At 43.8% G+C, this 288,358-nt stretch overlaps 16 protein-coding genes and 2 non-coding genes across 19 annotated transcripts; 9 read left to right on the plus strand and 9 right to left on the minus strand.

The window, feature by feature from the left end:
* The first annotated feature begins 17,360 nt into the window (after positions 1-17,360).
* On the plus strand, positions 17,361-18,411 carry LOC126558790 (protein CREG1). Its single transcript, XM_050214858.1, has 3 exons — positions 17,361-17,612; positions 17,689-18,048; positions 18,185-18,411. The coding sequence occupies exons 1-3, from the start codon at positions 17,363-17,365 to the stop codon at positions 18,379-18,381; spliced, it is 807 nt and encodes a 268-aa protein (XP_050070815.1). The 5' UTR covers positions 17,361-17,362; the 3' UTR covers positions 18,382-18,411.
* Positions 18,412-19,176: 765 nt separating this feature from the next.
* Positions 19,177-22,093, plus strand: LOC126556947 (bifunctional 3'-5' exonuclease/ATP-dependent helicase WRN-like). Its single transcript, XM_050212525.1, has one exon. The coding sequence runs from the start codon at positions 19,178-19,180 to the stop codon at positions 22,091-22,093; it is 2,916 nt and encodes a 971-aa protein (XP_050068482.1). The 5' UTR covers position 19,177.
* A 1,533-nt stretch (positions 22,094-23,626) lies between these two features.
* LOC126566424 (organic cation transporter protein) lies at positions 23,627-30,597 on the plus strand. The gene is made up of 6 exons (XM_050223256.1): positions 23,627-23,841; positions 27,866-28,027; positions 28,112-28,566; positions 28,734-28,902; positions 28,980-29,269; positions 30,035-30,597. Exons 1-6 carry the CDS (start codon positions 23,627-23,629, stop codon positions 30,595-30,597), a joined length of 1,854 nt encoding a protein of 617 aa, XP_050079213.1.
* Positions 30,598-30,693: 96 nt separating this feature from the next.
* On the minus strand, positions 30,694-33,123 carry LOC126558770 (transmembrane protease serine 12). The gene is made up of 4 exons (XM_050214833.1): positions 32,900-33,123; positions 31,333-31,446; positions 30,947-31,253; positions 30,694-30,874 (listed from the first exon to the last, which is right to left on the minus strand). Exons 1-4 carry the CDS (start codon positions 33,121-33,123, stop codon positions 30,701-30,703), a joined length of 819 nt encoding a protein of 272 aa, XP_050070790.1. The 3' UTR covers positions 30,694-30,700.
* A 583-nt stretch (positions 33,124-33,706) lies between these two features.
* On the minus strand, positions 33,707-36,955 carry LOC126557270 (uncharacterized). The gene is made up of 6 exons (XM_050212982.1): positions 36,816-36,955; positions 36,604-36,711; positions 36,253-36,513; positions 35,026-36,181; positions 34,575-34,947; positions 33,707-33,848 (listed from the first exon to the last, which is right to left on the minus strand). The coding sequence occupies exons 1-6, from the start codon at positions 36,953-36,955 to the stop codon at positions 33,712-33,714; spliced, it is 2,175 nt and encodes a 724-aa protein (XP_050068939.1). The 3' UTR covers positions 33,707-33,711.
* A 3,098-nt stretch (positions 36,956-40,053) lies between these two features.
* On the minus strand, positions 40,054-145,250 carry LOC126559727 (uncharacterized). The gene is made up of 4 exons (XM_050215900.1): positions 144,866-145,250; positions 120,551-120,758; positions 40,458-42,044; positions 40,054-40,366 (listed from the first exon to the last, which is right to left on the minus strand). Exons 1-4 carry the CDS (start codon positions 145,248-145,250, stop codon positions 40,054-40,056), a joined length of 2,493 nt encoding a protein of 830 aa, XP_050071857.1.
* A 5,304-nt stretch (positions 145,251-150,554) lies between these two features.
* LOC126558394 (zinc transporter ZIP13 homolog) lies at positions 150,555-168,677 on the plus strand. 2 transcript variants are annotated; one of them, XM_050214405.1, is made up of 4 exons: positions 150,558-150,771; positions 151,343-151,882; positions 151,963-152,300; positions 168,664-168,677. In XM_050214405.1, exons 1-3 carry the CDS (start codon positions 150,558-150,560, stop codon positions 152,295-152,297), a joined length of 1,089 nt encoding a protein of 362 aa, XP_050070362.1. In that variant the 3' UTR covers positions 152,298-152,300; positions 168,664-168,677. The 2 variants fall into 2 exon arrangements, with proteins under 2 accessions (XP_050070363.1, XP_050070362.1); XM_050214406.1 differs by lacking the exon at positions 168,664-168,677 and having other exon boundaries at positions 150,555-150,771; positions 151,963-152,309.
* Trnan-guu (transfer RNA asparagine (anticodon GUU)) lies at positions 153,396-153,469 on the minus strand. The gene has a single exon. It is a non-coding gene; the product is annotated as a tRNA-Asn (tRNA).
* On the plus strand, positions 155,543-157,702 carry LOC126557813 (uncharacterized). Its single transcript, XM_050213708.1, has 3 exons — positions 155,543-155,826; positions 156,396-156,753; positions 156,830-157,702. Exons 1-3 carry the CDS (start codon positions 155,543-155,545, stop codon positions 157,700-157,702), a joined length of 1,515 nt encoding a protein of 504 aa, XP_050069665.1.
* On the minus strand, positions 156,158-156,230 carry Trnak-uuu (transfer RNA lysine (anticodon UUU)). The gene has a single exon. It is a non-coding gene; the product is annotated as a tRNA-Lys (tRNA).
* LOC126559714 (mitochondrial proton/calcium exchanger protein) lies at positions 158,449-166,634 on the plus strand. The gene is made up of 6 exons (XM_050215886.1): positions 158,449-158,556; positions 163,101-164,929; positions 165,227-165,475; positions 165,546-165,650; positions 165,738-165,995; positions 166,425-166,634. The coding sequence occupies exons 1-6, from the start codon at positions 158,490-158,492 to the stop codon at positions 166,632-166,634; spliced, it is 2,718 nt and encodes a 905-aa protein (XP_050071843.1). The 5' UTR covers positions 158,449-158,489.
* Positions 168,678-168,841: 164 nt separating the features above from the next.
* LOC126566440 (deoxyribonuclease-2-alpha) lies at positions 168,842-170,035 on the plus strand. The gene is made up of 2 exons (XM_050223257.1): positions 168,842-168,960; positions 169,030-170,035. Exons 1-2 carry the CDS (start codon positions 168,842-168,844, stop codon positions 170,033-170,035), a joined length of 1,125 nt encoding a protein of 374 aa, XP_050079214.1.
* A 325-nt stretch (positions 170,036-170,360) lies between these two features.
* Positions 170,361-172,812, minus strand: LOC126566456 (ESF1 homolog). The gene is made up of 2 exons (XM_050223258.1): positions 172,039-172,812; positions 170,361-171,965 (listed from the first exon to the last, which is right to left on the minus strand). Exons 1-2 carry the CDS (start codon positions 172,810-172,812, stop codon positions 170,361-170,363), a joined length of 2,379 nt encoding a protein of 792 aa, XP_050079215.1.
* Positions 172,813-173,218: 406 nt separating this feature from the next.
* On the plus strand, positions 173,219-175,340 carry LOC126557388 (poly(A) RNA polymerase, mitochondrial). The gene is made up of 2 exons (XM_050213140.1): positions 173,219-173,481; positions 173,548-175,340. The coding sequence occupies exons 1-2, from the start codon at positions 173,352-173,354 to the stop codon at positions 175,338-175,340; spliced, it is 1,923 nt and encodes a 640-aa protein (XP_050069097.1). The 5' UTR covers positions 173,219-173,351.
* Positions 175,341-178,813: 3,473 nt separating this feature from the next.
* Positions 178,814-228,430, minus strand: LOC126556764 (disheveled-associated activator of morphogenesis 1). The gene is made up of 8 exons (XM_050212242.1): positions 228,316-228,430; positions 188,993-189,343; positions 180,513-182,591; positions 180,317-180,453; positions 180,084-180,245; positions 179,456-180,016; positions 179,208-179,379; positions 178,814-179,143 (listed from the first exon to the last, which is right to left on the minus strand). The coding sequence occupies exons 1-8, from the start codon at positions 228,361-228,363 to the stop codon at positions 178,814-178,816; spliced, it is 3,840 nt and encodes a 1,279-aa protein (XP_050068199.1). The 5' UTR covers positions 228,364-228,430.
* Positions 228,431-265,387: 36,957 nt separating this feature from the next.
* LOC126566472 (uncharacterized) lies at positions 265,388-272,387 on the minus strand. Its single transcript, XM_050223259.1, has 6 exons — positions 272,379-272,387; positions 269,771-272,266; positions 269,570-269,699; positions 267,622-269,502; positions 267,337-267,551; positions 265,388-267,274 (listed from the first exon to the last, which is right to left on the minus strand). The coding sequence occupies exons 1-6, from the start codon at positions 272,385-272,387 to the stop codon at positions 265,424-265,426; spliced, it is 6,582 nt and encodes a 2,193-aa protein (XP_050079216.1). The 3' UTR covers positions 265,388-265,423.
* Positions 272,388-279,107: 6,720 nt separating this feature from the next.
* On the plus strand, positions 279,108-280,566 carry LOC126566482 (uncharacterized). The gene is made up of 3 exons (XM_050223261.1): positions 279,108-279,226; positions 279,296-280,178; positions 280,510-280,566. Exons 1-3 carry the CDS (start codon positions 279,108-279,110, stop codon positions 280,564-280,566), a joined length of 1,059 nt encoding a protein of 352 aa, XP_050079218.1.
* Positions 280,567-280,612: 46 nt separating this feature from the next.
* Positions 280,613-282,656, minus strand: LOC126558588 (carbonic anhydrase 7). Its single transcript, XM_050214625.1, has 5 exons — positions 282,567-282,656; positions 281,535-281,753; positions 281,276-281,429; positions 280,845-281,199; positions 280,613-280,771 (listed from the first exon to the last, which is right to left on the minus strand). Exons 1-5 carry the CDS (start codon positions 282,628-282,630, stop codon positions 280,613-280,615), a joined length of 951 nt encoding a protein of 316 aa, XP_050070582.1. The 5' UTR covers positions 282,631-282,656.
* Between the last annotated feature and the right edge of the window lie 5,702 nt (positions 282,657-288,358).

Consider the following 288,358-nt stretch of genomic DNA (forward strand, 5'->3'; position numbering starts at 1 on the left):
AATCCCTTTTCACTTGTATGCATTTTAAGTAAAATGAAAAAAGGATATTTCCATTGTTGTATAAAAACTATCTTGTATGCGATGTTATTATATAATCCTTTTACAGTATTTTCAGTAGTTCAGTTTCTGAAGAGGAAATTTACTTTCAAAAGCTTTTGAATTCTACCTCAGCAAGTTCGTCACGCAACAAAGCTATTGCAAGTGGGCTTTTTTCTTTTTTGATTTTTCTAAATGAAGTTTACTGGTCGACGTTCTGGTTTGAAGGAATTTTGAAGCGTAACCATCCCTTTAATTTACTTTCGAGCATGTTTATATCAATTTTCTTTGCTTTTCAAAACTAAAGCGTATGGGATATAATTACTGCCTTAATTAAATAATTTGGCATTGTACTTGATACAATGCGTAAAATTAAAAGCTTGCGATGCTTTAATTAATGTTCACAGCGAAGTCTTCTTAATAACGTTTCCTTACATAAAAAGCATGTCTCTGGATGATGATTTACAGAAACAAATGTTTTACGTATACGTTATAAGGTATCATACATGGTGCATCAATTTGACAAATAAAATATCGCCATTGCATTTGAAAGACGCAAATTACTTCAACTCTTAATTTTTTTTTTTTGTTTTTTTGTATTCTGGCCATATTGCATGTAGCTATTTTATAAATAAAGCTCCTTTCACCTTAGATGGAAGCCATTTCCTCTTCACAACAGTGAAAGGGCACCTTTAACCTTGTGTTTTTAATCTTCTGATCTTTATTCATTGTTCATTCGCCTTGCCAACGAGCCTTGTTCTCGTTAGTGATTGACCGCTGGCCTTAGAACGCTCCTTTTTTAAATTGAGGACCGTTTCTCGTTTGATACGCATTATCCGCATATCCTCAGCCTCCGTATTTAGGCTCCACTAAAGAAAAGTGCCGTATAAGCGACTGGAAATCGCCGCTTCAGTGGGTGCCGTCTCCTCCTCTGTTTAGTTTAGTTGTTTAGTTGTTTAGTTGCCTTCCGGACTGAGTTGAGGATCGTACACTAATCGTCCGAGGGATCGCCCCTATGTTTCATTGGGTCATATTTCGTCTTAGCGGCTGCACCTCCTGTATCTTGCTACTCTTACCGCTGCGGCGATGTCATCCTGCAGCGTTGGCGATTTGTTCATGGACCCTGGCTGCTCGCCTCCGATCGTCCTGCTGGGCTTGGTGTTCCGCCTGCCGTTGTTCCGCTTGTTGCTGTTCCGCTGCAAGGACCTCTGGATTTGCTGGGTTAGCTTGAACGTTTGCAGCAGCTTGTGCCTCCCGCCAGTAAAACTGGAGCACGCTGGTGATGCGCTTGGCCACCTCCGCAATACGTCACCAAGTCTCCGGGCTCTACAGCAACTTATCCAGCAGTGACTGGCTCATCCGTCGTGTACACTCCGAAGCAGAGGCGAATCCACAGGCGTGCAGGAACTCAATTCACTCAATGACGTCCGGGATGACGCTTTGAGGGCACTTGGTTCTTTCGTTGCGTAATATTCCGTCGACTCGTTGCGTAATATTTCGCTACGAACACCACATTGGCTTATGTGGTGTTCGTAGCGAGGATATAAACAGGTACCGTGTGTGTGTGTGTGGACGTTTTGTTGCTAAGTGTAATCCATGTGCAAAGTCCTGATCGTAGGGTGCGTTTTGATTGTTTTTCATTTCGACTTTCGACTTGGTTATGCTGTTCTGATTGTGGAGTACCTGATCAACTAGCTCTCTCATTATTTGTTAGGTCAAATTTTGTGCAAATATTCTAAATATACTAGCGAACGATGTTGAGAATAGTTTACCCGATAGGCAAAACTTTTGAAAATTAATCCAGTAATTTCTCAATGGATATTATGCACAATTATGCAGTGAATATGCAGTGAAAAAATATAATATTTTGCTCTTCAAATAAAATGCGAAACATAATTAAACACAACATTACTTTTCAATTCCGTTCATTCGGTGAACCAACTCAGCGGTGGTTTACGCTGAATGAATTCTCTGTTCATCCAAATCACAGCCGCCTTTCTAAATCCGACGGGAAATCCATACATAGAATCATCGGCGTCGAACACTACACTTCCAAAACTATAGGCTCAGAGCTCTAGCTTTCCAGGTTTTCCCCGACAGTCGCTCGGAAAATCCATTGTGTTGCGTTCCCCGACAGTGCACACGCTATGCAACATTTTCCCAATTCACCACCAATGATGAAACATGTGGTGAAATGATGATTATTTTCCAAAATGGAAAGAGCAAAAACTAGCTATGAAGCGATTCTTGTGAGGTGAGTATGAGAGCAAAAGGCAACTAAATGAAAAAAATAACACACAAAGATGTTTTCATTGTGAGAAAGAAACAGTGGGCGGCAGGATGGATTTTTTTGTCAAAATTTATACTAAATTATTTTAAAACAATTTATTTTTGAAAACAGTAAAACAACTTTTTTTACGATGCTTCGAAACTCATGAAATCTTTTCTAAATGTTTGCATAAACTTAAATCATATTCTATTCCTTCTTCGTATTCTAAATGATAACATTCTCCTTTTCATTGTATAAAACTAATAAAACTTCCATGAATCCAAAATATGCAGTTCAACATTTAATTAAGGAGAAAACTTCTCACTGAACTGAGGAGCCAACAAACACTACTTTCCTTTCACTGGAAATGCATGTTCATATGCATGTATTTGCATGGAGAGCAGGAAGGGGAAGAAACCTTGCTGTGGGAGCAACTGAAAACGAACACAATGTCTACAACGTGTTGTCGTTCTGTTCGACTACAAATGCGTTTCGCACAGCAACGAAAAAATAACCAGGTGAACCAACCCCGGTTCAGCCCAACCTCGTTTTACCGATGCCGACGGTGGACGAAAAGCGTGTGGCTACTTCCGTTTATTCTGCTCTGCTTTGGAGAACGTTCCGGAGCAAGTGGATTGGGCACGAGAAACGGAACTTGCCCTGAGAAAAACACGAGTCCTGCAGAAAGTCTAAAGCTCAGCCCGTACATCTGCCACTGCCGCGACGGAACGGATACGTGCTTTTCCACGTGCTTGAACGTTGAACTTGAGACACACGGACACGCAGCGCCTCAGTCTGCACAGGTGCAGCGTATACACCACACCAGTGTTAGACAAATAGTCTCGTGCTATACCGTCTACGAGAGCTGCCCCTACAATGCTCCAATCTGTTTGGATGAAATTTGAATGCAAATTAGAGCACATTCGTCTCGGTACTGCAACTCGGGCTCCTGCTCTGCGCTGGTTTTTCCTTTGCCCCGTAAACGTTACCGTATGTGACGTGCTATTGTTTGTGCTCTGATTACGCGCACTATTCCTCGCTCGATCACTCGTATCGTCTTTCGCCCTTCAATGGCACACACGGCACACGTTGGTACACTTCCTCTACTGGTGACACATTAAGGGAAAGACAAACTAACATGCAACATGCGGCAAAAGTTTACGTTTTTTTCCTGCTTTACCCATTTGTTCACATTGTTTGACAGTGGTAGTGACCGGACAAACGTTTCAAGGCAAAACACCACCACCATCCCCTTCATGATCGCATCGCATCATTTGTTTCATGGTATCGACCACAACGGAGAGGTTATCCATCTCGAAAATAGTGTAGCGGAATGTGCATGTGCATTTGCTATGCGACCGCTTCCCTCTGGTATCAAACAATTTTTACTACCATGAAAATGTACTTGTTATATGTTTGCTGTGATCGTATGACAGAACTGTAGCAGCTCGTAATTATTCATTGAAAAATTCCCAAGTCTATAATACATTAAAGCTTTGTCTATCTCTCTGGAATTGCAGTGGTAAATAAACTCGTTATCGCTGCGTGAAATGACTTACAGACTTTTTGGTGTGTGTTAGGAATTCATTAAAAATCAAGTTTTCTCTTTTTCTTAGGACCTACCAGTTTGAAAGGTCTTTGTCTGTCTTTTTTGGCTTTGAAGTCCTGATTTACCCAAAAGGAGATCTTATCTTGAGGAAGCCTAAGACTCTTCAAACCCTTAAGATCCGTACACCATAACATGACATCCCTTAGACGATAATGTTTCTGGATTAGTGAGGTTTCCGGCACGAAGAGACTGCGTCGACTGTATTTTACGTTAATAATTCCACTGTCTACAACGACTCCTCAGAAGCTCACCAAATGAGATCTTCTCCAAATACGAGCCATCTTAGCAAATGAAGAATTATTGGTAAGGTTTGTAGAAGCGACTTGAATGACGAGCATATTTGACTTCGAGTTCTGGTCTTGAAAGAATTGGAAATCAAGGCCCTTCGGACGACGAGGTCAGTGACACGCGGAGCTCTTTTGGAAGATGGTTCGAAGTTGAATTTATCCAAGAGTCAAGTTAGATAATTATACATAAGTAATAATCATAGTATTTTAAATCGTACAACTTCAATTTTGCAAAACATTGTTCACAATTAACATCTTTTAAATTAACATCTTTTGTTTGTGATAACATTTGTAGGTCATTTTATCGATGACAAAATATTTTCCTTCATGAAAGGTAAGTGTTGTGGCTTAAATTCTTCATCGCAATCATTGGCCTCGGTATATCCACGACCTGTCTTTGCTGCCTAAATTTGTGTCCTGTATAGCCCAGAAGAATAATGATTTTCCACCCCATTATCTCGTGCAGATCTAATCGGGCAAACATGTTAGTGTTGTAACACTAGTGTTCTTTGTTAACAAGCTTGTAGCAATAGTTTCTTGCGAAATTACAGATCCAACCTTTCGTTAAAGTAAAATAAATCAATTACTTAATCGTACTCATCCTGTAATATTCCAATATTTAGCATTGGATGTTGAGGGCATGGGTGGTCCAGTAGTAAATGCAACTATGACGCCTGAAGATCGGCACAAAAGGCCGTTACCCCTTAGGGTGGACTGACGATCGAACTACGTAGCATCAATAAGTCTGGTAAGCCATTCGATGACTGGTCTGAGTTGTAGGTCGTTTGGCAGACTAACTGAAGTATTTGAGGATAGATGATGACAGATACACATGAATTGAGATGAATGGCTATTTAATAATCCTGATCTAAGAAGCACATAAAGCTGCCATCGTCTACAACGTCGCCTACAGGCTACGCTTGAAACTATTATACTTTAATATCCAATCACACAATTATTCATACGCTTTTAATTTGCTGTCCAGCCAAAGACTTCTTTTCCACTTCTAATCGAATAATTGATCAACTAACAATAAACTATATAAGTTTCTTTTCTGCAATTTTTCTTCCACATCATTCTACGTCTACGCCCAGCAAGGATGTCCAACAATTGCAGTGTAAAAAGTTTTTAAGAAAACCTGCCCCCATCAAACGGGATAGCTCGGACTCTTTTCTTACAGCTTCCCACACATTCACCGTACCACCCATTAGGAAAGTGCATTAGAAAGCTGAAGTAAAGATGCGCTTCAATTATAATACTTTTCCAACTGTCCGAGCAATCACCGACATTCGTGGGACATTCTTCGCGTACGTGCAAAAGGTTCCGGTACATCGGGTCGGGTCGAGGATTTATGTGCATTCCACGCGCTCCGGTGACCGGTCGAACATGTGCAAACAAGAGAAACCATAAGCCCGCTTTCTCCGTACTTCCTATGCAAGGTCATTCGGTTGGAGTCATGAACAAATCCTTTGCATTCTACCCGACCCTAACCCACTGCACCGATCACTCCTTAGCTAGCAAGTTAAAACGATGAAAAATAAAACGCACTCACGGTACAAACAAAACGTTCGAGAAACCCGTCACAAAAAACCAGGGTTCAACTGGCAAGCTGAATCAAAAGACGATAATTGGAAAAGTTTTGTAATAAAAGAATTGCGGGGAAAGTTAAAAAAAAAAACAAAACCTCAGTCCCCCAGACTCACACACGCGGCGAGCTGAAATGGAAAAACCACATCGAATGTGATGAATTGGGTATGATGGGATCGATTCCGGGAGGTATTTCGCCAAACTTGTGCACACAAGGTTATGATTGCACTCCTGTGGCCGAGTTGACAGGAGTGTTCAATTGTTTGTAATTAATGATGATGCTAGTCCTGCTGCTGATCCGGCTGCTGGGCTGAGTGACAACGCATACCTTCCCTTTTCATAAATCAAATCAACCGGTCGTTCATTTCGCAATATTTGACAAGCAATTAGGCACATATTGTGCAGAATGTAGAAAAACTTGAGCTTGGTGAACCGGTTGGGATACAAATTTCAATTTTGCAATGCTTGAACGAAATGCAACGTACAGTGTGGAGCGTCTCTTATGCAAATTAATGCCTCTTTTTTCATACAATCGAATTTGAGTGCTCTAAATCTAGGGCTTCGCTCCGGTCCGACTGTTTCCGGTCTGTGTATTTGCTTTACAGATTGTATACTTTTCTGCAAGGTGAAATCTAAAATACGAATTCACTTACAACATACTAGAAATAATAAACACTATTTCTAGCTCAGTTTAAACAGCTGCTTTTTTTCTATTAAAAATTCTACCACCTGGGAACGGTCCGAAAAAATTATTGCTTCGTAAATGCAATTCTTTCACGGAATGCTCGTACGGTTTCGCACACAGAATCAACATAACTTTGTAAGAGCAACTTGTCCAAACACACCAATCAAACATTCGATCTTTGGGGCATCACGTTCGAACCAGAATTATTACTCTACGGTGCCGTTGCAATGTCGAAACTCAAGAATGCACACCGTGCCGTATGAACAGCTGTTACCTTCAACCTTTAAACCGCCATACTGATGAAATGGATTTCCTAAACTTCACAAATCAGTATGCCCCTCGGTATATTGCCTCACTCGAACCGAACCGAATCGACAGAGTTTCTTTCCCCTTCCCGTTTTTTAGTCCTTCTTTGTGGGATTTTTCCTACGCACCAGGATCAACTTTCTGGCGTCTGTATGCAGATACAAACACACACGAAGACATATCTTACTCGTATTAGTAGTTCTTCACACAAGAGATGGATTTTTTTTTGTGTACGGCTGGATGCGGGTGTGTATGTGTGTGTGTGTGTGCTAATCGACACACAGGAGTGACAACAGTGTTGGCACCCGTACCAGAACGCCCTAAAATATGCAAAACTTTGTCAAACCCTTGTCAGCATGCTACTGCCAACTGCACGGCTGCATGCTGGATGTCGAACGCAACGCAGCACTGCAACACGAGTGCATGCACAAACGAGCAATTGTGCACGCGGGTGCATATGGAAAACACACACAAAAGAAAAAAAAGCTGCTCTGGCTCACACTCCCCTCCTTGATTTGAACTCTATGCTCAAGTCAAATCGTGACGCAGTTGGTAACATTTGGAGATAGAGTTTGTTCAGTTTTGTTTTCAGTCCGTCAACTGGAAGCAACTTAAAGTTCTTCTGATGTGTTCAAGCTGATGCTAAAATATGTTCTGTAGAATGTCCATCTGTAGGAAGGTTTAAGCATATAAAGGTGTGTTATTTACTATTAAAAAGAACCTACAAAGAACTGAACGTAGGACACAAATAACAAAAAGGTCTATTCGCTCGCTTCCGAACAGATGCCTTTGGACTAATAAACTAATTGACAATACCTGGAAACATCGACGTTAAAATGCTCTAACTTTCTTTAAAGACATTGTTCTGCAGTTCAAGTTAATTGTTGCACTTCTGTACAATCTTACATTATTACAAGGTCGAAAAGTCTTGTAGTCCGTCACCGAACTGCAACTATTAGGAATGCATTTTAACACTGAGCTTGCCGTAATTTAGCAACGTACCGCACAACGAAAGTCTTGCTTACCGTGAACCTCAAAACACCTTTCGTCACCTTCAATGCAAATTTATTTTTTATCTTACTGCGAGAGTTCTACTTCCATTCGAACCCCAACTCAGAACTACGAAACGGAGAACGAAAACGGACACTCAGATGCAAAAGAAAAAGCGATGTAAATAATGAAGACGGTAAGCTCGGCTACCTGGTAAGTTTGATTGCCAGTAAATTGTTCCCATCTGTGCCCGAGTTGCCTCTAAGAGTAACCATGGTCACCTGGTCTGATGTTGTAAAAAATGGTCCCATTCATGACGATCTATCTTTTGTGTTTATTTTTCATTTTTGGTTTATTAATTTTTAGTTCTTTCTACCGTCGCTTCCAAATTTCAATTCGTGAATATTTTTTTCACCATTATTTTTGTACAGTTGGCTGGACCGGGAAGAGTTTTGAGCGGTAGTAGGATAGAATAACTAGCTTTTAATTATTTTAGCAGAACGTCGGGAGCAGCACTTATAGTATTGAGCAAAAGAAAATATTTTTTATGATGCTAGTTTAAGAAGATAGAAAATCAATTGTAAGATCTTCTTACAGAATATTATAATAAAATTACTGACTTAGGCGTCTCCATTAGAAGGACTAGGCGTCTCCATTAGACGCAAGTGCAAATATCTTATTATATTTTGTTTCAATTTGACCTTTCAAAACGTTGCTATTTTGGACTATCACCTTCACCAGCTGCCAAATTGATAAAATTTGTTTTTCTTAGAATACATTTTGCATGTTTGTGACCGAAATAGTTCGAACATCGATGTGTAAAGCTATAAACAAAATTCTCTGAAAATGAAAATGGTCAAGGGTCAGGGTCAGGGGCTTCATGACATTTTTCAAGGGAATTTATTTGCATCACTGATTTAAAGATAGAAATTCCTACAACTTTAATCACTTTGAGCATCACAAATTAGCAATACGGCCAGGCCGTCCTTCACGAAATAAAGGAAAGCATTACAAGTTAGACACACATCACGATTCCTGTTTTGTTATTTGTTGTGTTGCCTGTGTCTTATGAGTTTTTTGTAGTGCCACGGATGATCCGATAGCCGGGCAACGGCCTTCGGGGGCAATTTCAACACTGCCGTAAAAGGGAGGCGATTTCCACAGCACGGGTTTCTCCTAATCTTTCCTGCCTTCACACAACTAGTTCGGCTGCGTTGGCGTCGGGTTCGGGAGTGTTTGGCGGGTTAAATCTCAAGAGTACCAAAGCCGCTCTTGCTGTTGCTGCTTGATAGAACTTGCCGATTCTGGCCAGACAACTGGAACTGTCACTGTTGGACTGTTTGGCGAACACAGTACGCAGGCAAATAACTGTTTGTGCTATCATAACAAGGTTTTCGTTTGTTACAGTTCAATGCCTGAAGAGATACAAAAAAGTCATCAAACCACAATAGCCAACCCAAAGTACAAAGAACTGACTATTGATCTACGTGGTCCCAATAATTCAGGTAAGCTATTAGATGGATGACGTGAGTGAGAAAGTCGTCAAACCAAGAAGAAGAATCATCAAAACTACTAATCTAAGTAATTCGTCCTAACCCTACGTTGTGTTTAATCAATAATCATCGTATCCTGCCGGTCTTTGCTACCGGTCAGGATGTCCGGTTCTCCGTATAGCTCAGCAAGCTCGTGGTTCATCCTTCTTCTCCACACTCCATGCTCGAACACACCGCCAAAGATGGTCCGGAGGATGCGACGCTCGAACACGCCAAGAGCGTTTGCATCCTCCGCTCGGATGGTCCAAGACTCGTGGCCATATAGGACCACCGGGTGAACCAGTGTGTGATATATCTCACATTTCGTGCGGTCTCGAGATCTTCTGGATCTCAGCAGACGGTGAAGGCCGTAGTAGGCACGATTCCCCTGAACAATACGTCTCCGGTTTTCGCTGTTGATATCGCTATCCGAAGTTACGGCAGTCCCAAGATAGCAGAACTCCTCTACTACCTCGACGTTGTCGCCGTCGACTAATTCGCTGCTTCCCACTCGGTCTCTATCACGATCAGAGCCTACGGCAAGCAGGTATTTCGTCTTCGTCACATTGATCATCAATCCAATTCTTGCTGTTTCACGTTTCATTCGGGTGTACGCTTCACACACCTTCGTTGTCATCTTGCCAACGAAGTCAATATCATCCGCGAAGCTAAGAAATCGAAGAAACCGGTAGAGAATCTTGCCACGGATATCGTTGTCTAGCCCCGCGCTTCGTATGACACCTTCCAAGGCTATATTGAACAGTAGACAGGAGAGTCCGTCCCCTTGCCTCAGACCCCTGTGAGATTCCAACGATTCCGTCAGCATGTTTGATACTCTCACTTTACACTGCACCCCATTCATGGTAGCCTTTAACAGCCGGATCAGCTTTCCAGAAAAGTGGGGCCACTGTATTATGGTCCCACTTTTCTGGACCGGAATAACCAGGTGCCACCCTTTCACGCCGAGATGCCATCCGCTTCACCAAGACCCTTATCTCCCAACACTGGAACTCCACTTGGCACAACCTGGGCCTAAGCAAGCACAACACTGCCGTCCCATCAAGCACAACACCGCTTCATGGGAAGATACCGAATCCAGCCACATCCAACGAGTCCTTTCCCGCCTTCGTATAGGTCATACCCGCCTTAAGCACTCCTACCTTCTAGAAAAATCTAGTCCTCCACTCTGCAGCTTCAGTAGTGTTGACATCACCGTCCGCCACATCCTCACCGATTGCCATGGATACACTACACACCGAGCCACCTGCCAACTAGAAACTGATTTCACAACAATTCAATCACCCGATAAACTCCAGCAGAACCGCCTCATTAGATTTTTAAGGATGAGTCCATTATATAGAGAAATTTAAGCCACAATCGTAATAGGGTTCCATAATATGTCATAAACACCTCCAATAGTTTTGTATTAGATTATACCACTTTTTTATACAATAGAGAGGCGAATGTAGTCTCTAATACTCAAAGCCTCTATAAATAAATGAAGAAAAAATGATAAAAATAACCAGGCGCCTCCATTAAATATGATTAGACAAAATTGTATGCTTCCTACTAGCTATTTACTTAATTTTCACATTTGCTTCGTCAACACAAACATCTTCTTTATTGTTTTATATGTTTTGTTTAACAATTGTATTCCAAATCAACCAATGAACGTTTTTAGCTTATAAACGTTCTAAAACGTACGACAAAACAAATGATCGTTATGTGCGTTCCTTCCATATTAGTAGTACCAGTTGCGAATAGTAACGGCACTTCAAATAACGGCATAGAAACATTCTATAGCAACAGTAGCACAGTAGTTGCTTACATGATCAATGACTAAATCTTGTTAATTGACCGCATTCTCCGATTACATCATTATTATCAATTCACAATCTGTTCACAAATATTTCATCCCGACAATTACATTTATAATTAAACATGAGAATTGATTTTACTGTCAGTCCATAAATGCCAGGTGTGTGGTGAACCCGAAACATAGTTCAAAGTTAATTAATATATGAGATCGCAAATAGTTGCTGTCCTATCACATCGTTGGCTAGCTAGCAATAATGATTTATTTATACCGCAACGATACGATGCAAGTCAATACCGATTATAGATTTCCAAGTATCGTTTTACGTGTTCAGTTTACTCAAATGTCTGTTTTAATGGCAAGAGTACATAACAGTTCTATAAATACGACTTGATTTTACAAAATAAAAAGGTTTTAAGTGTTTGATTCATTATTTTATGCCCGGTTATGTTAAATGACAAATACACTTTAAAATAAAAATCCATAATTTTATTCCAGGAGCTTTCCTGTTCAAAAGCACTCATGACCATAAGTTGATAAGCTATACATCGAGCTATACAAACACACATGCAAAAGTTTTGTAGCTTATACAAAAAGGAGCTCGCCTTATACATTATTAATTGAATTACCTTCTACAATACTGCTTGAAAAGGACCGCTACTCACAAATGCATCCATTGCAACATTGCTCCATTCCACCCCAAAAGCTCCCGCTCGTAATTGTTGCAATTAACCCATTCATCTTATACTCATCCGCACGTTCAGGTGTTTTTCGCAACCACGCTTCCATTCACTCTCAAATGCCGCGGACCGTCGGCAAAACTATTCAAACTTTCCAACCCGATCCAACAGCGACGGAACGATATTCCAACGCCACACGGGAATAACGCAAAACCCAGGAGCCAAACTACAGTGATAAAGCCATTCAAGTTCCATCACGCCATAACGGTGTGATGCAGCCATTTTCGCCAACGCCACGCCAAAGGTGTTCCATTCGTCCTGGGGTGACGATGAAATATGCTAAAAATTTATGCATAATTACCTCTACTCTATCTTTTACCCAGCCTAGCTGATGTCTGCGTAGTGCTGTCTATTCGAGACTATACGGCGAACGGACGCACACACAATGCCAGCAGTGGCAGCCGATGGATTTTTGGCGCACAATTTATGGTCGACCTGTGTCGGGCTGGTTGCACTGGATGATGCTTCTTCTGTTGGCCAATTTTTATTATTTTCCTTCCAACCGTTCCACTCCGGGAGGCTATTTCTTAATCCTCTTTTGGTGAATGCGTTTCCCGGTTTTGGTCGTGGTCATTTTTCTTCTGATGTTTCTGGGCAAAAGTGAGCGATACGATGCGTGATCAATATTGTCCTATATGAGTTTTAAAACCTCATAAAATAAAAAATACGTTTTTTATTGCAAACGTTTCACTGCTTCTACAGACTATAGAGCGTTAAAACTAATTAAACCGTTCTGTGTACGATGCAATGTTGCTTTCAAATACATTTAAACAATCTACACATTGATTGTTTTCACAGCAGACGGAAGCCTAGATTTAATATTACGCGTATTAGCAATTCCCAGAACGTAAAATCATCAGTTATCTATCAGTAGTTCGTTATTTGAATTACTCTACATTGACTGAGGATTAACCTTCGTTACACGTAATCTAAATTGAATTTACTAGGAAATGGCTTGCATATCCGAGATATTTGAAGATAGTTACTTTCAACACTAATAGCACTGTGTATGTTAAGCAATACGGTCGGGTTGTCACTCTTGAATAAAAAAAGCACTTTGAATGTTGCATCAGCGAGAAATCTAGAAAGATCTTCATTAATTTCCGCTTTCTCCTAATAAACCTAAAGCACTCACGTTGATTTGATTAATTTTCTTTATAGAAATAGTTCGCTGAAATGATTTATCGACTTCGACAATAAATCGACTGAAACATTTTTTCAGTCAGGTTCCTGAAAAGTTAAGATGCTTCTAACGTCTGCTAGTGCATGCCAAATTTGCTCTCAGCTGGACACATCATTGTTGTGAGCTTAAAACATGCGTTTTCATGGCAAACCAAACACCATAAACTCAGTGCCTCCAGAATTTCATTTCAGAATTTTATCCTATAATCTCGTTAGTGATTCTAAAGCTGCAAATGACACCAAAACTAGAATAACACTATACGACGCCACGACGACTCATAAAGCGTGTATGAATGCCATTGACTTGCATCAAATGTCAATTGAATGTGAATTGTATATTATCGGAGCCCTTTGCTACCACTATGGGCACTAGGGCGATGGGCTTGCCTGTCTTGTGTCTCTTCAATCCAGGTGCTAGAGAGATCCAATCCAATCTTCCGAGACGTGGAGGTGGTAATTTCGGAGACCATCTTCTACAAGATAAATCCTAAGGCAAGTTGATGGTTTAGTCCTTGAGCGGTATCGATATCGAGGATTAGTGCAGCGTGGACCAAAACCACTGTCAAACTTGTATGGTAATAAAATAACATAAAAGGACCTACGTGAAGGATTTAGAGTTTGATTAGACGACGCATAGTCATCTGAACTTTGTCGTGAGTATATCAATTCGATTGCTCATTACCAGAATGTCTTCTGAGATCTGAGACCCTCTTTCTTTCAAGGCTTTGTACACTTACTGAGTTCGTTTGGTCTTAGGCTATGCTAGCATTGTCTGGATTCCTATTGCAGCGAACACTGTGCAGATAATAGAGAGATAATAGGAGGTTTACGCGCCTAGTTGTTCATAGATTGCTACATGGCTTCACCTGCTCCTGTACCCTCTTATTTCTTCCACTATCGTAAGTAAGTAAGCAAGTAAGAAAGTAAGAAAAAAAAGTGAGAAAAGAAAAAGTAAGAAACTATCTTCGAGCATTCCTTGTACGTCTTCTAACTCCTCTAAACCAATCCGCAACAGAACATAAAAACCCCGCTGCACATCGTTATTGACCATTTGCCAGTTTCGATTTCAATCGATTGGAAAACTAAACTTTTATATCCCAATTATGGGAAAACTTTCGAGCCCGTGAAACTATAAAATCCACCACCGGCGGCGCATGGCACTGCCAACGCACTCAAACAAATTGAAAATTGAAATCCTACCCACCTTCATCTGAGTCAGCTGCATTCGGAGGCGTTTTGTGAACGCCATCAGCATTGCTTCCGTTTCACCGAACGGGGCTGGTGGTCCAATCCGGCCAACCAACGTACCCACCGAACCATATAAGCTTCAGCACGGTCCGAAGTACCCAACATTTCGGTGGACTTCACAGAAACGAAACAGAAAGATTTCATTTCTGTGCAATCCACCGTTACTGGTGCAGCGATGTTGGTTGCTGGAGGCAAAGTAAACAGGCCAATGGACGTTGGTTAAAAGGACATTCTTACCACACACACACACACACACACACACACACACACACACACACACACACACACACACACACAATACACACAAAGCACACAATGCACTCGGCAACGGTTCACATTCTTTGTCACCGCACAACTCCCTCCCGCCCGTTAGCCGTGTGCCGAATGGAAGAAGGTTAAGGAAAATCAAACGGATATCCGGATTCGTTACCGGTTATCCGCTGGTAAGCGAACGTCACTGATCAAACACAGAATCGATGGAAATGGTATCGAATGGATGCTCGCTAAATTGAAACAATCGTTCGTTGTGTGTTAGCTGTTGCTGTACATTTCCGGTTTTTTCATTACCACCCAACGGAACTGGTATAGATCGGTCGTTTGCCAGTGCAGGTTTGGAGCGCATCCTATCTCGTAGACTATATTTATGACAATTTGAAAACGATTCTACGGAACAATCATTAGACACTTTATTTATGTTGCGATATATTGCAGAATGGTAAGAAAACAAAAGGAAAACCAGGCTCTAATGCTTTTGTGCGGCAGGAATTCTTTAACCTTTTTTCTTTTTAATAGCCTAGTTGTAACAAATACTTTAATTTCTTCATCTACAACCCCGAGCGGTCTTGGCCTGCCATAACTAAAACATTCCTTGACTTCATTACGCCCGTAGCTCGAACTCTGTGTCGTTTTTATTGGTCATTTGTTTTGTTTTTTTGTTTTTTTCTTAACAATCTAGACAAAACACTGATCAGTTCTGCTCTGGTAAATTAGTTTCTTAAAGTTTGTTTATTAACTCGAAACTATTTTATATATAACACAGTTGCATGTTCGTTGTTGTCAATATGTGGCTTAATGCTCAGGTGGGCAAGAATTTTGGACACGAACAATCTCCGGGCTTAACAACCTGCTAGGTCACTCCTGTCACGTAGTGGGATGATATGTTCTCACTACGAGGGAACGTTCCGGATAGGCTTTGAACCCCGGGGACGCTGTCGCATCTACCACCGGGCTGCCCTGGTAAGGAGCAGTACAGTGTCTACACAGACAGCGAATCCAGTAGGTCTATCAGCTGATTACCCTAGGTGACCCTAAGTGACAATGTGCTGTAGGTGGTCCTGCAAACTTAACTTACTGTCAAGAAGCACTCCTAAATCTTTCCGGCAACTTTTTCGTTCAAGAACAGAGTCGTTCGGCGAATAATCGAAGCCGCGAGGAGAGCATTTCCTAGCGAATGTACTAACAGCATACTACTTGAGGTAGAGCTTCAAACCACACCTGGAACACCAGGACTGGAATGTAAGCAAAATGGCCTGAAGATGCAGCTGGTCAGTGTAGTTGCAGATCGAGAGGTCCAATCATCAGCATAGAGCAAATGTCTGTCCAGTGGAATTACAATTGTCACATCAATAATATACAGCACAAAGAGTAGTAGGTCAATGTAGTTTGAGGAAAACCAGAATAGGCATGGATGGCACGCTAGATGTGAGCTCCCATTTTCACGCGATACGATCAAACACTAAGGTACGATCTTATCCAGGCCAGCAGCTGTACAGGAGATCCGAAGGTATGAGGCTGAGCGCAAGGAGTTTGGGACGCTATTCAAGGCTGAAAATACGATGACCGGTTGTGCTCATGATGCCCCATATATGAGGCCCCCACTTATGGATTTCGTGGCGTTTCAGTCATTTGCAATGGAGAGTTTAACGGTAAGTTAAGTAAACAGCTGCGAGGAGCCTCGAGTTGAATAAGGGACCCGTCCTCTTCGTAGCGGGACCCCGTGGTAGTACCATCCGCGATCAAACCCACTCCCGCTCACATGGCTCAACTACTGGGGATGCCCCACTTCCACTTCGCTAAGGGTCTCAAATTGCTTAAACGAAGATCAGCCTCTGTCGATCTGTACGGGGACCCTTGAAAGCTCGGAACCCCAAGCATCCGCTTATATTATGATCCACCCCTGGTAGGTAGCAGATAGCAAGATTCCAATAACATCGATTCTCTATCCATTACTTTGAAAGAAAATTAATTAATTATTCTTCGACTGCAATGCACTAGCATTTTGCGTCGGTTCGGCTACCATCAGTTTTCCATCGTAAATAAATTTGAATGAGCAAACAAGATTGTTCATAGATGCGCCTAAGTAGTATAACATTTCATTGAAATTATATCGCGACAAAATGATACAAAAAAGGTTTTTTTAATTTTTCACAATGCATTGGAACTTTTTCCACAAAAAAAAGCTACAAGCGTTACCAACTGCCATTCCGTACCGTTACCATACACACATGTCAAACCCGAAATGACAGCTCCAACCTGCTCTTTTACAAAGCTTTTGTGTATCACCACACAAACAACAACATAATAACAAATTCCTTCCCAAAGCAACTGGAACTAATCGCTGCGGCTGATATTTAATCGCAAACACTCGGATCAGCTGGGTCTTTCCACAGCATTCTCCGGAATCGACACAAGTGCAAGTGCAAGGTAAGTTGTATTGCAACGGTGCATCGTGTTGTGCAGATTTTAGCAACTCCCTCCACATCCCACCCCGCTTCGATCCTCGCAAGTTAAGCAAAACAAGTTCTGACCTTCGCGATCACGAGATAGCCGACAGAAGTGCTGTGCAGCTAGAATTGAGGCGTAAATGCGCGTTTGGCCATACATTTCTTTATCACAGTCTCCGATATGTGCGTCAGAAGGTGACGTACGGGAACAAAGAACTGCACGATCATTTCCTTCCGCGATCCGTGTGAATCACCGAGTGCGTGTTTGTATTATAAGGGGCGTTTTTGCTGTGATCGTTCTACTTTCTTTTTTTCCAGTTCATAATCGTATAGAAGTGAAGACAACTCCATCATGACGATTCCGACGGTTTCGTACAAGCAATTTGGTGACGACATTGCTCGTCCGGTGGTAGCCCCGGTAGGCACAAAACGATGGATCGTCCTGTACATAATGGTCACGGCGGTGCTGCTAACCTCGCTCGCATGCTGGAATAACCTGTCCGGAGGAGCGTTGGTAGAAATATTCAACAATGAGGACCCAGATGTACCACCGTCGCACACGGAGTACGCCAAAATGGCACGATATCTGGTGCATAAAGCCGGTATAGTTGATCGTGATTTACTTTTCTTGTTTCCCATTTTTAAATATAATTTCTTTTCTACTTTTGTCCTCCTCAGAATGGGTTTCGATGGGTTCCCTTTCGACAGTGGACGCCATCAAGGGTTTCCCAATGGTAAACATAATTTCGGTTGCGGACAGTGCACGTGGCGAAAAGTCTACCGGTGTGCTGTACTTCTTTCTGACCATGCTGGACTACACGGCGCAGGATCTGCACAAAGACAACCGGCTCACGGTCATGTTGACGCTCGACCAGGACAAATATTGTACGAACAACGGTATCGATCCAATGGAACCAACCTGTGCCCGTATCATGATTTCGGGCCGTGCGGACAAACTCGAGAACGGTACAGCTGAGTACGATTTCGGTACGAAGGCCATGTTCAGCCGTCATCCGGCAGCACAAAAATGGATTAAAAGTAAGTTTGATTTTGAGGTTGAAGTGTCTCATTGGATTCCATCTAGTTTCCAACGGACGGATCTTGCCGTTATCTTTTTCTGCGTCACACTAATCCTTGCTTAAACACTTGTCATCATCTTTCTTTTGCGTTTCAGCCGATGGACACAACTTTTTCCTCTGCAAGCTGAACATTACACAAATCGCTGTACTTGACTTTTACGGTGGTCCACACTACGTTACGGTGGAAGATTACATGGCCGCAGATCCTGATAAGCAGCTTACCGTTGCTGCAACTGATGGCAACGAACGCACGATTCCGCCCCGTTTTTCAACAACCACCACGGTCTACTGAGAACATTTCGTGATAGCGAAAGGTGTTGCTGTTAATTAGATGCTTGCTGTCCGTGGAGGTTTGATAGCAAAGAATAGAGATAAAGTGGGTGTGTGCGAGAAAGAGAGAGAATTGGCAGACTGTTACAAAACCCACAATCGGCAAGGGAAAGGTCAAATGCACAAAGAATGCATTGCACCATTCGAAAGCACTTTCTTCGTATATGAGATAAAACTCCACATTTTGCGTAACGATCTCGCTCGCAAGCATTGAAACGGATGCAAAGCAAATCGTGTGTGATAATGATACTAATTATACTAAACGGGGTGGAATTTTAACACAGAAATTTTATAAATACAGATAAACTACAAGCGATGTAATAAAAGACATTTCTGGTAAAGATTTTTACAATTTTACAATAACCATTGTTATTAGTGTGTATATTGTTTTTTTTTTAGCCTTCGGTTGTTGGCTGTTAAAATATGTGACCACGTCGCTCTGGATATTTAAATCATCGAGAAAGTTATACGTATTTTTAGAATGCTCAATATTGCTCTTGATTTTATGTAAAATTTAAATTCAGAACAATTTGTCTGGTAAGAACATTTTCAAACAAAAGGATCACCATTCAACGATTTTTTAAAAATTATTTTTGCTTTCGTTCTGGCAACACTGCCAAGCTTTTCGTTCAATGTTGACAGTTCTATTGCGCGGCATTCTACCATACAGAAAAAAAAATCGAAATAAAACACTAAAAGCATTTGCGGCGGGCCGTATATTCCGTTGTTTCTTGCCGGACGAAAAGAAAGCAAAAACCATGTTCGTAAAAAAACCAAATCAACCCGAACCGGACAAGCAGGACACCGTAAACGAACCGGACCCGGAACACCTCCAGGCACTATCGGTCAGCTTTGGTCACACCGCATTCCGTCCAATGCAGTGGCGCATTATCCGTTCCATCATCGTTCAGCACCGAGACAACTGTGCCATAATGGCCACCGGGTACGGTAAATCACTAACCTACCAGTACCCGTCCGTCTTTCTAAACCGGCTCACATTCGTCGTGTCACCACTGATCAGCTTGATGCAAGATCAGGTACTGTCCCTCAACCTGTGCAACATTCCCGCCTGTCTGCTCGGGACAGCTCAGCGCGAAAATCCTGTACCGGACATAAAAGCGGGCCAGTATCGTGTCGTCTATCTAACGCCCGAGTATGTTACATCCGATTCTGGCCATTCACTGCTAAAATCAGTCGCCAAACAGCTCGTCCTGATTGCCATCGATGAGGCACACTGTGTAAGCAAATGGGGGCACGATTTTCGTCCCGCCTACCGTAACCTGGGCACGATCCGTGAGCTCTGCCCCCATGTACCGATACTGGCCGTTACCGCTACAGCAACACCGAAAGTTCGTGACGATATCGTGCAGTGTTTGAAGTTGGTACGGCCCCAGATTCTGTGCACCGGTTTCGATCGACCGAATCTGGAGTTTATCGTGAGGCCTAAAGGAAACTTAGGCCCATTGCATGACATACGGCCGCTGCTGGCAGCGAACCGCGAGGGAAGCACTATCATTTACTGTTTGACGCGCAAGCAAACGGACGATATCGTCGAGGTACTGCAAGCGAAACGGATTGAGTGCGAAGCGTACCACGGTGGCATATCGATGGGCCAGCGGAAGCAGGTGTTGGAAAAGTTTGTGAACGATCACGTACGCATCATTGTGGCAACGATCGCGTTCGGCATGGGAATCGATAAGCCGGACGTTCGGTTGGTTATACATTACGGTGCGGCGAAGGATTTGGAAAGCTACTACCAGGAAGCAGGTCGTGCCGGTCGCGATGGACAACCGGCCCGGTGCATTATGTTCTGGAGCAAGGGTGATTTTAAGACGCACGAATTTCTACGCGCGGAACGATCAAACGCACTGAAGGAAAACCAAGAGCAGCTGGCACGGAAGATGGCCGAGTACGTGGAGCTTCGGGACTGTCGGCGACGGTTTATACTGGCATATTTCGAGGGTGTGCTGACGGAGGTGATCAAGGAAGAGGTAAAGCACACGGTAGCAAAGCGATGCTGTGATAACTGTACGCGCGGCGGTGTGGCAAAGGATTGCGAACGGTACGAAGGATTGGACGCAGAAGGACGGTACAATTTTGCGCTCGATGCGGATATGTTCCTTCGGGCGATTGGAGCGTTCTACGGTGGGGTAAATCTTGCCATGCCGACCATGTTACTGCGAGGATCCAAAAATAAGAAGCTAAACGAACGATTCTACAACCATCCACTTTTCGGGAAGGGTAAGCAGCGGGATGAGGATTGGTGGAAGGAGCTGGGTGCCCTGCTCGAACGGGAAGGCTATCTGAGCAAAACGAAGGTGGCAAACCAGTACAATAAGTTTGCACAGGCCGTCTACTTCCAAGTTACACCCGCCGGACAGCGATGGCTTAATAGCGGTGAGGTGAAAGACCGCCAGCTGCTGATCAAACCAACCTCGACCATGTTCAAATCGCTCAAAGTTATTAAACCTGCCTCACTGTACGAAGCTACACAGCTTCCGATATTACGCACCAGCAAGCAGCAGAACCCCACCCAAGAGCTTGTGGCATCGTTGATTAAGAAGCGTGCCGAACTGGCAGCCACGTTTGAGTGTATGCCGTACATGATCGCTTCGAACGCCTCCCTACATCAGCTTGCCACCCGGAAACCATTAAATATGCAGGAGATGAAAGCTGCCCAGCTGGATGGATTTTCTGACGCAAAGTTGCAAAAGTTTGGACGAGAGTTTTTGATTTGCATCCAAAAACAGCTCAGTCTGCTACCCAGTGCTTCTTCATCAAACCAGTCGGTCGAGTACGACCAACTTACGGCAACGAAATCGACCAGCTATACGTTGTGGAGAGATGAGAACAAATCAATCGCCGAAATCGCTACCATTCGGAACCTTAAAGAATCCACCATCTTGGACCATTTGTGTGATGCTGTTCGGGCGGGACTCCCGTTTGAAGAACGAGATCTTATCCGGCTGGGTGTTGCACCAGATGTATATGCAGCGATTGCCTGTCGGCTGCCCGCTAATTTGGAGGAATCGATTACGTTATCTTCGATAAAGGAACGGTGCCCACCGGAGATTACGTTCAACCAGGTGAAGGTTGTGCTTGTCTGGGAGAAGCAACGGCGGCTTAAAGCGAAGAAGGACCCAGTAACGGAGGAAGAAACAATTCCCAAAGACCATGCGGTAGAAGATTCAAACAATAGTTTATTGGATGGCATGTTCTCCGATGACGATGAAGAGTTGTTTATAGCCGGTCCGGAGCAACATGCGGGCGAACAAGTTGACTGTGAGCCGACAAGTCCAACCAAACCGAACAACACCGGTGCCATAAACGATTTGCTCAACGATGACGATGAGGATATGCTCGACTTTGCCGAACTCGATCGTCTTGAAGCGTCAATGGTGGAAGAGATGCCATCGTCAGCATCACCATCAAAATCCCCATCGCTTCTTGATGCGTCACCTGATGCAGTACAAATGCACCAACCCGTTAAACCAGCCGTCGCGTTAGATCAGAATAAAGAACCGTTGCAAGAAAATGCTCCAACACGAACCCGTACCGTAAACTTGAAGCACATCATCTACGAAGACGACGATGAGGACGATGATAGCGATAAAGAGGATAAGGATGCCAATCATCAACTGTTTACCTTCCGGTTGCCGAAACGGAAAGCATGAAGAAGTAGCGCACACAATTATGCTGCTGACTGAGTTTGTCTGATGTTTGGGGAGTATTTCATTGGATAAGTCGGTCTCGGTGTGGAGGGATAATAAATCAAATTCGTTTAACTATTTCCTGTTACAAAGAGAACAGAAGTATCCATTTGAATGGAGTGATCCACACAATCAGTGAAACAATTCTGGGTTGCAGTACGGTGTGTGCGTGTAGGCCAATGTCGTTTCTTAAAAGAGTCTTAACGTTGATTGATATACAAAAGGGAAGCAATTGATGGTGGTTCGCGGTGCATTTTGGCCCTCTGGCCGGATGTGGGATTCAATTCAAATATTCAAACGACCATTTGATGTAAACCGTTGTATGAAAAATAGACAAACTGGATGATGGCAATCAAAATAAAACTACTACAGACAACTCTATGGATTGAGTTTTGGTCGAGTTATAAGTTCAAGAAGCATTGTACAAAAATATTACTACCTTTTACTGGAAATTTGCCTTTGGCAGTTAGATGAGACCTCCGTCGTGGGTGACTTTTAGAGTCTTAGTGATAAAGTCCACAAAAAAAAAATTCGTCGGAACATAGATGTGGTCAGTTAGAAATCTTCATTGTGCATATAACGTTCCTTAATTTGTCCAGGATATTTTTCACCAACCACTGGATCCTCCAACCTGGATCCACCAACCACTGGATTGAAGAGTCCCACAAACATAATGTTGGATGACCTGAATTTGTTACCGATCCCTAAACGTATTTCTCTAGAAGTAAGAATATGTTTTCCGTCGTCAGACCAGGCCATCAGGATGTGTCCTCTCAAAATCATTCACTCAGAGATGATGCTGAAAGTTTGAAACCAACAGCAAGTGAAAGTTTTCAAATGCTGTTGGTTGAGCGTTTTGACCATAATTGCTGCAAATCAACGCTGATGGCGCAGTCCAAAGCCAAAAAGAAAGGTCAAGAGGATCACTACGATCGTATAAAAATTATTTAAAATAAGTCCTGCTTTTTTTTCGTTTCGGGACAATTGCAACAGAATCTAATCCGATTTTATGCTGCCGTACGGTGTGCTATGCTCAAACTATGCTTGGAGAGTTCTCCCTATCTACGGCAAGTTCTCTTTCTCTCGCGCGCGCAATACGCACGAGCGCACCCGATGCCGAGGGCTGCTGGTTTGTGGCAATTGCGTGTTGTGCTCTCGCATACGGTTAGCGTTGGTCCGCCAGGCAAGTAGCAACACAGCTGCGTCCGTCCCGATAACGAACGAGAGTCAACGGCGTGCGTGTGGAGGCTCGGTTAGCGTGTCCTCTTTGGCGGGCTTTGCATTGGGTTGCAGTGTATTTCAGAGCGTGCTCTTGGTGTAGCAACGATGCTACGCAAAACGGTGGTTTAGCGATTTAAAACATTAGTTCCCTTTAGAATAAGAATTTGGAGTGAGTGAAAGTGAACGATAGTCTCTGCATAGAGCAATTCAAATGTTCGTGACCGTTCGGTGAGGTTTTGGAATTACTTCAACAACGAAATCCTTGTGCGTTACGGTATGGGTCAGGAACAGGATCTTGGGGAGGTCGATATGGAGCAGCGAAAAGATGTGGAGCAGTTTCAGGAGGACCACCAGCAACAGCAGCAGACTGACGAATCTCCTGCCCAGCTCAAGAACGGTACAGCGAAACTGACCGTCCAGTCGGCCGGCGATCTGAAGCAAACCATACTCGATGGGCTGGACAAAAAGGGCGACCGTGGACTGTGGCTGTGGTAAGTGTAATCGATCTTCTCCTAGCTTGGCTTATGGCACGGTTTCCTAGTTTGGTCCGTGTGCGGCACACCAAACAATACATCTGGTAGTATGCATATGTTGCAACAGTTGAAAATTGTTGGCCGTTTCGGGGCGGATAAAAATAAATCGCCGGTCCCTCCTGCAAAGCATCAACACAACATGACCGTGTCACTGTGTATGGAAAGAAGAGAAAACGTGCCCTCTAGACATAAAATCTGACGCACTGTAATACTCTCATTCTAAATCGATATTACGGTGTGGAAATTGGGCAGATGGAAAGATGGATAAAAATACATTTTCTCTGTGTGAAGGTCGTGCGGATATGCGTCCGAGTCATTAACGGCGCAACAAACACGTTTCCCGAGAGAGAGAATGCACGTGGCGCCTATCTAGTGCCCTTCTGTTAACACCACCTGGTGGAATGCGAGAAAGTTGATTTCGTTTGTAAAGCTCGAAAAAGGGTTCTAAGCTTTACTTTCTCCTTCTGCCCTACCATTTCGCTTTTGCTCTCTCCGTGCATGTAGGCAACAGCGAGTTCAAATGAGTTCAGATGCGGGATGGGTGTAGAGGACCGATGAAATCCAGCGGATGATAGGGGACGCTTACAGCTAGATGGCTTCCGAGCTGACGTCTTGTTGAGAAGTGCAATGTAGGATTAAAGTGCAGCTCTTACTGGAGTACTCGGAAACAATACGAACATCGGGAAAGGGCACGCTAGCGCACACTTCCCCGGAGGGCTATAAACATTCCTCAGGAATTCTTGAACGTTAAGTTTTATGAGCTTTAATTAGCACCCGTTTAAAGGGAGGTGTACCAGACCGTTATACATAAGCAGATTCTAATTGTTGAAGCTTGAAGTTCATCATTTTACAAACCTGGCTCCTTTTTAAAGTTCTTGACCGTATTTTTGAACAAGTGACCTCACCCCCGGAAAGGAGATAAGCTTGCCGAAAAAATAGCATCTCCACCATACAGCACAGGAAGCGAGCTCAACGAATTCAAGCATTCCTTTCCCTAATCGGTTAAGGTCATCTTTGTTGATGATTCCTCAGTGGCGCAATCATTTTTGAGGGACACGACAACGGTGACCCTCGCCAGAAATGGATTTGAAAAACGTGCGCGCACAAGCTATCTCTCTAAGCACTAGGTAATAGAATAAATTCACTCGCTCCGAAACAGTTGGACACTAATTATCATCGGCACAGGAAGGAAGACCTGCAGCTACTACAACTACTGCACCTGATGCCAACGCTGTATGCCAACGCAGCTGCTCCATCGCCACATTCGGTTGCGCGGTGTACAAACGACACGAAGAATTCATAAACATTGGCAGGTTTAACAACTGACCTTTGGCTTCAACGGCTTCAACCCGTATCACGACAGTCCAGTGTGCGAGACCAGTAATCGGGAGGGAGAAGGTGTGGTTTGAAGTGGGCTTAAAAGAAAACAAAGCGCTATGACCGCGGTGAGGTGGTCTTATCACCTACCGGTGCTGAGTACGCACAACGATTACCGAGACCGCTCTTGGCGTGCTCCGGGCGCCAACTTGCTGGTCGTTCATCTCGATCGAATCTGGCTCTTAAATTACTTTTTGCACAATGCGAGCGAGTACCACGCGTACCCACCATTCATCGCTATCTTTCTGCGACATGTATGAGGGGTTTTGTTATCAATTTAGTGGTCCGGGAGCGTAAAATTTAAATAGAAAGAGAGGGAGAGAGATCTACAGGGAAGAAAACGCCGGCTGGACCAAAAGGATTTGCGCTGATTGCGCTCGAGAGAGCCCGCGCGGCCACTCTGCTCCTTTATCGCTTTGAGCCCCGCGGGGATGGCTTATCGTGGTACGGTCCGAGTGTCAGAAAGGGGCGATGCCATCGTACCAAGATGGGAACGAGTCATAAATGAGTCCGCTGCCCTTCCGCATAATTCCCCCCAGATCCCCCGTACGCGTGATGAGCAGCGCGCGCCGCAAGCCTCATGAATGCACGATACGATTTTGAATGTCACCTGGCCGCGTAACTTCGATCATCGCCAAGGGCACGTGCGTGATTCGCGACGTGGTACTAGTCCCAGCTAGTCAAGCATTTTGCCAAGGTTGGTGACTTTTTACATCGGATAAGCAAAAAAAAAAACACACGCAACACATACCAACGCAACTGCAACGTAACAGAATGCAATTTCCGATTTCTGGTGGGGAATAAATTAAATGGCTCTAAACCCGAAACGCTATGTCCAGGTGTAACACACCCCGTCCAGCGTAATAAAGTCAAGCGCAACGAGGTACGGTGTTGGGGAAGTTTGCATTGAATTGTTCTTTTTGTCAAGTCACAGCATTAGCATATGCGGCCGGCATTATCGACGATCGAATGATGTTTCTGCAAACGAGATACACAGAATAATGATAAACATTGATTGAAAGGTACAGCTCTCGACACGGAGATAATGTACCGCGTTATACGTTATCTATCAGCTCTCTGCAATCTGGGTCTGCTAGATATCTATAATCTGATTAGCTTGAATGTAATAGACATAAGGTTATCTTATCGCTGCCAACGTATTATTATACAATATTTCCGCTTGAACATTTAGAACCCATTTACTATTTCCGGAGTACTTTAAAATGTTTAAAAAACCAATATTCAAAGCTATATACAGCTAAACATTGGGTATCCCAAATGCATTCTTCAATTACTGCTAGGCTTTTTCAAGAAAAATTGCCGTTTCACACATAAAAATTCCGGTTAAAATTCTAAAACTGATCATTAATGGCAAAAGTTTGTCCAAAATTGCAGGCGTAGTAAATCGCTCCAGATCTTTGGTTCAAAATGTGGTTCATACTTTCTAGAAAATTAAATCCCAGGAAAAATTAAGTATACCAAAATTCACAATCGCATTATCCTACGGAAAACTAAACAAAGACCTAGTTTAAGCACCCCCTAACATGTGGACAGTCTGACATTATACAGAAATATCAATGAGTCAGTTCGCAAACAGTATAGAATATCGGTAGAAGCCGGTAAGAACGGGTAGAGTATGCCCAAAACTAATTGGTCAAAACGGATGAGTTTTGGAACAGGGTTATGATCAGGCAGACTGGTGAGAGTGTTGTGCAATCCAAATACTCAATTGATTCCTAAAATTCTGCCGCAGATAAAACTACTACTGACAACACAATGCGTTAAACTTTGTTCAATTCCTTGGTCAACAAGCATTCTTCAAAAATAATGGCACTTGATCAAGAGATGCCTTCCAGTAGCATTGGACCTTGGAGGCTTGGACCTTAAAAGATATAAAAATAAACGATCTCTTGCATTTCAACTATTTATAGGATTTTACAATCGATTGATCTTCCCGTTAGGTCCAGTAAAATTGGATAGAGATTTTCCAAGTCTTCCAGCTGACTTTGTCTTAGACATAGACAGCGAGGTTTGTACAGCAACGTCCATCTTGTCAGGTATATGTTACACCATTCAGGCGATAAGGAGGTGGTAATTATACGATCTTTTACTACGTTGTAAAACATGAAGCAGTTGCAACCGACTGGTACGATGTGCCTCACCAGTTCCAACTGCTTCCCTAAGATATAAAAAGCTAATACAGAGAGTCCAGTTTCCAAATCTACTGGTACGTCTTCTTCTTGGCTTAAAGAACTTCTAGGCCACGCCGCTATCGAATGACTTACTAGGACTTGCTGATAAATACCGCGTAGCTCGATAATCAATCGTCACTCCGAGGGAACGGTCCGAATGGGAATTGAACCCCAGTTCTGCCGTGTGACAACTCGTCTCGTAGCCGACTCTATCGCAGGACCAAGACAAAAGATACTAAAGACAATGGACAGCTAGGTAGATTATGAGGACACCAGACCATCGCGTCACCAGGTTTAGACAAAGTTTAAGAAATTATAGGCAACGCTATTGGATTATAACATATTGTACATCCAATTTTTCACAACGACAACATTTTAGCCATCGCTTTTTCAATTCTTGTTTCTCTTTCCAGGGTACTATTCATCCTTTGCTTAACGCCAAACATCCTCAACGGATTTCACGTGTCGTCCTACGTGTTTCTTGGTCAGATGCCAAACAACTACTACTGCATGGTTCCCGAGCTAGTGCTGGCCGGCTGGAGTCACGAAGAAATACGCAACATCACCTCACCAACGTAAGTCATCCACGAACAGCAAAAGAACACATCCAAAAGTTGAACGATTAAATTGTATCCGTTACTTCCCGTTCGTTCCTACAGTGGCAGCACCCGAAACGGTACCTGTACGATCTACACCTGGAACTATGCACAGCTCAGCGAACTGAATTACAATGATGCTCTCAGCTACACCCAATCTCACCCAAAACCGCCAGAGGTAAACTGTCTCGCCACCGCAGCTACCAACGGTTGGCACATGTTCTACGATCAACCGGAAGGCGTATCGATCGTACCGGAATGGGATCTTCTGTGCGAACGGACCGCACTGCGCTCCACGGTACAGGTGGCCCTGTCCATTGGCAAGTTTGTCGGTGCATCAAGCTTCGGTGTCATCTCGGACAAGTACGGTCGCAAGACGAGCTTTTCAATCGCAGCCACACTTTACATCGTTGCCGGACTGTTGACGACCTTCTCCCCAGTCTACATTCTATTGCTGCTGGGTCGCATAGGGCTCGGAGCTTCCGCATCCGGCGTTTTCTATCCGGCATTTGCACTGCGTAAGTATTCCACCCGGAGGTCTGGTGGTGAGGCGACAACGGTGCCGGTCTGCATACGGCTTGACCGGGACCGGCATGACCTAGAAGATCGCTATAAAAAGAAGAGATTTTCCACCATTTTATTTAAACTTTCCAAAATGGGGTTCATACCCAACCCAATTTTACAGTAACGGAAAACATTGGAAAACGACATCGATCGTGGATGAGCATTGCGTTCAACTTTTCCTACCCGCTAGGTATGCTCTGTCTTGCGCTGGCCGCTTACCTTATCGATCCGTGGCGAGATCTTTCGCTTGCCCTGACAGTACCATCCTTCCTGCTCGTGATACACCTTTAGTAAGTAACTCTTTTGCAGTAGTTGTGGCATATCACCATGTAAGCTAAACATCTACTCATTCCCGTTTCTTCCAAAGCTTCCTCGTGGAGTCTCCACGCTGGTTACTGAGCAAAGGTCGCGAACGGAAGGCATACCGGATGGTGTTTGGCCACAGTGCTCCACAGGAGTTGGTTGATAGTGCGACGGTGGCGGAAAAAAATCAAGGTGCTGATGCAGAAGCTGACCCAGCACCCGTTCCGTTCGGTACGAAGTTAAAGCAATCCTTCAGTGAATTTACCAAGCTTTACGGTACGCCAGTGCTTTGCCGGCGAGCTCTAATCTGTCACTTTACTTGGTGCATCACGTCGCTGTGCTACTACGTTACCGGTAAGTTCTTGAGGAATAACTAGGCTGACCAGACGGAGTAGATGTAGTTCTTTAGTTTTCAAAATTTAGCAAAGCAATCGCACTAATACAGATTTACTTCGATGTTGAAGGTGTATTTTCTACGTTGAGCTCATATTAACTCGCTTAATTAAAAACTTTTAACGGTTAAGAATGATTTTTAGAATTTTTTCACCTTAACATTGTCTTAAACGCGACTAATTTGTTGTCCACCATGACATACACCTATTGCTTCGCATTTCGTTTGTGCCGAATAATATTGCGGGCCGTAAAATTTCTTTGGCAATTTGGACAAACAGTCGTTCGAACGAAAATACGGGGAATGTCTTTGGTCGCAAGTAATCGACGCTCCACTTCAAACACACCTCGATCACAGCATTTAGTTGAAGTTTTGACTTTTACGTTACCAATTGCGAAACTCAAACAGAAAATTAAAAATAAATAAAATTGCCAGGACATCAAAACGCGGGAAAATTGTGAATTTCCACATAACTTTTAGTTTAGAAAAATGTGACTGTCCCGTGAAATACAGTACGTGTGATCAGCCTAGGAACAACGAACTAGAAAATTCTTTTCTTTCTTTTTTTTCGGGGGTAAGGTGACAAAGGCACCGATTTTAACACGCCAGGGAGTTCGTAAGATGGCCGGCGTGGCCTAGAAGGTCGTTAAGCTAAGACGAAGAATAATAAGTTGAAAATTCCAAATATTGTACTAACATGTTGAACTATCTGTCATTCTCTCTTGAAGCTCTAAATGCGGACAACTTTGCGGCCAATCGTAACGTGTACGTTGCCACCACCGGTTCAGTAGACATTGTGGCATACATCCTATCGATGATCGTACTGGCGTACTTTGGCCGTCGTAGTTCATCGTTCTGCTTCTTCCTGTATGCTGGCATCTGTCTTCTGGTGGTGCTAGCCATTCCCCAGGACAATACAACCCTGCTGGTAACACTTGCTATGCTTGGCCGTGTTGGTATCACAGCCGTATACGCCATCGTTACCCTACACACAGCCGAACTCTTCCCAACCGAAATTCGCAATACGGCCCTCGGCATATGCTCAACCATGGCACACGTGGGATCGATCGCTGCTCCATACATTACCGATCTGCTCGGTCGCCTTGCCTGGTGGATACCGACCACAATTTGCGGCTGTTCCGTACTACTGGCCGGTGCACTCACCTTACTACATCCGGAAACACGTGATGCCGCGCTCAAGGATCACGCACAGCAGGAACAGCAACGACACGCACCGACCGACGAAGAGATGGTGGACGAGAAGGATGAAAAAGCAATCGCGAGCAAATAAACATCAGCGGAATCGAACAAACGGAACACGACTTCGTGTAATAGACTGGAGCAAGGAGACTAAAACGTAAGCGCTTAAGCGAGCAGAGTTAGGTTAGTTTACTTTAAGCTATACCAATGATGGAACCGATCGGATAGTGCTGCATATAGTAGGCAACGTCCGTATATACGCCTGGTGTGCCCGTTGCACCACAACCGACACCGTACGATATAACGCCACGCAGCACAAACTGTGTGGAAAATGACTTCCGGCAAACGTAACCTCCACCGGAATCACCCTACACACCGAAACGAGAAACACAATTTCACGAATGTGGATCAAACATCTCTACCTCTGCCGCTAAACTCACCTTACACGCATCGGACCGTCCGATGGCACAAAACATTCCAGAGTCCGGAGGTGGCGCTACCACCGCTCCCATCATTCCGATGCAACTGTCCAGATCGAGTGCTAGTACGGTTCCATAGTGGAGCGTATTACTAATCGGTCCATCGTACGAATCTGACCCGTACCCGAAGATGTAGCACAGCTCACCGTTAACTAACTTCCCATAGCTTTCATCCGGAAGACGTAAAGGTGTTTGGGGATCGGATTCAAACCTTCGACCCGTCGGAAGTTCCGCACGCAGCAATGCAATATCTCCGACCATCGTTACACTGTTTTAGAGAAAACAAATTCAAATTAGACAAATTCACAAAAAAACTATCTTCCGGAGAGTCTCGGTAATCAACCTACGGGTTGTAGCTGCGCAACATGTGCGTCTCGACGATTGGGAAACGATGGGCGGTGCTGTCGTTCAAATTGTGGCCACCTATCTGGGCGATGATTTGGGTAAGATTTCCCCGTTTGCTGTAGGGAACAGAAGGTATGAGAGGAAATTTAGAAAACTGTCAAAAACTAGTTTTTGGAGTCTGGAACAGAGGATATTAAATGATATTTTACAAACGAATTGGGGAAACCGAAATCCGGTAGATAACAAAAAATACTGCAAAAACTATTTTATTATTTTAATATTTAGTCATACTATGTATTTGCTTAGAGATGAATTAACAAACTGATAAGATTAAATAGCGTAAGATTTTATCGAATTTCTTCTACGAGTGTATCGTTTATCCGAAAATTGTTTCTAGCGGAATGATGTTTGCAATTTAAAAAAAAAAGAACCTACTTTAACGATTTTTCATGCCAAGATCCAATAATCTAGCGATTCAACCTAGCTATCAACCTAGCATATAGATTGTACAATCCTCTATCACGAGAGTGAAAGAATCGGAGATCGTGAGACCATCAAGTACAGGTGATCATCAATTATTTTCACCTCTCGAGAAAGAAGCAATAGGTTACGGTAACTTCGAAATGCAATAATAGTTCTAGACAAAGGATCATCATTGGTTACTACTCCTTCACACATAAGGCTGTTTAATCAAAGCATCTAATTAAATTATTCAAATCCTAGACAAGTTAAATATTGATATGCAGAAGCGGTGTACATGTCTTGTCAACACTGAGCGGTGCCTGTCTTGATTACGCTTGCAGTATCTGGGCGCAATCTATTTCTTCAATTATGAATCAGCTTGCGGGTGTGCAGCGAAAGTTCACTCGGATAACTACTCATCGTTTCCTCAACGGCTAACTGTTGTCGATACCTTCGTATCTTGTGCACTGTCGTCTTTTGCGGTTTAGCCCGATCAAACCGCTCTCGGCTTTTAACGAAAATTACAACCCGTTTGACTGCAATATCCCTGTCTCCCAATACCGTATTCGTCTTCCTAAAACCCTCACTTCCTGTGCCTAAGGCAATTTAGTTGTAAGGATTTATAATGTTAAGCCCAGAGGCAGACATTATTTGATTAATAAAATAAACATTGCGCAGTAAGCTCATCACTCAAAATGAACGAAAGGTTGCACCAATAAATAGAAAGCATTTCTAATGTGTGATCAGCGTGTCAGTCCACACAAAAGACTCAAAACTACAACTATAGCAACGAACATTATAGATTTTATTTATTTATTTAATTTACTATGACGGCTCTACGCCGTATTGTCATTATAGATTTTATTTTTTGGGGAAAATTTCTAACGGAGAAAACTTTCAAATTAATATGCTACCGAAACCATTTTTTTACTATAACAAGATCCTTCAATGTAACATTCGAAAATCTCTCAATCCATTAAGCATTTTTAGGGTAGAACTATATAAAACTTGATAATAGAAAAAAGCACGTCACAAAAACGGAAGTTAAACTAACAACGCCCCTGTTTCAACTTTCCCGTATATTATAAACAGCAAAACCATACTTACACAGATATGATGCAGTGTGCCGCCGTCAGTATCCAACCATCTCCCAGATGCGTTCCGCCACAGAAATGTGTCCTCTTTTCGTCCGCTAACTGCAGCGATACGGCAAAAGGAAAGGTCAGCTTCCCGTCAAGATCGAGTTCACCTCGTACGATACCATCAACAGGCTGTAACGACATTAAGCCTACCAACAGTAAAAGCGAAAGCATCACGTAAGATGATGCCATCTTTCAACGTTTGGCACGCGGATCGTCCACTTTACCACTGACGTTTCGTTTTAGAATCGCACCGTTTCGATGGCCAGAACGGTCACAAAAACACACAAACACACATTTTACACCATGTTTCGTTTAGTTAATTACCGAATGGGCTTCTTTATTGGGAAGGCATCTAACCGAACCGCTCTATTACGAATGGTTCTAAACCATATGGAAACGGCTGTGTCAATAATAATATCTCCATCTTGCGGGGAGTATATAAAACGTGCGTTACGCTTTTGGAAGCAATGTGTTGCTTGCGTCAGTACTCTCCAGTTTTGAAAATATGTGTACGCGCGCGTATAAGGCAAAAAGGCCAACAACTTTTTGACCATTCAAGAAGATACGTTTAACGTCTAAGGCTTACGACAATGTAACGAAAAGGAAGCAAAACTTTGAGAAATGTTTGAAAAATGTTCTTAAAATATCGAGAAAGCAAGAGTGAGATAATTGAATAGTTCAAAGATGAGAAGAAAAAGTTGAAAAATGTAAAATAATGTGTGAAATAACGCCATCCTATCATGGCAATCGGAGAACATCTATCTTAATCGCAACTGATTAATGAATGGAATGGATCTTCACGTGCATCGGCTCGCCTTCTTCGTCCGTGTGCTGGTAAACCTTAGCGGTCAATATTTTTCCTCGCAGCATATCATTATTTTCCTCTTTAGCAAACTCGCCCAACGCTTCCAGATCTGAAAGTTGCAGAAAAATCATGATTTAACATATGAATCCATGGATGAAATCGCCACCACCACCACCACCACCCACAGGCAAACTAGTGATAAGAATAGCAACTCCTTTCAAGGAATTAGTTCACTCTTACTCACTCCCTATATATCATTTATTCATTATCATTTAATACTTTTAACAACTCTTTTGGGAATCGTGATAACAAGAGAGGAGTTTTAAATTATCCTATGACGATATGTTAAATTTAACTATTAATGATCGGGTTGCGACAGGATTACCTCTCATAATGATGTCGCGAATCTCATAAAAGCTGTGGAAATTCGCGACGCTTCGAACTCCCAATTTTAAAAACTCTCTATCGATTCGAATCCTAAATTATTTTTTTTAAACTCTTTGCGATTCAAACCGAAAGAAGTTTAAAATCTCGTTATGATTGGAGTCCAGCTGGCGACGCTTAACTTCTTAAGATTGAGTTTGATAATAACGGTTCCCAAAAGAGTTTATAACTCTTTGCGATTCGAATCCCAATAGAGTGGTAAAAGCGCTTTGTGAGGAGTTTATTGAAATCATTCATTAGAAAGATTTAAATCACTCATTCACTCTTAGTGCTTAGTGCACTAAGTATGCAGAACGATAAGGCGAACACTATTATTACTTCTACTACAACTGCTACTACTACTACTACTACTACTACTACTACTACTACTACTACTACTACTAGTACTCACTGTCCACAATACACTCGCAGACAAACATTTTGCGTGTCAATCCGGTAGGAAAACGGCGACATTTGGGCTTCTCATCCAGCGCTCGAATAATACCAAGGTCGAGCAAATAGTACTGCACCTGCTCTCCGAGCCCGGCCAACAACGCACGACACCACACCCCGTCAAAATGAAGCAGAAATACTTCATTTTCGCTGCTCGGTTGATAAGCGTTCGGGTCCTTATTTCCGTACTGATCGCATTCATTCATCATCTTGGCAAATGCCAAACTGTCCGACGTTAGTATCACCGACAGTTGGTTGGAAACGTTCAGCTCGGACGCTTCCACCACCATCAGCTTAACGTCCTCACCGAGCGGGAGTGCATGTTCTATAAACTAAAATCAAATCGGGAATGTTGTTGGAATGTTAGTTCGCGCTGGAGAACCAACACAGAACGGCATCACACTACTTACATCTTCGGCGGTAACTTTGACGTACAAGGAAAGTGAATCTAAAGGTGGCAGCTGTTCAGCCGTGTCAGCTTTCTCTTCCGCTACTACTTTTGCTGCTGCTTGTGCCGCTGCTCTGCTTTCCTCTTTGTCATTTTCCTCCTTGGCAAGCCCCTTCAACTTTTCGCTCAGTAGGTAGAGTTCCTGCGCATGGCGCATTTCAACCGTTGTGGCCGATTTTTGCTTATTTACCCTGATCAGCTCAAAATCGTCCATCTCCAGCAACTCTTCCAGGTACTGTTTTACCAGTGGCGAAAATTCGGACACACCTTCTACCATTACCGGATGTGTGTAGCACATGCAGTACTGTATCTCCTTGTCCGGTATCTCTTTCATTTGATTCCATTCAACCGTTTGTGTGTTACCAAAGTCGGGATAAAACACGGTTGCCATCGGACCGTCGACCGACTTTACTACCGCCCGGTAATGGTCACCATCGAACGGCGCAAACACAATTTCGGAGAGTTTCGGTGCGGCCGTCAGCAACTCCTTTACGCCCCGTGCACATTCTACCGACCGTTTGATCAGGTCAATGTAACGATTCGTTTGACCGTTCGCTTCCTGCCCGCTTCGATACACGAACAGTGTCGTATCGGCGACGTACGAGATCTTCACGTACTCACCCTCAAGCGGAAATGCACTGTACTGAATCGTACGCTTAGGGGCCGACTTCTGTTGCACTAGTTTCGCCAGCTTGGAAGCATTTTCCTTCGCATTGGTGGCTAACATCTGATCTTGCTGTTCTACCTTTCCAGCAGCAGTAGTAGCAGCACCAGTGGTTGTGGTCGGTTTTGATGTGGAAGCTTTCTGCTCCTGGTGACGTTTTAGGGCCAAATTCTTGAGCACATTGGTCGGTACGCTTCCCTGTAGTGGTGCTATCTTGACCGATGCTTCGTCCTGATTCTGCTCTCGTTTGGTGGCCTTTATCGGGCTTTTAGGAGCAACATTCGTGCCGAATGCCCTATTTAGTCCATCCTGTTGGTTCGATAAATTCTGCTTCAGATTGTTCTTCGCCGGTGCGTGATTCGTGTTGACGTGCATTGGAGTAATTGGTGGTGGAGGGCACGCCATCGATTGTGTTTCATTCGGCATAAAACCAGTATGGATCCGGACCAAGCGCCTAAAAGATATTATCGATTTGCCCTAACATTACCCAAGTCAAATTAAGAAATATGCTAGCAGTACACTTACGGTAAGCATTGGACGATGTGCCCGGGCCAATCGGTCCGTTGGCATTGCTCTCCACAGTAGAACGCACCGCATACAAAACACTGATATGAGGCATTACTCTTGCGACATGCAGTGCACGCATTAAACATGCCCAACAACAGCGGTATCGGTTCGATCAGGCCATCGCCTATTCCTCGGATGCCTGAGTCACACTTATTACCCACGCCTCGGTTTTGTGCATTTCTTTCAGCCATTCCGGTTCCGGAACTTTTTATTTCCGGTCTATTATTTACTACAATCTGTTTTCCAAATAAAAAGATGTTAGCTGAATTCTAAACATTCCTCCACAAGCACCCACAACCTCAAACACACACCTTACTGTCCGGCATTTTCTTTGCCGGTATGTTCCATTTCTCCAACGCTTCCACACGTACTACATTCTCGTTCTTTGCCAGGTTTGCCCTTGCATTATTAGCGTCCCTGTACATAGAAAAACAGCACAACGATAATCGTTGTCGTATCGCTGACAACATTAAGCCCCAGTACCCACGCCAAACCAGCACGTGTGTGTGCCTTTTGCTTACATGATGCTCTTGTACTTGATGTAAACTTCGGTCGGCTTTTTTCGATCCACGTACAGCTGAAACAGCTCGCCGTACCGCTTTGCTGCCGATCGCACATCCCAGTTTTCGTCGCGAATTATCACTTTAAAGTAATCTTCCATTATGCTGCACAACTCTTACTGTCTTTTTTCGGTAATCAAATCTTAAAGACGCGGGCAATTTTCGGCTCCGCGATGGTACCAATGAGAAAGATGCTCCGACAGTTGTTGAAATGTCACACGGATAATCCGAATAGCAAGCAGTGCAATGGTGACAGCCGCGTCCGGGTACAGTGTGTCAAATGCAATGTAGGACACACTTTTTTATTGTTTTGTTTGTGTGTTTGGTTTTGGTTTTTATGTTCTTTTCTATAAGGATATTTAGTGGATTACAACTCTCCTTTAAATGGTAAAATGGAGATCAGTATCGTAATTTATTAATGTTTCATTAAACCTGACAAGTTTCCGCCATTACACTTAAAACTATTGTAAACTACGTTGGGATTAACAGGCGGTTAAGCGGGGCTGGGCGCAACAGGCTCCGATGGGTATGTAACGAGAAAAGCAAAAGACGACCAAGCCCGTACAGTCTTTGTAGATCGTCCAAATGGAAAGATAAAGCGTGATAGACCAGAACTAAGATGGAGTATGATGGCGTATTGAATCTGGTAAGAGGTAAATGAATATGTACAACAAGTTGTTAGAGTTGAACATCAATCCTGCACGAAACATGACTCATATTAAACATACGTATATTGAAATATAAAAGTTTATGTGTGACTGTTTTGTCAGAATTGCACTATAGGGATAAATGTGAAGCATGGAGGACAGTACGGGCTTTCTACGATTAAACAATCAGTCTACGTTGGACACATTCGACGAAGTCCACTAAGAATTCTGAGAGCACCAGATCTCCTGGCATCAGGACTTGTACATCAATTTGAGAGCTGCCTATGACATCATAGATTAATCCGAACTATGGAACACCATGCAGAGGATTTGAATGAACTATGTCCTGTGAATGAACTGTTCAAATGTCGCGGAATGACCAAGGCAAGGATTTGTTATCCGGGGCGCCCGTTTTCCCCAATTCCTTGGCTTCGCAGGTGAAATCGACATCGTTAAATGGACATCTGTAGGTGGCGTGCGATACTAAAACTGAAAATCGAAAATAGTCTCGAATAACCATCTAAGCGGCAAAATCCCTATCCCCTATTGCATTGAATCAGCTGCTTTTGTGGATTCGGGGTCTCTTAGCAGCTAGGGGTCGTTCACTCCGCTTACCGTCAAACCCGCCACTAGATAGAGTGGACTAAGTAGAAGTTAACATTTTCTCAATAATTGACTTGGAGTTAAAAAATATAACAAACGGTTCGCTTTATAGTTCAACTTCACTGCCGAATGGTACAGCGTTATAAATATTTTATTAAGTGATTATTACATTCAAACCTACTGGCAAATTCCATGTTAAGTCAGTCCGATTATCAGTCAGCAGATATAGATAGAAATCGCCTTTCGCCACTCCTTCTATTATTTACATAGTGAAATTTTTGCACCTTTTTTTTTTTGCTTGCAGAAACGTGTGCAACAACGAGTCAGTCAGTCTAATGGTGGACAAAAATTAGCTAGCCGGGAATAATGGGAAAAACATTTCCCGGGTTTTGTTTTTTGCCCGGTAAGAAGAAATCGTTCTTATGCTCTCTCTCTCTCCCTCTCTCCCTCTCTTTCTCTATATCTCTCTCTCTTTCTTATGCGATTTGATTTGTATTTTTAACTCATTATAATTTTGCATACTTTTCACTTACACGCTAATAAGGGTATTTTGCTATCGTTGATTCTCTTGCACATTTTACTGTCCACATCGCATTCTTCCGTAGCGTGTGCGCACTTATAAGCTAGTTGTTGTTTGACGCTTTACTTACAATTTGGTTACAAGTACTAACTAGCTAAAAATTTGCACTCTTCGTGTTTCATTGTGTTTTAATGGGAGGATGGTTGATGATAGCGGGGTCCCAGGGGCACCAGAAAATTGCACCATCTGCTAGATCTTCCCGACTAAGTCAATTGAACGCACACACGCCCGCTTTTACGCCTCTGTTCTACTGGATAATGTGTGTCCCTTCCGATGTGGGCCTATCTTTTTTTTTTTAAACAAGAGTGTATTCGCAACGTGGCGCCTAATGGTCTGTTCCCGTACCAACTATCTGTCTTGGACAGTCTGTGACTTGTGTGTACAGAAAAGCATCTCTCATAAAACAATCTCTAGAGCTGTCCTTATTATCGGCTGCTGCTGTTCTATCACCTACAATTCGCATCCTTCGGTTTTGGATTTTACCTAATTTGCACTTATCTTTTCGTTTACCGTGCCCACGTTCACCACACTTTCGGTGTTCATTTATGTTAAGTTTTCTCCTCGTTGCTACTTCTGTAAGTTGGGCGGGCAACACATTTATCATTTAGTCCACTGAGACGCAATTTGTCTGAACATAGTCCGTAAAGTAAACCCCTTTCTACGCTTCTTCGTTTGAAATTGAGATTTTTAGTACAACCCGCACACCCTCAGCCCAACGGAATGGGAGCTTGCGAGTTTGGTTGCTCTTTTTTTTTTTTTGTTATGAAAAGAATACTTCAAACAATAAGCCATTCTAAATCACAGATAATAAATCATGAGTAACAATCAAACAAAATAAAAAAGGAAAAGAACGTAAACTATGAAAAATAAAACGGAGACAACGCAAAAGCAAAAAGAAACAGAACTGCAAGCCGTATATTTTGCAAGCTAGTTCAGTCCAGTTGGTCTAGCGGGGTGTGGTTATTAGTAGCAGAATGAACATATTACTATTGCCGGTTCGGTGCATTTGAATTTTAGTAAATTGTAGCTAATTGACCAAAAATTGTTAGATGATTTTGTTTTCGTGTTGTGTACAGACATGTCGATGGTTTATGAAACTTTTCCCAAATATATGTATTATATGCACAAAATGTCTCTACAACGGTATATGTGTTCTGCTTTCTACATAAAACAAAAAACAAAACATTAAACTAATATAAACGTAAGTATAAAAATAGAATAACAAAAAAAAAACATTTCATAACGTATATACATGGCGAGCTTTGATGAAAGGGGATGGTCAGGAAGATCGGGCACGCACACACACACGCGCGCAATCAAACATTATAGTACGGTAGCAACGAATGGATGAACATCTCAGCCAAGTCAATTATAGCATTAACCGAGATCGTGACTTTGTTAGCCGACCTTGCCCACTGGTGATCGGGCCTGCTGTGGTGTTGCTGGCTTTTATCGTACCGGTACCATCACCATTCCAGCTGCGTGACTTGGCCCGGAAATGGCGGTACGCATCACCAAACTCCGGATCCAGCATCGGTCGGTAGGCAACAGGATCACAGAGCTCGGCATGTGCCTTAAAGAACTCCTTATAGCCACCGTGCAACAGGTAAATCTCCGGATAGTGGAGTGCAGGGTAACTGTCGGCGTTCAGGATACGATCGTAATTGCGCAAGAAGCGTGATCTGTATAAAGAAGGAAAGATAGAAAGGCACAATGTTAGCAATCACGTTCAATTTTGTTTCCTGCAAAGTTGTTCCGACAGATGATACTTACAGTTTTGGACCACGCTCGGACGAGAACTCGCAATGAAACACAATGATGTGGCGTCGCATCGTACCATCCTGACCACCGGCCAGGACCTTTGGCGTTTCACTCTTGGACTTGATCAGCTCGTCGATGATCTGATCCTGGGTGTACAGATTTTTAGCACCCCGAATATGACCACCCTCGAACTCGTACGGATACCGGCAATCGATGATTTTGCAGCTTGCTATCTTGTCGTTGTAGTCACCGCGTACCAGCCGCGCCATCGTTTCGCCCGAGATCGACTTCAAATCCCGATGCTGTCCTTCCATCAACGGCAGCACGTACGATTTGCTAAAGTCACCGATTAAGTCCGGCTCGGACGATGACCGCGACAACGCACTCATGATCTGGGCATCGTTCATCGAGATTGACTTCTGGTACACCGGCTTTTTCGGCACCGCCGCCAGCACAGTCGTCCTTGCCGGACTGTCGAGCGCATTCACGGCCGTGGCCGCCGTTGCGAGCGACATTGCGTCCGTCTGCATCTTGGTGCGCTTGCTCTGCACCGGACTAACACCCGGTGGTTCGGGTCGCTTGAAGCAGCGAGTTACTTCCGTCGAGGAAACGGTAGCCATGCGCGAAGAGTACGGCGTTAGATTGCAGTTCTCCTGATCATCCATAGCGATCATCCGGCGCGTATATCGCTCCGGTGTCTTCATCGGTGACGCGATGACGAGCGCCGGAAGGTTAGCACTGTTGTTAGCATTCTCGGTGAGGCTTAAACACCGCCGAACGAATGGACGCTTCTGATGTTCAGGTGTCGTTGCCGTTTTCGTCGTCTTGATGGTGCCGCAGATGAGTGAGCTGAGCCCGCTCGGTTGCTGGGTCTGCGTCTCTGGGCAGGATTGCAATTTGTCCACAATGTCCTCATCCTCCATCGCTTCCATATCGAACAGCTCCATATCGTCCATCGACTCCATCGAGCCGGACGATAGGCTGCTGTGCAGCAGTAGCCGACCCCGGGAGCTCGCTGGCGATCTGGAACTGTGCCGCGACAGTGCGGTCGAGCTGGAGTGGTTGAACTGGAACATGGAGTGCGTTTTCGTTGCCGCCATCGTACTGCTGGCATTGCTACTGGTGCTGTGCAGCGAGCTCATCAGCGCATCGTTCAGCACGCTCGCACCGTACCCGGAGTCCATCGAGTTGGGATCATGATCATCCAGCGGTCGGCGCAGGCGATACCCAAGCCCACCCGGTACGGTTGCAAGCTTACCAGCGACGATCGGACCGGTCCCATTTTTGCTAACGATCGGGATGGTCACGTGCTTGCTGGGGGTGTTGTTCTCCGAGGGTAGCAGATCGCCACCGAGCGAATCGTCCGGACAGAGCGTGCACGGACTGCACGGCCGTGGGCTCTGCTGTGGGCTGTGGCTCTGGTAGAACGATAGCTCCTCCGTCGGCATGTTTTCCTTGCCGGGGGAGGCCAACAACTTGCAGCTATCGTCGTAGAGCATGCGCTGAGGCACGCCATGCTGTCGGAACTGTTGGCTGCGCTGACGCTGTTCCGCTCGCCTGCTTGCTGGAGATCGACTGGCGGAGTTCAGTGTGAAGCGGCTGTTGAGCAAAAAAAGGACAAAAAAGAAGAAGAAACGTAAGTAAAGTCACATGGGGCAGAGCCGCGCTACTACTTGTGCAATATTATTGAAATGTAACCGGAACCACCGGTCATGGGATTTACCCTCACTTCGCTAATTATACCTCCCAGAAGGTAATTGTGCTCTCTACCATCGTTCTTGTAGCTCAAGGATAACCATGCGTCCGTGTGCGCGCCCTTTTGCTATCCCACGATACACATACGCCGGGTTCAGTACCCCAAAGTCATAACAACAAACTGCACTGCAACCGTGTGTGTGTGTGTCTGTGTCGAACTGCCGGTCTAGGCAAGGATCCCGCTACCCACACGCACACGTTCGCATGTGTCCCGAAGTACCTCGAGGGTGCAATGGCAGTAATAATAACAGCAATATCTACCAAACAGCAGGCCTCAGCAGCTCGCCGTGAGAAGGTCACATCTGGCGCCGCTCAACCAGCGCAGCAGTACCGGGAGGGACCCGATGTCGCTTCTCTCCAACATTCTATCCCTGTCGTCCTCCAGCAACACCACTTCTCGATGCGAACGCATTGCAGCCTAACAGAGAGCATGCGTAGTGTGAACGGCATTGTTGATAACGTGGTGTCGTCCGCTTGCATATAGACCCGTGAGGGCAAATGTCGACGCTCTTCTCGCTAGAGTTCGTGGCGCCTTCGGGGGTGGTGAAGGTGGAGGCATAAAACGGAACCCATGCAAGGGGGAAAAGCTATGGCCGAAAATAGAAACATCCCTCCCTAAACTGGGGCAAACCTTACACGAACCTAAGGGATTAATGCGTCTGTGTAAGTGTGATGTTTCTTATGAGCAGCATACAAAGCAAGATCTTGAGATCTACGCAGTTTACCAACACAGACGCTTACACAGCATATTCACGCACGATCGCATGCTCCTAAATGCGTGTGTGTGTGTCTTTGGTTCCTTGACTTTTGGCTGCAGTTTGAATGCAGTTTACTTCCATTCATTCTTCGCACCCGGCCATAATACACGATCGCCGGACAACGGGTGCACAGCAAGGCCCGGATGGCACCTGGATCCAAGTGAACATGAAGTTACGCGCAAAAAAAGGAAAGAAAAAAAGATGATTGACCGAAGCAATACAAGGTGAGAAAAAAAAAACACAGACACGCGGACGACGAAACACATCCCCATCGTCTGGACAATTGCGTTTGCCGAGCGTACAGAGACGCGTCTCGGCGAGTCCCGCGAAACAAACTGACCTATCTCAAGGAGGACAGCAACGCGTAAAGACAAATATCATAGCAACGAGCCGTAAAGTTGCACCCACCCAACTTGCTTACGCCTCTGCTGCCGGATATGACCATCATCCGCTGGCGTCGAACGATGAATAGTAGCGCAATGGACAACCGTGGCCTAGAGAGCGAAACGAAGACCAAACGGCCCAAAAAACGCTTTCTCGATATCATTCGGACCGCATTCTGGCAGAATGATGGGGAGTAACGGAACGGTTTGCCAAATCTGGGCAAACACCAAGCAAACCACAACAAACCCCATTTCCTCCTCCCCCATTTGCCCACTTTTCTGCCGCAGAACCACGGCGAAATATGCGCGCGAACGTAGCCACAAAAGAAGAAAGACCAAAATAAAGGAAAAGAACCAATTCACACACAACCGGTAAAACTCATCGTAAATATACACACACACACATTTGCCATTCCCCAACACCCACCCACCGCCTCCCATTTGGGGTGGGCGCCACTGCCGACGAGCTATGCTTTCACATGAATGGCACGAAAATGTGCGCGAAATGAAAGTGAATTTTTCGCGATTTTACTATCCACCGTGGTTCTTGGCGGACGAGTGAGCTCAACAGAGCCTCCCATTACTCTAGAGTGCGTGGAAAATGGTCTAACCCGAAGACGGAATGGAGAAGAGCTCATCAACGAGCGATCGAGAAGATCTCTTAGAAGATTTTTGCTGATTTGTTTGTTTTTTGTTGGAATATATATTTCGTACCATGAAGTAGCGCCACTACTTGCTTGAAAGTGAGTAAATTGGGAAATGAGGGCTCTAGTGACGGCTCCAAAAAGGGGTTTCAAATTAACCCACACACAAACACACACCCAGTCACTGACCTCGCTTTGCTTGCAGAGACTTCCTTCCTTTAAGGATCAGGTTAACTTGTTCCATCGGCCCAGCCTTTCTGCATGGGAGGGCATCGTACTTGACAGTCGCCGAGCGTCCTACAACACCGAACCGTAACTTCCATGTCTTTCACCCCAGTTCTAAATACATTTTCCTTCTGTGTGCACACCACATTAAGTCGTTTCCCTTGGTTGCACACGACGGATACGCGCTTTGACCAACTGGGGGGCGGTTTCCTGGCACGAATGTTGTGCGAACTGGGAATAGCCATCCTGGTAGGGCAACAAGCCCATCCCGGTCGACAGCACTGTCAGGTTTTTTTTTTTTTGTCTGCCAGCTTGACGAAGGGGAGAAACCCGTGGATTCCCATGAGTTAGCGCCGCCGAACTCAGTGGTGTGTCGCTTAGGGAGTAGGGCGTACACTCTTCAACAGCCCTTTTCCTTCTCGAACCTAGCACCACGCAGGAAGTCTTCGAACGTTTGCATCGTGTGAGGTGAACGAAACAACCTCAAGCATGTTACTTCCATGAGGGGCGGCTTAGAGACAGCTTTAAGTCATGCATTAAACTTTGCATAGCAACGAGGACTATTCCTCGTTTCCTTATTTTTAAGATTTTCCGCTGTTACTCCTAGTGCTGATGATCAGCGCGAAGCAGGATTGACGATCCTTACCTTGTATGCTCGACAATCTCGAACACACCGTTGTCGTCCAAGTACATGGTGAAAGCTACAGGTTGCGACTTGGTGCCTGATATATTGCGTGCGCTTCACACTTGGCTGGGCTTAAAACCGAATGCTGCTTGCTGCTAAGACGAAATGTTTCTCTTCCACCAAACGTACACACAGAGCACAAACACAAAGCACACGAGATTAGATTTGACGATCGAAAGCGCGTACGAATTATTGCGGAACACAGTGTGATCTTCGATCGCTAGCTGCTGTTGATGCTAGGAATCATTTTTCATATTTTGTGTAATTTTTTTTTTCTTTTCTTCTACGATCGTCCAATATCACCAAGGATCGAGGACATCAAGATGCTGTACACAAACACGCACGCACACACACACATACGCTCACAAGAAGAATGCACGGAACACACATACACACGATCACATGTACAATATAGTGGCGTTTCCGTTTTGAAGCCGATGCTACCGAAGCATGATTTGGCCTGATTGAAAGTTTATTCCTCGTCTGCGGGAAAGCTAGTGGCAAACGCTACACAACAGACGATCATCGGAGGGAGGATGCCGCGAAAGTCCTTGATTGGTACGGGGCAGTTGGTTAGTCGGTTATCGCATGATCTTAAGCTGCTGCGCGACGAAAGATCGTTTGATCATTGCACGTGAGAAGTACCAACAGCTTAACTATCTGGTTTCTGTTCTAATGTGTTGATATGCCGAGGAGCTACTGCCTGCTTCGAGGCTCTGAACACGAATGACAGCCTGTTTCGCCGATCCGGGATGAGGTTGCTGCTACAGGCTCACCTTCTGCCTAGTCCTTTTTTCACTCTCCTTCTCAAGCCACAGTGCGCTCTCGCCTGTCGTGCGCAACCTCTCTCGCGCGCGCGCGCACGTTCTTATGCTGCGTGTATGCGTACATGCGGCCCATGTTCATGCTGGCTAGCATGAAGAATCCATCAACATAATGTACACGGCCAGTAGGGCAAAAGAGATAGAATCAAGTGCACATGGGCGGTAGTGTAACAGGGACCGGGGAGTGCCTCTGACGAAAGAGAGAAGCTCTTCGGACGCACTGCGATGGAACGGGCAAGCGTGTTAGTCACTTGGCGCCGCAGTAGTGTGAGCGAACCGGCACTTGCGTGTTGGCGGGTGTGCAAAACGGGAAAAAGGACCTCCGGTGTATATCGTGGTAGTGTCGATTTGGTGGGTCGCGCGCGCACACACACGTACCGAATTCTGCATTGGCACATACTACCATATAAATGGGAGCACTACCCAGTTTTTGTATGCATTTGGGCAGTATACTGAGTGAAAAAAAACCCCTAGATGCAATAGAGCCATACAGTTGTAGTGTGTGAGCTGTATAGCATAAGCAACATGATCAAGAAGCTATCGCCGAGGCGCTTATGCGAGAGAGAATTATGCTGCGTCCCTGCACGGGAAAGGGAACCCACTAACAGACAATCCGTTGGTATTGGAGGACAGAATACCATATACCAGCACACTAGAGGAAGACATATAAAAGAGATGTGGACAGCATCCAATGTTGCTCTCTGTATGCATTTTTTAGAAGGGTGTGTTGAAACGTAGACGTTACTTGATGCATTCTTCTTGGAAGAATTTTCGAGAAAATTGGAACGATTCCAATCTGAATTGGAAAATTCACTTGTTACAATGAATCCGTCAACTTTGGACATACAATCGCAGCATTGCATGCAATCTGGGATAATTATGATGACGTCTCGAATGTTACATATGCGTATAGGCCAAATGATCGATAGGGCGCACCAATGTTGATCCAATTCCTCGCCGCCACAGTACCGGAACCAACATCGAAAGCCGCCTTTAAATAGAACCAACCAACCAGTGTTGGTGACGATGAACTCTTCGGAATTAGGGACAATCAAAACAAATTTAGCTAGCGGCTAGAGAGTACACACATTGATAACTCTGTCGGACCCTCACCCATTATTTGACCATATAGCAGCAAAATAGTGCCCGTCGTTTAAGGTTCTCAGTAAAAAAAAAAGCGATGAAGCCTCGCATCGGGCGGAAATTTTGATTAGAAGACTCGAGGATAGGATGCAGCGAGCGAAGCGTTTCACAATCCAGCGGGTGTTCCCTCGTGTGGAGCGAGAGTCTCGTTTCCCGGCTGCTTGTGCAGCTAATCAGACAACAACGAAATGACGGTTGACCAACGGTTTCGATGGAGTCTTGAGATAGGATGGTCCCGCCTCTCCAACTACCATAAGCGAGATAAGTGGTTCGACGTAATATGAAGTTGTGATTCTTTATCGCTTCAAAGGAATGTACACAATTAGCTGAACATTTGTTTAGAGATGCAACGCCAGGTTTTTTTTTTTTTTTTTGCTCTGTTCGTGATATTGTATGGTAATTTAATGGGTAGTATGTAATTCTGCTGATTTTGAAGTATTTAGAAAGTTTAAAACGAATAGTCTGGTTAATCAGTTTTAACAAACTTGAAGGTATTTGCGTCCCATTTCCTTCTTAAGAACTTTGCCAAGCTTCTGTCCCTCAACACACATATATCCCTCAAAGCTGACAGACGGATGGAAGCGCTGAACGTCAAAATTAAGCGCGAGAAGACAACAATTCTACCCCACATAGTTTCATCCCCCATTCCCCGCTCGGACGAATGGACGGTAGAAGGACATCTTTTCACCGCTTCTAACCGGACCAGGAACCTGTCTTCGAAGCTGCTCGGACAAAGACCAAGAAGTGAACCGGTTGAGGACGAGCAACATAAAACCACGAGCATAAGAGAATGAAGAAGCACAAGAATCATGACAACAACAAAAAAAAAAATCACAGATTCCTTTTTCTGCCTATTCATGCCTTTTCGTCCAGCTCTCAGCTGACCGCGAGAAGAAGGACTTGAGGGAAGAAGAAAAAAAGAAAATAAAACAAATCCCACTATGGCCATCGGTGGGTTTTCTGAAGGAAAAGACCTCTCTTGAGTTGCGGGTGTTCGACCCAGTAAGAATCCTAGCCCTATCCCAATTCTGACAGGATTTTCTTCCTCCTGTGTCCTTCTCTTCGTGGGTCAGCAGAACCCGTGTCCCCAGCACATTAGTGCGTTGGTGTTTGTTACATTCAGTAGGAGAAATCTCTCCTATGTGGAATACATGTCTTGAGAAATAGACATGATAGAAATAGAATGAGCGGGACATAGCAAAATGTTAATGTAATAGTTAAACGAAACTATCAATAGTGTGAGACGTGCAACATGAAATACTAAAGATAGGCGGTGTCACTGCCAAGGGCATATGGTTTGGAATTTCCCACGATTCTCCTAACCAAATGTATACGTGCCAACTGGCAGGTCCATTAGCTTAAAACAATTGTTTCGCGGGCAGTCATCTACAACAAGTATCATCCCATCAGAAAAATTGAACCAGCAATAAATACATTACCAGCTTACTTTACCCGTGCTGGAGCTGGGTAGAATGCAAAAGATTATTGATATTAAATAATCTTAATCGGTTTTTAGTGAAAGAGGCTTACAATAATGCAGTACCCTGCAATCAGTTTGTTTCTAATATTGTCTAACATAATGTAATTTTATTTTGTATTAGCATACAGTGCCACCATTTTTTGTGTATTACGGATTAAAAGGATTTATTTTGCAAACTTCGTAAGAACTTTTTTTATGCCTTTGAATGTCTTCTTTCTATATACGAATCTGGCAACTTGACGGAATCGGGGAGATATCTTATGTAAATACGCACACTCCATACAGCTACAAGTATGTACGTGCAACAACACTAAGAACTTGTAAGAAAACCTCCCCATCGAGTCGCATTCCTGTCCGTGCCAGGAGCGATCATCAGAGTCTGGCAAAGTCGCGAAATACGCATATACGCGAGTGAGCGCGCAACGCAAGGAAACATCCTTCTTCCTCCTTTTGATCGCACGGCATCGGGGCGCAAAAGCAGGTTCGCGTTTTGCACATAAAATAAGGCAAACGTGAAATGGTAAGGAATATGGAACTGTTTTTTTTTCTTTTTTCGGCAATCAACTTCTTTTGCCATTCCTGGTACTCCTGATGATTGCGAGCCGCGATAGAGACGAGAACGAGAACTATTGTCGCGAAGCAGTAATCGTGTTTGTTGCCAGCGTTACTGAATAGCCGCAGATGATTCGCAATCTTTGCATGGTGCTAGAGTCTCCGTGAAGGTATACATCGCGCTACGACGTATGGCGGTATCTTTACTCGCGCAACAGCTGAGCGCACCAGCGTCCAGGAAGCGAGCAAGTGGGGATGAAAAAAAAACACACACACACAACCGGGGGATTGAAATCTGTATGTGTATTTGAGATATGTTTCAGAAATAGAAAGTCCTAAAAATGTATTTGTCATGGTATGTTTATGGAGCAAAGAGCCCTAACTATCGGCAGAGCAAGGGATTTGAAGCGTATTTTTCCGTATGCAAGCAAACAAGTTCCATTCGAAGTATGCAAATTACAGAGCTACGATTACAGTTGTGTAAGTGTAAGAATACTTTTTTATAATTAGGAAAAACTGTATGAGATCTGCAAGAGGCGCCAAAAACTTGCCATTTTACAACACTCTTTCGTCCAATAGCTCGAGCAATATGAGTCATCCTAATATGCTGGTACTGCGATAGAGAAATTGAGCAGGTGGTTACAAACAGCCTACCCTATCCTGGCGTTTAGATTTTCGTGTCCTCTTGCTGCGGCTGCCGCCCGTAGAACCTGGCGTCCAAGCACCGAGCGCTAAGTGCAAACGGCCACCGCCGTTGATAGCGAATCCCTTCCAGATCCTGCGCGGCTTCCCTAACACTGGCACACCCCTCGGACAGGCGCAGGCGCACAATCAGGGATGAGAGTTTTCACATCTGTTCACATTTTCCACCACCGACACTGGAACAACGGTAACGGGTATCCCGTGCATTTGTGTCTGCCGCACGATCTCACTTTCGCTGCGCATGTGCAACATTTCCCGAGCCCTGCCAAGTGGCGGTTGCGTTTTGATTAAACGAATTGAGGGTGCGCAGGTTTTTCGAGGGGGTTGATTTGGAGTGTTCACCACGCAGGATACACAATACCGTTTGGAAAAGCTGGTCGATTATTGTTTGTACTATATCGGGCAAGCTAGTACGAGGTTTTTCTTCCGAGGGATAAATGTGAGCAAACAGGCTAGGGATTAGATTGCAACTGAACTGCTTTTTATGTTATAGCCGGAATGCCTTGCTATATGGGCTTGCTCAGCATGAGGCATCAGCACTGGATCGAATCAACCATTCGCCGGGGTGTATGTATTTCATGAACAAAACAATCAAACGTTCACATTAACTATCATTCCCGGGTTGATCTCGTGCTTGGAATAATGAATAATGTGAATAATTAAAGCTGCACATGCAAAAATTAATCAAATTATCCATAAAGTGAAGTGCTCCTTTCTGCACTGTCATAACGTTTTATTAAACTTATAACAACAAATCGTTATTCTATTTTAAAATCTTTTTGCAAAATAAATGCTAAGGATGTTTCCAAAAACTGAATGATATGCACCAATTTAACGGTCTTCACTAACATTGTCATTCGTAACAAGCATGCTTGTAACATCTCATCAACCATAACATTCAACGAATCCTTATGATTACAACCCTCCCTCAACAAAACACACATGTCTGCTTTCCACGCAGTGCGTTGTTTATTTTGCTGGCTGCAGACAGCTAGCGCAGGGGCAATTTTTATGCGCGAATAAATTTCGCGCACCATTGTCCTTAACGAATTATCCCTCAAATCGTACTATGAACGTTACCAGTTCAAACGTTCTGAAATTATGCTGGCTAACATTGTAATTCTACCTTACCAGGCTATGGTTCCTATCACCACCACACCACCTTCGATAGGCCATTCACCCTTGTGTCCGGGTGGATTAAAAGAGTTGGTGGTGGCGGTGGCTGCGATGGAAAAGCGCCCGCAACGCAACTCGAGCCGCAAAGAATCAACAACAAGTAAAATAAGTAAATTAGAGGAAAAACCTATTCCGGATCACGGAGGCAGCATCGTCCCGAATCGGAATCAGCCACCAGGTTTTCTAGCAAGCATTTAGGCGCGATCGTGAAGTACGGGATCCGGTTTCCACTTCCACAACCCCTGCTGCAAGGCTCTCTTATCCCTCATACACACACACACAAACGCAGGCACGCATTTTCATCCAACTTCAACATCGGTCGGGGTTTCTGGGTTTTCGATCGGTCACGAAATTCATCGCGCGCGCGGGCATAGACCGACCCTTCCGATGGCAACAAACTCCCGGGAGCAACATCTGCAATATTCGCCCAATGCAACACACATGTAAGGACGAACGTGAAACAGTGACTAGGGGGAACTAAAAAAAAACTCTAACTAATAGCAATAATAATAACATCCGCTAGGCACTCGGATAGCGCACCTCGAGTCACCCAACATGCATTGCATCGGTTTTTGTGCACATCCATCCCTTTCGCTCCTGGGGTACCCCGCGTACAATCAAGGGGTGCTCTCTTATCCAAAAAATCCCTTAAATATACGGGCACGTGCCATAAGGGATCCGCCACTTCCCCTTTTTTCCACCGCTCCTACGCCGCACAGCCACCTCGGCACGCTATACCTGGCGAGAAGCAAAAAAAAAAAAGAAAAAGCACACATACCCAGTGTGTACGAGACGCGAACATTCGCTACAGCTTCAGAGTCGCACCCTAACCTACATTACAAATTTTTGCCATCAGAAGGATAAAGCCTGGCTAAGGCTACGGGAAGAGCGCACACAGGAACACGGAAGGAACTAGGATATGACGAACGATGGAGAAGGACCCGACAACGGCGATGATAATGAAGGCAAGGGGCGGTGCGGTGCGTTCGTATGCGAAGTGAAACGACTGCAAAAAAATTGCATTACTTTCTTCACCACCGTTTCTATCAACCTTTCTGCCGGTTTGTCTTTCCTTCTTGGTGTCTCGGTCGCGCTCACTGTACCTACGACGGGCTCTGTCAGCTCCTTTAAAAACTTCTTCCGGACCCGATGACCGTGGCGTTCCAGTTCCGATGTCCTTTTCTGCAATCTTAAAGGTCCAGCTGCGCTAGACACTCCGTCTGGCGCTCTGCTCAAGATGGCACGATGGTTCACGCAGACGTTTGCAGACGTTTTCCCCTTTTCTCGATCGAGCGCTTCTAAGTATATGTGGCCGGCAACGAAGAGGCATCCCATCCGATGATCCGTCCGTCGAAAACAAGCGCAGGAGGCATACTTTGTTTTGGCAAATGGTCCAATCCGGAAGGAAAGCTCATCAGTCGCTACTCGATGTGCATAAACCCCCGCAGCGGCGGGAAATAACATTAAAGTCACACAGCGAACAAAGGACACTTACAGTTCCACCCGATGCACCAGGATGAGAAATACAATATGGCCCATCGGTACGTCAGCTGGAATTTGATCGATGAATGCGTATATAATGATTGCTTGATTAAGCTCTTTTCATACCATTCTCGCTATCATCCTTAGATTTTAAGTAAAAGCGGATGCAACGTCAGGATAAATCGGACACAAGTATGCAAATATGTACCTGTCTTATATGAGTTGAGATGAGAGGTCTTCGACCTGCTATTATATCCCATGTTCAAATATCAAAACTAGAAACTGAAACAATATTGAAAGCAATATAGCATTCGAATCGCTAGTGTAAAGTACAAGTACAAGTAAATATTGAAGTGAAAATACAAACGACTTTAAGAAGTTGCAAAAAAGCAGCCAAAGCGAAACATTATATAAGTCTATGATATATAATATTTATAACACGACTGAGCGCGCGAAAACGACAACAAATGAAATTGGCAAAACCACTGTTTCTTCACTATCCTCCACCTTTGTTCCCTTCTTGTGCCCTGATAGCGCAAACCCTATGGCAACACTGTAAGGGCCGCTGATTCCAACCCTTAAGAACCCAAACCCAAAGAAAACAGGCACCCGAAGGGAAAACAATTAGCTCCGTATCGAATAAGGGCTAGAGCAGCGGTCCGGTGCGAAGAAGGCGCTTTGATTCGTGGCGCACATTATGGGCAGAAGAAGGGAGACGATCGTCCTCGTTGCTGCTATTCCCTAGAGCCCTCGTGCGACTGCGATGCTTCTTATGATCGAAGGACTCTTACACAGCTACGCATGCGCTAGCCGTACGGCAATTTGGCGGGTGGTCAGTTTAAATCTCCCTGCCATCAGAGATCCCATTGTTTGCTCCGGTGTTGGAAGAAACCTTCAAGAACGAAGGAAGAGCATCGGATCTGGCAAGACCGAGATAGATTTTCCTCCCATAAGGATCGGATGCGATTCAGCAGCCAGTGTTGATTCGGCGCGCAAAATTTTCGTACCGCACGTCGATGCACAGACAGCAGAGCACAATAGGGATTTTAATTACAAGAAAACACAGCACAGACAACTCTCATCGAGACATCCTCAAGCCAACGGGATAGTCTTGTCGTGCGTATTGAGATTAAAAATGATGTGAAATCCAACAGCCGCACAGCCATCCAATCGTCGCTTGATGCGACTTGCGACGTTGTGTGGAGTCGTCTCTACGGGAGATGCACACTCCACCAGAAGGATTCCCGCAGCTGATCGCAGCACGATTCCACACGCTGTCAATTGGAGTCAACTCAATTGGCTCCAATTTCACGCATACTTCGATATGGCCGCTCAACGATTTGGGCCGGTTCCCCCAACCCCAACCAAGAAGTGACATGCCAGTCGGCGCATTTTGGTCGTGTCCACTTGAGGAGCATTGCAGTCGGCAGATACTGGCCCGATGAACTGTGAACAGCGCACAGGCAACTCAATTGAACTTCATCAAAGCTAATTTATTTGTGGGTCTGGTTTTCGCTTTTGGTGGGATATTGTTTTATAAAGCTGCAATATCAACGATCCGTTGCAAATCGCAAACCGTCACACATTAATTTGAATGATTCATCGCAGAGAAGTACAACAGTTGGAGGTTCGATAGATCGCTTGTATTATGACAAAATGTGAACCCGAAGGAAACTGTCCCAACTTGAAATACTTTAATTAAAAATAATGTTCTTTCACTCGCGTTTGATGGCTTCGCAACCGCAAGTCAAGTACGCAATCGTAAGATGCCCGAAAAGGTACGGTGCGGATACGGGATTCGGTTCTGTGTAACTGATTTATTGGAAAGATACGATGGAAACTAGATCTTCCTATCCCTTCACATCGGGTGGGAAAATTCCTTCACTGCACAGCACCGCGTCAAACCCTCGTCCACCAAGCTGCAGCAATGTGTGTAATTCCGGTGCAATATTACCTGAAACGGCGCAGCCAAAAAGTGCCAAAAAAATGAACATTCCTTAACCAAATCGATTAGCTAGCGAGCAGAAGATGCTGGCGCCATAAAATGATTATAATTAGTTTACGCAAGCGATTTTGGGACAGTTTGGTTCGTAAAAAAAAAATGTACAACTATGCATGTGTGTATGTCTCGGTAAAGCGCCCACTTTTTTGTTGTTACACATTCCTGCCATTCGTTTTCCGGATCATAATTTTCCCATCCTTTCTCCTGAGAAGAAACTGTTGCATACCATCCGGCAGGACGTCATGCAACGTTTGTCACTCCGACAGCTCACCAGCGTCATATGGCACCATCGCTTTCTTGTCTCTATTCGATACAAAACTCGGGTAAGGGATCTGGTAAGTAAGTGTCAGGCGGAAAAGGATAATGATTGGCCGGAGTGGGAAAACAAACTCTTATAAAAAAGATAGAAGGAATTTAACAGCAGTTCTTGTGTGAAAAAAAGACGACAAATGGAATAAGGAAACGAGCCCCCTCCCGAACTGTACATATCCAGACAGTGAACTATTTTAATGAAAGTCAAATTTCCTCTTCTCGTCACAGGTCACATGGGTGCGGCGGTACGTTCGGTATTCGAGCATTTTGGGTTGGTTGCATATCACCAGGCTGGAATCGGTCTGATTTGCATTTTGTTGTAATAGCGAGCAAGAGAGAAACGTCATCTGGCTTGTTGGGAAACTTTCAAATGTACTTTAAAATAGTGTGCAGGACAAAGAATGCCTTTCTAGCACAAGATCACATACAACAGCACATTAGTAGGAGCACTATCAAACCAACTAATGGCCTATCTGCCCATAGTACTCGGGCATCAGAGCATTCAGAGCATCATGCATTGTAAGGAACCCGTTTTAGGATGGAATTTTTAAGGAACCTTCGTCTATTTTCCACATTGCTGACTTAATATCTCGGTGAAAGGTGAACAACCGTGCAAACACACAAACAAGGTGTCGGGCGGAGAAACATTGGCCGAGAAAACTGCTACCCATTTGACTACCAAATGCAGTCGCCGGGTCAATACATCTCTGGTATGTGCTATCCGTTAGACGCTCAATGTCACAACCAACCGTGCAAGAGACGATCGATGATGCATATGCATTAACGGTTGCAAAGTGACCAGTAATTCACTATTCTATGTGACACACTTTGCCAAGCGGGATTTGAAATTGTAGGTGGAAACAAAAGAACTAATCCTCTGTTAAACCTGCGGTTGCGAGCACATCGTAAAGTAATAAACATTAGCAATATTTGTCACAGGGCGTTGAGCAGTTGAGGCAAACACTGCTGCAGTACGGAAGGAATAAATTACAGTACGGCCCACCAAGTAGATTCGTGCACAGAATGTGGGCGTATTTTGGTCATTTGCGCATGGAGCAATAATATTTTATTCTGCTCTGATGAAACCCCAATAACAGGTGCGATTCGTAGTTAAGAAATTCACACCTGGATTATGACGTACCATAATTGCCTTCGATAGTAACAGAAAGTGTAAATGGCGTTCCATACAAAGCTTAACTCGCAGAAGCGCTACTCTGATTTTACGAAAAAATGCTCTGAATTGTATAGAAATCGTCAGCATTTTGACAAAGGCAAGAGGCAGTTTGATCTATCGAGCCATGTACATATGACTATATGAATAATTTATGCCTCAAATTCGCCAAAATCCATTGCCAACCTTCCTGTTAAATATCATGGGAGGAACATTCAGCGCCCCTTTATCCCATCAATTGATACTGAAACAAGAGATCAACCTTTTGCTATTCTCACAGGACATTCATTTAAAGAACACAAAAGTAATTTTGAGAAAACCAGCCTGGAAAGGCTTTCCAGTTAAGATCAACATGCCCCTTTTTGGCCTTCTTTGCAAACGAACAGTTTTAATTGAGCCTCTAGACGTATGCTCACTTATGTCTAGCCAGGCTACAGCGAGGTAGTCATTCTCTTCCAATCATTCGCTTATTTTTAGTCGAAGGATTTTTGGCAAAAACCGGAGCTCTACCTGACCGTCTTGCTCTGTGTCAGGGTGTGTTCAAACGCATATAGCTTGAACCCGATTTCACTGGGGACAGATAGGCTACAAAGTTGGGCCGGAGAACTTGTAGCACATACAAAAAAAAAAGGCATCACACGTCCCAGAAAAGTGGGCATCTGTCTGGGCACAAAATCGGAATCGGCAAGGGGGAACACGTCAAAAACCAGGCCAAGCCTGGGTAAAAGATATGATGGGAATTCTGCCCCTTTCGGCGAACATCTTCCACTCGCACGACGCAAGGTCTCACACGGTCTGGAGGTACCTTGGTTGTGTACTAGCATTCGGATGTACTTGTTGTCATGTCGTTTTCCCCTTCTTCCGATGCGACCGAGGACCGAATTCAGAACCAGGACGTGCAGAGGTTCCGGACTGTATGTTTCCGAGATTCGGTCTAATTGACAACATTACACAACACACATGCACACACACACACACACAGAGTTTTACTTCGGGAACGTCTTCAAGACTTCAAAATCGTCTACCTACTCTAATCCCCTGTGCCGAGAGGTCCAAAAATTGATGCCCATATTTCAAATTCATTATCAAACGCTACCACGTCGGTATCCTGAAGATTTTTTCCTATTGCATATCTACTCTTACTGCTCACTCATCCTATTCCTTTCTTTCTCGCTCTATCTCTGCACAACGAGTCTGCAAATCAAGGTCCGAGTGCAAGATCCGCAGTACAGTTTTACTGGATCGGTGGCCGGAAGGAAGCGCTAAACAAGACCGAGAAGAAGAAACGCATAGGATGACGAGAAAAAAAGGGTCCGAGCGGCGCGAACTGGGGATAATTTGTTCCCAGGATTTCGGCGCAGACTCCGCAGCGGTCGTGATCTTAAGGGCCCCGGTCTCGGAGCGACCGATGGGAACGATTTAGTTCTGCCAAAAAGGATGGCTTTAAGTATGCAGCAGAAGATAAACATCTCTCGACGAATGCAGCCGAAATCAATGCTCGTTTGCATATAAACATGACATGGCAGGCATGTGATCGCTGCTGGGATTACCCATTGGTTTGCCCAAATACGTCAAGTAGGCCCGAATAATTAGACATCCCAACGTGGAACATTCTTTGGAACTTCAGCTTACAGATGCAACACGAGAGTGCATGTAACAACTCTGCATTGAGATAGCTGCTTGAGCAAGAAACAGATCAATACATGTCTAGAATTACTGTGAAGCTATTCAAATGACTCGAGCAATAGTATTACAACGGCTCAAACCGAACAATTAGCGTAAATAAAGGATTAAGAACCGTCATTCAAAATATTTTTACTCCATACGTTGATTCGTAAAGCGCCTGCTTGAGCTTAACCATACTGCATCTTTTCAGAATGAATTAATTAGTCTCTTTTAAATATTGAGAAAGATATAAGCTTCCAAAATTGTTTCACACAACTGTCAGAAGCAATAGCTTTCGATAACGGGCTAGAAACCCTCAATATCTCAATCATAATGCTCTTGAACCGAAAATTTTCTTCACAGAAAATGCATTCAACCATAAATGACAGTTTAAAGAAGCCTTAAAAAAATCAAGCAATGGTAATACATCGCCCAGAAGACCACCGGCTAACTGTTCGCTCGAGTACATGTCTCAATTTCTCTGTAACTACTTCCACAAAGTGGAGATCTATTGGGATAAGGTTGCTTCCTTTTTTCCAATGTCCCGAAAATTGGCAAATCCTATCCATTTGAAATCGGAAGATATCTTCAAACGAGAAAAAAACACACACACAGGAAATAAGGTAATTTTCACTGGTCCGATTCGATTTTTATGCCAGTTATTATTACTCGGACGTGTCAATTTTTTGTTTTCCTTTCTTGACCCTGTTGCTTCCATCGGGTGTAATGTGATAATTGATCTTTCACTGCAAACCCGGCTCAGTGTCTCGTTCGACACTTTCCCTCAAAACGAATACCTCACGGTGTTCTCCTACGACCCGACAGACAAAACCTGCTCACGAAAGGCGAAACAACAACGGTCCAAGTCCGTGCAAATGCGCATGCCTCCTTGCGCATAGTCCCGTGCAACTTGTCTGCGTTCGGTACTGCTTTCTTCGCCAGTCGATGTCCTTTGTACGGTGCGCTAAGAAGGAAGTGGTTTTTCTCGTCCCGAACCCGAAGAGCCGCATCCTGTCTGTGTAGCACCGGCGGACGGATCAAGCGCAAAGCCAACGGGGCCGGGTTAGTTTGCGGCGTTGGTGGTCATGTCGCAAAAAAAGGCAGGAAAAAAATGCTTCAAACCGGTTCGTTCGTAACTGAAATTTGGCATTTTTTCCCATGAAACCTGAGTTGAGACCGCTAATCGTCGTTGTAGTCGGTGTCAGGCACCCCTTCAGGCAACAGTCCTCCGTGTTTCGGGCAACCTTGTGCTCATAGTTCGCATCCTGAGCGCTGTTGGGCGTGAAGAAGATAATAAATTGGCCAATAGAGAACTTTATCGCCTATTATTTCTCTTTATCAGTATTTCTTCTCCACAAACACACACTCGGAAGGATACATCGACTAAATCCGCATTGAGCTGGACATCAAAGAATAGTGCGTGGGCACACAGTGTTCGATAGATCTCATCGATTCTTGGGTATCCCATGATGATGGCTACTTTTTTGATGTTCACAAAAGCATGTGATTCCATTGACAGGATACAATTCAATATCCAAAAAACAAAACCTCAATAACCATCCATTCAACTGCAAAGTACTCTTGCCAGAAGTAAATTCCATGCTGGAATGCTCATCATCCAAGACATTCTTTTCAACAAATACATCGCATACATTGATCACTAAAGTAATTTTAGCGCAACTACGCCAAAGTAACGTTCAATTTGCTTCTTCCGTTTCCACTTATAAGCGTACAGCGCACCATCTCATCGACACCTTCATACAGGGGTGGCACACGATTGTGTGAGCTTGCGCGGATTAGAATATAAATCAGTTCTTTCATTTTTTTTTGTGCGTTTGCTCAGCCATCGCAACTCAGCACAATACCGCAGAAGGACGTTCAACGCCATAGGATTTCAGCACGAGTGGGGATCGGTCGTAAGCTCAAGTGCTAGGTGCGTCCTTAAGCCTCGGTAACCCGTTTCCGCTGGTCCACAGCGCCCAATCGGACAGTTCCGATTTTGAGCAATATATTTTCGCTTTATTGTAAACATAAAACCTACGAATTATAACGAATGGTTATTAGCTCCACGGTTTTACTCGTTCGCGGAACTGCGTCCTGCGGCATCAGCCTTATCGACGCTGGGGGCTCTGCAGGCGGACAAAAATGGGAAAAATAGCAACAAGTGAGAAACGACAGTAAGTAGAATCTTCAAAAGGATCGACGGCGAAGGCCTCGGCGATAGGCACTCTTCCACGATCAAGTGGGCAAAAACATAATACGAGATTCAAATCATGAGAGCTCGCAGCGAGACAGAGAGCTGTGTAGATATCTGCAAAAAAAAAGGTGCAGAAGTGGAAAAGAAAAAAAGCTGACCATTCGTTTACGCGAGACGTCAATCCCCGCGGGATTTTTTTGTGCGCCACATTTTTCCTTTCCCCCAAAACGTAACCCGTAACCCGTTCCTGTCTGTCGAACGACGATGTTTCATTCATATAAAAATGTATTATTATTAAAAGGCCGCAAGAGGAATAACAAAACCAACCAAAAGGTCTAACTTGAGAAGAATGAAATCAAAAGCAAACGAACGAAACAGGAATCTGGCCAAACAGCACGAAGAACGTTGCTGGAATCCTAAGCTCAGGTGATTATTAACGAACGAAACAATCTGTGGGGCATATTACGGGCGAGGAGCAGGAATTGTGAAACCGATCAGCTGTGCAAAGTGGTCAAAATGTTTCGAAACTTTGACGTGTATTTTAACGCGGTGTAATATGTTTCGCAATGCTTGCCGTGTGATAGTTTGTGGTAAGAGCAATAGTGAATATTTTCTAGTGGATATTTGCTTTCACGTATAGATTTGACATTGCCGTCCACTGTGCCCAGCATGACAGCAATGGACGAGGACGATTTAAGCAATAATAAAAAAGAGAGAGAGAAAGAGCAGAAAACAGGAACTCACCAGGAGTTCGGTACAATCTCCACCGACCTCGAGCAAGAACGCGAATGTTAGTGAAAACTGATTATCATCTCCTTCACCGTATACCGCCTACTCCACCATCCCGGAGGACACTCCTTGTGTGTGAGATCGGCATTCCGGAAAGCATAAAAGACCGGCCGAAATTCTCGACAGGGCAGCAACTAAAAAAATTGCAGAAAGAAGAGATGAAAAGACGATTCCCAAACAGCCTTCCTTCCAGCGCTTCTAAGCATATCCCCACTGACACTTGCATACCCGCTCGATCATTCAGTATGTGCTGCGTGTGTGAGCTTGCTTTTTCACTTTTTAAAAAACTCCGCGCGCACAATTAGCTTTAATGCGGTATTTTCATTTGAATCGCACGATGTTGGCCCCATATAAGCATCATCTCTCGTTCCATTTTCCGCGCGCGTTTCTCAGGGGGAAAAATCGTTCGCCCCAACACGGAGCCAGACAGATTTGGTACGTTGTATGTGTGTGTGCGCTTTTTCCCTTAATAACGCCAAATCGCACCATGAATGTGAAATTCTCGGCAGGAACCAGCCAGATGAAGGAAACATAAGAGAGCAACCTCAAGAACGATTGGAGTAGATGTACGTTGGGGGTGATGATATCCAAACAAACAAAAAAAAAAAAAAAGGAAAGAAAAAGAACCAACCAGATCTTCACGAACGAAGGGTAAAATGCAGGAATTGGCGTAACGGTCGAATTCCTGCGTGTGCCCCCGAGTGAGCTGAAGATATGCAAAGAAAAGTAAAGGAAAAACAGCAACAAGACAAACGAACGATAAATCGGTCCCCGTTGTCGGTTGATTGCATAATGCGGTTCTGTCTGCAGGTCGAAAGATCAAACAGTTCGAGAGACTGAAGTAAAATAAGGCCGCAGAAAGACACAAAGCAATTGAATTGATGGAAAAACTGGTGACAAACGAAGGGCAAACCAAATCAGAACAACCTTTAATTGGAAATATGTTGGCGACCTGATTTTTACATTGGAGTGTGCACAAGATACTTGCATCGCGCTCCAGGATTGTGGAGCAGCATAACAAAGAGAAAGTTGTTCCAAGAGTGATGATGGTACTTAAGGACATGCGAAATAAATGGCTAACCCATCATGAATTTGCGCTCGTGTTCGTTCAGCAAAACTCCGATGCCAATATAATACGCGTTGGTAGTGTCTTGTGTTTGTTTAACGAACTTTAGCTCCGTTTGGGGTCTTCCCGTTGGTGTTGTCTCCCGCTGGAAAACATCAACACGATCCAAACCTTTTCTCCTACGCCTGTTGCTGTGTATCTGCATGTTTATACTCTTATATATCATTCTGTTTTTACAATCACTTAAATTTATTTTTCTTGTTGACAGCAGTAATTTCTTCTCGAACAAAACCAACCGAATAATTCTTCCTGAAGTCCTGAAGCTCAAGAAACGTCTTGCTCTTTACCAGAGCAGTTAAAATAAGAATTGATATATGACTCTTGTTCCAACAGCCGTACCGGTAGCTACTCCGGTTGCTTTAGGACCACCCAATGCTCGTGGGCGTACTTGGCGGAACTGATGGACTCTAAACGATAAAAGCCTACAACGAGGAAACGCTACTCACATGTCGAGTTTGCTGATCGGATGTGAGCAATTGAGGATGATTGCATAAAACAAAATAATCAGTACTAACTGTAGCGGATGTAGTACAGACGCCGCAAAAAAAACCAGATCCCTACCGCCAGGTTCGTGCGAGTATGTTATTTAGTTTATTCATAGCACATTTTATTTCTAAAAATGGCGTAGAATTAGTTTAACATAACGTTTACAAAGCGTTTTAAAATCACACATCGTCTCCTCTAAAAGAGCACTCTGTTTCTAAAGATAAACAAAGAGTGTAAGGTTCATTTGTAACCAAAGAAGAACAGTCCACTCCGGTGGGCGTTTGCAACATTGTTTCCAATATTCGTTACACATGAAACAACAACAATTTCACGAGGAGACCAGTGCGTTGTTTATACCATCGCAAGTCACGTTCGTAATTACTTCCAGCAACCTTCCCCATACCGTACTGTAAAGTATAAAATATGTCTGGAACAGTGATTGTGATCCTGCACTCTGTTCTTTTTGCTCAATGGTTTCCTGCCTTTTTTTTTTAACTAGATAATCTATCCAACTCCAGCAGCATGTACGCTTTCTTACAGAGTTCCTTGGTTTAGCCTGGGGATCACTGGCACAGCTATAGCCATTGGCTAGTCTAGTATGACCTGTAAGCATACACGCAGCCATACCAAAACGGATGGCTCGTGCGTGCAGAACGAATACTTTGCGCCAGGATTGATGGTGATCAAATTCTGCCAATTCGCAACGGTTTTTTTGTAGCACGTCCGTGTCTCTTGCGCGCTCTGCATCACTTTCTGCCAGCAACCGAAGCGTGAGACGAACCTGTGCAAGGACCAGGCTTCTTAGAGGGCATCTCTTCCCCACGCGCAGGAGTCCAGGGCGTAAAGAAGCATAGCGCCAAATAAAAAGAAAAAAAAAACCGGTTGACGCCACATCTCCTCGCCCGGTGGTGGTGTGGCAATTTATTATCTCCGGGGGTAACTATTGTTATTAATGCTGTAGCTATTATTAGTCTCCACGGCAGCGGCACGGGGTGAGTAGTTTCGTTTCGTTTTCGTTCCTTGTTTTTTTTGCTTCATTTTAACGCGCCGCAGGAGTCCCAACATACAATCTTTCGGGAATGCTGGGCTGGAGATCGGGATACCCATGGTAGCGGGTTTGCAGGAGAGCATGGAACCTTGACAGATTGAAAATTTGATGGAGTGTAGGAGTTTAGTCGTTGCTTTTTGCAGCACTATGTAAACATGCCTCAGAGATGGTATTGCAAGATTGCAGAAAAAGTGTATAAGTAACAATCGTTGCTGAATTCACTTTCCTGATGCATCGTAATGGTTTCGACATTCATTTTTAAACACCAAAGCAGTTGAGATCGTCGTAGCAAACCCAAAAAATAGCAAGGCAAAAAATACGACTTCTGACGTTTCCCTCACGAACTTCCTCGGCGATCTTCTTCTAGTTCGCACATTCTTTTCATTGGATCCTCCATAGAATAGCTTGTGGAACTCCTCATAGAATGGGAAATCCACGCTTATTTAGAAATGTTGTCCAGACAGACTATCCTAATCTCTAAGCACCTAGAACATCGGAGCAACAAACCATGGCGACTTCTTCTACACAAGAGCCGGTAATTTATTCCTCGTTCAATCTCTTCAAATATTGTTCGTCAATTATTTAAACTTCAATTATTGCTTTTCTAAGGTAAACCGGCAGGCACTCCCAGTTCCAATGCCTCGGCACCCATTCCCTCAGTGTTAGCTCTTGGGCGTTAGGATGTTCTCTTCCTGAAGATCATCTTCAGGCATCGACAAAGAAGAGTTGTCGTTCAAGCAGCATCGTCCGATGGGCGGTAACGCATACAAGTACTGTAGCATAACAAGGTGCGCATTTGTTTCCTCTCCACTGTTGTCTTTTCCTATGTGTTTCATCGCACCGGCCTCACAGAGAGACGGCTGGACTGGATGGACATTACAATCCTTTCCAGACAAACCGCGCTCGTGTGTTATTTTTTATGGACAAAGTTCAGCCTCTAGGTTTAGGCTGAACCGGTTAGGTTGGCGCGGATCTGCATGTGAAAGATGTGATCCATCCTAAGATGGGCCAGTTGTTGCTTTTCGAGGTGTGGAGATCCGCTTAGTTAGAATCCAGCGTAACCGCCCATAGTGCATTTCAAAAAAGCAGCCACGAACGAGCAGCCGGCATAGCTTTGTAAGTGTTTCTCATTCAGTTCGTAGTGTGTAGTGTTTTTTTTTTTTGTTCATTACGCACATCCGCTTTCATTGATAGAAAATTTCGGTGCTCGGTCATGGATTTCCCAATTGACTGAGCGGATTCATTATCGTCCAGAATCATTCACGCGCACTACGTTCTTAGCCCGTTGGCCCGACTAACCTCTTGAGAAGATATGTAAATTCCTCCAACTACAACATCCCACTTACCGAATATCCAACACACGAGCAAGTGTTTGAGCTATTAGAATAAATTATCGCTCACCATAAATTGGTGAGCCCTTAGCAACAGACAGCATTGGTAATGCAATTCGTGTCTGATTTTCACGATCAAACTCCATCGGGTTCTGAGGGTTGCATCGTTGGTAAACATCCTTTTTCGATGTACCACTTTCAATTTCATCGGAAGCTGTTTAAATTGCTCCCCACCTGTCTCTGGGAATTGAATTAGACCAAGAATCTAAGCAGCAGTCGCCGCCGCAGTGCGTTGAGTTTGGGCTGTTATCACTTCACCGTACCCGTACACACGCGGGAAGAACCATCTGTTGAGTGCTCCCTCCGGATCTGCACTGTCTGGGCGGTGAGGCAATCAGCATACTCAGCTGATCCCACGAATCTAAATGCAGTTGCAGTTTGCATTCTCACGGCTTCTGGAACAGTCGGGCTGCCGTGAGGGCCAGACATGAATGATAAAGAAACAATTCTCTCGCCCAGGGTTGCGATCGGATTCTGTGGCGTCTGGAATGGGCAGCACGCATGTCTCACATCTTTCGTTGCTCCCGGATGGACGATCGGAGGCTCTTTAATTATAGAAATTACCCAAAGGCGAAAACATATTGATTAACGCTGCCGCTGCCATTGGGTGCCGTGGGACCATTATCTTATTACTTAAGAACACTTCATCCGTTCGTTCAAGCAATTCGTACCGCCACCGGGGATAGCGGGAAGAGATGGGATGGACTAATCCTCGCAGGAGTAAGGTACTGCCAGTCCCCTACCACCACCAGTAACCGATCGTCCACTAAGAACCGCAGCACATTTGAGCGATTTGCAACGGCCAACACACGATACTGTGCGACCACACCCTGTCGGGACCGCGCTGCTTCTCTGGGTGGCTGCGATCTTCGCGTGTCTGATGATAGGTGCGCTTTTTTCCGTTTTCGCTTATTTTCTTTAGCCCTCTTTAGATATGGCAGCGATTCTGGCTGTTCTGCTTAAAATCGTGAATTGGTCAATTTTACGTTCGCTATGGCTGGGATATGAACACCGAGACGGGAGCAGTGATGAATGAAGTACCCAAAAGCGGTTCACCGCCCTTACAAATGTAAGACGGCCTGATATAGTGCTTACGGAGGTGGACGAAAGAAAAAAAATTCCCTAATTTTCGATAACAAATCGAATTATTACCCTTAAGGGTGTAGGCTCATATACGATCAGTTTTGGGTAATTTTTTGTTGTGCAATATAGATTGAAACGAGGGCATTAGCCTGCTCGTTAAGCGTGTAGAAGTAGACACACATCATACTCCACTTCGTATTAACACCAAAAGCCCGAAACCCAAACTGTGCAGCAAAAGAAAAACAATTTGCAAAAGAAGACAAAACGCTAAAAACGTAATCCAGTTTTATCGCCGACACAAACAAACGCTAGTACACTAAACACATAACGTAAAAATCACACTTTATGAAGCAATTAACAACTTTACGAACACCTTCCGACGACCACGCCTAATTAATCGTCGTAGCACTTTTCGCAACGTGTTCCATTAGCAAAAATTCGCCAACCGCGACATAATCAATAGTTCCACCTAATCAGCCTCCTTAATAAAAAAAAAAATCGTCCTCCAAACATCCCATTCATATAATTCCTACCCCCTTGGAAGACGGCGCATCAAAAACGCTTACGCATCTCTTCCCGGATTGGCGTGCGTGCGACAGGAATTCTGGGAACGGAAAGCATTAACTCGCTTCTCCACACACGCACATTTGTGCGTGTTCCATTCGTAGACCATTGGGCTGACGCGGGAGTGACCGCACTGGAGCATAATAGCGAAATTATGCGTCCAGGCGAAACAAGCTATAAAAATCGCCTTACAATTTGCCGTCCGATCGCCATTTCCTGTCCAAATATTTATCAGTCCGTCGTTTGGACGAGAGCCCGTGATCGTGCTGGTGATCTTTTGCTAGCGGCTAGAGGCAATAGGCAAAAGACGAGCGAAGGAAGAAAAACGAACAAATAAATAAATAAATGGTCTGAAAAGCATGCGTTCTTCTGCGTGCGGTAAAATTTGCTACATGTCTGCGTTTTTTTTTTTTGCCTCCATTCTGGGGTATCTTTTAGGATGGAATCATCAATCGAAAAAAAAAAATTTGTACCCACAACAACAATCACAGCTATGAAAGAGCCATGATTCGGGAGAACTGTTAGAAAAGTCACAAAATAACATGCTTGAAACATGGAGAAACATTGGAGAAAATCCTTCAGCAAGGTGTCCGTAGCCCGTGCTCAGTTCCCAGTGCAGATCGTTAAAATAGGGGGAGCCTAAACGAAAATACACCTTTGCCGGGGATGGCTCGAGAAGTGGCGAAAGAAAACAGAACTTCAAAACGGTCGTATAATATGCAAGAGGATTGACTGTCCAATATCCCTATCTTTCTTTAGCTTTTTTTGTGATTTTAAGACGCTTCGTTTGAATCTGTTTGCGTTGTCCGAAAGGCAATCGGACGCGATTGCTGCACATCGGACAACCACAGTTTTAAACGACTCGCGGGAGCGCACGAGCGCAACGAACTTTTTCAATGCTAAAACACATCGGCGACATAAAAAAAAACTCAAACAAACAGTCGTTGGACATTATGCAGATAGCTTTCGGAGTCCTAACTTTGGTGGTTCGCGCAATAACAGACAAAAAAAAAAAACACCAAAAGATCCTTCTTCTTGATCGAGGATCGGTGCCGTACATCTTAGATGTCCCAAGCTACCTATAGAATCCATGCGAACGGTACACGCTAACGTTGAATGCAAAGTTTTTTAAATGTTTTTTGGTTTTTGTTTTTGTTTATTGGTCTCCCACAAAATAAAGTTCAAAGTCACTGCCCTCCGACTTCGAAATTCCCCGCAAAACCGCTTTATGGAAAACAATAAAACAATAAATACACATAAATAAAGCACACCAAACAAATGTAACGACCGTACAGCAGCATAGCAACATTTTATATGCACCGAACGATGCGCCGTCCCCCAAAAGCGCAGCTATACACAACCACCCACAACAATAAGCCATCGCAGAGAGGACGCGACGAACCAGGAACTAGGTGTACCTTAAACGGACAGGATTCGGTGTGAGTGCATGATTAAGCATGCAAGGCCATAACTTTCACATCATCAGCAAACCGACAGGTTCGGTCGCTGGTGCGGATGGTGCGGAGGCCGTCCTTATGCACGGCGACGCCTAATGCTAATCTCGTCGATTCAGCACAAGTTTGGGATGGGTGGTATTCTTACAGCCCCCCTTTCCTTTATTGTCTATCGCGTTCTATTCGCAGCAGTTACCTGCATAGGCGCAGATTCTTTACGGTTTGGTAAGTTTGGACGACTAGTTGCAAGGCAGGTGGCTATTTCTAAGAATTGTGCTCGCTAGAGTTGTCGAGGTATTCACTGGGGTCTGGAATTTCCAACTTCTATGGCCGTAAAACTATTGCCAAGCTTACTTTACTTGTCCTTCCCGGCTCGTCGAATGGTGGATGACCAATTCTAATATGTTCAACAAACATTAAAACGAAACAGAGAGAATATGCATAACGTCAGCGTTGGTAGTTAAGCGATATCAAACAATCGTTACATCCTTTGCTTCGCCATTAACGTAATCGTTCCAGTTGTCCAGAAGGTCATAGCTTTCAGTAGCAACAGTTGCACGGGTACACTGGCTGCGCCTATTGCTAGAAACATACAGGATAAGCATTATTTTTTCCCGAGGCAAATTGTGTGACTAAACAAGAAACAGCATACTATAGCGCTAACAGGCCTGGTAAGCTGGTGTAGTTTTTGTACTTTATTTATATCTCTCCAGGGCTTATATATATGTGCACCAACAATTGCATCCAGACGCCCAAGATCGTGAGCCCGAACGATGAGATCATTTTGCAGTTTACGATTTATTATGGTTATTTCATGCTGCATGCTGCGTGCTACGGCGACTAACGCCCCTAACCATAGCAAAATAAAACAAAAAAACCACACATCACATGCTGCAGCAACGAGAGCATGCTCGTGTTATCCAAGAAACGGAAACGCATATGTGTCCTCCGCGATACCCCCAACGACACTGCGCAGAAGGCGCTGGTGGTGGGCATCTGTGAGCCATGCAGCATAATGCCCATACCACCCATATTCCGACAGTAGGTTGGGGGCATATCATATACGAAGCAAAGCGCTAGCAGGCGAAGGAGCGCACAAACAGGGTGCCAGATATTAAGTTTTCTTCCAGCGCGCATAAAGCGTTGGAGGCTAAATGCTCTGCAATAATAAACAGTCACCGACGCCCTGTGCGAGCTAGGGACGCAACAAAGGGACACAAACAGACACGCTCATCAGAAGGAAGGAGAGAGAGAGAAAAAGCAGCAACCGTGACCCCATACGATGTGATAAAAAAGTAAACTTCTTCCAAACTGGAGAGGGCTGCTGGGTTCAAACACGCTATCAGAGTTCGGTTTCGGGCCTGCAGTGGTGCTGGTGGTAAGCATACAAACAGCAGCACCAACCAACCGCCGTTAGACCACCAGAAACTGGGCCGAGTTTTCGGGTGCATTATACAAAAAAAAAAACGCCAGAAACAAAGCTGCGATCCCGGTGACACAACCTCCGCCACCTAACACACATTGCTGCTCCTAGCAACACACCAAACAGACACACGAACAATTCTTCCCCTGCGTCAGTATGGGTGTCGAAGACTAGTGTGGGGGGAGGGAGAAAAAAAACAGGAGGGACGAGAAGAGAGTGTGCATAATGTTTCAGCGAAATCATAAGGGCTCATTCATACCATATGGCACCGTGCTAACGAACTTCGCGTCCTGCGTCCTGCCGCCGCGTGCACTTATACGCCCGCCCCTTTTCGCCCCCTTCTGCGCCGACGACTTGAGACAATTTCAATGACAACAAAGTGGTGCACGCGCGCTCTGTGGCAGTGAAACACATAACCTAACGGTCATAACCATCAGCGACCGTGACCATTCGCAGCATGTCGGCTTAGGTTGGTTTGATCTTCTTCAGGCTAAGGGTTGCCCTTGCTGTGAGTCGTGGATTATTTGTTTTTATACAATTTATTACTAATTTATTAATTATATCTTCGATGACAGTATTTTTTACTTAGTGGAGCTTTTAATTTGTAAAACAAAAAAGAAGAAATCATTAGAGTTCTTTTGAAAACAAAGAATTATAAAAATATCTCAAGAATAATATTGCACACAATCTCCAGGTTTCTCAGTTATATCAGTAGCATTTTATCATAACGCAAGAGCATAGTTTTTTTGCGCATAAAACTGTTTTATCTTTAAAACCAATCCCAACCCTCCCATATACATTTCTCCCGCATCATTGTCCCTTCTATATACCACCAGAAGAAGAGAATTCATGGAGCAAGCATAATCGAATCATACGAAGATAGCAAGAATGAGGCACGAGAAAAAAGTTCGTTACAACCTACTTTCCACTGGGGGCGCGCATCGTTGGCTCCGGTGAATTTCTAGGTACGGTTGGGTTCGAAAATTTAAAATCTCACTACCAGCCACACCCCAGCATCCAGACACACGCCAAGAACCGGGAGTACCTTGGCAGCATCCCCCTCCCCCCACGCGTCCCCGAACTGAAGGGCACAAAAACACCGGTCGGGGACAATGGGGTAATTATGCTGAACGACGCGTGAGCGGATTAATTTTACTACGGACAGACACACACACACACACACACACGACTGGATCTCAACGGTCGCTATGACGCTGCGTGAAACGGAAAAGCCATTTATGTGCTGCTTCACATCGGGTGAATCTTCCCGGGGGAACTCTCTTTCTCGGGCGGTTGTGTATGTTGTGCTGGGTGGGCAAATGGAAACCACACCAGCGAGACTGGTGGGCTGAGAAACGTTCTAAAAGGGCGCATGTATGTGTTTGTTTGATTAAGAGAAACGCGCATTGCGCAAGTGATAATCAATGCACTGCGCCGAGACGAGCGAGCGAGCAGGAGCGTATGAAGAGTTAAAAAAAGGGAAACAGGCGATAGGGGGAAAAAAAACGATCAATTTAGGAAAGGAAACCCTCGGAAACGAGAGAGGGTTCGTGCCGTTTGTGGATATTGTAAAGGAAAAACGAAAAGTGTTAACAAATATTGGATTGATACAAAATTGAACGCAAAGAAACACGGAACGTCACAACTGTCGGAAGGCGGTGTGAAAAATGTAATCGTTTCTTCTTACTTTTTCACTCTTTTTCTCGTTTTTTTTTTCATTTTCCCTGTCTATGTGGGATTCTTGATTTGTTCAAATAACACTTTTCCAACCTTTTTAAAAGACACATTCAGGCACGCACATGGTACATTGCTTATCGCTTCTTACGCAATCTGCTTCCGTGGAATGACTTGCCTGGAAGGGTGTGTGTTTGTGCCAGTGACACAGCAATGAGATGATCGGTTTAACAATTTAATCTCGAGAACGGAAAGGCACCTAATGAACATTGTATAATTACGCGCCATAAAACAGATAATATGCAACTACTGTGCGAGTGCAAGCTATAAAACATGGACGATTTTTTGTACAAGCAAATATGTAAAAGAGGGTTTTCTTGAGCTTCACTGAGCAAAACGTGTGTGCCTGGAAACGTTTTAACATGACTGCTGTATTCCACATTATTTACGACCGTGGTATAAGCCTTTCACAGCATGAAACATGAATGCCCGTTTACCTTGGGCAGCGAAACTTGACGCCTCCGGGATACAAGATTGTAAATATTATGCTGCTTGGTCGTTAATGTTACCAAAGCAAGAGACAAACCCTTCGGCCCGAGAGTTCACCGTTGCCCAAATCAACTGCAACAGGTTTTTTTATGCTGTGGATCCAAAGGAACCAGAGAGTGCCAATACGTCAAATGTCGACGTTTAGTGATCTCGCTCAGAACACTTGCTCACACGCAAAACCACAATCACTGCGGTGTCTTCGGCAAGCAAAAAGGAATGGTGAAACCACTATCGATCGCTTTCACCCGCTGACTGACGTTGACAATGTTTTGCACCATTGTGCGGTTCACAAACATTGTACCGCCCTCTATTCTTTGCAATTGTAAATCGCAAAAAAGGAGGACAAATCTGCTACATCCAAGCACAAGAGCATCTAGCAGTTCGGGATCAAGCACACCAGAAACCAAGAACAGTGCAACTTGTTGCAATGCGCTGTGGTTTAACATTTTCCCAACTGCGTAGTCTTTCGAGGAAGTGCTCAGGAAACCTGACTGCATGGCTCCGATCGTCTATCCCTAATCCGCTTATTGTGCAAAGTGACGAAGGGAATCCGCATCCTTATGTACCTGCCATTGAGCAGGAGCAGCAAGTGAAGGTGTCTTAGGTTGGTTGCCAAAAAAAAAAAAACCAAGGAATTGCACCCTACAGGGACGAAACGAAGGCCTACGGTTATCTTGAAGCATTCATCTCCGTTCTAAATACACTAACCTTCAACATAAACCTGCAAGGACGATAACAACGAAGCTATGGACGAACGGTTATGAGATTTAAACCTTTTCGAGCCGTTCGTCGATCATTGGTCGATACAATGTAGCAAGGGCAGTGTTAATAGAGTTTTGTCCTCATTTCTTCATTACAAACAGGAACTAATAATTTCCGACGTCTTTCTGGTGAAATCTTGCGTCCAAATTCTTTCCATTCAAACTCCCATGACCTACCGGGAGCGTAAGTAGATCAACCAGAACTGGACCTATGCAATGATCGTCGATAGCACATGGAACCATTGTTTGAGGAATGTACAGCAAAAAAGATGACACTTTGAAGGTGTGAATGGGAGTGCTGTTTTTTATGACTTAAGACCCAAAAAAATGTCTTCGGTGTGATCGATCACTTCCCTGGATTACACTCGGCGGATATTTCCGCCGCAGGTATTGATGCACGTTTTACAAGTGCCTTACGAAGGACACACTCTAAAATTGAACGTACTCCTTATCTTTTCGTCAGAATTGCGGATTTTCAAAAAGCCACTATGGCAAAACAATACATTACCAATAAAACAATTTAAATTGCACCAGAATACTTAGCCGCATGTCACAAATAGTCACATGTCACGAATGCTTTTGCTGATGCGCATTGTTGGCAGTTCTTCCTTCAATTGGTAACGCATGTTGATGATCGATCGTTTGGCGAACGATGTTTGTATGGGCTCCGAAATGACCGCCCATGTTTGTGTGGAAAACTCACCTGAAATAACAAACAAAAGAAGAAGAAAAAACATAAGAACAATGCACAGCCGGTGGCGGTTAAGAAGATTTGCATTATAAATAGCATTATGAACATAAACGCACAAAAGAAAGAACACAATGTCGGAGGCGCAGCGTCAAACAAAAGATGGGTGCAGCCAGGGACAAATGGGCGAAAGAGTTGTATCGTTCTGTGGGGCGCATTGCAGCAGAAAAGCTTTAGCTGAGGAAGAGTAATCGTGCTTTGGTTCGGGAGATAGAGCACATCTTCCTGGAACCTCCTACGTTCTAGCATAACGCCAGACAGCGACAACACAAGCCATGAGGAACGTCTTCTACGCTAAGAGGATAGTGGAGAAGGGTTTTGCATAAAATCGATTGTCTTTGTATATCTAGGCACAAAGCCCTCTTGAAGTATCGAATCAAGGCTTAAGAAAGGAGCCTTTGTATCGGCAACAGTAAAGACCATTATGATTTATCTCATTATAAAATGACTTTGTTAAGAATTTGGCAATTTTTACAACCAGCCGTACGTGCCTAGAAGAGACGCATTTAAGATTTGGTTCAGCTTCTTCCGCGAATGGTTTCAGCTCGCCTAAAGATGCTAAACATCCAACGTTGAATATTCAAATGCGTGTTGCCGTGCGAGACATTCACAAGCGTAAAAGAATTCTCGAGTTATTTTCTACTTCACGCCGGAAGAAGACTCTATTATCTAGGAATCTCTATCTGAGCGTATGGATTTTGGAGGCAGCATTATGTAAAAAGCCTTACCCCTAACAGTGCTGAATGAAGATTAGTGTTTTCCGTCTTCTGATCACTATCGGGGGACGGTTGATGATGATGATGGTGGTACCAACCGGCACACATCGCACACGTCGTCATTCAACCTTGCCCTCAGAGGAGTGCGGTTTTCAGGATCGATGGTGTGCGGTTGTGTTGCGCTAAACAAAGTACAATAATACCACGGACGCTTCAAGTGAGATACGTGCTTCTCCACACAACAAGGAGCAACCGCTGAGCCGGAGGGATGATGTCTTTTAGTCTACCAATCACATCGGTAGCAGATTCCAGCAGCTCTGCTCACCACGAAGTGGAGGATTTTCGGCATGTTCATCAGAGATAATTGCGAACCAAAGGCGCCCCACCAAATTGGGCAAAGGAACAGAGGGAAGCAAGGCATGGCCAAGGAAGCACAAGATCCTCTCCCTCTCTCTCTCTCTCTCTCTCTCCCTTTAGCGGGATCGTTAAGGAAGCCTCCTCCAGGGTTTCTGGGGTGCGAGACTACACACCGACGATTTCGAGTGCCGCTCGTTCTAGAGCGTTCAGTGAACTCACGCCTAGAGCAGAAGACACACGCACGAACTACGCACTACGCAAGCGGACAACAGCCACACGCACTGGCACATCACTCAAGCAAATTGTGCCCATCCGTCGTCAAAGGATTCCGACGCACGGTAAACCTGAAACCGTGGGCCGGGGTGTTTCTTTTCGCTCTACGCGAAGCAATTAAAACATAAATCTTCTCCAAAACCTTCACCCGCTCTACGTGGTGTGCCTTGGAGATCGTCGAAAAGTTGCCTTTTGACTGCTGTTTGCAGGCAACTAGCGGGCCCGGTCGAGGTAGAACATACAATCCGTCGAAAAATGTGTTTTTTTTTTGTTCCTTTCCTGCTTAAGATAACTCTTACGTCCACAGGTCACGCAGGTTACACAAACGATCGCAACACAGCATTGACCCCATCCCATAAACATCTCACGACTTCCCATCGCATGGAACCTGATGTGATATCCAGGACCAATGTTAGATCGTGTTGGGGTGTACACATAAAAATAACATTAACATTGAACTCCGACGAAGACCGGCACTGGGTGGATAATTTCTATGGTAAATAAAACCACCCGGGATTACCACCACCTCCGGCTTGCGATGTTAAATCGGCCCGATCCCCCTGAGGCACACCGATTGGACCTACGAAACTCCGATGGCTCATAGAAGGTAGAACGAAATCAAGTGGTGTTCTCTGTTTGCGTTGGGAAAGAGTGAAGTGCTGTACAAATACAGTACGGGTGAGAAAGTGTTTGCAGATGTATAGGAATGGGTGGGTTGCATTCGATGCACATGCAGCTAGCGTCTAATGTTGTTAGAGTTCTTCAACCTCGATGTGACACTTGTCCGATACCCACATGCCCCATGTGATGCACTTGTAGTTTAACGTATGAAAGAAGAATAAACTGAGAAAAACGACAATCGATTCATTCATGCCGGGAAAAGACATTCAAATTGATGATGTTCTGTTCTAAAACAAACAGACAAATGGTCATGGGAAAATGAAAAGTCGCAGTTGACAGCAGGAATCGCATTGATTAGGAATTGAAAATTCTTCCACGGATATCAACTTTGTTGCACAGGAAATTGCTAAACAAAACGATATATTTTCTCGAATGCCGAGAACTTCCTTTCATACTGAAGAAATGACCCACTTCTGAGATTGTGTCGTGTGTCCTTTCCATTCCAAGCTGCTCATACATAACAACAAAAGTAACCCGTGTACGATGCCCTTACTATCTTCTACTTTCTCTAAAGATTGAAGCAAACCCGCACACCAACAGTCACATTTTTACAGTAAGTTTTCCGTCAAACCAGTTTCTTGCGCGCTCGCGCACCAGCAGCCATTCGTATCCCAGTAAACACCCATCCTTAACATCCTTATCCACATCGTACCCTTTCTGTCGCTGAGCTTGCAGCTTGCGAGGTCGCGAAAGGTCTCCCCCGATGCAACGTTTCACCAAACCAGACTACTCTTGCGCTGAACGGTTTGTTTTCGCTGAACAAATTTTCCGCCTTGGTCAGAGGAGCGGTCCACACGGATGCTGCCGTTGGCGTTGCTGCTGCTGTAGACGTGGCACCAACGCCTTATCATCAAAACAGCAAAACCGGTTCCGCAGCCCAAAACGGCATAACATAAAAAAAAAACCTCTTGCAAGGAAGACCGTTGACCAAAATTGCTGACGATTCGTCCTATACGCTCCTAGGTGGACCCTGCTTGGAGTAGCCAAACCACTCATTGCAACGAACGGCACGGCACGGTAAGATAAATCTTTGCCATGATCTCAAGATCACTCTCACAACAAGGATTACATGCTTCATTTGGGACGGGACGGACACGGGCTGATGATGATAAATCGGTAAACGGGCGCGTAAACAAATGAGGAAGAACCGGACCGGAGATTGTGTACGGGCCCGGGATTCCTTTACGGGGACAGGAAAAAAATACCCCTCCATTTGACGGGAATGCATGCTTGCAAGAAAGATAAGCACAACTCTGGTAAGGATTTGGTTACCCCTTTGGTGCGGCAAAGCAGGTTGGTGCATCGGTGGCTGCAGTTACCTTCGTTGCTACGCTAATCGTGTTCATTAATTTTGGCAGGCGCTTCCAACTTTCTTCTGTCTTGAAATTTTGATGAAGACCTGAGCGAGCAAATCGGTACCATCATGGGACAAAATCTCCCCTTTAGCATCACAGTTTGAGGGAAAAAGGGTGTTCCACGAGAAAAAAGGACTATCTAGTCCTGTCTAGCACAGCATCATACATATTTCGCCCTAAATGGAGATTATAGCATCTGTTTCGCATCTTTTGATTGACTTTTATTTCTAGTCTTCAAACAATGTCATATCCTTCGGATAGGTTCTCTACTCTCCATTTATCCTTATCAAGAATTTACCGTATCGAGTTACATAGCCTATACTATGATTGCTATATTTCACTGCAATTACCAATCCAATGCATCTGTGTCGATGTGATGATCCGCAAAGCTCTCCCATCGATCGATGGTGCGATGATGCAACATTAGGCAGCTCCATTTTCATACAAATGTTGATAATCGCAAACTTCTCTCCGCCTCACTGCCAAACGGCCTACAGGGTAGTCGTTGTTATATTACCGCACCAGCGATCAGTAGTATTCGTGCGATCGTACCGAGCAGATTCCCGCGCTTTTCGAACCGGTCGGACGGCGTTCCCGGTTCGCCATTTTACTTCGATCTTTCACCTTCTTCTAATCGGATTCTCTGCCCGTCCCACGGACAGCCTTCCTTCGACCGTTGAGGTGGTAGGTTTTTAGAGCTTTGCCACACGATTTTATGGCTACCTTCCCGAAAACTTTTCGCTTCTTCTTGTTTCACCGGTCCGTTTGTCGACAGGAAATAGCGCTAAGGCATAAACGTTGCGAGTGTTTGCACTGATAACGTTGGGAACCGTTGTAATGTGTTTCATCGATTGGAAATTATTCTCTATCGATTTAAAGGACTGCTTTTGCTAACGTCGTGTAGGCAATATTTAGCGAACAGTAAATTTCCGTACTTCAATAACAAACTTGGCATAATATATTTGAAGGAAGTGGGAAAATAATTTTTAACAAATACTTCAGAACCCATTTCGATTTCTTAATCGAATATCCCTATTATTACCAACGAATACTTAAAACATTAAATTCTTGATGAAGAACTCCCACAGTAAAATGTTATAAAATGTTGTCCAACTCGTTGTACAGAACATATCAGCTGACAGAATCACATTCCTGGAATGACCGTTAAAACCCGGCCCCCATTTCAAGCACTGCCCAAATCTCCGTCCCACTGTTCCAAGTCGGTTGACGGTTATTTTTTATCGTCCATTTTCTTCCTCTCGCTCATTCGCCCGGTCGGCCGTTCTGTTGACTTTTTCCTCGTTGCAAAATGTGGTGTAACGTGGGCCTAACACGTTCATCCAGACAATTGGAGCAAAGCAAAAGCATGCTGGCGCAGCAGTGGCTTTATCTCTGAACGTGCCACACATCCGCAAGCCCTTTAAATTTCCTCCTTGACCGATAAGGCACAATCATGCGCCTCTGCAAGTTCATCGGCAACAGGACTAGATGCACGTGCACAGCCTAGTCGAACGTCACAGATCACACAACAGGGAGACTTCGAACGGGGGAATTTGATCCGCTTCAACGATCGGCGAAAGCTAATGAGGCACGCTTTTCACTGAAGGCAATTTAAAAAACGAATCTTATGCTCGGTGTAGAATTTAAACAGCTCATTATCATACATCGCCGGACTTTGTCCAGAAAACCAGACTACCATATTCCTGTTTCTACGCTATCCCTGCACACTTTCTCCCACTGCCACCCTTGTGAACGACCTTCCCATTTTCATCGATCACCCAACATTCCTGAGTAGCCTTTTCTGTGCGAAGAACGGCAAGAAAGCAATCTCACTTTTCACACCGGTATGCAAATTTGAAACGGACCGCGGAGACTAAAAACCTTACGGGACGATCGGTTAGGAGGTGTGTATTGGAACGTGGCTGATGGGGGATTCATTCATTTCTAAACCATATGCTACAGCCGGTCCAAAGATTCCGGCAGAAGCAACAAGAAGTAAGAAATCGCGCTCACCTGTACAGAACGCCATGTTCATCATTACCTTCATCATCAGAAGGTAAACGGCGGCAGTAAGCGATAAAGTGACTATTTATGAATAAACTTTACGTGGAATAATTTGCACATGAACGGTGGCACGGAACACGGGCACGAGAGCTGCATGAGAACGAACGTTTGCTCTCGGAACGGAGACAATCCGTACGGCCGGCCATCGTTTCAGGTGTCTGAGACATCGTTATCGAAACGTCCGTGTTAAGGCTTGCCTGACCAGGACAGGAAGGCGTGAATGTCCCCTGCAAACGTGTTCGGGCAAACTGACAAACTATGAAATAGTTTTCCTGCGTTTTATAGGTTCGATGCGGTGAAGCACATGCAAAACTTAGCTAAACGTCCATGTCGCGCACGTTTCGTCTTCGGCGGAATGTCAATGAAACGGTTCAAGGCAACGGCTTTGAACCATCACGTTCATGTCCAGCTGGTTGAAGCCGTTCGGAAATGGCGACGAATAGTTCGTCACAGGGCAGGATGCGTCTTCACCGTTTAGGAGGTTATTGGGTCGATTACAAAGCTGGACATGGATGTTCACATTCAGTTTGGAACATCTACAAGCCCGCACCATCGAGAAAACAGGAATCGTTTCCGTGTGAATTTTGTGTAAAGTCAGCACGATTAATTGACCAAAGATCGGCAACCAAGAAAATATCCTCAAGGAGGCGGAAACCGGACATCTTCCGTTCCCGAAACTGTTCCATCCGGGCTGCCTACCCAAAATCAATTCTACACGAAGAAAAAGAAACGTTAGTCAAACAACACCCCGAGCGTGGTTGGAACAAAACCTCAACTCCAAATGGCAAAATTGACCATCTCTCACATTCTGAGTTCGTTTTGCCCTTCGACCATACTTCCTTGTGAGTCCATAGGATATTTACAGTACGATCTCTCGTGCGAGAACCGGAGAACATCGGTTTCGGGTCCATGTTTGTCAATGCACTTGAAAAGTAATTTGAGAGAAAGAAGCGAAACGTTATCCCAACAAATTCTTCGCAATTGGTTTAACGGTGTATTTGCTTGAAAAATGTCCTTCTGACCTAGGGAAGAGACTATACGTTGGTGGGAAAGTAGTCAACATGACCAAACAAGGCTGCAAATGTCGGGCAAACCGTTAACATGCACCAACATATTTTTGCTCCATTTTAAAAACGGTTACATCTGAGGAGTCTGTGGGAATGTTTCGATGACCACACGAATGCCGGAAAAGTGTCCGATGGCAAAAATGTTCATCAAGTGTCAAGTTGAAAAAAAAAGTTCTTCACTACCAACTAGAGCAGTTTCGCCCAAAAATGAACTTTTTTCTTAGAATACATCTCACGTTGTCATCTGCTTTTGTGCATAATGTTTCCGCTACGTATCGATACATTGCTTTTCGGTTTATTTACGTGGCTGATAGCAAATATTGATCGGTCATCCCTCGGTTTGTTTACGGTTCACGCACTTCGGCATGACTCTACACTGCTTTGATGTCTTTGATGATGTATTTGCAGAGAGTTAAAGCTTAATTTGCAAGCATACAACACTTTATTACCTTCGTTCCGTGCTTTGAGCAGTCGCGTAAAATGATCTTCCCTAAAAGGCGCTTATAATGCTCATTATTTGTATAACTTTGCGTAAGATTACCAACATGCAAAAAAAGTAGAACCCCAACGTTCAATGGGATTTCGAGAATTACCTTGAAACCATTAATAAACGCACTATGGCCTGCACAACGATGTCCCCTGAAAAACAGCAACAACACAACGACATCCGAGCTACGAAGGATACCTAATGGTTGAAACATAAACCGACTAAACATAATGAAAAATGTAAGATACGTTCGAAAGAGTGATGCTTATCAACTGCAGGAGCAGCAAGCACTAGCACCAGCGAAAAACACTCTCTCACGCTCTTCTAAGCCCATTTTAGACGAACATCATCCTTGACCTTCCCGCGTCTGGACAAGGGGAAATATGCCAAAATAACAACTATACCGGCGGTCCAAACTTCTCCCGAATCTCTCTCACTTCCCCCCTCCCCAAATGCGTACATAAACACATACACACTCACGACATCGTCAGCTCCAAGTCCAAAGGTAACCCCACTCGCGAATGGCAGACCTGCGGTGCAGACCTGCCACGATGATTTCCTGCAGATTCAGCACACACCAAAATACCGATAGCGAACCCCGAAGGTGGAGAAAAGAGAGGGCCCGCGACAACTCCCAAACCACCCGAACATCGTACCCATCGTCCGCGTTACATTCCAACAGAGCCTTTTGAAGTCCTGAACCGGTTTCGCCAACCGGAGCGGTCGACATAACAGCGCCACCACCGTTTTCGTTTCTAAGCTGCCTTCCCGTTGCCCCTACCTGGCACGGATAAGATTGTGACGGGGGCTTTTTGTGGATTCTGTAAAAAAAACCAGTTCTCGGGGTTGGTCTCGGGCGGTCTTCGTAGGGTTCTTTCTCTTCTGCGAGCCTTGTGAGAGAGCTTTCTATGCAGGAGACGTGGAATACATTCTTATGCGCGCGAGCTCCAGTCACGGCCGCGGACCGGCCTCCATTGGCAGCAGCAGAAGAGGCCGCACAGGACACTGGGCGGGTACCATCATTGTTTCATCCGGTGCAGGATAGGTTTTTGTGGATCCCGCGCTGGCCAGGGGGGGGAAGACGGTCTGGGACACCTCGTCGGTGTACGGGTAGGATGGTTTGAAAGGGTAGCAGTGAGCAAGACGAAGACATGGCAGAGGTGCGCCAGAAGATGAGCGCCCCTTAACGATTTCGTAGGATTCGCTAACGTTCATGCCGTGAGAGATTGCGCTTATTTCTGGGAATCGAGCGACCGTTGCATATTAAAAGCGAAAAGAGAAGTTCCGACGGTGAACGACGGTAACACCATTAGCCGGGGTCTAGACCCTTATCGCGCCCGGCTGGAGCGTTTCGACCAAGGGACCGCATAGACGGGGACCCTCAATGTACGAAATACATCGCTCCAACATCGGACGAACGAGAGAGGAATGTAAATAATAACAAACAACAGCAGCTCCACAGGAGCAGCTACAATTTTGTGAGAATGATGTAATTTGCTAAGCCACAGCTGTACAAAATATGGAGGATTCCTTCCATCCGGCGATGGTTCATCGAGTCGGTTACGCTAATCAGCTGATTAATTTAGAGCTTTGAAGAAGCATAGTGTCCTACTGCGGGGACAACAAACAATCTTATGAGCAAGTGTTCAAAATGTATTGAGCGACTTCGAAACAAACCAAAACCGTTTCTTGACATTTAAGCATCATAAAATTCCACCCCTCGAAGCCAAACCAAGGAAGGCTTACGCGTTCGATAACCTATCGTGCTTATCCTGTTCTAATGATCTGCAGCATCTTGGCTATAAGTCAAACGTAAAATCAGCGTTAGATTGCCTTCCTGCTTTCCTGGAGGATCGTCCCCCTCGCCCCCTCGTAGCGGTGCCACGCTAAAAGTCCCCTCGTAGCGGTGCCACGCTTTTCGTACTCCTGCCGGTTTCCACCAACACGACGTCAAACCGCGTTTGCGATGAGAACTCAAGATTAATGTAGTGCGCTTTTTTTTCACTTCTTTTCAATCGTTAATCCTTCCTTTGGCAACTCCCTCCCCCTTTTGGGGTAGATCGTACATTTCGGTGTGATCGCACCCGCGATCGTTCTGCGTGATCGTGATCGTCCATTTTATGGTAGAAACAGAGGGTGGCGAGATAAAATAAATGATATACGAAGACGTCTTCGTTTGCGGGTAGGTTCCTGCGGATGAAGGTTCCCTCAAAAAAACCGCTTAAGAATCCGCCAAGCGAACATGATCCAGGGATGGCTCCCCCGCAAAGAAAGGAGAGTCCGGAAGGTTCATGCTTGGTCGTAAAAAAAAAAAAAACAGAATGCTCAAGATGTGAATAGAGCTCATAAAATGTTCTGCTTTAGCATAAGTGCTCCGGGCAGGGCGAGCAACTTTCATCAAAAAACGAGGCCCAACCACACCTTTGGTTTTGCTGATGCTGGCAGATGATATGATTGGCCCATGGCTGGAGATCCTGTGTGCCCTAGGGGCATAGCCCCTATTTCTAGCCTAAAGTTGAGTGACCTCGCCGTACCCTTTCAGCGCGCTTCGTGACATTTGTAATGATGGGGTCCCAAGAACTAATGCCCCACGCTCACTGATGGGGATATCTGTTTTTTTCACAATTTCTCTCTAATTACGCGATCTCACTTGTAGCCACCGGGGTTGGTGCTACGTCGATTCTAAGAGTTTATTACCTGTTAAATATCAATCATTGACCAATACGAACATTAACGCGAACGCTAACTGCCAACTAAACAGAGTCTTCCAAATTATTGAGCAGCGGACGGTGCTGTTTACCGCAAATAGGCTAGCTCGCTTCATTTAACGACCTTTATTTTTTGCCTACTCTCAACATTCTTGTCCCTGAACCATTCCCTGGTTTCGATTCGGCAAAACTCCTTTGCGCCTCTTTGCGCTACACGTCTGAGAATTTACGCATTTTCAGCTTACGCTTTGTTACTGCCCAAAATTAGCAAACATTTTACTTCGGATGGAATGTCGAAAAACAACAAGAACTACGAAACCCAACCATAAAAGTGTACATTTGTGTGAGGAGCTGGTTTACTCGGACAGCATCCATCGGTCCGTTTTGTGTCGAGTGTTCTTCCCCGCGGCGGCACAACGTACTGAGGAACCGTAAAGGTACTACTTTCTGCCGTGCTGATTGTCTTTCACACGATCTTATTCACACGCATCCTTCTTGCATGATTGCTGATATGTAACAGCGATAAATGTGCTGGCGCGATTAGCACGCAGAGAAACATCTTTGTAAACGATATTGTGCCGAAGCAACAAAACTCACGTGCCGGCTTCATTCACAACAAACCATTAAGCCCTTCCAGCTGCATCCCGGTACCTTTATCAGGGTTCAGAGGGACCCATTCGCCAATATCGCCCAATTTAGAATCGTAAAAAAAGCGGAAAAGACGTACTTTTTTGCTTCCTTTTCGGACGACTTACTGGCCAAATCAACGTATGCCGTCACTGTTTAGTCTTATCGGCGGACGGAAGACCCATTCGAATGTAAATATAGCCGAACGAATAGGTGTATGGAGCGATTCAGAACGTCGATACCGTTCGGGTATTATTTTTTTTCAACCAAAAAATGTGTGCCTGCGTGTCTGTGTGTTTGACTAAATATTTAAGTCCAATAACATTTTTTTTTCAGCCGAGCAACAACAACTAAAAAATACCAAATTGTTACCCCCCCCCAAGAGCAGACGGACCACATAAATCGTGTGCAAATGTTGACCGAAAAACAGCTGATTAGATTTCCTGTGTGTAGACGTGGACTGTAGACGCCCTGTGTGTTGTGCGACCCGGGCCGGATTCCATTTGCTGTCAGCTGCTCAAGAAATTGCAATATTTTTGTTTCGTTTTTTCCCAAGTAAAAATCTAACCAAAAAAATAGGGCATTCGGTGATTTTTGGAACATTTGAAGAAGCGTTCTATAGCACCACACTGCCGCCTCTTTCTTATCAAGACACTTTGACTTTCAGCGGCAAAAGTGTGAAGAGTGGTAAAATAAACTAAAATCGCACAAGTAAAACCTCCACTGGCCTTTTGTTAAAGGACAATATGGCACTGGTGTAGCACGTGACAATTATTAGTGGGTCTTGTTTAGAGAAAAATAGTTGGCATTACAATATTTGCGACTAGAAGCAATAAAACCCAGAAATAAACGTGAACAATTTCGTCCCATCGGCGTAAGTGACAGTACGGCTGCATTCATTCATCGTTTTCGTTTACTCATTCATTCATGCAATTTTTGTGTGTGTGTGTAGATAATACCGGAAGCAACAACCACACAGACACGATTGTAAGGCACATGCAACTGCACCCTTATCAGGCCTTAGCACACTTTCAAGAGCATGAGCACGATGAGATAACATCAACAGCATATGATTGAGCCTTCCAGTTGCATTAAAAGTTAAACATCGCAAACAACACTGTAAGCGTAAAGAGGCAATAAAATCACACACACACAAAAAAGTCGCTAATGTGACAATAAAGCTGCTATTTACTACTTCCATTTATAATTGCGCCAATCAAATGATCGTGGCTTTTGCTTTGCTTCCTCAACAACATATTTACAGACACTAGTGGTTATAAAGGAAAGACGAGATTACAAGTGGTAAGTGAAATTTTGGGTATGAAAGTAAATTTACACATGGCTTTTTTTTTTTGGTAATGCAAATAGTATTCGGAATCATCCGATAAGAAAATATTTACATAACAGAAATGCGCAGAGAGAGAAAAAAAAGACACCGGACATAGGGATTAATCAATCAAAAGAATACATTTTAAACATTTTGTAACATTTTGATTGTAAATCAAAGAACACGGAACGGAACGGGCACTGACTTTCAAAGTGTAATGACATCGAAGTTTGAAATTGAATCGAGAGAACGCCCGCACTAACAAAGCATCCTTTTAAAGTATTTTTCTTCAAACAAGACCACATACTGCCTTCTCATCAAAACAATCCTCGATCATGTCCCGGTAGAATATATTCAAGCATTTCTTCAGACTTCTACCTATTTTTAACAATCTTTCTCTCTTTCTCTGGAGCTTTGCTCGAGATGATTTCGTAACCGAAAGCATACCAAACAGACACTTGCCTTTGAAAAACTTTTCAATTCCTCCAAACAAAAAAAAATCCTTGCCCGAAACCTCATTCACCACCAAAGTCAGCTCGGCAGGGCCACGAAAAAAGGAACCCGAAATCAAGGATGATGACCATCTACATTATAATCGGAGCCACGGAATGGATCGACAACCAAACACTGGCGGGAAAGATCACATCACACGGCACGGAACCATCGAAACGCGGATGATACGGTCGAAAGGCAGGACGTCCCCCGCGAGGCGGATCTGAAAACCGAAAAGCCAAAACAGATAACCAGCCCGCGTTTGCGCGCCTTTTCTCTCGCCGTCCGCGTTTCGCGCACGTACTTCAAAAAGTCATATGATTGATGAACTTGAGTTTTTCACCTCTCCTTCGCACCAGCACACCCGGCGCTGGTGCGAGAGCAACATCTTTTCAATGTACCAGGCATGTTACCGCACTTCAACTGATCGTTTTCTGACGCTTTCAATACCACAGCCTGAGCACACAGCATCCACAGCCGAACTGGTAACAATTGCATACCATCAGTTAAGATGTTTCGTAGAATTTAACACAACAGCAACCGGTCGCGCATTCAAAATTGAATTTTTGAAGCTTGTAAAAAAAAAACGCAACGTCTTACAGAGGAGCAAAGCAACGAAAGGTTTGAATAAATTCTACAGATTCATCACCTACGTGAAATGTGTCGTATTGTGGCTTCGATAATGCTTGGGAAACTGGGATGTACAAAAGCTCATACATATGCAAACAAGAAACGCTCGACGGGATGCACGCGTATGGTTCTTTACAGCGATATCGATATTTTAAATATGCATCCCTGAAAGGATGCAAAGCAAATCGTGCCTTCATTTACTTTAGGACGTATGCGTGCCTCCATCTTTCGCAATTATCAGCGCTTGTTTTTAAACAAAAGTTTCATTATGTCCATCTAATCGTCAGACTAATGCTCGTGCGGTTTTCGGGACATAATGTTTCTAAATCTGATAAGTGTAATTAATTCTGGTTCCACCTCTGCCAGAACACACATCTCTACCAGTGATTACAAAGAATGAGTAGCTTCCTTTGACAGCTTCATCGGAACTGTCAGGGAAAGGTTTTCAAATTCCTTATTTTTATTTCGTTTCTCTCGCTGTACTGCCGAACCACGGGCAGGCGATGTTGTTAATCAGTTAATCCTGGCGCGTACGTAATGAAAGCGAAAGAATAAAAAAAAACGGAAACATCAACTTCGATGACGACAACAGAATATAGAAAGCCACTTTCGATGATGAGACTAACAGATACATCATGCACTAGCCTGTGTAAAACACGATCGGAAGCATGGATTTTTTGTTGCTTTGTTTTCTTTTTCTCGTGTTTTTTTTCTCCGCTTCCTGCATTAGGTCCTGGGCCCTGATGATGCAGGAAAAGGATATCCTCTTACGCCCGGGAGAGGCACAAGTATTGTGACGAGATTGACCGTTTGCTGTTCCTTTTCCTAGGCTAGAGGAGCGTTTCAGTGACCGAAGTCACAGGAATGCATCAATTATCATTCGAACCTACGCACTCAAAGCGAAGAATCAACGTGCTGCACGAACAACAAGAGGAGATAGAAAAATACGTTCGAACCAATCGCTATGCGCCGGGAGAAAGACTTGGTTACATGCATTGGTCGCTATCAGTTTTCCTAATTATCATACGTGTTTATCCTTTCCCATCATTCTAACGCCGTATGAATGTCCCGATCCTTCGTTGAGCATTATTATTAGGCTTGCATACCGCGCCGAGAGACGCGTTTATAAATTATTTCCTACCAACCAGCGTTGTTGCGCACAAGACTGTAGTAAAAGAAGCACAAAATGCATCATCTAAAAATGCTTCGAAAAGTGAAAGAAATGGTTGTGTTTTTTGTGTGGATCGTTTCGGACTCCGGCTCTTCATTTGCTTTTCCTGAGCTTAGAGCACATTCTTCGAGACATATTTAGTAGCGAACGGGTTTACGCTGGAGTCTTTGTGCGGGTCTTAAAATTGATCGTGGGAATCCGGTATGTATTCGGTGGCTGTCAACGGATGGGGGCACAACTGTACGGTAGATGCAAGAGTTCCTTAATGAAATATGACGGTGGTGGTGAATTAAGCCTTTTTTTACTTCAAGATTGAAACGGGTAAGGACAGTAGAGAAACATATTAAGTTACACACCATCATGAAATCGAATTTTCGACGCAAAGACTTGCGATGCATAGGAATCCATAAAAGAACAGGAGAGTCTTGCGTCTACTCAATCAAGGTTTCATAGCAATAGTCAACAAATTTCCTTTATCAAAATATAAACCAAAAATTTATTGCTCTTCAAATGAAAAATACTTCCAAAATTCAAATAAAACTGCGAACAATATTTAGTAAGCAGTGGCAACATTAATCGATAAATCCCAGCAAAAACTTATACTGACACAATGCGAAATTGATACACAATATTTCTAATGACAAATTTATTTTCACAGACACCATCCACCATTCACATCAGATTCGGTAGTGTCCCATTGTCCAATCGTTACCTCTGCAGGACACAAGGCTGTGGGAATTTCACACAATCGATCACAATTCGATCGAACATCGGCAAACATCGTATGTAATGCTAAACATTTAGCCCACCAGGATACAATGCAGAAAGAATGGAATCGATGGGAAATGTAGCCAAAACGCGAGAAGGTTTCTATGGAGCAAAATAAATTTGGTCGACGGTTTATTGCCGACTTTCAAACGACCGCAACGATCGTTCCTCAATAAGCAAGTGATGAAAAAAATCAAACTACTTATCAAGGCACGAAGGATCGTGCTATGGCAATAGATACGAACCTTACACACCCATCTTCTCTGTAGCAACATAGATTGAATGATAACTGAAGGAATCATAGCAAAAAAAACCAAAAAACACATACAGCCATGGGAATCAAATCCCGTACTCTATGCCCTTTAAATCCATGGACACCGTGCCGTACACTAAAGGACAACGACCACTAGACGCATCGGTACAGACAATAAAAAGAACCCTAGGCGAAACGCGACAACGGTGAGACGAATCACAGCCACAGAAAGCGAACTGTCAAAGAGTCAGGTGATTTCCCACACAGGATTCCAGAAGTGCCAAGATCAGCTGAGCCGTCGACCACCGATCATATGATTTTGGAAAACGGTCTGAAAACCCGGCAAACCGTCGCCAGCTACTCCTACACCAAGGACATTGGCAAGAGCGGATGAAAAAAAAACACAACACACAACAAGGGTTCACTAGCCCTTCCCGATCGAACCGATTGTTACATCCTTCTTCGAATTTTTTGCGGGCTTCGCAATGCCCCTAAGAAGATACCCTTTTGTGCGTGTGTTCTTCGAGCAGTCTTTAAGAAATCATGGAGGAAATATACTTTAGGTATTGTTCGGCCGGGAGTCCTTTTTTTTTTGGTGAACAAAAAGTAAAAATAGAAGAGCTTGCACACAAAAAATGCACAGACATCAAATTTCTGTGTGTATTCGCCAAAGGATCGTCCAGTGCGCGGTTCAGTATTTTGAAGTTCTTTTGCCCCCCTCGTTCTCCGTCCAACGCTTCGTGCAACCTTTTCCTTGCTTGATTACTTGCTTTCCACGTTTGATGATAATGAAAAATAATTTGACCTTTTTTGCCCTTCTTTTCTTACTTTTTACGTTGGGGAGTAGGACAGTACAAAATAAAAATAAAAAACATTTCGTTAGCAAGAAGATCGAAGAAGAGACAGGACAAATGAGCGATAAGAATAATGGAAAGTTTTGAAAAATTGCTATAAAATGTTTCCCTAAATTGATCCAAATGGATATATACACGAACCGTATCATTGTCCGTACAACCAGTACAACCTGCCACTTTTCCCACCGTATGCAACAAGTACAAGGAAAACCAACAGCAAATAACACTTCTATCATTTCTGATCCTTTCTCTCTTAGGGCAGTCCTGATGATCCTTCCCGGCTTGGACTCCCGTGAGGCCATTTGATTTCGCAAGAGCTATAATGCCGATCGGTAGCCGTGGTGTGATGGAGCGGACGAAGAACGTTAGATTATTGTTAGCAAAGTATGTAGAGGAGAAGAAAAAAAGCTACACAACCTTCGGTCGATTATCCCATGTTTACCGATTGGACCATTGAAGCCGGGGGTTGGTTTTGATCAAAGGTAAAAGCTGGAGATTTATCCATTCTTTGCACATGGGCTTTTGATCGTGGTGAGAAAAGTCATTCGGTCCGAGCGGATGTCGCACGGGCTGTTTTACGTACCTATCAGGACCTGACATTAAAATACTGACCATCAGAGGGACCCCGGAAGGCCTAGGGGAGATTGTTTGCAGTGATGAAATTCCCATCGGAAGTGGATGAAACTGCACTATCTCGTGTCAGAAAGTGAGACTCGAAAATGACATGCACCTACGCGACATTTGTTTAAAACTATTTGCAAAATAAAGGAAAAGATCCTGAGAAATTGCATTGGAAGGTTACATGTTGCTACTGTTTCTTTCATTCTACCGTTTTTTTTTTTTTTTTGTATTTTTCCGAATAAAAGGTGCGATTCTTCACACTTCCTTCAAAATTGCAACATCATTAGTTAATTAACATCCCTCAGAAGCCCATGTCAAGTGGAAGATAGCTGCCGGAATCTATCACCTTGAACATTGTGATGTGCGTGGGAAGCTTAAAATGTTAAAGCTACCACCGAATGCAAAAATTAATAGAATAAGGGAATAAATAGACACAAAGCTATAAAGGAGAAATTAAATTCAATATGTGCCTGTAACGAATTGGAAAGGTATAAAAAACTACCCGAATAAAAAAAAATGAATATCATTCACACCTGAAGGGCAGTCTTACGATTTGGCTAATGGTCAGATCTCAGTTCTTGAGATCAGTCAGACATAAGGCGGAAAGTTGGAAGTCTAAAAATTTGATCAATTTTTTTATGCTGCCTACGGGAAGGCTACAGTCACTGCTGGAGAATCCTGGCGTTAACGCCTTGTATCCTGTGGTGTTTAATTTTCTTTCTTTCCTTCTGAACGAATGACACTCCATAGACGACTGAGAAATGAAATTATACACGATCCTTGGTGGATATTTTTCATCCAGAGTGCAACACACTACAAGAGAGGTGAAACCACGACCACCGGCAGGATGTTCCAGCATAGTTCACACGCTCACGATCAATGGGCGATGAATATTACGCGCTCATTAATAAGTTGTATCTTTCTACCCGTAATGTCTGCGTCTTCCGGCGTTTCAAACCCTCCACACAACAGGCAAGAACAACCGCGGAGCAATTGTTCAATTTCGTCGTGGATATTTAATCATCTGCGCATCCTCTCTCATGCTTAGTTTTCCTCTGGAAACTGTGCTATCAGATGGTAGGCGTAGTGGAAAAGATTTTATTTATAACGCTTCATGAATATTACCGGGCTGTCATGGGTGCGCGGAACTCAAAGCTTTTATAAATAAATTCATAAAAAAGGTCGTGCGGAACAAATTGCTATTTTTGATAAGCCTTGGAGTATTATTTTAATTAACTTCAACCAATCACAGCATTCAACAACTGTATAAAATATTACTTTCACACTATAGCCAATGAAAAGTCGCTAAAATGAGCATCATATTTCATATGCAATCCATCTTCAAGAAAATACGAGGAAAAAATACCGTTAATTTCAATATTCAACTCAATCAAAACCACAAAAACCCATTTCGTGTCCGTAGTATAATTTATGTTTTGCCACCATCAGGACGACAGCATAAAACCCACGGGGATTCGCCAACCCAGGAAGAAGCCCTCTTCTTGCTCCATCACATCCCACACACCTTTCTGCCCATGCAAGCAACGAATAACTCCCAATTTTGCGATCAATTCGAGACACGATCGCCACACTCCGTGAGCCGCTCTTTGATAACAGGGCGAAGGAACCAACAAAACAAACCGAAACGAACCGGTACACAGCGAACAGAAGAATCGCAACATAATACGCTTCTTCCACATGGTAAAACCTACACGCCATCAAAAATGAACAGGGCCAAAACCCTTCACTCGAGTTTGCGCATCACAGCCGAGCCCCCCACAACCCAAGAAAAGGAGTATTCTGAAAGGTTCAATTTTTGTGTTCCCTCTTCTCCATTCTTACAGGATGCAACCGTCCTAAAGCATTGGTTTTCGCGAAAATCGTGACAATCGCCGCTGGAATCAGGTTCGCAAAATTGATGCAAAACCGGGTGGTGGGAGGGGGTTAACGGCGAAGCGTAGGGAAAGTTTCCCCACAATCAACTCTACCGTGGGCCCACCCGAAGCAAGAAGTGGCCGGAGGTTTAAAGGGAAGGAGTTGAAGCAAAAAAAAGGTTAATGACATTCAGGGAATGAGCGGTACGTACGCGTTTTCATCTTGCCGAGCATAAGAGGACCTACAATACTAGGCGTTCCAGAACTCGGTAACGGAAGGGATGGACCGGGTAGAAAGAAAGGTGGCAGCAGCCCACCAACACCGTTACCCTGCCATTTATACAGAAATTCGTGGTTCTTTCATCTGATGTCCGCATGAACCACCGTTGGAGCGAGGACGGCAAAAGGATCGTCGTGCCTGATCAGTTTTGAGACAACAACCTAACGTCTGCAATGACGGTGACCCACGATCAAATCCCCCCCACCCCAAAAAAACAGGCTACAGAGCAACTGGGGCTACGCTCGTATCTTGGCACACGATTTCGAAGGACCAAACGAGAACAGAGGACCGAAATAAAAGGAATCGGGCGGTATGTGTGTGACACGGTGTCGGAATATATTCTCGACGGGAAGAACCACAGAATGGAGCAAAAGAGAGAATATCGAAATTACGAAATGGGAAAGCAATCAACAAATGGAGGAAAAAACCACATGAGCAGACATCAAGAAATAAAGGCGAAAAACGCATCAAGCGACTGTAGTCCGACGGTTTCCAACGTGGCAATGTATAAAATAATGTACTAAGATATAAAAAAAACATCGAACAAATACAAAAGACAAAATATGAGACAAATATGTAACAAATGAAATTAAAATTATGATTTGCAGTGGGAAAAAAGGGGAAAATGAGGATGATTATATGTGTATTATAATCATCATCCTCATTTTATATCCTAAAATGGAAAAATAAAAGAAAACAACACAAACATTGACTTTCTTAATTTTTTAAGCAAAATACAACTCGCACATCCACGAACATAATTCCTTGGGAGATTGGGGTTTAGATTCGGCAGGCTGTTACAATAAAAGAGTCTCCAATGGAGAAGAGGTAAGACGTGTCAGTCATGAATACAAAAAGAAAAGAAATAGCAACATACTTCTTAGATGAAACCCAAACAAGAAGAAACGTTTGTTTATGAGATGGTATCTTTAACACGTCGTCTTTCGTATCGTCATAATTGGTCGTAAAGCCACGGGGGTGTGCATGTGTGTGTGTGTTTCTTTTCCAATCTTCACACAACACCCAAACATTGCCCAGGAGTGAAGTGGTTCCTGCAAACGTGGCCTCCGAAGGGGCCAACCAAATGCGCTCAAACTGGCAGTTATATAACGCCGTTCGCCGTTTGACGTGACTCTTGGGTGATCGCGAAGAGGACATGACCCGAACCAGAGCTACAAGATCAAGGTAGAAGGTAGACGCGGTCGCGGTGTAATAACTCAGCCCAAACTCTCCACTCAACTTAAGCGAACGAAACGACAATTAGCTCGATCCTGGAGGAAATGGTCTGCCGAAGAAACGATGAAGTATAAAGCCGAAGATAAAGAACGGTCCAACAAGAAAACCAAAGAAGAGTATTACAATGTCTCGGAGGCTAATGTTTTGGGCACGGCACTGCTGATAGTACACGGAGGGAACCTGTTTTCCCTATTTGCGTCCCATCGGAGAGCGAAACAAGCGTTTGATCGTTGATCTTCGATCGTACTTCAATCTTAATGCGATTGATTGCCCCAGCGTGAAAAGGCGAAGGTGGCGGTTGTTGCGTTCCAATAGGACCCATCTTCTCATTGATAGGTGCGAACTGATCAAAACGGCTTGATATCAATCGGGGACGTGCAAGAAGCATCGTTTACTCTTGATTACTTGACCGTTGGCACCTTGTTTCGGTGAAGTTGGCAGTTGGACCTGAGGCTATCGAATTATTGTTACAAATATTGATAAAAAAAAATTACTTCTCAACGGTCAATTCGTTAGCATATACAGCTGGCTAGAACTTTAAACAAGTCCCGAGCATATTTTTAAGCCACCAAAAAAGAACTCCTAGAGATCGGATCGTAGCAAAAGTGTAGTTCTTTGTTGTGAAAGATCCAGTGTAAACGGGGTTTCACTGAGTGGAAATATATTTTGCGATTATAGTTTCATACCAACAGACCAATTAAACATCACTTTCACCGGCGTACAAAAGGCTCAAACTTTGGTAACAGCTTCATCAATCATCCGTCATTCAACACATTCGTGTATGGGTGGAAATATTCTCTTTTCTAACTCCAAGAAAACCTACCGTCAAATTAAAATACACCCTGACAAATCGTTGATCCTTCATTAGCGTTCACGTCCTTTTTTAACACACCCTGGCACCCTGAAGGACTAGTCCATAAGATCCTTTTAATGAAGGATCATATGTTTCTGGAATTCTTCCAAATCTCGCAATCTTTTCCCATCCATCCGTCAAAATATGCCTGGACGGGTGATAAACGATCAACGATTGTTTTTCTAACACAGCTATCATTATTACACGGGCTCAGATTTTTAGGATCCGTTAGGTTGAAGCTGGTGCACTGTCAGTGATAAGTCGATTAAGGTTATTCTGCAAATAGTACTAGGAATTCGTAATAAAAAAAATAACCCAACAGCTAAGGCGTAAGGATGATTAATAAATATTGCCTGGAGCTCATTGCATTGCCACAACTCAAGCAGGTCCTGATCCTGCGATCGTGGGATGACCTCTTCACAGCAGCAACCTTCTCTTTGTTTTGATGCAATCTGATGTCCCTCTTCATTTCCCATTTTCCTAGTTTGATTTTAATCAGCAGCTTTGACGCCGCCGCACGATAATCAGTGCGAGAGCGCAATAAGACGATGATCGTAAAAATTAATCAACAACCTTTTTTCACTCAATGAATCCCAACGCTGACTCAGAGATCCTTTTCTCGAGGAAACATTTCTCCAAACTGCACACAAACCGAACAAAGTATCCGAACACATCCTAGAGCTGCCGGAGAAGTCATCATTAAGTGGTTGGGATTGCTTTTAAAGGACTTTCCCTGGCCGACACCGTGCACAAAGCTAGATAGTGTCCTGTCCAGGGCTTAGGTTTGGGCAAGAAGACCACCGAAAACATCACACCGTCAAGAAATTGTGTGTCTGGCTCCGGTGCACTTTATAAGCTTCTGATATCAGTTTTCACTCTTTTCCCTCTTTCTTCTTAGGATGTGACGGCGACTTGGGACTCCCTTCCACGTTTGGTTTTATTTGATTTCGTTGGAACTGCTTTTCGTCCTGGAATTTCGTCCACTCCAACTAGGATAAGCAAACACGGCACCATTCTCCCACCGTTTAAGTGTGAAGAGAAAACGTTTTGGGCCATCAAAATACCAGCAGGGTTAGCCTAGTGCCGGTTCGCATCAGATCAAATATTTTACTTCTGTATCTTCCTCTACTGCAAACGGTTCGATGATCGGTTAGGTTTTAGTTGCGCTGTCGAAACTGTTTACATCTTTTACGAGTCATCAATCCGGGATTGGTCTGGGAAAGAGGGAGGTCCGATTCGTAACGCGTTCGGTCAGGAACGTTGTAAAGAGAATGCACATTTTGGCGCCTTTTTTTAAGTTCTGACAGTTTGATTGAGAAAAACTGGCGCAGTAGCAGAGAACATAGAACAAAACTGTTGGTTAAGTCGTAAATTATGTACTGATGGCAATAAGATAAAATGAGACTATTGCTATTAAAATAGATTGAGAAAGTTTTACTTCTACATTCTAGTTAGGGTCACTGAGGTCCTGATTCACAAACTGCTTTTTCATACTGCGCAGCACAATCTGGATCCTTGTAATAATAACGATAACAATGCAATTTCTTGTCTTTCTTCCTGCGTAACTGCTCAGCCACGGATCGTAGCAGCTATCCGTGCGTCAGAGAGTTCAAACTATTCAAATCAAATGAGCAAAAAAGCCTACACACTATTATGTCAGACTCGCATAAGAAAAGAAACGCATCGCATAACAACACAAAAGGGCGCAAAACAACAGAACAGATCAACTGGCAGGCAACAAAACCAACAATACGTCTCTCGTCTACCACGATAATACACACGACAAAATAAAAACAAAATACAAGCAAAAAAATCTAGCCAAAACCCCGAAGAATAAAAAAAAGCTGCAGCAAAACTTCGGGCGCCATCAAAACTGCTGTGCGAACACAGCGAAAGCCCGCACCCAATTACGGGCGCGGGATTCTTTGCCCTAATCTTCAGCAACTAAATCCCTCCGGGGTGTTCTCATCATCATCGGTCTAACCTTTTGTGGCGGGCTGCACTCGACGTACCTAGTACGAGGAGCGCGAACACCACACCACCGAAGGGACTCGCGTACCGCCACTCCACGCATTGATTTATGTTTGCATCGTGCTATAATCCTTTCCGTGCGCTTGTATGTTTATGTGCAAAAAAATGCCCAAAGAGCATTAAAAGCGACTGGGGAACACAAAATTGTTACAAAATTGCATTTTTTTGTTTTCATGTGCGCCAGAGAAACCTTTAGCATTATGCTTTTTTTTTGGTTTGGAGTTTTTTGTTTTGCTGATGATCATCTTTCTCAAGTAGTGTTTGAGGTTATGTTTCAAGCATATCAAAACCAATCCACCAAAGATATGGGGCGACCAGCGAAGAGGGTCGTACCGCTTCCCAGAGACAGCGGAAGCTATAGGAGTTCCGGGCTGTGAAGATTGTTTGGTAATTGTTTTCCTTTTCGACTTTTTTTTCTGGGCCCGTATTTGGCTTCCGCATCCCCTTTCTTGCTTATCGTCGCGTTTTGCATACGTCAAGCGCACAAGAAACATTACACAAATCTTACAACACTTTGGCTCTTTTGTTTGGCATGACAGCAGAAAAGTGTCGATTTCTTCGCGCTGCAGTACGGCAAAAAACTTCCTTAAATCCGCTCTAAGCTAAATGCAAACAGCGTGTGTTAGTTTCTTAATTAAGATTTCAATATCCCGCTCGGCACACACAGCACGATCGCTGGCGCGAGTGCATATGCTAATTGAAGATGGTTTTTGAGCATGCAAAAAAAAGGACTTTCTTGAGATTTTTTACTTCACCACATGAATCTCATTGTTGGCTTGTAACTGTAACGTCATGTTTCGTGTTTCTAGCATGCGTATTCTACCGATCATCTTTCGATAGTTGCATGTGCTAGAGCTTCCCATCATCAGTACACAGGAAGCTAAATTGGACAGCTTCGAAAATGAAAATAACAACAGGAACAAAATGAATGGCGCAAAACCAAAGTGAAAAAAAAAGAAAGCACTACCTTGTAAGATAAATAAATTACGAAAACTAGCACAGAAACAGACAAATGCCTGCGCCAGACATGGCGTTCGAATGCAGTTTTGAAAGGCGGGAAAATGCGGGAATCAAAAGTAAATGAAGAGCATCCCTTCCGGACAAGCGTCGTACAAGAGTAGAGGGGATCCACATCAAGCGAAAAAGGGTTTGGTTAAGTTAAACGACTCGAAACCGCGTGCGCTTCCGGAGCATAGTTCAATGTACCAGCGTTTCTTCTCTTACCCTAACGTTACGCATCAAAAAGTACAGACAATGGTCTTCCTGATTCCATGCAAGACATACGAAAGATGTTATCATTGTGAAGGAGGTAATTAAAAGTTTGTTTTTTTTTAGGAGCTCCTGAAACCTTTAATATTTCATCATTTGTGCTTCCCAAACTGTCAAACACGATCGTGTCATCAACTCAAATCAATTGTCTGCCTGCCAACCATCAATAAACGTACGTGACTAAGAACGTTAAGTTTAAGCTACTAATCACCTAAATTTCCCATCCGTTACAAAATCTGTTCAGATATTTACCTTCACTTGCAGCCACGTCAGTGACATTATCAAGCAAGTGGTACGTAATGGGCGTAGCATCACCACGACTATATGTCCACCCTGCCCAACATTCATAGACACGTTAACAGGGAAAAAATAACGATTAGCAACAGGCTACACTTTTTTCTTCGCTAAATCTTTTACCCTTCCTAACCTGTAACCTTGGACTAAAACGCACCCAGCAACGACTGTTTGATCGAGTTCGTACAGGTTTTTAAAGCAAAAAAAAAAAGTATTCCATCGCTATAGTTCACACCCCGAATCTTCCCACAATACTTCTGGTACGATCAGAAACAAAACAGAAGTGGTGCCGCATGCGTATCATAAAAACCGAGTTCAGCAATACACCGCACAGGACCCATGGGCCTGGACTTCAAGGATGAGAGCTTTCGGGACATAATGTTGTTCTTTCCACGATTTTGCTTTGTTGCTTTCGCTTTTGTTCCTCGCACAGAGGACAAACGCTTCGGAGACGCAGTAGTCGTAGAGCGTACCTGTCCCGCGTAGGAAAATTCCTTAACCTGAACCCCCTACGCACCACTGTGCGGGCTGTGGCTCGCTAGTCCTTTTGAACCGGGCCGCCATTTACCGGGCAGGACCCGGTTCGTTCCTATCCATGTTTCTATGCGCATTTGCTGCTACCGCTTCGCCGACTGTCACGTACATGTTCTCACTTGCTCTAATGAACTGTTCGCGAAAGATTATAGCGCAAAACACATACCCGGGACTAGTGAGTTTTGCCAGTATTTAACCTGCAGCTCTAGACAATGTAAGAGACAAAAAAATTGAAAAGAAAAGACATGCAAATACGAAAAGTATCGGAAAATCGTTACCAGCATGGACATACCCACCAATGACCGATGGTCATTGTAGGCCGGGCGATGCATCGCTTTGTTCTTTTGCCAGCGACGAAAAAGTTGGACAGAGCTAAAGAAAATCGTTGGTCTGTGAGTCCACTTCGGTACCCCGCATCGAACGACACAAAGACAACTATTTGCGATATGCATTAACGTTGTTTAGCAAGCCATTTCCAAAACCGCACCGAAAATGGCCAGCTTTTGCAAGCTTGCATCGACACTTTGTTTTGGCATTTTTGTTGCTACTTTTTTGCACACAATCGGTCAAGTCACGCGCGGCAGGATGCGTTTGTTATGTGCTGGACATTGTCCATCATTTTTAAAAGGACATTTTCTCACCTTCCCAGCGGACATAAAGCGCATTGGGCTTTAAAAAATGACATACGATCTCGTTCGGACATTTAAAAATGGCAACACATTTAGGCAGGAGGCTTGTGTTTCTCATGGGAGAACATGCGGTGTTTTAATTTGCAGGTACTTCGAAGCGTATTTGTTTCTTGACCAATGCATAACAATCGAGGAGAAAGGCAAGCGTGAGATCTTAATTTCATAGCAGCACGATGTGGTAACGTGTAGCAGCAATAGATAATGGAAGGAATCCTTGCAGCGCATGAATCCTTCGTAAGGATTACAAGATATTTTTGATTCATTTTGGATTCAAGGACTCTTATTCAGTTTCAATGATACTTATAAGATTTTATACTGTTAACATAGGAATGAAATCAATCCATCAACAATCGTTATCCTTTCAATTGTGAGATGTAACGTCGATTCCAGCAAGCTTTAATCCATTGAATTAAGTGATAAATTGAACAGCTATCGTAAGGTGTAAGAATTTCTCATGTTCTTCACTTCATACTTCGTCACGAAGAACCACTCCTTTCGAACGGCATCACTAAATTGATGACGGTGGTAAATCCGGGAGGGACAAAACCATTCATTTGATCAGATAGCAAGCACACGATCCATTACGATCGTCGGTATATCCTTTTTTTTGTTATTAAGAATGACGATCAAGAATAGCCTCAGTCATCAATAACTCAAGCACGTTTGTTTTGATCAGTCAAGATCTTAGGGCATGATTATCGAGAAGTCCATGTACTATGTACGTTGGTTAACGTCCTTTTCTTAACACATAATCTTCTAATGCCTTGCTGTATTATTCTTCCCTGCCCACAATTCAAACGCAGTGGTCGCCTTGACTGCAGTTGGTTCACGTGCTGCAGCCAATTTCCCACGCCATAATGTCGCATTTTGCATTGCATGTGTGCTACCGAAAGGGCAGCACTCGCCTAGGACCAAAACTTGTAATACACCCACTGTGCGTGAGACAACCACTTAAGCTCTTAAAGTTGATTAATGTTGGTTGTGCAAAAAAAAAACAACACAGACGACAAAGAATAACGAACCGAAACCGACGGGCCTGGTTCGTACACCGGATCCGGAGTACATAGATTCTCAGTACTCTAACGATACCGGATTCTTTGTTTTTTTGCGCCACAGTCTGACCATTTCAAGAGTTTCATTCATTAGCTTTCGAGTGTGACTTCGAGTGCGGGAGTTTTTTTTTTTTTGTACAAAATAGAAAAGAACACCCCTAAGTGTCCTATTACACTGGCATTGATTGAAATACATTGGATAATTGGTGAAACCGGACGGTTCACAATGGTCAGTATTCGGTTTTTGGCTTGCGGAAAATCAGGCGACCTGATTTCCCGAGAATTCCGGAGATGTCCTTTCTGCCGGGTACTTGCTGCTTTATGCTCTCTGTCTTCACACCAAACAGAATCACCAGGATATCGATACCCAATCGGTTTGGGACACTGGCTGCAAAATGATCGTTGCATAATGAGAAAAGAGTACCCTCTTGACAACCCGTCTTGCTGTGTTTCCATTTCAACATTTCTTCTTCTGGCTCCGTGATGCCCTGACCGGCTCGGTGTTACTGTAGAGTGTTTTTCTTATCCAAAGGCCTGATCTCTCGAACAACGAAGGGGGAGGGAGGCTCACAAGAAAGGCCACAGAGGCGAACAACACAAAAATGGCCATTCTGGAAGGATCGTAAGGCTCTGTCGTTAGCAGGACTCCTACACGTTGTTCCCGGGCCAAGCAAAAACCTTCCCCGCTGGACAATGGTCCTGATGCGAAAATAGAAATTGTATGCACTATCATCTTACAAGCAGCAAACACGTACTGAGACGACGTTAAAATTTTCTCATGACCTTTTTTACACATTTTTAGCAGTTTTTGGCTGTCCGTTCGGTACCTACGCAAAAGATGCGGTAGGGTGCGATACCAATGGGCTCGTCCTATTCGATAGTTATGGACGACTTCTCACAGATCTTTTCTACCGAGACCAAGAAAAAAAGGAGACAGTAGTCCACACTACACTACAGCAGCATCAATAACAAGAAAAAGGCACAAACCATAATTTAAAGTTGTCCGAAACAAACCATCACCACGGGTCCGCTTACATAATCAAGTACTGAAGGTGCGTGAAGGTTGAGAACACACAATGGAGCTTGCAGCAGGAACGTGCGTCAAAAATTTACGCGCCCTTTGCTGCCACCATAATTGCGGCCCATATACATTCCACGTTTTGTACATCCATCCTCGTACCACAAACGCAGTGATCAGTTGAATTATATGGAAATATGTTCCATTAGTTGCCATGGATGCAACCCTAAAGCCTTCCACAACTCAAGGCGCCGATTGTTTATAAGATTTGTGTGCGACCGATAAACACAAATCAACACAACCCGTCCGATATTGATACAGCACCGAGACGAATTTTTCTAATCGACGCTATCCTGGGGCTGAATTATTTACACTATTTTTACATCACCGTAAACTTTATTGGGGTCGGTTTTTTTTTATGGTTCCACAGCTCGTTGCTTTGGAACATAAAATTTGAAACCGAAAGCAAAAGGGTAAGAAGAAATCTGACGCTTTATGGCCTTCCTGCTGGAATGCGTCGGCGAACATGCTACGAAACGTTACGAAAGGTAAGCCACAAAACAAAACATAAACGAAGAAAAAACCGGTTTACCGTCTAATGCAAGGATTCTCGCTGCTACAGCTCCAGACCGAGACAGCCTTTCAACGATCCATGTTTTTTTTTCTCTTGAAGGATAAACAGGATTACATCCAACGCCAACGCAGAGGGCCCGGGAGCTTACTGATTAAATTATTTACGCAGCGCATCCGCGTCCCGAGACGTCGTGGTAGAGGTTTGTTTGGGAAACACACGAACAAGTGCGACGTCTAGAGGGGGCACACGTGTTCTCAGGACGGTGAAATACGTGGGCTGTGATTGAATGCATTCAAAAGGATTGTGATCCGCTTCGCGTACGGTACGGTTCGGCTTGAAGGGAGGACAGACCAACCGTGTACAAGACAGCGGTACCGATTACTAACTTTTTAATTACACCCAACACATTAGGAGCGTTAGAAGCTTGCATCGAACATAACCGAAAAGAACAACACAAAGGAAAAAGAAATAATGTGGTGGATGGAAATGCGGCTAGAATTCTAATCCCGCGAAGGCTATACCATCTCCTCACTGCTTTTCTCGTCTCCTCGCTACTACGTCTTGTTGTTCTACACGTTTTAGAGCGACAGGTACGTTAAGATTGAAAGGGAAATGGAAATTCAAGGGACCTGCTGTACGATGATAAGTGAAATTTAACGTCTTTTCTTGACCGAACATCCGAAAGAAAGGATTGTGCATCGACATTGTGGAATACTAGTGGGTTGACTTGAACCACGAAACCTGTCCCCTGTGATGCACCCAACAGAACGTAATTAGTCCTTAAAAAGATGAATCATGATAATCTCGAACCTACTGAGCACGGAACCTGTTTTTGTCATCTTCAGGCTATCTCTCCGTAAAGCATCCCCATCGGAAGAATGTCGAGAAGCGTCATTAAGAGGATAGGTTTTATGGGACGCCTTGGGACGCAATAAGAATCACTTTGAGCCGCGACTCACGAAATACTCCCACGGTAGGGCGTAGGATCCCGTGAGAACGTTATTACCCCTTTCGATGGTAGAAAACATTTGGAAATGAGCTTGAGAATGATTTTTCTCTCGATTAAGGCTGGCGCGTTTTGGCTAGAGAGCTTGTTGGAATTGGCCCCACACATTGCCTTTTCCGTTCTGCTACTGCATTACAAAACACAAGGTCAAACGAGTGATAAACTTTCCGCATATTTAGAAAATATAGGGTAAAAAAATCAGCTTCTTAGCGGGAAACTAAACCAAAGCTTGTTTCCTGTTTCGTTTTCAGCTTTAAAAAAAACTTAACCTTGTAATACACCGGGTGACCAGTGACCTAGTTTTCCCTATTTACAAACAATAGCATTACAGGATTCTGCACACATTTTTGGGTTAAAAAAATATTTTAACCATTATTTTCACACCGGAATGAAGCTGCACAATGGCGCATCTCTGTATCCTAGTTGCCATGGTTACGGGGAAAAAAACTACACATCTGGATCCACACCATGGTTCTAAAACCTTGCCCTAAATTGCTTCCAGAAAGCGTATCCCGCCAGCAGTTTGGATCGAGCGAAATTGAAGCCAGCTCATACCACAAACAACTTCCTGCCATGTAAAAGATCGCCTACGTTGCCCTGAAGACATTAAGCATAGTTGCCTACAAAACCTTCGCCAGCGGCATCCTGCTACGCAATGGATCGTAAACCCTTTTAACACGCAGAGACTACTTCCGGATGATTGGTAGCCGTAGTTTTACAGCAACCCAAATGAGTATGCCGCACTCCGCTGTCGGGCTAAGGTAATACACCTGAGCGTGCATAAGGAATGATGGACGGCCCCTGAGACGGTTACAGCAGACGTAAGTCGAATTTGAATGGATACAAATGATGCTGGGCTTGCACAATCAAGAAAAACCTTCACGGAAATTCTTCGAAGGATTTTTATTGAACCAATCTAATGGAATGGGCTGTGCTAAGTTGCTTCGTCGGCTTCCTGTGTCAGAGAATAAAAGAATAAATAGGAACGTTTCGAAATTTCTAAAACAAGATGGCTTTGTAATAACAAATGATGCAATTTCCGTATCAAAAAGTAGTTTGGGATTTGAATTTCACTACTTCACAGCACACGGAGCGAAGAAACTTTTAACCTTGACCCTGCCCTGCAATCACATTTTATTCTACTATTCTATTCCCCCCCAAAATTCTACAGCACGAACCAAAAGGGCTCACTCGGGCGCGATCTTGATTGCCTCGTTGTATTGTAATCGAGTAAGATTTCGTTTAACGAATCCCAACATGACGAATCGAAATGGAAATCTGTACGTGCAGGAAGAGCACAGATTTTAACCCATCGAGAGCAGAGTAAAGGGCTCACTGTTGGCTGTTGGCGTGTGGGTAGTGGTTGAAGCAAACCATGACCACAAAGGTGTGTTGGTGTGTAAGGTAAAATGGAGAGGCAAAAGGGCGCAACTTTCAGTCATGAAAAGACAAGACAGGTCTTACTGTAGGACAGGTCCGACAGGTACGTGCGTGGGGTTTTGAGGGAGGAAGTGAAGCGAGAACTTTTTCTTGTAAGAAATTACATTTTACCGGCCGCTGGGCTGGATCTTCGGGGCATCTTTCCCGCCATTCGAGCCGATTCGATGAAGGAAGGATAAAAAAACAGGTTTTTGAACGCTTATTAAGCCCGATTAATGAGCACTGCTTTTTCAAACCCCGGCTAAAGGGCAATGCAGACAAGGGACGTGGAAGGTGGCGTAAGGTAGACTTACAAATCTTTCCTGAGCAAAGCTCCCGACGAAATAAGCGTTGGATATTTTTGAAATTTCTACCAAACTATGTACTGGATCGTATTTCGTGCGTACGTGAACATCCTCCCTGCTGATTTGAGCAATTTACATACCTGAAATGAAAAGAAGAATAAAACGAAACATAAGTCACGCACATGCTGTATCGAGGGAACGTACAAGAAACAAATTTCGTTGCCAAGAGCTTGGGTATGGTGTGATAATCGACCCACAGCCGGGAGTCCACTTCAGTTGAGCAGAGCGTGAAATTACGATTATTGCATAACATCATAAAACCGCTGTCTCTGTTCTGTGCCCTTTCGGACAAAAATAAAAATGGTACACAAAAGAGTTGCGCGCGATCGGCGTCACCTACGGGGTTGCTGCATCGGTTAAGGAGTGGGAGCGAGAATGTTCTTTTCCATCCGTGCTTTCCACTCCGAATTTCGCTTTCTCCGCTATGACACTGCTGCACCGCAGGAGTACGTACACTCGCACCGAAAGGAAAGGATATGTGTTGATCATTTTATGGCACATGTGCGATGTAAGGTTTATGCTACTGATTTCATAAGCACAATAGCCGTGATCGCCCAAGAAGTGCTCAAGGGTTGGCGATATGGCGATCAATTTTGTCGACACGGTACCTTTCTTCTTGGCGGGAAGTATTCCAACGAATCGTAAGAGCATCGTGCCTTATTTGATCTTTTTCCGACTCTTACCATTCTTCAAAGTGGCTCGATTGGAGTGAAGATAATTGAACGGCGGATATACTTAACTACTTGAAAAACGCACCAGGCTTATGCTCGATTGTAGGTGAAGCTAAGGGTTAATTGTAGATAAATTGAAACCATAGAACATATACGAAAGCGATACGATTTACGGTAACAAAAAATCCATTCGTTCAGTCTGACCTTGAGAAATTCACCGTAATTAAAATGTACTTTAAGAGCATCCAATTGCAGTCTAGAGATAGACCGGAATGTATTACATAGCACACGCCCAACACACATTTGATCCTTCTAGAGGCAGTGACGGTTTTAACGGTACGCGGACAGAGCGGCCGCAGTAGTCCCGAGCTGATAAGGTGCCCCGAAACCCTTTCACCAACTTCCATTCCCCTTAGAGCCTCCGAGGGACTAAAGCCACCACTGCCAAGAGGTAAACCTTCTCCTGCATAACTCATTAGCAATCCAAATAAACAAAAAAACTGCAAAAACAATGATCAATGAATGTAAAATACGATCCACAGTGTATTGAAAACAAAAACTCCGATAAAAGAAAATCTCAGCAAAACTTGAACTTCCAACTGAAAATATGCATAACATTCCAAGGTCTACAAAAAGAAGACCAACTCCTCCATTGACACAATTCCTGGAGGCTAATTTTGTTGCACAAAATTCCAATTTCTTTATATTTAGCACACAAACCCACCAAGACATGAGGAGCCATGTCTTGCCCATGGCCCCCCTCCAAAAGATTGCGTGTGCAGAGGAAACGCGTGCAATTTCCGTTTGAGCTCGATCAGCTGAAGACAAGACAAACCCCCAGACAGTCTGGCTGTGGCTGGCAGAAATTTGTATCACCCCTCGATAAGAGAGTATGCACGTAAATGTTCAGTTTCATTCTAGGAACTACTTCGAACTGGACACTTCTAGCCGTTGCCGTTCTAAATTCGCTACTGTCTCCAGTAAGTCGTACGCTTCCTGCTTCTTTACCTCTTTCTCTTTGCCGTTGTGGGTAACCCCATATCTCATATGCACTTGTCTAAGGCGTGTGGCCAGATACGGGAGAAGTGCGAGAATTTCAAATCGTTTTTGTTCTCAAACCAACGTAAGCGCATTCCTGCACCAGACGAGCGCGTCATAACGGATAAACGTGGAATGTGGGCCTGCTGGATGAAAGCCGAACCTTGCACTATCAGCTGGATGTGCCACCGGAAACTAAACGGTGCCATATCCTTAACACACTTTCTAACACGTTTTATGAAGACTAACGCATAACTTATCGCTGGCAACAGGTTTTGAGCATGTGATAAAGGTTGGATAGCAAAAAACAATGCGGTCAAAACATGAAGAGAGAGAGATGAGACACGTCCACCTATCACCTATTGTCCAATAATCTTCCCATCAATTGTACTGCAACAAGAGTCCGTATTTGTTCAACACGAAATGGTTTATTAAATCGTCTTCGGCTACCTACAGAATTCTCGTGAAATGCTTTATTTTATTCCGTTTTGAATGGAATTGACCACCAAACATGATGGGATTTTTCTCTTCTCTCGCCGGGAATGCACCTCACGATGGGAAAGGAATTTATCCATCAATGAAACGGCTCAACAAAAAAAAAAAACACGAGCTCTGCCCAACAATGCAGCGGCATTATGATAGAAGTGGGCCATTATCAAATTGCGAGCTGCACGATGGACCTTTAAAAAAGAGGCGATTACCGCACCGAATTCCTGCAGGTCTCCTTCCTGCCATACGAAGATTCCCATTCATCTGCGTAAAAACCATTGCAAAAGACCCACACAGGATCTTTCCAGCGCTTCGTTTAGTTGCACATCTTAGGAGGGAAAAGGCACATACAAGTGTACCGACACTTGAGACACCCATGCCGTTGGTGAATGGATCGTGATCCTTCCGAAAGGATCTATGATAAAAAAAACTGATCTTCTTTCTGTTCTAGGACGGCGTGAAACGGATCCTCACTACATTCCTTCTGCCGCCACCATGAACGTTTTCGAGGGGGCTACCCCTAACTTCAAGTCATCGGCCGTGTAGGCCGATGTGTGTGTGTTAGGAATTTTTACTAGGAAGGACAACCATTTTCCGAAAAGTATCCTCATCTGTCTACGGCAAGCATCCGACCGCCGTTACGTGCCTTTCCAACCGAATGGAGCCCTTTTACCCCATATTTCACACAAAAAACGAGTGAAAATGACACAGAAACAAATGTCCCAAAACGTACCACACATTTTCCCACCACAAACCAACGGCAGTGGGCTAAAAACGGCGGCAACGTCTGATTTTGGTACCAGACCGTGTGCGGTATTGTTTGTTAATAGCATCGATCGATGCATTCACGACAGCAGGCGCTATCTACAATCAATGCACAAAGAATGCGACAAACATTATTATGAGACCTACACGTCAGGGTGTCGCCGAAACGTGTAAACAAAACATTACTACCCTCATGAGTTGGGGGAGGCATGCATTTACTCTTCGAATGGATACCTCCTCTATGCAACGATGTATAGCCGGATTCGCCGACAGGACACAGTCAGTGAACGCGCCCTTCCAGTGTGATCAACCTTTGTTGAATACATTTGCATAGTCCTGCATAACGGGTCTGCAAACATAAAACGCGATATGCGACGACGCATGCAACTAATTAGCATGCAAGCGCAATACATTACAGTTCGTTAGACGGGCAGGTAGCTCCAGAACAGCCGGTGTAAGAAACCTTCCCGGGTGATTTGGAACGCTGCAGACACCCCCCAACAGACAACGCAAACGGACACGTTTGCCGCTGTGCATATTAAGCTGCGTCGAAGAAATTCTTTCCAAGAATTCCTATTTCTGCTCGCTTGTGTTCGTTGTTTTGCTCAGCAAAAATACATCTTCATTTGCTGTTGCTCAGGTTTTTTTTTTAAAGGATTTCGGGCTTGTCTTTCAAGTTGCCATGGATATATCAGTTCGCTGAGGCCCTGTCCCGAGCTTTAGCTGGACCAAAAGAGCTGTCGGGTATGTGCAGATTTTCTCGATCATAAACCAATGTACGCAACACGTTGCTCGGCCTATATTTGTGGGCCATAAAACACTTCAACAAAAGAACCGGATGTTTCCCTCTTTCTGGTGTTTTTGCCAACTAACGTTCAACGTTCAATACTATACAAAGTTGAACAATTTTACAATGACCTAAGGCACCCGGCATAACCTTGCCATAAAAGATTGCTTGCTTATTTAATTTGTGTCCCTTTAAAACATTCTCAGAAGAGCAGAAAAAAACCTAACTTTAAAGCATTTGCCGAAAAACAACATCGTGGACGTTTGTTTTGGCGCGTAAAGAAACAACATGATTTTTCCAGAGTCAGCTGACCTGCTAACTGCTATTCTAGTTCTGGTTTCTGGGCTATCGATTGGCAATACCGTACAGGGAAGCTGCAGTAGAATGTTCTCGATTGCCACGAAGTCTTTGGCAGCGTCTGACGTATGAGGTAACTTACATATCACAGAAAATGTCCATTTCCTGTTGACCATTACATAAAACGCTCCAAAATGTTCAAGCCTATGCTTACACCTTGTACGACTGTTTCGCGTGTGTGCGTGTGTATGTGCGCTCGTTTGGTTACTGCCCTTTAGGTGGTGAAACCAGTTCGACTTGTTTTAGGCCCGTCCACGGTAGCATCCAGAAGGGCAAACCTAATCTGGCAGAGAGCCTCGGGAAGCAATAACATTAAAAAACAGAAGCAACTTAAGATCGTGTCGATCACTCTGAATCTCACTGTACAATAACAAACAGCAACGGATACATGCACACATACAGCAATTCGTTCCTTTCCATCAAGGGAGCATAACTTCCCCCCAAACAGGTTCAAAGACTGCTGACTTCCTGTCATACCTGATATCTGACAGTTGCTCGTTCCTGAGATTCCTTCTCCTTTGAGCACACGCACACACACACAAACACGAAACGCGCTCCAAGGTACCAAAGGGCTCCAACTTTCACCACCTCTAGTACCATCCTCTTCCACACACACGCCATTACTGGTATCGATTGGACGGCCACATCTCTCACAGTTAGCAATGCTGCTGATGGCCAGTTCGATGAACTTGGCGATGAACGATTTCCTGTTCTGAGCATTGCGCACAGATCAGTCGCAGATCGGCAATGTTACATCGGCTCGGTTTTGTAAGAATGGCCAACCGGTTTTAAGTTTTTTTTTATGATTGTTTTCTTTTCTGTCATGCCGAGGATCGTGCCAGGCACCATGAGCCCTTGGGTAGTACGGATGACTCGGGGGTGGTAGGGGGAATTCATCCCGATCGGTGATGATAAAACAACATAGCTGATAACTTCCAACTTTGGTCAACCCAATTATCAATGAACGGTGATCAGTTGGTGCAAGTTCTTAACTACCGTTAAGGGGAGGCAACATTGACGAAAGGCGAAGGATACACGCAAGAAATGTTAAGATTTTAACAAGCTAAATTTATGTGACGATGAATGCTATTACGCAATCAAACAAGTTCCTGCGACAGTTCGAAAAAGGTTGTCCAAAGGATGTTTGCACCTGAACAATTACTGCAGGTAATTGAGCAGAAATTTGATGCCACACAGAAAATTGCTACAATGTATTTTTACCAAGCAGGTTTCCTAGTTTTACTTGAGCTGAGCATGAGCGTCATCAGAGAGACTCTGTTCATTTCGTAATGAGTCGAGATTTTACGTGATAGATTAAATTTATATGACCAATTTCGTTAGGAACGTCTTAACACATTTTTAATTAAAAGTTTGGGTGTTTAAAGAAAACTTTCAAAATTATCTTTTGCTATCTCTTCCTCTTCATAGACTACATAACAAGAAGAAGGAAAAAATAACACGGACACACGACCATAAACCACACATGGCAAAGCCACAATCGCTAATGCGTTATCGCATTATTAGACGTGTGGTGGACCCGGGCAACCGATAGGGTACCTTTTTTTTCCTCTTCATCCCAAACAAAATCCCTACCATGCAACAGCTGGTGGACGAGAGCACGCGAGAGACACTGATAAACATCGACCGCGTCAACATAAGTGACCGTTAGTTCAAACAAAACTGAAACAGCAATGTCCACCCCACCGGGTGTGCCTAGAATTCCGATCCATCAATTCCCTACTGCCGTTGCCGGCATTGACCATGTGCCTAGCGTTTGTGTGTGTGTGGTTGTGGTTCAAAAAACGGTTTCCTCGCTACCCTCACCTGTACCCTGTATTCCGTGTTCATGACTTTCTAATGAACCGGACCGGACGCCTGCCTTTCAAGCAGCGATATTACATCCATAATTCACACCAAGGGTCGATCGGCGATTCAGGAACGAGTTAAAAAAAAAGGTTCTAGGTAGCATATTGCTGTGGCTTCTGAACGGGATTAAAATGTGCCTTATGTGGGATATTCAAAAAGTGGCAAGAATTAAGCTGGAAATGCATTTAAAAAACATCCATCAGGAAAAAAGTATGAGGTTTCGATAAGAACACGCACTAATTTACAAAAAAAAAAAACAGCATGATCTTAACATTTTGGGAATTTTAAGAAACTCCAGAACCACACCACAACCAGAAACTGACCCAATACGACCATATGTGCACACATTAACTACCCCGACGACAGATGTTCCGTAACGATGTGTCGATCGCTTAGTCACCCTTTTGCTATACAGACACGGGGCAGCAAAACACCATTTCACCGCCAATTTCTTCTCTTCGGCAAACAATTCGACCAGCCCTAAAAGACAACCGTACTACCGGTAGCCCGTCCCGGGACTGGTCAATCCGGAGCCGCAGGACCATCTCCATTCTTCCGAAAACCAGTCCACGTTGGGCCACCAAAGCAAGAAAAAAGGTTAAATTTCACACCTTTTCCGGCGTTCCGATACTGTCCCAAAATAGCTCACACTTTCCGAGCGAGCCCTACGAAATTTTATGCAAATTTTACCGCCTCAAAAGATGGATGAGCTCTACCGAAACGGTTCGGCAGGGAACGGTTTCCGAAAAGGAGACACACGGGTAAATCGCTCGGCCCAGTCATCAAACGATGAATGATGGCGATTAATGTGAATCGGTCCGGTCGAACCCTAAACTTGCCGACGCCGACGAGGGGGCAAAAAAAGTTAAATAATAGAAACCCTTTCATGTCGCCAGCTCGCTTTTCGGTTTACGTTCTTTGATTTCTGCCAAGCGTCCGCTGTCCACGCGTTTGTTGACGAAACGCTAGATACCGCCAGCTCGATGATAGATGATGGAAAAGAGCTTGTTCTTGAACCGATCGATTGTCCAAACGGGAGACGTATGATGAATGACCACAACTGGCATGGTAGGACATGCTGAGAACCACAATGTTTGGTATTGTTTCACGTTTTGTCGGCCTGCCTCTGTCGGCAACTTGAATATGGGGGAAAGATGCTAGGCAGGATGGGGTAGCAAATTTTTCGCTCAATTAAGAGCCTACGTCAGTGCGATGATTAATTTCGATGCCATTGCCATAAAGCGAATTATTGGCGTCAATTGAATAATAAGTAGCTTACAAAGCAATTAAATTCCTTCGCATAATTGCTGCACGTTTGCTAGACACAGGATGTCCTTAAATTGCTAGCGAATTACTCATATTCTCCTCGATGACATATAATGCTATCAGAATTGTCACTAACTGTCTACATTCTTCGTCCAGCACTTGTGTTGCACACATGTTGTCTGAGCTCGCACAACTCATTTGTGAGGATCACAACAGGATCATCATTTGCGTCCAAAATTAGACTGCTCTTGCAACGGTTCCGCGCTACGATCACTGTTTTCAAACACCCCGGGGGGTATTTCCTGAGAGCGCCCTTGCTGGAGCCCTTCAGAACCGTTCTCGAGCCGTCGGATGATCCCATACCGAGCGCTGCAAGAGCGGTGTCATTTTTCTGTCCATCTCGCATCTCGCCGACTCTCGTTCTTATACTCCGGCCAGGCCAAATGGCAAACATATGTAATCCATATGCAACATAGCATGACGATCTCGAGAAACTAACGCAAAAAAACAGGGCAACCAATCGTACAGTGTAATCCAGCCGAAGTCAACAGTGAAAAATGTAGCTAACGGCTTCTAGCGAGACCTCAAAACCAAGTATAAAGCTGCAGAACACATAATTCCACGGAATGGAATCGCAAAATACTGCACTTGAACGTAACGAAGAGTGAAAAAACAAACAAACCTCTCGGGAACCCGATCATACGATCTACAATCCAACGTTCTGAACGGTGCGCACCCACCATTTGACAGGCGTGTAGGTGGGCGCAAAGCGAAGAATGGATGCCTGCCAAAAACAGCGGCAACACACACACACAAAAAAAACCTATCGAAGAAAGTGAAGAAAGCCTCCAGGACGAAGAAAGGATATTGCGGGAATGCACACCACACGCAAGGATGATGACATACCGAAACGTTTGAGGTTTTTTAAATTTTAAAAGGAATCTTTCCGCACCCACACCCCTCACACACACAAAAACGCATGTTTGCAGTAGTTGGTGGCGAGTAGGAGAGAGCGAGAGAGGAGTTCAGATAAAGGAAGGATTTGGCTGAACGCCCAGTCAAAAGGATCTGCGCTGTTGCGACCTTCTTCGGGAGTAGTTCTTTGTGTCTTTTGGTTGTATTTCATTCCTCTTCTTTAAGCAAATCGTTCATCCGATCGCCCAAAAACCTTCATCTAACGTGGAAAGATTGCCACGGGGGAATGCCACGCAAAAGAAGGACCATGGATAGCGGAACAATAAATAATCATATGATCGAAAACACATGACTTCTGCAGGGTTCCCGACGCCCGAAAGATGACGATAGTCGCAAAAAAAAAAAAGTTAAAAGGGAAGGACTTTAAAGTTGTGGGAGTGTGATGCGCTGATGCGAAACACTTGTTCCAATTTTTTAAGGATTTGTTTGGGTTGCGGGAAGGATCGTATAGGTTCCTCTGGTTCGGAGAAACGATCAGTTGTTGCACTTGTTCGAGAAAGGTCCTCTTCCTGTTGAGGATATTGTTACGAATGTGCATGCTCCTTCTCGAAAACATATGACTTTCAAAACAAAACACTGTACTTCATTCGTTTCGGTAAAGGTCTCAGAACTCTTACTTGGTCAAAAAAAAAGCAACCTTCAAGAGAAACATAAATTACCCGCCAGTGTATATTGTGTCACAGTTTAAGTATTGCTTTACTGTATAACTTTATAAGATCTGCAGATTCCTGTTTGTCCGGTTGAACGATGTGTACAAGCCGTAACCCTTCTGGCCAATATTTACTCAGCTCTTGAATCGAACCAGTAAACCCTCATTTGGGAATTTTGGGATACGATATTGGGACGATGGTCAGCTCACAACAGTCCAGCTCAATGGTGTATCCAATTTTCCCATGGTCCTTCCGGACGTTTCGGACAACCCAACGGGTAAATAAAACCGGTTCACAAAGTGTACAATTATCGGTGGTGCTGATTTAATTACCTCCGTTTTTTCGACAAAATGACATACATGTGTGCCTGCCATTATCGTGCAGAGTGGGAACGTTTATGTTTTCCAAACTTATAAAAAAAGAACGATTCGACGAGATTTTTTTTTCTCCTCTTTTAGGAATCAGCGAACGAGAATCCAGAGAAAATCAATTATAGCTCCGATGCTCTCGATGCTCTGAAGAAAGCGTTTTTTGTCTCCATGATTGCAACGAAACTGGAGACTCGATGAGTCCTCTAATTATAGGGCTCAGTAATGAAACCACACTGCATGTAACGGGACTTGGATGCGACGATGCATTATTTTGTCTTAAAATAACAGCACAAAGTAACGATCAACTGTAAAGTTAATGCTGAGAATGTAAGAAAATCATTATTTGCGCCAGAAAATGTCTCCAGGAACGCAAGGAAAACAAGTCGGCAAACATAAATTTTTGCTTTAAGCTTATCAAATCATTACATCAACGATTCAAATAGGTAATCACTAAACCAAATTGTGTACGTTGTCTTGCATTATGTAATGATTCACTGAATTACTACACCAATTCATTCATTAACTCACTTATTTAAATTATTCATGAACCATCCAAAACGAACACACTTCCTTCATAAAACGTGCTGCAAGATGACTTTACAACCTGCTGCGTTCCACGTTATTCCTTTACAAATATGCACTTTTTGGTGAAACCTAGCTGTCTGAAATTGGAACCATACAGGTTATCACGTACCCATAACTCGATCACGTTCAACCCAAAAAAGGGATCCACCCAAGTCCAAGAAAGGGAACGATTTGACTGGACAAAACCGAACCAAAATCTACGAGAAAAAAAAACCGCCCGTAACCATGCAATCCGCCGAACACGGCAGATTCTTGCAGCACGTAGGACCACACCGCCAGCACGAGCGGTTGCCAATTGTCGTGACATCCGTGTGTACAACGAAAATTGACCACAGTCCAAACCTAGGTAAGCTTTAGCAGCAAACTATGGATTCTTTTTTTTTTTTTGAATTTCCTTCATTCCTTGCAGCAAAAAGCTAGAAACAAAAAAACAAAGAAAAATGTGTCTTTTTTTCGGGACTTTCTTTTCCTTTGCGGAAGGATTAAAGCTCTCCCGACTGCAGGGGGTACCCATTCGGCAATGCTTCCCTCGGACCGCCTTTATCAGCCCTTCGTTTCGATGAATATCAGCCCGGTGTGCTTATCCAGTCGGACCGTTCGGTTGAGCATCTAATCAGCTTCCAAAGCACAACGGAGGACTCGACAAAAAAAAAATGCAAATAACTGCTTGCCGCCGTGGTTCGGTCGGTATGAACTCAAAGACTAAATATTAAGGTTGTTTATTTTCCTACGAGATAAGCTGCGCTTCTCAGAGCCACTGATAAGTTTTACCTTTTTACTTTCGTCCTGTGCGTTGCGTGCCTTGGGTAAAAGAGGAGAAGTCCCTGAACGGCAGCAAAAGCAGAAAACACCTGAGCCGTTTTTAATTCCACCTACACAATTGGTTGCAAACGTTCGAGACGGATCGAAAGCATGGCGAATGAAAAAGACAGTTTTGGAAATTTGCATATGCAAACAGTTCAAATTGAAAATCAGTTTTCTCTACCTTGCTCAGATGCGGTTAGTTTGTAGGAGGTGGTCGTTGCGTTTTGTTTCAAGTCTGAGATGATGGAAGATTTACCAGGAGCTGATTGTCCATTAACCCTGAAGTAGGCTCTATCCCTGCGTTCACGACAGTACGGTGGATGAGTAAACACTAATGCTATTATTTCATTAATTGAAGTCGAAATCTAATGGATGAGATAATGAACCTTTACACGACTCAACACGCTTTAAGTTGAAAAAAATTGCTGGAGATCTCTCCCAGTAACTAAATATTTTCAAATTTTGGCGTCTTTTTTAACGTGTTTTTCTATTAGTAGATTATAATACAAATTCGCCTTCAAGGGAGCTTGTGTCCAATTAGGTCAATCTTTGCCTATTATGTATGCCACATTAATGGAAATTCCGAACGAATCTGACCGAAATCCTTCACGTAGCATCAATTACATCACAAATGATGCAAAACCATGAAATGGGATTATGGTGCATGATGAACTACACCACACAATTCCTGACACAAAAGAACGTATCCACGTTCCTAAGGCAGAACTCCTATTCAGCAAAAAGAAAACCTTTTCCAGCCAGATTTCTCGTACGCCCAAAATCCACCTGACGCTGCTTTTCGCGCCAGAACCTTCAAAAAGCGCGCCAACACTGTCCATTACCAATACATCACCAACCCTGGGTCCAGGGTTCGTCTCACGTTGCCGTAATTCCATCCAATCTCCATCTGCTCACACTACTCCCACGGTACACTACCAAAAAGGCCAAAAAGGATAACATGACAGCAAAAAAAAAGGCCGTTCGGCATAAACAAACGGCGATTCTCTCGGTCAGGAAGAACGGGAGAAAACTGATGATTAGGACAACAACAAAAAATGGAAAGAAACCAACAAAAACAAATCATAAAAACGCACACTTTTGCCGGAGCGCACACGTTCTCACGGCTCGTCGCCCAACCGTCATTTCAGAGGGAAGATTGACTCGTGTCCATAGCTCGAATCCCATCATACACTTGTATGCTGTGATGCGCTGCCGTAGACTGTTAAATATCTACAAGCAGAAAAGAGATGCTGTATGTGCACGGGATGGCAATCTTATGACAAAGAAAACGGGATGAAAGCATACCTGAAGCATACCTGTTGTAATCCTGTTAGACACTGGGCGCGGCAGGTTGACGTGAGTGAGCAGAACGCACACTGGAAGCTGGAAAAGCGGTTTCCCCTACAAACGCCACAGAATCTCTCGCACGTACCAACGCACTAACCGTTTGCGATCATCAACACCCCCTCAGAAAGGATCGTATGTATTGGCGCACGGGCTGGTATACGCACACTTGCCAGCAGGACGAAGCAGGAATAACAACAAAATACAGGAAGAACAGGTAGCCTCGTGATGAGCCGTACCGTTTCACACAACCTGCACTGTGTCCCGCAGGATGAGAATGAGTAAGGTAGACAGAATTCGGCGAGCATAATAGCACAACACAATGGCGGGAGCGCATGTTGTATGCTGAGCAACAGGTACCATTCAAGTAAGGGCACATTTACGAACCATGAAAGGCACGTAGAAACCTTATATGTGGGCCTACCAGCACTTTGACCTATGCCAGGATTCTTTGGAGCTAGGAATCCTATAAGCAAGGTGAAAATAGCGGTATCAAACGGTTCTTACCAGAATCTGGCGGAAAAGAAACTAAACCAAACACCACGACAAACAGATATGCTTTTTCCTGTTTGATGCTGATCGAGCTTATGAAGATCTTGGCTATGCCACGCACGATCAGTTTACATGCTTCCGTAAATCGGTAGCAGGTAACCGGTTAATTTACATCTTATCTCAGGCCTTATTTATAGCTGAAAACAAACATAATTGACAACAAAATTCAGATGCCTTGAGCAATTTCAATTCTGGCACTACAGTGTTCATTAACTGCAAAGTACAACTTATTGCAGTTTTGTTTTTTCAGACATTCTACTGATGCTTTGAAAATCAGACGCCACGTTCACGCGCCAAAAACATAAGCATAACCATAATAGCTAACATACACAGGGACGAAGAAGGATAAAAATGTCCGTTCCCTACGTTCTGCTTCTACTCCCACTTCTACCAGTTCGGCATACGATCGCTGGCACTGCACTTGAAGTACAACACACATAAACAAATGAGAAGATCTCACAGGGAAATCATCTTTCGCTTCTCTGCATGACCATAATAAATCGCACTCTACAGTCAACGTTGGCGATCGGACGAACTTGAGCTGGTACGAGTGGCCACTTCATCTCCTGCTTTTCTCCATTTTCGCCATGAGGACCGCGCTACGACGAGTGCTTCCAAATCGGAAAGTACACGTACCGTGGTAGAGAGCAATCTTTGCTTCATTGAGGCATAACAAAACATAAACACTCCATACTAAAAATGCTGGTTTCCGCAGGAGAGTAAAGCAAAAACAGAATCTTTACCTTTCCAGCACTGACTGCTGGTGGTTTTCGAATTTTTATAATAAAAAATGCAAATTAACAAACCTTTCATCGAAGCTGACCCTATTGCTGTGCGCAATGGGTCAAGAGAAAAAGGTCTACGGTTACCTATATCCTTTATGGGTGGGTGGTCATTAGGATCCATAAATCTAACACCCTATTAATCGATCGTGTCTGTTGAACGGCTAATCACAGGGGAAGAGGACACCGGTTCTACACCATATGGGAAGACAATTTTGTATCCGATTACCTGTTGGTAGCGATCCTTCGCCTATAAAGCACGGCAAAGTCCTCGCTTGCCATACGGCACAACAAATATTTCACCTCGAAAGCAAATGTGACGGTTTATACTGTTCGGTGGGAACCCGGTAGAACCAATATTTACTCTTCAGGCAGCCTCCTCATTAGCGTCACTATTAACAAGAGCTGAACGAGAAAAAAAAAGGATATTTAAAAGTCAATTTAAGAACTTTCAAACTATCCTTGATTATCCGTAGGGAAGATATTGACATACTTTAAAGAAATACCTTGAAAAATATTCTTATTTTGTTGAACTATGGCTAGGTTTTTTTTTTTTTGTTAAATGTTCGTTACATTTAGTGGATCGAGTGGGACGATTCTTTCCTAACATATGGTAATTTTTTTTTTTTACATTTCTTTCAAACATGTCCAACAAAAACCGCATGTTTCCGACCCAATTCTGACGAGTTCTTACCATTGACAGCAAAAAGTGTCATGCAAATCCGTTTTGACAGCGAAAGGGCTCGAATTTCTAACGTTTTCCGCTCGGTTTACAATTACACACCAGCAGGTTCATCGTTGAGAGACGTAGACCACCAGCATATCCTGTGCTGGTTGTATGTCGCAGGTACCTCATGGCGTCATATCGAATTTCTGCATATAGTTTGATAGTTGCGCAATAATCTACCGAAGCGTTTAAAGGAAATGGCTCAATTTTTTTTCTGGGAGGATTTAATGTCTTGAAAATAATAATCTAATAATAAGGAAATCTTTGTCTGATTTCTCCAATCGCATCGTTACGCCAAGAAACAACAAGCACAAGGTAGCAGAAACAACAAATTAATTGGTTTTATTACCATTTACCAAGGGTCATTACGAAAATTGTAATAAACGAAGCCTTTCTATGGGTGAATACGACCTTTGCCTACTGTGCGAAGAACACATTTTATGTCCTTTACGGTTTTACTTTGTCTTTCATTACGGAGTTAACCTTGAACATTAAAGGCGCCATTAAATCCTTAAATAGTCTACACACTGTTACAATGGTTAGGGCGCAGTTAATTGCAAATCAAGAAGAAGACAAACGAGTATTACGGAAGGGATAATAACGAACTATATTAAAGGAGTATATTATCTGTTATAGGAAAATAAAGTTTCAATTCTTGATTCGTTATCATTAAGTCAATTATACATTAAACTCTAAAGCAGGAATTAAATTTACATTATATTTTAGCAATATGATATTTGCAACAATTATTGCGTTTAAACATTTTATCGACTGTTTCTTCAGACCTCACACGCTCCACATAGCAAGCCTACAATTCCCGGGATGTTCCTCGTACGTATGACCATCTATATGACGTACCATAAAACACGTCAGAATTCTGAGTCCTGAGGGTGTTATTTATGGCGTGGCGCTCATCCCGTGGAGAGACCACGCACAAGCACCCTGTGCACAGTGCGATACCTTTAGCATGGTGCGTTTCTATACGTCCAGAATTTGTCGGCTCATACTTTTACGACACGGCACAGAAAAGCATCGGAAAGCCATAAAATGTGATCGAATCACTGCTGTGCTTAAATTATGCAAGCATACCAAAAATCACACGTTACGACCAAACGCTATCCCAAAAGGCGAAGGCAAAAGCAAAACAGTGTCCAAATTATCCTTTGACAGGTCCTTGAACAATACGCGAACGGTATTGAATTTCACAGCGCATTTTGCACCTAAGCTTAGCTGTAAAACACCTCTTTTTTTTGGTGGATGAATGTAACACCTTTCGGGAATGAAATCTCATCAACGAAAAAAACGCAATTTTACCGTATAATTGTCCATACTTTCGGGAAAGATAAAATTTCGGTTTGGCATAATATTCATCTCGCAAGTGCAACCGTAAACTTCAAAAAGATGCCTCGTCAGGAAAGAAGGATATTTGTTCCTTCTTTGAAGTGATTTTTCTTTTCCAATTTTGCAAATCACGTACCATCTTTAATATTTCAGATGCTGCCCGGCATGGTGCCACGAAAATGGTTCGGCTCCGTAAAATGTAATAGCCATCGGTTCGGAAAGTTTAAAGGGATCTTTCCGCCCAAGCTTCTGATCTGGCGGCACAGAATGATAGGGCTGCTGTAGCTGATCGATCTTTGCAATTTGCTAGAACTGCGTGACCATTGTGCAGAGTAACTTGCTGATGTGTATGGCTTCAAATCTATGTAACATTTTCTCTAAAGAAGAAAATTTTCTTTAAAAAACGTTACCATGGCTTACCCTCATTAGCCATGGTAACGTGGTAAAACTTGTTAATCATACTGCTACTGGCTGGTTATTTTAAAATACTTCATCACATGCCATTGCATGTACTTCTCATGTAACCTGTTTTAATTATCGTATCGCCAGGATGGGCCACTATACACTCATGCGCTCAAACAACAATAGATAAAAGTTGCAATGTACCGACACGATCCTACCATTATTCTCCGTAAAAGTGGCACTTCTACAAAAGCAGCTCATTTAAAGTGCAGAAATCACGTTTTAATTACTATTTTCAACATTCGCTGGCAGGTCAATCTCACGCCGGCAGGGGGAAAAAAAACATTGCCATACAGCCGTATCGGATCCATTTTTAAAAAGCCTGTCCCGAGAGCACAAGTGTAACGGCGAATACCCTTGCGAAACGCGCCAGGGATCTTCGTTGGGCAAAAACCCATCGATAAACATGATAAATGATCGTACCGAAAAAAAAGAAGAGAGCATAGAGCACAAACGGTCCAAAGTGGCCTGTCCATTTAACGAAGGATAGCGCCAAGTAGGAAAAACTGTGCAAAAAAAAAGGCAAATAGCCGATAGGTACGCCAACGCAGTCAGTGAAGAAGAGACCCAGCAAAGGATATAGTGCATTTTTTTAGGCATTTGACTCATTGCATCCAACAAACAATTGCTTTCTCATCGATGCATAACATACATAGAGCGTTACCATCCTTTTTGTCCCTTTGTGTCCCCGATCATGCACTTGTTTCACGGTACCGATCCTGGCTCACAGCATGCAGAAAAATAAAATTGTGAAAAATGACTTCCAGTTAATCATTGTTTTCAGTGTCATAGACATTTGTAAGGAAGTCCTAATTTTTTGCTGGCGTCTGCTATACAGCTAGTGATAACACAAAGCAAATTACCGGTCGGGAAAACTACACAGAGCCAGCAACCTGCCTAAAGAACGGTTGGATTTCTTGGCGCCACGTAACCGACATGGTATAAAGTGAATGGCACCGAACAAAGGAAAAACCATCAAATGTGTAACACACGTCTTTTCTTGCAGCACATTAAACCACATTGCAAAACGGCGAAGGGGTGCACTTTTGTGCAATTCGGGACTATTTGTCACCTACCTGTGGTTCAACGCTTCAACGTCTTCCTGCTGCTGCTGCTGCTGCTGTTTCCACTGGTTGGAGTCGTCGTCGTCTTTGGTGTTACCGCCGACGTTGTCAAGTTTTTGATTGCGTTCGTCAGCATTCGGGAGCAGGACTCGGCGGGAAGCACCTTTGCCGGACGGCGTCACCGCACTTTCTTCACCGAGGACGCCTTGAAATTTGCTTTCTGGGGATAGAAAAGGAAGCAACATAGATTATATAAGTTGAAATTGTAGATATGTATCGTTTCAACTTGTGTTGGATAGAACTAAATTGCTATCAGAATCTATCAGCAGCAAATTTTTATCTGAATTTAACTATTACTTCCGCGAATTTGATCCCATCAATCAATCATAAAGTCACTATTTATTCTTTATATCCAAAGTCTCTTGATAAAGCATAAACCAAACATAGAAACATTATTTCATATTTAAGCATCTGCTTACCCTTATCTAGCACTACACTTCGATAACTTTGAAATTTGATGGATTTAAAAAATGTTTATGGGGTCAGATATCTCTTTGAACTTGTTGTGTACCATGATTGATTTTTATTTTGAAAAGATTAGTAAGAAAAGAGAAGTATTTTGAAGAATAAAAAAGACAATACAGCGGTAAGCCGTAATAATATAAGTAAAACAAATAAAAATTAATATTATGTAGCTGGATCTCAAGTTGGATGTCACCAAAATTGAAATGAAAAAACGACAATAAAAAATAATTAAAAAAACAGGATCTTATAACACAAACTAAAACAGAGCGAAAGCTATAGCGGAGAACGAAAACGTACACCTGGCATAAGGCCGCACGATCAATAAACCCGCCAGCAAAAAATGCTGAATCAATCATATCCAGAAAACGCCACATTATAAACAAATATCAATATGCAACTTATGACCACTTTTCAATGCCCTCAATTTCTTTTTTTTTATTATACCACCAACAAGTTTACGGTCAGCGTTACCCAGAAAAACCACAGGATATTAAAGGCTAGCAAAAAACACGCGATTTTGGGATATTACGTTTTCACTCAATTTTCTTATCCTTTTATTAAACTCCGTTCGTAAAAGAGTGCTTTGAAGTTTTGGGGTTTTAATGTCGAACAGCATATTGAGAACTTTTACGAAGTGAACATCGTACCTCTGCAGTACGGAACAGTAAAACAGTGATCTCTATCCCAAAAGTGTCTACTTCCGATCATACCGTCCATAAATCCAAACCTTGCAAACTTCCGTCCACATTGTAGGTTGATCCTCTGGCGGGCAAAATATAAAGCGTCAGGAAACGGAAGAAAAAGCATCTCCATCACTTTCGATGTGCTCTTTTTGTGGGTTAAAAATTCAACTAAGAGACCCGGAAAAGAAAGACCCGAAGGAAGCATCGAAGAATGCCCTAAAGGAAGTAGAATATTTTTGTATTCTAAGGCAATAGTCCTGCATACAATTAAAGCATGCCAAAAGACACTCGCTTTCGGCATTTTCCATTGCTGTATCATAGGGCACACTAAAAACTGTGCAAGATGTGAAGCGCGATCAGGATCGACTTCAGCCAGAATGACGAAAGACGAAAAAAAAAGACAACCAAGCCTCTCTAGGGTCTAACCATGTGTTCATCATTTGTCCGACACGTGCTCCTTTTCGTCGATGGAAGAGTTGCGAAATTTGAACTACAATAAATAGCACAACTCACTCCAGCAAAATAGACCGAGGGCGTAAAGATCGTTTGAAAAGCTGTCGAGTTGGTAGCGGGAAAAGGCATCAGATAGCCAGACCTAACAATTGAAAGCTAAACAAACTAATACATTCTGAGGCTGGAGCAAAAAAAAAATTGGTGATCTTTTATCTTTTTCTTTAAGTAAAACGCGTGTCATAAAACCCTGGCAACGAATATTTTCTAGCTCAACGCACGACGCAAGACCTCGCCCTCTCTCGTGTGCAACATATTTCCAAAAGAATTTGAATGAACCTTCCGGTATAAACTGCTGCCGATCATGTTTGAACACGTGCGCAGCACCAGAAGTATTTTACGTACGTTTTCCCTCTTCGCCACGTACCAGAGACAATGCCGTCGCCATCTAAAGAACGTCCATCTTCTTCCGTAAGGGCCTATCCCTTCGAAAATTTGGCTTAGAAACAACAGTACGTCCATTGTCAGTGGGTGTCCTTTGAACCGTGCAAATAACACTGTGGATTCGTGTGCATCGCGACCGACACGCCTTACAGGCACACACTACAGACGCCCGACTTTGCGTTCACGTAGCCTAGAGCAGGAACTGCGCAGTGGTGAATTGCCGCTGTCGAAATTACCGCAGCAAAATAACTCGAATCATATCCGGCAACGGAATGATGTGATTCCTGAAGGAACGAAAACAACAAAAAAACAACGATCAAAGACTCAGTAAAACATCCTCGACCTCGAAACAAATCAAACCACGCTTCCGAGCCGTAACCGTCGAAAGTGGTCAAGAAAAACCGTTGAAAGCAGTCCGGCGCGATCCGTTGCACCTGTTATGTTGCCTTACCTTCGCACGCACCGGGGTTCGGGTTCGTTTCGGTTTTTCTTGGACGGTGGTGTGCACACTTCTTCACACTTCCGTGCACAATTCCGGTAAGGCTATTTCCATTTTTCTCCCCTCCGGATGGAACAATGTTGGAGCACGGAACAAGGTTTGAGGAGATAGTTAGCCATGAAGCGGTAAGAAAGCAGTAGGTCCGCGCTTACCACAACCAACTTCATGTTCTGTGCGGTACAGCAGACAGACGATGGAGATATCGGTTGCATTACCGTGTAAGGAAAAGGCTCCAATAGAAGAAGGCGGTTTCCAAAAAAAAACGACGACAAACAAAAGTCTAGGCATAGTTTTTACTCTTGTCCACCTTCTGATGTAAAAGTTTTGCCCACTGCACCGAACAATTATAGCAACAGGTTGTACATGAAATAACCTCGTCAGTTCTTTCTAGCGAAGCGGGAAGAAAGCAACAGAATGCAAGCGCTTTTTACGCTTCGACGACTTCCTCAACGGACGTGTGTGGACAAGTGTCTACTGTGTGGATGGATCCATGATTTTAGGCACTCGTCCTACTCCATACGATCACAACGACGGTGTAATGACCGTTAGAACGTTGTTGCGCAACATAACCTCACTAGCAAATGTGTGAATGGGAAAATATTTGGTACAAGGTACAGGACCTATAACCGTGTAGTGCGTATCGAACGTTAAACATCAGCAAATAATCAAAGAAACATTTATTCCACTTCCGGCATTTTCACGCGTCAATGCGTGTGTCTGTCTAGCATAGACCTCAAACAACCGTATACCGCACGCAGCAAATATTGATCTAGCAGCAACTCTCCAACATTATCACCTCGAAAATGGTTAGAATTTGGAGGAATTTATGTATACAGATAGAGTGAACAAATACGCACGAAGGACAACCCGCCAGATTACAGTGGGCAAATATGATTGATTGAAAATAGAATGTGAGAAAACGGATTCATTGCACGCACAAACATCCTGCGAACAGTAAAAGCAACGTCTCTTGATAACTCGTACGTCTGCGCTAAGTGACATAATATGCTAAATTAAACAGTGTTCAAAAAACAGGCAAGTAGTAAGCTGCCACTGTAAAAAGTACGCCGGAAATTGATGCAAAATACTCATCTAATCTAATAGAAATGGACAAAAAGTAAAAGCATCACCAAAACGACTTAAGATTCGTCTATCGGATTTGATTAACAACCTCAACGGTTTGGGGAGTACAGTCATAGAAGGGCGTTATTTTTTTTTTTTATTTCATCCGTTCTGGTTCATTTCAATCGTTCATCTTAAGCATCAATCAACGTAAACAGTAACAGTGAAAAAAAATCCTCATTCCCAAACTCTGCACTTCGTATCATCCGGCAGAACACAAACTCGTCAAACCAGACTAGGGCCGGTGTTATAACTGTCTTCACCGTCCACTAGCGCTCCGTACATAGGAGTTACGTCCCCGCAGAGAGAAATGCTTGAGAAATTGCGTCAGCAAACAGCAAAGATGTCACGTCACGGCAAAGGTCAATATGATCGCTTAATCAAAACTAGTTCAAGCAGATGCAGGAAACTCGAAACTCCATCTCCGGCTGGACCACCGTCACACAGATACCGGCCGGCTGAATTATCCGTGGCAAATCTAATAAGTCCCCGCATTGTTCTCCAGATGTCCACCGTCGGTGTAGTCGGTGATCTCTCTTCTTCCCTGGTCGGCTAAAAACAAAGAGCAGGGCCATCACCACACCCCGAGATGACCATCTCGGAACCGAGTGCACGTCCAAACAAACAACCTGAAGAACCAGTTAACCTCTCCGTGGCAATCGAAAGGTTGGTGCGGATCAGTGCCGTCCGGCAAGTACGGGCACGTTCATTCTTCCCTTATCAACGTACGCTCGGTGTAATGCAGTTTTTGCTCGCCCAGCGATTACGCCATCAAACAAAACACTACAACGACATTACTATTGCACCTTGGACGTACTATTTCGACGCAGCTGAAAAGACGCTTTTACCATGAATGTGCATCATCATCATCATCATCATTGCTTCCCTCGCTCCTAAAACAAACAAGATCGAACGATATATCTCACCGACCTCGAAGAGTCGGACGGTATGATTATTTTAATTTTACAATTCTTAATTTATGCATCATCCCGTTCCGGGGGCCAGCGTACACTAGCACTGCAACGAAGCCTGTGAAGATTTTTCCCAACAGCAACAGGAAAAACCGGGCACGAGCAGGCATAAAAGCCGGAAAGTGGAAGTCCTCCCCAATCGTTGAAGGTTTTTTTTTTTTGCTGGATTTATTCAATTTTTTTAGGAAATATATTTTTTTAAGAGTAGCAATCTTGAAACACAACTACGTTTATCGTAAACCACACCACAGTCAGTTCGATTTGGAGACAAAAAATGGCCACCAACGAAATGGTATTTGGTACCGGTAAGGCAAACCGTGATTAATCTTTTGTCAACGGTTCCCAAAAATTCTGGTGCCGAAACTGGTATCATCAAAATTGTCAACTATCACCGTCTGCTGCACAGCCTATTTATTTATTTTTTATGCACGTACATTAATGTGCTCAAGAATTCTCATGCATATAAATAGTACTTAGAATATTTACAATAAAAAAAATACACACACACGTATCTATTCCCTTAAAAAATGATACCCTCAACAAAACGATCTCATCCCTCAGAAAACAGTACCATAGTCAATTTCATTATGCATAAAGTCGGTGGTGACAAAACACAGTTTTCCTTCCGCGTGGTGCTACCTTCAGCGATCACAGCGGGAAAATCCAAACACGCTCTCACGCGCACGTGAAGGCTTGCGCAGTGCGCGTTTATTGTCTAGCTTTAATTTCAATAATGCATCCGCTCAAGACGTTTGTGCACCGTGCGCGAGAGTCGTTCTAGCATGACTTGATGCTAGCGGCGATGATAATGTTATCAATCATTATTTTAAGCACATTTTTTTGTTGTCTAACTCTCCTTCTCCATCGTCACTCCGGTGCGGAACCAAATGTCCTTGCATTAAAAAAGCGCGGTTTTTCTTCCTGAACGATCGCGGAAAGAACAACTGCAGGCGGGTTGCGGGTAAACGTTCCCAAAACCAAATTACATTGCGCCTGGCACACCAATTCTAAACGTTCCCGGGGTAAGCGATATTACACTAGCAAAGCGCGCGATCTCTCCTGAAAAAAAAAATGCCAGGGGTGCCACAATGCTTCAGGATGGATGGGGTGAAAAAAAAGATCGACATACACGTTGCCTTCTTTGCATTACCTTTGGAAGAAGGAAGTGTTTTCCGTTTCTTAGACACCGGAGCATCTAGAAACGCATCAGGGGTAGCATTTTTTGTTTGCTATATCCTAGAGCCCTCACCACGCTCTTCCTTTACGGAATTCCGGCGCACATTTTCAACTGCAACTTCTTGTCACTCACCAGAACTCCATTGTTGCCGCGTAGAGTGCATAAACAATCTTACTTTACGATATTACACGTTTCCCCCAATGTGCAGCAACTGGCACTGGAAAGACCAAAAATTTCAATCCCAAAACAAATCTGTTGCCTTCCCATACACGTTGCCGTGCTGGTTGGTGCTGTGTGTGCTAGCCCGAAAAAATAACCTCCACAGTGCAATCCTCGGTGCTGTTTTTCATCCCATTAAATTGTTCTTCTTTTGCTGGAAATAATTACAATTCTGATTGCAACTCCCGTAACATTGTTGCACCCATAAATTTTGCCGCTGTACGTGACCAATCCTTTTTGTACTGTGCCGCACAAAATACGCAAAAAAAAGTACAAATTCTGTGCAATCATCGAGCAACTGCAGCCTTCCGCCAGGTCGAAGGTTAGCAATGTTGATGTGAAAAAAGTCGCGCCAAAAATATTGCCTGATTACAGAAGGTTATCAGCGGAGAATAGACTTGCGCTGCGAGGTTGCAGTTAGCTAACGGTCGTCTGCAGTCTGCATGGATTAGAACGACCGCAACTGTCGATCCTTTTGCCGTACATTAGCTATCGTTTTTTTGATAAGAAAAATCATTCCCATCACCGGTTTTTGGTTGCACCCTTCGCGCCGCTAGAAAGAAGCATTGATGGCGAATAGCTTATGAATGGAGAGTTCCGATCGCAACATCTCGTGCTTATCAGAGTAACAGCTCGTGAACGACGCCAAACCACCCGTCACGGACGCAATTTCCGTTAGAATTGACCTACAAACGGCGATGGTAAACATTACGCTAGAATTTATGCTAATCTTTTCGCCGGCCGGCGTCAGTCCTGCAGGCCGGGTGCTGATAAAGACGCTTGGAAATGATGTCATCCGCGTTCCATTTCGCCCATCTGCATATTGTACGGATATCAAAAATGATATTAGTTGTGCATGTGCATAGTGTGATCAACAAGGTCATGGTGGTTATGCTATGTGTACATACCACGGTAGGTCGAGTGAAATCGTAGGACCCCACTTTTATCAACATTATCATATCCATGTTTGTCCATCCATACTTTTAAAGACCGTGAAGTCCATGAATCTAATGAAGATTTTATTTCGCACTGACCTTATGTCCTTGCTACCCTCACAGCTATCTATCAACCATCAGTTATTTACAGATTATATTTTTCAATAAGGTACTGTTCATTTAGAATTTGGTCTCTGTATCCTATGTATGTAGAGCCCCCAGTAGTGCTATATGGAATTTTTTGACACCTATGAGTAGGTATTGGAGCACTCTTCCATCTTATGGAGTGGTTTTGGCATGATCGTGCCTGTTTCAGTTATTATTAACGATGGAGCTGCAACGTAGACAATTAATTGTGCACACTCACTTAGAAAATTCAACTTGATCCGCGTGAAAAATAGTACAAATCCTTTAAAACGCGTCTTCTACTTTTAAATATGTTTTGAAATGTTTTCGGAAACGTCAAAGCGTGGCTAGAATGGCTGAACAAAATCGTCGTACAGGAACAGTGGATTGTCTGCTGAGCTGGAAGATGTTGAGAGCGTTACAGGCGATTGAAATCCCTTGGAGTGGGAATTGCTGATGGAGATATTGCAGCAAAAAAAAAAAATACGGTGCAGCATAAGTACCGTCAGAAACTACCGCTTTTTTCGTGTCTCAAAGCAGACCAAATAGAACTCTGAAGCATAATTACATCGCAAAACTATGTGCTCCAAAAACTGTGTGACCGGATTTTAACGAGGTAACGAGGAAACGTACTTAAAAAAATATTTTGGGCAGGATTCTGGTCAAAAATATTATGTTCTTAAACTATGAGCGATGTCCCCAACATCAACATAAGTTCGTTTTTGCTGACGAATTTGCAAACTAATTCAACTATGGCTAGCCATCTACAGCTGTGGGGGCACAAAACACGGGATTATAACAGATTAAAAAAACATTTTATTAAAGCTCATAAAGGCACAATTAAGCTCTGGTCACATTTGCCAAGTAAAAAAGTTACTGATCGTGAGATACTTGCCAACGACCAACGACTATTCAGCTTCCTCTCTATTCTAGAGCAAATCCAGAAGTCTTGTATGAAAGTGACAGATAAGACTACAGATAAGAAACCTTGGGCGCCTGGAAGCTTTTTAGCTTGGTACTTTATGCATGTAAGGTGTAAGGTGTGTGTGTGTATAGGTGTATTGTAAGGTGCAGAGAAGAGACTCCTAACTTATCTCCTGTGAACATTCGATGCGACTAGGCCTGTAGCGTGGTTCTCTGACGTAGTGGACAGTGGTGGATCGAGCCCTTGAAAGGTCCTTTGGACCAGTGGAGTAGAATTCTAAACCTTTAAAGGTTCTGTTGACAACTGTTCCCATTCCTGCAAAATTCTCATCTTATCTGATATCAAAAGATTGAAATGTTGGTTCAATATGAACGTCTATAACTACAATACACAAAATCCCCAAACGATAAGATACTCGCATTGCACGCTTTGTTCACCCTGCAAACGTTTTCTTTTTCATCAAACAAAAAGGAAGACTTATTGCACCTTCAGACAATGGTACAGAGACCGTTTCACGCGAGGTGTTAAAAAAGAGGGCCTTTTCCAGTAATCAAATAATATACAGCGTATTCATATTTCAATCACTATCCCGTCCTTGCCGAATTCATCCGAAAATATATATACTTCTATTCACGCATGACAGATTCACTTAACGCCCTGTCTATCGTTCAACAGAAGCATGATGCTTCAGTGCCGGGCACCTTTTTCTTCAGAGGGCCTTCCCGCGTCCACAACTGACCATGCTCACCAACGTAAAGCCCGCTTAATCAACCATCGTACTAGCAACAGATTCTGCCGCGAGTCAAGTAGGTTCACATTTCTTCATCCGGGCCAGCCACTTCAAGAGAGGACAGGCAACCCGTTGACCACTTTCTGACCAGTAATATTCTCCAGAACATGCCCGCAGCACCCCGAAGGGTCAGGCCGTTTAATTATGCATTAATTTCCGCGGTCCGCGAAGGACTGACCGTACCCCGTAGGAAGACAGCCGGTTGCATTGTCCGGATGCACATTACATGCGATCTTTCGCGGGTAAATAAATCGTAAAGGACAAAAAAAAGCACACGCACACCTGAGAGAATGGTTTAGCATAATGTGAAGAAAGGGCAAGATAACACCGGTCAAGACGCTGGCCAAACAATGGAAGAAAGTTCGTTTGTTTTACGCTTGAGGGCAACTCGGTGTCCCCATCACCGCGTAACCCTTTTCCACCGTACATCTTCGAACGATCGGGCATTACCGTGAAACCAAAGATTGAAGTGACCAGTCAAGGGGTTTAAACTACGGCCGGCCACTATCATATCCTGGCAGCACTTCAACAGGCGAAAGAAACCGGCAAGGGTCACTGACTTACACCGACGTTACGCTGACCTTTCCACTGATGTCCCGCAGCCCTGATCTTAGGCGCGCTTCAGACCTGGACGAGCCCTACAGCCCTTTCGGACCTCGCGAGATCCGCGGTCAGTTTTCCCGCGCGCCCTTTACCCGATGGGAGCGGGCATTGTTCTTCAAGATTACGGTTTATTTTGATTAGCAATAAAAATAAATCACAGCTCCCGGGTCTTTCACAAAGGGTTTACCGGAAGACCACGGCTAACGAAACCCTCGTGGGACCCGCGAACCTCGCGAGACCCATCAACGCGAACGAAGTTTTGCATCACACGATCCAGCTGCAACGAACCTAGAGCAAAACAGAAAGCAAAGGGTTTGTTCATCTTTACGAGGGCACTGGTGCTTTGCGCGATGCATATAAACCATTTTGCCGTCATCATTAGAAATCCTCTTCGCGGACAGTTCCCAGGTAATTTGGATGGACCTTTTAAGGCCGAAGAGTACTCGAAATTTGGCGTTACCGTTGTACCGGTGGTGTAGATGCCGGATCTTAGAAATCGAAACACACGCATCCTTCCAGCGTCCAGCTGCAGAGAATGTTTCGAATGCCCAGAGATCTTTACCCCTCCGTCAAGGAACTGATAATTTATGTGTTATCTCATTCCACACGCTCATCATTTCGGTGACATTGATGGTCGCTGTACCTAGTAGTGCGTCCTCTATGCGGAAGGAACATAATCGACCGACGTAAAACTTTCCCTCTCGACAGCGCGCATAATCGTCCGAGGAAATCGGCAAAGACAACGATCCTAATTGTACAACTAATCCAAAACAATCGCTTCCCTTGCCTCGCTCGCGCACACCAACCAAACACTAATAGCCAACATCTCCGCATGCGCTTGGTCAAGGAACTCCAGTTCTGTTCCTTGGGATGCGCTGGTTGGGATCTAATAAAAATGAAAATTCGCTCCGTAACGGTTCCTTCCAAATTGCCGTTGGCTTTCCCTTTCGGGATCAGTTTTTTTTTCTTTCTTGGATGCATTCTTCCTTCATTCTTCCGTTGGGATGCAATATCCAGACAAATTCTTGCTTTTTCTCTCTCTCACACATTAACGTTTTGTCCTGTAGAAATCCCTACCACAGGAGCTACTATCCTTGCAGTCCTCAGTTCAGCGACCTGTATCCTAGCTGAGCTCAGGTAAACGAACCCAAAAACCCGATGCTCAAATTCGTTCACCTCAACCATACACGTAACACACGAGAAACAGGATCCCCGATTGACGTTTGATAAATCATTGATCCTGATGATCATCCCTCCGCAACGTTACGCCAAGCGAGGTCTCCCTATATCCGTCCTACAGGCACAGGATGCACATCTTCACTATTACCGAACTTTTTGTTTGCCCGGGCAATAGCATCAAAACCAAGAAATTAATGTCCTATTCACTTCATCAATAGCAAAAGAAAGGATCGTCCCATCGTCCCGTGAATGCTATCATCATTCGTCGTAAGATATTGGGAAAAAGGGAAAATCTAAGCAAATCCAAGACGCTCGATCGCACAATATTTTGCGCAGTTAGAAAAGTTGGGTAGGGTAACGAGCGGGCACGTCTGGCTTTTTGCAGTTGCAACTAAGATGCATCTGCCCTGAGCAACAATTCTAGCAACAGGGCAATGTCATCATCAAATTCTTGGCGCCAGGCAGCTGTAGTACAGTTGGTACTGTTTTGACTTTACAATTCTTCACGAGGCTTTGGATGGGAATGTTTACGACACTCCCGAATTCTCAAACCAACAACGAACTTCCGTAGATACATTGCTACTGTCGACCTGCTATTTCCGAAAATATCCCTACCAACACTGTTGTTCCAGTGAATCGGAACAATACCCCCGAGCGGTTGCAGGCGTGATTTTCCACACGCAAATCAGGCACCAGCTCGTCTAATCGCATCTAATCAGCCCCTTGCTTTCTTCCAAAGCTTTTTTCTCGATTTTCCCCGACCTAGTACTTTGCTTCGGTTAATTTGATTCCATTGTTGCTGCACAAACGCATACCACCATTAGCATAGTCACACCCTGTGGGATGCCATTCTTCCGTTTTATCACACTATTTGTCTATCTCGGCAGCCCTCATCGTGCGCGCGGTGTGATTCTTACACTTTTCTCATTCATCCGAATCCTTTGTTTGGTTGCAATTTCCATACGCTGTGTGCCAATATCCTTCCAGCGAGTGCGGTTCACGGTTGCATTTGCGCACCGCTGCTGCATTCCCTTTTTTCCCAACACCCAAAAACAGTTTCACCCTGGTTTGCGAGGAACGAAAATAAGCATTCGCTATCTTCTAATCGATATTCCGGGGGATTAATTACGGCCAATAAATTAAGGGGCTCACCGACGTGTAGTAAAATGTACAAAGAACTTCGATAATTTATTCATACCTTGATTTTACCTATCACAGTAGAAGGATTCAGTAGCAACACAGCAATTGGCAAGGAATCGCAAGTATAATCTAAAGGGATATTAGGCAGGGCACCCTTAGCAAACCAGCATTCCGGTACATCTTATACTTTCTCCCTTTACATTCGCTGAAACCTTTCTTGGCGCAATTTCGCTGCATTTTTTGGTTTGGTCGGTAGGAAAGTCCCTAAGTGAGAGAAAAACCTCTTGCCATTTTTCAAATATCGGGAAAAAGGAAACAGATCAAAGAATATCGATCGAAAGGGATAAAATGCACCCCGAAGCGATATTAATCGAACGGGCGAGAAATTTGTCCTGCGGTGTGTGGTAGGTTCGAAGCGCCTGCCGAGTTTGTGATAAAACAAATGCAAGTGAGTGCACAAATAGAAAATACTTTTTTCGGTTCAAAGCTGCTTATAAAAGCTGCAGTAAGCAGATTATGTTTTGGACGTACAGAAACGTATGCTTTTTTGAAATATGGACCGGTTTGGATGACGATGAAAATAAAATTGCAATGCATAACTCCTTGGATAAAATATTGCTCAAGGCAAAGGTTCAAGATGCATTCTTTAGAAATATTACGACCAAGTCTCAAGTGACCTTACGGCAACAACCTGGAGTTCTGGACATCATGACTTTCTCAAAAATATATCAAAATCCTTCTTGCCAGCTACGATCATTGTTTACTTCGACTTGGCTGCAGGATAATGTCCATCAATAGTCCTTCAATAGCCATAAAATGCCAAAATAATTCTATCAGTCTATCGGATATTTTCAAAAAGTATCGTCTGCCACTTATTTCTAGCGATCTTCACATGGACGATTTTATCTTAGATATGACCGGAGGGTTTTGTGTAGCAATGACCGTTTAGACATATCCTGCTGAGCATCAATTAGTCGGGCGGCTCGGTGGTGCAGGCGACAACGATACCGGTCTTCACACGGCAGTACCAGGGTTCAAACCCCCCGTAATGAGGACTGACTATCCAACTTACGTGTGGTATCTGCGAGTGTAGTAAGCCATTCGATGGCCGACGTGACCTTAGCAGAAGATCGTTAAGCCAAGAACAAGAAAACATATGCTGCTGGTTCTAAAATTAACAACTAAAAAAGGCAGGAGCCTGCCAAAACAACTAATAACGCTGTACTATTTTAGCTGTACGTAAAAGAGGTGATACAAAAAAACTCAAACTGGGCCTCGCAGATAAAAAAACATACATTCACTGAATTATTTAATTTTATAATAATGCAAACAAATGTTCCAACATTAATGCCTCTTATTCTTTCCTTTTAATGTCCCAGTAAAAACCAATAACGTAACGTAATAATTGTTATATTTTATGCCTTTCGCAAGAAAATAACTTTATCAACCCCAATGCCACACACTCCAACGCGCAAGATTCGAAACCCGTTGATGCCGCCCGGAAATAAAAGAACAAACTCCAAAAACAATCACGGCACATGCACAAAAAAAGGAAACCTTTCACTAAAAGACACATTAATATGCAACTAATTAAGTTTAATGAGCCCGAAGAAGAGGTTCTCACATGGACCACACTTAGGTACACTTGCTGCTTGCATGGGCAAGCTGCTGATGCCCCCGTTGGCGGTAAAACGGAGAGATAAACTATGAAAGGAACGCAAAAAAAACACAGGCCCAAAGTGATCTGCTTTATGCAAAGGATGCAATAACCATAACTTTCCGCATTACTATTAATGCTGTCATCTTCCCGGCGCACCCGATTGTGCGCTCTGCATTTAAGTTGTGCCCCTTTGCAACCACTAGGCCACAAAACGTTCCCGGAGCGTATTGCAGCGTTTTAAAAGCGTTCCAAGCTTTTAATTGCTCCGCGCATCTCTATGACGGTGGGTATATAGATGCTAAGCCATTCTTGAAATCGAACTTCAGAACGATTGGGAAAATCGATCCAGTTTTTGAGAGTGTTAAGTTTGAGTTTTTTGCTTGCTTTTATCAACTCGCATTTGGTTTCATGTTTTTACGTTCGCTTTTTTTGCAGCAACCCATTTCCGCTGGACCCCGGATTGGAAGCAGTGCAACAGTTCCAACCGTGCGCAGCTCATTAACGCTTCGGTTCGGTCTAGAACAGAGATTCTTTCGTTCTTGCGCTCAGTTTCGTCAAACGTTTCGCTCTTTGAAAATGTCATTGACTTCTTGGAGTGAAGAAGTTGATGTGTGTGTGTGTGTTTTTTTTTCATCCACATCTTTAGCCATTAAATTCTGTTCAAGAACCAGCATGACACAAAACGGAAATCAAAATAGTTTCATGTTTTGCAAGATTTTCTACAACTCAAGTCTAAGGGTATTATTATTATTGAGCAGGCGAAGAACAGTTACTTTCCGAGTGGCGTACCTATTCTCCCCCATTTGTAAGAAATTGAACAAATATCGATACTGTTACGGCAGTTTTTTTTCGTCCCTCCCGAACTACAATTGCAGCTGCACGTAAGCCTCCATATGAGGTTTCATTTTTTCCCCCTAAGGGTCTCCCGTTTTTCTTACTGACTGCGCTTGAGCTAAGGCGCGGGAAATCAACTTGAGGTTCGATTTTACACGCGTTTGAATTGCAGGCCAATCAATATCGGATACGTGCATAAGTTACTGAAATGTTACACAACCCAAAACACTATTGATCTACAGAACAACCAAAACAACGACAAAACAGTTTGCCTCATGGCAACAATTCTAAATCCTGGAGTGCGCGCACTAGCCATTCCTCGCATGTTTCTAAATTTAATTAAACAATGGAAACATGCTGTGTGTGTGCGAGATCATACACTGATCAGGCAACCGTCGTCCTACGGAGTATGGAAGAAATGGTGAACGTTCAAGGATCTCCTTCCCTTAAAAGTGTTTCACCGGCGCAACATGGATGGTTTGTTCGCTTGCGCCTCGTACTATATCCGCCTCGCACCATCCGATAATGCTATGCACAACAGAAATATTAACATGATGCCACACAATGCTTGCATAGCACCCTTCCTACACACTACCGCCTGTGTTTCGGGGCTGGGCAGTGGGCTGAAGAGTGAAGGTATCGTTTTGTTGCTTCCCTAGAGCCTTCAAAAATCAAGGAAACGTATACTGGGGTGGTGAGTTATTACTCATCCGACGTTTCTGACGGTGCCGCGTTACGTGTAACAGCGAAAAACGTTGCAAGACATTTCCCTGAGTCCTGATTTTGACATCCATCGACAACAGTAAGTCTCTAGAAGCCTAGCAGTTTGTTACGTTGCGAAGGGACGGATCAAAATCTATCCGCTACCGTGCCGAGCAAAGCGAGAGACGGCTGGAAACAAGAATCCCCGAGAACGAACGAGAGATTTATTTCCGATTTATGGCTCTTACCTTCTACCTTTTACCGGAAGAAAGTTTTGAGCGAAGGAATGGGAACTAGGATTAAAAATTGTCGGACCGAAGACCGAACGAGCAGTGTGATGTGGCGGGAATTTCTTAGGTTTTGTAAAATAAGGGAACTTTATCCGAAGACTAATTTTAGGCACCCAAAAGATGGCAGAACATAAGTTTTGGTAAAGGGAATACGTTTTTCCCCACCTTTCTTCATAATCATGCCAGTAACAAGTTTTCCTTATAGCTATGTCAAAATGGTAGGGTCTTTTTCTCTTTAAAAAAAAGTTGACACATAGATATGCTAGTCTTTGTATGCTAGTCAGGATCATCAATATTATCTAAAAACAAAAGTTCAAACATTATTTCAATGAACTAGTTATATTACAGTAATACGCGACAAACATACCTGCAGTCATAATTTTTGGCGCGAAACTGCAATCTCGATGACCACCTAATGCGTACAATGCACGTATTGTGCAGCCCGTTTTTTACGAACAAAGTAAATTAAATTAAGTGCAGCCGTGAAGGAACAGTAGGGAGTAACGCTGTATGGGCTAGTCCATGTATTGCACGTGTTCATACAAACAATTCAGATAAATGGCAAGGATTTTGTTTTTTCCAGCAAAAACGAAAATCCCAATTTAGACACAAGCATCACGACAGCAAGCTTCCTAACCGGACAGCGACAGTGAAAATCCTTCAAAACCCTAATACAGAACACCGAACTCTTGGGGTAGGTTTTATGCTAGCGAAAGGACAAAAACCTTAGGTTCATTGCTCCCTAACCAAAGCGGAACTATCGCCACACCCGGCCTCACACATATGTCGCGCTACCTTGCTACCCACTGCTGACTGCCAACGTTCTGATCCTTGCATGAAGTTCGGCCGAGCAGCGCCTGAACAAAAACAAAACTGTAATAAATTTCATTTCCTATCTTACACGCCTTGGCATCAGTGGATACACACATACACAGCCGCGGCTACAAAGGCTGAGTCAAGAAAGCGTGAAGAAAACTTATTCTTGGCGCGTGCCCTTCCGAGGACGTGAACAGCTGACAGCTTTCCTTTCCGTTTTCTTAAAGGCACGGAGACAGCACACCCTCATTGAACTATTTCGGCGCACTGCAACTGCAAGGAGTCAGACCGTTCCATTGTGTCGTAGGGCCTCCGCGCTTTCGCCCGCTCCTACACACCGCTCCGTTTGTTAAGAAACGTTGTGTCCTACCGATCTTTGCACCGGTGGTATTCACGATACAAATCTTAGCACGCGCCAAAAGCCATTCCATTTGTTCCATATTTCAACTTTGAAGAATGAAAATCATCACCAGCACTTCGTCTTAATGCTTTTCCGTAGATAAGGAACGATCGAGTAGCTACCGAAAATGTGTCTGCTTTGTGTCAATCGCAATTGAAGCAACGTATGAAGTAGAGGCCTACGTTGGAGTATGATAGGATTAGCTTCAATACTGCCCGCATGTGGTATGTAGAAACCAAACATGAAGGGGAATATGGAAATTAGAACCCTCTATCTAACGGAAAAACCATCACCAGGCAGGCTCATCTACAGACTCTGCAGGCCCAGGAGAAGATCTGACTAGATCATACTGAAAGTTGTTGTAGTTCTTTTGCTATCTATAGCAGAAAGGATAGATTTGACTTTTATCATTTCAACTCTATGAAACCTGGGATCTCTACCGATAATCTATACAAGGATTTCGTGTCTTTCGTGACAAGGATCTGTGCTATACGATATATTTAGATTTTTGTTTTCTATTGCTAACCAGTAACAACTCCACACATTCTAACAAATCCTACGGCACGGTTGGCCCTATAGATTGTAAGACCTTAACTGCTTGATTTGTATTTGAAATACCCGGGTCCCGTTGCAACTATTGATTGCTCTTGTTCTGCAACATTGAACATTTCCTTCGCCTTTGCTGTTTCCAGTGCACGATTTGAAGGGTTTCCAAAATCATTCACATTGCCAAAGTCAGCAAGAAATTCGAGCAATAGGTGCACCTAACACATCAATACAGAATTCCCCTTCTTGTCACAGCACGCAGCCAACCGCCCGGCTCAACAGTGACCCCCACACTCAATGGTACTCGATGGTTTTCATGCAACGGAGAACCCGCCAGCACCACCACAACAGCATCACCCGATCAATGTACTCTCTTGCGAGGAACGATTCTTGGTGCCTTCGGTTTAGCAGCCCTAACTACCCTAGCACGGCAGCTAAACAATGTCCCTATTGCGCGACTGATCAATGCCGAACGATATAACAGCGGGACAGAGCCATGCCCCAGTCGTAGCCGAATCAACTAACAGGCCCATAATTTCAACATATGGTCACGTTGGCGCACTTTCTCGCCCTCTCACCCCTGATGGCTATTTCGAAGTGCGCCGGCGCAAAGCGCTACCACTTTTATAGTCCATATCGTGTCCTGCCAGCCTGTATTTGTTCTTCCTTTTTTTTGCTATACTCTTAGCACCGAAGTAGCATGTCGCGCAGAGTGATGCCGGCTGGACGGCGCAAGGACTCGCGCACCACTGAATAGTGTTTGACGATATCCCCCAATGCGTTTGCGTGCGCTGACTGCCACCACACCTTTGGGACAGAGAGTAGCATGAGGTCACGAAACGGAACGTACTACCCCTTTGCACGATACGTCTACGGAAAAAAGAGAAGTAGGATTATTTCCATTGTTCTTGTTTAATTTTTTGTTTACTCGCTCATAGCTTTTGTTGCCAATAGTCCAACCTACCGGGGTCGCTTGAAATAGGTCGAAAGTAGCGGCAATGGAAGTAGAAGAAATAAACTTTACTGTAAACAGCACAGACAATTTTAGGCGCAAGGACCACAGAGTGAGAAAGAGTGAGATCGAGAACACAAAGTCACTTGTGTTGGCCAGTATAGTTACGGGACGGTCAAAGCGCAAGCGGAAGATAATTTGGATGGCGGGCCGGTGTTTAATTATTCATAAGTTTCATCGTCTTCCAAGCTTCCAAGGCTGTTCAGGGCTCCGCAGACCATGACAAGATCGAGGAAATGAAGGATAAGGATGAGTTAATTACTTTATAGCCGATGTATCATTGCAGAACTATGCAACACATCGTACAAACATATCTTCGGCACGTGCTCGTGGTGTACAACCCCAGATGGACACACATTTTCTTAAGATCGTGCACTCCCATCCGTGTCTGACTGTGGTACACAAAACTTTTGGTAAAGCAGTAATAAGCAAATATTTGACCCCTACCCTAAAACAGGAGTATTGTTTTGTTTCAAAGTTTATTCACCACGCCATCCTTTCCACGTGCATCCCCGGAAGCTCCTCCGAAAGTTTATTATCCTTCGACATCGGCCCCAGACGGTAGTCATCGCATTACCGGACGCTTATCTTGATTCTAAAAAGCCTCCCGCGTACATATAGTTTTTGTATTCCTTAACAACATTTACACATTTTTTTCCATTCGTAAGCCTTATGAGGGGAAGCGAGCCTCTTACGATGCCCTACCCTAAATTACTCCTTTCGAAGAAGAATAAATGAATATCTAAACCAACAGTTTTCAATGGTAGGGTCCTTGGGGATACTCGTCCTCTGCGTAGTACCGCAATGCCGCCTTCGACCGCTTATCGGGCACGTGTCCTGACGATCACGCTTTGTTGATCATGGTGTAACATCGGGTGGAGAACCCATCTTCCTACTCAACGGGGAAAATGAAACAAAAAAAAACGGAGAATTTCAAGGATGAACAACCCGAACTTAAGGTCCTTGTTTTCTGGTCGAATGGAAAGTAGAGGGAAAAAACACTTGCCGTGACAAGAAAATGGACGAGGCTGAAGGATGATGAAGTAGGAATGTAGGAAATAACTACGCGCAACGCGTAGGACTCATTCATACGCTGGTCATTAGCGTACAAATGTGTGGCCCAATTCACGCTACTTGCGCACGAGCCAAAGGTAAGGCAGCAGTATGAGCTACAGTTGCCAGTTGTGTTGTTGCTGATGAATTCTTGGTCGTTTTTTAGGGCACGAAATAACTGATCTCACCCTCACTTGCTAGATGGCTGCCGAAACATATTAGAATTATTGTTGGTGTATAAAATGCGACCTGAAGCACTTGTTGCATTTTTCTTTACATTAAATCTTCTTCCTCTTCTACTTGGCTTAATGGCCTTCTAAGGTCACGCCATCAAATGGCTTATACTAGACTTGCCATTTATATACCACGTAATTGGATAGTCAGTCCTCAGTACGGAGGGACGTTCAGGATAGGATTTGAAAACCGGTCCTGCCGTGTGAAGACCGACGTCGTTGTCGTTCTAGCAAATGTATATATCACACTGCACTGGCATATTTTCCTCGAAAATCACACTGCATAGCCCTATGCTCTAAACCCTATTGAAACGACAATTAGCCAAGCTCCATTAGAAAGCGAAAATGTATCGGCGCACAGCTGTTGCAATGTACACCAAAATTGCACATTCCTAGGACATAAATTTACGACAGCAACTGCAATTCAATCCAATTGTGTGTTCGCTAGCGCCTCAAATGCGAAAAAGCTATGCAACAACAGCTTTCATGTACACAAAAACCCCCAAAAGAAAACCGTACATTCAATAAGACTTCATCAAACACACATACCTCACCCGTTTCCCCGATCATTCCCTCCTTCGTTTCCTATTTCGCACCGTACTTTGCACAATAGCAAAGGTGGAGGAAGAACGGTTTCTTCAAGATTTTGGCTCGTGCTCGCAATTTCACCGATCGTCTCATTTCGTTCCGGGACTTGTCAGGCAACCCACATCCTCCGCAATGCCTTTTTTCTGACTCTCTCTCTCTCTCCCACACACACTACACATACAATGTTTCGTCAAGGCGTATTTCGAAAGACGGTGCATCAACCGCAACCCGCAGCCGGCAGACCGATTGCAGTGCTCATAAACTTCCGGTTTGACTTCTAGAGTGACTTCTTGATCTCGGTCAGCCAACACCAGGGTCAAAGGCCCGCGACTACGAACTTCACCTGGTTAACGTGTAATGGTCTGTAAATACGTATGTGTCAGACGAGTTGGATCGAAGGAAGCCTGCTTTAAAATGTGTAGAGTAAATTAATTACTCGATCCAGCATTTTTCTTCGTTACACATCTTAAAGCCTTGTAAACAGGACAATTTCCTCCGTACCCTACTCAGTAGGAGTGCAAAAACTCTAATCAATCCTGTACCCTTAAGGGCAATCGGTAACGGTGCTCTCCTGCGCATTTGCATTTGATTGTGGGATGCAAAGCGTGTAATTTTTCGGAACTTACAGTCGAACGTACGGCGCAGGATATTCAGGGAACAAATTACGATTGTAACGGTGAACAATAGCACTGCGCCAAGGGGAGCGCCATTCAAAAACCTTAACCCACAATATATTACACTGGCCAAGGGCTGCTTATTGTTCTCGGTTTGAACCGTTTGCTGAATGTGCCTTAAAAATGGTACTTCAGTGTGTAAAATATGTGTTGGTCCAAACACTCAGTTCTGATAAAAATTGTGCTGATAGAACCAGAAGGCCTAAAGCGGAATTATACTCAACGTTGGTCCATTTCTAATTGTTTAAAAGAGTGTCCTTTTGGCCGATAGCTGATCAACAGTAAATTTTATTGCGCTTCATAGATCCAAACAGAGTTCCCAACAATTATTCCGTGATCACATAATAATAAAATTAATTCTGGTCAACGTTAAATAGCTTTTACTTGCATTACTGGAGCTCATGGTTAGAATACAAAATGTGCAATAAGCTTGATTACATAAAACCATGGTCAAACTTGGTTTATTTTTGAATGAGTTTTGAATGAAATTTCTAAAAGTGTTCTTTTTTTTTATTCATAAAGGACGGCCAGGCCGTATTGCTAAAAGAGTGTTCTTGTGTCACAAAAAATGATGAAAAGTAAATTTGAACGCACGCCCCTATTTTGAGAAAGCGTTTGGCGCCAAAGAAGAGCCTCTTCTTGTACATGTGGTTGAGGCTATATTTCCCGATGATACCATAAGGACCAGAACTTACAGATTCTTACAGCGAGATGCCTCACTGGAAAACTCAGTTCTAAGATCAATTATTCCATGATTACAGAAACCCCTAAATGTTGGTCAAGAACTCAACCAATAGATGATTTAAATCAATAATGATGAATATAGATAGATCAAGAGCCAGCGGTTGGTGCCTATTTCGCGCCCAAAATCTCGCCCAAATCCATTTTCTCTTCATTTTGGCTAAACGACTTCGGCTAGGTCATTGCCGACCATTTTATGGCTTTTGGGATTTATTGGTAACCAGGTGCTTGGATAGACAAGTTCTCACTATGGGAGAACGATCTGAATGGTATTTGAAGCTGCTCTCTGAAGGATATAAATAGTGTTAAAAGCCGCCCAAAGTAATCAAACAAAACCAAACTAGATCCTGATACATTTCTAATTGCTGCTAGAGTGTCGACGTTCGCCAAAGCATGGTACCAAAGTAAAATTGATCGCGCGCCAAAACAAACCTACCATGAGCCAGCGGTTGGCGCCTATTTTTCGCCCAAAACGAAACGTACCAGAACCGCGGAAACCATAGGACCCACACAGGCAGAACCCTTACTCGCACAACATATGCGGGCATTCCCCGCGTCAATTGGATTCAGTTGTGGCAAAAAGGAAAATTGTACCTGTACCAGTCACAGTGGTCTCATAAGGATTGGTGCCGCCTGAATAAAAAATGTGCGCGCCTTGCACTAGTTACACCTAGGCCGGTATATATGTACAAAACACTCATGTTTAATTATGAATGCGCTTGCGGACGACGACTGTCTGACGGGTGGGGCCAAGAGGACCAAGAGGAGAGAAAATTGTTACAGCATAGAGCGATGTCTATTATGTGCGTTAGCATAAATTGCCATTTAAGAATACATTCACCTTCCCCATACCGGCATATCCTTGGGTTCGTAAGGAGCACCGGGAAGTCACTGGAGCGTACCGATAATGAGCCTTGATGAAAATGCGCGCGCTAGCAAATACATAAGCGCACACACAGACGCCCAAGCATAAGTCCTATAACATTCCCCGTTGTGCAAGGAAAACCCCAACGGGATGGCGCGAGCCTTTTCAGAATACAGTCCTCAACTAACTTCTAGGCCGGTTGGTTCGACTTTTTCAGGCGCTGAAAAATCCATATGTATGTGAGCGCCCTTCAGCGAGCCTTCCAGTCGGGTTAGCACATCGCCCAGCAGTTGTCACAAACCGGAAGAAAAATCGGAACCAACAAAAAAAAAAGGGTTCTATGTGTAAGCAAACACGAATCCACTTTATATACAGTGCAAGGGCCGTCTTAAGATGTGCATTCCGAGATGGAATGCAACCAGTAAGACGAAAATGCCGGAATCGAGCAGGGTAGAGCGAGCGCAGGGAGACCTTTTAAGAAAATTTAAAGGGACTGCCGTGTTTCCTTACAACGTGCGATACCCCGTGCGGGGATTCGCAATAACCGGTATTAATCCTCGTGCGCAAGCAGGGACAGGCCAGGGTGTGTATGTGTGAGTAGCGCCAGGATTTTGCCGCCAGACGAGGGTTGCTCGCCGCTCACGGATCCGACCAAAAACCCTCGAAAGGAAAGTGCGCGCATAAAAACGGCCAGAAAGGAAAATAGGCAAGAAAAATCAAGATACCGCAATTCTTTTTCAATACTTTTTTGTCCTCTAACATTCTCTTGTCGCTTACCAAAGGCGAATCGAGTTTTGGAGGGCATTTAAACCATCGGCTAGGGTTTTTTTTAGTTAACTTGTGTTAGCGCCTTTTGCTCAACAGTTCCCTGTTTGCTTGGCAGTATCTGCCGACCGGAGTTTGGCGCCCAAAAGATCCGGATTCTGGTAATTTGCATTTCCTCCGACTGAAGTGACTGATGTGGACTGACGGTGATGTGATGATGAGCGGTGACAAGCTCGTTTGGGTTTGCGAGCGAAAGGTTTTGCAAAATGTAAAAATGCATTCTGGGAAGACAGTGGGAAAATGGTCTGGGAAGAGCAAATACTAGGGACGAGGAGAGAATGCATCCTTAAAATTAATTAAATAGTTTAAGTTTGGCGCGTCTTCTTTAACGCTATGTGCCACTCCTTTTCAATATACAATCAATAATTATATTCCAGTTAATTCTCGTGTGAACCGTTATAAGTCTTCAATCAATGTGATCTACATTCAAGCGCATTTTATCAACCCATCCACGAGTTAGGTGACCGTTGCATGCTCACAATGTTTTCCCAGCACGGTACGTCTCCTCGTGACAGTTTAATTGTCTATAGAGCGAAAAATTTCCACTGCCATTAAAGTCAACATAGAAAAAGGGGTTTTCCACTGTCTCTAGCAGCTGTCACCTAAACACAGTACCCACCGGGAATGGGTTGGCGGAGATCGAATCCATCGCACTAAAGCAGGGGTGGTCTATTTATATCGTACCAAAAGGACACGTCCCCGTCGTCCTACGCGAGCGCTCGAGCCTCGATGCACTCAAGCAAAGATTTCGAATGTGAAAAACCGAACGGTTCGTTTAGTTCGTTACGAGGGATTGATGTATTTATATAATGCCACGGAATTGGGGAATATGAATTGTAAACTACGAACCGTTACGGTTATATTACGTACGTTGTGTTTCCACAATTTATTATTAGTTATGAAATGCATGATTTAATGTTAAACTTATACCAACTGTACAACCGAGCTTGCCCGGGATAAGGCAAAAAAAAAAAACAAGGAGGAAATGTCTTGATAAATTTGTACAAAATCAGCTCAAGAAGAGCTGAAAAAACGGCACCGACCCGTAGTACTTATACTCAAATAAGATGAACCAATTGTATAGTAATAATAGTGATAATTAATAAATGAAATAAATTTGAAATTTAATGCCCACGTGCTCATAACACACATGTGCTCTGGGGTTTCATAGAATCATAAAAGCATAACCCCTAGCGACACCTAACGTTATGCTGCGGAAGCATAAATTTTATGCTGCTAGCCAAGACGTAAACCGTCCGGCCGTACATAATAAAGAGGTTTCGATGTAATTAAAACATACCTTTTCGCAAGCACACCGGTCGAGGTTTCTCGTGGCGTACTACGCGGGGCGTATCTAGGCCGGAATCTTGCAGAGCGGCCGATATTTCCGAAACAGGCGAAAGACCAAAGATCTTCGTAGAGCACTTGCGCAATCGGAATAGCGTTCTATCCGTCGTCGGTGTTTCGAAGTTACACATCGCTTCCTCATCCGTCAGCTGTTCGCCACGGCTAGTACACTCCACTTCATCACGTTTGCCTGCGTCGGAATAGTTCATCATCTCGGAAGAACAGGCCCTGCTTGCGGAGGCAGTGGTGATGTCTTCCTCGATCTTTTGAGGCCGGATATCAATTGTTTCATCACTTTCCTGCACCTTGGTGCAGTTGGTCTTCGTACTTGTTTGCATCTTTCCAACAACAAAAATATGTAAAAAATAACTTGGCTTAAACTTCCAGATAAACTTGAGCTGTAATCAATCTTCCGGCACTGGTTATCGATCGCTCTCGGTTCGGTTCCTCAGGTACTAGCGACACACCCAGAAGAAGGTTAACTGAAAAATATAGCAAACCAACCATATTAGACACTCTCAGAAAAGAGGACACCACATCATCATACGTGATTAATGTTGACTTACAAATAGTAAAAAGTATAAAACAAAGTTATGGACAGCAAAACAAAAGCTAATGATTGAAAGGTAGTTTGATGTAACACTATAAACACACCGCCATAGCAGGGAAAACAGCTATGCGATCCACCGAGTATCTAAATAGAAATCTCCTCCTATCTCCTAGCCTCACCTGTGTCTACTGCGATGGTTTTCCAATATTCCGGCACATTCCCAACTCCTGCGATCAGCGATTGTTTCAGCCAAAGGACAATTTGCACGCCACACGTCCAGATTCACTACAGCCAGCAGCAAAAGAAGTTTTTTGATAGAAGGAAACGCGGGGAATGACACTACATTTGGCGCAAATAGTACGGCTTCCGCTATTCTACTACACTGGCACACATACGTTGGTACAGAAAGTACCGCTATTCGGCTACAGGGCTTTGTTTTATCCGTTGTAATCCCGTTGCGGTCAAAGCTAAGGACGATTTGGGCTAATATGACTACCCCGGGCAGAGATCGGCCACACTCGAATTTCCGTTTATTTATTCACACTTGAGTTAAGCTTTAATACACGCCCGATACGCACTTGTTTCCTGTTTTGCCTCCATTTTGTTTCGTTCGATTGAAAAGGCATTTAAAAGTGCGTCAATGGTGAAAAAACAAGGATTTTAAATCGATCAGCTGATGACGAATCGCAACGCAGCTGAAATTTTTGTAGTTCTCGATCGAGCTCATAAATCTTTAATTTCTTACTTGTACGTAATTTTATATTGAGCGGCTACTGCAATAATAAATTTTAGTATGATTTTATCCATGTAATGTTCATTTTAGTTAATATTTTAATATGCAAAATATACCGCAACTAAACGGTAAATACAAAATTAGTGGCTGTCAAATCAAAACCCAATAAACATTTTTGAGCAGCTTCTTGAAGTGCAAGTTTACACGGTAATTGATTTGAATTTTCATAACAAATTATCTTATCTTATGTATCTTATTTTTGTATTCAAATCGAACTCAAAAGACACCGCTTGCCATTACAGTTGTACCGTTGTACTGTTACTGTAGCTGATTTTTATGAAAGAATATCCTTGTTTGCAAATAATCAGTTTACATTTCAATTTTTCACTTCCAAAAAAAAAGTGTTGTATAAACACTTTTCACGCGAGTTCAATATGCCATGGTCGTCGTCAATTTGTTCAACCTCATCTGTCAAATTCCATGCATTTCGCTTACAACTAGGGGCATGTCACCGAGCAATGACACCAACCTTTCTCGCACCGTGGCTTGTTGCATGTTCGGCCTTTGATAGCTGGCATGAACTAGCAGATCGTTAAGCCAAGAAGAAACATAAATTTGAATGTTAGCTTGTGAGAAAACCGTACCCTCTTGACAACTGCGTACCAAAAATGTCGGATTTCAAACACCGCTACTTGGGAATCGGCTGAACGTCATAGAGCTGTCACCCCCAGCTGTTTTTGTTTCGTACTGTCACAACAAACCATTAGTTTTCGTATATAAAAAAGTTCGGAAGCAGATGTAATTGCAGTCTCCGCTGTTCTCCATGGAAATTGCATTCAAAATCGTGCTAACATCGTCCACTAGTTAACAGACTGGTTGTTGAATAATATCGAAATTAGTGGAGCGAAAGGTAAGCGTCCCTTTTTCCGGTATTGATTACTCTTGTGTGGGTGTATTTACGTAAAGCGCATTTTCAGCTTCCGTGTTTTCACTTCTTTTTTGTTCCTACATGCGTTACAAAAGATTTGATTAAAAACATATTATCAGTGATGATAGATTTGTGCAAAACAGGTTATTTTTTCGTAAAAATGTTTCAATTCCATACGGAGCCGCTGTGTTGTTCTAGTGCTCAAAATGCCTTATTTGTGATGCGGTCGATCCGCACGATCGGTGGGTTCAAGGATATCGTGTTTTCTTGCTATCTTCGTGCGCATTAAATTATTTCGTTGTACTGCACGGCAGAACCTTTTCAGCAGCAACGGTACACTGGTTTCTGAGGTAACGGTACAGTACCTCCTTACGGCAAAAAATGGCTTTACCGGCACAAAACACGGAAAACAACATTTCAAAGACGAAGCGAAAAATCGGCGTAATACAGTCGCAAAGAAAACATTGCCAATGTCGTATTACTGTAATCTCAAACGACGTTGCATCTGCATCAATTATCATCCGTGAGTGTATTAATCATTCAACCACCCACTACTACTACTACTACTACTGGCGCTGTTTATTCCTGAAACCATTCCGCCGTTCATGATGATAAGCGTAAAATAGAATGGTTACGAATGGTGCAAAATGGTTGGCTGGCTGACTGTTCGTATGTTATGGCAGCTTATCAGCAAGCAAAAACCACCGCGCACGGAACAAAGCAGTAGAACCATCCATCCCGTCCGGTGCGTCATAGAAAACCATAGAAAACCATCTTTGGATACGTACACACACACATACATTGGTAGCAACGTTGGGCGATGCGAGCGGATGATGACTAGATGGTTTTATGGTTGAGCGAACAAAGAAATCACATGGTTCGTTCGGTGGTATAGCCATGTTCCCTTTCCATGCGCTCCAACCATTTAAGTGTTGATGTTTCGGTCTGTCATGGGAACGGGAAAGGGAGAAATGGTTTTTAGTGCGCAATAACTTGTACGATATTGCAGCACACAAACACACGAGCGCACGCTATCGGCGCCTGAGTTTTACATGGTTGAACTGCGTGCGCAGAAATGGTTTTTACATTACTCACTACTACCAACGGTTGACCCTACAGGTTCCCTTCGCTCTGTTGGCAGGCATGTCAAACATGCGGCGTCCACAAGGTCATTGAATGCGGCCAGCAAATGAGAAGCGAGACCAGTCGTTCGCTGACTAATATACACTTGTTGACTATATTCTGTCAATATTTGAGAACTTTTGACTAAAAGTAGAAGTCGACCATCAGTAAGTAGCTGACACTTTTGGAGAAGTGAAAATCCATAAAATGGAAGATCTATAGAAGCCTAGATCTGATCGTCCGACCATTTTAAGCAACTAGAACATTCGACAGAAACTTTGGCTTACAATCAGTGAACAGGATATTCCTTGCCTTCTTCTTTTCTTAAGGACTTGCATTGACTAGCAAAATTTTTAGTACGAGAAATCATCATAGAGACTTAAAAATTGCCACCTGTTTGTCAACCTTCAAGCCTCTATGGAAAATTTCTGGCTCAAATTTAAGCCGAGAATGTTTAGGCCACTGTTTAGGCCGTGGTAGACTGTCTAAAATAATCTTCTTCTTCTAAAGTTATATAAAATAAAAATAATATAAATAAATATAAAATATATAAATTTGATTGTGAAAAAACTCCAATTAAATTCGTTTTAACTGTTAACTATGACTTTTTCAACACATACGTTAACAATACCAACGATCGAGGGCATACAGGCTCAGATAAATTATGTGCGCGGTTCAAAATTTAAAGGCGCGCCAATAGATCGTGTCGCATTATAGAACTATTTTTAAAATAGAACATCTAAACTGTTTGGTGATTAGTATTCAATTGTTTCCATTTTACTCAAATATGAGCTTATGTTAGGAAAAGACATTCTCCTTAGGTGACATTCTATAGATAGAACCAGAGCAGCTTTCCATTTCTGAAGAGTTTCTGTGATATTGTAGATCACTTCAAAACCATCGTCGAAACAAACCACTTTTCACAGAATAATTGTAACTGTGTTGCTACTGTTGCTGATCAAACAAGAAAAAATTAATTGCTTTGCGTTATTGATCGTTACACGGGCTTGAAATCCAATTGAACATATCACAAAAATTTTACGAATTTGACGCAAAAACCAACATTGAATTTGAACTACATAACACCAAGGCCACAGAGAATAAAATAGAGTTCGACATCACTGTCCCTGTAAAGGTTCCCTTCTCTTTGCCTATTTTTTGCGTGCTGATGATGGCGCGACGCTGAAGGCCATTCAGATATGTTCTGTTATTCTATCACAACGCACAGGTGAATTAAGAACAACCGGTCAGCAATAATTTGTCTACATACGTCTCAGTAATAAGAAAAACACGCAATAATCTGTAGAAAGTGATCAATGCTGGGTGATGCATCACCCATAACCCATAGATGAGTTAAAGCATGCCGAATCAAGTCAGCCAGATAGTGTGTTGAACGAGCTGCAAATTTAAAGTGGTTGACAAAGGAACAACACACACATTTGGACAGCTTAAGTAGGGTAGGTTACTACGCATCCTCCTCGATCGTGGCTATCAGCAGCAGCAGGTACCTCCTCACTCGCTACCTATGATGCTATGGATAAGAATTGATTCTTCAGCACGATGGTTGATGGTGCGTCGTTGTGTCTCAACCGTACGACGACTTTTCTTATCACTTTCGCTTGCACCACAACTGTCCATGGGTAGAAGTTGGTTGTCGTCGTCCGGTGTGAGTGTGTGTATCGAAGCTGTTCCCAGGGGAGGTGACAATGTTTGCGACAGTCGATAAGAGTAGCATCGGAATCAGCTGGTAATGTCATTAGTGAGGAACAAGCCACCCGAACAAGACGCACACGTCGTACGTCACACCGGTTCCGGTTGTTGTATCTGCGGGAGAGGTTTCTGCTCTGACGAGGTTGAATAATGATTGCGAAGTGTTCTAGATTGCGTTTTTGTCCAAGTCTTAGTCCACTAAGTTGCTAATAAATCTTTCTTTTTTCTTGTCTACTTCCCCAGGTGATCGTGACCAAGTGGCACCCTGCGTTGTGTGTAAAAAGCTGCTAATTGACGAAATCTTTCGTTCGATCGGAATTGTTCAGTGGAAAAAAATGCGAATCGGCACACGATTATAAATTATCTAAATTCTACCCCACCCGCAGTGTGTGCAATCAGCAGCAACAAACGGCGTGCCTAAATCCAGCTTGTGCTGATTCCATTCTCAAACATCCCCCCGAACTGAATGGACTTTGGGACATAATTTCTTGAAGATCCCACGAGTGTGTGTGTGTGTGTGTGTGTGTGTACTCGGTTGTTCTTTAGTAGCGTGGGACATTTCAAGGAGCACAGTTCAAGCCCAAAAGGCTTACTTACAGAGCATGATGAACATAACGAATAGCTTTCTGGACGAAACGTTTGGCTATCTGTACCGGGAGATGAATCAATTTGTGCCAGAGTTTATCGGTACGATCGGATACATTCCGTGGGTATACTCGCTGCTTGGATCGGCCCTGATCGGACTGTCCGGCATACTGCCGATGTTCATCATACCGGATGTGCCCAAAAATGGCAAAGAATCGGAGCTGAGTGATCGTAAGTTTTTGTGATTTTTCCCCTTTTATTTTGGGTCTCTGAGACTACATTCGCCTCTCCACTGTACGTTATAAAGGTGGTTATTACTAATACAAAACTGGACTGGAGTTGTTGAGGAGGATGCAGGAATGGGTCAGTCGTGTATGACCTATTCGAAGGCAGGATAGGACTCGTTGGTGATGATTGGATTCGCTATCTTCCGAAGAATGTTACGTTCTTGAGAAAAAGTCGCGCGACATTCTTTATTTGTTTGAACAATCAGTGCACAACAATCCTATGAGCTTATGGAAGTCGATCGGCATTAATTTATGGCCCCTTTATCGATATCCATCGATCGCCTTTTTTTTGTGTACACCGAACTTTGCCGTATCATCGCCACTAGCTCCCCGTGCTTTGCCACTCTCGCTATCTCACTATGATACATCGTGCGTTCGACTACCGCAAACACGACGACGTGCCATCTTGCACTGCACAGCAACGAGATCATCTATCGCGTACCCCTCCCGACACCATGCAGTCCCCCATTAACCCCGCTGTAATCATCTTTAACCAATTTCTTTGTCTCTTTCAGCGGCCGAATCCAAAACACTCAAGGTACTGCTAAGCTTCGCCGTCGGGGGTTTGCTGGGCGATGTGTTTCTACATCTGCTGCCCGAAACCTGGGAACACGAGGTAGCCGCCGGTCCGACGGCCGATGGTCATCCATCGCTACGCAGCGGCCTGTGGGTACTTTCCGGCCTGCTACTCTTTACCATCGTGGAAAAGATATTTTCCGGCTATGCGAACGTTGACGAGCAGAACCCACAGCCAAAGTGTGTTGAGATTGCGACCTGCCTGTTACGGCGCAGCGGTGGTAAGCTGCCGGAAGGTTTCGTTGGCTGCGGTGGCGATGGTAAGGGTGCGTGCGATATCGAGGACGTACCGAACGGATGCTTCCTGGCGGGCAATAGTGAAACGAGTGCCGCACGCGATGAATCCGGCCACAAGAAGGTGGCAGGCTACCTAAATCTGTTGGCCAACTCGATCGATAACTTTACGCACGGTTTGGCTGTTGCTGGTTCGTTTTTGGTGTCGCTACAGCACGGTCTACTTGCAACGTTCGCCATTTTGTGTGAGTAGATTGATTTTAAATGTCTGATTTTGAATTAATATAAATATATGTTTCCGGTTCTTGTTGGTTTTGTTTTGTAGTGCACGAAATTCCTCACGAAGTTGGCGACTTTGCGATTCTGCTACGGTCCGGATTTAGCCGTTGGGATGCGGCCAAGGCTCAACTACTTACTGCTGGGGCCGGTTTACTTGGTGCGCTGGTCGCGATCGGTGGTAGTGGAGCAACGACTGCACTGGAAGCGAAAACCTCCTGGATCGCTCCGTTTACTGCCGGTGGGTTTCTGCACATTGCGCTCGTGACGGTGCTACCGGATCTGCTGGACGAATCGAATCCTTGGGAATCGTTCAAACAGTTGGCTGCTCTGCTGCTCGGTATTGGACTGATGGCGTTTATGACCATTTATCTGGAACACTAAAAAGTGAGATAGATAAATGAGACCCGGTACACGATTAACATTACGACGATCAAAACGGCTGGCTTCCGGCGGGGGTACATATATTTAAATAGTCGTTTATTTTAGTTGATGTCCGCAACAGGTACGTTTATAGTTTTTGTAGATATTGTTAAATTGTTTCGTAGAAAAGAAAGCATGATCTTCAAATCAACACGAACGATGTAGTGTAACTGACCACGGAGTTGCTGCGTGATCGGGTGTTAGGTAGGATTTATTGCCCCATTCTGGTATGGCAACCAAACGATGTAAATACGGCACCAGATGTTGACGGCGTCTCCATCGCGGAACATATATAAAATAGAGAGATCGTACGATCGTTCTCATCAATAGTTAAGACATTGTTTAAAAGTAAGATAAATGCGGAAACATAACTCTAGTTGTTAAGATATCCTCATACATCATAAATTGCGTTTAGGGGCATAGGAAGGGAACGCTCAATGTTTGGAAATGATAAACCCCCTAGGTAGAGCGACGCAGTGAAGTCAATTCCGCAGCGACACAGTGTGATAGAATCACAAAGAAATTAGACGATGCCATATAAAAGATTGTCTCCGATTCGGAGTGAAACTGGTAATATTCCGACTAAAAACAAAGTTATTAACCACACTACCCCAAAAACGATGACATTTCGTCAGCACAATTCAATCGACCAACAGCCCTTAATTAATAGCCTACATGAGCTATTCAACCTATAAACTACTAGTCGTTTTTTTTTCTTTTAAACCTCCTCCCTTTGTATGTTATTTTTGTATTGAGAGAGCGATAAGAATGTTCGCAATTATCACGCAATACCGACTGAAAATTGAAAATCAGTGGTTTAACTGTGGATAGAAGGGTATGGTTAGTTGTGATAGAAAAAGCCAAGCCCCAAACGCGAAGGGCTGTGCATACGAGTGTGCATAAATTGGCATAAATAAATGCATCTCATTATATACGGAATATTTAAATGCTGGTGGTGCATCAAAAATGAATTTATTATATCACACATTAAAACAATGTAACTGCAAGATACAGTGTGTACACAGAGGGGAAGGAGGAGGGAGGCGAAAAAAATATCTGCGCCCCCGGGTGGACTCGAACCACCAACCTTTCGGTTAACAGCCGAACGCGCTAACCGATTGCGCCACGAAGGCTCTGCAGTGCTGCCATGTTAATGAAGTATACAAACTAAGCAATCGGATTTAATGTTATAATTTCCGGATACGTTCTTCCGAGATACACTTCCGGATTTAAAAAGCAATTTTGAAGGAAAATTTTACAAAACGAGGAAGTGCATTTATATGCAATGCAAATATTAATGTCACAAGAGCTAACTTTTTATTTACACAATTGACTTGATTGTAAAAATAACAGTCCAATTAAAAATATCGATAATTCCTTATCTGGTTCAATAATTGCTAGAAAGTAGGTAACTTGGGGTCTCGTGCCTGATTAGCACCAACGTTAAAGGAAGCGTCTTCACTAAAGGCAGGGTTTGGCAAAGCATTGGTGAAGCAGCTATATGTTTTTAAATACTTGACAAACAATCGTGATTACTACTCAACTTCATCAGACTTTTGCCATCTTATGTTCGAAACTAGCTTATAGGCAACAGTAACTAGCGGAAATAGATTGTTTTATTTGCTTGCATACATTTTAATTTCCTGCTCCAATCGTCCGCTATCCTTTCCTGCTCCCAACACCCAAGGGTAATTGACATTTGCTGCGGAGAAAGGAAAAACCGTATCAGAAGCCTACCTCCTCACATGTACATGCATCATATCTCGTGCGTCCTATATGAGCCAATCGAATGGCAATTGGCCTCCCCCTCCCCCACCACTCTTCCACTTGCCATCGACAACAACCGGCAGTGTTTTAATAGTTCGAAATTGACTTTCCATGAACTAACAACGGCAAAGTGGTCGCTCGGGAAGGGGCAAATGCACACACACACATACACTACACTCGAGATGCACTTCATGTGCGTCGCCGTGGTCAGAGATGGTGGTGCAACCACAACGCAAGCAGTGTAGTAGCTGGGGTAGCAGCATAGTGAAAACAAGCCCGTGAAAGCCTCGCCGGACGATTGTTTTACTGCAACTGCTCTTATTTCCAGTTGCTCATCTGCTGAGAATCAGAGCAGTTTGAAACCGGCGCACATTTCTGTATCAGTAGTACTGGCGTGCTTCTTGAGGCGCTTGCTGTTGTTATTTGTACGGCCACATAAACAACAGCCATCTTTTCTAATGACCGATGATTTTTTGGCTCAATTTAGTAGATTATGTGGGGGTCCACTCATTCGCAATAGTCGCAATTATAGACGAACGCAGTGTACTGTACGAGGTCAGCCCGATGATTATTGTCGATCCTTCAAGAAGCTCTATTTTCAAAGCCACTAATGGACCGCGGTTCGCAAATGGCGATGCTGTGCAGAAAGCAAGAAACTCACATGCAACGAACGATCGGATGCGTTTCACCTGCAACGGATAAGGGAAGTGAAGGAACTAAAATACCCAAGAACAACAACATACTTCGGACGTCGGGTGTGTGGTGGTTGTTTCTTCCACACCTCCGGAGTTCTTCGCTTAAGTTCCTTTAAGAATGCGCGCGCGCGCAAGCGCAACACGTGAATGCTCCGATGCGTAACCTGATCCGGCTTTTCTCTGGATATTCGCTGGAAGTGATGTGATGTATGTGTAGCAACGGTCTAAAACCTGATTATTACACACCTTGCATCTTCAGCAGCAAATAGAGAGGCCCAGTGAAACGGGATTTCCTCTGGAACGATCGGTAAAGATGCGCACGGGAATAGAAGTGTAGGTGGATAGCGGGTGACGGTCACAGAACACAAAAAGATGGGGTAAAGGTAAGCGCGTGAGCGAGAAAGGTGCCCCCATATCTGCGTGCTTCCCAAGGAGTTACGGCGTAGATCTGTGTTTGGTGCCTCTAGCCCTCCTAACCCGTTCATGCTCTAGTTCACGCGCTCCGGTATATGCGGCATCGTCGTAGTACGGGCGCGCACACTCCATCTTGGCCCACTAAATGCTCAGTTGCAGATCGGGCGAGTGTTCGACTGGATCGTGGTGCGATCACGTCCGTGTAGAAAGAAGCACGTACTTTCGATACCATCGTGGAGTGTTTGTGAGAAGACACTGTTTTGATAGTGGAACGTTTTAAGCGAACGGAAAAAAGAAAAACTCATAGTATTACTACACAGAGCTGTAAAGATGTTGTGCCGATCGCGGGTGATCGTGACGGGACTGCTGCTGGTTTTGTTCTCCCACTTGGGAATAGCGCAGGAAATGAGCATCAGTGAGGAGCTGGAGACTTGCAGCACGCTAGACCGGTCCCTACTGGAGCGTGAGTTTGGTGATGGGGCGGATGATTTTATCGGGAAAATCACGGTCCTGTACAATGTCGCGCCACCGAAACCGGTGCAAACGCCACGCGTGTTTTCCGACCGTGATCCGATCTTCTACAACAAGATCGACTACCGGGAGCAGATAAAGTAGTAAGTGGTGATTAATGTTACGTAGCGAAGAGCTTGGAAGGTATAAACTGTATCTGATCGGTTGATCTAGTGATTTTTAGGTTCTGAGTAAAAGTTGAATGGAAACTGTGTATAACGAGTTTAAAAATCTAATGCTTGTGACCTCGGCAAGTTTGTCGACCACTGGACCAAGAACGATCGATAATATTGATCGTGATGCTTTGCCATAAATAAGTGTGTGTCTGTTAGTTTGTTTGTATTTTATTGCCGGTGGATGCTGCTCACGCATCGAAGCGTTTCGAGCTTCGATGCGTGAGCAGTACTAGTAAATAGGCAAAAGAAATTTTCACACCGCCCGAATGGGGACTTGAACCCCAGACCGTTGGATTAAAAGTCCAACGCTCTACCGACTGAGCTATCCGGGCTGCTGGAGAAGATGTGGCCAGTATCAATCCCCGTCCCATTGACACACACACACACATTTTACAATCATTGCATCTTGAGACACCGATTCTGATGTAACATCCATAATGTGCCCACCCTCCAAGCTGTTGGTCCTCGTTATTCTCTGCTCTTCCTTCTTCTTACAGTTATCATAATCTGTACCAGATGTTCCAAGCCCAGCAAGAGTACCGGGATGAGGTACGGTTTTTGCTAAGTGCTTCACTGCATCGTGTACCGTACGAACTGGAACATTACAACTTCGACGCCTTCTTCAGCACCGTCCAAACGCTAGCGGGCGAGTACAACCTTACCGTGTATCCGAATCGGTTGCACGCAAACCGCACGTTTGAACTGTTCGGACTGCGCGAGTTCCAGGTGTACGTCATCGATCGGTGTTCGCGGGTTTCGTACATCATACAGCCGCCCTGGAGCTTGATACAGTACGCGTACGTGAAGGCGGCCGTTTTATCAACGTTCTACGATCGACCGTGCGGTAAATGTGAGGTGAGTGATCAGTTCAGTAACGGCTGAGGGGGTCATATTTGGGAAATTCAATTATGTAATGTGCATTACTTTTCAGTTGGAAAATTTTCTCAACTCAACGCTGGTGGAAAGTGAGAAACAGTCACAAGCCGGCGAGGGAAGTTCCTTGAATGATACCAAGCCCTATGAAGATGCGTCGGAAGAGTTTGCTAACCAAGGCGAGGACGAAGAGGATAACGACGGGGTAAGAGCTTACAGTGAGGAAGATGACGACGATAATGATAGCGGAGGTGATAGGGCAGGCAGTTACAACAATAATGAAGATCCGTTTGCGTCCCTCAACGTCAGCGGACCAGAACTTGCGCTACCGCTACGTATCATACTGCCCGTACTGCATGTCCACGTGCCGGCTGAAAATGATACACAAGCGACCGAACACAAGCTCCACCCGTACATTGTACTACACTCAAACAACACCGAGGATCACGCGGTACATCCATTCCTGACACCAACCCAGCCCGACGTGACGCTCCAAGAGTTACCACTCCCAGTGGCGTCGAATTCCACCCCTATCGTTCTTAGTACGGTTAGTGAAGATGGAGAAAATCTTCAACAAGATAAAGTACGTGTTGGAGGTACAGATTGGTCAGTTGGTGAGTTGGGCATGATACTGAACACCAGCTCAGTACTGTACGATCCTAAACAACAGCGACTGTTTGAACGGCTGCAACGGTATAACCTCACGGCCGGCGCACAGTTTGACGAGGTGGCGGAGATATCTGTATCGAACCGGTTCGACGCATGGAACCGGCGACGATCGCCTCCGAAAGCAGATCCATCCCGCAACAATAAACGTTCACAGATAAAGAAACACTACGCACGGTTGATTCCATGGCTTAACTGGACGTTTGGTAGGGCTATACCACCGGCAAGCAGAATGAGGGTAAAGGTTTCCGGAAGCACTGATTAGGGGTGCCGCAGTTTGATAGCATTTTTTGTTTGTAAATAGTTACTTTTAAGGCGATGTAGGGATCATATTTGTAGTTACATTTGCTGTAAGAAATAAAAGAGCGAGACAAATTTTTTACTTATTTTTTATTTTGCTCCAATACGACGACTCATACCCATATGTTCATGCGAAAAGATTTGATTTGATTGAAAAAAGTAAAAATTAACGCAAGACCATCAAAAATTGATCCTCGATTGACCATCAACCGCCAATTCAAAAGCATTGCTATTAAAAAGAAAATGAAGCGTTTTCAACGTTTAAAATTTGAACGCGGTGAGCTTTCAAACCACCCAGTATAAACAGCTTCCACACATCGCTGTCAAATAAAGCTGATTGTCAAAGTGTGGTTTTTTTCTTTTGTTTTTTTCCTACTCCCTTCAATTACACCCGTGCATCATCAAAACCAAGTCGGATGATTTTTTGGAGATGGAAATTTACCCTCTCTCCCGTGAACAATATCTCGTCATCGAAAACCGGGATCGTTGAAAGCGGCAACGACTTTTACATTAAAACCATCTAGTGCAAATACCGCGCGTTTCGTTTTCGGTAGTAAAATTATTCAGTGGTGCAATCATCTTCCGAAACATCATCATCATCAATCGCTACGCGAGGTTGTGAAGTTGGAACCGAAAATTTACATTGCATTTCAAGCAAAAAGGGTAGCTGGTCGGGTGTGTGCGTGTGTGATTATCTACAGGGAGAAATAAATTCTTAAAGTGAAACGCTGCTAATACCGAAATCAACAGCCATGAGTGCGCTTCTAAGGAACCAAAGTCAGCTGTTTGGCATGAACCGCTGCTATCGGAATCTACAACGTAAGTAGCGCTTAGGGTGATAGTAATAATAATAACAACATCCCTTCAACATGTGGCCCGGTAGGGCATGATAAAGATAATCGAAGGGCTTGCTTTTTTTGTTCTAGACCGCACGATCGTTCACGTTTACGTAATTGAAACAACGCACGTAGAGAAGCGTGGACGCATTTCGCCGCTCATCCGGCGGCTATGCCCTTTGACGTTGCGGGGCCACAACGTGGAAACCTCCCATCCAACGTACGGTTGTGGTGGGAAGATTTCACGGGCAACTATGGCCCACCTCGCGATAGTGACGCGAACCGAAAATAACCCAATGTGTCCCTCGGTCTGTTGTACACACTTGCTACGCACACTGTTTGCAGTTTGGTGTGTGACTCGGTCAAGTGCATAAGTTTCGCGGGAGGGCGATTCTTGGCGTGAATCGATACTTTGGAACACACAACAGGGGTTGGCACTTAAAAGAGGCTGAACTTTGTACCTCCCACTGCTCTGGGTCTGCATGGTGTGATTTTGAACAGTATTTACTAACATTTCATCATATTCGCGTCATCTTAAAGAAGGGTTTCTAAATATTAAGCATATTAGTCAAAAATCAGATGATGTAATGCGTAACAGGGCACGCAAATGTGGTGAAGAGATTTGAGATTGCTCACACGGAAAGTAAACAGCAAACACGATTTAAGTAGGTCTCGTAACCACACCACACCACGGTCCGCGACATAAAGAGGGTGGAACAGTTGAACTCAGGTTGAAAACCGGTTTAAGTGCAAGTTCAGCATATAACGGCTGATCGTGGTAAATCGCGAATCGTACGATCGCGGAAACAAGTGAAACAAAGCCTTTACACACTGGACACACAAATACCAGCAAGAATGTGGAGGTTTAAAGCCACCCTACAGTAAGAAAGCATCACAGCCGCCGACATGGCCATGGCCGTGACCGTATCAGATGGAAAAACACGGTGTATTTGCTCTTTATTTGTAGCTCATGCAGTTGATAACGAATGAATCCGGACGAGAAAAATATCGTGAAAATGATATTTTAACTTGAAGCTTAAATTAAAAAGTTAAAAAAGTCACTAAAGGGAGCAAGACACGGTGGTAAGGCGACAGCGGCGCCGGTCTTCACACGTCAGGACCTGGGTTCAAATATGAGTCCGTAGTGAGGACACTTGGCTATCCAACTACTACACTTGGTTTTCAGCAAGTCTCCTAAGCCCATTATAAGATTCAAGTATTCAAGAAGAGTCAGTAGTGGTTCCCAGGTGAACCCGTCGTCAAACAGTGGGCTGTTTTTTTAAATATTTCTAATATTAATATTTCTAATAAGTCTTTACGATCAGTAGCTACATCTTCTTAGACACAAAATGATCAATTTAAAGTCTTGAAGACTTTAAGCGAGGATGCTGAAATCATCTCGCTTCAGTCTCAAAGATATTTTTCATATTAATGTCCATCTTGGTCATCGTGTAGACGAAATGTCTGGAACATGGGATCAAGTTTTAAAATGATGAAATTACTAGAAAAAAAACCTGGAGTTTCTCGACTATGTTGGTTACAGCTGCTCCAAATCAAAATATGATGATATAAAATTGTCTCTGTACATAAAAGACATGGCACAAAAGGCAGTGATTGTTTGGTTGAATTGTTAGGACACGGATAAATCACATTGCAAAAACGTTAAACGGGATTTTTTTTAAATGTAAGAAGAGCATTAAGTAAATACTTAATTGATTTTCTATGTATTTTTAGGTACCCAATACTATTTGGTTGTCACCCTAAAACCTAGTAAGATATGCCCGAAATGACGGTACTGTTTGTTATTCTTAGAAAACAAATCATCGTTGATCTTTGCCCAACTAGGTTTGGCCGTCCCACGGTTGATCCAATGCCAGCACGAACACGGCTCAATCGGAACAAAAAGGGCCAGCTTTGTAACAATCGATCGCCGTTGCCAATCGAGTGCAACAGAGCGCCGTCTTCATGACGATGATCATCATCGATACAGAAGATAAAGGAAGGCTTTCTGTTCGCAGCTGATCTTCTGATTTTCTTGCTTTTCCGTTCGCAGCTTCCTCGCGCGCGCATTGCTCACGGCTTGTTGCAGTTGTGCGTATGTTTTCTACCCATTTTGTATTAGATTTTTCTTTTCGCTAACATTCTGGCGACGAGTGGGACAGTCATCTGTGAGTTGTGCGCTTCCTCTAATCTTGTCACGGTGGAGCAAATCCCCATGTTCCGGGCACGTTTACACCACTACACGTGAAGCATAAGACGATACGATTCAACCCCACGGCTCGCCGACGTCTTGCTGTGCACGTCTGCATTTGTCCCCTCAAAACCACTTGCGGTTTCTTGTGGTTGATGCTTGCATACCCACACAGACTTACTTTCACAGCGCAGCACATCCGATCATTCACGATCAGCTGTTGATGCTGTGTTCGCGCGGCACAGTAGCGTGTGTTTTAACACGTTTTTTCCCCTTTTTTCCTACCCAATGCACGGTATTGGCGCGTGCTATCATTCCTTCTAAATATGCTCGCCCTTACACATGCGCGTCTTCTTGCGGCACGTTCTGCTCGTGATTTCATCGCATGGGTGTTAGGGATTGTATGTAGCTTAGCTTAGCTCGACTTCTCCACCCGTGCAAGAAAGAAGGCGAAAGACGTACCGAGTTCGTATAAACTCATCATCCCTGACCTTGGCTGGAAGTTCAACGGTGTGTCATTGAAGTCGGAAGACATTTGCATTTTCGTGCCGCGTGGTGCAGTTACACATGCGCTTTCTTCCGTTACGGGCCGTTGCGCTTTGTGCATACGGGCCGACCTGCTTGGTACGATCACGCACCATTATTTGCGCACGAGAACGTTGAACTTGTGACCCACATAAGATGATTCGGGAATTCTTAAAAAAGAGACACATTTCAAAACGTTTCTTTTCGAACTGACAAGCTAGTTTCACAGAAGAAGCAAAACACGACGACCAACAGAGTCGGCAAAGATGTGCAGGAAATAGACCGGAATGGGAATTGGAAATACTCTACCATTGCGGCATCGTGACGCAAATCTTGTGTAGTATCTACAGTGTTTGCTTTATTCTTCACACCAACCATATAACAAATGTAGATGCGTACGTTGTTTTTGTTTTACATAAGAACCATCTGTTTTGTTAGTCACAGCCTCAGCAGTGGTGTAAAACGGTGAATGGAAGCATCGATTCGTAACTCATTTGCTGGTTGGCCTTGCTTTTTGAGGTCTTATCGGTCGAGTGTTGAAGATACCGATGGCTGTGTTGTTGATAATGATAAGAACAGTGTGAGGCTAAGGTTGTCAAGCTTTAATTTACCTGTGATTTTTTGTGTGTCCATGAAAGAACACAGAATCTTTGTTGGGGAATTGGAATGGTAATCCTCTGACGATGATGAGATACTTTAGTTTAATTATCAAAGAGCACTTTCAGCTTCCTTCAACTTAACTCGAGTAGAAAACGTCGAAATAGTACGAAGTAATAAATAGTTCGAATTGTTTGCATTTTTTATTCCAAACAAATAAGCTAGACGATCATGTTGAATCTTGAAAATTTCCTCAAACACGGCCTGTAACTAACCTGGCCCAGCTTCTACATAGGTGTGTCCGACGCTACACAAACACTAGAGCGAATTATAAATAAAGCTGATGCCTTTTATCTACCAGCATACCAACTCACACAACGTTTAGAGCAATGCTTCCTACTATCTTTGTACGTCGTCTCGTCGTTGAGTCGTCTAACTGTCTACAGCCGTCGGCGTAACGGACGGCAACGGTGACGACCCAAACAAGGGTACCTTAGAACGGACGGCTTCATTCGTATACCGGTAGCAGTCGATCGACACATCAGTCTCGCGTAGGGCTTCCGTGGGAATAAGAGTGCTAGTGTTTACTTAGCTCGACATTGAAATTGCATTCGGAACAAGGAGGAGAATAGTGTAATAGAGAATAGACATTAAACATCCAGCATTGATCCTTTAGGGATTCTCAGTTTTCTAGCACAGATATCTCCTTTTATTCCAATATTTCGATAACAAGTCGCGCAAAGGTTAAAACGCCAGCGAAGATCCGGACTTTCATCTGGTTGACCGTTGATGTGTCTTGTGTTGTTTGTAGTTGCGCAGTGGCAAAGTTCCAAACGTTTATTTTTTGTGCTAACGTACACAAAGAGCAAATCGGATCGATCCCATCTTATCTGGATTTAGCGCGGATTTAAGTGTCGGTGTTGCAAACCTGCAACGTTAGAAACGTTTCAACGCCGACGCTATGATGGCACTACTGGTGCTGGGCCACTTTGCCGTACCGGTTCATCTTGGTAAGGTGAATCTGCTGGAATAAGCACAAGCTGGGGAATAATGATAGATCGATGATTAGATGATCGTAATCGTGCTTTTTATTGGAGGAGATGTTTAATATTTGCAACAGCTGCTCAAGAGCATTTCAAAGACTTAATTGTACTGCACAAGTAGTTTTTTGAATAATATTCTAATATTGCATTTTTATCCTCGAATCTTTCCAGCCAACGTACGGGTACGATGTGTCAGTTACCGAACAAATCAACCCATCGCTTACTTAAGCGCACAGTACGATAGTTTACTTCAGCCATGTACCATCTTCAGCGCAAATTCCAGCAGTAAAAGAACACCGCTTGCACCTCACAACGGTGGTCTGCCACTGCTCGACGCACTCGGATATGGTCGTGGAACACCAACGCCACAGATGATCAGATGCATTTCCACCACAAGCTGGCTTCGGGATCAGCCCTCGTCTAAAGTTGAGGTCACAGTACAAACATTAAAGAAGAAAGAAAAAGAGCAGCAACAGCAGCTTGCCAATGGCACCACAGTGAATGGAACTTCAACTGCCCCGCCAACATCAGGAGCCGCAGCACCATCATCGAAGGTGGTTTCTGAGAGCGCTATTAACGTAGCTACGGCTACAAATGACAGCAATGTCACTACCGAGCAGCAACCTCAAACACCACCAGCAGCCGCCGTCGTTGCTGCCGCTCCGGTTGTGAAGAAAACGCTCCAGCAACGTATATGGGCCGAGCTGGTGCACTACTACCACGGATTCCGATTACTCTTCATCGACATCAACATCAGCCGGAAGCTGCTGTGGCGTGTACTTAACGGGAAAACGTTGACGCGTCGCGAACACAAACTCCTCATCCGGACGACCTCCGATCTGTTCCGGCTGGTACCGTTTTCGGTGTTCATTATCGTGCCGTTTATGGAGCTGCTGTTACCGGTTGCGATCAAACTGTTCCCGGGCATGCTGCCTTCCACCTTCCAGACGGCCACCGAGCGGGAGGATAAGATTAAGCAAAACCTCAAGGTAAAGATCGAGATGGCCAAGTTCCTGCAGAAAACGCTCGACGATATGGCGGTACAGAACAAGGAGCATCGGTCGCAGGCGGCCAAAGATTTTAGCGAATTTTTTACCCGCATTCGGACGACAGAAAACTTTACCATTTCGAACGAAGAGATATTGAAGTTCTCCAAACTGTTCGAGGACGAAATAACACTCGACTCGTTAACGCGACAACAGCTGCAGGCGCTTTGCCGAGTGTTGGAAGTTTCACCAATCGGAACGTCCAACTTGCTACGGTTTCAGTTGCGGCTTAAGCTGCGTAACTTAGCGGCCGATGATCGTACCATACAGAAGGAAGGCATCGAATCGTTGAATCTGTCCGAGTTGCAGGCAGCCTGCCGAGCGCGTGGTATGCGTGCGTATGGTGCGTCCGAGGAACGACTCAAGTCACAGCTGCAGGAGTGGATCAACTTAAGCCTAAACGAAAAGGTGCCTCCCTCATTGTTGCTACTTTCGCGGGCGTTGGTTCTGCCGGAGAACATTACCACAAGCGACAAGTTGAAGGCAACGATCTCGTCGCTGCCGGATTCGGTTGCGACCGTTACGAAGGCGGCTATCGGCGAACGGGAGGGTAAGATCGACAATAAGACGAAGATTGAGGTGATCAAGGAGGAGGAACGCAAGATCAAGGAAGAGCGCGAAGAGGAGAAAGAAAAACAGAAGGAAGAACAGCAGGAGCTGGTCGATGGTGCTCCGATACTGACCGCTGCCGAAGGCAAGACGGTGGAACCGGTGCAACCGGTCGAGCCGGATATCATCTTTGCTCCCGCACCGGAACGAACGATCGTGCTAGATCAGATTCCACCACAACCGCACACGGTTGAGGAGATTTCGAGCAAGGATCTGGAGGTACTGGGCGATGCGCTCGGTACGCTGAGCAAGGACAAGAAATCGCTGCTTGTGGAGAAGGAAGAAATTCGGGACCTGAAGGAAGAGATTGCCGACTATCAGGAGGATGTGCAAGAATTACAGGAGGTGAGTGTGAAAGCTTGGAAGCTAAACTCCACTACCGGACCGGGATATATCCTCTCAGAATCAAGAGGAAAAATAAGAAGAGTGTTGAATCCCGTGAAGACTTTTTTTCTTCTTCTTCTCTGTGAGGTAGTCCCTGTGAGGTATGGCTAGAGAATCCAGCTTCTAAGGGCCTTCCTAAGCTACTTCTCTGCATTGGGCAGGTGTTGCTCATTTACCTCTAGGATTTGGGACTTTAAGCTTATCGGAAGATTTGAGTAATGGATTATTTTACTAATATTTTTAATGCATTGTTTCAAGGTTGTCACTGCCGCTCGCAATCAGGAGGAAGTACAGGTGAAGGAATCGCGTGCCGCGAAGTTGCTCTTCCGGAAGGTCAACTCGATGATCAACCGCATGGACACGGTGCTGACGGAATTGGAGCGCAAGGAGAAGCAGCTGAAGGAGAAGATGCATGCTGCTGAGCAGAGTGATGAAGCGGTACAGAAGCCTCAGGCAGCGGACGAGGAGCTGGTGCGGATAGACGAGCTAATGTCGGCGATCAAGAAGGTGAGAGCTTGGAGTTATTTGAAGTCGAATTTTCCCTTTTTATTTTAAATACCCGTTTGTACGATTGCAGATTCAAAACGTCACCGATGATTCGCGGTTAGACCAAATATCGAAGATTCTGGGCAAAATCGATAATGATCAGGACGGACAAATAAAGGTGGAGGATGTCCTTAAGGTGAGAGAAACTTCAACCACGCCGCTTGCACAAATCAATAATGGCATGGAATGATTTAACTTTAACTCCCTGTTCCTCCCTTTACAGGTTATTGAAACGATTGGCAAGGAGAACGTGAAGCTAAACGCGAAACAGGTGGACGAACTGATTGATCTGCTCGACAAGGAGGAAGAGCTCGAGGCGGAGGACAAGATCGAGAAGGCACTGACCAAGAGCCTGGAAGCCAAAGAGAAACAAAAGGAGCAGAAAGAAAAGGAGAAGGAAAAGTTGCTCGAGCTTACGGATAAGGCGACGGATCTGAGCTCGCTGGCGCCACCACCGACGCTGCCGAGCCCGTCCAAACAGGTCAGTGCTGATGACTCAATGTCTCAACTACCGCCACCATCGTCATCGCCACCGTCATCGAAGCTACCATCCTCTTCCTCTTCATCCTCGTCAGTACCACCAAAATAAGTAGAATTTCTAGTTCTACTGTGCAATTGCTTGGTGTGTTAGGACCCATTGGCGAGAATGTTTCCGTTTTTCTGTGATCGTATAGTTTTACGACAATCGGTTACGCACCTCTACACTTACGCTGTTCCCGATTCTACCTCGATTCATACAGTGCGTAACACTCTACATTAAGTCCGCCCGCACATAACTTCAACTGCGCTTGTGCTTATCGCAGATTTTATGTCTCATTGTGGCGCTGTGTGTGTGTTTATTCTTGGTTTGTTTAATTCTTCCACGACACTTCCGCATTCATCGGATCGAATTCCTTTTCTCTCTGCTCAGCTCGACGACGGTACGGCGATTATCGATGCGGACGCACTGCAAAAGGTGGTGGAGGAGCGTAAGAAAAATGCCAGTATTAATGGAGCATCCGGGGGATCGTCCGGATCGACAGCGGCCGGAGGTACCAAGGAGGTCGTACCACCGCCACCGACCGCAACACAGCATCCTATAGAATCGAGCACCGGTGCACCGAAGGACAAAATGATTTGAGCAGAGAGTGCTGTTAGAGCTTTTAGCCTCCCAGTAAGAACCCTCTCTCCGTCAGGCTGTGTGGCGTTTGCGGGTCAGGCAAACGAGATTCTACAGTAAGCAAACTTTCCCAGGAGTCTTCTTCGAAAGAAACTCCGCTGCTTTTTTTAGCATACAGCGAACGCTAAAAGGGGTGAAACCCAACGAGTTGAATGAATGAGCATGAAAATGATTTTATGACCTGTACAAGAAAAAGGAAAGCCAACAAAAATAGGAGATTACCCAGTGAAAAAGGAAATTTGGGTTCTTATTCGTCAACACACTCCACATCTGCCTTTTGGAAACAATTCTAGCATGCTAGTTGAATTTTCTGTTCATGTTTTCTGTGTGTGTGCGCGCGTTCCAGTTTATGATTCCAAGTTAAATCGCTTTTGAGACATCCTACCCAAGAGCCCGAACGTGTACTACATTTCCTGTTATATATTTAATTACTGGTTTTCCCCCATAATGCCTGTGCCTCCACCACGCGACTCTCTCTTGCGCCCTAAGCACGGGCGTGACGATCTTAACGTGTAGCATATAAAATGTATCTGCAGCAGATTACAATTAACGATTATGATGACTCCAAGGGGGCGGACAGAGTTACGAAGTGAACGATGATGGTGATGCTAGATTCCATTTCACACATGGTGCTGCAAAAAAAGCAAGATGGATACAAAAATCCAATAAATTTATTGTGTAATAAACGAACGAGCGCATAAATAAGTCAAATGTACAATAAAGAAAAAGAGAAGGATAATTTATTAGAAACGTCCGGTACGGTACTTCGTATGTTTTAAAGAGTGATTTTTTTTTATTTATAGTAACGATGAAAAAATTGAGAATTGTTGTTTATGTGTTGCCTTCAAACGTCCAATATGATTCTGGTATTATTATTGGCATCGAAATTCTAGCATAAGCTGATATAGAGAACATAATTGTATGAGAACTATTTTATGTAGTAAAAAATTACCAAATAACCTGATCAAGGTGTCAGATAAAACCTCGGACTGGATATCACCCACTCAGACGTGATGTACGGATAAATGATCAGCACCGTTTGGGATCGTCCAAAACTTCACCTGCTTTGGGTCTGAAGTCTACAGAAGTGCTGCAGAAAGCCTGAGAATCAGCCGTGGATCTAAAACTTTGGAGGCATAGACGTTGTGACGACGTGATGTTGGGTTCTATATATTATCACATATAAAATCTAAAGTGCTGACCGTGGGAAGGTGAGGTCCTTATTTACACCGTATAACCCCGTAGGTCGCCGAGGGCTTGGATGTTGGGTTCCATGTCATTTCCATACATAAGTGCTGACCTTTAGCCAACAAACAAAATAACATATTAAGGTAAGATAAATAGATACTTGCATGCCAAAAAAATCATTTACTCAACAATTTCACATAATCGAATAGCTCTGTCGACGATCACCATTTTTTGTCGGCTATATTGAGGAAAGAGGCCGTCCATAACTTACGTAAAACTTATATCGGTAAGTTTATTTCACTTTTTATCGCAAATATTACGAAAGGGAGCGATCCAGTGGTAGAGGCGACAGTGGCGCTAGTCCTTGCACGACAGGACCGGGGTTCGATGTAGAAGGTATGATGTAAAAGGTCATTACGCCTACAAGAAGTGTTCCGATGACGTTGCATCCATGTAATAAGAAACCGCCACGTGGTCACTGCGAGCCATGCAGGGCAGATACAGCCGAATCAGCATCTTTGGGAAAGAAGCTAGGGCCAACTGTGAGAGAATAATACAATTTAATACGTATCCCGCATACTTTTTACATACAACTTTCTGTTACGTAATGTAAAGATGAACCCCCCTTGCGCAACGAACAACGAAAAACGGAAACCACCTCCTTCCGATCGTTACGTAATTTATGGACGCTCTGAAAGGATAGTCAAGCGGTTTGAAAAGGATAGCAAACAATGGAGAAGAAGAAAATTGTTGTCGATCGTCTTCTATCTACTTGCTAGAGTGACAAAGAGAAAGAGAGAAGGAGAAAGAGAGAGAGAGAGAGAGAAAGAGAGAGAGAGAGAGAGAGAGAGAGAGAGAGAGAGAGAGAGAGAGAGAGAGAGAGAGAGAGAGAGAGAGAGAGAGAGAGAGGGGGGGATGCTGCGCATAATTGCGTTGTTAGTTTGGTTTGAAGCTTCCTGCTAAAAAGGACGCTTGCAGAAATGCATCTTTATTTCCTTGGTTTCATTGTGCTGTGGTGCGGTGCGGTGGTTAATATCAAGTTAAATGCAAATGATAATACAGTCGGATGTCGTTTAGAATCCGGGGAACTCGTCGATTGGTAAGAATCCTTTCTTTGCATCATTTACACTCGTTGGCTAGTCCTACAGCTGGGTCTCTTTCTCGTTAGGTACTATCTGTACAAATTGCCAAAGGAGTCCTCTGAAAACGATTCCCCAACGAATGGCTTGCGCTACACGTACATTTCATCAAAGGATACGTCCGACCGGGACACTCCACTACAGTGGCACACCGCCCGATACACCATGAACGAATCCGCCAGTGCATCGGCCCGAACGATCATTCCCGCGACCCGGGAATCTCCATCCACCAAGCTTACGATCATGTACAACGATGAACCGACGAATGGGCCGGTCGATATGGTACGTGGCCATACGAAGGGTGTTGTCAGTACGGACGGTACCACCGGCTTTTGGTTGATACATTCCGTCCCAAAGTTTCCACCGATAATCGGTGACGGGTACAGCTATCCTCACACCGGGATGCTGTACGGACAAAGCTTTTTGTGCATTTCTCTAAACGCTTCGGAGATGGAAACGGTCGGTCACCAGCTACTGTACAATGAGGTGACCGTTTATTCGACCAATGTCCCAGCCGCACTGGCCACCCGTTTCCCAACGCTGAAACGAGCTGCAGAGATGGCACCGGCCAACAAATCGCCCCCGTTTTACAGCCAGCAAACGATCCGTTCGAGCGGTGGCGTAAAGTTTGTTACGTTTGCGAAAAGTCGACACTTTGGAAAGGAACTGTACGCGGACTGGATTGCACCAGTACTGGGCACGGGACTGATGGTGGAAAGTTGGCAGCATGGGGCGGGCAATTTGCCGAGCGAATGTTACGATAACGATCATCACCATCGGCATAGTGTTTTGAATGTGCGGGAAGTTTCTGTTGGACGCGAAGATCGCTTTAAAACGCTGAAGGATCATTCAAAGTGGGCCGTTGGAGGTGGCGGTGAGCAGGGTGGGGACGAGGGATGGATATGTGTGGGGGACATTAATAGGCAGGAGCATCAGAAGCAGCGGGGCGGTGGAAGCGTTTGTCAAGCGTCTGTGCGTGTGGCCACACTGTACCGGGGAATGATCGATGACGTTGAACCGTGTCCAAAGCCGTGAAGATCATCAGTTCGAGGATGAATGTTGAGTGAAATATATACGAAAGAAGTGGAATTTTTGTCCGGAAGTTGTAATTCAAATTGTAACTTCTTTTAGTAGGATTTTTGAAGAATAGTAGTACCAGTAGTAGTGTGTTTTTATTTAGTATTATTAGAAGTAGTAATAGTTTGGTGTGTGATTAACGTGTTGTGTAGTTCCAGTCAACAATCAATCCCATTTTCGAGCGTTTCAGGTATGTGTTTTCTAGATTCTAAATAACACTAGTTTTAATTAAATTTTAATAACTTTTTTCCTTTTATTACGACAATTTATCCCGTATAACACCTTACGAAGCATTATTCTTGATCTTTCGCTTGATGCTCTTAACGAGCATCGTGGTTGCCACATCCTTCCGCGCCACTTTCGCTTCCTGCTGTTCCATCGCACCACCATTCCCTTCCCTCGTATCATTTTCCGCCAGCTGACGCTTTCGCAGCTTCGTCTCAATTAATCGTTCCATCGCTTTCGTCTTCTTAAACGCCGGATTGGTCGGATCAATGTTATAGTCCGGCTTTGAGTAGATCGCAGTAAATCGTGGATCTTCCACGTTCACTTCAAAATCGTCCGCTGCCTGCTTACTGTTCCGCTGTTCCTCGATCTGCCGGCGACTCTTCTTCAGCAAATGACGTCGTTTCGATTTCGACACGGTTGCAAGATCAATTTCACGCTCCTGTATCGCACGCAAATTAAAGTGGGCCCGATTATCCTCGCCATCGTCCAGCATAAGCTCAAGCTCGGCCCGACGACGTTCCGATTCTTCCGCTTCCCGTTCCTCCTCCTCTTGCGCCTGTTTTGCTGCCTCACGATCTTTCTGTTTGGATTTTTTCTTCTCGCCCACCGCAAACTCCTTTTCATCGAAAGCGCTCGCAAAGAATGGATCGTTTAGATCAACGCCGTACGGTAAATCATCCTCCGAAGTATCGTCCTCCTTGGTCTCTGCACCATCCAGCTCACCGCGTTTGCGACGCTTCTTCAGCTCCTTCCGGCGTTTGCTTTTCTCTTTCTTCTTAAGCAAAATCTTCTCGAAAGGATTCACGTCGTCGTTTTGTGTCTTTTTGGCGCCGCCGGCACGATTATCGTCCGATTCCTCATCCGACTGATCATTCGATGGTTTCTCATCTTTACCATTCACTTCCCAGGTGAATTCCATACCAACCTTATCGTTCTGTTCCGCTTGCTCCTGTTCTTTTATGTCGTTTAGCAGTGCACGATACTTAGCGATCATTTTCTCTTTGCGGCTTCCTTTTGGTTTGTCTTCCGTGTCGGAACCATCAGCCTCATCATCCTCCTCGGAATCACTCCCCGGAGCTCGTAGTCGTACAGTTGGACGTTTCGATTTACCGTTGGCCGTCTCACCATCATCATCATCTTCCTCTTCGTCACTGCTCGAACAAACTACGTACTTTTTTAGCTCGTGTTCTGGTAAATTCGCCCATTTGCCGTCCCGTAGCTTCTCGTTAAACTCCTTACGATCGGGATCGTTCTCGTCCCAGGTTAGCTCGACCTTTGCCTGATGTAGTGCCTTCGTTGCGAAGATACGCGGCACGTACTTGCCCACCTCGGGCAGCTCGGTACAGTGATCTTTCGGCTCATCGTCAAACTCCATGTCGTCCGGAATGAAGCGCAGATCTAGCTTGTTGGCCGTACTTTCGTACTCGATACCGTCACACTCGGTGTAGATTTTATCTGCCGTCGCAACGGAATCACATTCCGCAACGGCATAATAGTACTTTAGCCGATTTAGCTGATACTCACGCAATCGTTCCTTTTGGACCTCTTCGTCCTCTTCGTCTTCTTCGGCGGAATTTTCGATTGTACGTGCGGTCAACTCTTGTGGACCACGTTCTTCCTCTTCTTTCATGCGTTGTTTTCCAAATTCCGAAGGATAAATCTAGAAATATATGTTTGAATTTTATCTTTAACTTCCTGATGGAGAAATGGTTGACCGATTGTGAATCGCTTACCGTTACACTCTTTATTGCCGATCCCGGTGGTAAAAATGAGCTTAAAAGCACCATAACATCCACCGCTCGTACCCGATCCCAATCCATGTTGCAGACGGCTAATCTTCGGGTCGATTCTTCCGTCCGTTCGGCGTCCGCATCCAATGCTCCCCAAACATGCTCGATGAACACATCCTCCTCTTCATCCTCACTCCCATCCGAATCACCGTCAGAGGAAGACTCCGATCCTAGGACACCCTCACCACGTGCAAAATCAACATCCATATCGTTCAATCGTTTCTTAACGTTGCTAGATAGTCCCGCTTTCCTTTCCTCCTCGGTCAGCTCAAGACCTTCATCAGCGTCCGGTTCGGAATCGCTTCCAGCACGTCCCTCCATGGCACGTTCCTCGCGCTCACGTTCCCGTTCTGCATCCTGCTCATTTTCTTCCTCATCCGAATCGAGATGGTAGAACTTACGGAGCATGTCGGAATCCGTTTTCTTAATCTTTCGCCCATACTTATCCATTGTTGCTTTCTGATTGAAACGCTCATCCTCGAACATGGCCTTGAATCGGCTATCGATTTTGACCTTTTTCTTCGATTTCGGTATGCCATGGTAGCGCGGGTTGTTGATCAGATGGGCGAAACGATCGTCGTCCCACATTTGTGGCGCTTTACCATTGCCGGTTGATGATGTTGCGGCTTTTTGCTGGGAGTCGTAAGTGGACTTTTGGGACTTTTTATCACTGTTTCCTTTGCTGGGTATTCCGGTTTGTTTCTTTGAGTCTTTCATTGTAGTAGAATTACTTGAAAAGTTAAAAAAATAGCAAAATTGGATGATTTCATGTGATTTTCACAGTGCGAGTGAATTCGGTACACGACGTGCGGCATGGGCCGTTTTGACAGCTGCCCCGATACGAAAAAGACGTAAATAAAGCCCAGTGAAAAACCCTAGTCAATGTTTGTTAAATGTGATGAAGTTCAAAACCGGCGTTAAAATAGAACAAAATATGTGAAATTAAATATTATGTTAGGCATATCGTGATATAAAAGGGCTAAGATGATTCAATAAGAATATTTGCACTGAAAAAATTATAATCCAAACGATTGCACCGCTATAGTTGCTGGCATTTCTAACCTGCAAAACACACTGTACTGACAGCATTGTTGTGTTGCGTGCAGTCAGTCGACTTTGACAGAACACGTTGAAAACACACACATCATGTAACAGAAAAGTTGTGTTGTTTCGGCAAATTTTGTGTGTAAATAATTTGTATATCCGCCGGTTAAGCGATTCTTCGTTTCATCCGGTCAACAGCGAGCACTGCCACTATGTTGCACATATGGCGCACAACAACTCGCTCCAAACGAACGGTTCCTGAGTTCGGTCACATCCGGCGGATACTGGAACCATCGCCATGCCGGCAGTTCCGTACACCCTGTCCGGTTCGGTATTGCAGTGGTAATGTGCTAGGAAAGCTGCCGGCCCGGCCGAATACATTTCTAACGAGCCTTTCCTCTGTTCCAGCCAACAATGTACGGACGTTTGACACAATGCTGTCCGCGAGACGTGCGGAAGCTAGAAGAAGCATACTGGTGCAGGTGAGCTCGGAACGATCGTACAACGAGTTGTACCACTACTGTTCCCAGTTCGGCACCATCGAAAGTTCGCACCATTACCGGGTGGAGGGAGATGCGGATGGCGACTGTCACTACATACTGCTCGAGTTTGGCTCGACCGCCCAAGCGAACACTGCAATGCAGTCCGGTGTTTTCAGTACCGAACGGCCAGGCGTACGAGCAAGGTCTATTTTTATGTGGTTTCGTACCGGTCCCAAACCAAAACTAATCGCACGCGAAGAACCTAAACGACCACTTTCCCTGGTAGCCGGTACAAATGCCATTGAAGAGACGGAACTGAACAGTCTTCTCTCGTCTGCGGAAAGTATCGACGATCAAATCACGATACTGCATCGTTTAACAAAGCTTAACGATCTGGGCAAGCGGTTACGCTTTCTGGCCGTACGCCAGTTAGAATCTTCACTGCAGGGTATGTTCCCGCAAGCGGTTGCCCATCCGTTCGGTTCCTCCGTCAATGGATACGGTCGGATGGGATGCGATCTGGATGTGATCCTGGATCTGGACTCACGGTCCGGTGAACCACCGGATCGAAACTCGCGGCTAGTGTATCACACTAAGGCAACCAATCCGAACGAGCGCACACAGGTCCAACGACAGCTGGAATCTATCGGTGATGTGTTGCAGCTGTTTCTGCCCGGCGTCAACAGTGTGCGCCGCATATTAAAGGCTCGTGTACCGATCGTTAAGTACCACCACGAACATTTGGACCTGGAAATTGATCTAACGATGAACAATACAGCCGGAGTTTACATGTCGGAGTTGTTGTACCTATTCGGCCAGTTGGATGGGCGGGTTCGTCCACTTACATTCTGTGTACGCCGTTGGGCACAATCCGTTGGACTAACGAATCAAACACCTGGCTATTGGATTACAAACTTTTCCCTCACCATGCTGGTCATGTATTTCCTGCAACAGTTAGCACGTCCCATACTGCCATCCATAAACCGGTTGATCCAACTCAGCACGGCATCGTCACAACAGCATCTCAATTCTCCACCGGTCACACGATTCGGTGAAGGAGGAGAAGCGGAGTGGGCGTACACCTTTCTAAAAAATCCTTCCATTTACGGTTCGTTTCGAAGCGAAAATGAGGCAACGCTCGAGCAGCTGTTAGTGGAGTTTTTCGAGTTTTATTCACAGTTTGACTTCAATCAGCGTGCCATCAGTCTCAACCTGGGTTCGACCATCCTCAAACCCGACCACAGCCCAATGTACATCGTTAACCCACTGGAAACGGTGCTGAACGTCAGCAAGAACGTTAATCTCGAGGAGACGGAACTGTTCCGGATGCAGGTGCGCAATGCCGTGTGGCTGCTGGAAGCGCACGGGAAAGAATCTGGTAACACCACAGCATCACCGAGCGCCACCGAACCTTGGGGTCTCGTAAGTTTGTTCGGTCCAAAGCAACAACAACGCATAACGCCACAAATGTTCTTTACCAAGCGTATGCTTAACGTTAAGGACATCTTTGACGAGGTGCCGGTCGATCAAGACACCTTGACCACAACGACCCAGTATCGAAATACGGCGGTTAAGAATCAAATCGCCGCCATACAGCGTGCAGCAAAAACGGAAATACAGAAGCTAAGTACGGGCGGTTCTCGGGTGGAAGCGAGAACCACAAGCACTTCGCTGGAAGGTACGGGTGTGAAGCTAAAGCGAAACACTAAACGACGGTGATAGTGAAGGGTGAAGCGAATTTCTATTAAGAGCTAGAAGAGGATTAAAAATAAAAGAAAAAATGACACGAAAATAGTGGATTCAATATAGGAAGAACTACACCATAGACTTGTCCCATTCGTAGAGGAGATAGGTGGAAACTCTTTAACTATCCGAAACGGGTAATCAGATCAGATCTTCTCCATGCGTCGGTCATCTTGAAGAAGATGGCGGAGCAGCAGTTTCACTCTTTCCATCTCTTCATCGAATTCCAGGCCGCATACGATAGCAGAATCAGGGTAAAAATGTACGAAACATTGAGCTTATTTAGCATCCCGGCCAAACTTACCAGACTAATACGAATGACAATGACCTACGTCGCATGCCAGGTGATGGTGGATGGAAAACTGTCGGAGCTCTTTGATACCATCAAGGGTCTTCGTCAAGGAGATGGGCTAGCCTGAGTACTCTTTAACCAAGCGCTTGAGAGGCAGATCCGCGAACCGGAGGTGGAAACTTCTTCTACCATCTTCATCCATCAATCATCTTCTACTAGTCAAGCAGATCCTGGCATACGCTGATAGTATAGACATCATTGGTATAAGACTCTCCTCGAGCAGGCTTCGGAAAACCTCGGGCGGATAGGTGACCGCACCTTCGAGGTTGTCCAAAACTTCACGTATTTTAGGTCAAAAGTCAGCACCTGCAATAGCATTGATTTTGAGATACTAGGGTGCTGGCTGCCAACCGGTATTTCTACTGTTTGAGGAAACTGGTTCACTCTAAACAGCTGGGACTTTATAGAACTTTTACAGTCCCGGTATTCACGCCTCTGAGATATGGAGTCTAAATAAAACTAACGAAACCCTCTTAGCTGCGTCCCAGAGGAAGATTCTCAGAAGGATTTTTGACCCCGTATGACGATGGAAGAGTCCCTCCAATGACGAGCTCTATGAGCTTGTACGATGGACTCGCTATCGTACAGTGCATTAGACTCGTCAGGGTCCGGTGGGTTGGTCATGGTCGTTAGAATGAATCCGGATGGCTGGCAACCCGTAAAGCCTTTTAAGCTTGTCCACATGGACAGAGGAGGCGTGGTAGGCTCAAATTGAGATGGTGTGATTGCGTTGATGCCTCCACCAGAAATGCCGGTATGATTCTGCAGCAGGCTAAGACCGCGAAGCGGTTGGAGCGTTTGATAAGTAAGTAAATATTTTAAATTTGAATTCTCAAAGAATTGAAGAAATTATCGAGGTGTGGTTTTTATATTTGATTTCTTTATTTTTCAATATTAATGGTTTTCGTCATCCCGAGCAAAACGTTTCACGTGCACACATCGATCGATCCACCAGAGAAAAATCGCTAGAAAAATTAACCCCACCTCTACAATGCTACTACTTTACTGTTACCGGGGGTTGGGGATTGATAGCCGAGCGGGTGCAACAGTTTTACAGTTTCGTTTCCGTACTTTGTTTGTGACTTTCTCGGAAAAAATGTGTCCAAAAAAAGTTGTGCCATCCGTCTCACAACGGGCCCCCATAGAATTGGACTTTTCTGCCCTTCTTCTTCGCTAACGTTCCTAGTACATCCATAGCAAAGGATAACAAACACAACAAGGGACATCCATACTAACACATACTTGTTGCTTTGCGTTCAAAGCTATCCACCATGGAGGAGATCATTGTCGCCCTTTTCTGGATGGTGAAGCAACCTAAAACCACGTTCATATACAGGATACACAGACACGAAGGACACGGAAAGAGGAAGAGAGAGGGGAAAGTGTATCAAAATTGAAGGTGCCATCAAAAGCGAATTTGCAATTGGTTTAACGGTTTTGTGTGCTGCCCAAATCTCTTGCTCAATGTCCGTTTAGGGGTAGATGTGCCAGTCGTGTACCGGTTTCTCTGTCCCTACAGTGTCCACCCCCGTAACTCCTAAAAAAAAGATCTAGTTTCTCTTCACTCCCGATCTTTCTCGCTCATCAATCGATATAACTGGATTATATGTACAATAATGATGATCATGTTGATGATGCTTGTGCAAAACAAAATACAGCCCTCACCGGGTGGCCTTCTGATGGTGGCCTCTTGTCTATCTAAAACTTCACACTCTACCGTCTAAAATGGGAAACTATGGTCTAAAACGAAAAGAAAAAAACCCCGAAACGATATAAAACAACAAAAAGGCTCCTTACAAATCCTCAGAGTACACACAACTCACGATCGCTAAGAATGACTATTCTATATACTCGTTCTTGTTTGCTCTTTGCCATCTCACTTTACTATTACAATAATGATTACAATTTCGCCGGGAATCACTACACAACATGTATTTGCCACAGCTACGACTTGGTGCGTGCGGGATGATTTGGATGGGATAGCCCTGCTGTTTTTAAAACTTATCTTTTGCTCCTTTCTCTTGAACTCATATTCCACGCTATTCGTAGTGACCAAAAAAGGAAAGAATATTTAAAAATACACACCGCCTTCAATTAGGGGTGCTACACGCGAGTATCGCAACAAGACGTTTTGCGACTTCATGAGCGATGTCTCATTGATTACATTCGATATACGAAATCTCAAACGACTTGAGAGCTCTAACGGCTTAAAGTGTTTCCAAAGTATAAGTTTTTTTGATTCCTTGTTGTTGTTACTTTCGGTTCACAATAATATCCATTTTAATATAATCTCGTTATCGCGTGTAAGGGTGTTTATACATTCGTGAATGTACTTGGTACACTTTTTTGCGCTTTCTTTAATCTCTATACCTTTCCTTGCTACTACTACTACTACTACTACTACTCCTGTCCTCTCTCTACTTTCTGTCCTCTCGGTCTGCCTCCAATAGTTGCATGAATAATTAGCGGTAGTATAGGAGGAATGCATACGGATTAAAATAAATTAATTACACGAAGAAACGAAACGACGAGATGGAAAGAGGTCTAATGGGAAATATAGGTCTGCTGCGTGTCTGTTTGTGTGAGAGAGATTGACTTTTCCGAGGATTGTTGTGTGAGTTATTAGCTATTTCTAGTTAAAAAAGTTAAACCTTTTAGGCTGATAACGATGACTCTTGGTTTCGATGTCGGTACGAGGGATCGAAGGTAAACTTAAAGCTAACTGCACGCTAAGCACTGTACACAGAAAATGAATCAATACCAATACGCGATCAAGGATGAAGTCCAGGGCAACGGGAAAGCTGCTACTCAGTTGCTACAAAAATTTGGCCTACGTTCACGCGTTCCCTGAAAGCAATCGGTTTTGTCCGCCCCTTTTCCTAGACCACATCTCTTTGCGTAATCAACAAAACAGAACGCGCCCAAATGTATGCAATGTTGCTATTGCGACGTTAATCACATGTGTGGAGACACATGTGTTACAATGAGATTGATTTATCTACTGGCCGTTCGCGGGATTTCACATCTATCTACCATCGGCTAATCAACCGGAAAGAAGGGGAGGAGGAGAAGAGGGTGAAGGAAACGCGGGGCACGTCTATTGTCGCCGGTTCACGACACCGGTCCGTTCGCGGCTGTCCTCACGTCCGATACTGTTCCGGCTGCGCGGTGGTGACGTATTGTTGGTCCCGTTCGGTCCGAGGCGCGTTTTGCGCGAACGTTTAAATTTGGCCATATCCTCACCAAAGACGTCACCCGTCCTGAGTGCCGAAATGAGGTCATCGAACTCACCCTTGTTGTTGGCATCGGCTGCAGTTACTGGACCACCGTTGGTACCGTTCGTATGTTTGGACTTGAGACCCAACTTACCGGCGACCGAATTCAGCAAACCTTCCTTTGACTTACGTTCAATGGTTCGCTTTTTGAGCTAAGAAAAAGAGGAGAAGATCATGAAATTTTGTTTGAGGGAGATATGTTTTTTAGGTGTTTACCTCGGCCTCCTGCTTGGCACGCTTTTCCTCCTCTTCCTGGCGCCGTCGGAAATTCTCATTGTCCTGCTTTGCCTCCATTAGGGCGGATAGGAACCCGTCGAAGATGCCGAAAAATTCTTCCGGCTGCACAACCGAACCATCCTCACCAAATAGTCGAACGGCACGATCAAACCTGTTTGTGTGGAAATGTATGAAACATAAGTTTTATTCTAATTCTTCGACGCGTTGAACTACACATTCGTATATACCTCGTTTTCATATCCTGAAATTGGTCTTCCAGTTCGGCAAAGCGTACCGAAGCTTGGGCGTGGAATTCACGCATCACCGGCAGGAACCGATCACCAGGCTGCGATGCACCGCTACTCCGATGGAACTCAATCTCACGATTCACTTCCGCCAGTCCGGCACGAAGCATCGTAATGTCTTTGTCCATCTCACCGAGCGACACCTTCGAGGCTTCCTTCACGTGCGGCAGATCTTCCTCGAGTGTGAGGATGTCTTTAAACTTCTTCTCGATGATTTGCACCAGATAGTGAAGCAACGTCGTACCCTTAGCCGCACTAGACTTTGTGTCTGCCAGGCGGTTAAGTGAGGCGAGTCGGAAACCAGACGCATTGCCACGTGCTCCACGATTCATGTAGTTACCGAGCGCAAGGACTAGCTCGAGTAGTTTTCGGAGTTTGCGCGACCGAGCTACTTCGCGCGACGCCTCCATAACGCTAGCGATTCTCGGCGCTAGATCGTTTACGGTGACCTGGAAACGCTTCTTGTAGTGTAAACTACGCAACCGCTGCTCGTAGTGAGGTATCCTGCAATTGGAAGGTGTGGTTAATGTAAGTTGGATGTGCATTTTTTGGAAGCAGTTGGGGGTCTTACTTTGAGATTTCGTAAAGAAACCGATCGGCACGTGCTAGTGAGTCAATGTCTTCCGAGTGCTCGTCCAAGAGTGCACGCTCTTCGGCCGACGGGGTAAACTTGAGCAATTGCTCCACCATGTCGATCGGCAGCTGCTCATTAGAGTCCATCGACAAGATTGCCCTAGAATAAGACATTTAAAGTGAGTTTTGAGGTGTGGATTACAGAACATTCAGGAAGATTGCGATACTTACTTGGAGATTTCCTCATCAGTCATCTTTAGTTTGCTGAGCAGAATGGTACAGTTCTGTGCCCGACGTCCATCAATCACGGACAAAATCTTGGCCTTGTTCTTGCCGATTAATCGCAGGTCCTCGATTGAGCCATCATTCTGTGGAAGAAATTGTTGTTAGAGGAACTTCGTACCATAGATCACTTGCGATCACTTACCGCAACACCGTTCTTCTGGTAGGCAGAGAAGAGCTTATCGATCGACTCGAGCTCAATGCTGTTGTACCACTTGGTATCGTCCAGCTCGCTCCACACCGTGCCCTGCAACTTGCTGTCGGGCAGCTTGGACCAGTTGAAACTTTTGAGCGGGTTGGCTGGCTGGGGAACGTTCTTCTTCGGTGCTTCCGGAGCTTTCGGAGCTGCAGGTGCCTGCGGACCGGCCGGTGCCATTTTCGGCAAACCACCCGGTGCTGGTGGTGGTGGCGGTGCGGCAGGCATCATCATTGGTGGTGGTGGAGGAGGTGGTAGTTTGCAGGGTGCTGGTGGTGGTGGTGGAGGTGACGTTGCCTGTCCATTACAATTGGCTCCTTGTAATCCGGCAACCTTCTGATCATCGGGAATGCTACCCTCCGTAACGAGACGCTCCAGACGTAGCCGTTCCTGTTGCTCACTAACGAACCGATGCTGTAGATCCTCGGCACGCATTTCCGCATTGAGTGCTCGCTGTACCGCCTGTGAATGATTGGCGCTTTCTTTCTCCAATCGCTCCCGCATACGGGCTAGCGAGGTCTCGAGGTCTTCCTTTTCTTGCGTTCGATGGTCGAGATCTTGCTCCTTTTTGGCTAGTCGTGCTGCTATTTCAGAGTTTTCACGCTCCAGATCTTCGGCTCGAGTACGGGCCGCCACCAATTCTTCCTCTTTCACCAGCAACTTAACGATCTTTCGAACATCGATCGAGAGTGGTGCTACGTCGGGGTCCTGTAGTTTGAGCGATGCAGACGCAACCGAACCTGTTTCGGAGCGCTTGTCCACACCCGGTGCATCCGGATCGAGACAGTCGCTGGCTGGACGTTCCTCGTGCTGCAACACCAACTGCTGGACAACCCTGTCGAACAGTAGCCAGTGCTGAGCGTTCGGACCGGTACTGGGAGGTGGCAGCAGTAGCATATGCTGCAACAGCGACAGTAGATGCGGATAGGCTGGCGAATGACTTAGTTTGCGACGTATCAGATCAAACATGGCCGAAGCGCTCTTGGTATCCACGTGCTCGTGGTCGAACTTGCGCGCCAGCTCCTTTTCGTCCTCGTTGCGAACCATCTCGAAAAAGTCCAGATGGCGGTTGAGTGTATCGTTTTCGTGCTTGCGCAACTTGTCGATGATGGGCTGAATGCCAAGCATCAGGAACTCGTAGCGCAGATGCAACCGAAACTCGAGATTCTCCTGCCCGGGTCCGTAGTTCAGCACGGCGTTGATAAACGACATGATGGCCGTCTTGAGGTTGACGTCATCCCGGTACGCACCGGTCGAGCGGTCGAGATCGTTCACGATGCCCTGAAAGCGGGCCCGTTCTGCCGCGTACTCCTGATAGTTAAGCATCGCGGTCAGCACCTTCTTGTGTCCACCCGGAACCAAACATACCGCACCGAGTATTTCAAGCGCTGCTATCTTTGTCTTGATGTTGTCGGCTGCCAGCGAGCGTGCGATCGTATCGATACCGGTCGGATGGGCGAGTACATGCGAGCGGCCGGTGGAGTTGTTCATCAGTGCCTTAATGCATCCGATCAGGCTGGTGTGCAGAGGGCTGTTCGCTACCCGTATGTCGAGCACCTGCAGCAGCTCCAGCAGTGCCGGTAGGCCTTGCAGTTCGATAAAGCGTATCACGAAACTGTGCGCAGAGGTACGGAGAGCCGTCTTGAGCGCGTCGAACAGTGCTGTTTGTGACTCGATCTTGGGACCATACTCGTGCGTCGGCGACTCGTCCGGTGCGCATGCCTTCAGCTGTACCGCCATATCCTTTAACCGTTCGATGTAGTGTTCGGGCGAGGGTGGCACTGTTTGTAGCGGTGTACCGTTCGGACCACTGTCGAGGGGACTTTTGCGCGAGCAGTAGATTTGCCACTTTTTCTGCGGCGGTAGGCTCATCATGGCCGCTTTGTTCGGTGCGGTGAGGTCAAGCTCCTCCACCAACTCGGCGAACTTGCTGTCCAGCTCGTCGATGGCCGGCATTGGTTGGGTGGGTGTGAGTGTTTGCAGGGAGAACACTCCCTCGACCACACAGATTTCGGGTGGTTCGTCATCCTGTTGTTGGGGTGAGAGAAAAATAGTTTAAAAATTACTTCTAAAAAGGAACTTGTTTTCTCAGAGATAATACGAACTTGTTTAAAGAATATGAACAGAAAGATTTTCTCTACAAACCAAATTATCTTTGATAGGAAACCCATTAAAAAATTGTAATTTTTTCCAAAAAGACAACAGACAAAATTCGAGTTAAAACTGCATTTCCCTAACGTCTTCGCTTGTTGTTAGCTAACTAATTGCATTACAGGTTGCTTTGATGAAATCAAAGTCTTTGTGCAAGAATTGTTCCAAAAGTGGTAGGAGAAAATGAAGATTAAAAATGTTGTTAAACTCTTAAGATAAAGTCAGTTAAAAGTTTCTTTCATCTACACTTTATTAATTGAACAAAGAATATACAGCGTTTAAACTAGCTTTTTGCTATTAAACTAGTACATATTTGGTTGTAAACCGCCACAACAATAATATGTAAATCATATTAAAGTCCCATTTGATCTCGGGAATAGTATTCCATAATTAAAAACGAATATTTCAATACCCATCGAGGAGTTGAGTGGAGATATAACTTACTGTGCCATAAGTTACATATCACCTCGATGAAGTAGTTGTTCTTCTTGGCTTAAAGTCCTTCTAAAAGGTCACGCCGGCCATTTAACGGCTTACTAGACTTGCTGGCTGTCGTGTGAAAACCGGTGCACTTGTAGAAGAAGTACTTGTTAAGTTTACTCAATCTCGCGAGGTCTGCTGCAGTAGTCCTCTGAACGGCTCAAAATCTAACTCCGATGCCTGAGTCTATACTAAATGTTAACCATTTTAAGGACGGTTTTTGGAGTAGTCTGTTGTTATTATTTTGATGTGTCTAGACCAATTATCTAATCCACTAAAGGCTTTTTACATCACACATAGAGCTCGTCATTACCGTCGGCTAGACATTGTTTCGCGAACACAGCTAGTAAGTTATCGTCAACTTTAGGCATAGGCCACGTCTGGGAGGCTTGTGTGAAGATAAGTGGGTTGTTTTTACTTGAAAATTTCATGCTTAGTTTGTAAAGTGTGTATGCAACCACACTTTGGGATGTAAACATGTAATTTGTTTCCATTTTAATAATTTTCTGATTATAAAATATGTACAAAGTATTTCGTATTTAGGGTTTAAAGACTCGCAAAATAAGCTACAATATGCAACAGCTAAAACAATTACGATTGATTTTCCATACTTGATTTTGCAACCGTAATATAATGCAAACAGAAATCTCCCAGTTCAACCCCATTTTCCCATTTAAACACACTCGCAAGGGATGATTAGTATTATTCAATTTGCGAAAAATTTACTCTACATACAACAATTCGTTTCGAGAAGAACCGCAAAATTGGCCTGAATCGAAAGAATTGATCCGTTTTGGTGGGTACGCAACGCTGAGGGGAAAATAGCTCGTGTTAAAGCGTACGAAATCATTACTGCTATTGAAACGATCGAATTAAACTACGGGATGCTGGGTATTTCTTCCCGATTTCCCATTAACCAGCTTGTCCGAAAATGGGTTGTGATGGTAAAGGTCGATCGCGAAGGTTTGCGTGAAACACGATGCTTCTGAACTTTTCGTACCTTTGGCATGAGGACGTGAGCGATGGTGCACTATAGGAAGTCGATCAAAATCGTGTTCGTTTTGCTGTTTTGGAACACTCCCAATCAACGGTGTTTTCTTCCGATAAAGTGGTAGGCATTGGGCATAAGCATGGATTATGAGTGATTAGGTACGTGCCCAACATTAGATGAATCGTTCGCTCAATTGAGCAGGAAATCGATCTATATTCCGATCGTTTCTGTTAATGACGATTGAATCACGAATCGAGCCGTAAAGCAGTACGGGTAGCAAAAAATCTGTACCACTAGAGCAATGCACGTTACTATCAACGGCTAAAAAACTCCCAACAGGAACAGGTTGGTAGGCGTGAGAAAATTGAAAAAAAATTGTAAACTATTAAACTAACTATCTGGTTGCAATTTTCGTGTACTTGTGCATCGTTTCCCATGGCGCTCGTTTGGTCGGAATTGATTTCGATTTTAGTGTTCAGTCACATTTGTTTCTGGGACCGTCATTGACACCAATTCGCTGAGCAGAAGTGAAAGATTTCTTGTTAAACTATTTCTACCAACAGTCTACAGTTGTCGCGAATTGTACCAGCGATTGTTGCAGTGATAATTGTGCACTGCGGTGCGAACTGTCATTGGACATTAAAAGACGTAGCATATTTTATGATTTACTTTCAAGGTTTGTTGGTCAAGAAGAAACGTTATTGAAGTGGTAGTTCAGTTTTATGGAATACAAATTACTTCATTGAATAAAAGCAAAGCAAATTACTGCAATGGTCAAATGTGGCACTTAGGTACAACTGAGCCGATATCGTAGGCTTTCCAATTTCTCCTCTGGACCAATTGCTTCGAATATTAAAGAGCAGATCATTCCTGGAACCTTTTTCTCTTAAAACAATTTGTTTCGATCTTTAGTTGAAGTTGAATTACCCTTCCTTATGGTCAAAATTTGCCTTAATAGTACTGTTAAGGTAGATTGGAATTTACAAAAACCCTTTATAGTGTTATTTAGGGAGTTTTATCAGTATAGTTATCTACCTTCATATATTGTCTCATCCAAAAAGTGGTGGAAACATCTATGAACAGCCTTAAAAGCCTCATGTCTAGGTTGTCTATTATTTCGCAAGCTTTCTGAGAGATTCATTTTGTATAATTCTTCAAGCTCTAAAGGTGCAGTTGCCTTACTGAATGCTTGCGAATATCGTCAATTATCCTGAACCGCAAAATGCTTTAAAAGATTTTAAGTTCCATCAAGTTGTAGGATGCTTTTGATGTGACTTAATATCTCCCTTCGAAATCCAATGAGCCGGATTTTAGAGAAAATGAATCAAACGCTCGTTTCCTTGAGACATTTTCATTTTTCAGGTTTCTGTCTGCTCTGTTTGTTTTTATTCTTCACTATTTCTCCTTGCGATTAATTTTGGGTACGGTCTTGTTGTGATTGTCTTTTTCAAAGTCCACGTTGTTTGAAGCTTGTAATGTCCTCTCTTTTTACTCATAAAAACATACAAATCAATGCTTCTTTAAGCAACGTTCAAGAGTTTTTCCGTCAATAAAATAACTCTCCCGGTAAGATCGTAACATTCGCAAAATAGTAACGTAGACGCGATCTGTTTATCTGCGAATGCTTACGCATCTGGTCGTATCGGGAGACGTAAGCGTACGAAGAATTATATCACATGTGCTGCCGGAAACATATCGTACCTTAATGCGTTACTCTCAGTGCACACAGCAGCCGTACACAGCACAGCAGCATTTACCATTAACACCGTTTTTTAATGTTGTCGTTTGCTAATAGGTCGAATAGGATAAATTAAACCCGCTCATAATCAATCGTCCCGTGCGAAACGCGAGTACGAGCCGGTTTGCTTGTTGCGGTTGAGGGACACTGCTCGTTACTGAGGTCATTACACAATTCTGCAATATGGCGACGAGAAGCCTGAACATCCCTACGAGCAGTAGCGTTAAGAAAAGATTTAACAGCATGAAAATATTGAATGTATTCTTCAGCCTTTACAGCACCAAGATAAGGGTCGGCTATAGTCCATAAGAGGATAAAACCTTGCCAGAAACCTTGCAGAGCTTTCGTATGAGCATTAACACCATTGGCGCTTTAAATTATGGCTCGACAGAATTGTTTCCTTATTGTTGAGCCGCGCCGGACAGACAATATGCATTGCAAAATAAAGCTCGTCAAAATATTATCCTCTCAAGCGTATCGAAACTCATCGCTTAAGGGGTTGGTTATCAACCGTGACCGAATGTCAGTGTCAAAGCCGCAAATCCGAAGGACAAACACTCCATGTAGTTGGGTCTCGGCTGCGAGGGTGTCACATCAATGATGGTCAGGGTCGGTCTTTCTTCATGAACATGATGGTTTCCTACCCGGCGGTATCAGAGGTTCAATGGAGATCGATTTCACCAATTATGGAATGCTATGTGAGATGGCTGATGCTACCCATAATTTGCATACGGTGAGCAACAATAAATTGATCTTGGCATACTTCTTCATTGTTGGACCTGGAGCTTCCTTTTGGGAAGGTAATTGTGCTATAAATTGCCAGGCAGTAAACATTACTCAGCTTCCCATATTGAAGGAAATGAACATCACGGTCGAATGAGAAGGAGAAAGGAACACCGAATGGCATTGCTTCATTAGGATCCAATCCCTCTTACATCATCATGTTTAAGGCTTTATTTTACAATAAAGCCTTAAACACTTGACTTGACATTACCTTGCCAATACGAAAACACACATTAATTGACATTTTGAAATGTCCTTCTTTGTAAGTGCAATGTTTTAATCAATTTTTATGACTTTAAAAAGGTAGCGTAAATTCACGATTATCATAAACCAAACCCTTTTTATAGCACTTTAAATAGTATCTCCGTGCGTTTCATTTGCACGATAAAATGTAATTAACCACGGAGTGTTCATGCTTTAATTTTATGAGCTCTCTACTCAGAGTCGTACACTCTGAAGATTAAAAATAGATGAAAAAACTAACCAATCGCTCGTTACATCATGCTCATGGTGCTAGGAAGGATACAGTAAGACAACATCCGGACATGACAACTATCGAGCATGGGTGCCGTTTAATTACTAATAAACACTCATGTATCTTATCGAGTGCGGGAGAGTTTCCTATCTTTACGGGAACGCAAGTGCATGATGTGCATGATGTGGATCGTTGGAGCGCAATGTGTTCCGCAAAAGATAGTAAATCATTTGGGCCAGACATCGATTAAAAACATGCCATAAATCAGTAGCATATTGGATAGTACCGGGCAGGGTGATCTTTTCCCCTAATGTTTGATCATTTTTAAAATAATGGAAATGCTTTCAAGAAGGGAAGCATTTTATCGTCTAGGATTAGAAAGAAAAAGGCGGTAGAGGTCCGCCACGAGCACATTCGCCCAGGCCCGCGATAAGTTACCACGTGCGGCGCGCGTACGCACGACCGATACCGAGCGCATATCGCGATCATGTACAACATCATGATAAATTGCTTCTATCGATCGTTCGCTTAGCCGATATGATCAATCGAGAGTGAAACTGCATACTGCTGCTCGAAGCTCACTCGAAACCGGTAAGTAATTCTTCCACCGTGCTGCTGCTGCTCCCTTGCATGTGTGTCGAAATTTAAAATTTTATCCCAACATTTCTCGGGCTACGCTGGCTGGCTGGCAGGCGGCACCCAAGCACACTGTGAAACAAACTCGATGCGGAAGTGTTTGGAATTTGAACTCCACTAGGCGCAGCTTCCATCCGCACACGTATCCGTAACGAGCGAATATCGGTTGATAAATGATCGTACACAAAATCGACAGGTCCGTGTGGCACGCAGGACTTCTCGACTGCCGGTGGCGACGCACCGACGCAGCGCAACACGAGTACGGAACTGGTTCGTTTGGGTCGATCTGAACGATCAAACTTGCTGCTCAGTTTAAGGCTCTAGGCAACCCCCGCCGGGAGTCCTTACGGAGTGGTACTTCCGATCGGAGAATAAATCGACGCCCATGTTGAGCAGTAAATTGGGAGCGTTTTACGCTGTTAGCGCTAGTCGATGATTTAACCTATCGGTCGCACAGTGTGAAGTAGTATCGTTTTCTAGCTGAAATGGTTGTACTTTAATCGAATTAGGTTTGATTTCTTTGTTTAGAGGAAAGATCCAATTTGAGAAGGTTTTGTATGATTTTGCAAATTTTGCGCAGTAGATGTTGATCGAATGGAATTTTCGATTCGGCATCTTGGAGACGTATTTAAACCTCATACAACTCAACTAAAAACAAAAGACTCTAAGCTAAGATTTGAGCAAGCGACGAACGAAAAGAAGTTAAGATGCTGCTCTTGTAGTGTTATTTTTCAAAATCCTGATTCAAAAATAGATTAGACTATGTTACAAACTAAAAACAAAAGACTTTGGGCAAAAAAAGTTACTAAGCGACGAACCTACAAAAGAAAGTAGATATACAAGTAAATTGGGAATCTCGATCGTTATCATGTAAATAGATTAGAATCAACAATATACAATTCCCATACTCATAATTTCAACGTAGCTTGAGGATCGTTTTAGTAGACAAAAGCAATATCGTAATCAATACATGCGATTGACATTAGAATCGCAACGATTGCCCCAACTCTGATACAAGATATGTGACATTTGTACCGCGAACAAAGGAACATTATTTATGTTTCCCAATTATCTACAGAGGTTGTACTTTGCGTGTTTTTTGTAAGGTTCTCCACGAGCACGTAATTGTTTGCTAATGGTGCCGTTCATATGTGTAGATGACGCGGAATGCTTACCTGCAAACAGCCACACCAGCCCCGGCGCCCACGGAAGGCCGGCATCTTTTTGTGTGCCTTGTAGTGCTTGTGCAGATTCGTCTGGTGGTAGTGTTGCTGGGCCGTTGGTTGTACGGTGACGGCCGTACCGTTGACCGGGACCGTTTGAAGCGAACCCGGCACCGGCGGCTGGTAGAAGGCGTCGGCCGTGGCGGTGATGTTGCTGCTGTAGTTACCGGATGTGCCCTCCGGTGTTGTGGTGCCGCCGCTATTTGTGACCGCTTCCTTGCATATGTGGGGCAGGCTCCAGCTGCCGAGATCGGGCAGCCGCGTCCGCAACGTGGCCAAATTGATCGGGCACGTCGGGATACCCTGGAAGGTGTCGAGAGAGTAGTGAAGTGAAATTAGTTTAATGATTACATTAGTTAGGTTTACGTTTTCTTTGAACAACATTGAAAGGCGCGTGAAGTTGATGAGTAGAGGCGAGTAGACCGTCTACTTAAAACATGACACAGATACCGAAAGAGCACACTTAACGATAACAATTCGCAAGATGGGGTTGTTTGCATAATCTTGAAATAGTTTTTGTTTGGGTTTTCTGCGGATCAAACGGACGGATCCAAGACGTTAAGAAACTACATATCTCAAACCCGACAATCCTTCAGCGCTTTTGGAATTATGCAGCAATTTAAAGACCGACTGTCAAAAGAGCCTTTGAATGGTTTTAAGCATCCACAAATATTTGGTAAATCCGCCACTTCCGTCTCGTGAAGTTTTCAAGCGATGGAGGTGAAAACACATTCCCTCTTGGGGAGTGAGGGTGCGCGTTCGTGCGAATCTGGTACCCAGCCTGCGGTCAAATGGCCCATTAATTATGTGTATGCTTACGCTTCGGGGGGAGGAGGCCATACTTGGGCCCTCGGGGTCTTACCACGTCTTGTCGATCTCTTGAAATTGTTGGAAGCCCCCATTTCTCATCCAAACCTCAGTTTCTGCTCAACCACAGCTTCCACCTGGTCAACCTCACAGCCGACTTTTCTCCCTCGAGTTCCAAACTTTCCATCTGCGGTTTTTGGGTGAGCTTTAGCGGGGAAGTCATTTTTCCAACACACCAAAACGGTGCTGGAACCACTTTCGCTGCTCAAAAAGAATCAATCGTTTGACAGTAATTTGAATGATGCAAGCAAAGAAACGGCCAAAAGGACGAGGTAATGGGATCGCGAAAAAGTGATGTGAAAAATGACATCGATGTGCTGTTGTTGGGATGGCGAATGTTGACGTTTGTCACTGGAATCAGTATGTGCGAGGTTGTATTTTTTTTGCACAATTTATCTCCCCGATCCTGCCTGAATCTTAACGGCTGACCCCAAAGAGCCGTTGACCCCCGTCGGGCTTAAAAAGGGAAACCTGTCGCGTAACGGTTTTGGTGTATGTGTGTATGCGGTTTTTTTTTCTCGTAGAAGACAAACTGAAGAAAGTGCCTCCCGCAAAGAAAGGGGCTCATTGTTGTGATGTCACGGGTGGCAGAGTGGCTGGCCGTTGTAAGTCGTTGGGAATTGAATGATTTTTGAATTGAGAGATGTGGTTAGCTGTGGAGCGGGTGTTAGCGCTGTCGACGATCATCGATGAGTCAGCATGACGCTTTTTTTGTATGCTCGCGGTTCGGGACCAAATTCATTGTTTCGTTTGTAACGGATGGGAATTGTCGCGGCAGCGATGTAATGGGGTTTTGTCTCGTAAGAGTAGTTTTTTGTGTGTGCTTGGTTTGTCAATGCTTACGAGCATGTGTGAGAGCGTGTGCCCTTTTCGGTCTGTTTGAATTTTGGAGGTGATGTAACTGTACCAAATGTGTTAAACATAAGAATAGGCATAAAGAAACCACACAAAACAGAACCAATCGAATGGAATGCAGATAATTACCGGTGAGATGTTTTGTTTAGATAAAAGTCAGTTGAAAACCAATTTATGGCTTAATTAAAGCACTTTTTAAAGTAGAGCATAAACATAATTAAGACTCCTTCATAATACAATTTACTTTAAATATCTCATTTCATTAAAATTGTTTCATGTAAACCAGAGTTTGTTGTGTTTTAGTTGTATGTTTGTTATTTGAAATAATCGTTGTTACATCATCACCACATTGTATTAATCTTAATACGTCAAAACTCGTGCACCGTCCTAGTCAATTATCATCCAATCGTTTAGCAGTAGCTAAATGGAAACACCTGTCAAACGGTTAAATGGACATAGTTTCCTAATGGGTCGCGCTCATTACCTTACCAAGCTTGTGCTTAAGAGCCGGTGCTCAACAATGTCGACAGCCCCCCCAGATAACAGCTACCTGAGCTCACCTGGAGTTGGTGTATATTTTGCATATAAAGCGTTTTGCCGGCTGGCCTGAAGACCCGAGGCGCATTACAGTCTATCCAATTAAAGTCATAAAATGTGTGACGTTTTGTTTCAGAAATCAGAGCACACCGTTGCAGGAACTGAATAAGGAAACCATTAGCGGTACGGATACAATCATTTGAGTGCGCGAGCGTAGCCATGGTTTGTGTCCCCCCGGGAAGGTGGGATATTGGAAGCGAGAATTACGCTCCTTCTGGTCCCAAACGGGTAAGAATGCATCATTAATCATAGCGCTAACATGTGGTGGATCGTACATGATCACCTAGTGGGTAAGGTCGACCAAGCGTTAGTCTTGATCTTGATCGATCGTACCTGATGTCCTTAGTGAAGGATTCTTCCGACGTTTGATGCTACAGATTGCGCTGACACTCCTCTAAAATACTAACCATCAGTGACCATCCTTCACATATTTCTAACACAGTGAGTGTACTGAGTGTATTGAGTACTCACCATTGACCTTCGTTCAAATATGTCCGAGCTTGCCCATGCTGAGCACACAACTACATCGCGTGTAACTTTCCTGCTCGCGCGTGACCCTTCACGTGACGCGTTGGAATGCAACTTGTGTGTATGTCTGCGGAGTGCAACGACAGTTTGTCACCAGTAAAGGGGTAACAGGATGACCTGGTTGCCTATATAAACACCAAGACCAAGATTCCGGGTCTTTGGCAAACAATCGCCAAACCATGGTTGCATGGGTTCCCATTTTTTTAATCGGGGGAAAGTCCGGAAAAACAAACCACTTGATGCTGGTGGTTGCTGTGTAGGGTACCTGCACAAAGATGTAGCTGTAGAGACCGGAGGAGCATTATCTGCGGCAGGTTTCGTTTGACTAAAAGGTTAGGAAAGTGGTTGGTTTGGGTAAATAACAGTTACAGGGCACAGGTGAGCTGCTCCCACGGTACGGGAAATGATAAGTACAGAGTCTGTGCAGTACAGTTGCGCAGGGTAATTGTTTGGTCGGGAGTTTATTTGGCCACCGTTATCTAGGTGAAGATTCAGACAAAACAAACGTCTTTCCGTTGCGGTATTATTTTGCGCCGTGCAGTCGTGTTTCGTATCAGAAGGTTGAAAGAGATGCTCTGCTAACAAGTTCAAGTTTTACTGAGAGTCGTAAAGATAGTAGGATGAGCTGTGCAAAGATAAGATGATTTTCAAAGAATGTCACATGCATGACTATCGTGAGGCAAAGATGCAGTTGCTTTGAAATCCCAAACCCGATATTGGACTCAAATTCTACAACGAAAACTTTATATGGCTTGTTGCTATCGTTTAAGCAATGTCTAAATTTTTGCAGGTGATTTAAAAAAAATTAGGACACATTAGTGACTAATGACATGTTTTCGTGTTTAAAACTTAATTCTCTACACATCCCTAACAAGCTATAAGTCTTGTCAGTTTAGATCACAACTTTCACTACCTGATCAGAAATCTCTTGGAGGACAGGTTTGCAGACAAACACGAAGCCTATGATTAAAACCAATAAATTCAAATCGGGGTCGGGCACGTCAGGATGCCTGACCAGACTGCCCAGAAGTTCACCGTGTTAGTTTGCCGTTAATCATAAAAGGCTGGTCTGCCAGGCTGACCTCTGATGAAGTCCCAGCATTTCTGCGTATGCTGATGAGGTAATGCTCCTCCAAACGCGACAACTGTCCTCCGCATAGTGCCCGTGTGCACCTTCGTCGAACGTCGATCGTACGACACGCATCGACCACTTCTTTCTCCCCTTATCCGGGGAGCGCACGAATCAAAAGGCCCTAACAAATTGTGCCACTCCTTCGATGAGTGTGCGATTTTTAAAAATTAGCACTTTCCATTTCAATTTGCCTACCACGGTGGCGGCCGCACGCCCCTATCATGGGTGGCAGTGGTGTTGCTAGTGCAGGTTCGACAGTGGGCAACCGGTGGACATTCCCGTATGCTTTCTGTGCTGGGGGTTACCTACGTTCGTTCTGAGGCTTGTTGTTGAAAGCGCGTGAAAGGGAAAGTAGTTGCGATCTTTATACATCAATCTGCCGGCCAGGAGTTGTGTATTGATTTAACCTTTCTCGACCATACAGAAAGTATTGCAATCGTGCGCGCGCGTAGGCGTGCAAACAAGCCATTCTTCAATGGCAATCAGATTCACGCCATTCCGGTGATGACGTTCTTGTTGACCTTTTTGTATTTTTTGATGAGCGAAATGATGTTCCGTCAACGTGTACAAAACGAGTGAAAGATGAAATCGTACACTTGCGTGGTTGGAAAATTGGCCACCTGTGTGTGGGAAACGAAATTGACTGGCAGGTGAAAATGAAGGTAGCGAAGGTGGGAAAGTTTCACCGAAAATTATGCGCTCGTGAAGTCAGATGCTACTGTGTAACCTTGGCCGTGAAATGCGCGCGTTAGGTGATGGTGATGAAGATGTTATGACGCATAGACGGACGGATGGGTGCGAAAAGATGTAGGGGTAATATGTTTACACTGCCAAACAGTAACAATATGATTTTTTCAAAACGGTGGCAAAGATATCTGATTAGTCTTCTTTGTGACTTGATTACGACTAATTAAATTGTGGAAATTATAATATTTGATTTATTTCGAATCATTATAATTGATTCAGGACACAGCTAGAAATAATTTTAGCGATGATAAAATAACCCTTAAAAGTTCCAATTGGAAATTAATTCATTGTTTACGCAATCTATTACCTTCAATAATCCATTTCACCATGGGTAGAGCTAAACACTGCCGGCTATTGCACGGTCAGCAGGAAACTATTTTATACCACATTTCCCCTTTTTTCTGCTCAATAAATCGTACTGGGGTGCGTTTAATATCGGTGAGGGTGGTTTACCGTAAGCGGTACCCGGTACTTGCTGTACCGGTACTCCAATACACAGAAACCACTAACGCGGATCTGTGGATAAAATCGATTAATCGAGAGAGGGTCCATCTAACTGACCGTAGCTACCCGCAAGCGGAACGTGGTGACCAAAAACTTTATCACAACACTCCGGAGACTCTCGAGACAGATAAAGTGTGTTCAGTAGCGCTGGGTTAGGAGCATGGATACTACTCTCATACTGTCCCTTCCGCTGTCGCCTGGCGCGTAATAGAGCCAATTAAATGCACCGCTAACAAGTGCGGCAGCAGTTGGTAAAAAAAGGGTGCAAACATAGCAAAAGCGTGACCAACAGCCGATGACGACAGCGCGCCAAATGGCGTGTTGCGGTAGTACACAACCTGCTGCAAAAGTTACTTTTCTGCTTACTGGCGAGCAATATTTCCATGGCCCAATGGTATGCTAATGTAGTGACCCGATCCTGCGACGCGACGTGAGCTCGATCTGGCGCCGGAAGCTAGTTTTGCTTCAAACTACTCTACAATCAAGACGGTTTCTTAGGTGCGTTAATGTGTTGCGTGCCCACAGATCGTGGCTACACAGGGTCTTTTTTCTACTGCTCATAGTCTGTAACGGAAACGTTCCCGAAAGGTCAGCTACGTTGCATGATCATTTTCGCGCCTAGAAAAATGAATTTCTATTTCTATTGGTACTTGTAAAGCCCTGGAGTCGTCGTCGTCTATTCACATTTCGTCCAGATCCAGACTGGAGGGCAATGTCTAGTTTGATGCTAGAAGCAAAGGTGGTTTGTGCCAATGACGGTGATGCGATATGATTCAATTAGACACGGTCCAGCAGCGTTCATTGGCTTTCCGGGGATTGGCAACTCGGCTAGGTGTATTGCCTTAAAGCGAAATGCCACTCACATTGAATTCTGACATTTGCTTTTATTGCCGGTTATCGGTGTGAATAAGCGCTCTTTTAGTATTTGTTACAGACACTCTTCGGTAGATACTGGATTCTTAGGATAGTCTTAAATACGCTTAAAAAAGACAAAGTGTTTGTTGTTTTATACTGGATTACTTTCAAGTTTTAGGGTAAAATTATAGATCTTACATGGTTCTATCATAACTTTTCAAAAGAATTTGTTTGTATTATCTGTAGTAAGGATTATTGGATAGGATTTCTTCAAATAATGCCATAAATCATAATGTCATGATCTATGATTTATAACATTGGTTTAATGCTGAAGGCACCGGTCTTCACACGACAGGATCGGGATTCAAATCTCATCCAGGATGTTCCCGTTCCGGTTTTTTGGATTTTCTTAACGTCATCTATTTGAAATATTAAAGCTGGCTATATACTGACTTAATATACTTATTGATACCACGTAGTTGTATAATCAGTCCCCGCTAAGAGGCAACGGTCTGGATGGAATTTTAACCGGTCCTGCCGTGTGAAGATTGGCACCTCTTTCACGGAGGATTTCTTGACTAAGTATACCCATAGGTGGGCAGTCAAGTATTTACTGAGAAAAATGTAATTTCTCACTATCTATTCCATATCAAATACAAATTTATTCTCCTTTTTTGTGTTCAGAGTAGCAAGAAGTAAGTTCTTTAGTTTAATTCTAAATTTAATGTAAAAACCAACTTCTTGTACTAGGTCACGCCGGCCATCTAATGGCTTGCTAGAGACTTATTGCAACCACGTAGGTGGATAATCAGTCCATACTACGGAGATACGGTCCAGATTTCTTAAGAAAGCCGTGGTGATACGATCCGCTATCATCTCGGCCACTGTATCGCCGAGGCTTTCTTGATTAATTGTTCTCAAAGCTGTCAGTCCTGGGTAGTCAAGCATTTACATCAAACATTTTAATTTAGTATGATTTATTGCAAGTTTTATAGAATTTTAATTTGTATTCAGAGAGAAACAAAAAAACGAGGTGCCCTTACTCAGTTTGGAGAATGAAATATCTCCAAGCTATTTTTTTGTTGTATCTAGTTCGTAAAGTTTGATCTAAGCAATAGCGCCAGTCCCTGGAGGAATAAAAAAAAGTGAAACAAGTCTTTCTATTTAACTTTAAATTTAATATAAAAACCATTAGAAGTTTGTATTAAAAATTAAATCTACAAATTCTCACGTCTTAAGCTTAGGATCAGGTTGTTTTTGCTCTTTCTAAACGTTATTGTAATCATTTAAGAACACCTTGTACGCCCTCACACAGCACGCTGGTTTTGATTAGACTGAGGGCGAACTATTTCCGCCCTTTGCAAGCTCGTTTCGCAAAGGAGAAGATAAAAAAAAAAATACGCACACACAGCCGCGTTATACGTTTAACGCGACGTGTGAAATTAAATTTTTGACATTTCCTACCAGCTTCTCCTCGCTCCCCTCTCGTTCGCTGTACCTTTTACAGTACCTCGTGTCGTGGGTGGATTTGGAAAGCGGAAAATATCACGCTCATTCCTCGCGGTTACGTAAAATAAATCGCCCTACTACAGGGTAAAGTATTTTTGCGCCTTCGCCATTTCTTTATCTGTTGCTGCTGCTGGAATGCGGCACCGGAATGGACGCTTGTTAATGATCATATGGGGTGTTTTTTTTTCATCAGCAAATTAAGTTCCTTATGGACAAATAATTATTTTTCAATACGAGACATTTTGTTGTATGGTAAGAAACAAAATAAACAACTTTTTCTCACAATTTAAGCCCGATCGTCTACGCTTACCGATCGATTAAGCTTGGATCGAAATCAAATTTCTCTTCAAAAAACGCTTCAATCCCTTTCGAGAGAAAAAAGTGAAATGTATAGCACCTGGTGGCACCCCGAAAACCAACACGTGTAAACAGTCCGGTGTGAAATTTCCAAACACTTTTCTCACAATAGACCAGAATGGGAAGTAAAACCGTTTTGTTTCGTTGCACACGGTGGTGCTATGTTTAGCTCCACAGCATAACAACCCATTAGCATGTGATCTCGTGCAGCGAATGGTAAGACGATCGTGTTGCGATCGACGATTGCTGGAGCAAAGAAAAGCAAGGGAGAGGCAGCAAAACAAACAGGTGATGGTTCTTTCACCATCATCGCACCGAATCAATGAGCGGTCGATCAGGTTTGGGAATGGGTGGTTGGTTTAATTCTCACTTGTCTGCCAAACTGGCTGGCACGGTACACGATTCCGAAATGCTGGGAAACCATGGATGGCTGTGGGACGATCTGGTAATGCTGACCAATTAAGAGCATCGAACGGTGAAATTAATGTTAAACATTGGCGTACGGATTCGGTGGTGTGCGAACAAAGAAGGGAGTTTTGGAAGATTTTTCTTCGTCCTACAACACAGAGCTGTTGTTTCGTTGGGCCTTAGGTTTAGGTTTTCAGCACCGAGCCAGAATTTAAGATATAGACGGCCGTGTGAGGTAATGCGCTAATCGGATCGCTTTTGGTAGCCGAACCGTTTTGTATATGAAGGGCAGGAAAAAAAGGGTGAATAAACAAAAGCAGCACAAAGTGAAGATGGTGGTGATGAAAAGTTTGGTTTTGCAAATTAACACATAATAGTGTAATAGTAAGTGATGATGAGCAGGAAGGAGGATCTCATACTTTTCTGCACCAATCCGTCAAGGGCGTGAGAATGATGAAGCATGGCGTGGTTTTGTTCTTCTCTGTCTAAATTGGATTAGTAAGGAGGAGAGTCGAGGTTCGAAAATAAATAAATAATGAATTTTTCATCTGACAAGTAGCTTCATTTGGTCAACAAACAATTTCGACATTGAAATGCAAAAAAAGCACTGATCTGACCTACATTGTTAAAGGTTGCTAATAATACAAAGATAATGAACAAATGTTTCATGATTTGAACAATATCTTCCACATAAACGGAGGAGTCTGCTAAATGCTGCTTTGTTGTTTGTATCTCTAAATCTAGTTCAAGATCTGGAGAACTAATCAGAAGCATCATTGTACACAGAACAGATTTGTGAGCGATGCAAAGCTGTATTTGTTGCTGTAGAATGATCTATTCTATGAACAATGTCAATTACTAGTCAATTACTACAAAATATAGTTTTTCTAGAAATGCAGCTGATGTCTTATTGTCTTAGAGCTTTTAAATAAGACGTTAAGGAATTCTTTGACTCTTTGGATATTTAATAAAAGCCGGAATCAAGTACGATTTGCAAATTGATTGAGCTTCTGTTGCCACCAACAGTGTCTTTATGGTGCACCGAGAAGATGCGATTCGTTCGTTGCATTTTAAATAAATTAATATTTATGTCCCGGCGATGAAGTAAACCATTCTTGATTTATTGAGTTATGGCCGTTTTCTATTAAGCAGCAGGGTGGTCGTTCTTATTATTTTTTAGTTGATAATTTGAAGGTTTGAAAGCGATTTAGTAAAATGAAGGAATGGTTTAGAAAATGAACATAAATTAATCATTGGTTTTTTTTTTAAATAATTTTTTATAGTCTTTGCGGGTACTTATTTCGAGAGGGTTCAGTGTGCAAGTAGTTCCTGGCTTTTGGATTGCTCTTAGCTGTATAGTCAGTCCAACGTATGAGGAGACGGTTCGGACAGGATTGCCAGAGCTACTGTCTCCCCTGCGACTAGACCACCCATAACATTACAATTGAAGTATGATTCAAAATATTTTTTGAAACAAAACAAACTTAAATCAAAATCAATATTTATATCATTCAGAATCTTCATATTTATTTGTAAGCGACGGGCAAAACATTCCAAAGACTTCAATCAAAAATGTGTTCATCCTATGAGTTGTATGCATGATTGTGACAATTTTTTGACGAAATATAATAGCAGTCTCGAGTTTGATAGCAACACAGAATCATTTGAAGGTTCAATTGTTGTGAGTCTTGGAAGATCTGACTAATTTGAATAACGACACGCTACTAAACTGATCCTCAAGATTACGGAGGAGATGTACAATATTGAAAATTATTTCTATTTTTGAAGCTGTTAGGGACCAAGTGCAAATATTTTTATTTTCTTAGACGTTCAATTCGAGCAACAGTTAATCTTTTTATCTAGCTGATGTTTCATTTTCTACGACGCTTAAAGCCCAAGATGCAAACCTTATTTATTTCCATTTCGAAAATCTTTCCCGCCTGTTGCACAGGCACGCAGGATTTAACCTGCTTTATTTTCATTTTTTTTACACCCGAAAATAAAATTCCCTGCTGTTCACAAGCACACAGCTCGTACATAAAACTCGCGCTTACCCTCGTAAAAAAAAAAACAGAAGCTTCCATAAGTAGAACGTGCCCGGGATCCCTCGAGAGTAAATTGATCGATTGGGAGATACCAGACGACTGCAGTGTTTAGGCGAAAGTTTCCCCATCACTTTTAAGGGCACAACGCACAGTTTGGTGGTTGTTTCAGTGTCGCGATGTGATAGTGTTTTCACCCGGCTTATTCGTTGAGAACAATTACTTTCACTCTTGAACTGTGTGCGCGCGTGCACGGACGCGATGAGGTGCAGCTAGCTAATGTACGTAAACCAGGATCCCTTTTTTGGACCGGATTATTCATCGGCGGCGCGCGACTTGCAGAAGTAATGAAAGTTCATTTCAGGGATTCAGGCTTTGGTGTACGCCAAGTGGACTGAAAATAGGGTGTATTCCGTATGCAAATATATCTCGCACGTGTTCTGAGTGTCTAAGCGATGTTTTCTATCGTACGTTGTGTAGTTAACCGGATCCAAATTCGTTCGGTCGGTCATTGGCAGTGGTGCCGGTGGCGTGTTATTGTAGGTCAGCAATAAAATTCGATCCTACCATGGCACGATTGGCACGAGCCATCTTCATCGTTTGTTGGAAAACACTCGAACTATTTGAATTTTTTTCGCGCCTAAAACACCTCACTGCATCGATCTGCTGCATAAAAAAGGGATAGGGAGTTTGAGCTCGTAACCATTCATTTGGCTAAACCATACCGACGGGTGTAATGAAGATGAAGCTGCAGTAATTAAGACGCTCGGTTGTTGTGGCAGGCGGACGATTAGTGATTAATTGAAATGGGTACCCAGCGCCCTTCGTATTGCCTCGAGCCTGGCAATGGAAAGGGTTGGCTTTCTAATTTTCAGTTTGACTTTGGTTTGCATAAATATTGGTAGCGTAACAGTGATGATTTCGAAATGCTTTACGCTTGTGTTATGCGCTGTGCGAGGGTGATTATATTTTATTACTACAACTGCAAGATAATTTGGGTTGTTTCAACATAAAACAGTCGGTTGTTCTTGGATCGGTTGTCTATAAAGTTTGTTGTTTATTTTTTGCAGCTAGCTTGCTACTTAACTACCCTATGTTTGTTCGTCCTCAAGGAACTACATCATACAAACCTAGCCAAGTCACGAAATAATCCATAAATCACTGTCAAACACACCAGTCTTGTTTGTGTTCTTGCTAAGCAGCAGTCATTTTACTTCCTACCCTTGTTTACCGGAGCACGCGTTCTCGGTCAATTTGCGATACAAAAATTGTTATTAAAGACATATTACATGAAACGCTTCACTAGTGTTCCTTCTGCCAGGGTCCAACAATCGAATAGAAGGGAAAATAAGCTCAATTAAGACAGGGTACGAAGGCCACTACTGTGCACCTTCTTTCGTAGCAGAATACGCAACGTATTCCCCAATTTTAATGTGTCCGATCCGCTAGCTCGTGTGTGTGTGTGATCGAACAGTAGAACGACAAAAGTGACACGTTTTGGGCCAAATTATTAGTGATTGGCCAACAGAAGTGGATAATTTGTTAAAAAAAAGAAGTTCGTTACCAACCGCTCGTTGAAGTCGATTGTTAACGAACGATTTTACGTGTAAAAGAAATTTTACCGCTCCAGGATCATTACCTCCACCGGGAATGGGGAAGTATGCGCCTGAGAATTGTTTTTCTGATGTAATATTTACCGATACAACCGATTTCTGTCCAAAGCCTGTGTAATAATTATTTAGCAACAGGTGAACGTTCAAAGTCGAGCTAAACGATGGGTAATTTCTGGTCCATTGTCAGATATTATGTGACCGCGGCATAGCTTCGGAGCACGGCTATGGTCGGCAATTTTCGCTAGGAATCTTGAACGCCTCCAAACACACATACACATAACATTATGTAACGTTTGCTAAACCCATCCATGTCGGTAATTGTTAGCTTTGATTGGGTTTGAATGGTTTGAAAAATGCCGGCAAAATGTGTCCAAAAATGTCCAAACCATGTATCGTGGTGAAATGAACGGTAGAAAAGAAAGCGTTACTTATTGTGTGGTGTCATAATTTGAATATGGGCAAGGAAAAAAAAAAGACGGCTCGAGAGTCCATTACCATCGACCGGGCGCATTAACAATGTTAGCGAAACTGATAGACACAGCCGGTACTTGCAATTGCATTTTGCCACTTGTTGCTGTCGCTCAGCGTTCGTTTGCAAATCGAGGGGTGCCCAATGGGTAGTAATTAAATGAACGAAAAATTGCAAACATTTTTCGCTTACGGGTTCAAGTGTGTATTTAATTGATTGTTTTTTTTTGCATCGCTGTTTTTCCTTGCTATTAAGCACAAGATATAAAGAAAGAGAGAGAAAGAGCAAGGTATGTAACAAGATTGCTAAACATAGAGTGCAAATTGTTTTTTTGTTTTACTTTGCATCGATCAATTTCGTTCGTACTGTTTATAAAAAGCAAATGATATTAAATGTTCAATATTGCATTTTAATTACAACCAAAACATTTGTAGCTTTGCATGATTTTTTTAAACGAACAACACAATAAAGACTTCCTTATATTAGGTTAAAAACTTTAAAACTCTTAATAATTATATCTTTTGGAGAAACTGACATCCTTTTGACGTTTTTGATCCACACCCATCGTTTCTACTGAGAACTTTTTGGCATCTCGACTTATGTACCGTGGCTTTCAACCTTTTTGCGTCACCTTTTACTTCACTTTGTTACTATACAGTTTACTGATTGTTGATAATATGCTTTACAAGGATTATTCGTTCTACAAAAAAAAAAAACGGAAGAAAAAAACGACATTGAATCAATGTCTTCTAATGAACCGCAATTGACGACATTCGTTTTGTGCTGAAATTGCATTTTATTCATGCGGCACTAAATCTGTCAATTTGTAAACTCTTCTCGGTGTATCTTCTTCACATCATGGCAGCCGATCGCACCAAGAATATCCTCCAATCACTTTCAACCAGCCTGCGCCGATCGTCTGCACCATTGACGAGTACATCAATCGAGAGTTTGAAACTTCCAAGGCATATTGTACCTAGTCGGCGAGCCTAATCGGATCAGTACCAGCGGCTAGCATCAGTTGAACGAACTTTCCAACCAATGACCATGATGACAATGCATCGGCGGCATGCATTGGCACTGCGAATAATAGCCTTCACTTGAGTGAATGTTTATTCCGACGATTGGATACCCGTCCACGACCGTTAGTGCAGATGCAAGATGCTACACAGTGCAGTAGGGTAGTAAAATGCGCCCAAACCACGTGCATAGATGCAAATACAAACCCCCAGCCTAGGCGTTTGTGCTCGGTGCATCTTACAAACGGCCGGGGCAAGAAATAAGTTGTGATCTTCGCCTCACAAAGAGAGGAAAAACAACCATCAATCACCACCATTGCTTTGAAACATCGGGAGGGAAATGATGATGATGACCTCTAGCGGTTTGGTATGAAGATTGGAAAGATTTTTTCCATCCTCTCCATACCCACCTGCTGGTTCGCCCCTATTCCCGCATCGGGCATTTCTTGTGCTTTGAAGTTGCAATGTATCGAATCGGTTAGGAGAGAAACACCGACAGGGCAAAACCATTCGCGTGTTTCATACTCTGGATCGGTTTTCCGAACTGGAAGTGACGAATGGTTCGTTTTCCTTTGGCTGGCGGCTCCGTTGGCGGCACCGGGTAAAAGAAATGGCTCCGATGCTTAACATGACGTCAACAGTCGTTTGGCCTTTGGCGGCATAAGGTTTGATTGAGCTTCAACGCCAACGAGACATGAGTGTAAAGTGTGCACAGGTTTCTATTCATCACCTCCATAAGATGACGTTGAAGTTGTCATGCTCATTTGAAACTGTGCTGTTGGAGAGGCTTAAGCACATCAAAAGTTACTCTTTTGTATTTCAATTATAGCCTTGCATTCTTTGCTAATTTAAGGAAACATTAGCACATACCATATTTTGTGTCAAATTCTGAACGCACACAATAATTCATATTCGCCTTTTCCGTTGCTCTGTGTATGCTCTTTGCTGCCACAACGCAAAACGTCATGCTTGTGTGTTTGCTTGCCGGGCGTTTCGAGTGCCGTGCCATAAATTTTAAACGCAGCAATTAATTAAGGTAATAATTAATTATACTAATCACTTTCGGAGAGCCTCTTTTCGAGATCCTGTGCGTGGTGCTTTAAGCTTCCCTTACTACCCTCAAAGCAAAGAGCGTTCGTGAGACGGCAGGCAAGTTCAGTAAACTTTTACTTTCTCTATCACACAAAATGCCCTACGGGGCAGTTGGCGATCGAGGTAGTGGTCGTCTAGCCTGCAGCTGTTTACATTTGCCTGGTTTATGTCCCCCGAAAAACACCTGTCGCTTGATTGGAAGAGTCAAACGAGTTTTACGGTATCTTCTTCATGTGTTTTAGTTTGTTTGGATTTTTGCTTTGTTTTTGGTTGACAATTATATCTACTACTATAAAATTTGATCTGCCATCACGAAGCAAATTTCTAAAAATGTATCTTAAAAACAGATGAATATCGTTTAATTATGCTCGTTTTTAATTGAAATTATGATTCACAGATTCTGTCACTCTGGTACGATTGAACCGGAGATGCAGTCACGGAGTATGGGTCTTACCTGAAAGTGAAAGAAAATTAAAAGAATAAAATTAGCATAATCGGAGGATACTTTCTGATTGATTTAAGGAAACAACATATTACTTATATGATGGGTTTGTCGCTTTCGTTGAAGTCTTTTGTAATAATATTTCGTTAGGAAAGATTTAAACAAAAAGCGACGAGCCCATCCCATAAGATTGATTTTTGGAAGTATTTGTTGAGAAATCGTTAATAGGGATGTTTTTAAATATCAAACTTATACTACGGGTTCGTCGCTTTTTACTTAAGTCTTTTGAAATAATGCACATTGCACATCGAACCTTGAACTCTCAAATGCAATAGTTAGCAATCGTTTTCCTTCATTTTGTTCACTGATTATGGTGAAATATCAAGTAGACACTCGATAGTATAGCGTGCCATAGTATTTTTCAGTTCAATTTGTCATTTGCCAATGATCGTTTACGATGACAAACGACACAATATTGCATCCTCGACGCGCACTCCGTGGCGCCTGCAACTAAAACGAGGACGAGGCGGTTGGTGATTATTTAATATCGCCTACATAAATCTTTCCGCTTTTTTTAACCGTTTATATTTTCTTCTCTTTTTTAAGGTCGTTTTGTACGTCGGTTTTGGGTGAGTGGGAGAGAAATGAAAATCGTAGATCTACTATCTAACCCTACCGTACCGCATCGGTACGCGTGTTTTACAATACCATACGCTTTTCCACGCATTGGTTTTGCCCGCTTCACCTCGCTGCGAATGATCGTGCCAAAGAAGAAGGGTCAAAAATATTCCCACTAACATAGTTTACCGAGTAGCACATGAGTTAGGAGCAGGGCGCCAACCGTTTTTTTTCCTAGCGGGTTTGCAACGCAACGCCAGTTATAAAAGAGGAAAAATTGATTAAATTATGCCAGTGGCACGCTTAAGATTTGCCACGATCTCACACGATCGCGCCCCTGTCAAGAGCAAGGCCTATCCATTTTCGAATGGGACGGATCGATTTCAACTCCACTTATGAAAACAGATGCATCTTTTCACGTCTTAAGCTTGGAAGATTTTTCCCTCTCCAGACTCGGTGAGCAGGCTTGTTTAAGAGCGACGATGATTCTGATTATTGGTCCATCTTTTTCACCACCAGCACCAACACCCCTCCCGTTCACTGCGCAGAAATCCCGCTACCATCGCAAACGGTGGTTGGTGCGTGTTTGCGTGCTCATCGATGCCGTAATTGTTGCTGCCTGGTGCCGTTCATGCTGGTGCCTGCCTGCTTGGTGGCTATTAATTTCATCATGTTTTCGGGTACAAGATCACGCGGCCGAATGCTCGATCGCGTAAGCGCAAACGTGTCTGCATTTCCTAGCCTAGCATGAATGAGAGATGCGCGATCACACTCGGCCACCGGTTTCGTGGTGAGTTTGGGGGGGAAAAAGTGAGAGAAAGAAAAGTAGTCAACCGCCGTGGGGTGGCGGAAGACGCCAACGAAAAAGTGTGTCACAAGTGCTGTAAAGCTTAACATTCCACTGGGCAGTGATACGGACGCGAGAAGCACGCAAGAGCAGTAAGATAAATCCATCCCGATCCTCCAAATAACCTCGTAAGAGGACACTTCGTCTGAACGGGTCTTGGGGTGTTTGAATCCCGATGAAAATCGTTGCCGAAAAGCAGGGAGTGAAAAATGAGGATCGCACGCGGGAGGATAATAATTTATCGCACTTTATTACTTCTTTCACCAATGCCACCACCAACAAAGAGGAGTAACATCGTCAGGTCTGTCGAATTCCATTCGGTGTCTCGCATTGTTTAAATCCCTTTGCCGATGATGGGGATCCCAGCGATGTATGGCCAGTTGTACCGGCGCTATTCCCTAATCAGTGAATGCGGTGGTGTTATGTTATGTTATTGGGTAGAGAAACTGTGCTGGAATTTATCACCACTGCCTCAAGTGTCATCCGGTTGAACACGGTTGCAGCACGATTGTGAAACAACATTGTGTTCATGTTGTTGTATGGAAAAAGTATTTGCCATTTCATACGAAGTAAGAAGAATTTTGTAAAAATGACTAAAAAGAAAATAGTTTAGAAAAAAGTGTAATAACTAAAGCAGTGCTGTTAAATAATGAACTGTTTCTCGATTGTACAACACAGGAAATCATCTGGCTAATGTAAACAACGTTTCATTCACGCGATACATCAACCAGGTACGCATTTCATCAAGGAAACGTCACATGATAATCGACAACGTCCAGCAAAACAGATAACATGAGGAAATAAAACAACTACTTAAACCGCAACCAACCTATACTCTATATCGGTGGCGCCAATGGTCATCGAACTCCTTCTACGCGAACCAAATCGACTTTTAATCGATCACACACGCGCCCTATACACACACATCAGTTGGCTGGTGGCTTCTCGGTGGCTCCCGAAGCTCTATTAAAAGTTGATGAGTTGATCCCGTACACCCTACCAAGGGTGTAATCGGACGCGATCGGATACTTCTTTCTTGCGGTGAAAATCAAGCAAGGCTAGCAATATGTAGCATCTTGCTTGTAGGCATCGCGTGTCGTGGTTACGGGGTGTTGAAGAGATCATTTGATTCAATGATTTGCTTTTAATGAAGCATTAAAAGGGAAGCCTGTCGGGGTCAGTCTTTGGACGCGAGGAAACTGTTCCGTATTGTGACCGTTTTTTGTGTGGCTCGTTCCGTTATGGTGGATATGAAATCACTTTCCCTGTGTCGGGAATCGTAGTACATAGCAGCATTATGGGAAGGATTTTGTGGATTGTGGTCGATTTTTGTGTTTTAACATTTTCTGACCAATTCGTACTTAACAACTTCTTCTTCCTTTTGAATTAACGATCTCCTAGGTCATGCCAGTCGTCGAATGTTATACTAGACTTGCTGATACCCCGTAGTAGGATAGTAGATAGGTCTCACTACGGGAGAACGACCCGAATGGGATTTGAATCCCATTCGGATACATTCTTCTAACAATATATTTTGTTTTTATTTTTGTATGTTCCTTGGGTTAGATGTTTTTGCTGTAGTTTTTACTGAATCAAACGTAATAGGGGACAGAAAGATTGCGCACAAACAACAGATTTGTAGGAATCATCTAATGTTAAAATTGGCTGCCTATGTCTTAGACAAACCCATGTTTCAATTATTCAAAATGAGTAGTTGACTCCCAATCAATTTTAAAGTGTCTCTAAACTAACTCAGTTGGGAATGTCTTTGAGCTCAGGTCCTCTATTAGAGGACTTTTTCAGTACGGTTTGTTAGATAGTAGTTTTTCAATAGGGAGCAGCAATTGATGGTTAAGGCTAATAAGTTATATCATCAGTAATTATTTATTTTTTATAGTATTTGGAACATTGTTTCGGTAAAGTTTTTAATGACCTAAAATTATTCTACACAAACCAATTTATTTTTTCTTCACAAATAAACGATCCAACTTTGTGGTCGCAGAATCGCGGATAGAGGAAAAGTGTTGTGCTATAAAATGAATTTAAAAAATATGTAGTTAATAAGCGACTCACACACGCATGGTGGTCTCATCTGGGCGAAAAAAAAAAACAAGACAATAAACAGTTAGCAGACGCGCTCGAGCAAATTCTCCGATCGAGCATTCTATCGAGCCGCCTCCGTACCGACCCGTACTAGAATGAACCGCCTTCTTCATCAAGGTCGTCTACATTCACCCGTTCTAATGGTCGATGCGTCACGACGCAAAAAGGGAGCCTTAGGGTTTTTCGAACGATCTTCCGCTTGGTCAACGGGAGAACCACTTATTGGAGCTGGTGCCGATCACGCTTAGCCGGTTATGATCGCGTTAATTCGTCCGAGGCAACGATCCAAAGAATCCTTTCGCCTTTTTATGGTGCTTCAATTTCGCACTCCGCTAGGCTTTTGGTAGGAGCTCCAAACACGCGGTGAGTGAGAATAATAAAAAAAGGTTCTTTTTATTGGAGTATTATTTCAGTCCGTCCTTGTGGAGGTTGTAATGTGAAGCTTTGTTGTGTGAAACTTATGTTACGAATCTGTTCCAAGCGTCATCTTGTCGGCGGGATTTTATACTATTCTCGCGGAAAGTCCACCGGTAATTGCTCACTCGAACACGTTTGCAGTAAACAAAACTGTCCGACTGGAGGAGGTTTGCTGTAGATTTGTTGTTGAGAAAAGAACCCCTGTCAACTGGTGTAACCTGGACTACCTGGGAGATATTTGCGGTCTGGGTTTTGTGAGATTGAATTGCATCCGTTGCATCACCTACACCGATGCATTTGCACCGAGTTGTGAGAAACTAGAGCAGCGTAACGAGTGGGATAGGTTCTGTAATATTTACATAAAGTACTCACAATACCACTTGACATCGCTTCCATCTAGAACCTCTTCATTGGAACCTTCTTTCACCTCGGATGGTTTATTTGCTTGCAATCGTTTGCTGTTTCGAGACGGCAGTAGCATTCATCTCAACGATGTAAATTTAATCCATTATTTCTCGCGCAGATGGTAAAAAAGGCTTGTTCCAGTTTTTATTTCCTCTGTCCACGATGACTAGTCAAAGGAGGAACGGGTAGACAAGACCATTAGTCTTCGCTGCGGCTAACTTAAGCATGATTTATGATGCAGAAAGAAAGTGTGGTTTTGGGGGAAAACGGACTTATATTTTATCGATTTATGCTAATTTATGACTCATGCTGACAGTGGAAATTTTATGATCCGCTTGAAGCAAGCTGCATGGCACAGAGCAGTAGTTTAACCGTACTTTACGAATTGGTATGATGGGGAGTAGTGAGTGTAAATGCTTTACATTAAAATATGGGCTATCATGTTGCGAATGAATAGCAATTGGTTGATAAATTATTGGTTACTGTTTTACAGGCTTGAATATCTATTAGCAAACATAGGAAGATTTAGATAATGTTATAGTTATTATTATAATCCTACAAGACAACTAATTGCTATCTAATGTGCAGAAATAAGTCACTAATGAATCGCTAACTGTGCGTTGTGTTTGTCATAAGTCTTAATTACAGGCAATAAAATTTGATAAATTAGTCTTATTCTTGAGTCTATCAACAATCAATCGATTTAATAGCTCACTCATAAGTATAGGAACGTTTCCATCCATCTACTACTTCAATCTAAATCCATACAGGAATAAAAAAATCGAGCAACTTCTATAAAACCATTCACAAACACCGCCATGCTAGGATGCGAATGTTTCTCCCTGATTAGAGATTCATAATCATTCCGCAGCTTTAATTGTTGTGCCCTGAACCGTGCTGCAAATCACTTGGAAACGCCACCCAGCGCCACTCAGCCGTACCCGCGTTAAAACAAAAATATACACAATACTCCACCCAACTGCTGCCAACCGCAAATGCGGAAAGCGGAATAAAATACTTCGCGACCAAAGCCTCACATGCCTCACAGCAAACGGTGTGTGTAAATTGTGCACGGTTGAACCCCGGGTGTTCGAGCTTTTTTTTTGCGCACTTTGTGTATTACTACTATGTACGCAAATATGATGGTGGGCTGTTTGTGTTGTGTGTTGTATGTGCGAACCACACCGTTTCGACTACCGCAATCGATAAACTGACAATAGCGAACGCCGTGTTTAGGGGTTGTCGCACCGACATCGCGCACCTAATGGAGCTCACACAAAAGAAAAAAAAAAACCATCAACACCTTGTGCTTTACACCTTGTGCGGGAAAATATAAAACTAGCCTTGCTGTTTATGTTGCTTGCTGACCCTGGCTGAGGTTATGCTGATCGTTTGCAGACGCAGCCCACGACGGCAGCCAGACGCAACCGTCAAGGTGTGCCCCACACCTAATTGCAAGCCGGGCGTTGAAGGCGGTTGGCCCAAAACATCGCGTACTGCACCCGATCAGGTGATGACGGAACGGCTCAGTTTAGCAAGTTAACCCTTTTTTCACTGAGGTGAAGCCTTGTTCATCGACCATTTGACACACCTTCGGGACAGTTCGTGTGAACCGATCGATCGTGCGGTGATAGCGATCGCGGCAATTTGGGCTAGGTTAATTTGCCACCGACTGCCGAATCGGAGATCAATTTGACTACCGTGGTGAGGCTTGAAACAATTCAACACTGGCATGCTGAATCTGCCAGCAAGGTGTGTTTGGTACTCTAATTTCGCAAAACAAGGGCCTAGACAAAACCTTTCTCATGTGTCGTCAGCGAATTCGGTTCGTGCAGTACTCGAGTACATTTATTGCGATACTCACATGTTCCGTCGTGCACAGGAATTCGAAACTTCAACTCCAAAGACAAGTTAGCGACGGTTTCGAATTGCGCAACTCAACTCCCATTCTTCTCCATATAGCTCTCTTAAAGTTTTATGTCGATTGAACCAAGCGGTTAGATAATTTGTGATTTGAAGAAGATGATGGAATTGCAATAGCGAGAAATTCCACACCGATAATTGTCAACACGGGGGTGGCCCAAATTTTGCTAAATTTCTCTCACACAGAAGGTTCGTCGCTTGCAGGGACACAGCAGTCACTAATTGATGTCACGCGGTAAATTGGTCTGTGGTCTACCGCCTTGTGCTCTCCCCTCTGGGATTGCACAATTCACCCGTCAGACAACATCTTCACGGTTCAATCGCTGTTTTAATGATCGATCGATCGGGTACCTGCTGCCTACTACTCCTGTACTACCACGTCGATTGGCCGTTGATGTCTCTGATTGGAATCGGTTTTGCATATTACATACCCTCGAGAGCACAGCCGTACACTGGCTACGGGATTAAACCGTGTGTGAAATCATATTTTTATTACAAAAAAATCTGGCAAATCTTGCTTTGGCCTCATTTTGTTCAAGAAAGAGGTGTTTTTCTTTACGCGGTAGTGAAACAGCAGGCGCGAAACGAAATTAGGCCTTAAGGGGTTCGCTTTTATTGAATCCGATGCGCGATTTAATGAAGCGGTTTGCAAATGTGCTGCCGCTCGCTGGGTCTCTACAATCGTAAAATGTGTGGTATGTGCGTGAAGAAAGTGATGATCTTCTGCAAGAGCGACGGATAATGCTTGTTTGGACGTGAAATAATCCGTTCCAGGCATAGTGATGGTAGATGGGTCTTTGGCTAGAAATAGGTTTTATGGTTGTAGATGTTGTCACTCCTTAAAAACCGCCCCTTCGGTTAGGAAAAGAAGACATTTTGCAAAACAACAGCAAGCACATCGATCTTGAATGATTTGCTGAAACTATCAAAAACTTCCAACATGAACTTTAATGCTACAACACTGGTAGATTTGTAATCTCCGCCCACTATTATTTCATCACCAGGTGTCTGGGTATCTCGTTCGTCGTTAAGTACTTTCTGCAACACTGCTAAGCACTTGCTAATGTGTCAAATATTGCTTCACGGTACGATTTTAAGCTTACAAGCGAAAGCCATCTGCAATGCAGAGGCGCCACGGCGTCGCTAATCGTGTATCGCGCTTTAAAAATCCCCAGCCGGCGGCACCTAGTTTCGTGACTGTGGGTTAAACCTCCCGTGTGTTTCCTTTGTGGTGGAGCTGTGTCGTGACAAAACGGTTTCCTTTTTTCCTCTCTTCATTTCCCTGCTCACCATATGGGGTGCTCCACATGTTTTACATCTTTTCACGCCGAAGATCTTCTGGAAGATCATTTGCTAAAATGCATCACGAGCGAAAGGCGGCGAAGATATGCCTTTCGTCATCGGCGCTTTAAGCTCTAGGTTAAACTCTATCTTGTGAACCAAAACCGTGCAAACCATCGATAATAGAGGCATTTCTTTTAATACACAGCATTGTGACACGGTTTTTGCTGTGTATTGGATCCATTAGGTTTTGCGTTAAGTATCAGATATTGCTTCATTTAAGCCTTGGTTATGTGGTCAGAAACGCCGAAATAAAATGTATTAATATTTTAATTAAAGCAACTGGTTGCAAAAAACCACGCGAATAGGACTGTTTAGAAATGTGTGATAAAAAATATGATAATAGTGTTGTTATTTAAATGATATATCTTGTTTCCCACTATCTATCTGCAGCAACATCGACCACAAACATGCTCTCCTATCGAAAGACCCAAATCCTTCCAATGGCACACCTTGGGCTAACGAATTAGTTCATAAAACGTGAGAAAACAAAAGTGACCCGCGAAGGCTCACCGGTATTTTGCACGCCCCTTTCAACTGGTTACCAGATCATGGACGATCCCAAAATGTGCCGGTCGTCCCCAATCCTTTATATCGGGTCGTTTTTTAGCTTTGATTTTTGTTTTTCCCGTTGTAGTTGAGGCACGATTCAGTGCAAGGACGCTCTGAACGATGTTGGAAGATCTGACTCTTCAACCGGTAGTCCTATTGGTTGAACGATCGGGCGGCACGCATCGTTGACAGTTCGGAAACGTCAAATGTTTCGATTGTAATGTCCGATACGGTTCGACAGGTAATGGACACATTCCATTTGCTCTGCTACCGAAAGTGTTCGTTTCGGTACGCGATGGATTCCTTTGTAGCACGAGTCAGCTTCCTGCTTCGGTGTATATCACGATCGTGTGATCTTGTCTCCCGCGACAGGCGTGAAGTAGTTGGGCAGCCGATCGAACGATAAACACCGCCACCGATACATCGATAGTGAGCAATTTGTTTAATTACTTTTCCATGCTAATCGTGCCGTGGCAAGTTTACTGAGGTTCGTGGCCGTGGACGAGGTTAACTTTATTGAAGTGTTTTTATAATTGCGAAGCAAGTGGCAGGACGACCAAGTTCTGGGGTCAGGAAATTCATATAAATATGCCGAAGTACACCGTTATAGTACGAAGCCATCGTAAATTGAGTCTATTTTACGTCGTACGGAGTATTATAGACAAGTTTCATTAAAGTCCGGAGGGTATCCCGTGAGCCTTAACATCCATAGTTTCTAAGATCTTCAAACGCACAGTGCATGTGTGTGCGTGTGTGTGGATCTCACACGAGTGAAATTGAAAGTAAGTGCGCATTAAGATCTGAAGCCGATTGGCGTGCGACAGCAGCAGCATGGAAGAAATTAACGCAAGGTAATGAGTGTTCAGGAGTCAAGAGCTCACACAGCCGCTTGCCGACACGGTGTTGATGAGGTGAACTGGATGTCGATGGCATAAAGCATCCTAGCAGCAAGGGGCACGGGCTAGGTAGGAGCAGAAAATGTTGATGGCATTGAGTGGCTGCAGTTCCTTTAGTGGTGTACGGAATTCCTTGGACTAGTTAATGAGGCACCGCAGGCTCTTTGCATGATATTTTGTCTGTATAAGGAAAAACAATGAAGTATTCAAGGGGAACTGGAATTGATTTGCTGGGTTTGCTGTGCACTGCTTTATGCGAAAAACATTTTGGGACGCGTTTGCTCCCTAAAGTTATGAAATGCCCTTTTTAGGGGGAAAAAATGGAAGCGATCATTTCTAATGACACTATCTCTTTTTCCGGAAGAAATGGTCATTGCGTTTAATTGCACAATAGCTGTTTGTTATCAGTCCAACCCTTATTTCTCAGCCCTTATTTCTCGTTCGCCCGGTGTGGACAAGCGGTTCATTTAATTCAATAGAAACTGCAAAATCTCACCCAATCGCATAACCCGAACCGGATATAATGTGACTTAATTGGTCCACAGGGCAATTTGGGCACGAAGGCAAAGGAGTGGCACACTATCACCAGCGAACACCACAACAATGTAGTGCTCGCGTAAGACTCTTAAACTCCCACAAAACACAACGCCAGTCCATACACTGCTCACAAACTGAAACTTCTTCTGTTGTCCTGCTGCAGAAAAAATTCACCGGATCGTCATCAGTCTGTCCTTTCGAATCTTGGCTTTCACCTGCCACTACAACGGGTCCGGTCGCAAACAAAGCCCAACCGTACACCGGGACACGAGCGGTACGTGCGGTCAATTATGAAAAGTGTATCACTCAATCAAATCACCGACCTATTCGCTGTGCCATTTTTCCACCGGTCGGAAACCCTTTCGTTCGGGGCCATATCATGCACAATGTTGCACCGCACAAATCGGCGCAGGTTGGTGCAGGGTGAAGGAGACCCAGAGAAGAAAGCCCACCCGTTCGTGGCACAAAAAGCACACGGCGGTCACTCCTCAATCATCTTTCCGCTTTGCCTTTGAAGAGGTGAATGAAGCATTCGTGGTTTTAACTGGATTGATATCACGCCAGCCCTCCTTTGCTTGGCTGCCATTGGAAGCTGGCGTCAAATGCCAATTTCTCAGCGTCATCTCGGGCGGGCTGAAGCCATACAGATTTACTTTCTTCGCCTGGGAACGAACGCTGTATCCTAGCCGATGTTTGCCATTCTCATCCGGTGGGCACTTTCGCTGCTCCGGTGTCAGGGGGTGTGTTGATTAGCATTGAAAGAAATCATCGCACACTCTTACGGTCTGCTCGGTGTGGCTTGCACCTCCAGAAGCTCATAGATGTATTTGCCGATGGATTGCTGGTGGACAGAGATTTGTGATATTTTCAAAAAGTGTATATGGAGGGATGTGAGCGCCTACATGACCTTCATCCGAAACTTAAACTCGGAACAACGTTTTATTAATATTCCAAACAGTCACACCACTCTGCGATACGCATGGGCTTTGCAGTGTACCGCTTGGGAGTCGGGAGTCACTAATTAAATTAGAGAAATCCAGCAGATAAATCCGCCTCCTGCGGGGAGACTTGGAACGATCGGGTCATCCGGCGATAAAGGTATCCCTTTCGATGTTCGAATGTTGGGACGCCACACACACACACTCTTGTCAGCTGTTGTTCCCACACCGAGCGTGCTGTTCCGAAACAACGATGCTGGGGTGAAATATAAACCATCACAGGGTCGATACGAAACGGCCAATCAATTAAGGACGGTCTCTTTCCTTTGCTCCAGCTTACTAGTTGAAGCTGGTGAACCTTTCACTTTCGTTCGCGTCAGGTTCAGGTTTACGGGTGTTTCTGTGCCCGCAGGAATTGTTGAAGAATGCTAGGGATGTGTGTGTAGTCGTGTGAAAAGGAATCTGAAGCTTCGGAATGCACTCACGACACTCATCTCGTAGTAGCCTGATGCGTGCACTATCAGAAATCAGGCTGATTGGAAGCTGACCTCTAGTGGTATTGTATCATTCACAAGATCATCACGATTGAGGTTAGATTGTATCATCAGGATAAAGTGAAATGAACGAAACGCATGTTGCAACTCCAGTGTCAGGTGCATTTAAAGCATGCAATCAGTCTAACCCACCATGCTCCACGGAATTGACACCTGAAATTATGCGTTGCTGTTGTGAACCTTAATACAAAAATTATAGTACTCCATGCAGTGCAGTGAAAGTGACAGGGAAAAGTTTATCTTCTCCATACGGTAGGTTAGCTCTTCACATTTCCCGGTCGAAAGGAACACTTGGCAATTAAGTGGCGTCATAAAAAAGAATGTTAAAATGTTTGTTGCATATTGTTTTTATTTGCTGATTTTATTTACAATCTTTTTTTTTTTTGTACAGCCCTGCAAGTTCTGCTGAATGCATAATCCTCTCAAATCGAATTGCTTCGTTCGTTGTAAATTATAAAAAAAAACATGGGAAGTCAAGCGAAAACATTCTCCAAAAAGAGCTCCGTATCAATTTCACACGAGAAACAGCCTCCTTATATTTCTTGTACGGCACCAAACACACACACACACACACACACACTCGGACGGGTCGGTCCTACGCTTACGATAGTCGTGTTCGCGACGGAGACATTACCGGAAAACTGGTTCCCTTCGAAAAAACGCTTGGCAAAGCTTTGAGCAGCGATCCCTTGTGGACGCTAAAAATAAAAACCGATCGATCCTAGCCGAGAAACCCGGCATGCATACACGCAAATGACGCACCATAGCAAACTCTCGCTCGAAACGGGCGGGTATCGGGAAGGTGTCGAGATCAGCCAGACTGAGGGTTGATGCTTCGATGCTCGGCGGATAAAGTTTCGCTTTCGTTGGAGTGGCTTCTGACTGCAACCCACAGATAAATAGAGAGACCGAGTGTGTGAGAGAAAGAAAGGGAATCAGGTAGGCGCCAAATATTTGCGGACAACACTCGCCCCAAGTTTGTGTGTTTGTGGTCGCGTTTTGAACGGACATGTCCCGCGCGATGGTGTGTAAGGGTGGGTGATCTTCTCAGCTGGGAGAAATTCCGATACCCATCCGGTAAAAATCCAGCCACTGCCGGAAGGTCAACGACTGGCAAGGGGCTAAATCTAAACATTTCGAAAGTTCACCCTGAACCGAATGTGCGATCCGGGCTGGGATGGCCGAACTTTTCACCCTGGAAGTTTGTATGTGAAGTGAGACCTGCGGAGATCTGACGAAAGTTTGTCTGAAATAAATATTTGTGTGGTGGAATATTGAATCCATTGTGTGTAGGCTGTTTATCATCCAAAAACGGCAATTGATTCGTCTTTACACTTTGGCTAAGGAAACAACAACGGATTAACTTCCAAACTATGTCAAACAAGGAAATATGTATGTTTGCCGTTAAACCCAAATTATAGGCCCTATTTCAGCGTAAGTGCGGCCAAATAACCTAATTGCCCTACCGAACCCAGTTAAGTACAGAACTGTATCTCGCTCGCATTTTGCAAGCGTGGTTTAAAATGAATACCTAAACCCACTTATACTGAACCGCTGTTTAGTGACTACCATAACAGCTCGCAAAAACTAAGACACAGGTATAAAACATGAGAACGAAAAAATCCTCCTGACACGCGGCTTTATTTGACCATCAAAATGACACCGTCACACCGGCGGCTTAAGTTGGGTACTATTACACTAAAGGGATCACACCACTTAAAGCATTTTAGCACGACCAGCCGAACGGAGCCAGTCATCCGGTGGAGGTATCACTTTAACACCAAGCGAGACTTAAGCGATCTCTTAATGCAAATCGCGAGCCACCCAGTCTACGTACGTGCGCCCCAGGTACCTGTCGGCAGTTGACGGTCATTGAGACGAATTGTAGATCGCTTAGCAGGTTTCGTCTTTTTTTTGTTGTTGTTGTTTTCGCTCACTCTTGCATTCGGAAGTGGCGAACCGAATTCAGGGCCAAAGATGGTCGAACGCTCAATTATTAGCTGTGCCGTCTTCTGGTCGGTAAAGTTTGTTGTAGTGTGGATAAGGACCTTCACGTAGAATACAAGATTCATCTGTCGATGGGGTGTTTGGTTCCATCACCACGCACGGTACATGTCCCTGGATTTTGTGCCCGCCAAGGCACGTTCCATCGATGCACGTTCGTCGGATGTCTGCGATTCTTCCGATTACCAATCGGTATGTTGCGATCGAGTGATGCATGCCAAATTTTAACGTACATCAGGCGAAGTTGCAGATGTATGTTGTTGTACTTAAACATTTCGAAGCAATATTATGTTGAAACATACAACCTCTTTTATAGCAAAGTTTCGTCTCTTTTGGAACAAAAAAAGAGAAAAAAAGTAATTAAAAAGCGTTCCAGGCACAATTTGGGACGCAGGAACGTAAAAGAGTACGACCGTATTACGGCACTTGCCAACCCTTGAGGCCATTATGTGCCATTTGTTAAACTCAATGGCTTCACCGCTTGCTCTAGTGCGTTTTCTTTCTGGTTGGGGTCCATCAATAATTTCGTATGAAATTCTACTGCCGCGAATGCGGCTCTGTAAATTAAACTTTCGAAAACTAACTTTCCTAAAAATTGAGCACAGTATGTGGTAATCCTATTGTGCTGCGTTTATGTTGGCCTTAGATACAACAGAATTCACAATTCATGTTTCAAATATTACTGTAGAATGAATTTTTCGACGCAACTTCCCAGAACCTCATCAAACGCTCAAGCTGTGTGACCCAGTTAAATCGTTTCTTGAACTTGCCGCTACTGGCCTACTGGACTGTCACGTGAAACGAAGATTCCCTAAGCTGAGCTCAATTTCACACCCTACCCAAAGGCAATGGCTAGCAAAATCCGCATTCGTGTCTGGAATTGGCAAACGATCGGCAGCTGCGAACCTTAAGGCTTCTTCGACAAAGAGGAAAACCACCCGATCGCCAATACTTTCCCACGTGCAGCAGGTTGTCCGCCGTACGAAACAATCGCCCGCAAGCGCGTCCAGCAGTGTGGTAGGGAGAAAATGAGAAAATTTACCACCAACTTTGCTACACGCCGCGAAATTGGTAGCCTAATGAAATGGACGTGGGAGCTAAGGTAAACATGGTCGGTAAAAATTGGACACAAAAGTGACAACAGACAACTGAGCGGACTGGGCAATTGTCCAATACACACCAAACAGTGTGCGCGGCAAACATGCGTTTGCGTTGTGTGTCAATAAGTTGGAAGCAGTTCCGTGCGTCGCTTTCTTTCTATTTGTCTTAGGTGGTCGAACACCTGAAGCCATAATGCGGGAAGAAATTGTTTGTGTGGCACGCGATGAGCCGCTTTTCGGGGGACAACCATTACGGATTGGTAAAGCTTCTGGTGATTGATCGGTGTGCTATTTGATGTCTCATTGTAGCCGTTTGGGATTTTAATCTTATTTGTGTATCGGCGTCCTGCTAACGATCCAATCGTTTGGAGTTTGGAGTTTTTATGCGAATAACTACAATTTTCTCTATGCAAATGATAGTCGGCGATCATCGACGATATGTTGCGTGAGGTACACTTAAACCTTTGTTTTGTTTCACAAACACGGAATTTGTATCTCATCGCTATCGAAAGAGGTCAACGATGGGAAACACTATGCACTTTAGGGTAAGAAAGCGTCAACGGAAGGAAGGAACAAGAGCAAGAGCACAACCCAATGGCCTCGATACAATTTAATCGATCGAGGAACTTTTGATTGATTTTTGGGATAAAATTGAGATTGAAATTGAGTTGGATGGTGCGTAAGCTAGAACTGACATGTCAAATGATCGCGTTACGGTTACAACAATCCGGAAGCATCAAGGTACGCTTACTTGGACAGATCGGCCTTAGTATCTTGGAAATTGTCTAAGATGATCCATGTTTGCTTACCTGCAGAAGAGAGCCAAATTAAGAAAAAAAAAAAACAGATTGTTAGAAAGTGGTAAAAAGGTGAAATTAAACGGAAACGGTGTTTTGAGCCCTCAAGCTAAAGGTGATTAGTATTGTGTATAAAAAAAAATCCCTCTGCATCAACAAATGATTTCCAAAACGGTGTGAAGCGGGATGGCAAAGTACTTAGGCCCGTTGCCTCAGTGTCGGAACCAAAGTTTTCACTTCATTATTTACTGTGCGGATGGTGGTGTTGCAACCACGACGGCATCGTCACCTTCTCGAGCGCCTCGGGTGGATGATGGTCAAAATTTGTGCAATTTTAATTAAGCGTCTCACACCAGCCCTCACTTTCAGCCCTCAAATCCCTGCCCTGGTGTCAGGTGTCATCTGGCGTGGAAATTACCTTGAATTTCCGTGGCGTGTCGAGAGCACCGGGCTCATCGGGCTTGATTGATGTGACGACCCGAAGTACATTTCCTCTCATTTAAAGCGCTTTCTCAAACAAACATGTCTAAATCGCATCACCGGGGCGGGTGAAGAAATGACATCGGGTCTTATGTTTCCAAAAACCTCGCCCCAACAAACCGGGAAACTTCCAAATTGCTCAATCAACACAGGCACAGGAAGCGACAGTGTCGTTGAATTTCTCTCGTTCACTTCTAATGATGGCACCCGAAATCGAGCGGGTTCAGAAACTTGATACACCCGAACCCGAATTGGCGCCTGTACGTCTAGCGGAGTTTATTTTTCGCAAACCGGAGGCCGGAAACAAACGCACATTTGGAGATCGGTTTGTTTTTGGGTATGTAGTTTTGAAAGAAGTAATGTGTCATTCAAGCGCTTGCATCAAACAGTTTTCTAATGCGTTGAAATGTGGGCCCACTTCCTGTACCATAATATACGGTTGACCGATATCGAGACTGGCTGCCCCCAAGTCCATGTGCATGGGTAGAAACCTTGAACAGCTCCACCACTGGGAGGAATCTAGAATGGTGAGGTCTAATGGAACACTAGAGAGTCGTGTGGGAGTAGAAGTAGAAAGACGCTCGAGGGGACCACTACGGGTAATTGTCGTGGGCAGTATAGAATCCTGCGATAAATGTCTCAATTTGTTTGTGGGTCTGCTCGGTTCATTGCAGTTAATTAGAAACCGCTCTTCAGTTGATGCACTTGCTGCTTACATGAGATGGTTGGTAGATGAGACTGTATGGATGACACGGGCTCTTTGGATTATCGTCTATGATTTATGACGTCCGGGTCTGTGCTAGGAGGTTCCTCAGCTCGTAGGTTTAATGCTGTAAACTAGCGTGACAGTGGTTTGCCCTGAACACCTTCGTCTGGGTATGATCGGTCCGATCGGAAGCGTAGGATGGATAAGCGCTAACTAAACACATCAGGGAATGCTGTCCAATTCTACACCAAACACGAAGGCGTTACAGGTCTATCGAGCGTCTAGAATCTCTTACAGTTGTGGACATTCGTAGCGAACAGGCAATAAAGCGTTGCACAAATCACAAACAAACAGGCGGGATTTTGTTTCGTTAGCCACTCTTTAACCGCTGACACACCAAGCTAACACACTGGGTCGTCAATCCAGAAACCACACACTTTGCATACAATGTGCCTGGAAAGTGGTTTCACCACAGCCAGAGTCCATCCCTTCGGTGAGCTACCATTGCATGGGCCTTTAACTAGTGAACGAAAACGATGAAATGCAACGCTGCGAGTTGCAGCTTCCTGCTTTTGGACTCGTTCCAAATGGATTCCCGCGCGCATAGAACAACAGAATTACAGGGCACTTTGCTGCTGCAGTAGCATTATTGCGTTGGCGATGGTGTGTGTGTGTGTGCTATGCGCACGCCTCGTCTAATTGTAGGGCAGGCTTTTCGGTGGTGCGATGCTTCGATCGGTATCTACGTGATTGAATTACGCAAGGTAGCTTCTTGCGCGTGCGGTAACCTGTTCCCTAATCTGGTACAAACAAATCACGCCTGCCCGCCCCAGTGTGGGGGTCAGGTCAGATTGGTAGAAATCATTCTTCAGTTTTCTTTTCGTCCAAAACAAATTTTGGATTTAGTGCTCGTTATCGTTGCATGGTGCCCAGCTAACTCCCGACGGCAGCATCCACACAGTTAGCGGTGCCCCATTAACACGGGTCGACCCGTCCCGGCACAGGCATTATCTCGCAGCGCCATATACACACCGGGTTCGAAGCCTTTGGGAGCGGGGCGTCGGAAATCGCATCGGTTGGGGTATGTTGGGGAGATTATTACAAATAATGATCTTTATCCATGTAGCACTGAAATGAATTAGGTCAACGATAACCTTTCCGTTGCGGTTACAAGAGGAAAGGTTGGTAAGACACGGACTCCCACTTACCTCCCTACCCCATAGCTCCCCTCAACGATATGGGTGTGAATGCGTACGTAAACGCACGTAAATAACTCGCGCAAGTGCCCCTGTTTTTTTTTTTTCGTGTGTTTGAGTGTTTCGTTGTTGATGTTACTATCTGCCAGTCTTCGGCCACGTCTTACAGATCCCGCTCAAAGGAAATTAGTTTGAGCGATCTATTTTAACGTGTGCGTGTGTATGTGTTTTGTTTTTTCCCCCCTCTATTGTTCACGCAAAATTTCGTTTCGGATCGTACAGAGATGGAGTGTAGATTAAATGGGGCCTTTTTGGCCTTACCGTCCCATTTCCCTGTATGAACCACGAGATGGGTGCACGGTGTGGTTCGCTTTCGGGAGGTTACTGGTGGGCCTGATCATTATTCTTATCCCCCTTCGGCTAAAGGCACACTTTTCGGATCCGGTGAAAGCCACCCGGGTTTGACTTGCTGAAAGTTGGGTTTTGGTAAATGTAATTAAGCTTATGTTTAACCGGTAACCGGTTCAAATCATGCTCAGTGGTAGGATAAATGGGTGGCATTAGTAGAAGCAGAACAACGACCGTGTACTGATGACGATTGTGGTAGTTGATTCACCTTGAAAATTCATACGCTCGTGGGATAAAATCAAAACCTCTGACTGGTGTACACACGCGTGGATTAATCAAGACGAATGCATTATTTTCCCAAACGGTGTTGAATTGCGGTGAAAAATTCTCACCTAAAAATGAGCTTACGATGAGCTGCTAGCGGCAGTAATTGTTCTCCATCAGTCGGTGTCTCGTATCACCAAAAAATCGCATAGAAACGATTCAAATTCTATCAAGCGCCTTGCCGCAGCGCGTTTCGAACATAACTCCTTCCAAAATAAATACATTAAAAGCGAATGGTAATCAATTCCCTTCCATCTACCAAACCTGCCGAATCGACAACTTCTTTCTACGCTAGGCAAGGCAAACACAGCGCCACACGCGTAAGGTTTTTTTTTATGTGATCACTTGCGTTCCTCTTTTTTTTCGTGTTACCTGTTACTACACCGCCAAACTGCACTTTTGCTGATGCACATCGACCGTTGGCCGGTGGTCCGAGGTGAACGACTTCAACTTTTCGAACGAATGTCACATTCCGTGCCAATCCCGGCGAGACTTTTGGGTTGACCTCCGGCGAGCTAGCCCGAGTGTGCCGTGAGATCGAAAAGTAAAGTGATGAACAAAACTTAATAAAGCGTTCGAACGAACGAAGTAAATGTAATAATTTCCATCCTAGAATGCTATTAGAGCGCGATCCACCAAAGGAAGTGCTCAATGGTACAGAGCAGTTAGAGGGTTGTTTTTTGTTTCGGATCTCAGGAAATTCTTGATCGATGAGAAGCTTTTAAAAAGAGGCCCCAGGTTCGTGTGGGCCATAATAAAACTGTACACAAGGAATGGAATAGGAATTTAATGAAATTCAGCTGGTTCCAACAAAATGTGAATGCGTGATGCGTTCGGCACAGGTGAACGGTGTTTGGTGCCGCGTGGTAGAGTTGGCTTAAGTTTATTAAATTAATGACAATGTGCGTTTCGCTGTCGATCAGTCTACTTTGGGGTTTAATTTTTAGCTTTACCTCGAGATGTTGGGGGTATTACTTTTTGATAGTAATTTTCAATATATTGGTTCTTTTCGACGAAACCACGTAAATGCACTCGAACGAATGTAATTTAATAATTGTTTCGAATCACCATCATTGATCATCGATATTTCAATTGCCCTCCGATATTAAATGACGATGTTTGCGAAGCGGCTTTTCGGGTTACTTTTTTCACAGCGTGTTTAAATACAAGTGAACATCAAAAGGATGTCCAGTTCCGATCGTTTCTTGCACGGGGTTGAAAATGGTACAGACAGTTACGATCGTATGTACTGCAGTCTAATTGTAGGATATGTAATTTGGAACCAACAATTGAACGTCGACTTCCTCTGGAAAGGAAACTCTCAAGGAAATTCACCCACATGCACACTCACAAGCACACCTCAGCATCGTCGGTCGGACAATGCGTTTCATCTGCGAACCTAATTGCGATGGCCAATTTCATCCATCATCAGCCGTCCTTCGGCGCACACAAAAAGAAGCCACCGGTACGGGTACATGCGGTCCAAATGATTGGACTTGGGACCATCCATAACACTGCTATGTCGACAAACCCGATGCCCGATGGCAGTTTTCTACCGGCCAAACAAGCTCATCCGGTGCTAAATGCTCGTAATTGATCGATTGGAGGTTGGGGAGTTCGGGGTTTTTTTTCTCTGTCGTTGTTCCTGAAAAGAGGGGGTCAGGACTCTTGCTCTGAACATACAGACGACGCAGTGGCCGAGTCGACTAATGAGGCTTGTTTGAATTTTCATTACAAGGTGACACGAGAATGAATTGCTCAGGCGTACGTATTCTTGGTTCTCTACAAAAGCTGTAAAGGGCTGCTAGTTATCTGGGTTAGCAATGGAGAAGAGGCAAACAGTTATGAATTGACAAAAAGGTTGCAATTCACAATGAGCTAGTGACTGAATTTGCTTTGTCGCATGTCATAAGGATTTAGTTTTCAGTTGTAATAGTCTAAAGGCCTCGTTTAAAACGTTAAATAGGCTGTCAATGACAGTGCGAAAAGTACTTCAAGTTGAAACTGACAATTTTCGTTTTAATAATTTGTGACCGTTTTGTCTGGTTGGTCTAGTTTTTTTTTCACGCCTCAGAAAACTTCACGGGGAATGTGTCCTAGTCATCAGACTGATCCGCAAGGCGATAAACCAAGGCAAGGATATCAGAGATAATAGACCAAGAACTCTCATAGTTGTAGAGCCAAAAAGAAGTAAGCTTCGTTGGTTATAGCCGACATTACCTGTTGATTGAAAAACTTATTTTGATTTAGTTATTCGGTTATTCAACTAGCTTTAAACAATAAGCAAAGGTTCACTCCATTAAAATAAAGACTTGAAACACAAGACTTACAGAACAGTTTTATTGAAAATAATGTAATTAAAAAAACCTCTTTTTCTTCTAATAAATCACCAAAATTATAAATCTAATCAGATCATACAGATTGGTTTGTAAAAACGAGACCTTTTCAGCATATTGAAATTTCCAAAAAGTTCGCTGACTGACACGTAAAATCCATCACAAAATTAAAAGATCAATCCGCCACATCATTCAAAAAACCACCCCAAGGAAAACCTTCCACCATCGCTGGTTTGAGCTTACGACAACCATAAAGGCGACCTTCCGTCCCATGTTCGGATGCGTGCACGATCGCTAAACCGGTAATGGATTTTGGCATGCCGTTCCGCCGGCTGCACCTGCTGCCACAAATAGGCAAACGAAACACCTCTTGCCCAAGCACCAAGCGAATTGGAATGGTGGCCGCCAAACAGCGTAAGAACATCGTACACAAACCCAGAAAGAAAGCGGCCTCCGGTGGTATGTTTTACAACACTTGTTGTTTCATTTCTCCGCCACACGCGGTATGCTTAGTAGCGTTCTTGGTTAGGTTTAATTTGATTTTCCTTTCCCTGAAGTGGAACAAAAAAAAATTAAGTTACAACTCATTACGTTCGATTGGCGATCGAATGGTCGGTAGCAATGGTAGTAACTGGACTGACGATGTACGAGGAAACATGAGGAACAGTTTTTTTTTTTTTGATGGCACTACATTAGGAAGCAATAGAGAGAAGCAAATGTTGCATTCGGTTTTTTTTTTGTTGGTGTGTGTGTGTGTCGTCTGCTGTATTGAACGGTGACTATCGAACCACGAATTCCGGCTGTATGTTTGGGCGAATTATAATGATTCCTTCGAAGAGTCGAGGAAGTGTTTGGATACGACACAAAGGTTGTGGCTACCTGTCTTGGTTCCGATAACAATTTCCTGTCCATGTATTTTTTGTAAACTTACGGAAGAGCGGAGAAAAGCCAAAGCAGTAGGAAGAACAATTAAATGAAGTCCGAAATTTGTTTCTGTTTATTATATGAATCATCCCTCACATACTTCTACTCTATGTTTTTTTAAGGTCTCAACTTAACATAAAGTCTTTCGCTAATAATCTAACAATCCTTTCCGCTTTTTGCAGTCAATGTCATTTAGATTAGTGTCGGAAGGTTTTGGAGGCTTTGTGTAAATTAAGAAACAATTAATCATTCATGCGATGCGACAGGTGCATACAGCACAGTGACCTACATTTAAGAAAAAGCGCTATTCAAATTTGCTCTAGCGTAAGGGTTGCTTTACCTATTAAGGGGTGGTAGGATTTAGCCAACATTAGATGAGAGGGCAGAAAAGCATAGCCAAAACACAGCCAAACGCTGTGCTTTGTTTTATTACCGTTGCACGTTAAGCACGCTTTCCGTTTGCCCATTTTAATGCGTATCTGTTCCGGTGCAACTCAAACAAGAGATCGCTTACAAGATGCTTCCGATGAAAATGATTTCAAAAAGCCGTGGAATTGGTTAAAATATGTTTATTAGTCTCTCGAATCTTCAACTCCCTCGGAGGAGGTGCTTGTAGCGGGACAAGCATCAGCACAAGTTGGTGATGATGCTAAAAGGATTGGGCAAACGAAAAAAGGGTTGGAAGAGTTTGGAAACGAGAAGTTGGTCACTTGACGCACTTTTTCACGCTCGGTAAATCCAACGCATATGACTGCATTAGAGACGCACCAGCAAGGTTGGATTCAAAGCAAACCAAAACAACAACAAAAATGGCAAACTTCACCCGCTATCGCCCGAGATAGGTCAAGATGTACAGGAAAAACTAGTTAAAGTGTATACTTTTTCGGGAGAGAGAAAAATGAAAAACGGGAAAACAACGCTTCTTGGTCGATAAAACAAATAAGCGAACGAAAATTACTAACGGTGCTGTGCTGGGGGTGTATGTTGTTAATTCATGGTGGTTCCTCTCATCCTGCCTTCCACCGCAAAACGACGACGAAGTGGGAAATACCATCGAGATCATTTTCTGCGGAGATAAAAACTCTGCAAGGTCCGTTACAAAACACTCACTCACATACCCGCATGCGGTTTCACAAAGGTGCCTGAAAATCCAAAACAAAACAAAAACGGCACAAAGAAACACAGCTTTTCATTGGTGTGTCTTTGTAGATAAGTTTTGATTTTTTGTTGTTGTTTAGTTCCTTGAGAGTATCGATGGCTATCAAGAAAGAATGCGATACGATCATACAATTCTAATCCATATATTCCGCATGCATCTGATGATTGTGCTGTTGATCGTAATAAATTACGCTCTCGTTACGGGTTGCAACACCCAGGGCGTACCCGACGCGTACGACTGGTAAACTTTTTGTATCCCAACTTCTTATCTTCCCGGCGTAGATACCGCGTGCCGCTGCCGGCAGCTGTCAGTTCCTTTTTTTTTGCCTTTCTTGTAGGAATCTTGGCACAGTAGCACGGGAAAGCCCAACAACAAAAATATATTCGTACCGACTGAAATAGCGGCAACTGTAACGCAATAGAGATCGTTCAAACTGCCGCTACGACTGCGGGCTCTGGGCAGGGTTGGCTTTTTGCGATCCTCTTGACAGGTGTTTCTTGGCTGCGCAACATCGCTACCCCATTCTTGTGTGTGTGTGTGTGGCATATTTCGCCAACTGTTTCGCTTTCCACCTGAAGCGAGCCTCGCAGTGGAAGCAGTAGGGCAAGGGTTGGGCTGGCATTTGTCGAGCCAGACCACCCGCCCGCATGTGACAGAACGAAACGCAATATCCGTAGATCTTTTGACGTTTCGCCAGCAAAATGAAAGGGAGCGCGCGCAAATACATCGTTATTTCGATTCTTTCTGCGACGATTCCGCTGCTCCGACTTGACGGTTCAATCTACCAAGCCCAGTTTTGCTGCACGTGGGAGATAGACGTGATCGTGTGCGCCCCGCTTTCGGGTGGCTTCGCGGATGCACTCGGCGTCGACAGATTTCGGTGAACTTTTAAATGTTGCATTTGCAACGTTCAGCATCAAAGTTTGCGTTCTCTCAATGTTTTTACTGTGGTCGTGTACAGTTGGAGATCGCTGATGTGCTACGGTTAATGCTTTATAGCTGTTCGTGCTGGGTGAACACACTGGGAGAACAAGTGTTTTTTTGGGGCAGCTTCGAATGATCACAAATTCGTTAAACCGTAATGTCGATCATGAGGAAATGTTGATTGGGTTTGGTTTGCAAGTGCAACCCGAAAAGGTCAACAGCGATCCTTATCGATCGATCCACTTGATTTGTGTTCTGTATCGGGAGGGTTCGAAGATTGCTTATGATGTGCTTTTTGAATTGAAGCAAATTTTGCAATCATTTCTGTTTTGTCATTTGTGTTCTTCTGGATCAAACTCCAATGTAGCTCCCACCAATCGTTGGTAAGTTTGCCAGTAGAAAAAAAGCTTGTCAGTTGATCTTTATAAGAAGGTTTCCGACCACTGGTAGCAAGATGACTTTCTTAGTAATATTCAACTCAACATCCGATTTCATCTATGGTTAAGGTTTTCTCAATGTGCTTTTTGGAGTCAATGTCATTTAATCCTTCAAAAATAGTTTCGTGCGTGAAACGTCAGCAATTGCTTATAGATTCTTAGGATTACAATGATACATTGATAGCAATCTTTATTTTTTCCGAAATATAAGAGAACCCTGATGCGATCAGAAATCTTCCAATTTGTGGGGTATAGGCCTGGAGTTGTACCCTTTTCCCATCGGTTTATCAAAGGGAGATAGTAAGTGTAAATAAAGCAGGTTTAAATTATGTTAAAATACTATCCCTTCACAACCCATTCGCATCTCACCTACCGTATTGATTTTCTCCATTATAACGTTGAAATTATTTTTGCTGCACATGACGAATCGGTTTGATTTGGTTACTTCGGGTGGTGGATAACCGGCTTGGGTAACGAAATTTCTACTTTCCACCTTGATAGAACTGCCACTTCCTATTCCCCGCCTTTCTTTTATTTTATATGTGAGTAAAGTTGCACTTGGTAAACGACTCACGCGACTGCAATTATCATTTGTCGCAATTAAACTATGTTTCAGCGCGCACTGATCACCAAACCTAAATGCTACTGTGGCGTACACACTGGTTCACTAGTCTGCGCTACACTTAAGCGTGCGGAAAAATTGGATCGTAAGAAGAAAAGAAATAATAGAAAACAATAAAAAACTAAACATAAAACTTCACAATTTTCCACAAAACAAAAAAAAAGGAAACCAATGACAACGTAACGACGTTTTGGCTCCCTGTTTTCGGTTCCGGTCGGGATGGAAGAAACGATCACAACGACATAATCGCGCACAGTTTCCGGTTAGAAATTGGCAACCAGGCGCAATGCTACCACTCGCAATCGCTACTAAATGTGTGCACCGTTTTATCTGAATGATCCTTTTGTTTTCAGCTTTATTGAACCGTGTCAACAGTTCGGTGCAAGTTTTCCGTTTTCCGAAATGCGTAACGTCTCTCCTAGATCTGGTTACATGAGTTAGGATTTTTGTTCAAAGGGTTTGTGTATATTTTTTGAAGGGCGTCCTAAACAATGTATCGAACATCTTGGCCCAGCACGATAGGGTGTGGACAGACATTACCGCAACAACCACCAACAACGCGCCCGCTAACGCACAGTTGTCGAGCCTCTTCGAGGGTTACTTAACAGTCCAACCCGGGCAAAGGAACGCCAGATGACAGTTGCCAGATGATGACGATCAAACCACCAAAGCAAGTCTATCGATTATCGATAACAACACACAACATAGGGTTGAGACAACGGCAAGAAAAAATCGCGCCTATTGCTTAAAATCGCTGCCCAATATCGATGTGGCGACGTCCGCGTGTTTTATTGAGATTTAGTTTCCGTCCTCGGCTCTCCATGCTCCAGACATTCGCCCGCTGGTGATGGTGGTTGTTGTCTTGCGCTGGGATAACCTACACCAGGGACCGAAACTGGTCGTCTGTTTGGTACAGACATTCCGGTTTTCGGCGGTGATCGCCCATTCGAGGCTGCCTTGTGCGTCTGGCGGATTAGCTCCGGTTTTGAACTTTTACTTTCGTTCCGATCCGGAGTGTAATACGATTTGTATGTAGATGCACAGGCTCTGTTTTTGCTTCTTCGCTTTCCGAAACACATGCAGAGAAAATATGGCACCAAAACATAAGATCAGCTGCCGAGTGGCGCTGATGGTTGTTGCGTCGTACCGCCGGTTGAACTTTCTTTCTCGCGTGTTTGAGGTGGTTTCAAATTTCAGTCATACACTTGTGTTCACATGTGCGATTTGTTTGATTTTTTGTTGTTGTTATTGAATGCTTAAACTTCCGATCGAACGCTGCACGAACCTAAAGTTTGCAAAATACATGCAAATCATACACCTGGGAGTTACTGTCACCTCGTATCCGGGGTATCACCAATCCAGCGAACCAACTAGTGATAACATTTAGCGGTTGTAACTGTTTCATAAGCGCTCACCATTTGCATACGATTTTGTGCCACTCTTAACATCTAAAGCTGGTATTTTCCTCTTTTCTCACTTTGCTTCACTATACACATTTAATCTTTACTCTTATCATCACTATTTCTTCCACATGTTTGATATCCTTTCTGCACGAAAAAAGAAAACGAATCACTTCATCCTGCCGTGTTGTCTTTTTACACTGTTATTAACCACTGCTGTTAGCTAGCTAACGGTTTGCGAAAACAACAATCCGTACGAAGGCTCGTCGCAATTGCTGCGGCGAGCGGTGTGTTGCGCTTTTGTGATGCGAACCGCGCAACGGAAAACAACCGAATGTTGCGCACGAACCGTGTTGCGTGTGCGCTAGGTTGGTAAGCCGTTGTTTCGCGCGGAAACCGCTCGGGGATCTCACGTTGGACAGGTGAACCTCGAACGCCAAACGATCACTCGGGCACTCACTCTCTCGCGCGCAACCAGCTGCGCCGCGATCTCGTGCAGCATAACGGTTGAGTAGTTGGAACTCACGCAGTGAGTCGCGGTTTGCTGCAGTTTTGTTTACGGCTTCTTTGACAGCGGAAATGTGGATGGATGCAAAGTGTTTCCGAACAAAAAATACATGCAAAACATTACTACAATATTGAATAACGCATATAAAGCAATATAAAATTTTAAAAAGATAGTTTTATACAAAAGTGAATGAACAAATAAAGTAGTTTTGTATAATGGTAGAACACGTTAGGACACGTAGCACATCAAAATCATTAAAGAAAGACTTTTTCATATTTTTTAAATTTATAATTAATTTTGACGGTCCAATGCCGTATTGTCAACATCGCATGTGTTGAATATATTTTCACATATTTATAAGGCATTTCCTCCTTATTCTTTGCCTTATCCCGGGCATACTCGGTTATGGTTGGCTTTTTCATAATTTGATAAAAAATTTATTGTGGAAATTGAACAAAACCCTTCTCAACCTTAAAGTTTGTCAATTGTCGGATATCGTAACTTTCTGTTGCACAAGAATTTGAAAAAAAAATATTAGAAAGTAAAGCATAAAAGAGAACCAGTACTCTTAATTTGAGCATCGATAAATTGCGTTACTTTTTGTTGTTTATTTAAGTCGAAAGAACAAAAAACCTCTTATAGGACAAAAGTGTCTTTTTATGCACAATTTTAATTTTTTAAATTCCTAATTACATCCTTATTATTTTAGTTTTGTACATTTCTCCTTGAGTAAATCATTCATGTTCAACGTACATGTACAACGTGTTCGTAGAAAAATCTAGAGAATTGAGAACCATGAGTAACAGAAGATTCACCAGCATTTTGTAGCCGTATGACAATTCCATTATATGTATGATTTATAACCTAATCGCGCTTAACGTAAATATAATAAAATAATCACTAAACGTTTCGGATCATATTTGCAACTTCAAAGAATCAGCATTAGGCAACTATTCCAACAATCACGCTTACATCTTGATTTAATCGGTATGCATTGCATCATGCAAATCTCGGATCTTACAACTTCTGTCATTTGTGCGTAACGCTTCGTCCATCGGATGAAACCGGCTACAAGTACACTCAGAACCTCATTTGATTATGGATGAAATAAGCCGGAATGCAGCAAACTCTCCGGTTGCTAATTGGTTTTCTTCGGTAAAAAATAACTTTAATGCTGCTTGCGCAAAACAAACCTTGAGAAATCTCGATCCTACCATCGCCAACAGAAGGTTAACTAAGGTCCGCTGGGATCATTTTTCGATTTCGGAGTACGATTCTGTTTCCCACCAAGGGCTCAAGTGCTCAACACAGGCAGGAGTAAAAGCATGGAAAATGGAAAGTCTTTTATAACGTGCGCAACTCGTGAAGAAAGCAGATGGAATGAAAGACATCCGATAAGCAATCGGCCTGAAAGAAGGTGGCAGATGGGATCTGTGAGGTAAAATCTGGTGACACACTCGTTAACGCCTCGGTACTTGATGTGCGTTTCGATCGGCGTTTGAGTGTGCCGAGCTGTGACATCCTCCACGTTAATGGTTTTGTTCGGCATGGTGCTTAAGAGTGTACGATGATCGTGTCACGATCACGACCGTACAGCAGTGCGACTGATTGCATCAACGCGTCGTCACTGCGTGCGAGAATGATTTATTGTGGGCTAAGCTTTGGAGGGAAGTGCGATAAGGCTCTTAAAAGCAATGAATAATTATTTTTACCAAGGAAAGGAATATTCTTCTCCGATTCTCCAATCTTCGGTAAAAAGATTTGTTGTTAAAGAAAATCTTACATACAATTGATGTTTCATTTTTCGTCAAACAATGTTGTCTAATTTTTAAAAACAAATCGTACAATCTTGTTTGAGATAAGCATCACATCCAATCACCCCAACAATAGATCATTTACAGGGGGGAAAATACAAAGCTCTACAAAACAGCCCAAAACATGAATTTACTTTCTTCGATTTACGATGGCCGACATATCGAGCGAAGTGAATTTATCAGCATTGGTCATCTCGAAACAGACAAACAAACAAAGCGGCAATTCAGACCCACGTGTCACCCAATCGTTCATCACGCAGAAGTGAACACCTAATCAGATCACCAAATTCAACAATAAACGAGCTTATTTATATTAAGATGTGTACTACATAAACGGAATGCCCTTTGTTGATGGTTGAATGTTTCAACCATTTTTCCTGATTGTGCATCATACATCGCAATTCACTTTATAGTACACAAAACTGAAGAAAACACTCAACTTCGGAAGCTTAAATCTGATAAAAAAGTTCAAGCATAGGGTCGTGTTAGCGTTGCAAAACGTATTCGTCGCATCACAAAGATGGCACATGAAAGTGGAGAATTGAAAAGCGAAGTGAATAATTTACGACAGTAAGAATGACTGTAATAATGATAGCATTCGGTGAGAAATTCAATTACGAAGCAAGTGGGTTAGTGTAAGATACGGGCAGTTTAAATGGGCTTATCAGTTTGGTAACGTTTCGAACATAACGACAGTAAGGGAAGGTCTTCTCGATTATATGTCCATCGTTTTACGAAAAGCAGTGTTTAGCTAATTGGTCGAAATGATCGACAAAATATAAGACGAGTCGGAATGAGATGTGTACTGTAGCAATAAAATGAATTGCATCGTGCACAACAAAACCGTCACGAAAACTCATCAAATGGGAAGAAAATACGGTTATGTTCGATTTTATAGCGTAAGGGGATGGTTTGATGACAAAGAAAGAAGGGAAATAGAAGAATTGTAGTTGATGATGGCCCACCGTTAGTGTAATGCTACGCTTTGGAATGTCTAGAGGATCAAATACCATCCGAAGTCCCACTACTGGGACGATCTAAATGGCTAAATATTCGTCTCCCTGTTCGAACTCCACAATGGCGTCATGCGCGGGGGCAAATGGTCACGAACCGAACGAAAAATTCATCTCTTAATGTTACTGTTCGCTGTTGTGTTTCTATGTGTTTCACTGTCTACCCATTATTGGTCACCGAGGGTACACCGGGAGCGCGGGAGGAAGCAAAACGGCACAAGCACACCTCCTTCTGCTCGAGTCAAAATAATCACCTGTACTTACGATGCACAACAACTGTCAACTGGGGTCTCGGGAGTTGCACCGTAAAGGTCTTTCTCGCGGTTCCGCAGAACCGCAGCATCTACCCGGCATTGAAACCGGGATCGAAACCGGGAACGTACGCCGGCTGGGGCGAATCGACCGTGACGAAACGTCAGGTTTTGGATGTTGTTTTTGTTTTTTTTTTTTGAGTGTGTGTATGTTTCAGTATGTTTGTTGATTTCTGGACAACGGCTCTGCCCGGCCAACACTTGTGAAACTTTCTCCCAATGGTGTAGGTTTTTTTTGTTTCTTCATGTGTTTCTTTTGTTTTCTCTTTCTTTTTTTTATGCCAAGTGCATCGATGACAGGGCGCGAAGGGAGTCTGTGCACTACAGTGTCCTTCGAAAAATGGAGTGCGAAACAGAATGGCATTTTAAATCGTTACCGTGGCAGCCTTCCTGTTATCGTTTTATATTATTTATATCTTGCTTGATTTATATTTATTTATAATTAATTATGATGGAACAATGCCGTATTGTAGCTTGATTTATTTAAGGTTTAAATATTGATCCCTTTTATTTCAAGAAATAAATAATACTGGAATTACGAGGGATTCTCTTAGGGTGATTTTTACATAGCGAGGGGCCTTGGGTTGACAAAACAGTAGTATGCTCGGCCTTCACACTTCAGTATTGCGGTTGTAATCTCATCTGGACGGTTGTACTTGTATTTTTAAGTCTGGCAAGTAATTTAATGACTATCACAATCTTTTAAGTCCTAATAATTAGGTATTTAAACCAACTAGAAGAAGAGGCTTTCTGTTTGTCGGTGTTGATATATTAAAGAATTATCAGTTGATCTGAAGTTGCTGTGACTAGAACAGTTGGGAAGGGACAGTTATAGAATTTTTCATGCTATCTCTTCTACACCTGAGTAAAGAAATTGGAAATAAGGCACTACTCAGTACTAGAAGGCAGTTTTCGGACACTTTGGCAGGGCTTTGCGACACAATTATAAGTGATTGTCAGAATCGAAGGATCATGTGAAAAATATCCCGCTGAACTCTCCAACGACCTGATGACTGAGGATCCATATGCAACTATTTTGAACGTAACATAGATCACAAATTGATCACTAAGCATCTTTTGATATTTCGAAGAGTTAAAAAACGCTTATTTTAGCGACACACATGTCAGATTTTGCATAATGAAGAAACGATTTTAATCTACTGTGTTAACGACAGATTTTTTATTGTGATCAAAACGTTCTTAGTTAATCAATTTTGCAGAACAAACAGCATGTCAATAACTCATTCCACAATAATATTTTGATAGTAGACGAATGATGAAGACCAAAAATACCATTTTCTAAATAAAATATATGTCAATCGCAAGACCATCAGTGTAGGAATGTGCAGTCACTTGCCAAATCGAACGAAAGTTGAAATCACTCTGCCCAGTTCTTTAACCTTATCCCAACGAATAAGGGTTCCGAGCGTTACGTTGTGCGTTCCGTTCCGATGAAGCACAAAAGGCAAAATAAAAGCAACCACATAAAAAAAGGACACAATTCACTGCACGGATATAAATCCTTCACCCTGTCGCTTAATTTCTACAGATCACGACATCGAATCGTCGTCCCATGGGTCAATATTCTTTTTGCTTGTTTATTTTCAACGTTTTTCCCACCCGCTTCACGGTCCCGAGCGCTAGCTAAAAGGGGGCAGCATCGTCATCTCGTGCACCACGCCGGGGCGACCGAAGAGGACGACTTTCGCTTTCGACTACAACTCGGTTGCCACTCCGGTAGGTCAGGGTGGCAGACGGGAAAGGAGTCCCGATCGGTGTGCCCACTTGTTGCAGCCCGGGACAGACTCTAAAGTCCGGGAGACTCCAAATCAATTCTTCCGATTCGTTATCTCACCGCATTTCGATGATTTTCTCCCGATCCTGCGCTCTCTGCTGTCTGCAAAAATGATTTTGCTTTGTTGTCCCTCGTTCTCGTTTCATCGCCATCCTCATAACTTCCCCGGAACGGGTTGCTCGTTTTACAAATCCTTCGTTTCATTCACATTCACAACATGCGTGGGCAAATTCCAGACTCTAGACTCTCCCAGCTTCCCTATCCAGCTTCCATCCATTTCAGGCGCCCGCCCTAATGTCACCGTCTATCGAAAGGGGCCAATTTGGTGGACGATCGTTTAGGCGGGCTCTACTCTCTGGCAGCGGTTCGGACAGTGCAGCCACGGGGTGTGCTTGCGCATTAGATACGGCGTGCGCGCACACACAACGATCGTAAATATTTTGATAAATGGATGTCATTGGAGGTGGCCCGCAACGTTTCCTTCTTCACGGTGACTCTTGCGATCAGTGCACGTTAGGAAAAAAAAAAAAAACGATCTCGTGGATGAGATTGCAGATTTGCTTGTCCGCGGAGTTGTTTGCGGCTGGATCCAGTTTAGAGGGATCGAGGGAGCCTGCTTACTCGCGCGCGCCAAAAATCGCAGACGCAGCAACAGCAGCACTTTAGGCCATCACAACAGGCTTCTATAGGGTGGTACCGTCGTTCGGTAAGTACACTCGGGATGGAATTTATATCTGCGAACTGGATGTTGCGTTGAGCCGGGCGTGAGGTGCGAAACGTCCGAGCATGTGTCCAGGCTACTTTCTCTCATTTGCGAGATTACGTAAAGATGACGTTTGGCAGTTCGCAAAACGAATGCGGCACTGCAGGACCGTTGCCGTGGTGTGTCTTGTGTTTGTCTGTACGTCCGTTTAATTGAGTCCGGTTCGGTTTAGGTCGTACGGAAAAACGGAACCCCGAAATCGGGTAACCGTGCACACGTGAAGGGCCCCGACAGCCAGGGAACCCTAGTGCGGTACGATCATTTCATTCACCAGTGACAGCAAATGTGCCTTTTTGAGCGTAACGGACGGATGTCTGTTCATTCTATGATAATTCAATCCGTGTCCTTTCGCTGTGAATTTGCAAATGGTGAAATGCAAACGTAACTGACACGATCGGAACGCGATCGATTCAACAAAGAATCCATAAAAGCGTAGCGAAACGAATTGAATCAAAATCAGTTGATTGAACTATACAGTACGAGCAAAAGGAATGGGATATCATTGCGGCTCCACTTATTGATGAATAGTGGAATCCATATTGCCAATTTCTTTCGATTGTAGTGCGATTGATGGACATCCTTTTTATTGTTGAGAAATATCTTGTTTAGATTCGAAAATTACCTTTATTTATTACTCTATTTGTACTCAATGATATTAGGCTGTTAGAATAGCGAGTTTAAAAACATTTGTACAAAAATTATGTTACGATCATCTTACTATCTTTTCAGCCTCTTCAGTCCTACAAAAATTCCTTAAAAAAGCCCGACAAGGTAAGGAAAGCAACAAATCCATATTGGTCGTATTTCTCTTCGCTAATCACTTTTCCCTGCATCACTTCCACCGCAAATCCCACCACGATCGACGCCGGTGATGGGATTTTTATTATTGTAATTTCCTTTTTCTCGTGTCGTAAAATCATTTCGATCCACTCGAAAGGATTTAAATAAGAGCAAAAGTTCATACCCGTACGCTACGTCTTTAACCTGGGTAAAATGCAAAACAAAAAATGCGAATGAGATGTCGCTTTCTGCTACGAAGCATACAGGCATCGGCCGGCAATCATAAATAATCGCCCAAAAATTCCTCCATTCAGCAAAAAAAAAAAAGGTAGCAAACGCACGCTCACTCGCAGCAGGATGTCCGGTCCGTGGGCACCCGGGGATTCGAAAGAGGTGTTCGCTAAAGTTTTACGAGCTGGCTGGATGAATGGTGACCCCTATTAGCAACGGGGATCGGATCATCTGTGGATGATGATTTAACACATTTCCAGAAGGCAAGGATCGCGCATACATACACATTTTCGCAACGAGTTCGAAAGGTGAAAACAAGATATGCATTTGGAAGAAAGGGGGTGGTTCAATCTTTCGAGCATCCTGATTCGTCCCGGCTTGTACGGCGGACGGTGTGAGTGGTGATCGAAATATATTAAAATTATTTACTTTCTATCACGTATTAGTTTTTGCTATTGAAATTTTAAATAATATTTACACGCTTAAATTATGCACTTTATGAGGTGTGGTAGAGTGTGAAATTTGATTCCCCTTACGCAAGACGTCTTGGGGGAGAAACAGTAGCGAAAGCGTCAGACTTACCTTTCTGGTTTGAAGGTATCCAATCAATAGAGCTGTGTCGAATCGTTTTTTAAACTCTTTGGTTCGCTGACGTTTTGGTTTTTTTGCTCCTATTTATTTAACTGATCTGATGTATCTTTTAATGATTTTTAACTTCCGCACAATCACACTCACGTTTTTATTCCACTTTACACTCATTGTTTTGTGACTAGAATCTTTTTAAGAAATAAAATATGGCTGTAATTAAAAAGTAATTTTAATCACATAACACAAATGAAAAACTATAAAACTATAATAACTTGTTCTCATCACTGTAATCACATTAGTTATGAAAAGAATCAGAATCAATCTCGAAAGTTCACAAGTTTATTGTGACTCGATCAGCGGGTGCTTTTTGAATGCACGTTATGAAAACTCAATGCACTTTGTAGTCTGCACAAGAACGTTTCATATGCGCACACTAACGGTTTTTAAGCAAAGAAGAACAGCACTGGAACGATCTGTAATCAAGAAGAAAAAAGCATTAGCTAGGTCTTACCATAGGAACAATTTTATTTAATAGTTAAATCGTTACATAGATGCCAAAAGTAGCATAAATAATTGGAGTTCACTCAAGCGACACATACGATTTAATATAAGGAAGTACCATATAACATAAAGTAGACCAATTTTGTGATACTTTTATTACTAAATTTTCATATCACAATTAAATCACACACCATCTACTAATCTTATAATCATCAAACTATATTCCGTTACACATGCAATCATTTTGTTTTGTAAAACGACCCCGTTATGCCACAACCTTTAGCTGATATTCACGAGCAGAGTAAAGACAAAAGAAAACAAAAGAGATCACACAAGAAAAATGTAACCATAACGCTTCTTCATTGGGATCATCTGTCGTTTTTTTTGTTGTTGTGTAGTGTAGTGTAATGGTTTATTTTTTTGCAAAACAGGTTTACCCATATATTGCGGTCGTTCTTTTATTTCCTGCGCCACCACCCGGGTGCGCTTCCCACAGCCGCACATCAGCTTGATATTTCTCCCATTACCTAGTTTTCCCATCCCTTCCCGGGCCACCAATCCCGATCACATCGCCCTCTATCAGATAATCCAGCTTGGAAGAGAATGCATTGAATGCAACCCATTTGCTGTAACCCGCTAGACCGGCAGTGGAACGTGACATTTCGGAATTATGCTCGCGACGAGCGTGCACTTTTGATTTCCCGTTCTACATTTGGTGGAGATGCTAAAAACAACACACAGCATTACAAATAGAATGGTGTGGGGAGTTGCAGTGAATTGGAACAAGAGCGTAGACAGAAAGGGGGTAGTAATATGATAAAGCTGACGATTCTTTACACGTAAAAATAATAAACATAAGCTTGGAAACCGTAGCTATGGGAGCATTGTCTGGAGCGTAGAATCAAGACCAAGCCAAAAGGGCGGGGAGTTGTTCTCTTAAGACAATCGACAAACAACCCAGCAAGAAAATAATGTAGAAATGGTTCACTGTTCGATCAGCGTACAGCGAAACGTTCTAAGGTTTATGTCACTGTAGTGTTACTTTTTTCCATGCTCTGTTGTCTCATCTATCATCTCCCGGCTCTAATGCGACAAGGGATGCAGCCAGAGGATGTATCATATTTTATTTCTGTGCTTCTGTGCTTACCCATTTTTAGTACTGGAAGTGGAGAACACTATGCTAATGAATCGAAGCTGCTGAAAAGTAAGATGATGTGAAGTTGGAGACAGGATCGTTTTACTTTTTGTTCTGGGAGGATCTCGTGTAACAGATGACAGGCAGATAATTTTGCTAAAAATAGGACCGAGGAGTATTGCATTGAAATACTGAATGGAATGAAGAATATTGTCTTGATTCGGAATGAGGATAATATTTATTAATGGACGGGAGATTTATTGGAACTGTCGTTTCGGATGTATTCATTATTTATAAGTGAAAATTGTTGGTAAATCATAGAATATGCTGAATTCATGATTTATCAAAATTTGTCTAGTACATGGCGTTGGAAATGAAAACCTGTTTTATTAGTTTTTCATTTGAGTTTCATTAGAGGCTTGGCTTACAATTTTTATTTAAAATTTTAATATAAAGTAATCATTTCATATTACCCGAGTATGCCCAGGATAAGGCAAGGAATAAGGATGAAATGCCTTATCAATATGATTATAAAATTTGTTCAACACAAGTGTGAACACAAGTGTGAGCAATACGGCACTGGACCGTCATAGTTAATTATAAATAAATAAATAAATAATAATCATTTCATTTAATATCATTTCATTATTTCATTAAATGCCAAAATCGGTAGCAAACAGTGACCATCTTAGAAATCTTTTTTGAATTTATTCAACTCAGTTTGGACCTTTGCGATCAGTTACTTCTACCCCGTCTTAACAGAAAGATTGTAGGTCATCCAATAGAAGTTCGATTGACAAATTCTATTGCTTTGTGTTGAGGTCGGTTGGGAGTGTTTTGCTCGAAGACGCACTCGTCGTAAGAAATATTTATCTAAAAAGTGGTTTGTCTAAGGCATGAACGACGTTTTTTTTACACCAATATTAGTCTTGCCAAGGATATCAACGTTTTGAAGGATGTTTTGAGAACTGGATCTCTGATGTGAGACCTTTTTTTTAGCTGAACAACCTACTATTTCACGCCGACTATCTAATGGCTTACTAGACTTACTGATACAAGGTAGTTGGATAGTCACAATCCTCACTACGGGAGAGCGGTATGGATGATATTTGAATGCCGGTTCTGCCATGTGAAGACCGGCGCCGCTGTCACCTCATCCATCCGGCCACTTTGTGAAGCCTAGAGACTTCTATTCTAGATTTTTGTTGAACATTTATTTGTAACAGTTTTAGACGAGATTTTAGTATCTTAACAGCTGTCCAAATCTAAGTATAAAATGGCCGCATAAACTGTTGCCTTGATTTTTCTACATAATTTATCTTCAAATAAGAGTTATCCAACACTGTTTGGAGGCTGAAGTATGTCCTCTTTTACTCGATTAGAACTTTCTCGAGATGTGAGAAGATGTTGTAAAATGCGAAACCATTTTAATTGGGCGGCAGTATGTGACTTACTAATTTCAACTCCTTCGCCCAAGGGTAAACCTTCTTCTAACAAAAAAATTTACCATTGTAGCTCCCACTACACATATTGGCCGTAGCTGCTCCAAATCAAAATATATTTAAATGACAATGATACTTTGTATCACCATCTTCGAATACGTGCGAAAGTGGAAAGCATGTTTCAATATTTCTCGGAAATCTTCCCAATTTTCACCGATAACCAAAGTGCCGGCAACGCAACATAAATCATGGATCAGCTAATCGTGCTCAAAATGGATTTCGCTGTCCCAGCGCACACGCTACCCCTCCATCTCTCTCCACGTCTCTGTTGACGTGTTTTACTGGCAATTAATGGGAGGGTTGATTTATGGGCAGGGTGTGGTTTCGATCGTACACGCCGACCATGGCAGTGGGCCACCGTGTCACTAACCTCACTTATTGGTGTGTTCAATCACAATAAAAAAGGCCGTACAGGCCAGACATAACAAAACAAAACGAAAAACGCAAACTATGTCACTTGACATTTAGTGCAGCGAGAAACTCCCTCATAAACCATGCCGGACAAATTGCGGACCCTCCATAACGAGGGGAGATGGGATGTGTAACGGGGAAGATATTTGATGTAAAATTACAATCCGATTGGAAACCGTGGTCCGTTCCCGGAACGAACCAAAACCGTCATCGGTTTACCCAAATGTGTCGGTTTAGTTCGGCTCAACATGGCGATCGGGTGAATATTAATGTTGGATGAAGCGAAAGTGCATCGACGATCGAGCCGTCGTTCCGTGATCGGTCGGAAGCTCGATCGGTGCGATTTTGATTTATTCCACCCGCCCGCCGCTCGAATGACCGTGAATGTCATACAAATTAGCCGTACCCCACCGAAAACAACCTCCTAAAGTGGTAGAGGGTGTAAAGCGGCGAGAGAAAATCAATAAACACGGAAAGAAAACAGTGGTCTGTTTTGTTTGCTACCTCGACGATTCGGTGCGTTGGGCCACTACTTGCGCCAGGCATTTTTGACACAAGTGTCATCTTAGTGCGGTGGACCGTCAAAAGAAATGGATGTTTCAAGGAAGCCAAACTCCTAAACACAGTCATCGATTGAATGTGCTCCGGGGGTAATGTGAATATGTGAAATTTGTATTTCCTTCTACACAGACACGCGCTGCTTCACGGCCACGGGACAAACACGATACCCATCTCCGTCTGCTTTTTCTTGCCTCGGTTTGGTTTAGACATCTATTCGTTGAAAACGTCACACGCGTACATCACCTTTCGGGGACACACGCGTTCGGGACGATCGAATCGAAAGTGTTTAGATTGTTTGGAAAAGCAGTTTCAACGGCTGTTTTTGATCGGCCATCGGAAATGGAACGGATGTGAAAAACAAAAAATTAAAACAAAACAACTACAAAAAATGACACACAAATTCAAACACGCGGACGATTGTTCGGTGGTAATGAAATGGAACAATGTTTGCGGTGTCTGGTTTTGAATGACAACCGAGTAGATCCGAGATCGGATGGTGAAGGTTTTAGGTTGGAACGTTGCAGTTAGTGAGCTATCCAATTTGTGCCTTATTGGTTAATACTTCCTTTTGGAATTGGTTGCATTTAGTTTTAATTAATATTTAAAACGACTGTAAATAGTGATTCTAGAACGATCATTAAACATTTGGTGTGAAGTTATGATTCTAATTGTTTGTGCAACTGTTAGATTTGATTTAATCATATTGCGAAAAATATGTATAATTTTGAATCATTTAAGCTGTATAAGTCGACATTTTCACTAGCTCAGTCTGATGAAGGTATGAGATATGCAATGAACCTGTTACAGTGAGAGGCATTAAAATAAGACTGGTATGTACTGTTTTTATTTGTATTTAAAGTTAAAGTAAATTTAATTTAGGGTAAAAATGAATTACTTTATTTTACCTCTGTACTATGAGTTTATTTCTGTCCTTTTCTGTGTGAATTTTTCTTTTAGCTTGTGGTTAGGATGTTCGTGCATGTATTTCACGTGGCAAAAACAGCTATCAATCTACACAAAAAATAGCTCTTCGTATGCTGGACTGATGGTCTAGGTACATGTAAAATAAGATCAAGAAAATCTGAAAGATCATTGGAGTTTGTAGTATCAAAGAAAAAGAAAAAAAAACTTTTATGGTTTAAGGATGTAAGTTAGCTGCATAACAACATCTAGTTCCTTCAATTCAATGATAAATATTTTCTAAATTATAAGTAGTGATCATTTAAAAATAAAAAGTTTTTTTAGTATCAGTCGTAATTAACAACAAGAGAGATAGAACAGTTTTATTTTTTGAAAATTAAAGCATTGTTTCATTTCAACTGGCAACTACACATTTCTCTTAAAAAAAAAAGAGGATGGAAAGTGTGGGATCGCCTTATAACGCATTTAAATCTTACTTAACGCAGTTTTATTCATCCGGCATGTTTGAAGATTAAGAAATCTTTTCGAGGATAAATAAAAGCTTTATGAACAATATCGAATGAAGGTGTCAATTCAGACATAAACAGCAAATTGAACCCCAAAAAAAAAAGCAATAAATTTCGAGAAAACAGTAGACGATCCTACACAGAAACATATCTAACATAAATAATATCTATATTATTATCACCATATTTTAACCTAAGTTTTTGTCATATTCTGTATATTGAATAACAGTTGAAAAAGCTATCTTGAACATGGGACACAGTTATTTTCTGTTAAACATAATTGTATTGCATTAGTAGTTAAACATATTCCAGTGACCCCCGGATGCTCGGAGCCGGCAAAGCTCGGGCCTCTCGCATAACCCAAAACCGCATCATCAACGCTTGGCTCCTACCCAAACTGCTCTACGGCATCGAGATTGTTTCACGCGAACGAGCAACCTTCGAGAAGAGAGTAGCACCTGCTTACCACACCGCCATCCGCTATGCCACTGGTGCATTTGTCACCAGTCCGATCAACTCCCTCCTCTGCGAAAGCGGCCTCCTTCCTATGCAACACACCATCACCAACCGATTAGTCGCAGCTGCAGCTCGGATCCTTGAGAAAGGACTCGACGTAACTGCTCTCATCACCAGAGCAAATGCAGAACTACAAACACTCACCAACCAACAGCTACCACCGATCATCCAATCCACTCGCCAGGGAATTCGTCCCTGGTACTATCGTACACCTGTCATAGACTGGGAACTTAAAAGTTCTCTCCGGGGAACCGGAAAAAGCAGCCACATCGCCAATAGTACCTTTACACACTTAATACAGACTAAATACAAACAGTTTCATCATATTTTTACAGACGGCTCCGTTCATCTGGACTCAGCCGGTTGTGGGATCCACTCCTCCACGGACAACTGCGCTATCAAACTTCCTAACCACACCTCCATCTTTTCCGCCGAAGCAATAGCAATGCAACTAGCCGCCGACGAAGGACTACAGACCGACCGACCGAACGTCATCTTCAGCGACAGTGCCAGCGTTCTGGCTGCCCTCGAACACGGCACATCGAAGGACCCCCACATACAGCTCCTAGACTCCATACCTGTATCCCCGACAATCGTTTTCTGTTGGATTCCGGGTCATTCTGGAATCATTGGAAACGAGAAAGCCGACCAACTTGCCAACGATGGTCGGCTCCGTCCTGACGAACCATACAACATACTTTCACGCCGTGATGCCATCCGCCTCACCAACACCATCATCTCCCAACACTGGAACATCACCTGGTACAACGTAGACCTCAGCAACAAACTCCGTCCCATCAAGCACAACACCGCTTCATGGGAAGACACCAAATCCAGTCATATCCAACGAGTCCTTTCCCGCTTCCGTATAGGGCACACCCGCCTTACACACTCTTACCTCCTAGAAAAATCCAGTCCTCCACTTTGTAACTTCTGTGGCGTTGACATCACCGTCCGCCACATCCTCACCGATTGCCATGGATACACGACACACCGAGCCACCTGCCAACTAGAAACTGATCTCACGACAATGCTTTCACCCGACAAACTTCAGCAGAACCGCCTTATTAGATTTTTACGCATCAGTAATTTATACAAAGAAATTTAAGCAATAGTTGTAACTTATCCAATACCATACGCCACAATCGCAATAGTTTTCCATAATATTTAAGCCACATATGCAATAGTTTTGTATTTGATTAAATCAGTTTTTTTTTACAGTAGAGAGGCGAATGAAGTCTCTAAGACTCAAAGCCTCTATAAATAAAAAAAAAAAAATTCCAGTGACCCCCACTGTGCATGATACGTCATCATTCAGGCTCGAATGATTACATGAGTAGTAAACTAGGAAAGTGTTACTGAGTTCAAAATAAATATAAATTTTCTCCTTATACAAAAACGATAAAAGTGGTAGACGTAATTGACCATCTCAAAACAGTGATCATAGTCTATTTATTCGCTTCCAATCCACTCATCGTAAAATTGCATACATTGGTAGACATTTCGCATCGTGTCTTTTTCTGTTTTGATGCATTTCTCGCATCCCGGTCTGGTCTGGTGTGGGTTATTTGAAGCTAAATTTATTAAAATAACCTCGAAGAATGACCTCAGATGGTGGGTTTTACGTTGATTGTAAGCACGTGTCAACCGAAGGGATAGGATCGGGGGTTCGAGCGCGCGTTCGATGTTAACTACCGAGGTCAGAGGGAATAAATATGCAAATGCAGTGATGATCGTTTCAACGCCCGTTACAAGGCGGACGCTGGGCGGACAAACACAAATAAAGAAACAGTGCGGGATGTTGTGATTAGAAGACACGCAGTGGCAAGTAGTGGCAAATTAAACCCGATCGTAGGTGGGATGTCGGGAGTAGCGCAGATGAGAAAAAAAAACAATAGATCGTTGCGTAAGGACCATCATACACCGTCTTCAACTTCGTCATGCATTTTGCTAGCGAGAAGGGTGAACTGTAAGTTATGGTTATGATTAAATCAGTTTTCAAAAAATCCAAACTTCAATCAATATATAACATCCTCATACCAGACTCTTGTACTGCGGACCATCCGGTTGAACCATCCGTACACATGTGTGCGTAGTGGAGTTCAATTGGAACAACATACTCTTCCCTGTTGGGAAACATGGTTTTGATGGTTGGCCGGTTAGGATGATAAATTGTAAATTGTACCAATTGCATCGGCTTCCGAGTGGGGCAAACCAGCCCCCCCCCCCCCATAGCTAGGATACCAGAGTGAAAGAGATATATGGTGTGGTTTTTTGTTCCCTTGCCATGCGTCTGGTGTTGGCAAGATCAGCATTGCAACCACCACTACCGAGGCAGCTGAAACGCTTCGTTGAACGCTAATCGATCCGTGACGAGATTCAAATTTGTAACGATTTTGTGTGTATGTTTCACTTCGGCTTTGCTTCCTTTCTTCGGTCCGGCGTCTTGGGCGAGGCGCTATGCGCCAGCGGCAAAGGCACACATTATACACACTGAGAGTTATTTGCCAATTGATTGGACTCTCGTGCTCCTCTTCCTTACCGTCCCTTCTTGTTCCTTCTCTTTATCCCGGGAGAAGGCGACAGGAACGTAAATAAGCGAACGTATTGCGTGTTCCATTATTTGTATGACTTGAGATCATAATCTAGAGACGCTACTGCCCAGAGGCTGCTGTGGAATCTGGGTGTCAGAATGCTCAAATGTCCCTCGGGTTGTGTGGATCAATAAAATTGGTGCTAAAAAAAATCACTGCTCCAACCAATAGATGTAAAAGCAGTAGCACGAGATTCCGATTCTCGAAGATCGTTCACATCTTTCGCTGTGGTTGAGGATTAAGTTCTCAGACAGTCGGAAAAGCCTGAAGCACCCGCTCCACTACCGAGGGTGCCGTGAAGTGATGTAGGCGTATCCATAAACCCGTAGGTTTTATGGTCGCACATTGCCCTCGCCCTGTCACACAATGTTCCGGTTTCTGAGCCGAGATGAGCTGGACATTGTTGCAACAACCATTGTAACCTCCACACAATTTGTGCAACAGCGTCTAAATAACTCTGCATTGCATTGGGTGTACGCAGTTAAGTTATAAAGTGTTGGCAAGCTTTGGTAGAGTATATTGATGATCGTATCCACTTTCTTTGCTTCTCTCTTTTACTCAAAATTCTGCTGTGATTCACGAAAATGTTAACCTCATCCAAAAATATGATTCTCGAAAGAGGTAAGCATAATCGGATGAGTGTCCTGTACCTTCCATCCTTTCCGGTATAAGACCGGGTGATATTGTGATGTTTTGCGACCACCCATCGGGAAGTCAAGATACTGCTCCGAATGACGACATCGGTGCTATGGAGTGAGCATGAATTAGCGTTTCATTTCTTATTTATTCATTATGGCTGGAACTTCTTTTCCGTTTGTCAGAATCATCCCCCCAGGTGGTCCAGCGATCATTTTTTTTTTGTTTTTTCCTGTCGCAGCTGCGATCACGATTTCGCTCAAAGTGCTTTCTTCAATTTCTCAACAACACCTTCGAGCATTCGTTTAAGGTTTATTGGGTTGATTGCTGTTGTTTAACTGTGAAAAACCCTTGCCTTTCCATCATTGCTTATTGAACCCTTTAATGTACGGAAGAGGTTCAATTGAACATCATCATGCTAAGCAATGTAAAATACATGCATTTAGAACAAAACCAATACTAATAGAAGCTGCGATATAGCAAGCACACATAAAAATTCCTGTCCAAAGCATTTCACTTGCCATCACTAGTGTTGTGACTAGCGAGAGTTGTGTTACACAGTTCAGCCATCCAGCAAATTGAATTCTAAGTTCCCATGGCCATGCCTCCGGGAGAAGGAGGACGCATTGTGTGTGTGTGTGCATGTGATGCAACGCGCGAACTTGGTCGTCATGGTGCCAAGCCCCTGTCTCTGGCGGTGACAGTCCGAAGTTTGTCAACCGTAAGATATGCAGAAAGAGGAACAACCGTACCGTACCCGATGTTGATATCGAATTTCTGCACAATAACAATTGGCCCATAAAAAACAGACTGAAGGCGCCTAAAGTGCACCCCCGTAGAATATCCCTTCCATTCCTTCAATTTTGCTTGGTTAGCTTACCAGGTTCGCTCGAGTATATCCAACGTGGTCCATAAGCCCTCCGTGGTAAATACAAGAATTTGACATTTCCAGATTTGGTCGGCATGCGCAATAGGGCATCCGATGAGTTGTTCTTCACGCAGGGGAACCATTTATCGGGTGCTGTCATTTTTGTACGACCACCGACAAAGAAGCGACCACGAGGAGCAGGGAAAACTGTTTTCGATGATGATGCACCTAGGCAGCAGCGACAGCAAGAAAAACGCTTTTTTGTATTGCTGCAAGAAACACTAGTTGTTGCCTCAAGTTTTTCGATTCTGTGAGTCAATCCCCACTCGACTGTGCTCCACGGTGTAGCACTTGGGGTTTTCGTGTTCAACTCGTCTGACGCAGTTACCCTATGCACAGTAATTGATTGGTTTACCAGATTCTCACCCTACGAGTCATCGTTAGGCGTTGGCCCGGGTTGCAATAGATCTACTACGATTCTTTTCTAGCATCGCACCAACGTCACGTGACACACAAAAGCATTGGTTTATAACGTTATGTTACAAACACTACACGTTTAAGAACTCACCAAGCACGAGACGTCACTTTTTCGTAATTTTTTACACTTCGCAACCCGTGTGGACTTTGGCAGCCGATTACGACTCACACTTCCGGCGACGACGCGTTGGGCACTGCACGCGACTGATAACTGGCCCACATGTTTCCCGGATGTGCGCGATTTGTAACACCCAATCCTGTCGGAACAGTTACATCCCACAGATTCGCCGTCCAACGCGTTTTGACGCTGTGTGTTGCTTCCCCCCTCCCGAGTTGGTGTGCGTTCTACGCGCAGTGTTAGCTTCCAACGTGTTTGAGGAAGCACACGCAAGCACTTCACATGCAACAAGCCGATCGAAAGAACCGAAGAGAATGAGAGGCTGATGCTGTGCCCGATTGGGGAGCTATCGGTGTTATTATTTTTGGAGCAATAAGCACAGCGACACCGTGAGAGGGATTCTGTAGGGATAAAAAGGGAGCGAAAAATTGAGAGAACAAGCAGCAAATGCGAGCACCAGTCTAGAACTTCGTCTTCGAGTTATCCCCCAAAAAGAGCTGCTGCTCAAAGGGCGACACGACGTTCAGGCGCACGCGAGATAATGTTTTCAAAACGCATTTGTTGTAAGATGTTCTCGATCTCGAAACGTACGGACGAACCGGCATGGTCTGGTTCTCGGTTCCACCTACACGAGCAGACCGGCGAAATGAAGTAGGAAAAATAAAACTGCTGCCGCTGTGTTGTTTGTGAGGAACTGCCGGGAAAGAGCAGTCAGCAAAGTGTGGCCTGTAAAAACATTTTCGTACGTTATGTGTGCATCGTGACGCGTCGGGAGACGGTGATGCTTGAAATGTGTTGTATGAATGTAATGACTCACGTGGCAGAATGCCGGAAGTTAGTATTTAGTTTAAGGAAGTCCATATTTTCCTCTTGTACAATTTGTCAGCGAATGTCTGCATTAAGAAGAGTTGCATGTTATGTTCCCGATCAAGCTAATTTATAAAACTGACAATATGATAGGCTGTGTATTGCATACCTCAGTTTAATCAGTTTAATAGGAAGATATATTTGAAGAGATAATTGCCAAGACAATTACAATTCACGTATTTCCAAGCATCATTAACGATAGATACTTTTCAATATTTTATTCTGAATACTGTCTGCGTCCAAAACTGTCCAAAAGACTTTCCAAAAACTGTTATGCTCAGATTCGACATTCCAAACACTCACAGTAAACGTTTTGTGACGTGCGTTGTTCTGCAATAAATCAAAAACAGATAATTCCCTCTCAAAATATTGCCGAGAAAACCATTTTTCCTCAGGCTAAACCTCACAGCTATAAAACCGATGAACGATTTATCACGCATGCATCCTACCATTTGCCTAATCTTCGGCAGCATTCGTTCCACTGCAAGAAAGCGCAAGCAGACAGGTGCCTATCAGTTCACAGCAATGATGAACTCTGGTTCAATTTTTCCCCCAAAGATTGAAAATCTTTGTCACCGAAAATTAGGAACACATGGCACCTAACATGATGGCGTGTAGATACATGGAATTTTGTTACCATTCTGTATCCAGTCCTGCCTGCCAGAAGTTAATCGCTTTAGTGGTGTGCCTGTTCTAATGGTAGGAAAATGGTTCTGGTGAAATATTATAATAGATTTCTGGGTGGAAAAGTCATTGAACATTAGGGCGTGTTGCAGTGGGTGTGTTAATATTTTTCCAGTGGCTTTTTTTTCGGCCTGTTTCACTTCACCCGCGTATGTCATCTTTTCGAGCAGCATTTTATGACTTTGTGGTGTTCACAAGGCATAACCATACTCCACTGACTCAAGTGGAAGTCGGTATGACTGTCGGTTTTGCCGTGGGAAGACGCTGGAGTGCAGCGTCTTCTCTGGTGCACTGAAATAAATGGCTAAATTTAGCTTAGGTCGTGTCGTCGACATGTACTATGGTTTGAGCGAACCCATCTGCAAACCTACTGTAGTTGGTAAGCGGTGGACAGTTACCGGTTGGCAGGATGGAAATTCCTCGCCCAACAAACGTACATCGCTGCTAATCGATTCCACGTACCGGTTGGTGAAAACAAATATTCATTCATTGATCGGGAGCGCTCGAACTGGGCTGGTGATTGAAACAGGCAGGGAAGCATAAGCCTGCGGAGTTCATTCATCGTCCATCGGAATCTATGGGAGGTTTATAATTTTCAATAACCCTCCCTTCGAGTCCCACTACGGTACAAACGTTTGCTGACTACACTGATGCACGATCGATTACGGCGGAGCATTGGAACTTTGTCCCACTGCAGCACTGGGGGGCCTGCGGGAGATGGACGATTTATGGACACTTCCAGACATAGTTTCTCGTCCGGCTCATCCTCCATGCCTTGGGGAGGGTTCGGTTCGGTGTGATGTTTTCGCTTCGCTTTTTCGGATAGTTTCCGATCGAACTTTCCCGGGTGAATGGGTGAAAGCAGCGAGCATCGGTTGATCGATGCAACATTGACCTCCGAATTCTGGCATTGGCGTTTTAAGTTGGTATCCGGAAGTGAACGCACGTGGAATTAGCTGCCGAAACAGTGTCAAAATAATGCTATATGCAAAGTAATTTAGGAGTAATTTACAGTTGAATTAGATTATTAATGTGTAAAAATAAAATAAGTATATATTCATATAAATATATATTCTATAAATCAACCCATTGAATAGCAAGCATAACCTAGTATATCGTTTTCTAAGTCACTGCAACTACCAAAAGTCTCAAGCATTGGCCTTCTTGACGTGAATGTTATATAGCTGGATAGATAATCATTCCTAAGACTTTTCTAACGAATCTATTATGATAAAATTAGGCTTGTTTACTAATCAAGCACTGGACCAACATTGAATTGAAATATCAAAAGGATACGTCTCTTAAAACGGGAATTTTGTTTTTAATAAAAACCTTCTGTCGCGGACGAACGAAGGTGTGATTTTGTAGAATATAGAGACGGAATATGTCCAAAGCTGACAAATTCTGAAATGCATTTATAAGTAAAAATTTTGTTTCGGCCTTGTATTTGACGCCGTCACAATGACCTCAATGACGCATGACCTCAAATAGCTCCATTATTTTGTAGCGAAATTCCGATCCTCAGTCCGTAAAGGCTTTTGTGTGTTTAGACTGTCCACTCTGTCCATGTCCAAATCAGGGGTCCATGTTTCAAATTAGAATGGAGTAATGAAAACGATGCGAGCGCCAGAAAGCGTTATATTGGATTTGTAGCCGGCGGTGTTCGACCGTTAGTGGTTAGACGGATCTTTGCTCTCAAAATTTATTCATAAACTAAACAAGCTTGATACAAATTGGTAAAGAGCGGTCATTAAACGCCTCTCAGAAGAATGAACTAATTTTGAGGATTGTCTTCATTTGGTTTTATTTAATCTTATAACGTTAGCAAATGACTGTTTCAAACGCCATGCACGAATTTTGTCAAATTCGCTAATTAACTGCAGTGCCAACGTTTATCAAACAACAGCGCACCAGTTGTCGGAAGATCTTGTCAACATTAATGCAGCCCAAACGAATGATGGCAAAAACGGTCTCCCTTTTTATAAATTAGAACGATGCCGGCAAACTTCTTGCCATCGCATATTCATTTTCACTTCTCCTTTCTCTTTGTATGCTTTATTCAGCGCGCTTCTCTTTTATCAACATTCCCATGTTTTGACGCACATCAACGATGGGTATGTGATAATAACAAACAAAAAAACCCAGCATCACTACCTACTGTCTATTGCTTCGGTACACCGTATCTTTCATCGTGTCGCATCATAAAAGAACCGCCCGTGCTGTGTGTATCCTTTTCACGCTTCAGAGTCTGGACTTTTAATTTTCCTCCCCATTCAAGTGCTTACCGTACATTCCGCCAGACGCGTGACCATTTACGATGCACAGGAACAATATGCACCGGTTGCTGAAACACGCGGAGCTGTTGCGGAAAAGTGGTAGAAGAATGGTTCGCCTGAAGCAATTGTCTGCTTCGGTGAAGCGTAAAAACCGGCGGCTCTGTGTCAATTATCCTTAGCATCAGACGAGCCTGCGGTGGAAAATGACTGCACCCAGCATAGCACGTGCAGCTTGTTCTTGCGCAGTTTTTCTTGAATTCGTGGATCGCTAGGCAGGCTCACGGGCACGTGACACAACGTGCAATGTGTGGTGCAACGTTGGTACACGCGACGCACAGAAAAAAAGGCAGGGAGCACCCTGAATCCAGCATCCGGTTAGTGCGTCGCATATGAACGAAAACGCAATACTGCACTTTGAATAAGGAGAGTGTTTGTGTGATACGTTGATTGCTTAGGTCACAATTACGCATCAACAAAAGATATGTCCTTCTCGATTAATTGTCCAGGAACAAAAAGACAGCCTCCAATGAACTATAAAGCTTCATAATTTTTTGGATTTTTATCACCGAATAGGATGGATTGTTAGATCAAACTATATTTCCTTACTACCATCTGTCCGGACGAACTTCCTTATCACCCTCTACCTATCTGCGGCCATACCTGCATGTACTGCTTTGTTGTGATGTTCACAGTACGGATATTGCGAGCGAGAAACTATTTTCGTCCGTACAAAAGTCATTGCCCGATGGTGGAAAATCGTGGTGTCCACACTCGGAAGGGAAAACCAACTCTCGTGCGCAATAGGATGTCATTTTTATCTAAAACTCGCGCGGGCATTCCAATCCATAACAGAGGGGTGAATGACACTTCCTTCTATATTGTTGAGGGTATGTTTGCAACCCTTAAAAGCATGGCACGTTTTCCAAAACTGGTGACAAACGGTTTGAAAGAGGAATTTATTATTAACGCGTAAAATTATGATTGACAGCCATTGTACGTACGTAATGCTGCGCAGTCAAAGGGCAATTTCAATAAAAAATCGTTTGAGCGTAATTAATGCAACCCATACATTACAGTATTGATACGCGGTGGTAGAAAATTAACTCTAAATCCAATACTGTCAATTACAGATCTATTACTTTACAGTGAATTTACTGCCCAAAACTTCGACATACTTAATCCAGTGACTTTATTTTATGCACTTCTGGCTTAATAGTTGCTTCCAATTCATGGCGCATTAAAAAAAAGGGTCTCTGCCAAGCCCTCATCTTGCCGCTCTGTTTTAGGTATTGTAATCCAATTTGTTGTAATGGCAATGGTAGTTCAATGCTCTGCATATAATTCGTAAGACGGAGAGAGCAAGAGAGAGAGAGGAAGGACAGAAAGAAAAGATAGAGTTCAAAAGGGGTCTCATCGGGCACGGGATAAAACCTTCCCGAACAGCTGTTCAAGCCGCGCACACGGGGCACGTGCCCTGATGTGGAAGCGTACCGTGCCGGTTCCCTTGTTCGGTTGGACCCTTCGGAAAGGTTTCTCTTACGATCCAGATGCAAAACAGGGGTGCCTTTCGATACACAAAATTTAACCCAACACAGGGAACAGCAAGCAAATAAGAAACAAATACGGAACCACCCGGAGATGTGGAACCCGGAGAGGTCTCGTACTTAGTGATGTTTGCTTTAGATCGACGATCGTGAGCAGGGTTAGTGGGATTTCCTTTTGCATCGGTCTATCTTTAAAAAAGTAAGTCTCTTGTTGTTGCTTATGTAAACAGAATCCTACTTTTTGGTTTCTGTTTTTGCACAGTATGGCTGACTTCATAGCAAGCCAAAAAGGCTCGTTACATTTCGGCGATAGTGCAACATAAAGTAAGTGCTATGAAAAATGTTCCATAAGGAAGGGAAACTAAAAACAAACACTACGTCGTTGTTATTCCAGGTCCCTGTATGATTCTTTCTTTCTCCAGAATTAAATGTACACAAGAACATGTGGTGCAAGCATAAAAAGAAACAAAACAGAAACAAACAATTTCGTCCCAATTTATGCTGAAGGAGCGAAAACTGGGTAGTTTCGATGAATCATAACATTTTTTTGTGGTTACGAAAAAGTTTATTTTTTTTGGAGTTACGAAAGCACACTCATGCTTTGCTATGGATGCAGAATGAAGAATGCATTTTTGGGGTTGCGAATATTGCAACACGAAAAAAAGAAAAGCATAAACGATTTATAATTAAAATACAATAAGGAAGTCCGAATGAATTGAAACATACTTAAGGGAAATATGCGCATAATCGATTGCATAAAGGATAAAAGTTTAAAATTGTTTCCTGCATGTTTTAAAGTAAGTGACATATTCAAATCCCTACGCTATATTACCATCAGCTCACCTGCTGTGTGGCAAAGGATTAGATGTTGTTCAAAAGTGAATGAACGTAAAACATGTCAAAAGAAGGGTTGAAATCCTTTTGTCTCTTAGAAAGGGCATAATTTAATCCACCGCTCGGTGTAAAATTTGGTTCGCTCGCTTTGCCTGTACTGTCCTAAGCTGGTTGGGGATTTAATGCCACCCCACGCCGCAGGTAGTCTGCCACGGAAAGGCAATGAATATTAAACGCGTACCAGCAATGAGTCAATATCGTGTGTTTATGTTTTAGCAAATGCGCGCCCGCCCCTTCTTATATTTGGCGTACATAAATCAGGCGCTCATTGAAACATCGCTAGCGCCTGCGAGTTATGCAAACTGCAACGCATAGCGATTTCAAACGTGTGAGTAACGATTTTTTCTTCGAGGCGATTTTTGGGTGCTAAGAAGTGCGTGATTAACATGGATAGAGTTTCATCTCCCCCGCAATTACTTTTAGCAAAGAAAGAAGAGTATTGTTTAATTTTGAAAATTTCGAGAAGAAAACAAATTGTGAATAGTGTGCTGCTAAAAAGGGAAATAGCTATTCTGTAGAAATTCTTTGAAAACATTTTGTTGAAATTACAAAAAAACGGGATTTTCTGCCGTGTTTACATTACGAAATAGCAAAGTGACGTATGGAAAAAAGATAACCAAACGGTACAAACCCATGCCCATTTGTTTAGATTACTACCAAATGAGGTTTGCAGTTGAAAACGACGTTCGGTCTGACCAGTCGTTGGCACGTTGTTTATGAATAACTTTATCCTTCTGACGCTTTTAAGACTTGCATTCGTGACCGGCCACGTCATCTTCAATGTTGAAAAAAGAACCGAAGGATTTCAAAAAAAAATCCTATTGCATCCACCAACACCCGCTACGAGCTACGCATAAACACGTTCGTAAAATCCGATTCCGGCCACTTTGTTCGTGAAACAAAATGTGAACCTTCAATGCGGAAAACGATATGGCATTGCTACTGCTGCTACTACCCGTCTGCCAATCAATCGTTATTATTTCATTACGATTGCCATAAAATAAAACACTTCGATGCATCGCACGCCAAAAAAAAAAAAAACGCAGAATATGAACAAGAAGCGTAACGAGCGCGGGGCGGCGATAAAGAAAAAGAACGTAGACGTACACAATTTTGCAAATTATTGTTTCGAAAATTGCGAAAAAAAAACTTTCGCACATTGAACCTGCTGCTGTGCTGTGGCCGTGGTTCTCCGCTACAATCGCTCGTTCGATGAGTTTGGATTGTAAAAGATCACTTTCTCCGGCTTGAAGTGTGGCTGAAGGAGAAAATGATACAGGCGGACGGAGAGGAGAAGTTGTACACATGTACACATACACGTGGGATCTTCACTTGTTCGGCGATCATCATCATTATCATCACATATGATGATGTTCGACGAACATATGTTAGGAGTGCGCACGTAGTGTTTTGAGAAGAAAAAGAGATTGGAGCAAGAGCTCGTGGCTGATGATCGTCAGTACTTGGCCGGCTTCCGCTGTTACAACGGATTGCACTTTTGTTGTACTGAGCTCTATTATCGGCAGCAGACGTAGTAGCAGCACAAAAAAAAGGAAAGGATTTTGTTTCATTTCTTTGCTCAAAAATAGTATACTCTTTCTTTCTTACGACGTAGCTATGTTGTTTTGCTGCATTGCGTCTCCCCAAAACACCCATCATCCCCACAACAGCCTCTTCACATACACCGCTAGTACACTACTTTTGATCGTGAGTGTGAGCATAGGGATGGAGGTTTGATTTATTTTTCTTCTTAATTTCTCATTCATCATTGAACAGCATCTTCGAAAGCCCGCGTTAGCTCCAAAAGCCGTCTTCCAAAGCCCTTTCAGTTGAATCAAATGAGCCTCCGCTTCGTACCATACTACTGGCCTCAATTGCAAGACACTAGACTATCTCATCAAGGTCGACAATAGCGATACTGATGGCTGAAGGGAAACGAGGTTTCCCGGCATCACACACCCACCGGACGGCGGTGTACGCGCGTCATAAAACTGAAACCGTCAAATTTCACCACACACACTACAAACACACATACACTCGTTGGGTAAACAATCCGTATCAAATTTTGTTCACTCACCTGCCCACTTGCTTTTCTAACTTCCGCTTTCTGGCAGAGCTCTCCGAGCTATGTACGTATGCGGACTGGAACCTGGCTGCGGACGCGTGCCTCGCTGTCGAACGGCTTGATAGAAACCGTGTACTGCTAAAGCAAACGCCTCAGATGACTCCCGCAGCTGATATCCGATATGGTGTCCGCTAGGTCGCGTAGCCGGATTCCGGTAACGGACGTCTCACACAACACAGAAGATGCACAACGTTTCGAAAACACCACTAGTATGAGTAGATGGTGCGCGAAATTCTGGCACGAACCACACACAAGTCGAGCCGAGGGTCGATCTTTGCATAACAGACTAAATATGGTAAATTTTTGCGGATGATCTGCACCCCACACTGAACGGCTCACACAGACCACACAGCACACAGATTACCCAGCGTTGAGCATTCTGCCGTGCCGGATAATCAATTAGGCTCATTTTAATTTCTTCCTTTCGCCACTTCACTCTACACTTTGTATGTTTTTTTTTTTTTTTTTGTCAGTTTACGTTTTCCTTCCTCTCTATTTTCGACACGCCACGTAGTTACAACGGTTCATCACGACGGGGGTGAAGTAAACCTCGCTTTAGAATCTTTATTGCAGATCACTGAGAACAAAAAAAAACGGACCTCCTTAATACACTTACACTGCACTCGTACAGCAGCAACTGGGTTAAGAAGGCGCCGGCGAACCAATCACCCTGAGAGATTATGACTGCGCGTCTTGCAGTTCGTTTACGTCTGATCCAGATTCCTTTTCATTCCCGATCGCGATCACGCTTCCCGGAAACTGCTCCGTGTGCTTGTGGATGCTGAAACGAGGCAAAGCATAAAATGTTGTATGAATATGATCTGCTGATCGTGTGGTGGCTTCAGTATGCAATTTTTGTGCCGGCCTCACACTTCGACAAGGTCACTAGGAAGGGACACCTACATTCGGCATCAGTCACGTCGGATCTGTTTCGTTTGAATGATGGCGCTTCTGGAAATTGTGTACTCTCGCGAGTACGATTGAAACGAATTGAATCGTGCCTAACATACATACACACACACACACACACACACACACACACACACACACACTCCGAGGGTGTACCGCGTGAAAGGACCACAAGAAATCGCAACCGTACCACGGCTTCCGTCGCTTTCAATTACGTTCAATTGAATGATGAGACTATCACCCAGTGGTCCGGCAAGCCGGCAATGGAGAAGAGCGCTCCTCCATTCGTGCTCGGATAGGTTAAAAGAGCTCCAGATCTCCACGGGAATAGAACGGTCACGTTACAGATTGTGACCGAATCGTCACGAGTTACGAAAGCGAGTGTGTACTATCTGGATACCGGTGCAAGCTACACCTAGGCCTCGCGACCATAACACGTTTTCGTGCTATCACTTCTTGTGCTGTGTCGCTCCCGGAGTTAACATTTCCTGAAGAACGCCGATCTACGTGGGTGCCACCATAGCACCACGACCGCCGGGACACAAACACCAGAGTGAGCCATCCTATCGTTGAAGAACATGTGGGCCGGTCCAGTTATGTGTGTGTTCGGGTCCGGTTCTTTCACGGTGCCGGTCCAGTCAGACATTCGACATTCGGAGCGCGATTCCCTTCGAAACGAAAGAACTTCATATTCTTTCGCCCATGGCGCGGCGTCTGACTGGTGAGCGTCTGCCGCTGACCTGGACTCTTGTATATTCCTACGCATTAGGAACGGAGCGTGCGCTCGGTGCCACACGATTAGCATAAGAATGGTATCGTGTTCATCAAACTGATGCTTTACTTTGTTTCGTTGCATTTTAACTGCATCGTTTAGTGGTCTGCTGTTTGCCCTTACTCTGGCCAGTAGTGCAGACGAGAATCTCGGATGAAATACAAACCCGTGCGCTTTCGCGCCAGACAAATGAAATGTGCCATAAAACTGACCATAAATTCGATACAAATGGCGGCGAGGCCCTGTATAACTGTTGAGCAATGAATCACACGACGGAAGTGCGCATCACACTGCACCGGGGAAGGGTTTAAAAAATTTGCAATTACTTTATTCGGTCGCAAGTTTTGAAACCCGCTTTCAACATTAAACCGGGATAAAAATGTTATGGGACAATTTAAGTGATCAACATGTTTGTAGCATTAAACGTGAGCTGATTGCAAATCGTTCCTTCTTGCTGCAGGAAGAAGAGAAGAAATTTATGCTCTGAAGTTCTTGAAAGTCACAATGGCGTTCCATAGGTGGATCAGTTTGACCCTCGCGACATATTCGATACGGGAGATTGTTTATGTTACAACTCGACGGTTGCGTGCGACGCTTTCCCAGTCTGTAGGAAGATGTTTAACACGGATTGCACGTGGTTCATACACAGCCACCTCTACCGATAGTTGCCCGATGATCAATGTGAGGACGTTTCGGGAGCGGCGATGCATTACAACGGATTCTGTGAAAGCAATTATTGATCTATGGCGTTGTTGTTACCATCCGAAATATTTTTAAGGAAGGCCGAAAACAGATTGTTTCGAAAGTATCTGTTTGCTTAACTTCGTTATTCTTTAGTTAGTTACCATGTAAAGGGAAATGTGTCCAACTGTTAAAAGTTCTTTTATTTTGGGGTTGCTACTGTAAGCCATAGTTAGCGATCTAAATAGAAATTAATGCAGACAGTTACAAATAATGTTCTTCTTCCAACAAGATACAACATACATTTGTTACCGAGTATGTGCCAATGAATATTCGTTATTCACGAGAAACCTTACGGTCGTACTATCACACATTAAGCGTACAAACCAAAGTCTTACAAACGTTTCTTCACGCGAACAACCAACAACTGGATGCCTCTGTCCGCCAGCTTTTGCGTTCGGGACTAATTGAGATGGATTGTGGGCGCTTCGGATGTGACCGACGGTCGTGCCTCCGCATCTGCCCAGCGCATACACCATAGCGTATGGATGTGAAGCAATCGAGAACGATTTCGGAAAGGTAAATAAATAAATAAAACCGAACCACGTCCCTCAGGAAAACAGAGAGCTAGAAAGCGCGTGTGTGTGTGTGTGGATGAGAGGAAGACGAAGATGCTAGATGCAAGGGGGAGTGAAAAAACACGAACATATTAAGAATTTCACGTTTCACTCGGGTGTTCGGATGGGATGAACACCGACCCCGACCAAACCGACGACCACCTGGGATTTCTGGGTAGGAAGCGAACCGTTCGTCCACTCTTTCTTCCTACCAACGGCCCAGAATTGGACGATCTTTTCCGATTGCTGCTAGGTGACGGCCGGGGTATTAAATATTGCGAAACTAATGCACCGCGAAGTCTGAACAAATTATGCTCGTATCGATCAATGGCGTTAAATGGCCCGGTGCCCGGTGTTTCGAAAACGAGCGGGGTCAATGCGAGGTTGAAGGAATGCTTGTGTGTCCACACTGCAATGCACCGGGAGTAATTAATACACCCGTTTCAACATTCGTACAATCCCTGGGGCGAGGTATTTCTTGATATTTGCCATAAATTACGATGGCAATGTATTGAAATGGAGTGCAGATATCCTCAGCGGGAGCTTGTGGCGAGCATTGACCGAAATGTTATTGCGCGGTGTAAGCAAAAGGGGATTTTACAGTAGAATGTGATCTTGCCACTCCTTTAGAACGTAATTACGGAAGGTAGTTTGGAGCAGAAGACTCCAACATGGGATTAGAGCCGGTAGAACCTTTCCAGTAGGTGGGAGGTTTTTAATCCAGTTTTCATCGATGATATCACCTTTGATGGACACCATTATTCACGTATGGGTGCGACAAACATCCGCACTAAAACAAGGGTTCCCAGCTATGAAAAATCCATTAGAAACTAGTTCAGGTGATTTATAGTGTACAAGATTCTAAAACGTGAGGACACGAAGACAGTACGATTTATATGAACGCCATGCGTGTTCTCTATTTGATGCTTTTGTTCTAACAACAGAATAAAAGTTATTACTGCAGCATTTCATTACTTTAACTCTCTGCCCAGAATCCTAATTGATGAGCATAATATTCAACCACTATCGTCAGGTTTTACAGATTGGGTGTAGGTTAGGCTTTATTACCTCACATGGCCGCTTGGTTTAGTGTTGTTAAGCAACTCATGAGCCTTGTAAAGAGTAACATAAGTTCGTGCACGGTCCATTTTATAGCTGCCATCCATCTAGGGTTGGGAACGGTACGCCCATCCTATTGCACCCGCATATTGGCCTTCTTCGAGAACTGTCAACAATTTTTCGGGATCGTCCTAAGGGTGACGCACGGTTTAGAAGTTTGTGTGACCAATTTCGTTTCTGCAATCCTGACCCTCCCGAATATTGTGCCTAATCCGGATGGTCTAGGTTTGTCTGTACCCTTAAATTAGTTTGTGGTGGCTTCGAATTTCACACAGCACCGACAGAACCATTCGGTGTCGCCGAACCATCTGGTTGAACGGTTCGATAATCAGCTTAGCCTAGCAACTGTTCGAAACTGTGTGGCGAGTGTGTCATTTTCGGGTTTCGATCAATGGTTTGTGTTGTTGACTGCTATGGCCAAAAATCGAGCATAGCTGACGGGAAGGAGTTTCCTAAAAATTGGACATTTTTAAGTGGTTGGGAAGCACAACTTGCTCACCAAACTTCGAATGGTAATTCAGAAGGGATACTTGTACTGAATGTTGACTTCAAGTATCGCTTGTCCAATCATTTTCTGTAGGATGCGTTTGCTCTGGTGCGATGCATGTGGAAAAGTGACGTTTTGGTCGCATGCGTACTACGCATGCATCTCACCGAATAGCCGTTAAAAGAAATGCACGAATTTACGATGGACGGTTCAGCTGTGAGGTAAACGACCGATGTTCTTATATGCTCTTTTTTTTGTAAATGTTAAAACTGTTACAACTTGCTCACCTTAAACACCGAATGTTTGCATCGGCGCGGATTATGTTCTTGTAAGAACATTAACGATTATTTTCAACTATATTTCTGACACCACTAAACATAAGCACCCAAACATATTCCATTTCCAATTATTCACATACATTTTTCCGAACGATTCCACTGAACATCTGGTGACGAAAATAACTCATTTGTTTCTGCTTTTCTTATCACAAAACAACTAGATTTTCCTTATCAATCTGCACTATTCACCGTCGCACTACAGCACAGCGCAAACTGATTGGACGGTAATACTACCGGCAAACGATCGTTTTGTCCGCGATTCAGATTCAGCGCTGGAAAAGGGGCCTGGTTTTCGGCAGAAAATGCCGACTCGCGTCCGCGTCGCGCGACTGCCGAGGAAAATCTAGTCTCCCTCCCCTTGCAATGGTTGCATGCGCCTGTGGATGCGTAGAAACCGGCCATGGTCGTCGAATTTTTCTCTCGCCCAGCGTCAGCAAGTTCCGCTCTCTTGAATTTTGACTCAACTCAGTTGGTGTATCGCATCCGTTCTTCTCGACGTGAGTGTGATGGGGTTTCGGTGACGTGAGAAATGTTTAAATTTTATATTTTTATCCAAAAATTATTTTGTGAAGTAAGCTAGTCACAAAAAGGTTTTCTTATAATTGATTTTACTTTAAAAAATACATTTTAATTTAATAAATACACATCTAAACTTTTCAAACGTACAACAACTAACCCTGCTATTCGTTGTCTCAGTGCATGCGTAAGACTCTCACAAGAGCAGTTATTCGTACGTGCTCTACCGAAAATGTGCTCCGAACCACACTCACACGCATGTTGTGCATTGTGCAGGGAAAAAGGGAAAACGTGCTCTTTTTTTTCAAACCGGGATATCAGAGAAAGGAGAAAAAAACACAACACCGGGAATGATGTGGAAAGGATAATGCGCACCATGTGGAAGGATAACGTTAGAGAAAAGGGACCATCGTTCTTCTCGTGCACGTAACCGTTAGGGGAAAAGTTTGAAGGTGTTCGGGTGGAAAACGGTTTGCAACCGGCTACACCTAGGGGTCACCAATATGGCTTTTGAGGTACTCCGTGTTGTGCGGATCGCCCATGGGTTAAATGGATAGAAGAATAGAATCCTGGTGGACATTGAGTGGTGTGCATTTTAATTCGAAAAAATGGTCAAGTCAATTCCCAGTCAGCTGTCTTGTTGTTTTGTTGGTAAGATCGTATCAGGGCTAATTTGTCGGGAAGCAAGAAGAAAAAAAGGGTAAATTATTCGTACCAATGCTGTTAATATTCTGACGGATTGTTCGATGTGTAGCTATGTTGAACCTAACTAAAAGGGGTTGTTTTGTGCGAAGGTCAGCTGGTGGTAGTTTTCGAAAAAGTGTTGTGCTCTATATCTTTTTAGTCTTTCATTTACGGATCTTTTTTATCAATAATATTAAAGAATAGATCAACAAAAGGAAGCTGTTGGAGAACTGTGAAGGTACACAAAACCCTGCTTTATGAACATCTCAACGTATGCACATCGTAAACAAACCAATGTTATCTTTTTTTTTCTCATCACCACAAACAAAGACTCACTCAAAAAGCCTATATCACACTGAACACCGACTAGAATTCTAACTCACCAATATCACTAATACAACACACATTCGCTCCCTTTCTCTTGTTGCCTTTGTGGCAACACTTATTGCTCTTTTTATTGCAGAATATTTGACGGTTTGAGAACGATCCAAAGGATGTAGAGCAACGAAGCTTCGCTCACGGTGCTGTAAATCCCATGGTTAATACAGCGACATGCGCACTGGCCGCTTGAGGGGATTACAAAGCACCGTTAAAATGAGCTGTCAAAAATATATTATCCACCTAAATATGCCATCGGGAATGAACAATGAGGAGCCACCAAAAGCCAAAGCACCACACCTCACTGCCAACACTGTGCGGCCTTATTGGGCAAAACTAGCTCCATCCAGGCTGTTAAATGTCCCTAAACACTCACACTGTTCCTGCCCCAAAAAACAGCTGGACCTAAACAGGACACACCCGATTACGCTAGTCCCCCCCCCCCCCCCCCCCCCCCCCGCTCCCCTTCGAGTCCTTCTGTGTTGGGTGGGTCTCGCAATAATTGCTAGCGTGCAACAACCACAATCCGTCTCCCTTGAGCCAGGAAACAGCCTTGACAATGATGAACTCATAGTTGGGTTGGCTAAATCCGAGCGAAAAGAAAAACGCACCTCTTCACGTATCGATCGGTTTCCGTCTGGATCTACATAATGGGAAAGCGCTGGGTGAGGTTTGGGTACGGCGGAGTATCTGGCCTCTGCTAGCATTAGCTTATCGTCGTTACCGTGTTTGCATTTGCTTGTTTCGTAAAGTGGGATGCTTCTGTTAGGATGGCGAAGCTAGTGATAAAGAAGTATTTGTATGTCCCAAGTGGAACCCCTTGAGCTGTGAGGCTTTACTTGGGAGTAGCGGTAATTGGGGGCACCTATTTAGGAGCCTTATTTGTAGGGATGCTTTGTGTTTCTTTTTCCGCATTCTATTTCTATACTTCGGCAGTGGTACTAACCTTGTAGCTCTCTTTGCCACAATATACTCCACAACACAAGATCAAACAAACAAAATACGTTTACAGTTCACCGTGTGTGGCATATTTTACACACGGCACAAGGATACACAATTTACATCACACAACACAGAAAGCAGTCGTCCTCCGACAACCGATCCTGACAGCACGCGCGAGAGAACTGTCAGACTCGAACTTGGTCGTGGCCTTCTCGTACCGGCAGCCCCTTGAGATGATGAGCAGTGTACGTCCTGTGCTCACGTGCTACAGCCCGTCTATACGCGCCAGACTGACTAGGAAGGCGGTAATCTCTCGGTTGTTTCGCTCTTTCGGTTCGCTGTGTCGTTTCTCTGTCTGGTTTGTCCGAGGCACTATCAGCTTGCAGGGCTTATCGCAAAGAAGCACCGTTTGCATGACAATGGCCTGATAAGCGTTGCAGGCCTTCAGATTAGAGGCTGTGGCTCAGGACGAAACGATTCCGGACTGGATGACGTTACCCACTGGTGGTCTTCGGTATAGTAAACAGCATCCGGATGTATGTGGCTGTGTCGTTAGAGGAAATAGAATTTCTTGAAGCAAAGAAGCCTTTGGCTTAGTGAGCGATTTTGATAAGCAAGGCAGGAATTTTTGTAGCAAAATTTGTTTTTTTGAAAAATATATTTGGTAGTGTAGCAAATAGTAAATTCTATTTTTACATCGAAAAAATCTTCTTCATTTGTACTACAACTTTGAGAGGTCTAGAACAGCCAGTTCTTACTTTTTGTTTGATTTAACATCCGTAGCTGGATGTCCGTCGATGGTATAGGATGGGATTTGATAACGGATCGTTGCATTATTAAACGCACTACAATTTCTGATTGTTTTTATACTTATTGTTAAAAAAATACTGGGCGGTGATCAGAATCTTTATATTGATAAAGAACATCTAGTAAAAATTTAAACCAAAACAACCAAAATACTGTTTATTTGCGTGCACAGGAAAATCTACAAGCTTAACATATACCAATACAACTTTCGATTCGTTGTAAACTTTTTCTTAAACAGAACACAACCCTCCAGCTAAAACACTCAACATACTACACATCACCACAGTCCAGCTGCAGATTGATCCCACAATCGCCCTGCGTCTTGGCCTTGAGAAACATCAACTCTCGGCTGCTCAGCGCAATGGCCAGATAGTGCAGATTACACTTGAAAAATGGTGCCTGCGGAAACTGCACACTGGACATCTGGATGCCGGTCGACGCCAAATTAAAACTATTCCAATGGACGAACCCTTTCCGAGCACCACGGTACGTGTACAACTGTACCTTGCGCTGATTTTCCAAAAAGGCTAATATTGTATCATCCCTTATTTCTAGCACTGTAAGCTGTGACGGTCTGTTGCAAGATATGATCTGGAAGAGATGACCCTGCAGAATGTCGCTGTAGATCCGGATGGTGTCATGATTACCCTTGACAATCGTGTTCACCGTGTTTGTGACGGCGAACAGGAGACGCCTGGCTTGTGCTTGAAAGCCAACATGCAGACTAAGCAGCTCACCTGTAGCAGGATCTGGAAAGTGGTGATTTTCCGTAGTGCTGATACGCCCGAGTGGGACTGCCTTGGCGATACGTGGTTCGGGAAGGTCTTGGATGTGCGTTTCCACGACGTCTGTCGATGGTTCGCGAGTTTTGATGACCGTATCGTTGCTTTCCTGCATCGATCCAATTTCGTTCAATGGATCCGGTTGGGTGAGTAATGCCACATCTGGCGAATATTCGTCCGGAGCATCATCTATTCGGTAGTAGGAATTGTTCCGTTGCATATGATTGTACACATTTATTGGCGAGGCAAACAAGGCTAGGTTCACGAGCGGATCTTCGTGGGAACGTTTCTTGCGCGAAGTGGCGGTAGTGTCTTTCCGGGAAAGAATTGCTATTTGTTTTCCATCGGACAGAGCCAACCCAACGCCGAGTGTATGCGGTAAAAAGCTGGCCGATTCGAAGATGCGTGATAGATCCCATTCATCCTGCACGTTGCCGGTTAGATCGTATTCATGAACAGTCGCTCGATCCAAAACGTAGAAACGGCCTAATATGGCAGGATCTACGTACACACTGTCAATGTCCTTATTGGGGAAGTTTTTGCTCATTTCCAATGACAGTCCCTTAAATTGCCATACAGAAAAACCCGTTACGTTACAATGCTCATCGGTAGGCGCTGATCGCGTTATCAAGAAGAGACTCTCTTCGTCATCCGTCGATGTAACTGTTGCCCACTCAAAAACGTATCCCGTGTGTACCTTGAACAACCCTACAAACGTTCTATCCTGTGGATTCCACTGGTAAAATTTGCTATCGCATCCAAAGTTGATAGCAAGGAAATAATTTCCTTGCTGCTGGAACGTCCAGAACGACTGTATAGGATGTTGTTCGCGGATCGTTTGACGTTGCACAAAATAGTTGAAAAAGTACAAACCCTGCTGGGTACCGTTGATGAGGGCTTGCGTTTCACGACAGGAAGATCGATAGTTTGAACGACGTTTTGCTAGTTCGCTCTCGATCATCTGTTTCTCCGTGTGTAGTTTGCTTACGATGTCACCAACAGTTGCGCCATTGATTGTACCATTACCGTGGATGAAGTCGCGGAAGACCATTTTACGCGATTGCAGCCTACCCCGATACAGCTGATGTTCGCGACCACCAGTCCAGAGCGTCTGCTCGTACCATCGATCGAAATCGATTCCACCGATCGTGTCATTGGTGAACACATCATGCGCACCTATTTGGTAAAAGCTTAACGGAGATGAGATGGTAATGTCCTTTGTTAGCTGTACTGGGTCACCAAATGGAACGCCGTTTAGGATTTTGGGTAGTGTGACACCGTTCAGTACACGGATCGTGTTAAATACTGAAGGCGCTTCTATCGTTTGTTCGCCATAACGCTGTAAAAAGAAAAATTCGGGGTTTATTGAAGTACTTAAGCGTTTGATGCTAATTCTATTACCATAATTGTGTTTTGACGCTCCATACGAAGATCCCGTCCGTTGACATGACCTTCCACCTGGACCGGCTGTTTGACGACGATTTGTTTCACATACACCGGATGTTCGATCGTTTGTTCCGTGTGCAGGGTGATCAACGCGCTCGTCGGCACACCGTTAATGTATGTTGCCGCAAGATGATCACATTTGAATGCTCCCGGAAGAAACACCATCTTATCTGTAACAGTTTTAAAACAAGCGCGGATAAATCACCAACATTTAATTCCTATAAATAATCTCTCACTTACCGAATATTTCATAATCCTTGTTTATCAGCAAAGTTTGCTTAGCAAGTACATCGGGATCGATTCCCATTATGTTTTTGCCTATCAAATCTTGCTCTACGCGTACGGATCCGCCCCAAACATTAGCATTAAATTCTACCGGTTCAGTAAAAACGATCGGTTCCTGTTGGTCGTAGTACACAATTTCGTTCAGTACATTCGTCATGTTGTACGCGTTGATGAAATCGACCGTAAATCCATGCTTGAAATGAACTTCCTCCTGCAGCACATAATGACCCTTGAAGTAATAGTCCTGGTTGGTACGAACGAGTGACGTTAGCTTTTGGCTCACATTCATTAGCTCATTCCAGCCACCGAGCGCTTCCAGGTTGTGGATCATCTGATGTCCTTGCAGGTGCAGGTCACCCTTAATGATGTGTGTATCTGTGGCGTTGCTGTAGGCGTAATACGATTCGATTGGTTTAAATGATTTTCCGTTGATGCTTCCAGTCACAATCATTTCCTTGACGTATACACGGCCCAATGTTACCACGTGACCGGGGAATATGATGGATTCATTTTTCAATATGAAATCTTTTACCGGAACATTGTTTATGATAGGCGTGTTTAAATCGCCGACTACATCGAACCCATGTGTGAATAGTTTCGATCCGGTAAACTCCACCATCGCACCTTCGTTTTTATACACAACATTGTTCAAAAATACTGCCAGAGGTATTTCGTTTAAAGTTCCCCCAACTGACACATCGCCCTCAATGTACAAGGGCTGCAGAAAGTGTAAGGTGCTTGGTACAGTGTTCGGTTGGTCCAGCCATATAACGTTATTTAGAAACTGTACGAAGTCAACTCCATTGAGCATACCGATTTCCACACTACCATCAATATGCAGCGTATCGATCACATGCTTGCCACTGAGCATGTAATCATCGTTCAGATAAGTTTCCACGTTATCCTGCAAGTCCGCAACATCCAATCCGTTCAGATAACGAGCAGCAAAAGATTTGCCAACGTACAGCGTATCAACAATCACGCCATAATTAAACGTTTGCGGTTGACTTAAGCTAAACCGGTACGCATCAAATGTTGGAAGATGTACGTTGTTCAACATCTTCGACGGTCCATCGATCAAGCTACCTGCCAATGATAAGTAATTTGCGTACAAGTCACTCATATGTACCGATTGATCTCGGAACACAATTTCTTCATCCATATCGTAGAACTCGGCACGCGGTTGCCCGTTAAGAGTTCCCATTATCTCCAGATTCTTTGCGTACAGCAAAGAATACTGAGGGCAGAACTCTAATGTCGCTTGCGTGTGTTGATCACCGAACACCTTGATGGAATTCGTGTCCCACTCGGTCACGTTAATGCCCCCAAACAGTCCATCAACCTGTGCCCGGTTGAAGAACACATTACCCATCACCAAACTTATGTTAACCGTTTGATCCGTGCTCTTTGTAAGCAGCTCATCCAGATGTATTTCCCCGATCATGTTCGATTCTATCCGAATCGGTTCATAAAACTGTAGATTGCGGTAGTGTTTTGATGCGTTAATTTCCACGTACGGTTCATCTACATATACAACGCTCTGTAGGAACTGATCCAGATCGTATCCATCGAGTTGATCGACGTAAATAGGACCTTGAACAATTACTTCGTTAAACTCGCAGGCCGCCTTTAGGATTGTGGTTTGTAGCAGTGATGGATTGTCTAGAAATTTATCCATATGCTTGCCATGTACGGCGCCACGCACATCGAGTGATTCTTCGATTTCTAGCAAATCAAAAGACACGTTGCCCGGGATGTACTGATCGTCGTGGAGTGTGATGAAATCGAACGGATTGATACCGTTCACGAAACCGTCGATGTCGAGGGCATCCATTGCTGGAAGAAAATTTATTTGAAGACAATTAAGCTCACAAGTTCTCTGTGTCACATATCAGTCACTTACTTAGCAATCCTTGGAAATGTTTCTGACCCGTTATAATGGATTCGCGCGGTCCCGTGCGTAGCACGTAATCTTCCGGGAAACGCAATTTGTTCAGGAACTGTACCGTTGTTTGACTACCGAATGTGACATTCTGCGAGGTATTAAAGTGAATATGAGATTACAAGATGCCTTAACTGTTGATCGTTTTGCATTTGCTCTCACCCCATCCACATGAAGATGTCCTAATCGCATCGGCCGGTTCTTAAAGACAAGCCCGTTGAAAAACGTTTTCCAAGGAACTCCGTTAATGCGTTCGAAGCTTAAATCTCCTTCGATTTGCAACGACTTGGCACGCAACACACGCCCATGCTCATCGATTGCTTTGCGCAGCGAGCTTTCTGCTTCCTGGAGATTTATTTGAACTCCATTTATTTTACTCGCCACATGAACATTATCCATAACTTCCAGCGAGTCTAGAGTAAGGTTTTTCCACCGCCTGTTTTTGCAATTGAAATAGATCAATGATTCGCTTAAATCGATTCCATTGACCGTTCCACCATCGGGCAGTAGTACACTGTTCGTGTAGAGATCACCACCGATAACTAGTTCACCATCGAGATGCACCTTGCCGTCAACATTGTACACTAGTTCTTCTGCCGGGATACCATTAAAGTGGTCGAAATGTAGCTGTTCAACGCTCAGCTCCTTAACGTGTAGCTCTTTTGCTGTCGATGTTTGGTCTCCATCCACAGCACGACCAAATCGAGCAAAATGATCCTCCGTAGTTCGTGGTTGATGTTCAAATCTTTGAATGTACATATCGTCTGCGTGTAAAGACCCATCGACGTAAAGCTTTCCGGTTACCTGTACCGTACCGTTGATTTGTAGGTCATGCGAGCGGGTATCGCGACGTACGCTGTACTGAAGTTCGGTCAGCATTGCATCAACGCTCAGCTCAACGTCCTGTACCGTTTTAACGGTAGCTCCTAGGTCCGCTTCAAAATCAGCCGCTCGCCAACTATTTTGACCGATAGTTATCTGTGTTGTGGATAGATCATACTCATCCGCAAATTTTACCATAGGGCTGTCCAGCGTGCTTAGATTTTGTCGCTTGAGTACTACGGGATCACTTTCCATCAGCGCCACGTAGGACTGGGCTTGTTCAATTACCGCATTCTGGTAGTCGACAATTTTCGTGAATGCCTCCATCGTTTCTTTAATTTCTTGAATTTTCATTAAAATTGGATGCTCTCCCGAAAGCAATTCGATCGACAGATGATACAAACTCGAATGTGCCTCATGTCGGGGTACAACGATTGAGATTGATTTGCCACGCTGCACAATGGCCGCACCAAACAAACCGTCCGTTCGATCCACGTCCAACATACAGCTAACCTCATTGTCAATCACCTCGTTTTCCACCATACAAGGAATGTTGGTGGCTAGATCAAAGGACACCCCGTTCCAGACGAGCGCTTCCAGTCGTTGAATTTCGTGCGTTGCAAAAATCATACGATGCTGCACCAGGAGTATCATATCATCCCGGTACGTTCGGGCCGGTATCTCAAAGAAAGCTTCAACAATTTCTAGTGATTCAGTAGGAATTTTCTGTTCATAAAACTTGCCCCGTTTGTATCGCAAAACGGCCGGTGTTTTACCGCTGATTGCTACGTACGAATAACGACCGATTTGAAACGCGTACACCGATCGAAGCGCTTCCGAGGTGTAGTTACCGACTGGCTTAAACTTTCGGCGATTCTGGTCACCCACTCGAAATGTGTACATTTCCACGGTGACGTTCTGAGGGAAAGCGACCAAGTATTCTTCCCCAGCAGAGACAAGACCTACCGATGGGCAAGGATACCTTAGGCCGAGCTTTTGCATCAACCAGAACTGGCGATCGTTGAAGGAAAATTCGTACACTGTCGCCGAAACAGACTCGTGTCGGTTTGGATGCCGTCCTACCAGCAGCAGTGCATCGACTTCCTTCTGGCGAAAGAATTTAATTTGCGTTATGGTTTTATGTAGCGGCCAGCGCCATTCCTCTTCCAATCGATATTCTGCCTGCTCACGCATTGTGTACCACACGAGAAAATTACCCATCGATATCAGCACACAGCCAACTGCTGTCGCACGCTCCGTGTCCCAAAAGTTAAGCACCTCGAAGGCTATCGGGGCCGATTCAAGCACCAGTTCCTGGCTTAGCTCATACCGCCCTTCTCGCTCGAGCAGCACCACCAAACTGGCCGCCGTTAAACCTACGACTACGTGCCGATCGACGTTGGTCGCGCTCATAGTCTTCCAGCGCAGTACCCGATCACCGAGCGTAAAGTTCACATCCTCAACGATGGACCGTATCGAAAGTGTGTCCCGGGTAGCATCGTGTACCTTGGGCGGTTCCGATACGGAACCCAACGTACGGATGAAACTTTGATCGATCAGTTTCGCATCGATCGCTTCGTGCAGCACGTTGATGTGCGTTTCGCGTAGCGGTTTTAGGTCTTCCTCGCTGAACCGATCGGGATGTTCAAGCAGCTGTTGCCGCTGTATCTCGTAAGCCGATAATGCTTCCTCTGTGACTGCTGTTTCGGTCGTGTCTGGATCGATCGCAGGAAACGTTGCAGGACCTCGCAAATGGCCCTCGGGCAGGTCATCTTCCTCGGAGATAGTATCATCCGGGTCGGGATTTAGTATTTCCCCAACACTTGGGGCTATGCACTGTCGAACGAAAAACACGTGGTTTGTGGGTAATGGATTGGCTCAAATAGAATGATTTTTTAGAGGTTATTACCATCAACTCGATAGAGAGCACAAAAGATAGCACAATTACACACTTCATTGTGTGGACGGATTTTTACTTTTAAAAAACGATACGAATTAAAATATACTAGCCAGGTTCTTAAACAAAAGGCACCATTTTAGAAGTAAAGCTCTGGTTGCAGACGATGAAAGGCACACAATGATGTGCCAAAGACTGATCGACAAAATCACTGCAGGATACGTAATAAGGATGGTTTTGTTAAGTGAAATTGTGTGAGGGAACTAAACTAAAGGAACAACTCACACAAGCAATGCACGTAAAAATGGTCGTCACATGTGTGTGCGCCTAAATGTATGCAATGTTGTGTTGAACAAAACGCACTAAGGATCATGCGTGAGAAGCATGGTCAAAACAATTTTTAAATTTTTTAACCAATTCAATATATAAAATTTACATTTTAAGTAGTCAAAAAATAATGATAGTCATGCGAATTATATTTTTATATTTACAATCTTCCAAAACTTATGGTAGGTCTCAAATGGCAGCTTTAAATTCGTTTTCCTGTCTTACGTTGTGCTATTTAAGTGTACGCAGTGCTGTAGATTATTTTTCTTCAGTTTAATTTTGGATGAATTTTTTTCTTAAATTTAAACTTGCAAGCAGTTTGTTGCAAGCAGTTGCAACTACCCTTAGAATCATTTCTATCCGCAATAAAACTCCCCAAAGATTTCGAACTCGTCAGCTGTTTCGCTGCTGTATGCATCAACCCCCGGATGCATCTACTTTGCCTTGTCTATCACATCGACCGCCGCTAATTGCACCTGTGCTACTATGCTACCTCTCTTCACCCGCAGGTGGACACATAACTAGCATAGACCAAACGCAGTGATCCAATGCTCTATGCGCCACGGGTGGGGAGCGAGAGACCGCGAACATGTGGACGAGTGAAGCGTGCTGCATTAACTCCGGAAACAGGTGGGAAAGGAATGGCTGGTGAACGACGGTGAAAGGTTCACCGGTGAACGGAGTGAAACGGCACGATGCGGAGTGCCGTGGATCGTAGATTGTGATTGCCGTTGGTCCAAGATCAACCACCACCGGCACGAAGTTGGACCTGCCGCGCTGAAGTTCGACTTTGTTCGTGTTAGACTTTCGTGCAGTTCGCACGCACGCAGCCTTGAGGTGTCACGCGTGGTAAGCCCAAACTTTTCTGTCCATCGAACAAGAGGCTTTGTGTGTGAGGCATACCATAACGGGTTCGTTCGATATCAACCAAAAGGCTTCACGGGTGTTAATCTTGCATCCTCTCACGTATCACCGTTGAACTTGCGGTGTCCCCGTCCGAAGCGAGTTAGTGCCTGTCCCAGGAGAAAGTTGTCGTGGGGCGTTGTTTACCTTTCGGCCGATGGAAGTTGATTCCGGTGAATGGTGAGTAAGCGGATCGCTTCTCGGTGGCGATATATAGGTGGAACTGAAAGTGAAAAGAAGAAATAGAGTAAAGCCTTTCCGGCAATAAGGTCCGCGAATGAAGATCCTGCTGTGCAAACTGTTCGTGTTTGAGCAGTTGCGCGGTTCCATTGACTGGCGAGCACCGATCGCTGCGTAGCGTAGCTTCGAGACCCAGTTATATCGTTTGTGGACAGAGACCTCAAACGGTGCTCCGGGGTGTTACTTCATCGACGTGACGTGCATTGGCCAATCGATTACGCGACCAGTGCGAATAATGTTGTATGCGTCGCATTCCCGGATGCAGCTTTGGTATATTGGCGAGTTTGCTGGGTAAAAATAAAATCTGTTTGACGATATTCTCACCTTAAAAGGTCATACAAAAAGTGATACTGAGTCCTACTGATGGTGATCGCCACGATTGTCCAGTGTACAAAAGTGTACGTTTGCCGTTCTCTCGCCGGTGGCTTTTCGTGAAAGTGAGGCGATAATTTTTTCGAACAACTTTCGTCGTTCGTACAGTGTGTGCGTTGTGAATATTTTTTTCCTCAGTTACATGGGCGTAAGATCACCGATTTTCTTTCCAGTCAGTGAATGTGTCTGTTCCCCAAGTGACAAAGAGTGTTAATCAATCATATTTTCTTCTCCATTTCCCTTTTCTCGCAATAGTTATTCTGGAATAATTAGTGGCCGAAGTTGAGTGCAATTTTTTGGTTGATTTGGTGTTAATCTATAAAGTGTTGTTTTGTGTTTGTGTCTGTGCGTGTGCGTGTGTCTCACTCCGAAAAAGAAATTGAAAGCAGATCAAACGTCGATCGAGTCACTTGAAGATTGAGGTTAAGAAAAGATCATCATTTGCAGCGGCAGCACTACAGGAGACGGTAGGTTTATTCAACTTTTATTGATCCTAAATTCCATTGAATCATGTCCCAACAGTCGTTGGGAAAAACATTCTGGAATGTGAAGTGAAAGTGAGATGAAGGTTAGCGTGATAGCTTCTGGTATGGCGTATGGCATGTCTGGCGTAATCTGGTATGGCATGTCTGGTGTAATGATTCATACAGGACTGGATTGCCATGTGGTATATTTCTACAGCAGAATTCCCAATGAGAAGTTCTATTAGTTACGACAAGACGATAATTTAAGACATTCAAGAATAATATTAAAAAATTTGCAAAGCCGCTTTCAAATGAATGAAATCAGATTTACCAGAGAATAGAACGGTTTATCAGAGGCCTTTTAAATGGCGCTAGCCAATCTTCTATTCTTTTTTGAGAAAGTGTCATTTTCCGATTCAGGACCTCATATTTTTCAATCCCAACCGAACCGTCGCCATCATACACAGGACTGTTTATCCAGCATCGGCTGTATTCATGTCAAGAAAGTCAGAAATCGCATGCCACTTGTCATCCTTTAGAACTCTTCAAGAATTCAAAGATCCCCAGGAGGTACTAAGAATGATGAGGTACAGAGAATTGTCTGTGGATACCAACGTTTCTGTGATGAGACATTTGTCTGTTAATTTACTATTTATGATCCTCTGTTGCCAACATCCATTACTTTTGTTAAAACTATTATTTATTAGCCTCTTTTATTCTAAAATCTATTCTCATGAACTTGGCGGTTTATTTCAACCATTGGCTTTGTTTTAGTCAAAATATCTGGAACAGTTGAAAAGATATTGCACAGACATGAAGTATTGTATGAACTCATTTTTAAATGACTATCAAGGTATAATATCTGATTGACACTACGTCGAATTGGATATAGACGAATTAGCACACATGCAGGATTTCTCTACTTCCGTTGGATTAGTGAAAAGTGAAAAGAGTTAAACCTTATTCTATTTTATAATTTTTTTCTTCGTATAAAATCAACGAATCTGTTTTGGCCAAGCAATGGCGTTAAAAAGCACCATAAAGTTAACAAGCCGCACAGCGATAAACATATTTTAAACAAATTTCACTTAAATTGAAATCAAATGTAAAACAAAAACGAACATCACCTTGGCGGCCACAAAAAGGGGCGAAGAATCGCCGTGAGTTTCGATTTCTGCTCGGATCTGCGGCCAGATAAACAAAACCACTTCTCCATCAACGCCGTGCTTGTGCCAAATTTCACCGTTCGCGTATTCACTGTGCCATATTATAATGGTGATGAATATGCACAAAAAACATCTCAAAACGTCGGTATTCTTCAACCCGATGCGAATGAAAGCGGCCGCTACTTATCGATAGTAGTATGCCGTGTTCCTGTTGATGAATCTTCATCGTTTGCTATGGCTGTACCATTGCAAACTCTATCTTTAACAGTAAAACTATGATTTATCAGGTATCATACAGGAGACTAGCCTGAGTTCGCACTAGTTCGTTCCATTGGTTCGAGGCTTGGTATATAGTAAGCAGCTGCACAGACGCGCATTAGTAAAGCAGCTATACTATTAAGCAACCGGTTGTCCTCCTGTTCGCGGATGGAAGGCTGTTAATGTTACCCTTGTGAGCTGACGACGCATGAACCGAACAAGAACCTGAACCGTACCAAGAAACTGTCTCATTCCTGGTAGGGAGGGGAGCTCTGTTGAAAGTAAATTACCTTGACTTAGCCGAAGGACTTTCAGGGCTGATGAGAAGTTTTGCGGCAGCTGCTGAGCGGTGGCGGGGCGACGGCATTGGTGCTCTGATGAATTGGTAAACACATTAAAAGCAAAGTGACTATGAAAAAGACTAACCGGCTTGCGGCAACTGTTAAATGGTTGTTTGTACAAGAACAAATCATGGCGCATTATGTTTGAAATTTAATGATTTGCTCTATAACGCCCAGTATTTAGTTTGAATGACCGTTTTCGGCACCGACGTTCCATTATTACGAGGATTTGTATGCGTTGATGGTTGTATGTCAGCAGACACGGGACACAGTACCCTCCCCATAACTGTCTATCACATTACGTACCACCATGGCTATAGTAACTTCACCGCCAAACATCATAAAAGGAGGTGAAATGAAGATACGTTATTGTTTCGAGCTTAAATCGCAAATGCGCACTGTACGCGCGTGTGTTACTAGTTTCGCAACACGGCTTCACACAGTGCGGTCCGCGTTGAATAATGAAAAAGAAGGTCATCGCGGTTTTGGTTGGTGAGATGGTGAGGATGTTGTTATGGTTTGATGGTTTTCACTACCTTCCATCAAAACAGCACCACTCTCTAGCCACCTGAAGTCTATTCGTCACCTAAAACTGCCCTCTTACGCTGCTCTCATGCTGTTACGATGTGGGTCAAGAATGTGGCGAAAAGAATTCGTACGAGAAGGGCTAATAAGTGGCAATGCAAATTCATCACACGTCCCAATTACGCATTGCACCGTTCGGTTAAACGTCACACTCACGCAAATTACTTTCAACGATCGACGGGCCCGATCTTTGCGGTTCTGTGCTTAGTAGCTTTTGAACGGTGTGAATTACTAATGAGCAAGATCGATCGCCGCATTGGCAGCGGGTATTGTCCGTGGTCAAGATTGTTGGGAACTGTGTCATATCCAATATATGTTTTAGCATACAAAACGATCGCGTGTTTGGGGATATACGCTTATGTTGAAGTTTGAAGCATCTCCAATTAGTGTGAAGGTCGCGTATGATCTACTTTATGGTAAGTGGTTTAATGTGGAAGCAGAAGATTTAACCCAATTCAATGAGTTTTTCTAACGCTATTTGTAGCTCATTTTAATCTCATTTTAAGGACATCAGATCGAGCGAGTACAAGCAAAAACAAATCGTTATCTTTACTGAGGATTGTATAATGGTAATGTTAAGTAACTAAGATGTGATAATAAAATTTATCAACTTGACATTTCACTTTGTCAGCCTATCAACAATAACTATCAACTGGCTAATCATACCGGCGATCTTTGAAAGCTATGCACACACCTTGTTTAATGTTTAATGTGCTAGCTTGATGCATTGCTTCCAAGTAAAAAAAGCGTTTTACTGAAGCCTGCTTTAGGGTTGAAATTACATAAACTCCCACCGAGATAGCATGCCAAGAAAGGGCATGCAATGAAACCTTGGTTGGTGGAAGGGCGGCGTAATGGTTGCTATTAGAGGAAGCAATAGTAGTGGACGCAGCAGTAAGCTTTAGCACCGAAAGGAGTTGCCGTTAAAGTTGATGATGTCTCTTGGCGGTTGCGGGGTGATGCAACATGGACAAAAAGAAAAAAAAACCCGTATTGTTGACGATCATGACACAACGATCCCCTTATTACTCTCCGTTTTGCGGTGGTCCATCCAGTCGTGTGGGGGTCTTGCTTTTTTACTGGGTAAAGGTTGGAATGTACCGGTCGCATAATGTCTGCAAGGGTGATTTCTGTACATTGTAACGCCGCTACAATGTGTTGAATTGTGTAGGAGTTGCGTATTTTATTTTTGAATAGGCTGAACAATTGGACCTCTACAATATGAGAGATGTATGGGATTTGCAGGACCTCGCGGAATTCTTGGGATTGTGAGATCGTGGGAATCTTAATGGATTCAGCGTTGAGTAGACTGGCATCAGCCAAGGTCCTCACACATACAAAGGACCTCGTGCAAGGATCTTTTCAAGCATACAATCTATTTATTTGAAGATCGTATTGCTAGTATATAAAAATCAACAAATAATTTAAGTCTTAGCTCTGGGAGCTTTTAAGCAGCTCTTAACCAGCTCGTACGCTACGCTACTCTTAACACCACATAGGATCTTTTTTTTTTCGTTGTTAGCATTCCTATTTATGCCATACCGGGGCGAGATCCGTTGTAGAACCTAAGAAAATCGAACAAAACGAGAAGTCCTTGATCAAATTTATTGTAATGATGCGTAAACAAAAATGCTTTCTTTATTTTGTGCGTAAGGAAGTGCTCTTGTCCGTCTATAGAATTATTCAGAGCAGCAGCCAAGCAAACATGTAAAAACATACTAACACACACACACACACACGCACTACCGTGCATCATATTCGCACGCATGTGTGAGTGAAATACGGAAGATGCAGAAGTAGTAGTATTACAAGCATTATAAGAGGCAATTAAAACACGACGAACTCGATATTTGAGTCAAAAAAGAATCCAAGAGATTCAGATTATCTGTTAATCGGATTCTTTTCCATTTTAATGTAATTTTATCGTAAATAGAGTGCAGGTTACGTTGCTCACACCCATACCCACACAATCACAGTTCTTACTTTAACGACAATCAAAATCGCGCGTCCTGTCAGAATGAAGTTTTCCTTTCAATGCTAACTGTCACGTTGTGCGGCTACCAGCCGGCAACTATCTGGTATCCATTGATTATATATGATTTAACTTGGTGCAAATTCGGCATGATGAGTGACGATAAGTTTATTTCTCCGGAGTATATTCCCATTTCGGAAGCGTTTCTTAGTCTTCCACTACCGGAAGATCCTTGGAGTTTGTTGCTCCCATTGGAGGACGACGAGAATCGGTAAGTAGAAAACGCCCATAAACATATCGCACATCACGAATCTGAATATCCTTTTCTCGGTTTCCACAGCGAAGACCCGCTGGATTTACTGGATGGACTTGACGATTTGACTGAGTTGGGTGACTATGTGCTAGATTCAGCAGATGTGGACATAAACAAGGAACCCATAGCCTCGGTATCATATTCTTACCCTGATGTTAAAAACAACCGTTTTCTTTTGCCGCAACATCCGCCACCGAAAGCTGATATCTTTACACACATTACTGCAAACAACAGGCAACCATTAAGCCGCAACTGCGAAGTAGGCAACCATTCGTCTACTTTGTTTCCCGAATGGTTAGTTGAGCCGAAAGCCTTGAATGGTACAACACATACCCTTTGCACTGTTGAAGTCAGGGATTTTAAAGCAAAGCGGCTGAAGCTGCTGTGCATGAACGTTACTGAGAAGGTTGCCACCGGTGATCGCAACGCAACTTGTATTAAGAACTCTGAAAAGTCCGGTGATTCGGTTAGCAACAGCTGCAAAACAAGTACGCTCCAGAAGGTGTCGAACGTTGTGCATCTGAAGGATAAGAAACCAAGTGCCATGAAGGGGTTCAGTGGTGAGCGGCCGATAAACCCCGCCAAGGAGGCTGTTGTAACGCTGTTGAGCGAAAAACTGTTTAACCATTTGCACAAATTATCCAAAATTAACGTCCCAGTGCTGGAAAGTTCTTCCCGGTGTAGTACGAGCGAACAATCAAAATCTCGTCGTAAACAAATGCTACTGCCGCAATGCTTCCGACTGCAAGATTCCGAGCCAACAACGGACAAACTAGAAACAGTTCCTAACGAGATGAGTACGGAGGGATCGATTCTAATTGTTCCTAACAAAGCATCCAAACAGTTAACAGATAATGAAGAAGTAACTGCAGAACAACCATCGGCTAGCAGAGTCGATTATACGTGCGAAGTATCTGGTCGAGTGTTGAAAAGCAAGAAAAATATTAGGAGCTTAAAAGAAAAAAAGTTGCGCCAACTTAATGACAAGCAAAAAAGAATTTTCGTTTGACCAGCAGAAACATAGGCTATCCAAAAAGGGAGGGTCAGCAAACTAGGGTGAGCTGTCTGAGAGCTCTCATAATGCAAAACAGTTTAGAATTTAATATTTTCAATTTGCTATTTTAGGTCTTCTGCCCAACGTGAACGAAACAATATTTTCTTTGCCAATTGTTTATAATCATAATACACTAGTTAGCTAAAAATTAGAATACTTAGCACGTTTTATTTGCGTTACCTCTCAGCCACTGTCTGGAACGGTGATGGCACATGTAATGGATATGCGGAAATTTGGGGACTAAACAAACCATCGCGATCCGTAAGTTTAACAGCGATTGGTAGCCTAATCTAGTACACCCAGTCCCATTTGCTGTGGTGCATTCCTTCGAAGACTTCCAGTCCAGTGTAGCGGGAGTTTACCTTCCGCACGAATACTCGCCGATTGCCGATTGGTTGTAATGCTCGATAGTTATCGACCATTGGTGATCCGTGGATACCGGTGTCCAACTAAAAAATGAGATAAAAAGATTTCATCAGTACATCTCCTTTACAGCATCTGTACAATTCTTAGGACACTCACCGTTCGAAACCGTTTCATCTGGTTAACCGAAAGCTCGAGAAGATCGGGAAAGACAACCCACGTGACGGCTTCCGAGCAGGGCGGTGTCGTAAGCGAACCCTTGTACGTGTAGAAGCGGGTCATATCAATCCCGTCGATGAGCGACTGTAGCGTGAACGTGTGGTTCAGCTGGAGCGTATGATCGTAGTCGACGATGTGGCCAAACGATCGTACCAGTGTGTTGATGCCGGGCGCATCATGTTCGGTGACCTGGTAGAAAAAGCCCAACACCGTAAGACCGTCCGAATAGCCGAGCGCCTCGGCGACGGTTTTGTACTTTTTGTTGCGATGAATGATGTGCATCTCGAGCGGATACCTGCCACAAGGACAAAGCCACAATCAATCGAACCGCGTCCATTTAGCGACGGGCCAGTTTAATACCGCCATCATACCTGATATCGTTGAGTACGTGCTCTGCGCCACGGTTGTTTTTGTCGCCCCAGTGAAAGTGTAAGCCTTCCAGCTCGTACTCGTTCTGCAGCTTGCCGCCAAAGATGTACGGATGCTTACCGACGGCTGGGTCCGTTTTCGGAATCGCGAGGGACACTGTGTACACGGTCGGATGACGCAACAGCAGGCGGAAAATGGTTATATGACGTGTGTTTGGGGAGAGCAGTTGGTTTTTCCGCTGCACTGTGCACAGTTACTTACCGGAATGACCATTGTTGTGTATAGTCATCGGTCCCGGGAGAAGATTGTTGTACCCGACCAGCTCGATTGCTGGCATGTACAGCGGAACCGCCCGGTGGCTGCTGATCGCTATCGGTGACTGATGCGTACCGGCACAGCTTTGGTGTGCCTTGGACCAACGTCTTTGGTCGGGTTTCGAGTACCCGAACCGATGTCCCTCGACACCAGTGGCGGGTGGACCTGTGTTACGTAGAAGAAGGCAAAATGAAGCGAAATAATATTGGCTGTGGCACTTAACATATTGGGTAGCGGGAACAAGCTGTAGATTGATGAAAATTGGCAAACTCTGGGTCGTGATTGTGCTGCTAACCTAATGCGCATGCAATGGTAGAGTGCCAGTAGTAAAACTTTTTCATTCTCCAAAGAGAAAATTTGAATATTGTAAAGTAAAACGCGCTTCAAAGTGATAATTAGTTAGATTATTAGAAAGAAAACAAATGAAACTATAAAAATCGGTACTCTAATGGGCAGACATTAGTAGCACTAAGAATTAGACACACTTAGCAGCGAGACGAGAGCGAAAAGTGCATACTGCTGTTACTGCAATGATAATAATAATGCATCGTGCACGTCCACTACAAACAATTCCCCACACTTTTCAACGACGTTGCAAGATGCGCCGAGAGTTACCGATCATAAAACAAACCCACGTGCTCTGTTTGCTTGCAGTCAGATAAAGTAGGCACCTGGAAAGGGTGAAGCACCGTGATGTTTTGTAATTAATGCTACCCATCCGTAAGTGTGGCGCGAGCTTATTGTTTCAGCCCAACAGATAGACTACTAGTCTCCGAGCGTCTCCCTGATGATGGTCTCTATCTGGGACAATCGAGCTACAGCAGTAGTGTATTAGCTAGCTTTAGGTTAACCACACTTCAAACAATCACCGACATATCTTAATCCTTTAAGTGTCACTATCTTTCATTGTCCAGAGCATCCTACCCCCCCAATTCAGTAGTCCTTATCGATGTTAAGTAATTTTGATACACTGCTTACCGCCGATCAGTAATAGCACCGAGAACAACGCGGAAACCGAAACACTCGTGCCAAACAACGGCATGATGGCGCTTGTTTTTGATGACTGGTAACAATTCCACTTGTAAAAGCAGGCACCTCGTTTCGAATCACTTCACTTTTTTCCACGAGCCCAACGAGAGTATTTTCGACGTCTGGAACTCTCTTCTTGCAAGGATAGTTGTTACGTCCACACTGCAGTTTGTCCGGAGCAGTACTGCCACGGATGGTTTAGCGTAGGGACGTGTTTTCCCTTTTGCTGCGTTCGAATAAATCGGGATCGCGTAAACGATCAGTTCGCTCGCGCACACTCTGTAAACCGTTGCAACACGTGGCCTTCTGCTGAGATGTGCAGGGTTATTTTATTTATTTATTTTTTATTTTTTGGAGGGGGATGATGTATTGTGCTTTGGTTGGCCACCTTCGGACAAAACCAAAAATCCCACAGCACGCTATCCGTGTGCGACGGATGACAGTGAGATGTATGTGAACGCGCTTGCACGCTCTCCGGTGTCTGTCTCGACCGATTCCCGACCGCTAACTGGTACCGTCGTTACGACACTGATAGTGTTTTATAGAATCGTGAATCGCAAGCTACCTGTGTGCAGAACGCGACGGGTGGACACTACACTACGCAAAACGTCCTATTCCACCGGGGGTGCGATCTTTACACCGCGTTGTACTTCTTCGGAATAAAAACATAAAACTTTGCCATTAAGAATGCGCCAGCGCAAATCGACCAAATCTTCTTACATGACGACGATTAATTCAGGATCGAAGATGGTGCTGGAACGCACAATTCCGGACGTACGAGCGGTTTTTGGGCGAATTTTTGACCATTAATTGCGGAGAACGTGAGGCGCCTACTGGCACAGGCGTGTGTGGCGTACGTTAGGCGATGAACCTAGACGGCATGGGGTAGGGACATTTCGATGGGCAAATTTTAATTACCTACTGAGAGTTGACTAGCTGGTTGGCCGGTGGGCCCATAAATCAAGTGCCTTATCTTGCGTTTAGACATTCTTTGTAAGGAGTTAGCCATTCCCCGAACGTTTCGGAGGTGAGGATTGTGTTAGGATTCTAAATTCGCACGGCTTGTGACTGGCCCTTTGGATGGAAATGTGCGGTTTGTTAATAGTATGCACGACAGTAATGTGATTGGCTGTCCGATTAATGGAGTAAATGGAGTATTTGGTTGATAAGGAATCGTACTGTTGAATTTGTAAGATGTGTTCTAGTCGTATCTTAAATATATTCCACGACAGCTAATGAAAGCTCTGTCTGAAATCTAAATCGCTATATTATATGGTTGTTGACCATACATGATAGCGTCCTTAAAAACAAACTTTTATAGGAATGCCAAATTTTGATTATTATTTTTTTCCTCTAAGCTACGATCGGTTGGGAGCATCTTGAGCGGAATGAATGTTTCACGTAGTACCGGGTAATTAACTATCATTCACGAGGTTTTGCAAGGGCATACGGAGCGTCAACCATTTGAGCTATCTATCAATAGGTGTAAATTACATGATCGCTGGAAAAGCAATTCCCCACGGAAGTTGACAAGGCAAGCTTTCGTCAACTGGCGACGTTTTTTTTTTTATATTCACTTCTTATCGTTATTATGCACCACCTTAGTAAATTCCCCGATCTAAACATACAAGTTGGTGGTGTATTAGATTGCCAGTTCCACATCTTAGGTTAAGTACCGAGATCGGCGCACGGGAAATAATTACACTAGAGGTGATGGTGCTCAACATGCGCTCTGCTTGTTACCAAGGCCGGTACGGTACTGTGCACGCCGATGGAAATGAGCCTTCGGACGAACTTTCCACACCGAAGGGATATTCCCCATTTGAGGATGACTTCAAGTTCACTGCCATACTCTTTCTCTGTATGCTGCAATACCGCGCGGGAAGAAGAATAGGGGTGTGGATGAAGCTGATGTAAAATATTTCGATGATTACGGCGCAAAGTAATTTTTATTACACCACCGTTGGGATGGATTACGAACAATGATGATGATGGTGCCCACTAACATATTTTATCGATTCTATCGACACGATTTATGTACGCTTGGTATGCTTACAAATGGGCAACTAGCCGGTGTGTGTGTGTGAGTATTTAATTTGAATAGACAGATCGAGTCGATCGATCGGTCGACGCCACTGGTTATCGTTCCTTTTCTAGGGCTCGCTCGCTCGTATTATTGGCCCAGCGGAATTGCAATTGTACAATTGGGCAGATCGGTCATTATTATGCTGATTGAGGTGTGCTTTCGTTGAAATATGCTGACATAAAAATCACAACTTTACTACCGAACGTGTGTGGAATGCTCGGTGGAGATGCTTCGATGGTGGTGGGTTCGGGTCGCCGGCCCTTGCTTCGTCTCAGCGTTGGTATTGGATGATTTAATTAGTTAGTTACAAATCTGCCGTATTGGAATAATCGCATCCAAAGGCCATTGCTTGCGTCTATACGCTGGGAACATGTATCTACCGGGCCGGTATTAGCAATGCAAGCTACTTAGCTCAAGACAATTTGTCGGATAGATTCCTTCGCCGGGCCAAATGTATTGAATAGAAATGTTTTCTGGCACCGTACCACTTAATGGAGCAGAAAATTGGAACTGGGACGATCACAGCCGCGAGTAGAATCGGTTTCATTTATGTTGGAGAATTCCATCTCCCGTGACCTGCTGCCGGAGTAGGATCCCAAGAAGCAAATGGTAGATTTAAGTAGTTGAAACCCATAATCTCATTGCGTTGTTACTGCTGCCAAATCGCCCAAACACAATCGATAGGAACGATTACCGATATAGGCTAATAGAGTCCGATTCTGGCCCGTCCAGAAACAAACCTGCCGTTCGTAATTATTCGGCCAAATGTTTATCTAACCACTTATTGCCTTCTTGCTTTGCGTGGGGTTGAATGGTGTTGCGTTGACGGGGTGGTGGGTTGCCACTTCCGGGATTTGAAATCAGAACAGGACTGCCTACTAATCGCTATTATCGGTAACAACAACCGTACGAATGATATCCATGCTCGATTAGCACCGAAAAAGCATCTAATGCTCCTGTTTTTCATCCATTCATCTATTCTGCGACCCATTTCACGCCTTTTCTGTGAAACGGTGTTGAGAGAGAAAAAAAGGAACGACTGGAATGGCTTAGCTACACTCAGCCACAAAACCGATGTGGTCGGATATGGTTCAAAATCTGTTAAAAAGGTTGTTATGTTTGCGAAAGCATTAACTGCAAAATTAACGGTTCACGGCTAAGAACGGGCACTTTGCTATAGCGTCACGAATAGGTCACGTGTATCGGAACGCAACGAGTACACCGTCGAACGCAATGCGAGAAATATTTGATATTTTTGTTTGTTTGAGAAATATTTGATATTTTTGTCGTTAAGATGAATTTGATATGATTTTTGCTGTAAAACCTCATTAAAAATTCAGATAAACACTAAGTATAATTAAAGGCCTCGTCTCCAAATTCTAAACTCCAATTGGTACATTCTCGAAAATCTGCCACTCCAAAGACAACGAACCTCGGAACTATAAGACTCGCAGCGCAGAATGGAACATGTTCACGATTTGGCACTTCCTCATTTACACCTCATCATTTGCGATCGTGCCATTCGTGTAAAGAATAAGGTTAGTTATCTTCCCTTTCTTCGATCGTAACACCTATACCCCGGACGGGTAGAATGGGAAATGGCGCCAAATGGAACCGTCCCTCTTCACTGGAGTTCGTAACACGTGCGGTTCGTGTGAACTGGTTTGCTTGAGCGAACTTCCCCACACCACGAGGCACCTGTTGGGATGGCTTTTGGCAGCAAGACAGGCAGCAAGATAGAACGATTGACGCCTGTGCTTTCGTGACGTGGGGTTGAGAATAGGAACAAAACCACTTGTTTTCACGACGGATCTACGATTTCCGTAGATCGTGATGTCTTTGTTAATGTACCTTATTTTTGAGGATTTGTGATTGTTTTCATTTCTTAATTCGTCTTCAGTAGCGCTTGTACAGAATTACCAACTTTTTCGGCAAAGTGACTATCAACAATGCTGCATCAGCAGTTTCTCTCTCTCTCTCTCTCTCTCTCTCTCTCTCAAGATTCAATCGAGCGAACCTGGAAAAAGTGTCAGATTTCGCAAAAATAAAGAAAACGAATACTCGGTCACTTGTCGATGGGCAACACTCGAGAGGGGAAAGTTTACCACGGATGACGGTCTGTATGTCCGCAAAACGCTTCGTTTGGTTCACCGATTTCTGACCGATCTGTGTATGTGTGTGTGTTTGTTGGTCAACTCTCTTATCGTAAGCGGTCACGCCTGCTAACTGCTGCAATGATTAGGAGCTTTCCGGTACCACCAGCTGAATCTATATGGAATTCCGTCAGTCGCAACCGCATACGATCGCGCCCCCCCTAGTGCTGCACTGTTTGAACTTTCCTACCGCAGAGATCACTGGTAGAAGTATTAGCATTATTGTTAGCAGCGTACGCGCCACACATGACTGCGTGTCGGGCTGTCCATGCCCTTCACGTACCGTGCCTAGGGGTCGGGGTTAAGTAAGGGCGCGAGTGAAAGTTGGCTAATTGCATACTTCACGCAAACTGACGGATGGATATATCTACCCTGGCACCCTCCGTCATCCTCATCGCGACGTTAATGGCATGGATACCACGAGCATATCCATTGTCTTCTCGTGACCGTGGCCCTTTACTTCCCGGCTCCGGTAATGCACCAATGCCGGTGGGGGATGCACCCACAAGTTGTGCAGTCAAAGTGAAAGACGTTTGTGACGATGGCAATGAACTGCATCGAAACGGATTAGCATCTTTGCGAGAAGTTTGGTTGAGGACGGACGGTTTCGGTGTATAGGACACCGGTGAAAATTTGCGGAACACTTGATCCATTGTCCAAGCGCCCGGAGAGCTCGGCACGGCTGATTTAGTGACACAGATTTTGAAGCCATTTCTTTTTCGCTGGATACCATTTGATGTTTGAAATTTACTTTTGCAGTCAGTTTGGTTCGGATAGCTTTTCAAGATTTTGAAATAATGAAATGAATTCACACCGGTCGAAGCTATTACTTTTACAAGTGACACAGTTGCGCATTAAGGTCAAATCCGAAACTCCGTTTCGGAAGCAAATTATGTCATTAATGTGACACCAAATCATGGACCATAAACCTTGAATATTGTTCGGTAAAGTGTTGCCAGATATGTCTAAAAATGCATTATAACTATATTATTTAGAAATATCAAAGAGCTGCAGCTATAACACTGTTTAATGATGTCATTATTACTTGTAGGTTTAATGTGCGAGGTAACATGTATTCTTACTTTAATAAATCACGCCAAAAAGGAATTTTATTTATTTTTATTTATTTATAATTAATAATGACGGTCCAGTGCCGTATTGTTAACACCGCTTGTGTTGAGTAAATTTTATAATCATCTTGATAAGGCATTTCCTCCTTATTCTTTGCCTTATCCCGGGCATACTCGGTTACGCCAAAAAGGAATAATAACTTGAAAATTAAACGTCTTTAGACTTTGGATCTACAGACGTTTTATATTTTGGAGTGCGGCAGATCAGGAAACTGTCCCTTGATCTCATCCATTGGAAGATACCCGAGGTGTTTCATAAAAAAAAGTTTTGTTTGGAACTTTAACTCCTCAACTTTGAAGAATGCCACCCCTCAAATAAGTTATTGTATCAATCAGACATTTACTGCTGAAAGAGATTCTTATATTTATGAG

The sequence above is a fragment of the Anopheles maculipalpis genome, chromosome 2RL, assembly GCF_943734695.1.
Source record: "Anopheles maculipalpis chromosome 2RL, idAnoMacuDA_375_x, whole genome shotgun sequence".
In the NCBI taxonomy this organism is placed as follows: domain Eukaryota; kingdom Metazoa; phylum Arthropoda; class Insecta; order Diptera; family Culicidae; genus Anopheles; species Anopheles maculipalpis.

Bases quoted from the DNA above. Each gene is read 5' to 3' on its own strand.
- LOC126558790 (XM_050214858.1), top strand. From the start codon at position 17,363: ATGACGATTCCGACGGTTTCGTACAAGCAATTTGGTGACGACATTGCT. The intron at 17,613-17,688 runs GTATAGTTGATC...TGTCCTCCTCAG, and splicing joins ATATCTGGTGCATAAAGCCG to AATGGGTTTCGATGGGTTCC. The intron at 18,049-18,184 runs GTAAGTTTGATT...TTTGCGTTTCAG, and splicing joins AGCACAAAAATGGATTAAAA to CCGATGGACACAACTTTTTC.
- LOC126556947 (XM_050212525.1), top strand. From the start codon at position 19,178: ATGTTCGTAAAAAAACCAAATCAACCCGAACCGGACAAGCAGGACACC.
- LOC126566424 (XM_050223256.1), top strand. From the start codon at position 23,627: ATGGGTCAGGAACAGGATCTTGGGGAGGTCGATATGGAGCAGCGAAAA. The intron at 28,567-28,733 runs GTAAGTATTCCA...CCAATTTTACAG, and splicing joins CTATCCGGCATTTGCACTGC to TAACGGAAAACATTGGAAAA. The intron at 28,903-28,979 runs GTAAGTAACTCT...TTTCTTCCAAAG, and splicing joins CTGCTCGTGATACACCTTTA to CTTCCTCGTGGAGTCTCCAC.
- LOC126558770 (XM_050214833.1), bottom strand. From the start codon at position 33,123: ATGGCATCATCTTACGTGATGCTTTCGCTTTTACTGTTGGTAGGCTTA. The intron at 31,447-32,899 runs GTAAGTATGGTT...TGTTCCCTACAG, and splicing joins GCACACTGCATCATATCTGT to CAAACGGGGAAATCTTACCC. The intron at 30,875-30,946 runs GTGAGTTTAGCG...TTCGGTGTGTAG, and splicing joins GACGGTCCGATGCGTGTAAG to GGTGATTCCGGTGGAGGTTA.
- LOC126557270 (XM_050212982.1), bottom strand. From the start codon at position 36,955: ATGGAAGATTACTTTAAAGTGATAATTCGCGACGAAAACTGGGATGTG. The intron at 36,514-36,603 runs GTGTGTTTGAGG...AGTAAATAATAG, and splicing joins AAAATGCCGGACAGTAAGGT to ACCGGAAATAAAAAGTTCCG. The intron at 34,948-35,025 runs GTAAGTAGTGTG...ATTTGATTTTAG, and splicing joins TCAAAGTTACCGCCGAAGAT to TTTATAGAACATGCACTCCC.
- LOC126559727 (XM_050215900.1), bottom strand. From the start codon at position 145,250: ATGCAAACAAGTACGAAGACCAACTGCACCAAGGTGCAGGAAAGTGAT. The intron at 120,759-144,865 runs GTATGTTTTAAT...TTCTATCCCCAG, and splicing joins ACCGGTGTGCTTGCGAAAAG to AAAGCAAATTTCAAGGCGTC. The intron at 40,367-40,457 runs GTAAGTATCATC...TTCTTTATACAG, and splicing joins TCCGAGCGTGGTCCAAAACT to ATCACGCTTCTTGCGCAATT.
- LOC126558394 (XM_050214406.1), top strand. From the start codon at position 150,558: ATGATGAACATAACGAATAGCTTTCTGGACGAAACGTTTGGCTATCTG. The intron at 150,772-151,342 runs GTAAGTTTTTGT...TGTCTCTTTCAG, and splicing joins AGAATCGGAGCTGAGTGATC to CGGCCGAATCCAAAACACTC. The intron at 151,883-151,962 runs GTGAGTAGATTG...TTTGTTTTGTAG, and splicing joins TGCAACGTTCGCCATTTTGT to TGCACGAAATTCCTCACGAA.
- LOC126557813 (XM_050213708.1), top strand. From the start codon at position 155,543: ATGTTGTGCCGATCGCGGGTGATCGTGACGGGACTGCTGCTGGTTTTG. The intron at 155,827-156,395 runs GTAAGTGGTGAT...TTCTTCTTACAG, and splicing joins TACCGGGAGCAGATAAAGTA to TTATCATAATCTGTACCAGA. The intron at 156,754-156,829 runs GTGAGTGATCAG...ATTACTTTTCAG, and splicing joins GACCGTGCGGTAAATGTGAG to TTGGAAAATTTTCTCAACTC.
- LOC126559714 (XM_050215886.1), top strand. From the start codon at position 158,490: ATGAGTGCGCTTCTAAGGAACCAAAGTCAGCTGTTTGGCATGAACCGC. The intron at 158,557-163,100 runs GTAAGTAGCGCT...GAATCTTTCCAG, and splicing joins CTGCTATCGGAATCTACAAC to CCAACGTACGGGTACGATGT. The intron at 164,930-165,226 runs GTGAGTGTGAAA...CATTGTTTCAAG, and splicing joins ATGTGCAAGAATTACAGGAG to GTTGTCACTGCCGCTCGCAA.
- LOC126566440 (XM_050223257.1), top strand. From the start codon at position 168,842: ATGCATCTTTATTTCCTTGGTTTCATTGTGCTGTGGTGCGGTGCGGTG. The intron at 168,961-169,029 runs GTAAGAATCCTT...CTTTCTCGTTAG, and splicing joins TCCGGGGAACTCGTCGATTG to GTACTATCTGTACAAATTGC.
- LOC126566456 (XM_050223258.1), bottom strand. From the start codon at position 172,812: ATGAAAGACTCAAAGAAACAAACCGGAATACCCAGCAAAGGAAACAGT. The intron at 171,966-172,038 runs GTAAGCGATTCA...ATATATTTCTAG, and splicing joins CGGCAATAAAGAGTGTAACG to ATTTATCCTTCGGAATTTGG.
- LOC126557388 (XM_050213140.1), top strand. From the start codon at position 173,352: ATGTTGCACATATGGCGCACAACAACTCGCTCCAAACGAACGGTTCCT. The intron at 173,482-173,547 runs GTAATGTGCTAG...CCTCTGTTCCAG, and splicing joins TCCGGTTCGGTATTGCAGTG to CCAACAATGTACGGACGTTT.
- LOC126556764 (XM_050212242.1), bottom strand. From the start codon at position 228,363: ATGTGCAGCAAAAATAATTTCAACGTTATAATGGAGAAAATCAATACG. The intron at 180,246-180,316 runs GTAAGTATCGCA...GTCTTATTCTAG, and splicing joins ACTGATGAGGAAATCTCCAA to GGCAATCTTGTCGATGGACT. The intron at 179,380-179,455 runs GTATATACGAAT...CCACACAAACAG, and splicing joins TTTCAGGATATGAAAACGAG to GTTTGATCGTGCCGTTCGAC.
- LOC126566472 (XM_050223259.1), bottom strand. The intron at 269,700-269,770 runs GTGAGAGCAAAT...AATACCTCGCAG, and splicing joins GACATCTTCATGTGGATGGG to AATGTCACATTCGGTAGTCA. The intron at 269,503-269,569 runs GTAAGTGACTGA...ATTTTCTTCCAG, and splicing joins ACATTTCCAAGGATTGCTAA to CAATGGATGCCCTCGACATC.
- LOC126566482 (XM_050223261.1), top strand. From the start codon at position 279,108: ATGAGTGACGATAAGTTTATTTCTCCGGAGTATATTCCCATTTCGGAA. The intron at 279,227-279,295 runs GTAAGTAGAAAA...CGGTTTCCACAG, and splicing joins TTGGAGGACGACGAGAATCG to CGAAGACCCGCTGGATTTAC. The intron at 280,179-280,509 runs GTATCTGGTCGA...GTTACCTCTCAG, and splicing joins GAGTCGATTATACGTGCGAA to CCACTGTCTGGAACGGTGAT.
- LOC126558588 (XM_050214625.1), bottom strand. From the start codon at position 282,630: ATGCCGTTGTTTGGCACGAGTGTTTCGGTTTCCGCGTTGTTCTCGGTG. The intron at 281,430-281,534 runs GTAAGTAACTGT...CCGTGTACACAG, and splicing joins ACACAACAATGGTCATTCCG to TGTCCCTCGCGATTCCGAAA. The intron at 281,200-281,275 runs GTATGATGGCGG...TCCTTGTGGCAG, and splicing joins CACGTACTCAACGATATCAG to GTATCCGCTCGAGATGCACA.